Consider the following 288358-nt stretch of genomic DNA (forward strand, 5'->3'; position numbering starts at 1 on the left):
AACATCCCATGAGCTAGAACCAATAATGACATTATATTTATCTTTTTTTTTTAGTAAAATTCTAACACTACACAAGACAGCCATTTAAATTCCAGTGCTCACCACCTTACGTGCACATGTTCTACCAAAACAAGTTCCTCACCGAGGCTATTTTGCAGATGCACCATACCTGTGTCCGGTGCTTAGCGCCGGCCAAGACGAATGTGATTGGTTTAAAGAAATTTAGGGTTCTTCAGGTTTTTCTCCCATCCCGGAATGTTGTGTGGACTTGCCAGACCTTCCTCAGCAGCACTGTGGAGGAAGGTCTGGCAAAGCGAGACTCTGGTGCTTCTGACCTGCTGCACTCTCAGCTGGCATCTGCTCTGCTGCCTGCTCCTCTCTGTCCTGTGCTTACCTCCCATTGCCTGTGCATTGTCTGATTTAGGCCTATGTGTTAAAACTTGCATATGCAACCAATAACTTGACTCATATCTAATTTGAAATGTGTTACTGTACAAACACTCCCAAGAAAGTGAATGCAGGAGACAGGAGAGGAATCTCTTGCTGTCTAACACAAATTTGGTCTTGGTCTTGACCTCTCAAAGTCTTGGTCTTGTCTCGGTCTTGATACACTCTGGTCATGGTTATGACTTGGTCTTTGTTTAGGTGGTCTCGACTACAACACTGCTGCTTTGCCCCCGTCATCATTACAACGGCCCCTAGAAATGTAAAGATGAGTTGTAATTGCTGCTTTAACAAACGACCAATGGGAGCGTTTTCGGGGGGAAGAACAGTCTCATAAAAGAAATAAAACATACAGCCTTTATTTGAATACAGATTATTTTTAGCTTAAAATTGGATTTAATCATTTGAAATGCCGTTCTGCTCCACTACAACCACCTGTCAGCAACCTTTTGAATAAATATGTGCTTTACTGTACTACACAATCGACCAGTGTATCTAACCTTGTGCCATGGATTAAGTCACTTAACTTGCCAGACAGGTGTGTGACGCAAAGTATTCCAGGAAGTTGACTGCTGGCATGTATGACTAGTGGTCTGTGTACCTGGAGGCATGCATTAAAATGATTTTTCACTTCTGACAGGAGTCCCTTTTTGGAAGCTGGAAGACAACGAGAGGTAAACAAATACAATTACCATTTCAAAACTTCACTTTTATTTTATACTGTATAGGTGGTTAGAACTAATTATGCTTTCAGGCAAACTGTAGCTACATATGACAGAAAAAGCACAGATTTAAGGTAGCTTGGATAGTCTTTACTTGCTGTGAAAGTATATTTAGCTAAAAGCTATTTTACGTTCAACCCATTTTTACCAAACAAATGAAAGATTTTTTATATTTTCTTACTAAAAAGTACTACAGATATGCTTTAGAGTAGATTTTATAAGAGGAGCTTGAGCACAGTTTGCCTATTGTCATTATGTTGTGATACTTAGCAATCAGTGTGGTATCAAAATCTCCTGGGAGCTGTAGTTGCTGAATGCTAACAGACATTAATTTTATCTTTGTTACAATATTGAGATATCCACTTCACTCGGCTTTGCGTCATGCCTACTATTTTGCCGTACTTCCTCGTAACACATCCTGCTGCTGCAGGAATAGCAACGCGGATTTCGGTGCCTCATTCTGGTGCCACTGATATGTCTGCACTTCTCTCTGATGCTCTGAAACGTTACAGGCAACAGAAACATTGCTGCACGTGACGCTAGTTAACACTATACTCAACAGCAGCTAACGTTAGCCTACCGCTAGCTATTAGCTGGATTAAACACGGTTACAATGCAGACAGCTAACGCTAAACAGTGTAAAGTTTGTCTGTGTTTCACTGTAGAGGATTCCGACACCGGGATGTAACAATCTGCAGCTGCTGTTGTCGGAAAAACACAGACGGTGCGTTCAATGAAACTAGTAATTTACAGCCTCGTGGTGCATTCAAAGTTGTTGTTAAATGCCCTTTTCCCATCTTTTGGTTGTTTCTGTCATTCAACAGCTATTTATTAATGAAATAAGTTATTGTTATAGTGATTACATTATTATTAAATCATTTAATTTTGACGATATGGCCTTAGCAATAAACAAGCCGTTCTTTAATGTGGCCAACTGTTTAGTACCCTTCTTTTTTTTTAACTTAAAAAGTATCGGTTCAGGCACCATTAAGGCACCGGTACCGTTTTAAAAGCACCGCTTTAGCACCGGTATCCAAACCAAACAATACCCAACCCTAATATTGACTCTAGATTCAAATGTGTGACTAGATTAAATATATAATAAACAAATACAAATCTTAAAATCAAGTTCATAAAGTAATTTTCTTTGCATTCATTTGATTCCCAATCAAGATACACTGGTAAGAATTGCTTTCCATTGTTAATATGTACTTAAAAACAGTTCTGAAATGCAAAATAATAGAATTTTAATCATGTGATGAAACATGCGATTAATCGCGATTAACTATAGAAATTCAACGATAAATCGCGATTAAGAAAATGTAATCGTTTGACAGCCTATATATATATATATATATATATTATACTTTAACTAAAAAATATCCTTCACTGCTTATTTTGGTATTAGTTAACTATAATAACCCTGATAGGAAGGCATGTAATAAAACATAAATAGTAATAAGTCAAATAGTAATAAAATAAATAGAATGATTCGTATGTTCTATTGAAATAGACAAGAACATAGGATGCACACAAATTAGGAGGGGTCAACAGATGTGTTAGGACAACTAAACAAGTAAATCTTAAAAGAATTAGGAGTCGTGATTGCAAAAGCTGATTGCAAAAGTTTTGGGATAGCTAGTTTTGGGATCCGTTAGTTACAGGGCAGTGTTCTGGTGACCGAAGACATCGTGAACTGTAGTCTGGTTTAAACACTTCAGAGCCCCATCTCTCAAAAGAACGTTAGGGCTAAGAGGATCATAAAATCTATGTTTCGACTGCTACCCACTCGTAGGAGGCTAAGAGCATCTTTAAAAGCTACACAACCTGCAGGAGGAACCAAAAACTGCAAGTTCCTTTTGAGAAAGCATAAGCATAAAGCATAAAGCATAAATTAGCTTTAAGGGCCACACTGGAAAATGAGAATCACAGTGGGCCAGACATTATTGAAATGCTTTTATTTTAAGATTATTTTTGGGGCATTTGAGGCCTTTAATGACAGGACAGTGAAGACAGGAAAGGGGAGAGAGAAAGTATTGATTACGGTCTCCGTATCATCATGAGGTAAAAGGAACCATGACTAAACAAGTTGTGACTAAAACAGAACCCTACGCTCTTGCAAACTGACATTACATGGGTAGATGAGGAAACCAAGTAGATATGAACTGTTTTGACATATAGAGTAGGAGCAGTGGTTAATATTTTATATGTTTTGGCATTTAACTGCAGGATGTTTTGGTCCATCTATCTCTTAATGCCATCCTGCAGAACTGATCCATAGGATTAAAATGAATGGAAATTATCAAAAGGAAGTGTGGGGGTTAAATCTTAAATCTTGGTGAACAGAGATCTGGAATCCAATCCCCGTCATTTTGATAACCACCCAGGGCATGAAATTGGCACCCGCCCACCCGCCAAATGCGGGTAACTTTTGTGATTGGCGGGTGAAACTGTCAATCTACCTGCCACATTGGCGGGTAGCCAATGAGAATTGAGTGATTCAGACTCGTAACTATCGGTGCGCAGGGTACGCGGTTGCTTACGGGCCTGGTCCAATCAGGGGCCCGCATCACTAGAAGACATTGATTGACAGCCGGGGCCCCCTATCGCATTTTCATTACTCACACAATCCCAGCATCCCACGTGCAGCCACTGACCAAGCGGAAGTGAGAACGGGTCAAATTCATTTCCTAGTTTCTGATATGAAGACATGGAGCGTTTCCCAATACCAAGAATGCAAAGAACGGACTTGTGTTCTTGGGGAGAACGTTCTTGCTAGTTGTACCTGGAAGAATGAACTTGCAAGTTCACAAGCACAGAAAACACTGTTAAGAGTTTGAGACGATGCGTACTTCCTGTTATTGCTCAACCCCCCCAGCACAGAGGCTACCAGCAGGGCTCCAAAATAACAGCTAGAAATAAAAACCACAACAATATAACCACTTTATATTAAAACAATCTCCGGACAAGAAAACCTCACAATGTTACAACTATTGCAATAATATTGAAAAATAAAACTTATTGAGCTTTAATTTGTTTATGGTTTAGCTCAAACACTCCTTACTTATTCAAAAGAGTGGAACGCGATGCCTACTATTATTAGTGTATAAGTTTAAGTCAGTTTAAATGAAAAAATAAGTAGGCATGCACTGGTGTGTCCTATGTGTTCATGATCATGATTGTGACCATTTCTATATTATTGTAGAGCCCTGTATATGCCCAGGGAGATGGAAATTAGCAATTCAAATGATAAAGGTTGGTGTCTCCCCTTTAGTCTACATAACATGTCAGCATGTTACCACTTCATGTACAACTGTTAATTTATCATACAGACTGAAACTCAACTTCTAATAAATCAGAAAACAAATACACCAAAAAAATACTAAATCTATATATACGTAAATGTATATAGCCTATGGCATAATTTAAACAAGTCTCCCGAAAAGAAACGCGTATATCTCTCTCCCCTGTGTGTGTGTGTGTGTGTGTGCGCTTGTGGAGTTTAACTCTGAAAAGACAGTTAACCACAGGTTCCCATTAATCTTATGATGGACATGTGTTGTGATATTTAAACAAACGATCCGTCAACGGCGAAATAAAAGCCTCTTATTTACGGGACCGGTCTAAAAGACCTCCGGCTTCCAGCGGGGTCTCTGAGCGTGACTATCCGAGCGACGAGCTAGCGGCCACGGCAGGCGCAAGCTGGCGGCCGCCTCACTTCACGGAGCTCCGAAAACTCCGAAAACCTTGGAGCAAATTGTCAATTCGGCAAAGATTTTCGCAAGACTGCCTATATTCGAAATCTAAACCGTTCATTTCTCGCCTAAAATGTGGTCAGAAGTTAATGTGGTGATGAATAAGATGGCGAAAATTGTTAAAATTGTCCCGTTTTTGGGTTGTCTATGTACCGGAAACCCGACCATCATTGAATGCCGAAATGAATGTTGGGATACGGGTGCAGCGAAGTTCATACAAGTTACCAACCAATGCATCCTCGGTAAAATGGGCGTGTCAAGAACATTTCCGGGAATCTTAACTGTTCTTGGTGAAATGCAAACTTGTGTATTGGGACAGTACTTTGGCAACACGAGATGACGTTTCACAGGGACACAAGAACACAAGTCAATAGAAGAACACAGATTGAGAAACGGCCGAGACGTGTATGTGACTCGAACATCTCACATTTACCAACAAAACGTACAGCGAAAGACCGTGCAAAACATTTCAGACCGTCCTGCCAACATGTAGACATTTTAACATCAATGTACGCTGGAACAATTTTATACTCTAAAGTCAGCGCTGCTGTTTCAAATTGTCGGCTGCAGCGGGCGGGGCTGCTCCGTTTCCCCCGCGACTGACGCGCACACACAATCACATACACAGACACACAAACACACGCACGCACAGACACACACACAAACGCACATGGTGGATGCAGGAAAAAACGCAGATGAGACGTAAAGGATGACCTAAATTGAGGACAGCTACGTTATTGTAAGTGCAATGATAAGTTAAAGTCCAATAAGTACTTTATCAAACCATATGAATGTGTGTCCCAGGCCAGGATAGGAAATTAACTAACAATGTAAAGATCAACAAGCCACTGACAATGACAGATATGTTCATATTTGATTCATCCAATAAATTATTTTGTGTCTTAAATCCACCAGCCTTTTTCATATTTTACCAACATTTGCAGCATCCTGAGCCTTTTTGGTAAAGTTCCTAGAAAATCTCAGCCTAGAGTAATTAATTAATAGTAATAAGTATTATTCTCCCCAAAACAAGTTTCTTTTTTATTTATTTTTTTATTTTTAAGAACTATACAAAAAAACATTCATGTGTTATGGTGCGCATTCACCAGTGTTTGGTTGTTGTTGTGGTGCGCGTAGGCTACTCCTGATTTTGTCAGTCATCTCATCTCTTATATGCAGTGGCATAACGAGCCAACACCGGGCCCCTATGCAGGATTATCAAGGCGGGCTACCATCAATAGGACAGGACAGGATCATAGAGTCACAGCAATTCCTGTTTTTCACCTTTATGACGCAAAAAAAAAGTGGCTGGTAAAAAGTCCCTGTGGCAGGTGGAAAAAAAAAGTGGCTGGTAAAAAGTCCCTGTGGCAGGTGGATTTAAAAATCCACCTGCCACAGTGGCTGGTGGTCAAAAAAGTTAACTTCATGCCCTGTAACCACCATTTTCAAGTTGGTCTCGTCACCGTAACGTTACCATACCTTAACCATACCTCTTTTGCCTTGAGCAAATTTTGTAGGATTAAAAACCTAAAAACCCCCTGAATATTTTCTGCTTGCATGTTCAGGTGACATTACGTGTCCCCAAAAACTTAACATGACTTAATACTGTACATAAATAGTTGCCTATGAAGTTCCAGGGTTATTCAAGTAAACTAAAACAAAAATAAGCAGTGATGAATATTTTTAGTAAACTGAAACTAAACTAAAACTAAAACCTTCAAGGAAAACTAAACCGAAACTGTATTGCCATGTTAAAAAGCTAATAAAAATAAAAATTAATCATTTCAGATTTAGATTTTTAGCTTTAATATGTCACTACTGAAATAAGGAGACGGCATGAATTTCCGTCACCTCTCGTGACATTGAACCACAGACTTGACATGAGATGATGCTGTGCAGTGGTGGAAGAAGTATTCAGATCCTTTACTTATGTAAAAGTACTAATACCACACTGTGAAAAAATACTCTGCTACAAGTAAAAGTCCTGCATTAAAAAGTACTAAATGCAGAAAAATCAAAACAGTTCTGTCAATCAACTAAGTGTTTAATCAGGTAATCATTTCAGCTGAACTTGTAGGCATATATATTGTTGGGCATTTTAATTTATAATAAAACATCGTATTTTATTAATTACATGTGTTTTGTGTGCATATATCTTAATTTGTAAAGTAACTATTAACTAAAATTGTCAGATGAATGTAGTGGAGTAAAAAGTACAATATTTCTCTCTGAAATGTAACGGATTAGAAGTAGAAAGTGGCATGAAAAGAAATGACTCAAGTAAAGTACAAGTACCTCTAATTGTACTTAAATAGAGTACTTCACACTAAAGTAGCGCAAAGATTAAACATTAAACATCATTGCCATTCTTCAACAATGTATTTTGTATGTATATGTAGCTACATACTTCTGAGAACATAACAAAAACTAACTAAAACTAAATATATAAAAAGTAAAACTAAACCTTTCTGGAAAAACTGAAACTTACACTCTGAAAACTAACTAAAACTAAAATAAAATAAAACCGAAAACTCAAAACTAAAATAAAATAAAAACCAACTAAAAGTTCAAAACTATTATAACCTTGCTATGAACTTAATTCCTAAGAGGCTGTATAATCACTTGGAGAGAGGTTCTTCCGTATATGACGATGCATGATTGGACCTTACATAAATGATACCCGCATTTTCATTTAATATGCGAGAAAAGTCTTTATTCTTTATTATTTAGAATTATTGAGTGTATTGGCCTGTTGGTCATCATTGAAATAGTATAAATAATGCATGTTCAAAGACATGTGAAGGTAAATCAACCACCTTAGAGGTTTGAATTGGATCCAAACAAGTCAACAAGCTAATTGGTTGAAAACCCCTGATTTGAGATAAGTTTTTGTTTGTAAGCTGATAATCGGAACAATACACGCTGAAGTTCTGAAATTCCAGATAGTAGCATTCCTTCCAACTTGACTAACCACCAAGAGTTTCAGTTCTCAGGAAGGTTCTACATTTTTTAAGATTTTTCACTTCCTCATAGCATTTTGAAGAAAGCTTGTGTACCAGCAATCTCACACAACACCTTGTACTTTCAAGCATCTACGCTATCATCAGATATAAGTCTATAGTACAAGGAATACATGTATACTTGTCTTCTGATCCATTATAATGAGAAATCACTGTGCTGCTTGTATTCTCTCTCTAGTTGGGATGGCGTTACTAAAGGCAGTAAGATACCTGGTTGTTCTTCTGGTTATATACTACAGTGTGGAGGATCACAGATACAGAAAGTCTCTGAATCTATTCTTTGAGGTAAGAATAAGAATTATTTTACGAAGATTTTTTTTTGGCATTTTAGGCCGTTATTGGATAGGACAGCTTAGATATGAAAGGGGAGAGAGAGGGGGAATGACATGCAGCAAAGGGCCGCAGGTCGGAACCAAACCTGTGGCCACTGCGTCGAGGACTGAGCCTCTGTACATGGGCACGTGCTCTACCAGGTGAGCTACCCAGGCGCCCAAGAATAAGAATTAATAAGGAGTAACACTCAAGTTTGTGTTGCTATACCATGAGATACTGCTATTGGTGTGATGTGGCTACATCGCTAAACATATCGTCACTGTTGGGCGAAAACCTTGTATGTCCAACAGGAAATGACAAAGAAAAGGCTAATTTGAAAACATTATATTTAGCTATTTACCTCAGACAAAGTCAGATGAAATCATCTCATCACTGTTCAACTATTTGTAAAACCCACAGATTGATTTATAAAAAGGAATTAAAAGGCAATGCATTGTTATGAACGGTTGTGTTGAATGTGTGAATGTTGTTATGGAAAGTACCCCATGCCAATCTCTAGGTATGGTGAAGGGGATGTGATGATGTGGGGCTATTTTAATTCCAAAGGCCAAGGGAACTAGGATGCATAGTATCCTGGATCCATGAAATAACTGGCCTTTACAAATAAAAATCTGCCTGCCTCTATGGGAATTTAACATAGGGGTGTACTCACTTATGCTCCCTGTATTTTAAGGAAGAACATTTATTTGTTTACGATACATTATTCATTCACAAAGAAAATTTGTGTCCTTAAAGGTTGGATTTTTTAATTAAGGCATTAAGTTCAATTTCCAAAAGATTATTTTTTATTCCTCTTTTTAGTCAAATTTAGCATGGGTGTACTCATTTATGCTGTGCATTGTATATGTATATTACTACAAGTGTGTAAAAGCTATGACTATGGCTATGGTAATACAGAATAAATAACTATACAGTAGGTACAGTGGTGAGTGTGGTTAAGTCAGGTGTGTGTGTGTGTGTGTGTGTGTGTGTGTGTGTGTGTGTGTGTGTGTGTGTGGGGGGGGGGAACTTCATTCAGTTATCAAGTTAAGCGTACGTTCAGGCACCAAAACGACTAGTTAGCATTAGAAAAAAAGATTGTGGTTTGTAGTACTCCTGGGACACAAACATGCATATCCTGTGTGAAAGTCTTGTGTTTTTTATTAGGACACAAACTCTTCAATAACTTTAGTTAATATAGTGTATAATCAGTATTTAGTTACAGTTTTTGATTTATATAGACAAACAAAAGTACAATTTAACTGATCAGATGGACATTTATTTTTCCAGGAATTGATGGGTAAAAAAGCATCAGACATTCATGCCATAGAAAAAAGACAGGGTGAGTCCCATTTTGTTAGTATCAACAGCATTTTTCACTCTTGGATCTTTTCATATCACTGAAGTATCAATTCTATATTTGATTATGTCTGTTTCATGTCTTCCCAGCTCCCTTGAGTTCCATTGATTATGTACTCAACGTTGTTATCAATATCTCTGACCCGGCACTTCTTGAAAAGATTTTGAGTGAACTTCCTTTAGGGATCAACCTGATCAACAACACTTCTGTAATTACCAGCATCAACATCACAACAGGTATAACGTCCTTGCATTTGGTTGTCCTTTTGTTAATTTGATTTTGTAAAACATGTCATTAAACCTTGATGTTGAGTGCTGCTGTTTCTTCACAGTGTGTTCCCCAAATATGTCTACATACCAGTGCAGATGTGAGGCGAACTATGCTTGGTCGTATAACACCTGTATTGCCCTAAACGCCTGCGATGCCATCATTGGTAACACCTGTGGATGCATTAATTCCCTTCCACCTGATGACCAGTACTGTGAGCTAAACACCAGTCAAACAGGTAGGCCTGAGTTGTGTGTGCAGCACAACCACAAGATACGTTTGCTCACTCAGTAGAATTTAATTACACACTGAGATGTGTCATATGGAGAAAAAAACATGTTGATTGTGTACAATTCAAAAGGCACTTGAGTGTTACTTTTTTATCATACTTTATACTTCTACTTTTTTTTGTACTCCACTGCATTCATTCTACAGCTATAGTTACTTTCAGATTCATTACATATAAAACATATGAGCAGTTTTTTGAATATTATCACGTGTTGTACTGTAGCTGGACATACAACAATAAAACGCTTCCACATCAACGCATTAGTACTGCTACATACATATAGTACATTGGTGTATGATCTGATAATAAGAAACACAACATTCTGAAAAGAATCTCCAAAGTAAGGACTTAGAATACTCAAGTTAAAGCGAGTTATTAAGCGAGAAATAAGCTACAATGTAAGCTAATAGGGCAATTGTCTACCTTCACAAAAGTGCTCGTTTTGCCACTGACAGGCTCAGATTAATATTCTAAGTGTCTGACAACATTATGGAAAGGATCCCGTCAGAGATAGACCTTAAAAACCTCTTTGAGACCTTTCTGTTTAACCAGAAACAGCTCTGAAGTCGCTAGCGCTAAACCTAAAGAGGATCTTAAAATAGGATCTTACTCTTTAACAAAACGGTCTATCTCTGTAGGGATCCTTACCATAATGTTGTCAGAATACATTAATTAAAAAACTGATGCTGGATTTTTATTTGTAATTGAGTATTTTTACTGTATAGTATGGCCAGTAGGTGCTTTGTATGCATCTAATCCTCTAATCCAATCCTAAATGCTCTGTCTGCAGTAGTTTTACTGTACTCTGAAAAAGCCTTACCATTTTATAATTTTGTTTGTTTTTATTGGTACGTGGTGGACACACTTGATTTTACTTTCTTGAAACAAGAAACCACCTACTGTATCACAAGTGTTCTTTTGCATGGACTGATGCCAGTCCATGTTCCAGAAGATAAAAACCGGTTCATTTGCATGCAGACAGATAAAACATCCACGAGGGTTCTTCGTGAAGTGGTTCCAACAGTTTTGATTGAAAAGATTACAACTGCGCCACATTCAATGAAAGCCACCTCTTGGGATAAGAAAAAAATGTGTCTTTGCTGTGCATGGATACAGTACATTTGATTTTGTAGTTGTGGCATAAAATATTGTTAACATGTGAAAGAAATTATTAAAAGCCTCAGTCATGTTTCCTTGTAAAACATTGGCAGTGTAAAATCCTCTAGTCTATATTCACGGCGTTCCACTTCCGGGAATGTTCAGGTGCGGCAGGATGTCCGTCACCTTCCAATTTCTTTGTGTTGGCATTCTAAACTCCAGTGGATTTATGAGGACTATGGTTAACTGTTCCTCAGATCTCTGTTGCACGACTAAAACAACCTTTGAACGTACACATGTTCCACCAAAACAAGTTCCTTCACGAGGCTATTTAGTAGAGGCGCCGTTGCTCCGTCCGGCGCTTCTGCTAAATAGCCTCGTGAAGGAACGACGATTGTGATTGGTTTAAAGAAATGCCAAAAAAACCAGAGCACATTTTTCTCCCATCCCGGAATGCTGTGTGGACTAGCCAGACCCTCCTCCGCAGTGCTGTGGAGGAAGGTCTGGCAATGCGAGAGTAATAATCCTCTAACTCTGCTGGGTCCATGTTTCATTCCGATGATGTTGTTACATCTAGGGAATAACAGGCTTAGATCCAAAAGTGTGGCGGCGAGGAGGCAGTGAGAAGGTGTAGAAGGATTATTAAAATAAAAAGTGAAGACAGCACCTACAATAGAATGTGATGGATGTTGTCATGTTCTCCCCCTTCACAGACCCGGTGGACTTTGATTTGATCCTGGATTTGCGCGTCCCAGTCTCCAGTGTGCCATCCAATTTCATTGATATATTCAGGCAAAGACTGACAGTCTTACCATTGCCCCTTGTCACTGGATCTTTAAATATAATAGACATAACTTTCACCACAGGTAAGAACTTATGCTACTTTTCCCCCTTCCAATTTGTATGTCTGATTTAATGCTCCTTAGTGTCTGTTTTATATACCATGGCTTGAATGTTTTATGTTTATTTCTTTCTTTAAAAGAGTGCTATCCAAACTCCACTGGAGGACTGCAGTGTCAGTGTGAGAAGCAGTTTGCTTGGTCATGTGACAAGTGTAACAGCTATGGTGCATGCAGTAATGCTACCAGTCAAACCTGTGAGTGCATTAATGGACTTCCTGATGGAGAGTACTGTGAACCAATCACAAGTAAGTTTTGCTATTTTGTAGTGGTTGAAATAAAAGCAATGCTATCTGCAAAAAAAGTTAACAAAACTATTATCGGCTGTATCTGCTTGACCATCCTACATAGGTTGATATAAACATGGTTTGGGTTGTGTTTAACAATCTGTTAAACATTGAGTCGCTTTAGTGTTCGGATGTTGATTTTAATTGGAGGTTAAGCAGAAAAATGTGGTGTAATAATTGATTCTCCAATGTTGCTTTACAGATGTCACTCAATGTCTAACCCCGACACCTGGTATGGGTATATTTTTTTACTTTGTTTTGCATGGATAAGTTCAACAGAGTCTGTAGTAGTTGAAGACGCATGTTGTAAAAAAAAGAAAGCATTCATCGACAGTCATCACAGATAGTGATGCAGATTTTGTTTTTACAGTGACATCAACAACACCAAACACAGCAACCCCAGAAATGACGACGTCAAACACAACACAGGCAACACCAACAACCCCAATAACAACACCAAACACAACAACACCAAACACAACACTGATGGCAACGACAACAACCTCAATAACAACACCAAACACAACAACACCAAACACAACACTGATGGCAACGACAACAACCTCTATGATAACAACAGCAAACAACACAACACACATGGCAACACCATCAACCCCAATAACAACACCAAACACAACAAAACCAATGGCAACAGCATCAACTCAAGAAATGACAACACCAAACACAACAGCAGAGGGTATGACATATAATGTAGATAATACAGTAAAGGATGTTTCTCTTGAATAGCTTCTTTGTGATAACAACTGTTTCTGTTGTAGTAAGCAGCTCCTTTACCATGAATCTACCTTTCAATGATTCATACAATGATCCAAAGAGCTCCATTTACCAAGACTCTATAAAAGCTGTAAGTCTGACAGTATCATTCAGTTTTCTCACAATGTTGATGCAATATATGTATGTGATATTTGATCCTGGTTTGATTGTATAACCTATAACAAGCAAGTCATTGTCTCAAACAGATTATAACCGGAACTGCTAATTACATCCCAAATATTAAAGAAGTAAAACTAAAGTTCCGGTAAGTCAATTTTTGGTTTCAGGTTCATTACATACTATATTAGCACAGTACCAGGGTATTTTAAGGGGTTTGCTAAATTGGAAATCAGAGTTCTTTACATTATTTTGATATCACATACTAGCATGGCTATAGGGATAGCAATGTCGGTCCACTACTTTTGGTCCAGTCTGACATATCTTAACTGTTAGATTGATTTGCTAAAAATTGCCATTTGTGGTGAGACTAGTAATCTCCTGACTTTACCTCTAGCACCGCCAGCATGTTGACATTTTTCGGTTTTAGTGAAATGTCCTGACAATTTGTGCATAGATTTCGTCGAAATATGATACAAATTTGCGTTGTACGCAGAGGATGATTCGAATAACTTTGGTGAATAACTTAGCATGTGGATGTACTTAGCTCATGGCACTACTGTGCAGCCTCTTAGAGCCATAAGCATGGCTCTAGTCTGGATCAATGGAAGTGCATTTTTATGATTAAGCCTGACGTCAGGCACGTGGCTCAAAAAACGGATGTCAGGCTTTGCTCCTTACCTTACCCTCTTTTTGTCTTGCCGTTTTCCAAAAATTTCGAGCTAGCAAGCCACACGCAAAAAATGGCAAGTTTTGAAAAAAATTTGGATCGTGCAATAAGACAAGTTTGCTTGGTTCTTTCGGGGAATGATTGTAAAGAATGACAAAGAATGTGTTTACGGCATTAACTATCTAACTGGGACATTTTGGAGCCGATTGGTGGGGACTGCTATGATGTACACACAGCGATCACTGGTAAGAGCAAATTACGTTTAACCACGTATCCAGCTAATTTAAATAGCTCACATTACTGTGTTGTGTGAACAGTTAACTTCATTTAATATTGTATGTGGCGTTTTCTTTTGCAGAATGCAAAATGTTCATCCAAAACAAGTTCTATCCTGAGACTATTTTGCAGAGTCACTATCGCTGCGTCCGGAGCTTAGCGTCGCCCAAAACAATTGTGATTGATTTAAAGAAATGCAAGCAACCCAGAGCGTTTTTTTTCTCCTATCGTAGAATGTAGCCAGAACTTACTCTACAGCGCTGTGGAGATAGGTCTGGCAATGTGAGACTAGTATGGCTCTAGACTCTTTCTGGATTTATCACAGTGTTGATACAGTTTACGAAAAGCTGCTGTGTATTTTCAACTCAACTCTCAACTGACTTTGGCTGAGCTGTCCTTATACCATTAAGAGCAGCTAAGTTAAATATGCCAAAAATCAAATGTGACACTGTATAAATAAATTTCACATTGGCCTAGTATTGTTCGGTTACTTACTTCAGTCAATTTGTTTCATTGATCCAAAAAAGTTTATATTCTCTAACAAGTACAGCAAACGCATTAGCAAAAGCTATCTTGTTTTCAAAAGTGACTGAAGTGAACTGTAAATAATACTTACTTTTTTCATTTGCTTTTTCCTGCTTGTGATTGATTCTATTCTGCATTACAGGAGCGGAAGCACCATCGGTGACTATACTATAATAGCAAGTTCTGTTAACGAAACTGTTATAGTGCCTGTGAATGTAGGGATATTTTTTGAGCTGGCAAAGAAATACTCAATGCTATACACAAGTAAGACAACTTTTTTTTTTTTTTTTTTACATTTTTGAGAGAAACATATCCTGATTTTTTTAAACTATCACATAAGCATTGTCTTTCATATCAGTAATAGCTTATCATTTTGTGTACTGTACATAGTTGTGTAGTAATTGTCTGACCTGTGTGTCTGTTTTCTTAAAGGCCAAGAATTGTTAAGGTTTGACCCACCTAAAGTATTTTTTGAGGGGAAAGTAACTATAAAATGTGGCCCACCACCAGCAAATCTCAATTTAAGTAGCGGTGTGACTGCACAGTGGACACTGAATGGCACAGAAATACCCGCAGATGATCTACACAAGTTAGCGCTACAGGATGTGATGGCAACGCTAACTGTGTTAAAAGCTTTTAGCACTGACAATGGTAAGAACTAGATCCAGTATGGTGCAGTCAATGCATTATTTTTATTTTAGTCTCAAATGGCATTTCCAAATCATACAAATTTACAATGCTAGTGCTGTGTAAGACTTTCCTCTTTGCGCTCTACATCAGCGTGATTGCATTTGGATTTGTATGTTTGACCTATCCACCACCCCAACCTACCTCCGTTTAAGGAATTGGTCGCTCTTTGCATTTCCCCCTACTCATTTCCTGGTTCTCCTTCTCCATAAACAACATGAAATCAAGGAGAGGGTTAACTTTTCCTGCTACAGATTTCCCACCGTGGTCAGAAAGCACAGGGGAGATACTTTGTTTCTCTCACTATGGGCGCTTTCACACCTGCCTTGTTTAGTCCGGTTGAATCGAACTAGAGTTTGTTTGCCCCACTGGTATGGTTCGTTAGGGCAGGTGAGAACGCGGCAATTGAACTCTGGCGCGCACCAAAAGAGGACCAAACAAGTATACCGAGACCTGCTTGAAGAGGTGGTCTCTTCAGTTCGCTTGTGGTGAGAACGTGATCCGTACTCGAACAGCACCAACTATACATACTTCGCAAGTCTGAGCTAATGTCTCCTGTAGTCAGATCTGCTTTGCAATCTGCGACGCGGCAGAGCAGCAAACTGTAGCAGCTTTCAGTGTTTCTCTCAAAGAAACAGACTGCCGTCAAGCTCGGCGTCCGCCACTCGCATCTCCGTGGTCAAACCAGCCGCCACTAAAACTGAAAAGGCAGAGCAGAGCGAGTTCTCGGTGACCAGAGCAGACGTAGTTAATGTCTCTCGCGAAACAATGTCTGCTCGTTTTAATGAAATGAGCTGGTTTGACCATGAAGATGCAAGAAATATGCACTAGTCCAGAACACAGGACCTTCTTCCTGTATTTACTTTCTTGCTCCCGCCCCTAGACACATCCGACCAATAAGAGGAGAGGACGTTCTTGCATGTATTTGTAATGACGCATTTTGGTACGCTTGGATTTTTCCAGGTGTGAAACCAAACTGAACCGAGGGCAAATCGCTCCAAGTTTACTAACTCACCAAAGCAACCGAACTACAGGTGTGAAAACACCCTATGACTCTAGAGTCAGTATTCACTCTGAAGATAATCGCTGTCACTCTTTCACTTTCTCTACCACACACACACACACCAGACCTGCTATTCTATTAAAGAGATCGACGCACACACCAACGCATGTATAAACTTCAGGCCACTTACGTAGGCTACTGTGAAAGCTCTGTGTGGAGCTTCCGCACAACCATAAATCACGCTTTATACTTACTCCTTAAGTCTCATTACTTCCTGCTTTGCTCCCGTCATAATTAATACGGCCACTAGAGGACGCCACTACTATAAACCATCGTATGGTGGCATTTTTCAGGGGAGGACAGTGTCCATTGTTTAGCTTGATTCAGCAATGTATCTGGTCATGGTTAAGTCGTTTTTTTGTGTTTGATTATTTTTGGGAATTTTTTTTATTTTATATTATTAGACAGTGGTAGATATACAGGAAAGGGGGAAGAGAGAGGGTATGGCACAAATCAAAGTTTAGCAGCTTGGATCAAAACCCAGGCCACTGCAAAGGTCGCCTCATGGTTTAGTAGTTTGACCAAAAATGTAAAAAAAAATAATATAATAATAATGTAGACATGGGTTGACTCCACACAGCTAAAGTGAAGTATAGAGCTGAACTTGTTTCATATACCAAAGTATTAACCATTTGTTTTCGCTTTAGTCTGTTTTACCTTTAACTAAAATTAGAAAAGAGAAATAGAAAATATTTTCCTACTGACAGAATCCTTAATATGCAGCCTGAGCCTGTCAACGTTCCATTCTGAATAATGAGGAACAGCCATTAATAGTTGGCTGTTATGTTACCATATATTTGAATTCAGAATCCCCTTCTTGTATTTCTTTCATTAGAAAAATAATTATCATGTGGTCTACACAGACCAAAGGGACATTTGCAGTTAGGGATGTGCTTTTTAACGTGCTGCAGCTGAGCAGCTAATTGCAAACTGATGTTGGCCATTCACTTTTCCCCACTTTGTGTTTTCGCTCGTTCGATGAAGCTAAAGTGGAGCAGAAGACAAGTGTACATGTTTATGAGTTAGATAAGAAAGAGACTTTCCCTATCACGAAGCTAAAAACTGAAAAAATTGAATTTTCTCCCTTTTTGTTTCCCCAAGAAGAACACAAGACACAGGATTTACAGTGCAGATATGTTTGCTGTGGCAGCAAAAAGAAAAACGATTTATTTCAGTTGGACTATTAATGGTAGTATCCTATATCTAAACTTACAGCACAACATATTTGGAAATTGTAGACTATATTCAAATCTCTATCTGCTACATAAATGCTTATTTAGGTTTTTTTGCCCCTCTTTTCCCTGATGCTGTCATCCCATGTATTTTTTTTATATTTGTTTGGCAACACTAGCTTCACATTGATTTCATGTCAATTGATGATCACCTTTCATTTCAGGAGTTTATGAATGTACGCTAAAAAACAACAACATAGCTTTCATACAGCGTGGAACATTCAATGTACAACCAACACCTGTGATCCAAATGACACCAGCCGTACAAAGGATTAGATGTGCAAACACAGTGACCCTGACATGCTCTGTCAGCCCCAGCCCCCCCTATCAGGTTGAGTTTAAAGGCATCACACCAGGTAAACCTGAAACAAATAAAACACCAAAAAGGAAATCAGCTATTGAGAATTATTTGCATATTAATCTAGTTCTCAGACAACTATTTGAGATAATGTGTACAAAGTGAATGTTGATTGTCTTTATCCAAGTTGATTTGTTGTTTTTTGTTGTTTTAGGCCCAAGTATCACCTATACTGCAAACACTGCATCATGTACAGAGCAAACTTTCACTTGTCAAGTGACAACTTCAACACAAAACTTTACTAAAAGTATAACACTGTCTTTCGTCATGGGCAGTAAGTATTGATCCAGACATTACAGAGCATTGAATACAATTCAGGTCAAGATATTTTCTCCTGTAAAAATAGTACTTAAAATGACTGAGGTCAAACCCTTTTTCTTTCTCTCTAGACTACACATGTGAAAATTATGAATTTGGTGTTGGAAATGAAGGTGAGCAGGCTGTAGGTTCCTGCCCAAAGGATACGGTTGGAATCCGGACAGCAGTTTGTTTGAATAATGGTACATGGAAAATACAGACAGACAACTGCATCCTACAACCGCTTCAAGAGCTGCTTCAGCAGTCTCAGGTAGCCTACTTCTCAAATTGTTCCTGACACTGCATCAACAGGGGCGGATTGTGATTTGGGGGCTCCATGCAAACTCAGGCATGGGGCCTCCATCATACCTTACTGTATTTCCCCCCTTTCTTTTTTTTGAGAATGTTGGTCTCGGCAGTGGTAGAATAAGTACTCCGATCTTAAAGTTAAAGTAGTTTCTGTCTCCCCCATGAGGAATTCTAAGTAATGACAACAACACTGTCGGCGCGTTCACATGATACAAGCCTTACGTGATCGTGCACCCCCCGACCCCTCCTCTACGCAATTGCTAGTAGCCAAGGAGGACACAGAGGATTAAAAAAAACATGATGGACTCTTCAGAAGAGGTAATTATCTTTGCTTGATTTTCCGCGTGCAAAATGACCGGACAACACTAGTTTCTGAACATAGCCATACTGAGAAATACAAAGAGAGTTGTGCGGAGCTGATAGTCTTAATGAGCTTTGTAGCAACTCATTTGGCAACGGCTTGAATGTAACAGACGTTCATTAATATCAAAAAGTTACTCACTAAAGTGATGGTGTCAAAATTGCGAGTCGCACCGAATTCACGGTGATTGCTTGAATTTGCGTGAATTGTTGCGATCGCGACATCGCGAAATCCTGGAGGGACTGTCTTGTGCTGTCTTCCTCTCGACCATGAACTTGTTGTCCTTTAGGGTCAAAATTGGAGAGAAAATGTGTTGCTTTTTGTAACGTTTTTGTAGCATTTTTTTAAACGTTTTTGTCGCGTTTTAAAATTCATGGTCAATAAACCTAATTCATGTGACATTATACAATTTTTTTTAAGTAAAAAAAAGCAGAGTAAATGTAATTTCCTGTATTCTGGTGTCTAGTCCGACTCTCCACTGGGCATCTGTGCTGCATTCCGGTTTTGTTCCGTCTTCCACCACGCGCCATACCACACCGGGAGCGTCTCAAAAGTGGAGCGTCTTGCCTGCCCCGACTGGCAGATTTGATTGTCCCTACAAGTACTTTACAGAACAATCGCGTGTTTATTAATTATTATTATTATTATTAATTAGTATCTACCTTCCACTCCAAGCACTCCTGCAATTAAATTCCATGCCTTCTCTTTTCTGGTGTTGTCCTTAAAAAAAGATCTTTGGTGTACTATTATGTTTTTGTTTTTTTCAAGATGAATCTCTCATCGTCCAATATGGGGGGGGGGTCTTTTGGTAAATTGACTGGATGCTCTTGCTGTTTCACTTCTTTCCTGGCTGTCTGAATGGCCCGCAGCTCTCATGAAAATAGACCTGGGGCATATACTGTATTTAGCGGAGCGGGCGCGACACATAAAAAACATTTGAAAAGTAAAGGGTGAAGGACCTTAGTGACTCTGGCTGGAACATTAAAAGAAAGAAAACCACTTGATATGGGCTTTTTCTTTTTTTTTTTTTTTTTAATCTAAACATAATTTTGGATCTATAGCTGTTAGGTGGGGGGGCCTCAGGCCTCATGGTCTTGGGCATTAACATTTTCACAAGAACCCGAGTCAGCTATGGGCAGGAAGGGAAAAACATTTTCACAAAGAAATACAATGATACACTAAATTGAAAAGCATGCATTTCCTGGTTGCAAGTTTCAAACCTGTTTCACCTCTGACCACACCTAGAGCACTTACTGTGTGCACCTGTAACCACAACCAGCAGTGATGTCACACTTGTTACTTATCACTGTGGTATGGTTCCGCAGCGCAGACGCATCCGGTGGAAAAAAGTGGTTAGTCCTTTGCAGCGGCCCGGGTTCGAATCCATCCTGCGGCCCTTTACTGCGTGTCATCACCCATCTCTCGCCCACCTTTCCTGTCTATCAACTGTCACCTTAATCGGGTATATGTTTTCTTACAAAAGGAGCTTTACACACAACCTTATCACAGCTGAACATTTCATTAGAGTGTTAGAGCCTATATTTTGTAGTCTTAATTTGGGTGGTCATTTACATTTAAAAAGGTTGCAAATCTAGTTCTTCAAGTAAATTGTAGCACACCACAGTCAACTTTAATCAAATAAAATGCATGCAAAATGGATGCAATTTCCCACATCCTAGTGGCTAATAAAAATGAAATACATACAAAAACACATTTTAAGTGATATATTACCAAGACATACGTATTAAATATATCCAAGACACATGCGATGATCATGTCATGCAACTGCTGTATTAGAGTACCGGCACCTTTTTTGGTCCGAGTCAATCACTGCCTTTAAAGGTCCAATGTGTAGGAATTTCTCCCATCTAGCGTTGAGATCATATATCGCAATCAACTCTCTCGCACCATGCAGTTCAAAGTACGTATTACAGCTACGGTAGCCTTCACGCTTCAAAAAGCTGGTCTCTTGCTCTTTTCAATATCCTTTTTCTTTGTCTGGGAGAAGAAGAAGACTCCTGTTCCTGAAATTTAGATTTTGAATACATGTGGTCCTCCATGTTTCCTTCTTCAAACTTGCCGGGACCGGGAAGCTACGATACCCATTAGCAGCATTAGCAGCACCTGTGAGTTTATCATGTGACAGCGAAAATGCAAAAGGTGGAGCAGTATGTCCTGTATGTCCCTTACCGGCTAACGTATTTCAACACATGGTGCATGAATATGGAGCGTCTACCTCAGTTCATGCGAATGCAAAGTTTTGCAAGTTTGTGAACGGGCAACACAGATTTTGATAATGAAAAAGTAAACACGTTACACACTGGACCTTTAAGGCATTCCAGGGGGTAACAGATAAAAAATGAGAAGCTAACTGCTAACTGAGCATTGCTCAAAATTTAGAGCTTAGTTAATCCATGCATTTTATGTCAGAACTCAGAATTTTAAACTCTGGTGGATTTATGAGGACTATGGTTAACTGCTCCTCAGATCTCCGCAAGGTAAATCTAGACAGCTAGCTAGACTATCTGTCCAATCTGAGTTTTCTGTTGCAAAACTAAAACAAGCTTTGAATGTACACATGTTCCACCAAAACAAGTTCCTTCACAAGGCTATTTTGCAGCGGCACCGTGGCTTTGTGCGGAGCTTAGCGCCAACCATGATGATTGTGATTGGTTTAAAGAAATGCCAATAAACCAGAGCACGTTTTTTCTCCCATCCCAGAATGCTGTGTGGACTAGCCCTCCTCCGCAGCTCTGTGGAGGAAGGTCTGTCAAAGCAAGACTACCTCGGGGGTGATTCGCATTGTGTCGCACTGCACCAGGACTGCGCTACTGTCAGTTGTCAACAAAATCGCAAACAAATTTGGTCAAACCCACATGCGCCTGTACCTGGAGTTTGACCTTGCATTTAGAAAGTTTACACATGGAAGAATGTACGTTGAATGACGTTTTAACAGCTTGGATTTTTCTCCAAAAAATACTCATCCTCTCAGAATCATTTCAAATATGCTATAAGTGGATACAAATTCACACAGTTATTTTAATTTAATCCTTGAGATACTGTATAATGCTAACACTTTTTTTTCTTTTGTTCTTTTAAATCTCACAGAATTTGAATAGCAATTCACTGCCAGCATTCTTGAAAATACTCAGCAACATCACTACTACCTTCAATGAGGCCGTGGTTACATCTCCTGCAAACATTAATGCCACTGTTGGAATACTCAAGAATATAGCCAACTTGAGTATCCCAATAACTGAAACTTTAATGACGGTATGTGAATTATTTTGCAGAGGTTTACACGTCCTTAACAATATACACTGCATTACACATGAACTAATATATTCTTTCCTTCCTCAATTTAGGATATCCTTTTAGTTGTAGGTGTCCTCACCACAGATGCAGCAAAAAGATCATGGGACTCTCTAAACAACAACAATGCCCAAAACATCTCAGGAACAAGTAACAGCCCCCCAGCTAAAGGCGTCAGCTCAGACCTATTGCAGTCTCTTGAGACTATAACAACAAGCCTTACCAATGAATCTTTTAACATTGAAACACCGTCAATTCTGTTGAACAAAACCATACTCACAGACAATTTTGATGCTAACTTTGCATTCTTGAATTCTTCTGTGGGGGTAGTCATACCTGACTCTAATGGAGGAAACAGGTCCATCGCTGTGCTATCATTTGCCTCAATGGATAACGTACTCCCTCCACGAGATATAAACAATTCAAGCGTCAATGTCATCAATGGGAGAGTTGTACTTGTTTATTCCAATGGAAGCGTCAATAATGTTTCATTCACATTTGCTGTCAAAAACGATACTCTGGGGAACCCTAAGTGTGTTTTCTGGAATTTCAGCCTCTTTGACAATATCGGGGGATGGGACAACAAGGGCTGTGTGTTGGTACGCAACATAGACAAAACCGTCACCTGCAACTGCACCCACCTTACGTCGTTCTCTATCCTCATGTCACCCTACAGTCCTAAAAGCCTTGCGTTGGATATTATAACCTACGTTGGAGTTTCCATATCCATGGCTTCCTTGGTCATATGCCTGATAATTGAAGCTGTCATATGGAAGAAAATAAGGAGAAACAACACATCTTACTTGCGTCATGTTTCCATTGTTAACATCGCTCTGTCTCTCCTGATTGCAGACATTTGGTTTATTATTGGGGTAGCTATCTCAGATGATGACGAGACAAACATACCAGCTTGCAATGCAGCTACATTTTTTATCCATTTTTTCTACCTGGCCCTGTTTTTCTGGATGTTAGCCTCAGGTCTGCTGTTACTCTACCGCACAGTCAATGTCTTTGACGGGGGATTGTCCAAAACATCTATGTTGGCTTTTGGATTCACTCTGGGCTATGGGGCTCCTCTCGTCATCGTGATCATAACTATTGCTGTAACTGCACCCAACAAAACGTACATTCAAACTGGAGTTTGCTGGCTCAACTGGTACCAATCCAAAGCTTTACTGTCCTTTGTGATCCCAGCACTGGTCATAGTGGGGATAAACCTTGTGATCGTGTTGGTGGTGATATTCAAAATGTTGAGGAGAAGGTCAGTGGGAGACGCTGTACAATCAGCTGAAAGGCATGTTCTAGTTGTCATTGCCAGGACTTTGGCTGTCCTCACACCAGTCTTTGGATTAACTTGGGGTCTGGGAGTCGGAACCATGACCAGTCCAGACGATCAAGGAATCCAAATTGCATTTGCATTTTTTAATTCACTGCAGGTACAAAAAGAGTTTGTCTATTTCACTATTAAATAGTTAATAATACTGATCAGTAATATATAGTATACTGTGGTGAAATGATTCTATGGATTGTGATTAGTGAGTTTGCCTTTTGTCAATGAAGCTCTCTTAGTTGATGCTACTCTGTGTTTCTTTCTTTAAAGGGTTTCTTCATACTGGTGTTTGGAACACTGCTGGACAAAAAGGTATGTACACTGAACAAAATTATAAACGCAACACTTGTTTTTGCCCACATTTTTCATGAGCTGAACTCAAAGATCTATGTACACAAAAGGCCTATTTCTCTCAAATATTGTTCACAAATCTGTCTAAGTTTGTGTTAGTGAGCACTTCTCCATTGCCGAGATAATCCATCCACCTCACAGGTGTGGCACATCAAGATGCTGATTAGACAGCATGATTATTGCACAGGTGTGCCTTAGGCTGGCCACAATAAAAGGCCACTCTAAAATGTGCAGTTTTACTGTATTGAGGGGTTCGGGGGGGTCCAAAAACCAGTCAGTGTCTGTTGTTAGGGTTAGGGTGCATTTTAAAAACATGCTAGTGTGGATGTCTTGCTACAGGTACTAGTGGGACAGTGATATGTGATTCAGAAATTCCAGTTTGAATTATATATCCATGTGTTTGAAGGCTTATCAGACACAAAACCCTGCACAGCAATTTTCAGTTGTTGACCCTTTAAAAACATGTTTTCATTGAAACTAATGTTTGAAAAATTTACTTTTAAGGTGCGGTCAGAAATAACAATAAAGTCACAAAGTTCCAGAACCGGGACCAGGGTAAGAACAGCTTTCTTAGCCATGTCTCTTTTTTTGTTAGCAGTTAAAAAAAATGGTGGTGATTCATGTTTTTGCTTTCATTCTCATTTTAGAGCACCAGCGCTGGAATCTCAAGTAGATTGGATTTTTTCCGGATCTGGAGAAGAGCAAGAGGTAAAGCAACAATTAAGATAAGAAAGAAACAAAAGATCACAAGCTAAATTTCTAAGCGCTAGTGTAGCAGTTTTATTAACTATGCTAGCGGCCCATGTCAGTTGGTCAGTCGGTGAGAATATCTCAACTATTGGATGGATTGCTACGAAGGTTTCCACCATCTCGGTATAATGCTAGCCTGACAAGCCAGACCCACATCAAGATGTTGGGTCTGGGAACTCACCGTTGGCAGGGCTCAATCTGAGGAGCGGGATAAACGGTTGTCTTTCAAATTCCCTCTGCACTCATAGCCAACCAGAGCAACGCTAGTTGATAGATTAAACTGCCGTATCCGGTCGGCAAAAATCCGAACACATCTTCCTTTTTTAAGAATGACTTCAGTGCTTAACTCCAAGTCTTCCAGAGTCACAGCCAAAGCCGATACGAAAGACCGCTGTTCGCCAGCAGCAGCCATCTTCTTTGTTTTCAAGTAGCAGGGAATTCACGCGGAACCGTCGCAACTCTGCCGTCCTTATGTTAAGCCCGCCCACTGACTCTATACACGATGTGATTGGCCTGACCAGAATTTGGTTTTTCCAGCTCGCAAGCCAACTGAGAGTTGCTAGACTGACGCTGGCTGCAAATTACATTTGCTGCCGCTAGGGTGCGTCTAGATTTCTAGGCTAGTATAATGCATGAATATTCCCAAATTATCAGAGGTGGAAAAGTACTAAAATGTTTTACTCAAGTAAAAGTACCAATACTTTGATGAAATATTACTCAAGTACAAGTGAAATTACCTATCTGAAAAAGTACTCAAGTAAAAGTAATAAGTAGTTCATTTAAAATGTACTTTAAGTAAAAGTTACTTAGTTACATTTAAAAAAAACTGTAAAACGGGGCGGGGGGGGGATCGCTCCCATGTAGTGAAAATAGGACAAGGGGTCATAAATCCAAAACTATTTTGTTTTTAATTAAAGAAAAATCTATACAAATGTATACACATGTAATAACAACATAACACATGTCACACATGACATTTAAGACCCTTAGAAAAGTATAATGTGCAATTTTAGTTCAGACCATCACATAAAACGTTTTCAAACAATCAATTGAAAGTGAAAGTACCATACATTGTTAATTCTGAGGGTCATCCTTCTTTTCTTCACAAACATAAACAGTTATAATGCAAATCAAGGCCAAACACGTGTTTTGACTCCATAAATGGGTTAGACCCTAATGTTCACAGCCTAAACTAGCAGCTAACTTCTACACACCAAAGTAGCCTGTATGAGCTAATAAGATGTATGTGAATTAATTTAGCCAGTCTCCTACATATGTTGTCCTACGGCAGGGGTGGGCAATTAATTTTCCCAAGGGGCCACATGAGAAACAGGGACTGGGGTGGAGGGCCGGACCAATAGGCTAAACTCAATTCTGCTCAATATTAATTTTATGTCAGGAGGCACATTCTCAAACGTCTCTTTTTTCTCTGGGCATATTAGCACAGCAGAGTCCACCAAACACTCTTTAATAAACACCCTTCAGAAAATGACTTACTGTTTTTGGCGATTTTGTGGGATATCACAAAGCTGGTCTTGACTGCTGCATCCCTGGATGCCTTGTTGCTTTTGCAGCTTAACTAGCAAAGCTTCAGATGTCCGTGCCCGCTCTGCACCAGTCAAGTTGTTGTATTTCTCTTTGTGGTGTTTAGTATTGTAGTGGCGATTCAAATTATAATCCTTTTAACACAGCGATCTGTTCTCTGCAAACTAAGCACACGGCTTTACCTTTGACTTTACTCAGTAACGGATGGGATATGTAATGTAGTGAAATACAATACTTCACTCAAAACATAATCAAGTACATTTTAAAATACCGATTTTAAAAACGACTTGAAAAATACAAAATACACAACAAAACTACTCAATATAGTAATGTGAGTAAATGTATTTCATTACTTTCCACCTCTGCAAATTATAGGGGAGAGCTTATCCTGTTTTCCCCGTGCAACACAAACATCAGCATGTTGACGTCATCATTGTGAACATGGTAGCATGCCAGGCTGTTCTCATTAACTATTCGTACATAGGGTGGCTACGAAAAGTGAAGCACTGTAATTCATATTCGTATTCCACGTATTTTATTGCTGTATGCACCACAGTGATTGCTGCTGTATAAGACCGCTCTGGTCCATGTAGAGAGGGCGTTGGGGGCCGATGGCTGTGTCATAAAACACAACGCTTTTAAGCCAGGGAGCGGTGTTCTTGTCTAGGGTTGGGTATCGTTTGGATTTTTTCCGATACCGGTGCTAAAACGATACTTTTAAAATGGTGCCGGTGCCTAAAAGATGCCTGAACCGTTTTTTTTTTTTTTAAAGGAGCACAAAGCGGCGACATTTAAGAACAGTTTGTTAATTGCTAATGTAAGGCCATATGGTCAAATTTAAATGATTTATTAAAAATGTAATAATAACTTATTTCACAAGTAAATTGCTGGTAAACGACAAAACAACCACTAGATGGGAAAAGGTGCTGCAGACTGTTTAACATCTCGGTGTTGGAATCGTCTACAGTGAAATACAGTCAAAGTTTACACTGTTTAGCCAGCATTAGTCAGCATTTTAACTGTGTTTAAGCTAGCTGCTAGCTAACGGTAGGCTAACGTTACCTGCTGCCAAGTGTATTGTTAACAAGCGTCACATTCAGCAATATTTCTGTTGCCTCTAACATCCATTTCAGCGCACCAGAGAGAAATGCAGGCAGTTAAGTTGTGCCGAAATGAGGCACCGAAATCCGCGTTGCTACTAAGTCCGACAGATACCATATGTTGTTAAGGCACCGGTGCCATATCAGCACCGGGTCATGGTACCCAACTCTATTTGTCCCGGACAAAAGACAGCAAAACCTTCACCCAGGAAAGACTCGGTTGTGTCCTGGGAATGTTTTAATCTTAACTAGTCGTTTTAGTGCCTAAACTTAACTGTCGTCGCCTCTTGACACTCACTTCTCGTCAGGTAAACTCAACTGCCACAGCCGCTGAAAGGACCGTTATCTCGCGGTGCAGCTGTACCCAGCTCAAGGTCACCTTTTATCGGCTAACTGGCAACGGCCTCTGAAAGGACCAACAGCACACGGTGCTCTGTAGCCGCCTCCCAGTAACCTTTTGTCGGCTAAATTTAACTGTAAAGACGCCTAATTTCGTAGGATATCATATGAATTGGTGTGCATAAGTTTTCGTAGGATGTCGTACGAACCTGTTCATGAGAATGAGTTGAGCATGCTGACCTTACCATTTAGCTCAAACACTGTTCTGCCAAAGTACAGCCTGCCAGAGCTGTAGACTCTTAGTCCTGTTTTACTATCAGTTGTTATATTGTTTTGCCACAGACTGAATCACTTCGTTTTGTTGCTGTTTTTTTCCACAGATGGTTACAATGTGTCATATTCTGCCTCCGGTGGATCTGACTCCACCAGCAACATTTGATGATTTTTGCAGACAGCTCGGGTCAGTCAGAATGACAACCAACCAAGCAAACCAGCTGTTTCACACGTGTTTTTTTTTTTTTTTTCTTTTTATCTGTTTTTGCAGCCAGAGTTAGAAGTTAGAAGTAGTATAAAGTATTGATGTTCGATTTGAAGTATATTGTAACATCCAAGAGTCAGGCTTGATTTTTGGAAAAACGAACATTCATACAGTAATAATTTGACTGAGTTTTGACAAAAAGAGTTTGTATGAAGGAAGAGCACATAGAGAGGATAGATTTTTATATCTGATGTCTTGTAAAAGTGTGTGTGTGTGTGTGTGTGTGTGTGTGTGTGTGTGTGTGTGTGTATTTGCAGTAAGTCACATACAGTATATTGAAAGATTACACTTAGGCACTGTTTTGACCTTTAAAAGTATTCATCACATCATTTTCAAGCAACAAAATGTCCGGAAAGATGCAAAATGTCTCTTGGCTTGGGTTTACTTTGCCAATCAAATCAGTTAGCCAAGGCAAGGCTGTCTTCCACGGATCGGTGAACTTGGTTACTCAAGGTGTGGCATCACAATGACAAATTGACTTGGACAGGACAATCAGTCAAATATAATTCCATACAGGTAAAAGAAGTGCCAGGAAATACCCAGAGAAAATATGAACTTGTTTACTCAAGATGTGGCATCACAATGACAAATTGACTTGGACAGGACAATCAGTCAAATATAATTATATTTCACAGGTAAAGGAAGTGCCCAGAGAAAATATAAAAATATCCTTTTTTAATATGGAGCCTCTGCTGCTATTTCAGCATGCAAAATCACACTGACAGCCACGTCCCACTCTTCTCCTCCCAGATCTCAACATAGTTCTGTGTTTAATTCAAGTGAATGAGAAAGATGTCCAAACTTTTGACTGGAACTGTACTTACAGTATTGGACAAGTCCTCCAAACCATGCAATGATATCGGCCATTTATTACTACCCTCTAATACGACTCAGAGGAGCGTTTCATATTTTAGCGCCCCTAGCGGTAGCAGGAAATACCACCTTATATCTAAACCAGAGAACCTAACGCTTATGGTTTAAAACACATCAACATTGTAAAAACCGTCCCAGTTTGGTGAAGTTTAGGCATAAAAACTACTGGGTTATGTTGACGCACCAACACCAATTAGTTAAGTTTAGAAAAACATTGTGGTTTGGGTTAAAATCAGACACTACTTGAGTACCTGTTATGCACTTGACACAGAACATGACATAGCTCAGTTTGTTCCGTAAAGTTACTTTTTTTTTTTCAAACGTGACTCTTGTATTAGAAACTTGTTACTGTCATACAGTAGTGTGTGTGTGTGTGTGTGTGTGTGTGTGTGTGTGTGTGTGTGTGTGTGTGTGTGTGTGTGTGTGTGTGTGTGTACACGTCAAATACTACTTGACTTTCAGTATGTATTTTGTGCAGCAGCATACTGTAGCGCACTACTGAACAGAAGCCCAGTCACATATGCAGTCTTTTAGCGGTTTGTGATATGGATGTTACAATGTTTTGAAAACGGCAAAACAGCGGCTCTTCTTCCCCCCACACCAAGTTCACAACATGGACTCCAGGATGTGTTTAGTCTTAGGCTGAGGTGGTTTTGACAGCCATGTCAGTATTTATGTGCACAAGGGCTCGGCAATAATATTGTAGCGTTTTGTCATTTTACTAATTTGTGTTGTCCAAATGAAGGATTTCAAGCAAATTGTATTTAAAACCTTCCAAAATTAGTTCTGTTCAAGACATGTAAAGGGATTGATTTCATGTAATGCATAACAGAAGAACACAGTTCATTGCATTTAACATTTTGACTATTATATTTTAATAGTTTTACCCGTGATTTTTGCTTATAATATTGGTAAAATGTCAATATTGATATCAACATTGAGGTATAATGTATCGCTAGCCCTAAGAGCATTCGTTCGTTTGGGAAGAAGTGTGCAGATACCCTGTTAATGTGCTGTAACTTTTGTTGATCAAAGTTATTTTTGCTGTATATACTTTGTATAGTTTGGCAGTGAAAAACAAAGCAAATAAGATCATTTGCATTCAGCAAAATTATTCAAAACAAGTCTTCCACAACGTCTGACACACTCCTATTATAGTCCTTCCTTCCAGGTTACCACAGGCTACAGTAAATACCAAACACATTCAAGTTATTTACTGCATTTGTAGAAATTGCACTAAAAATAACAACCTTCTTATTCGTTTTCAGCACCTTACACATTTGAGGTATCTTCATATATTTAAAAAAAAAAATAATTAAATGTTGTGCTGTAAATATTGTGTAATTGCATGTTGCAGCTAATATATAGTATAGCGTAGTAGAATCTGTACAAGAGCACATATATCGCTTCTATATGAGATGTGTTTGATGAATTTGTATTTGTGATTAAAATGAAACCCTTAGAAAAGACCCTCTAACCTTGTATGTCACTTCCTGGTTTACTAATATGGCACATTATTTTGCAGCATCCCAAAAAAAGCTTTGTCTACCTGTAAATGTTAATGTAAATTTTAGAGATACAGCTCTGTAGTTTTAGGATATGATCAGTGTGGAGGTACGGTATGTGGCTGAACATGTTAATAGGCCACATTAATAGTAGCAAATAACTAAATATGTATAGGTAATAGGTAGGTAAAGGTTTTAAGGTTTAAACCTGACATTAAGTGACAGTGGAAAGTGCAGTCTACGTGATACGCAGGTATACGCAGTATACCCACTAAGAAAGCTCCAGGATTTCCATATACCCACTTAAAAATGCCCAGTGACACGCAACAACATACTTTCCATTATATTTTTGATATATTTTGTTTGTTTGTTTGTGTTCTTTTTCTTCGCATAGGCTAAATAAAGGTATTTCCACCGTAAATTGGTGCATTAAAGCAACAAAAATGAAGTTGCTGATGCTCAAAACTTCCCTGGGGGAGGACACCCAGACCCTCCACTATGATATGCCCCCTCTTCCCCAAAGGCAGATTCTGGCCCATATATATAGGCCAATATATACATATAGTACAGTATACCCACTACAATACATTAGACTACACCACTGGGAAAGTGGCAAAGTGGCAACACACACGTTCTACAAAATAAAATAAACATGTGTATGAGCTTAACCACAGCACAGCTTGACACCTTTATATAAATATAAATATTCATATTCATTATTTGTCTACCCTCTCAAACAAAGGACTGTTTAGCAGACTGGGTCAGGAAGAACACAGTAGACTGTAGCAGTCCTATTGAGCCTGTGGTTATTTTTGTGTTCTTTGTCCTTTGTGGCTGTTGAGTGATTTGCATAGTGTTACTGATATTCTACTGCTTCCCAACAGTGCTACTGTGTTTACAATGCAGAACATAATATCTAGCTGCACTAATATAGCCACAAAATGTTGACTGAGATGAAACCGTATGACGAGCCACTGTAATGTTCCCTACACTCCCAGTCTGGGTCTCCACATGGCCTGGAGAATGGTATCAATCTTACCGTCAAGAAAGCAAACTAGTATTTCCTAAAACAGTTTAAAGAAGACACATTTATGTATCTGTAAGGTCTTTATAGAGCTCAACAGTTTTTGAATGGCTTTTTTGAAACTGATTTTTCCCCATTCAAAATCTCCATTGATGTTTAATTTAATGCTTCTATAAAGAGTTTTAAGGCTGTATAACCAAAACAACCAGCTACGAGATGAATTGTGACCATAAAATATTTGATTCGGCGCAAAAGAGCATTTTGAAAGGGGCAAAAAAAACATCACAGATATCAATTAATTCATTCATAACTGTGACATTTTTTGTTTTGTTTTATTTAGTAGTAGTATTTCCATTTTACAGTAAGAGAAAGCAAGAATAAGCTAAATAAATAAATACTCTAAAATACTCTACAAAAGGAGTAGGAAGAAGCAAAATGCTTTTCGGGTCCTACCCTTTTTGGGTTAGGTGTGAGCCTAAACCTAACAACTTAATGGCCCCAAGTTGATTTCCTGTTGCAGTGAATGTGAATGACTTCATATGACAGGAAGTTAACAAGGGGCCAGGCTGTCGCCTAGCAATGGAATTCCATTGAAAAGGTCCACATAATAGCCATTCAGGGGTTAGTGGGTGTGGTAAACATTCCCATGGTTACAGCAAGCTCCACCAATCTTAGACGTCGCTGTTACGCTTTGGATTGTAGGCAGTGTAGTACTTCTCCATGACGTAGCATGACATGTATTATTATAGTGTATAAAACATGTTTTTCTTAAACCAAGGTTGATATCATACAGACTTGTGGCTTCTACAGGAATATAAAACTTTGTTTCACAGTCTCGTAGCTCGTGGTCAGTCTACATCGGATGGTTAAGACATTATGGCTAAAAATCTAAATCCCTATGGAGAAAATGGATGGGATTTGTACTTCTGGAATCACACTGTTGAGCTCTATACAACAGGATTTCCACTGGCCATACCTCACTCTACCAGCTTACATTACAAATATGCCAAGTTCATTTAGGTTCCAAAGAAAAAAACGCCAACATATTAATCTAGAAGTAGTTGTAAGGGAGAGGCAACACAACACTAAACCACTTATTTTTATTTATATATATATATATATATATATATATATATATATATATATATATACAGTACAGTATACCCACTACAATACATTAGACTACACCACTGGGAAAGTGGCAAAGTGGTAACACACACATTCATAACACACGTTCTACAAAATAAAATAAACATGTGTATGAGCTTAACCACAGCACAGCTTGACACCTTTATATAAATATAAATATTCATATTCATTATTTGTCTACCCTCTCAAACAAAGGACTGTTTAGCAGACTGGGTCAGGAAGAACACAGTAGACTGTAGCAGTCCTATTGAGCCTGTGGTTATTTTTGTGTTCTTTGTCCTTTGTGGCTGTTGAGTGATTTGCATAATGTTACTGATATTCTACTGCTTCCCAGCAGTGCTACTGGGTTTACAATGCAGAACATAATATCCAGCTGCACTAATATAGCCACAAAATGTTGACTGAGATGAAACCGTATGATGAGCCACTGTAATGTTCCCTACACTCCCAGTCTGGGTCTCCACATGGCCTGGAGAATGGTATCAATCTTACCGTCAAGAAAGCAAACTAGTATTTCCTAAAACAGTTTAAAGAAGACACATTTATGTATCTGTAAGGTCTTTATAGAGCTCAACAGTTTTTGAATGGCTTTTTTGAAACTGATTTTTCCCCATTCAAAATCTCCATTGATGTTTAATTTAATGCTTCTATAAAGAGTTTTAAGGCTGTATAACCAAAACAACCAGCTACGAGATGAATTGTGACCATAAAATATTTGATTCGGCGCAAAAGAGCATTTTGAAAGGGGCAACAAAAAACATCACAGATATCAATTCATTCATTCATAACTGTGACATTTTTTATTTTTTTTTATTTAGTAGTAGTATTTCCATTTTACAGTAAGAAAAAGCAAGAATAAGCTAAATAAATAAATACTCTAAAATACTCTACAAAAGGAGTAGGAAGAAGCAAAATGCTTTTCGGGTCCTACCCTTTTTGGGTTAGGTGTGTGTCTTTCCAGCACGCTTCAGAGTCCTGGTGGTGTATAGGTCCTGGAGCGGCGGCAGATTGCAGCCAATCACCTTCTCTGCAGACCGAATGACACACTGCAGCCTGCCGTTGTCCTTGGCAGTGGCAGCAGCGTACCAGATGGTGATGGAGGATGTGAGGATGGACTCGATGATGGCTGTGTAGAAGTGCACCATCATTGTCTTTGCCAGGTTGAATTTCTTCAGCTGCCGCAGGAAGTACATCCTCTGTTGTGCAAAACGTAAGGTATCTGCGGCGAGCGACCACACGTGAGAGAGGACAACAAACATGTCGACCACAACGGCAGCTGCTGTGCCGTTCATCAGAAGCTTTGGCTTTAAAAACTTCGTACAACAAGGCCCAAAGAAAAGAAGTGCTGAATGCAAAATCTGTGGACTCTAGCTCAGAGACTTGTGAGCATCTCTGGTGTTACATATTATATATACATATATATATATATATATAATACGATTGGATTATCATTATGTATTTGGAGTAGAGCTACTTTAACTTATGTTACATGAGTAAAAGTACAAAGCCTTGTATTTCATATGCCCATCATAGGTTCATCTTTAAAGAAACTACAAATGTCATTCATGTAATGGAGTAAAAAAGGTACAATATCTTCCACTGAAAAGTAGGGGAGTTAAAGTATAAATTAGCATACAATTACGTAATCAAGTACAGTGCAAGTACCTAAAAATCATACTTAAGTACAGTACTTGAGTACCTATTTTCACCGGTGATAATAAGTCTGATCTGGATCAATCTATGATTCAATTTGATTCAATTTTATTTTTAGTGTCAAATCACAACAGGAGTTATCTCAGGACACTTTACAGGTAGAGTAGGTCTAGACCACACTCTATAATTTACAACGACCCAACAATTCCCCCCAAGAGCAAGCATTTGGTGCGACAGTGGCTATGAGGCATGTGATTGGCTATTTGTTGGTGACTCAACTTCTTCACTGGGTTGAAAAATCTTCAGTTAAAAGAGACAGGACATAACCAGATGTGTGATGTCATCTTCTTCATCTTCAGCATGAGGTTTTTTATGAGTCTGGCAGACTCAAAGAGAGCCCAAACTCAGATGGTTTTCAGGAGACAGGCAGCTGCTTTGTGACATTCTGGAACAGCATAATTGATTTGGTAGACAAATATCTATGGAAAGCTGAAAGGCTCAGTGTGTATGCTAAACAGTCCAGCTGGCATGGAGATATGCCATCGATGCAAATGGTTTTCCAAAACAAAGTCATGACGCTAGTGTGTCCCGTAACACCCCCCTTGAACACACACACACACACACACACACACACACACACACGCACGCACACACACACACACACACACACACACACACACACAAACACCACACACCTTGTCCAGCCTGACCCAGTCTTTCTCTGACAGATGTGCTTCTGATGCGAACTATGGAGTACAGTCGGATTTTTGTTTGCTAATTGCAGCAAAGTTGACGGGTTAATTATCTGCTTCCTGTATGATTGTAAGTGCAAAGCCAAGGTAAGAGCTTTTTATTCATGTATTTTTGTCTTTGTGAGAGAGATGAGGCTAGATCTTAGTACTTAGTACTGACCTGCACTATAGACAGTATTATTTCTAATACAAAGGTGTTAGTGTAGCACCTTACAATCATGTATAAAAAAAAAATCTGTCTGATTTGATAAGTTAAATCAGGAGTCAGCAACCTTTACTATAAAAAGAGCCATTTTTTTAATCTGTCTGGACCCACAAAACATATTTGAGCCTTATAATGAAGGTAGCAGCCTATTACGTCTAAATTAGCCTACTTACATTACTAATAGGTCTAAATGAGCATTTATTAATATGGTGATGTTTGTTGCTATTTTATTGCCCTGTCTTTTGACCATTTGATCCAATTCTTAAAAAGCAGATTTGCTCTGCTCTCCTTTCTGCAGCAGTTCTGAAATCGTTCTTTTTCTCTCACCCCCAGCTGGATACTTACAAAATGCAGTGTGCTTGTTCTTGGAAATGTCTTTCAATATGACTTTTGTTTTGATTTGTAATCCATACTTGCCTATGGAAACTCAAGACCACTATTGAGGTTTGGCAAAATTTAGAGGATAATATTTAACTATGAGTCTGACAGTGGTGCATCTATTATAACATGTTTATCCTAAACTTTTCATGACACTTTTACAGCTATCTGCTTTTTCCTTCCAAAGTGTGACAAGCTTATCTTTTGGCTTGTCAAACATGTTTGCATCACTTTGAATACAAACAACAATTTTGTGGTTTTTTTACTGACTCTTGTAACAGTGCACTCTTCACATCCTGCCCACAGCCAATGCAGAGGCCAGTTGCTGTGGTACAGGTCATGTCCACATCATTTTCTTATTATTTCACTATGTTTTTATAACACTGGACAGTATACTTTACATACAGAGTAACCACACCAACATACACACACATGTAGGGATGGATATCGCCAATGATTTCCCGAATCAATTCCGTTTCACGAGGTCCCGATTTCATTTCACATTCAATATAAATTAGGTTGGGGTAAATTTCAGTATGTAAATGACATTCTCAGAGAACTTATGCTGTGAATTGTACAACCAAGAAACAACCATTGAATATTTTTTTATAATGCACCAGATTAATGTTTACAATAAGAACGGGCCCCAAAAAAGTTAAAGTCGTTCCTCCTCTCTCTCCCCTTTCATGTCTAAAGCTGGCCTATCTAATAAACACCTACAAATGCCACAAAACAAAGTACTGGGCGCCTGGCTAGCTCACCTGGTAGAGCATGTGCCCATATACAGAGGCTTAGTCCTCGACACAGCAGTTGCGGGTTTGATTCCGACCTGCGGCCCACGGCCTTTTCTGAATGCTGTTCCCCCTCTCTTTCCCCTTTCATGTCTAAAGCAGTCCTATCTAATAAAGGCCTAAAAATGCCACAAAAAAATCAACAACAAAAAAATTTTTTTAAGTACTTTTTACTTTTACATCCATGGTGAAAAGGCATATATTAAAAGACTGATTTCTCTTTTGTTGTTTCTTAGGTTGTTTCTTTGTTTTGATAAATTGTTGATTTTTTTCATCTCATTATCATAGTTATTCCACAGACTAACACCCTTTGTCGTAATACAGTGACGTTCTGTATTTGTTCTATTGTTCTATATGTATACATGTATGTTCATTTGTGAGTGTTTGCATTTTCAGTCACCTTGTTCCTTAACACTGCTAATGTTAGTTTACCTTCTCTTTTTTTTTACACCACAGAAACAATGTGTTCCAAGGTGATTTTGTTTCTGATTGGAGCCGTGTACATCAACTGTCAGGTAAAAATGCTAATCAGTTTAATGTCTTATAATTATTAGGGCCCGAGCGCCGACAGCGGCGAAGGCCCTATTGGAACTGAAGGAATTATTATTATTATTATTATTATTATTATTATTATTGGACAGGATAAATAAAATGAAAGTAGAAATTCAAACATGATTTGCTTAGTTAAATACTAAGCAAATCATGTTTGAACTTTCATTTTTTTTTTTTTATTCTAATCGTCCATTTCAGTGCAGTGTGCATGAATATAACCTTTCACTGACCAAAACTTTTAGGATATGTTTTTTTTTTTGGAATGCTAAAAAGAAGCAATTTATATTATTTTAATTTGACACAAGACTGAATTACACCCATGACAGAAAGACTAATTGTGTTGTTTCCCTCTTCTTGCCATTGCAGATCATTTCAGCAGGTGAGTCCCTTGGCTACATTAGCTGCTTTCCGACCGGAGGGGTTTTTGCAGTTTCTAGAACATAACGTTCCTAGAACCCTTTTTTTCTCCTGTTCCGACTAGCCAATTTGGGGATTATTAAGTTCCTCTGACCGTAGTTCCTGTAACTCTTTAGGGCAGGGTCTTTTCCCTTTTCCCATTTCCGCATAGTGGTGGTTAGATGGCTGTGATTATAATAACAAAAGGTCAGTTCCTATGGCCACTTGGCCAGTGGAAAAAGAGTCGGGGAGAGTAGTTAGTAGAACTGTTTAGAAGTGGACTGTTCCTATAACTACATTCCTGTAACTATTTGGTCGGAAAGAGGCTAATGTCATATGGAGCGTTTCAGTTAAATACCTCAGAAAACTTCCACAGATTGGGTCGGGACTAAAGGTCTGGTCTCGTCAGCATCTTGATACTGCAGACCTTTGAGGGGCTGAGAACCAGATAGTCTGAAATAGAGTTGCCTGTAGCTATAGCCTATTAGCTGCATTGCAGCATTTACTTACATACTTAACTATTTATAGTTACAAAAAGATACTCTATAATGAAAAATAATAGCGTAATAACTTATGCTTACAGGGAATTTGCCTTAGTGAACAGTGTATACATAAGCAAACAATATTAAACATTGATATGAAATGAACAATAAATACAGAAACAAATATATACATAGAAAATAACTGCATAAGAAAAAAGAGGCTGAATGGGTTGAGTGCAGAATGTGCGTGGCCTCGTTTCAAAGTGTTGTGAACGTCATGTGGATGGATGAAAAATAATGTTTGTATAATTTATTAATATTTTCTTTTGCTAACAGACACATAGCTAAAAGACATATTTCACATGACTCTAATTAGTTTTGTTTCTTCTTACAAAGTCTGAATTTCAGTTCCTTGCATTTTTGTTTTCGTTGTTGAGCAGCAACCCTAATTTTTCAGATTTCACCACAGCATAAATCTACCACTTACGATTTTATTTAAACCATGCAATCATGTCATTCCAAAATGTATTACTGTAATGTATCATGCAGTTAAGTATATTGTATGCCTAGTTTTTGGTTTTTTTAAGATTACTTTTTTTGCCATTTAGGCCTTTATTGTGACAGCTCAGACATGAAAGGGGAGAGGCCAGAATAACCCACATTGTGTCGAGGACTGAGCCTCTTTATATGGGCGCTTGCTCTACCACCCAGGAACCCTATTGTATGCCTAGTTTATAGTAGTTCTCTCCCCTCTCAACAACTTTAGTCTAGGTGCTCTTGTATGCATTAATTATCTCAACTCAGTTCCTAAAAATACAAAAAGATAACATAAAAATGTCTTGTGTTGTGGTTGAAGATCTCTACATTGCTGAGCTGACGGTGGAAAGTAATGTCACACTGGATGCCCTGACCGTCCTGGGGACTTTGAAGAACGTAACTGACCTCAAAGTGACCGTTAATGCTACTGATACCACATTTACCATCTCAGACAGTAACCTAGTAGCAGGTATGGTGATGAAGCACTTTCTTTTTTTCCGTTATTATTTCAAACAGTTTTTCCTTAATACATTGAGTGTGAAATGGATGGATGTAGGGCGCAGACCTATGAGCAAAACACATGCTGGGGAAAGGATAGCCAGTACACTGTAAACCTAGATTTTGGTTTTAATTAAACTTTTGAGTGGTCATGAATTATTCTTTCATGTTTTATACATTTTTTTTTTTTTTTTTGGTGTTTTAAGCCCCAAGTGTTGTCTTCCAGGCAGCACTGCATGGAAGGCACTAGGGTTAGGCAAGGGTTAGGGTTATTGTTAGGGTTAGGTGCCTTGAAGCTGACGGTCGCAGCACTGCCTTGAAGTCGACGGTGCGGGCTTAAAACACCATCGAGCCACATTTCTTTCTCCAATGTATGTTCTTTTAGATTTATTTTTTTTACTATTATCAAAGCTCATAATAGTAAACGGATTTGTGGCCATATTGGACTCTATGCTGTTAATAACCAAAATCAACTGTGCCAGTTGTTTATAAACAGTTCTAGGTTTTTTTGGGGTTTGATAAACAACCAAACAATAATCCTCTGTGAACGACGCTGACCCCTTACGTATTCTCTGCTCTTTACACTGGTTGAAGTGGGTGGGGCTTAGTTACTGTAGATTCAAGCAATGATACATATTTCCATGGTCCAATCAGAGTTTAGCAACGTTAGAATGAAAATATGCTGTACATTGTGAGGTTGTTTATTTAGGCAGGTAACTGTCTATCAAATATGATCAAACCACACTCACACAGTCCTGATAAAGTAGATTCAAGTTTTTGAGTGTTCTCATGTTGGAGAGAAATAATTGACACTTGAAATCAAGACTTTAAGAATTTGACTATTGTGTTACTTTTTCCAGAGTGCCTGATTATTGGAGATGTCACCCAATGCAACTGCAGTACCGGGTACATTTGGAGCAACCAAGTGTGCTACAATTTTAACTGTTGCCGTGAAAGTACTTGCATCCAAGATGTGTCCTACATCACATCACTTTGCATTCCCAAAGTCAAAGGTAACAGCCCTGATGCATGAACAATTCACCTTCTTTTGTTTTGTAGAACTTGTGCTAGTATTCTCTTTTGATTATTTACTGTATTTTAAATTAATGTAACATGATGGAATAAGTGTCATTGTAGTCCAAAAGTGTTCCTGCATACTACTGTGTTGTAATTTTATATTTTACTTATTCATTCTTTGCTTTTCTCACTTATGGGCAAATATGCTTGTTGAAATCAGAACTGAAACTTATCATAATGTTTGCAATTAACAGTTTTCATCAATGGATCAGTAATCAGACCCATCTCAAATAGCATAACAGACATAACTATACAGGTACAGCTCACTCTCATCACAAAATTGTACTTTTACATTCCTGAAAATGTTTGTCACTGTAAGATACAAGTCTAATTTATTAATCTTTTTTTTTCAAAGCTTCAAAACAAATTTGGAAGACTGAATGGCTTTGAGTTCCTGAATGTAACCAATAAGAGGTATTGTACTTTGCAAAGATATGGACCTTGTTGACCTATGTGTCATTTCTTTTTTTTATCAAATAAGACATTTAACTGAAATGAATAGTGCGATGACACCTTTAACTATTTATGTACATTGCTAACAAGCTGCTACAGCTTACATTTGTACACTTGATACATTGGCTGTTTTGTCAAAAATATTCCAGCAGTCAAATTTGCTTGAATAAAGCGAGGTGAAAATTTGCCTCGCATTTTGTCTGACCACACCTTAAAGAGCCAGTGTGTAACGTGTTTAGTTGTTCATTATCAAAATCTGTGTATCCCGTTCACAAACGTTTTCATGAATATTTACCACCACCATCAATTCCAAGTATTCCTTTTGGCTTGAAATTTTACATTTGCATTTGCATGAACTGGGGTAGACCCTCCATATTCATGCGCCATCTTGAAATACGTTTGCCGGTAAGGGACATACAGGACATACTGCGCCGCCTTTTACGTTTTCGCTGTCACACGATAAACTCACAGTTGCTGCCAATGCTGCTAATGGGTATCGTCGCTTCCCGGCCCCGGCAAGTTTGAAGAAGGAAACATGGAGGACCACACGTATTCAAAATCCAAATTTCAAACTTCTTCTTCGCCCAGAAAATGAAAAAGGATATTGAAAAGAGCAAAAGAAGGCAAGAAGGCTACCGTAGCTGTAATACGTACTTTGAACTCTGTGGTGCGAGAGAGTTGATTGTGATATATGATCTCAACTCTAGATGGCAGAAATTCCTCCACATTGGACCTTTAAAAATGACCATGGGCTACTGCATATTATATAGTGTAACAGACTGTGTTACTTGGTTTAAACGCTAAGAGTGTCACTGTTTAGACAGTAGTCCAGTTCAGATAAGTGACTGTTGGGTGACACAGATTTCCTGAAGTCAGTGATGACATGTTGTTAGCTTAGAAGCTGTGATGCCTGTCTGCAAGTCTGTAGTTATTGGCATTTCTATCAACCAATCATAAATGGTCTTGGGTGGCTCTAAGCGCCGAACGGAGCAACAGCGCCTCTGCAAATTAGCCTTGTTGTTGTAAAACTTGTTTTAGTGGAACATTAGTCTAGCTTTGCCAGTCTTTCCTCCACAGCGCTGCGGAGGAGGGTCTGGCTAGTCCACACAGCATTCCAGGATGGGGGAGGAACGTGCTCTGGTTTACTGCCATTTCTTTAAATCAATCACAATCGTCATGGGCGGCGCTAAGCCCCGCACGGAGCCCCGGTACCACTGCAAAATAGCCTCGGGAAGGGACTTGTTTTGGTGGAACGTGTACGTTCAAAGGTTGTTTTAGTCATGCAACAGAAAACTCAGATTGGACAGAGAGTCTAGCTAGCTGTCTGGATTTACCCTGCAGAGATCTGAGGAGGAGTTAACCATGGTAAGGGACATCCGGCGGGACATCCGGCGGGACCTCCAGCGGCACCAGAACAATCCCGTAAATGAAACGTTGTCGATATAGACTAGCAAGTCCGCTACCTATGAGAGTGAGCCACGGGTGATAACACACCTGTAGTTGGCTGAGAGCTAAGATGGGGCGGCTGTGGTTACTCCTGCAGGGAAGGAAGAAGTGCAGTTTTTGGGATGGGAGGCTAGTGAGCAGGGAGTTTGTTCTTTTGCCGTTGGCTACGCCCCCACAGTAGCCTGTGTTCAGGTCAGAAATAAAGCTGCAACAAACTAGCTAACGTCTTACCGTTTGGTTTTCACCTATGGTGTCAGTTGCAAATCTCATATTACTTTTATCATATATACAAACTGATATTTTCTTTCTCACTAACCAATGATCTTTCATTGATCTTTTCCCAAATCTTAAATTCTAAGCAACACGGTTCTTGGCTTTGACACAGCTGTCAGCGTCAAATTTGACACTTCTACACTTCAAAGGATTGTGACTGACCTGGAATCTGCGCTTAAAGCTGTACTTTGGGTCGACACTGTAGGTTAGTAAAGAAGTCTTGTCATTCATTTAGTTCATGCTAACTTTTAACTATTTCTAAGCTGTGCGTGCATTCGCTTAATAGACTGCTATCTTCTGTGTTCTGCACTGAGTATATGTGGCCATGATGCATCAGGATTGGGATTAGTTATCTTTGGTTTTTATTTTATTTTTTAAATCCAGTAATCAGTCTGTGTGTCTTTGTTTTTTATATTAAATGATGTATATAGTACAAATATGTGTAAAATGGTGGCCTTACGACATCACTGCCAAACACATTTTCAGGGACTAGTCCATCTTGGGCGTAATAAGCAGCTAATTCACATTTTATCTCCATTTATGCCTTCACTTTCTATTTCCTGACCTGTGTTTATTGCAAATAGATCCGGTTTTACTGTAAACTGCAGTGAACAGCACCTTATTGAAACTGGCTACATGTGTGAGAATATAACATTTAGATAATTTAGATAATCATTTTAAACTGATCAGCTCCTAATAATAAATGGGAGTATTTTTCAGATAGAAACCAAAAATGATGATCCTCCTCTAACACATTCAGTGTATTTTTATGCATCAAGAAACCAGGTGAATTAAAGAACTTGGAGAACGCGTTGACATGCATTGTAGTAGCAACCTGTTACTGTAGGTCTAAATATTCATATGGGCATGATGGGGAGCCATCCATGATTATTTTAACTGTACTAATGATTAATGATTTTTGTTTAAATGTTTGTTTTTTGTTGGTGCGTGTCCGAACATACTGACACCACAGTAAGAGAGTTGACTTTGATTAATTTTGTAAGCAGTGTTGAGCAAGTTACTTCCAAAATGTAACACATTATAGATTACTAGTTACTGTCATTTGAGAGTAATTTGTTATATTACAGTATTACTGATTTTGAATTGTAATGCTTTACACTATCTTTGCGTCACTTTTGTAAAAGTATAAAGTAGGAGAAAATGAAAATACTCAATTAAAGTACGGTATAGTTACTTTCCACCGCTGATAAAATGTTATGCTAATATTTACATGTAGCAAGCAATGTTAATATCTGTCGGACACACAGCTGTCTGCGCTAATGTACCATTTCCTGTTGGGAAACAGATCTTGTCTGTACCGTCTCTGGTTCTGGCTCTGACCACGGGGAACAGTGACGGGACAGCAGCTCGCTTCTACGCAGCGTAAATAACTCCTGAAAATAATGTCCATCTCGCAAACGTATCTGTCTCTGCAGTCATTTTAACCACCGAATTCCAGCAAGAGGAAATAACACTCACAGACTTTTTTTCTGTGCCAAAATATTTCACGGTGTTGGTGAAGTTAAAAAAAAAAAACACCACTAAATTTTGGGTTAAAATGCGTTGTAACTCGCGTTACTGAGATTGTAACGGGTATAATATCACTGAAATTGTATTACTGCGTTAAAATGCAAATACATTACTGTAATTGCATTACTTTTGTAACGCGTTACTCCCAACACTGGTTGTAAGGATCATTCTTTTTTGCGACTGGACTGTAAACAAGACTAAAGCCCTATTTGCATGGGACTAGTATTACCATGGGACCCCCATGCCTGTGTTTCGTGTAGCGCATTCACACAGGATAAGCAGAATCTGTATGTAATCTAAATTATCCCCCACATATGTCAAGGCTCTGTCAAAACTTTCATTTATAATTGCCAACGCAGCTAATAAAACCCTGAATCAGAGAGATGGTGATTTGCACGGGACAAATATTATCACACAACCTCTGTGTTTCGCAAAATATGGCAGGTATTTGCGGTGGAATTTTTACTCAACATATTACAGACATGGCAGATCCACACGGGATTAAGATCACAGACGACTTCCGTAATTATTGCAAATTAGTAGAGGTCCCCAGGTAATACTAGTCCCGTGTAAATAGGGCTCAAAAGTATAAAATGGTCTTTAGAAGCTGGGATAAGTCCTCTGGCAACAGATTTCTTGAAAATCCACTTTCCCAGTTTTTAAGATAAATTGTCATTGGTCAAAGTAGTCAGCAAACATTAAAATCAATACAATCATCCACTGAGATGCATGACTATGCATCATGGAGATTGGACCACAACACGTTAAGGTATCTTGCTCCGTACCAAAGTCTTGGATAGCCAGATGACGATGATGTAGGGACTCATAGACCAATGGACTGCCATTAAAAAAGGCTATACCTCCTACTTCTAACCTAATCATAATTACTGTATTGCTGTGTACTTATATTGCTTTCTTTACACAGGAATGGTCACCATAGAGTCCCCAAGTGATACAGTGAACTACGAGTCTGACCCAGTACTGAAATGCACATTTGAGGAGGCGTCAGATAGTGCTGGCTGGAACATGAGCACGCAGTATCAACGCTTTGAGCTCAACACAGGCAGTGTGGTGAAACTGAACAACAGCTGTACCACACAGGAATACAAGTCTTGTGTTGCAGTTACACTCCAGAAGGTGACAGGCCTCTGGTCAGGCGAGTACAAATTAAGGTTGAACTGAGATAAAATACATTTTTGCTAAGAACTTGTTTTGACTTGTGTACTGGTCAGAGTTGTAATTACAATAAAGACGATGTTTTATTTATAGCACCCCCTACATTAGTGTTCTCCAGCAGGGGCGTTTGTAGGATTTGAGGACATTTGGGGCTTAGCCTGGACCTCAGTTAGAAAAAAACAAGCTCTATTTTGATGCTTTTTTATGCACTCTGGCACCTTATGTCATAATCATTGAAAATGTAATGTGTAGCTCAAAAATGTTCTTTCCTATCCTATAGTGACATAGTTAATATTTGACTGGAATTGTACCTTGTACATACATTTTTTATGATTAATAATTAATCGCACGAGTGTCCTAGTTAACTCTCGAATAACTGCAAATTAATCACACATTGTTTTATCTGTTCTAAATGTAGTTTGAGAGGTTTATTTTTCAAGTTTTTAATGCTCAAGTGGTATTTGAGAGTCAGCGTACTCCGGTGGTAACTCAATTCACATCGACAGTACATGCAAATAACTTAAGTCTAGTCGAGAGAACCATCTGGAAGGCTTTAAAGGTCACATATTATGCTTTTCAATATTTTTGGTCATATCTACCATGTTATAATGTTGGATTTTCACGTTAAATGTAATAATAATGAGGTAAACATATTTAGACAAATCCCTGTGAGCTAAAACATTCAGATTTTTTCTTCAACTTTTGATACTTCTGTTTAATGGGTTTGTTTAATCCCAAGACAATCTGCTGATAAAACTTCTGATGTAAGTCCTCTGCGAGAGAAAAAGTAATATCCAGACTTAGTGTAAATTTGCCTTCATGTTCCCTGCAGGCACATATGAGTGTGGATTCACCACTGGGTCAGTCAGGCACACAGCCAAGGCACAACTGAATGTGGCACTCCTACCTGATGTGATCACCTTGACGATCAACCCTCTTACTGCAGACTGTACAGCAGTGCCGAAAATAGACAAAATAAAGGTCACTGCCACCATCGCAAACAGCACAGAGAACTTTGACGTTTGCTGGAGCCTCAGTGGTGGAGGGACCAACTCTATAATTAAACAAAGTAAGACAGTATCTGTCAAATCTGTCTTGTTTTCTTCTGTTAGCTGCAGCATTAAAACTCTGCCATAATTGATAACTTCAACGCAAATTTAAATTCACATTTCTGCAAAATAGATACATTTCCACAACGACAAACCTAACCCTAAAACTAATATCCATTTTCTTTACAGCTAATGGAAATAACCTGGTCTATAATTTTGACACTTCTGTCAGTTGCCAGGAAACCCCCAACGCACAATATGTAAATGTCACTTTTAAGAACACAAAAGGACAAATAAGAAGTGCACGAGTGGATATCCCAGTAATTTATGGTAACTGCTTCTTTACATTTTTTTATTCTACTAAATCTGCTTTACTTTGAATTTAGCCTATGGTATAATATGTGATATATTCTCACGTTGACAGAATAGTGTATTACTTTGTTTATAGTTACATTTATTATTTAATGATTCCCTATATTTTTCTCCAAGCGGGTGTATCGTTTTGCAGTGAAGATGGGTCATGGCCAAAAACCCCAGATGGAGCCACAGTGATTAATCGAACATGTGAAGTGGGCAGGGTTGGCTATAAGTCGCGCACTTGTCAAGGCACTACCTGGATGTCGGTGTCCTCCTACTGCGTCAGCGAACAGTTGAACAAAGTTGTAGGTGCTGCAGACGTGAGTGTGGCATTACAGCTCATGACTACTGACTTTACTGTCAAAGATTACACATTCACAAGGCAATATTATAATATTGTATAATACTGTATACAAGTTTTTAACATTTTGAGTAACTTTGAGTAAATTAATGGACCAACAATTTGACAAAAGAAAAGTTCTTTCTCCAAAGTTGTTCTCCAAAAACAAAAGCTTTATAATGTTCTACACAGGATGACCAATCAAAATTAGTCTCTTTACTGTGTCTCCTTACTGTTCTGAGACTGGGTTTAAATTAGCTTTATGTTACTCAAAATAAATGGCTTCATCGAAAACATTATAAATGACACTAATAAAAACGCCAAATACGTTATGCTAGACAGCTAGCTTGCTAATGTAAACAAGTTCATACTGTTTGTTACCAAAATGTAATGTTATTATTCGTAACCCAAGTTACTGTGAGATGGACTCCAATATTGTAATATTAAGGAATCTGAGATAAATTCACATTTCTAGCTAGCTAATTTCTGAATATTATATATAAATATCTTAAAACTCCACACCTACATTGATTTTGTGTATTGAAACGATAAACAATATGGTGAAACTGTCTACTTTTTATTTTCAGCATTACTTTGTGTAAAGCCTTCACATATAGAACCTTATAATTCCATATAATAAGGAAAATGAGTTGACTGAGTTTGCTTTGTCCACTTCATCTTTAAACCCCCCTTTGAAATTTGATTGGACTCTAAAAATATATATATTTTTGTCTTTAGGAAGCCTGTTATTTTGACCACTAAAACAGAACTTTTTCTTTATCAGTTTTGCTGTCTAGGATGTGACAAATCAGTATCTTAAACCACTCAGATTGCAGATGGAACCTTATAATCTCAAGCTCACAACTGTTTAGACCCCATCAACATTTTGTGTTGGAGATGTAATTTGTATGCTTTTGTTCATTGTTACAGATACTGTTTTTTTCTTCTTTTTTCTAGAACTTTGTCAAGGGACTAGGGGCTACCCAGGATGTGGCCATGACTATATTTTCAGGACTTAAGAACAGCTCTCTATTGGCTTCTGATTACAGTAGCTCTATGGCCGACATTAGAGCTTCCGTCAATGTTCTTGATGCAATGTCCAATGGATCAAAAAATGTTGTCTTGCAAGATACTCTCTTTCCTGTAAGCCCCTGTTGATTATTATTTCTTTTACTGTAATACATGTAGAGTTTTGAGCTTGAAGGTTTATGCTTGACTTTGGAAAATGCTGTTTGAAAAAAGAAAAATTTAACACAAGTTCACACGTAGGCTACTTGTTTTTAATATTTCTTTACCTCCATGGGACCATCTGTTATCACGTGACCAAAATTCTACACCGAGGTCACGTGATAAAAGATGTCCCATGGGTTTCAAACGTTCAAGATCACATGAGAACAGAAAGAGGATGATAAGCTGCCTTTCCAAGACAAATGTAGCACCATTGCCACATTTGATAGTTTTTCCCTGCAGTGAGGCACACCAGTGTGGGACACCTAGATTCCATGAAAAGCCATTAGCTGAGTAGCTTTCACTCTACGTTGTGATTTCAGTTATGTTGGAAGGCCCAGGTTCATCTCAAACTAGAGTTTAGATTCTCGGCACAAGCCCGAGTCCGTTATTTCCGCCATATCCTCGGGCCGGGCCGGGCCAGGCCCGGGCCGGACCCTTGATCAAGAATTTTTTTTTTTTATCCATTACCTATTTAGCCTAATTGGGTGGGGAGAAAGCTATGCTATAATCAGAAACATTATAAATATGTATATATAAGCTATATAAAAGTAACAAATGTGTACAAAATTTAGGCTGCAGTTACAAAATGCAGCACTTCATGCACGGAGTCTCCTCCTCTCGCACGCATCACACCGGGCCTGCTGGGCTGTATTGTGTATCTTAAGTGCAACATGGAGCTTAAAGATGTAAAGAAAAAAAGAAAAACAGGAGAATTACCTTTGAGCAAGTGTGGAGGAAAGTCGGAGGTATGGAAGCAGTTTAAACAAGTCGTGGGCAGTGACAACAATATGTTGTTCATCATTGTTTATTTTTTTTAACGTTTCTTCATTCAGATCCACTTGCGATCCGTTCCATTCTAAACAAACAGCGCAGTTTACATGCTTCGTCCTTGTTGCATTATTCTAAACAGATTTCTGCAGTTCAAACAACTCTGAATTGTAGTTAGAACGTCAGTTATAACGGCCCACGTATTAAAAAAATGTCGGGTTTAAATCGGGCTCGGGCTCATAATTACAGTTAATGTGTCGGGCCGGGCCGGGCTCGGACGCAACGTGCTCGGGCTCGGGTAGGTTCGGGCTTGATGTTTTGGGCCGATCTAAGCTCTATCTCAAACTGTGTTGAGGGCAGTAGTATCAGCAAGTAAAAAAACATTATTAAAAATGTATGGAAGGGTGCCCGGATAGCTCAGTTGGTAGAGCGGGCGTCCATATATAGAGGTTCATTCCTCGACGCAGTGGGCCAGGGTTCGACTTCGACCTGTGGCCTTTTGCTGCGTGTCATTTCCGCTCTCTCCCCTTTCACGTCTTCAGCTGTCCTGTCAAAAATAAAGGCCGAAAATGCCCATAAAAAGAAATTTATGGAAACAAGTCTTGTGGCACCTTTGACCTCAAATGAAGGCAGACCAGCATTCCACGTAACCAACTAGTTCACACTCCCAACTTGTGAAATACTGCGGCTTGGTCAGTGGCCCTTAGCCTTTGTATGGGACGCACCAAATCTGCATACAGTTGGGGTGGTGTATGGGTCAAACAACATAGAACTTTCACCCAGAAGACATGTTTTTTTAACCCCACCCAGGATTTTAGTGGTTTTACCCAGAGCTTTAAAAAATGGGGTTCCGACCCAAAGTGTCAAAAATTGCCACACGGTCCTGACCATGCACGTTGAAAAATGATGCCAAGGGGATACCCAGAGCATTAAAAAGTTACAACAAGGGGTCCTAAACCAAGCGTCAGTATTTGTTGGGAGAGAGAATGTGTTGACGTAACTACTTAACTCACACATCACAATATCCAGGTACAACACGTGACCATAGAAATAAAATGGATAGAAAGGCCATTGAACTATTTGCCGTGGTCATTTGATTAGTACACAACAAAATGGCGATTGTTGTTAATTGTCATGGTTGCACCACGCGTCAGAGGGGCTGTAAACTGTGTCAAAACTCGCTGGGAGGAGAGACCATGGATGTATTATATGCCAGACACAGCTCTGGAGACGTTCGCCAGAGCTGCGAGGAGTGAGGAGGAGGGACAGTTAGACCCAGCCTGCGGTTCGTCTCATTCTCTATAACCAATGCAGCATGAAAGCACGGCAGAACCAACAATGTAGCCAGCCGCCAGACAACTTGTTAGTTGATTAGCGCTAGACTCGATGCAACTACTGAAAGTACTGATCCAAAACTATGAAGGTTATCATTTTAATTATTGATATGACATGAAAGAAAGTAAAGTTAATTAGGTTAATTAGCAACAACATAACCGGCGAAAGCAACTTACAACAACTGCAAAAATGTAAAGCTGCTGGCTAAATATTTGGTCACTTGAGTTAAGCAAATCCGTGCATTTTGGTAATCTGAGTGTCAGAACTCACACCAGTTTTACCCATTTCATTTTTCACTTTCACGCTTTCTAATTTTCATTAGCGTATGCAGTGAACTTTTAGGCTGAGGTAAAGGACAGCAGTGCTGCAACACTAATGTTTTGCATTAAAGTAGGACTAGATCATCATGATACTGATCCTTTGATTGGATAGTTAAAGGTGCAATATGTAATACTAGCCGCTAGTGTTTAAAATAGTTACTGCAGTACAAATTCAAAATACTGGAGAGAGTTGTCTCCCCCACCCCCTCCTCCCCAGACTCAAAGTTCACGTCGGTTGCCAGGCTGAGACCGCAGCATCCAACAATGTTGCTAGACGCTTGTCTCACATAGCCAGACATTACTTCACAGCAGAGCGGCGTAGCTAACGTTAGATGCTGGCTATATTGACAGTCATGTAAGCCTGTGCTCACACGGACCACTGTACCCAACTGACAGGCACACTTTTTCGGTTTAAAATTACTATAGGAACCGCTAAAAACACAACAACCTCGCTGTCCTTTCCACCCGACGGACAGACACACTTCCTCGGCTTAGAATTACGGTGAGAACCGCTAAAGATACCTTGCCGTCCTCTCCACCCGACTAAACACACTTTATTGGCTTAGAATTACAGCAACAATCACTAAACACACTGCAAACTCACTGTCCTCTCTTCCCGATTTACAGACCATCCTCTCTTGGCTTAAAATAATTCACCATTGTCGGCTACGGCCGCTGAACAGGCTACACGTTGTAAATAGCCGTGGCCCACTTGCCTGGTCCTCCGGTAACGTTAGCTAGCAGTTAGCAGGGTTAGCATGGCGGCATTAGCCAGGACCAGTCTGGATCACTTCACACGTCTCAACTGTTTTTGCAAGTAACCAACTCGGGTACTCTAGCTTAGGGTGACCAGATTTCCCTGAACTAAAACCGGGACACTTTGCGCGTGACCGTAGTGTTTGTGCACGTACACGCTTTTTAACGTGAACATGTGCCAGCCCAGGTCAGACATAGACACAGACAGTAACTTCATTATTTTGATTGTAGGCTCCTCATCTAATAATAACAGTTGTTTTCCCCATGGGTTTTACAGGTATAACAGGCAACCCGGCCTGGCTGTCAAACTGGGCAGTTGATAACAACACACAGGCCGAAACAGAAACAGAAATTCCATCACGGAACGGAAATTTCAAAAGGAGAAAATACTTCCATTAGCATTGTTGTCAGAAAAGATAGTATTTCTAACACGTTTCTGATGAGGCATTGGGGTCATTTTTGGATTTATTACAGTAAATATATTACATATTGGATCTTTAAGACATCCCTATTGTAGATAAACTTTGTCTTAGCACTGATTTTTGTTTTATTCTTCTGTTTCAGGATTTTATTAACGCAGCAAGCAATATGTTGAACAAGACCTGGGATGGGGCCAACAAATCTGTTGTTCAGACCATCTCATCGACATACCTTCAGTCTGTGGAAGGTCTGGTGAAGAATATCCATGTCAACACGAGCAATGGAATGAAGAGTTCTAATTTAGACCTCAAATTCTGCTCTGGGAGTGACTGTAATATTTCTGTGTTTGACATTAGCGTGAATCTGAACAAGACCAATGGACTAATGAAAACTGTTGCTGTGAAAAATCTAATGGATAAATTAAAACACAACTCCAACATGGACTCAACCAGCCTCTTAATATCGGCCACACTTGTGAACAACAATGATACATCTTTAGAAATTCGACTGCAGTTCCCCCAGAAGCCGCTGAATCCCAATACTAAACCTGTTTGTGTCTTCTGGAACACCACAGACGGGGAATGGTCGACTGTGGGATGCACTGCCAAAACTAGTGATGGTAACCTCACAGTCTGCGAATGCAACCACCTGACTTCGTTCTCTGTCCTCATGGCCAAGAGTGATATATCTGATCCAATCCTAGATATGATTACCAATGTGGGCTTGGGTGTGTCCATCTGCTCCTTGCTGATCTTCCTCATCGTTGAGTCTCTAGTGTGGTCGGCTGTGGTCAAGACCAACCTTTCCCATTATCGTCACACAGCCATAGTGAACATTGCCATATTTCTCTTGCTCGGTGACTGCAGTTTCTTGGCTTCCACCTCTCCTCAGACTCTCAGCGAAACCTGGTGCCTAGTTTTGACAGTATGCAAGCACCTGTTTTTCTTGGCCATGTTCAGCTGGATGCTGTGCATGAGTGTCATGCTCGTCCACCAGCTCATCTTCGTCTTCAGCCCGCTGAGAAAAAGAGTCTTCATGTTCTTCTCCAGCATCACGGGCTATGTTTGCCCAGTGTTAATAGTGGGATCCAGCTATGTGTATTGCAAATACACCAACAAGCTCTACTATAATAAGGACACATGCTGGCTAGTTTATAAAGGACTTTTGCAGGGTTCCGTGTATGCTTTCATCCTACCTATTGGAACTGTTATTTTGACAAATCTCTTTTCCATGGTGGTCGTCATTCTTACGCTCTTGAAGTCCTCGGCCCCTGAGGGCAGCAAGACAGATGACAAAGAGACAGTCAAAAGCATCCTTAAAGTGGTGGTCTTTCTAACGCCTGTCTTTGGAGTGACATGGGTTATTGGCTTCGGTTTGCTCCTACTGGAAAACAACCCTACAATGTTTAATATTGCTAACTACAGTTTTACCATCCTCAATTCCTTCCAGGTAATTTGAAAGCCACAGTGAGAAATGATGGTTGGTCTTCAAGCTACAAGCCACTAGAGTAGCCGCTACATTAGCCACTACTATTATAACACACACCCAAAATGTGGTATTGAATATTTAAAGCTTTAGTGCGTAACTTTTTGATATTAATGAACGTCCGTTACATTCAAACCATTGCCAAATGAGTTGCTACAAAGCTAAGACTATCAGCTCCACACAACTCTCTCTGTGTTTTGTCAGTATGGCTATGTTCAGAAGATTGTGTCGTCCGGTGACTTTCCCGCGCAGAAACTCGAGTGAAGATAATTACCTCTTCTGAAGAGTCCATCATGTTTTTTTAATCTGCCGTGTCCTCTTTGGCTTCTAGCAACTGCGTGGGGGGGGTTCGTGCCTGTTCACAGAAGGCTGGTATCATGTCACAACTGTTTTGTTGTCATTACTTAGAATTCCTCATGGGGGCAGCAGAAACTACGCACTATAGCTTTAAAAATATCATTATGAAAATAAAACCTGTGGCCCTTCATTTCTTTTCTTGTAGGGCCTTTTCCTTTTGATAACAGGGGTTTTTGCAGAGCAGAAGGTAAGTTTGTCATTTTATATATGGTAATATATCTATCATGCTTTATCAGTGTCAAATAAGTAAGGATTTTCACCACCTGTGTTTGGGTTTGATGCATGGGCCCTAAGTTGTTCCCAATTATGTTGTTGTTTAATATTTACCAAATGCCCAGTTTCTTACAGCTATTTCTGTAATTATTTACAGGTTCGCGAGGAATTGTTTAAGATCATAACAGTAAGTTTATCATGAGGACTATCCAGAATTACACCATAAAATTATGGAAACATGTATCATAACTCTGTTTCATTCCACCCCCAGGGAAAATCAAAAGGAAAAACTGAGAGCACTAAGAATTTGAATTCAACCACATACACAAAAGACAAATGAAGACCAAGGTCAGTCTTATATTAAGTCATTAATAGTCAAATTTTTACTCGTGTCAGTGCATTTGCTGCATCTTCAACGACACAAATTTTCAATAAGCATTGCATTTCATACCTTTAGATGCATTTAAAGTGAAAGGCTGCAGGTTCTGCTCGGGTTGCTGCAACAGCATCTTTACTGAGCAACACTGACTTGCTGTCTTAAAACCTGCTAAATGTCTGTGTTGACCGTCTGGGGTTTGAGCTCTCCACTTTTGAACAAAATTCAAACTTTGAGCATCAAACACTTCATTTTCTGCAATATGGCGAATTTTTCTGCAACAATTTGGGATTTTTCTGCATCAAGTTATGTTTCAAATGTCTCTATTTATGTAAAGGAAATTCTAATAGGTTTTTGGGATGGGTTGCGCTGCAGTTTTGAATATTGGGGGGATTGTAACCCAGCCACACACCCCCCTCTCCCCTGTGTAAATTACGCCTATGGAAATGGGTCTGTCAGTTTAAATAGCAATTAATCACTTTTTCTGCCACATGTAAGCAGAAAATATCTTTAGTGAGTTTGGGAATCTAGGCTTTAAATGTTCTACATTATGTCTCCAACACATGTTCATTTCTACATTTCAGATTATGGAGAAGGAAACGGCAACTCATATGTACTGTATGCAGCACCACTTGTAGACTACAACTCTTAAGAGTCAATATATTCATTAGACCAGGGGTCGGCAACCATAGTCCCGCGTGCCCCCAACCAACGGCACCCTAGCAATAAGTGCAAGAGAGTTTTTTGGAAATGTTCCAATCCCCATGCCAAATGAGCTCTTTCACAGCCATTTGCAGGAGCACGGCCTGTTATTTACGATAGTTTTTCCCATCCGCATTCAGTGACAACCTGCCCTATTCTCTCTACTCTCTGCCTCTAATTGGCTAGTACTTTTTGCCTTCTTCACAGAATGCGGTGCAATGGAAAAAAAAATAACACGGTGGCAGGCTTATGCAGATATGGCAAACTGATTAACAAGAACATTTTAAAATGGCAATTCCTATTAAAAAGGTTGCTGAACCCTGTACTAGACAGTAACAAACATGTTTATCTGTGTTTTAAGCCCCCAATGTCTCCTTCCAGGCAGCGCTGCGTGGAAGGCATTAGGGTTAGGCAATGGTTAGGGTTAGGGTTAAGGCTAGTGTTAGGTGCCTGAAGTCAACGGTCGCAGCGCTGCCTTGAAGTCGATTAGGCAATGGTTATGGTTATGGTTAGGTTTGGGTTAAAACGCAGCGCCCAGGATGGGTGCTGCGAGGGGCACGGGCACAAGGGGACCACTGGTGTGAAAACACATATATATATATATATATATATATAGTTATGTAAATAAATAGCCCGGCGTCACAATACAAAATAAATTCTAGCCCCAATTTTAAAACATCTTATTCAAACTCAAAAATGTAATTAAAATATTGAAAAAGTCATCAATACTGTCTGAATTACTTGCCCTTGAGGTTAAAATATATACACATACCATTAAAAATTAGTAATAAGTGTTGTGTTAAAAAGTGCTTTAAAAGGTAAAAAGTGCCACACAATAAATAACCATAAATAATTAAAAATACATCATAGAATAAAACCACACTGTTAGTAAAAACGCATGAAACCAATGGCATGTGTATCATCATGTTAAAGTTTTGAGGCAAGTAATTCAATTTATAATAATAATAATAAATATTAGCAATGAAAACAGAAGCACAATCAAATTATTAAAATATAGGTAAGGCAGAATAAAAGTTATAAAGGACAACCAAGGCATCTTTAAAATATTTATTAAAAAAAACATAAAAGGTTAAGGTTAGGGTTAGGTGCCTTGAAATCAACGGTCGCGGCGCTGCCTGGAAGGAGACGTTGGGGGCCTAAAACACCATCGAGCAACAAACATATAGATGAATATCGTAAAACTAGGTTAATTGTCATATAAAGTAAATATAACACTGATGTATTGATCATTTTTCTTGATTTGGTAGAATTGACCATTATTAATAGTAGTAGGACTAGCGCTGATAGTCATCATCCTCAGCTGAGGCTGACAAAGATTTCACATTAGGTCAAATCCTGCTGTAGGAAGTTGTATGTAAATCTAGCTATGTTTTTTTCTTAAGGGTAAAGCAGATACAGATTATTTATGATTTGCATTGTAAGTGCCATAGAGTGACACACAATACTGAACTGTTATTGTATAGCTTTAAGGGGAGGCTTTGGATCCATAGTGACTCAAAGCACTTAAAAGGTACTTTTGGTATTTTTCAACCTGGATCCTATTTTCCCATACTAAAATCTTTGAAATTGGTCCAGTATTGAGCGAGAAAGCTGTAACTGGCAGCAACGATCCGGGCTGCAATTTAATCCGATAGGGCAAATACGCATCCTCAATTTCGGCCACTAAAATTGCTGTTTTTGCCACCGACAGGCTCAGATTATAATTCTAAGTATGTGAAAACATAATGGAAAGGATCCTTACAGAAAAAGACATTTTTTGTTAAAGAGTAAAATCCTTTTTGTTTAACCAGAAACAGCTCCAGAATTGCAAACTTCAAAGATTGTTGTCTCATCAGTCACTCAGACACAAAAACATAGGAAAAAAGGGTCCAGGTTGAAAAAAAACCCAAGTGAACCTTTCATTATTTGTTGTGAATTATGTAAACCTATATTGAGTTGACTGTATAATAGAACATAGATTTTGGCTTGGTTTGATAATGTTGATTGAAAGGAAAGTCTGTAAATCTACACTATTCCAAGTGAACTATAACCTCTGTACTTTGTGTGTTTAACCAGCGTATGTATCTAAAAAGATGTATTGAAATAAATGAATATAATGTCTTTTATTGTTCATTACACTATGCATGACTCAGAATTTTCAATCCAAACTATACATTTTTCATAACCTTTAGTGGACTAAATAGGATTATCTTTATTATACACATCAAACAAACTTAAGACACAACACTACTGCTCTCCTGCAAAATGTTTAAATTTGACAGTTGAAATTTTTGCTTTAGTTGTTGGGGCTTGATTTCTAGCCATAGTGTAAGGGGGAAAAATGTAAGTATTTCATGTGGGGGCACACCAGATATAAGCCCAGGGTTTTAGTGTCCATAAATGAGCCTATAAACTGATACTAATACTTCTCTCTCCAGTATTGGTACTGCAGAAGACACATATTCACATATTCCTCTGAAATGTGTTTCACTGAGCTCTCCTGATGACAGTGAAGATGGCCAGTGTCAGAACTACGATCCCTGCTGCGCCGCCAATCAGAGCTCCCAGAATGCCTTGGTCTATGTTCAGTTTCTCACACCTCTTACCAGCGTAGTAGGTGGCCTGGCTTGATGCACACCTGAAAGTCAACAGATATCATTTTTTTTAGTTATGCAAAATTATTTCCTGAAGCATAAGTAATTGCTTTGAACTATAGTGTCCACACAAATACACATGCTAAACATGTGATTCTCTTTGGCCTCTTACTGAATTTTCTGAGTTATTTGTCATCTGGCTAGCAAGAGTAATTTAAGCAGTGTGCATACATAACTTTGTCTATACCAAACAGCAGTATTACATTAAGATCAATGGGGTGTGTATATTAGAAGAGATAGAAAACCCTACTCTGTTGTAGTAACAGAGAAACGGTAAAGATTGTGTTTTTGTTGGAAACAAAAAAAGTTTGGTTGAAGGGTGTAACTTTGGTTTGAGAAGTGGGAGGGACACAAAACTAGGGGTGCTCCGCCAGAAAAATGTTTTCGATTTGAATCCCATTTCCTGCATTTCTACATACATTAGGGACTATGATGATACAAAATCCAGGAAATAATTAAGTTGATCATAATGATGAATTCTGCCAGAAAGAATAGTACTAAACTGTGTCGCAGAAAAAGAGGTTTTACTTTTTTTATTGTTTAATATAAGGGCGATCACCAAGATTTGAGAAGAATCATTTTATAGAGTCAAAAATGTTCACAATTTGAAAGTGGGAGGGACACAAATGGGATTTTGAAAAGTGGGGGGGACATGCCCCCCCCGTCCCCAGTGGAAATGACACCCTAGGGTTGGTTCACATAAATTTTACCTTGTCATTTTTGGGAAATGGGCTTATTTGCTAAGGTTGGAAGAGAAAATCAATACCACTCTCATGTCTGTGCATTAAGTATACAAATAAAGCCAGTAAGGATTAGCATAGTTTAACATGGTGTCAAGACTAAAAGAGAGGAAACAGCTCGCAAGGCTCCAAATTTTAAAAATCCACCTCCCAACAGCTCATCGATTAACACGTAGCATCTTGTTTCTTTAATCGGTACAAAATCAGAAATTTGTGTTTTTTAGAGGGAGTTACGAGGTGTATCTTGACACAGAACAGTTCATCCATCATCAACCAAACACTGGTAATGACAAAACTCCAATAAGTCACTGCCACCAAGTAATAGCTGCAAAACACAAGATAGCTGTCCATAAAACCACAAACTGCCGTTTTTACATTTCTGTTTCTGTATATGTTAGACCAAAAAGATATAACATGCTAATTACTTAGCTTAGAGGTGCTGGTAGGCAAAACATTTTCTTTACTTTGGAGAGAGACAGGCGAGCTATTTCACCTTGATTCCAATCTTAATGCTAAGCTAAGCTAATGGACTTTTGGCTCTGGCTCATGACTCAGGCATGAGAGTGGTCTACACTTAACTTTTAAATACGTATGGGTGCAAGCAATATGTAAATGCTTACTTTAGCATTAGCCTGTGCCTAATTGACATGGAATTTGAATTCATATCTTTCAGAGGTGAAATATCCCCAATTCTCAACAAAAAGAAATCTGAAATTCCTACAATAAAAATGTACACATTTAGTAATGCAAATACACATGTACACACCTGCATGAGGCTTTCCCTTCACTTTCCACACACGCGCCTCCGTTAAAACAAGGGTTGGGATGACAAGGGTTGGCAGCACGGGCTTCTCTGTGTTTTGGAGCCTCCGGTCTCATTTTCACCTCGCTGATTGGCTTCTCATCTTGGATGTCATTACTTTGTGCGGCCGGGTCGACAGGCACCTCAGTCTCGATCAGGTGGGTCAAATCTAACGAAACAACAAGTTGATGAAAATGTTAAATAACGTGCTATCTCATTCAAGATGGCAAGGTGTGAATATGTATGAGGGAAGTGAGACAAGATTTAAAGTAGCAGTGGAAAAAGGGAATCTGAAATAATTAATTTGAACTAAACCGGCATTTGCATGGGTCGGAGCCAATATATGAGGGTGGGACAAGTGACTCTTTCTTTACTTATTGATTTGATAACATAGAAAATTTTAATTAAATTAATTTAATAGAAATTGCATGCAAGCATAAAGAGATTCTCAATTTATATCAATCAAATAAATTTATGTAGTTTTTGCTTTTAAACATCTTAGGAAAAAATAACATCTGGGGCCGACCACTTCCTGTGGGTGAAATTACAAAATGTAACCATCATTTCCTAATGCTAGTATTGCCAGAAAAAATATAAAACCACCTACCACTATTTAGTAGATATTTGTTTATGTCTATTAGGGGTCCAAGCCCAAGTCTGGAAGAACCGGCGGTAGCAAAGCTACGCCATTCGCACAGCAGGGCTGTGGAACCCTATTGTTTTTCTTAGGATTATTTTCCTCCATTATTCTTCTCCGCGTAAAACTCCCACTACAGCCTAAACCATACATGCTGGGGGGGTGCCATTTTCAGGACTGGTCCATAACTCCGCAAGGACCTCAGGCGCAACAATTGACCCACTTCCACCACTAGGTGGCGCTATAGCAGAAAAAACCCGCATGGCTCTATAACTCCCACACCGTACACCGCACATTCAAAAACCATATATCCACACGTTCCCTGGATCCAGCTGAATCTCCTCATATAGGCCACACCCATTTCCGCGTGAAAAATCGTGATTTATCAAAAACCTTCTTTTTTGATCTCCTCCTAGACCGTGCGACCGATTGGCAGGAAACTTGGCAGGTAGTATCTCCAGATTGACCTGACAAAAAGTTATTCAAAGAATTTTGCTACGTTAAAGTATGCGCATTTGACGACCAAACAGATTTTCCTAGCTAGCTACCACACACATATCATATCATATCTCGGCCAAATTAAATGTTATCAGCAAAGAATTTGAAGAACTTCACCTCCCCTGCTCCTTCAACCACCATACCTGCCTCAACCCTTCCACCCTCTCAGTCACTCTCTCATTTCGCTGTCCCCTGTGGTCAGGGGGGTTAAGAAGTTTGTTTATTGTAGAGAAGAGAGTCTTGGGGTTGTTGGAGCTGGAGTGTATGAGCTGTGAGTGGTAGTAGGACCGGGCAGTGTTTTTGTATTGGTGAAGGTAGTCTGTATACAGGGCTGGACTGGCCATCTGGCATACCGGGCATTTTCCCAGTGGGCCGACGCACTTTTGGGCCGAATCGCCGATATAATTTATAGGCCTTTTTTTCTTTTTCTTTTTTGTTGGCCGCGCCAGCCCATACAGACCTGACAGCATCCCATTGGTTAATTGTCTTTATTGGCACTGGCCTGACCCAATCAAATCCAGGAACCCCCTTCCCCACTCCCGGCCCTGAGACACGAGCTGTAATAGTTATGCATATGCTGGAAGTTTAGCATCCACGTTAAAATGGACAAACGACCACCAAAGCGCAAGGGAGGAGCAGAGAAATTACGGGAGAAAAAGATTAAGAATCTACAGGCGGATGCCTCAAAATGTGCAAAAATTTCTGACATGTTTGGGGCTGTAGTAGCTTCTTCACCATCAGCATTACCTGAAGTAGAGGAAGGAGGAGAGGTGGCTGGCTATACAAAGAAGCAGAAACAACATCATGACAGGGAAGAAGCCGATAAGGAGGAGAGTGACCATGACAGGCCCATGGGAGCGAGTGAGGAAAAGATGGAAGAGAGAGTAGTTGACAACGTGGTAAGGAGTAGGCACATTAACAGGGACTCTCAGGAAGGGAGGGAGGCTGTGTGTGTGTGTGTGTGTGTGTGTGTGTGTGTGTGTGTGTGTGTGTGTGTGTGTGTGTGTGTGCGTGCGTGCGTGCGTGCGTGCGTGCGTGCGTGCGCGCACGTTATGTGCGCCTCACGTCATAACGACAACAAGCAGTTTGGCTGTAACATTAAAGTTAGTGGCTGTCAGGTAACCTAAATGCTTACGGTTACATTGAAAATGCTAGCGGTTGGCCTGTTGGGTAGCTGAAAAGTCTGTGTGATCTATAAAATCAGTGTTGATACAAGCATCAGTGTTCCTTGAATTGCTTAATTAGCTTCTCTTGTATTGGTGCTCTTTTCCAGGGCATATACTACTCTCAGTTTTATTGTAGCTTTTGGGAAGGGTTATGGTTATGGTTATTGTATTTAGCAGACACTTTTGTCCAAAGCGACAAAATATGAATCTTACAATAGTTAAAATGAACAGTAAACAGTTTCTAAAAGTTGCTAAGCCAATATTAAGCAAAATAGTAATAATAACAATAATGGCAATACAATATCAAATATCAATAATAATAAAATAAATAAATTTTAAATAAACAAATACCATAAATATACAAATCATAACTCTAAGAATTAATTAATTATTTAAGTGTAAGATCAACAGATAAGACTTAAGACCCCTTTTGAAGGATCCAAAACTATCACATGAACGCAGAACACTAGGCAACTCATATCATAGAATGCACGCATATTTCTGCAGGGAATGTGTCTGACCAATCACAGTGGGCGTGGGCCGCCTGGGCCAAAAATGCCAGGGCCGATTTTTTTGTCCCAGTCCAGCCCTGTCTGTATATGCATGGAAGTGAACTGTTAAAACGGTACATTTGCAACGGCAATGTACCGCAGACCTTGCGGCTCACACCTCTCAATATTTACTGACGTTTGCCTCCCCACCGTCAGGCTTTCGAGCACTCTGGGGCATCGGGGGCGACTGGCATCGGTGGCTTGCACCCCGTCATAACTGCTTGCAGTTCTAGTTGTATTTATTGTTTATTCTTATTCATGTTTAATATGTTTGTTTGTGTACGTATGCACCAATCACCAAGGCATATTCCACGTGACTGCTGTGGCAATAAATTCCTTTCTGATTGTGTTAAAAGGCACCAGAATACAGGAAATGACATCTGCTCTCTCTGAGTCTTTGGGAAGGCCGCCAGAGCCCGTTAAGATTCTCCCACCAACATTTCCAATGCTTCCTACGCCCATGATCATTTGCATTAGCCTTTTGTTTTTAAAATTAGAAAGTTAGCGTTCGTTTGGCAGACTATTTGATGTAGGAATAATCTGTGTAGCTGGGGAGTAGAGCTGATATTTCTGATTCTCACCATTAAATTCAGCAGTGATGATGAGGTCATCGTTCTTGAGGAAACTCCTCCTGTGCAATTGCTTGTGAGAAATGAATGTGCTCCAGCCAAAGTCTTTACCGCGGTGGCACTGGCAGCTGTCATCCCACACCGCTCCCGAAGCCGCTGTTGGTTTGTTCCAGCGGGGATCAGAGTCTGAGGGGGGAAATAGTCATTATAAACGAATGTGCATTTCTGAATTCCATATATTGATTTTGACACATTGACACAAGTCAGGGTGGGTGTTAGGAATATTTACTAGTACTGTAGAGAACAGTCATCTTAAAAGAATGGCTGTTCTTGGGCAAAGTCACATACACATAATGATACACACACAGAGCACTGACATTTGAGGGTGTGGAGGCAGTTAGACTGGGTTGAAATAGTTTGAATTCTTCTTAAAGTAACCTGACACCATCCTTGTAAACGAGTGAACAATACCCGGGGGGAAGGGAGAGCGGGAAATCTCTTTTCAGGGTGTTGTACTCTACCATTGGATGGATCAAGTGCCAAGAAGCTGGGACCAGCCTGTGCACCAACCAAGAAGCGTCAAAGTTTAAACCACGGCAGCCTCCCGCCTTAGTATTAAGCAATCACAGCCTGCACATTTTCATATATTGAGCTGTGACTTTTGAACAGCATTCTTTTTGAAAGATCCTTGTATACAAGTCTCTATTATTATTCCACTTTAATAAACCACCTTAAATGAGAGAAGTTGTTTGCTTCTGTCCTAACTGACCAACTGGACTGCATCATGGGACATAATGTGAAGCCTGATTGTTCAAGATGAACAGGTTTGGCCAGAACAAACAGAAAGGGACGGTGATAGGGTAAAAGATTATGGATTTCTTTTTGTTTTTAATTTTTAAATAACAGGTAACAGGTGAACCACACAGAATGTAGTACCATGATGATTGTGGTGGAACTTCCAGCTTACGAACTCATGCTATATAAGTTGAGAGAATGGTAACACAGGTGCAACAAAGCAGGCCTGCTTAGTTCGTTCAGGGAATGCTTGCTAAGGTTAACAAGGAATATGTTTACAGCATTTTATCTAACTGGGACGTTTTGGGACCGATTAGCGGGGATTGCTGTGGACGAAGTACATACGGCGATACACTGGCAAGAGCAAATGACATATAACCATGTATCCAGCTAATTTAAATAGCTCACGTTATTGTATTGTGTAAATAGTTATCTTTATTTTATACAGAGATAATGAGAGACATAACAGGTGTATGATAACACAGTGCTGCCTCATCCTGCCAAGGTCATGGAGAAAGTAAACACATAACACATCAGGGTACTGATGGTAATGGCAAATATGTTTTAAATTACGGTCCCAGTGTTGTTTTCATGTTTTTGACACTGTATTTGGAAAGAAATATTGTGGAATTTGTGCTGAAATGTACGGAGCCCCCCTGGTCCCACTTTGTAAAAAAAATTAATTATAACTATCTCGTGGCCTCGAGATAGTATCTCGTGGCCTCGAGATACGTATCTCGTGGCCTCAAGATAAGTGTATATTAAAGGAGAATGCACAATGGAGCAGCATTTCTCCCCAAAGCAGAGAGTGCAGAGAGTTTCTCCTAAAACCCAACCTCCGCCATCCCGTTATTGTGGCGGGTCCCCCGCGGCCGTCTCCCGGCGCGTAAGGCGCCCTTTCCCCGTTATGTTTCTCCAAACCCAACCTCCGCCATCCTGTTATTGTGGCGGGTCCCCCGCGGCCGGGTCCCCCGCGGCTGGGTCCCCCGCGGCCGTCTCCCAGCGCGTAAGGCGCCCTTTCCCCGTTAGGTTTCTCCTAAACCCAACCTCCGCCATCCCGTTATTGTGGCGCGTCCCCAGCGGGCCGCCTTGCGGCCGCCTCCCAGCTTATACAGCATCATTTTCGGCCGTTTCCCAGCCGTCTCCCGGCGTCCTTTCCCCGAGAGCACTCTCTGCTTTGGGGAGAAAAGCTGCTCCATTGTGCATTCTCCTTTTATATACACTTATCTTGAGGCCACGAGTTACTATCTTGAGGCCACGAGTTACTATCTTGAGGCCACGAGTTACTATCTTGAGGCCACGAGATACTATCTTGAGGCCACGAGATACTATCTTGAGGCCACGAGTTACTATCTTGAGGCCACGAGTTACTATCTTGAGGCCACGAGATACTATCTTGAGGCCACGAGATACTGTTTTGAGGCCACGAGTTACTATCTTGAGGCCACGAGATAGTTATAATTAATTTTTTTTGACAAAGTGGGACCAGGGGGGCTCCGTAGAAATGTCATTTTTCAATGCTGTGATAACCACAAATAAAATTCCATCTACCTTTATTGTATTGGCGTGAAGCAAATAAAACCCTAACTAACTGCATGGCTATATTCAACTAGATGTAATTCAGCTAAACTCACCCTTTTATCAAGCTAGACAACTCTATTTTACCTAAATGCCAGTAACCTGGGCCTACCTGTAGTGAAGCTTCTAGTAGAAGACATTCTCAGTTTTACATCAGGGTCCTGGTCCATGGCAACAATGGTTGCCTGCCTGTTTTCGGCGGGCCATTGCATCACTGCATCATTTTCCCCACTGCAGAGGTGCAAGTTCATACCAACATAGTCTGGGTAGTTGATGTCTTTTCCATTTGGGTAAACACTTACACCGAATGAGTAGCCCTCCGAGTTGTAGAAGCACTTGCTTTTAACCGCGCTGCCATTAGGAGTGGTGGCGAGAACATGGGTGAAGTTGTGGATTTGCCAGACAGCACTGGGGCAAATGGTCTCAGTAAGAGTGATGTCATCGATTAAGATGGAGCCCGAGGAGTTGGATGATCCTCTGATGCCTTGGAAGGAATAGCGGAACTTCTCTGTCACCTTGAGAGTTACATGGGCTATTTTCCAGGCAGCATCTCCATTACCTGACAGACAAAAAGCAGGTGATTTATTGTACATATTTATTGGGAATTATTCATGAATTGAAAGGAAGTATTTAAAGCCATCGTAGTCTGGATCAACGGAAGTACATTTCCATAGGATAGGATAGGATAATTGCCTGATATCCCTCACCTTCCACTCTCTGTGGGTAAGCAAGCTACACGCTGAAAATTTGAATTGTGCAACAAAACAGGCCTGCTTGGTTCGTTCAGGGAATGATTGTTCAGATTAACAAGGAATATGTTTATGGCATTTACTATGTAACTAGGACGAGGGGATTGCTGTGGACAAAGTACACACGGCGATACACTGGCAAAAGCAAATGACATATAACCATGTATCCAGATCATTTAAATAGCTCACGTTACTGTATTGTGTTAACAGTTAACTTTATTTTATACTGTATGTGCTATTTTATTTTAGCAAATGTTCCACCAAAACAAGTTCCTTCCCAAGACTATTCTACAGATCCACCGTGTCCGGAGCTTAATGCCGCCCAAGGCAGTTGTGATTGGTTTAAAGAAATACAAACAACCCAGAGCGTTTTTTTTTTTTCTCCTATCCCAGAATGTATGTGTGGTGTAGCCAAACTTTACTCTGCAGCAGTGTGAAGATAGGTCTGGTAAACAGTCTTGTATAAAGTACTTGAAAGCAATACTTGAGTAAAAGTACAAGTATCTTACCAGAAAATGACTGGTAAAAGCTAAGATCACCTTTTAGAATATTACTTGAGTAAAAGTCTTAAAGTATCTGGTATTTACTGTACTTAAGTATCAAAAGTATTAGCTTTCTAATAGTGAAGCTTAATATTCAGGGTTTCCACACCTTCTTAAACATCAAGTCTGACATCAACAAAGAAAAAAACAGAAACAGAATTACATTTTTTGTGAGAAAGAATCTTTCACTCCCAACATACGAAAACATTTCTTGCAAGTAACGAGTAACGAAGATGCTTAAGAGAAATGTAGTGGAGTAAAAGTATACATTTTATTTAGGATATGTAGTAAAGTAAAAGTTTATAGAAATATAAGTAAGGGACCGTTCGGTATTTATGGAATGGACCACCGGAGGAAAATAGGGGAGGGTCATGTCTTTTTATTTTTTGTTGTGGGGAGGGTCATCCAACATTTTTTAGTCTGGACGGGGGGGTCACCCAACTTTTTTATTCATGAAAAGAGCAAAATTTCAAAGTGGCTTGTTTAGTGCATATTTATCCATGTAGCTCTCAGTCTCGGCCCCCCTAGAAGATGGGTCTGACCGCATGCGAGGAGTTTGCAGGGGGGGCAGGAGGAGCACTGCCCCCCTGGTGGCTCAAACGGGTAATTGCATTGTTTAAAAAATGAGTGAAATAATTACGACCAGATATTTTATAAATATCTTAAATAACACAAAACAACTAAATGGTGGTAGGTAATACATCTGATTTCATATACTGCTTTAGTAAAAAAAATATTACCTGGCTGACGATGGGAGACGCAAAAAACGAAAGTTACTGTTGCACTAGTCTGGACATCTTGCCGTGCCAACCTTGCAATAAAGGTTTCCTAAATGCCATGTATATAAATGTGATGTCAGCTTACTAATTGATTGCGGGTTTTGTGTAGATTTGGACTTGTATATGTTTATTCCACTTTGTTTAAACGGTGAAGTGGAGAGGCCTCGTTCACCTGTTTGGAGCTGGCTGGTGAATGTGACGCTCGTATCGGCCTTGCTGGATACACCGTGACCCTTTTTGTGGATCTACTGATCGCTGTGGATTACTTTTTTTCCGTGTCATTGGATTACGGCAAAATCCGGATCTTTTTTCTTAACATGTCTTAACGTTTTATGGTGAGTTTGGAGAGGCATCTCAACAGACTGTAGGTCCAACACTGATTGTTCACCGTTACATTTTAGTTGAATTTAAGCGTCTGTCTATTGCGTTCCAAAACTGCCGTGCCGCGATTGGATTTCATAAGGGCGAATTGTTAAATTGTTACAATGTAACTTAAAATCTGCTAAATAAATAAACATATGTGTTTCGGAATATAATGTTCAGCTTCGGCACCTTTACCTATGTGCTAAAATATACAATGACGAAGCCTAGTGACAAGTCCATAGCAACCAGTGTTGAATTTGTTATTTCCCAGTGTCCTTTGCTGAATAGTCTCAATGTTTTACTGTTTTATTTCATATGAATACTAGTTTACTAGAGGAGTAACTTAGTATTTGAAGTAATGCAGTAATGCATGAAGTGTGCATTTAGTTTCCATGCTTATTGTGTTTCCACAATAATGTTAGTGAGTAAATCTACTGAAATGGCCACCACACCATAACAGAGGAGTGGGATGTGTAAGATGAGAATGCAGAGGTTAACTCTTGTACATCATGGCTGTAAAAATCAAATGGTGTCTGTACTTCTTTGGTAAGTGCAAACTTGCACGCAAGAGGAGGGTCATACGAATATTAATACTGACAAGGGGATGGTCAAGTCTTTTTAGTTTAGAGGCCACGAAACTCCTCCAGTGGCCCCTTAATTAAATAACAAACAGTCCATAACAAAGTAAAGTACAGATATGTGAAAATTCTACTTAAATACAGTAACAAAGTATTTGTACTTTGTTACATTACAACACTGCTGGTAAACTATACTAACTAACATTTGAATAGTAATTTCAGCATTCAAATAGTATTGATTTTTTTACTATTCAAATTATATTTGACTTTCAGAATTCGTTCCAACAGCCCTAGAACACAATGTAATTTATTTTTAAACACACTGCACATTGGCAGGGAGTGGGATTTCTAAAGTGCACTTTCTGTTGAAGACATAAAAAAACAGCTCATAACGCAGGAACGATACGACGGAAAATGTTAGTGGTTTTGAAACCGTGACTTTTTCAAACACGGTTTCCACCTTGAAACCAGTAACGGGCCCATGCCTAGTTTCATATTAATCTTACAATGCAATAAACTCCACCACTGCATGGATAGTAAGTGTTTTTCAATAAGGATTTGGAAGTGACAACATTTAAGAATGCACTCTGCATTAGACAGTGTATTATGTGCTGGCACATGAATGATAAAATAAAATACCTGTAATGGTGTGGATCTTCTTGAAACTGCGTAGAGTCCCTGTCCCATCATCAGTCCTGACCCATATGACAAGTTTGTCCCCAGCTGCTCCCGTCATCTTGTAGAAGAACTCCAGGCACTGCTCGTCTCTCTTGGGGTAGAGGATACGTGACTCCAGCAAGGCGCTGCTTCCAGCTGCGCCCGAAGATGTGTCAAACTTCATGAAGTAGCCAGAATCTAGAAAAAGAAGAGTGGCCATTGGTACATATTGTGTTAACTGAGTTATAATAATGACTTGGATTGGAAAATAATTTTATTTATGTCCTGTTACAACAGTATTTACCCAAATGGCTAAAAAGCTAAGAAGCATTTTAATAGTGTTTTAAGACAAGAAATTGAATGACATTATTGTTGTCCTTTGCATATGGCAAAACCAGTCACTGGGCAAAACACACACAAATGATCACTCACTAAATGCATGTTTTTGATGTTACTATTTCATGTAAATGTTCAATCTTTTTTTCAGTAAATCTCATAAGAAAAAGATATGATGCATTTGGGGGATGGGAAAATGAAATACTAAGCCTCCAGCTGGAGCTGGAGTGTGTGACACTGTTTTGTCACAATTTATTTAATTACAAGATTTTTTTGTTTTCAGATTTACGTTTGATATTTGCGTATGATCTAGAAAATCAGCTCGGTACCTCTGCAGCGCCCTGCCAGGGTGTGGTCTGTATCAGCTGGACTGCTCAGCGTCTGGGCCCAGTCTGCGGTGTCCTCCTCATTCTGGATCATTCCACAGATGTTGATCAGCTCAAAGGAGCACTGGTCCAAGAGAGTGTGTGTGTTGGCTGGAACAGGACAGTTATCTGCAGTCAACCTACAAATCTTAAAGCACTAGGGATGTAACGATGCATTGTGAATCGGTTAAAAATTGACATAAATGGATAAAGATTACAACTGGTTGAGATATGAATCGTGATGCAATTTCTAAACGGCCTAGGGCGTAATGTACTTTTGATTTCACTTGTTTGACTTCAGACGTCACTACGTGTTCTAAGTTTATTTATTTGACTTCAGAAATCACAACTTTTTCTTAGTTTATTTAATTGATATTTTTTTTTGAAGATATTTTTTAAAGACAATTATTATTATTTTTGGCCATTTCTGTCTTTAATGGATAGGACAGCTGAGATATGAAAGGGGGGAAGACATGCAGGAAACTGTCACAGGTCAGACTCAAAACCTGGACCTTCTGCGTCGAGGAATAAACCTCTACATATGTGCACCCGCTCTACCAACTGAGCTAACCCGGCAAAATTTGAAGAGGTTTTTATTCAGTTGATATGATGTGGGAATTGTTTTACAAATCTAATTCTTAATGTTTTATTACATTTTTTGTTATTCCAGATAAAATACAATTTCAGTTGCACTTTTGATAAGAGGACACATCTGTCGTTTTGCACAGCTTATATAAAAAAAGGAAATGTCTTTCAGTCATTTGTCTGCAGCTCATTCTGTTAAAAAAAACTTAAAATCCCGAATTGTGAGTTGAGTGTATTGTTAGACCACACTGTGGTATGGCACGTGGCGAAGGATGGAACAAAACCACAGTGCAGCCCGAACGCAGTGCAGACGCGCCCAGTGGAAAATAGGGGTGAGGCTCAGTTCTTAGCACAGTGGCCTGGGTTCAAGTCTGACCCGTGTCCTTTTCCTGCATGTCATCCCCCCTCTCTGTCTTCAGCTATCCTATCTAATAAAGGCCAAAAAAGACCAAACAATAGTCTTAAAAAAAGAATTTTGAGCATGTACTCCTTTCCTGTCTGTAATGCTGTATAGGGGTGTAAAAGACTAAAACAATCGGAAAAGCTAAGGGGGACTACTGTGATCATTCTTTTACTGCAGCCTTAAAGATGAGAGCATAAATGTATTTCAGGTCAAGTGCGTCAACAAATCAGTAATTACCTAAAGATCTGGATTTTACAGATTCTTAATTAACCTCTTTCCTGCCAGGATATTGGATTTGAACCATATGCCTTTCACTAACCGTCAGGAGGACTTGAAAGGAGTCACTCACCACAATCGTACATGCGGTTGAGCCTGGTGATGTCTACTGCACTGAAGTCCAGCCGCTGGCCAATGACCTCATTAAAATACGGTATGGTGGTGGTGATTGTGGGGATGCTTTCGTTCTTGTTGAAGGACAGTGGCCTGTAGTGCATGATGGACTCATAGTCATATGGCGTGTTCAGATCAGTGATAAAGTCATCCTCATACTTCTCGAAATTGTGGTCCTTCCCTGTGACGAGAAAGTAACATTGTCACGTAGATACTCAAGGGACAATATCAACTCCTTCAAACAGTGCTACCATGTAACAAATGTATATGTAGAAGCTTAAAACCTCCTATCCTTTTAAAAGTATGATAATTTGTTAGAATTCATCAGCCATGACAGCGATGCTGATATTGTGTGTGTGTGTGTGTGTGTGTGTGTGCGCACTTTGCCAGGTGTTTACATTTCTGTCTGTCTGTGGAGAGATTTTGTCACCGTGATAGCTGGTTCCATAAGTGATTTTCCCCATTCAGTAAGCTCGATGGTGTTTTTTGCCTCCAACGGCGCCTTCCAGGCAGCTAACCCTAACCTTAACCCTAAACATAACCATTGCCTCGCTGCCTGGAAGGAGACATTGGGGGCAAAAAACACCAAAGACCATTCAATATCTCCATTTACGTTTCAGAAAATGCGTATATCATGAGTTTTAAGCCTGGAACAAAGCCAACCAGCTACGAGATGAATCGTGGCCATAAAACATTTGATTTGGCACAAAAGAACATTTTGAAAATGGCAAAAAAAAAGGCAAAGGTACAAGACTGGGTACAGAAGCGATCATAGACTTCAATGGTTGCAGCTTGCTTGCTGTTCACAGGTGTGGTAAACATTTCCACGGTAACAGCGAACTCTACCAATCAGAGATGGGTGGGTAGTGTAGTACTTCTCCATGACATACCGAATAAAACATGTTTTTCTTAAAGGTGCCGTAGGTAGGATTGTGAAGATCCAGGACTTAGCCAAAAAATTTGAACATCGACAACTTCTAAGTCCCTCCCCCCTTTCTGCTAAAGCCCAAAACGGATTTTTGCAAATCACACTACAGGCTGTAATTGGTGCCAGAGGAGCCGGATTTTTTTTTTAATTACCTGCTTCATGTAGTTCTACTCGAACATAGGGTCAGTTTCAGCAAATATGAGTTAGATTTATAAGGCTTACCTACTGCACCTTTAAAACACTGTTAATATTATACAGACTTGTGGCTTTCACAGCGGCATAAACGTAGCTCGTGATAAGTCTCCCTTGGATGGTTTAGACATTATGGCTAATAATCAAAATACCTATGTAGAAAATGAATGGAATAGTTACTTCCAGAACCACACTGTTGACCTCTATTGATCCCCCTACTTTAAGCCCCTGGCTCGCATTGGCATCACGGCTGGTGTGATCCCATTGCAAGATGGCCTATAATATTTCTGTCTGTCTATCTGCGACCAGATTTAGTCATTGGAGTATTCCCTATAACCCTGGCCACAGCCATGAATAAAACAAAACGTGAAATAGTTGTGACCCACCTTCTTCAATCTGGTCCCACCAGATTTTGACATAGTCATCTCTATCTGAGCGAGACTGTTCATGGTAAAAGCCCAGAGCATGGAGGAGCTCATGCTGCACAATAGCCTTAGTGTCACATCTGGCTCCAATGGACACATTCTGGCCTGTTCTATCATCTCCAACATATGACCAGCATCTGAATTGATAGAATGGAAAAATTCAGACAACAACAAAATCAAACTAAGGTGCTGTTACTGTTCATTTCATCACATCTCCTAATCGTAATGCCTTTGATGACTTGACAGCATGGCCTATAAACTTTCGCAACAGCCGAGATCATTAATCAGGCCGAGTCAGCGTGGACAAATGTAGCTCACCCAGACAGCTTGGCGAAGGAGATGTAGCTGCTCTCGCCCTCATAGGGCTTGAAGTCCACACAGGATCTCAAACGGTATTCCTCAAAAGCCTGGAGGATCACACCTTTAGCATTCAGTTCTAGAATAAAGGAAATTCATTTCCAAATCAGTACATGAACATGTACCTACTCATCAAATTATTTGTTGGTGGAAATGTGTTCTTTTGACAACAGTGTACCTAAAGAATCAGTTAAGATATAGGGGATGGGAAACTTCCATCGTCTTGTTTGATCAAGGATTGCATTCCTGCTGGGCTGCAAAACACATTGAAAGCATTGAGCGTATGCTTTTAAGTTCTTGACGAACACCATCTCTACTCAGACTCTCTGTATACTCACATCAACAGCAATGTCTCCCTCAAACAGGTGTGTTAACCCTAAAACAGTGAAAAACACGTGTTTAGTACACATGAATATCAGTCAGCAAGCATATGATCACATGTATCAACAGAAGCCAGTGTTAAAACAACACATTCTCACTTCCAACTCGGAAGCTAGTGAGGCTAGGTCAGGACTCCTTGGCGTCACATACAGAATAGAAAATCTGCTTAGAAATACAGGAAATATTGAATAGGATAGAACAACACAATGTGAATCTGCTACATGAAATATCACATTCATTAATAATTTGCCTTGTTTTCATTTTAAACAAATTGTATATCGGAACACAATACACATTTTCTATGGGCTCTGTCTGCCACTTTAAAAAAAACAATTCCAGTGCTTGTTTAATAGTATCAGAATTTTGGATAGTCATCATGGAAACATGAATTGGCCATGTGACAAGTGCTGGGAAGATTGTCAGAACAGGCAGCCAAGTGACAGTACTCTGATCCAATGGAAGTCACCATTGTCGGATTGACAGCACTCTAGCCAAATGGATTGGTGGGGGGGGCTGGGGTGTCGGATCAGGGTGGGGCAATCATATTTCATATATTCATATATAAAAATATACCTCTATTGATGTCAAGTATGTCGTCACTCAGTTCACCAGCATCTGCATTATCACCTGGAAGAAACGTTTATTGTTACAGCGAAAAAGTAAAAAAAATTTAAAAAGTAAAAAAGTTTTATTTGAATATGATCAATAAAGTAAATTGGAACCAACCGATATGTGTGGTAACCACTTGCACCTAGCACATAAAAAGAGATACAAATGTTTTTGTTTTTTTTGTTTCTCAATTAGATTCAATTTCAAACATGTATATACTTCTCATACCTTCAAAACCACAAAGACGCCAATAAACGCAGCGATTTTCCTCCAACTGTCTCCAGAGCCCATGTCGTTATCCAGACACAAACCTGTTTCTCTCACGCTAGTGCGAACATGTCCATGAAGACAGCAGCTGGAGAGGAACTTTGATCAGGATTAAAGTGTTTAATGAGTAACAGGCGTCTCACCCGTCTCTTCACTGTCTCTTATACAACTGACATGTTGTCAGCTGTTCTGGCATGCACAGAAAATGACAGCAATAAGATGTCGATCCTGTACAGAGGCAATAGAATCAACATTACATTGATATGAACTCTGATCTTAAGTCTGATAAAACATGCAATTATGTTGTTAATGCGTTTGACTTTGGTTAGTTTATAAAGCACTGAACGATTTAGAAAGCCTCAAGATGGCTATGGCTCAAGAGATGAGATCCATGGGGGTAAAAAGTAGCTAGATTTGCCAAATGGACACAAGCTAGGGTCTGATCCGCCTCAGCTGGGTCACCTGGATGAGAGTGTATGATGTTGAAAGACCCGAAACACCCAGTGATTCAAGGAACATCAGTGAAGATGTGTCCAGCAGCATCAGTAGATGTATTTGCACACGGCCAAAATAAATCTTTGATCTGCTGCTATATTAGGAACCACCCAGACCTCTGACGGGTGTCCTTTCTGTCACCAGAGTTAGAACTAAACACTGAGAACAGGCATTCAGTTTTTTTGCACCACATATCTGGAACAAACTCCCAGAAATGTGCAGGTCCACTGCATCTCTCAGGTCTTTTACATCAAGGCTGAAGACCTATCTTTTTGATGCCTGTCTTTTTTTCCAGTAATTGTTAATTTCTTACACTACACTGCACTGTAACATGTATTCTTGTGTTTCATACCTGTCTTATATTTTTTTATATTCTCTTTAACGGATGTTTTTACGGAGCCCCAGAGATGACATCTGAAAAAAATAAATTGTGGCCACAAAATTCTAATTTGTGACCACAATATACCAATTTGTGGACATGAAAAAACTAAATTGTTTACACCAAATAGTATTTTGTGGCAACAAAGTAGCCTAACTATAATGTGGGCATTTTCTGGCTATTTTCGCCTACTTCCCACTAAGCACATCGCCTCGATGTAGGCGTATTGGCGATGTAATGTTCAGTATATGGATCATTTGCTCACTGTGCCAACGTCCCCAAGACTTTGCTCCACGACCATTCAGCCGTTCTTTCCACGACTTAAATTATCAAAGTCATACTGATATTTACAGTAAGCCTATACCTATACATCATTCAGATGTCTGCTTTATGTCCTGTAGATGCTATACTCTTATTTATACATTATCCAGACGTCTGCTATACGTCCTGTAGATGCTACAGCCTAGTCATATTAATACACCGTCCAGACGTCTGCCATAGGCCTAACTAAATAACTTTTCTTTAATATTCTGCATGAATCATGGTGATTTTGGCCTTTTATCACAGACTGTCCCACATTAGGAAGCTGCAGATTTTCTCAGATAACTTGTGCTAAGAGCACTAAAATGTCTATCATTTCTAATGTTAATGTGTTATTTGCATTTTCTCTTTTGATATGATTTGATTACATCGCCAATAAGCATACGTCGAGGCGATGTGCTTACTGGGAAGTAGGCAAAAAATAGCCAGAATATGCCCACATTATAGTTAGGCCACAAATTAGTTTTCTGTGGTCACAAATTAGTATATTGTCACTTTTTTTTCGGATGTCATGTCTGGGGCTCCGTAGTATTTAACTGCTCTTTAATGTCTAATGTACAGTAAAGCACTTTGAATTGCCTTGTTGCTGAAATGTGCTAACCAAATAAAGCTGCCTTGCCTTGCCTCTGGCCTCTCTGTGGCTGGGGACAGTTGTGTTTTACCAAGTAGGCAAGTTCTTCAAGAAGCAATCTTGGAATGCAGTACAGTGTTGCCTATTCCTGTCAAAACCATGTCCTCTTTGTGAAGAACACTGCTTGTACATTCCATTCAGTCCTCCTGTAGTGATTTATTAGAGTGATGATGCCTTCAAGGTGTGCGTTAAAAAGTGTTTGACAAGAGAGTAAAGATGTAAACAAAGAACAGGGAAAAAGTGCCGACACTTCTATCTGTCTGCCATAACACCATTAATACCTGATAAGGTGCTACATTACTTTTCCTCTATCTTCTAATAACTGCGCTGTCATATATCAAATGTCAACGCAGCTGATTTAGTTGATATTAAAGGAGCACTTGCGCAATTTATTATTGCACTTCCATAAAGTTCAGGGACTTACAAGAGACAATAGTCAAAAGTTGAGGCAGCAGAGGCCAAGATGTTCTGTCTTTAAATTCCCTGTAAAGACCAAGCTAGGTCATTTTCAGTTTAAATGGAAGCTGTGGTAGTGGTTACAAGCAGTTAACTTAAATTGTTTCACATTGATCAAATAAATATATCAATCAAGAGTTATTTCTATGTAAGCATTTACAACAATCTCTCAATTGTTCTGTGGCTAATTTACATGAATGTAGCCAGATAGCTAGCCAGTTATGTAGGAAGATGATTTTGCATTTCAAACTGTTGTCCTGTATGCTAAGCTCTGATTGGTCGATTGTTTTCTAACCATGGAAAATAGCCCTCAATGGACACCAGGACAGACCTATTTGAAATCACTGATCCAGTCGACAGCAAGCTGTGATCAAGCTCTTAAACAGCTGAATCCTGCATTTCCCATAATGCAACCAATAGCTTATTTTTTTGTCAGACCCTGACAACATCATCAGTGGTATTTCCCTTAGTTGGCAAAGCTCCTCCTGAGCCTCAGAAGACATTTTATAACAGTGTTCATAGGCTGAGTGGCAAGTAAACTGATCTCAATCATAGACTGGAAAAAATATGGCCGTAGTCTCCAAGACATCACCCATAGGTTTTCAAAGAGCCAATATAAAGCCTAATGTGGGCGGCTCGCACATGGGAGAAGTTGGCATTCAAGGCTTTCTGCCAGAAGTCTTCTTAGGTTTTGGTATTATTATATTGTGGCCATTTTTTTTTTTTCGGATGTCATGTCTGGGGCTCCATAGTTTTTAACTGCTCTTTAATGTCTTATGTACAGTAAAGCACTTTGAATTGTCTTGTTGCTGAAATGTGCTAACCAAATAAAGCTGCCTTGCCTTGCCTCTGGCCTCTTTGTGGCTGGGGACAGTTGTGTTTTACCAAGTAGGCAAGTTCTTCAGGAAGCAGTCTTGGGATGCAGTACAGTGTTGCCTATTCCTGTCAAAACCATATCCTCTTTGTGAAGAACATTGCTTGTATATTCCATTCAGTCCTCCTGTAGTGATTCATTAGAGTGATGATTCCTTCAAGGTGTGCGTTAAAAAGTGTTTGACAAGAGAGTAAAGATGTAAACAAAGAACAGGGAAAAAGTGCAGACACTTCTATCTGTCTGCCATAACACCATTAATACCTGATAAGGCACTATATAACTTTTCCTCTATCTTCTAATAATTGTGCCGTCATGTATCAAATGTCAACGCAGCTGATTTAGTTGATATTAAAGGAGCACTTGCGCAATTTATTATTGCACTTCCATAAAGTTCAGGGACTTACAAGAGACAATAGTAAAAAGTTGAGGCAGCAGAGGCCAAGATGTTCTGTCTTTAAATTCCCTGTAAAGACCAAGCTAGGTCATTTTCAGTTGAAATGGAAGTTGTGGTAGTGGTTACAAGCAGTTAACTTAAATTGTTTCACTTTGATCAAATACATATATCAATCAAGAGTTATTTCTCCATTTTTCTGTGGCTAATTTATATGAATGTAGCCAGATAGCTAGCTAGATCACTGATCCAGTCGCCGTGCAGGCCCAGATGGTAGCCTATATTTAGCCTAGTATGATTGTGATTAATGTATGCCTATTATAAAGAAACGAATAGTCTGTAACTTTTTTAGAATTTGTCACATACTGTCGGAAAAGAAAGATTTTGCATAGTCTGTTACTTTGTGGCACTTAGGTCTTTTTTTGGTCGTTATGCAGTTTATGAACACTTAATATACTTGTGGTTGTTTTAAAATAAACATACATTGTCATCTAGAACAGTGGTTCCCAACCTTTTTTCCTTGGCGACCCCCCTACTCATGTCTAAGAAAAGCTGAGCTCCCCCCCCCGAAACTGGAGTTGAGGTAACTCTCGAGATAGAGCCTTACTTTCTTTTTTGATACAGAGGGGTTATCAGCACTTTCACGTTTCTCCGCCATGTTTTAGTGATGCCGTGGCGGCAGGAAAAACGAGAATGATAGCAGCTAGCAGCTGACCTGATGACAGCAAGGGTCCCAGGTTAAAGGTCCCGGAGGTTTGGCCTACTAAGTAGCCTGCCTACAATTTTAAGCGAGAACAAAAATATATAGTTTTTATACAGACTTTTGTATAAATTATATATTCTAGTGTATTATCATAATTTGTTTAACATGTGCACATATTTCTTTTTTTTACCTCAACCTCAAACCAGATGAAGACTTGCGCCCCCCCTGTGATCTTTGCCGCCCCCTTAGGGGTCCCCGGACCCCAGGTTGGGAAACACTGGTCTAGATCACACTCTATAATTTATAAAGCCCCAACAATTCAAGTAGTTTCACCAGTGTCAAACCACGGCGGTCGTGCTGACTGAGTGACGGGTATCGGAGCAGTGCCGTGGCAGTGAGGTGACAGGTAGGCCCATTTACCGTACCTTTTAGCCTGGCAGCCGAACACTTATCTCTGGAGATATATATATATGCACGGGCATCTGAAAACCATGTAAATACTAGTTTATCAATTTAAAATCTAAAGCATTCGTTCCTCTAATTTCATGGTCTCCAATGGTCACTCACAAGGCAGCCACTTTTAAATCACAAAACTAAAGAAACACACCACCTGTCCTTTAATAGCTTTGATTAATAGTTTTTATTAAGACAAAGGTTCATGAGAGAAAAGTTTTGTGTTCAAAATGATGATGCATTTCAAAAGCTTATTTATATATTTTAACTTTACATTTTAAGCTTTTTTAAATTAGGTTTATGATTCTGATATTGTATCATCCTTTCTTCATGTTCACAGGTTGTTCTTTTCATCCCAGCTGCATATGTTGCACCTGAATATTTCAAATGAAAAAACAAAGTAACTTCACATACAAGAACAATGTAATATGTGAAATAGAAAAGTATCTGATGTCTTACCTCTAGATAATCATGATGTAAAATCCTGTGTGACCTTACTCCTTTGGTTCAATGGGAACTTCTGTGTTAATCAGCGATGTTATATCTGTGGACAAAGAAATAATCACTTGTCATGCCTACGTTCTGGCCCGCAACACAAACAATATAGAACAAGAAAACACCAAGACATTGTAACAACATTGTTGGGTCTCTGTAAATTATAGAGTGTGGTCTAGACCTACTCTATCTGACAAGGTTCCTGAGATAACGCCTGTCATGCTTTGACATTATAAATAAAATTGAATTGACTAACCGTCAAAGTCGATGAAGATGATGAGGTCATCGTTCTTGAGGTAATTGCGCCGCCTGAGGTCAAAGTGCTTGACAAAGTTACTCCAGCCCCATGATTCACCTCTGTAGCAACCACAGGAAGGGTCGTACTTCCCCACCTTGGAGGGATTGTCCCAAAAGAACTTTCCATCGGATGCTAGAGGACACAAAAACACAGAGCTGCCATGTGAGGAGTGAACCCACTTTTTCAATGTTAATGTAGTCATCAAAGAACAACCTGTGCCTTCATATCGTTAAAAGATAGTGTGATGGTTGAATGTTTTTAGGAAGGGGATGTTGGTAGGTCAGTTGGTCAGTCATATCATAACTATCAAAAAGATTAAGACATTAATATTCATCAGAGGCAGTGGTGGAAGAAGTACTCAGATCCTAAAAGTACTAATACCACACGGTAAAAATACTCTGTTACAAGTAAAAGTCCTGTATGAGAAGAACCCTAGGCCAGAGTTGAATACTTCACTTCCACATACATATACAGTGCTGCTCATAAGTATTCATACCCATGATAAAGTTGACTAAAAAAAGGAATAAAAAAATCAACTTTTGGAAATTGATCTTAATGCCTTAATTAAAGAAATGAGGAAAAATCCAACCTTTTAAGGACACCAATTTGTTTTGTGAATGAATAATGTATTGTAAATAAATAAATGTTCTTCCTTAAAATACAGGGGCCATAATTATACATACCCCTATGTTAAATTCTCATAGAGGAAGGCAGATTTTTATTTTTAAAGGCCAGTTATTTCATGGATCCAGGATACTATGCATCCTGATAAAGTTCCCTTGGCCTTTGGAATTAAAATAGCCCCACATCATCACATACCCTTCACCATACCTAGAGATTGGCATGGTTTTATTTCAGTTAGCCTAATAGCTAACTGAGATAAGATCCATATCAATGCAAATCAAACCAGCTATTAGGTTAACCGACATAAAACCATGCCAATCTCTAGGTATGGTGAAGGGTATGTGATGATGTGGGGCTATTTTAATTCCAAAGGCCAAGGGAACTTTATCAGGATGCATAGTATCCTGGATTCATGAAATAACTGGCCTTTAAAAATAAAAATCTGCCTTCCTCTATGGGAATGTAACATAGGGGTATGTATAATTATGGCCCCTGTATTTTAAGGAAGAACATTTATTTATTTACAATACATAATTCATTCACAAAAAAAAATTGGTGACCTTAAAAGGTCGGATTTTTCCTCATTTTTTTAATTAAGGTATTAAGATCAATTTCCAAAAGATGATTTTTTTATTCCTCTTTTTAGTCAACTTGACCATGGGTATGAATCCTTACGAGCAGCACTGTATACTGGTACTAACCACCAGCACATATGTGCATACTTCAGTTGTGCATACATATATACTTCACTTGCACATACATACAGTATATATACTTCACTTGCGCATACATATATTCTTCACTTGCGCATACATATATACTTCACTTGCGCATACATGGATACGAATATCTAAGTGAAGTAGATATGTATGCACAAGTGAAGTATGCATGTATGTGCAAGTGGTTAGTACCACTATACTGTATATGTAGGCCTAAGTGCTAATGAGGTTTATATGTATGTGCAGGGGTTATGTGCAAGTAAAGTATTCAGTTTTGGCCTAGGCGGCTTGTCATAGTCTTGCAATGAAAATGTTACTTTAGTAAAAGTGTGTAAGTATCATCAGGAAAATGTACTTAAAGTATTAAAAGGACTCAATTCAGGCAAATCCTCACATTTTAGAAACTGGATACGATCAAAACAGTTCTGTCAATCAACTAAGTGTTTAATCAGCTAATCATTTCAGCTGGACTTGTAGGCATGTACTGTATACTGTTGGGTAGTTTTATTTACAATAAAACATCATGTTCTTTAAGACTCGTAGTAGAAATAAAGTGCAAGCACCGCAAATTTCTACTTCTAGTACAGTACTTGAGTAAATGTACTTAGTTACATTCCACCATTTATTGTACTGTCTTAATCCCTCTGGTAATAATGGATAAGGGGTACTCACTCATCATCATATTTGTTGTGAGGCTGCGTGCGGTGGACATCCTCAGCTTAATGTCGGGGTCTTGGTCCATCACCACCAAGGTGGCCTGCCTGTTTACCGCTGGCCACTTCATCACCGCATCGTTGTCCCCGCTGGCCAGGTGGAAGTACAGCCCGGTGTAGTGCCCTGTGTAATCAGTGTAACTCGACAATGGCATGATACGGACACCGTAACCGTAGCCTTCAGGACTGTAGAAGCGAGGGCTGTCGATAACTGTGTTGGTGTCAGCCGTTTCCATGATCTTGGAGAAGTTCTGGATCCTCCACACGGCGTTGGGGCAGCGTGTCTCGGAGAGGCTGATGTCGTCGATGTAGATGCCGCCAGCAGATGCAGATGGATCACCGCGCACTGCTTGGAAAGCATAGCGGAATTTTGCCCCTACCTCCATTGGGACATGGGCAATCTTCCAGGTGTGGTCAGAATCCGCTGTGTCACAGGGAAAGGACGAGATGGCAAATGTTATTATGTGTGGCAATATTATTTGTATGTTAAAGGACAATTCCAGTGCAAAATGAACCTAGGGGTTAATAAACCTGATCTCACAGAATTCCGTGAAATGAACACGGCCCCTTAACTCAAAATCTGTGGCAGTTTCACGGAATCGCAAAAGATTCCGTGATGGGCCCACGGAAGAATTCCGTGAAATGAACACGGATTGCCGGACATTCTGTGATGGGCCCCTTAAGTTAAGGAAAAGGTCATGGGTGGGCTTACGTTTCCATGACACGCAGGACAACAACGGGATGGTTGGGTTTAGGAAAAGAAGAACGGGACGGTTACGGTTGGGTTTAGGAAACGGGACACAATCCCCGGTCTCCTGGGTGAAAGTCCTGTGTTTGACCCATGCACCACCCCAACCAACCTCCCTAGGCAGATTTTCGGGCTTTCATACTACTCGCTACCATAGTCGCTCCTAATGCTATGTCATCTTCTCATTGACTTTACATTGGCATTGTTTTCCGTGGTGGGCACACAGCATTTTCACACATTCGGTGCCACCACCACGTAATGCGGTGTTAACAGTTCGTGATCATTTCACGGAATTCTGTGAGACCAGGCTGGGTTAATAACATATGTGTACCGAGTCGACCGTTCTCTGGGACATGTTTTCATGCTAATCGAATGTGTCTCTAGCTTGAAACAAGCTAGCGCAAACAGGTGATTAGCTTCTAACGCTAGCTTAAGGGGCAGAGGGTAAATCGCTATTTTATACGACGAACAACAAACGCCGTGCAACCAGTAACATAGCTCAAACACAGCGTTCATGGTTTGACTGGTCATGACTGTTTTCCAAGATGGCGCCCGCATGTAAACATGAACTCTTTATAATCTATCTTTTTAATAAACTGTCTGTACACGTACAAAGTTCTCAATGCTTCAGTTTACATGTAGGGACCCTCATTATGCTACCATTGAAGTGTGGTGCTATTTTGAGCCTTGTTAGTTGTATAAAATAGCGATTTACCCTCTGCCCCAAAAGCTAGCGTTAGAAGCTAATCACCGGTTTGCGCTAGCTTGTTTCAAGCTAGAGACACATTTGATTAGCATGAAAATAGATCCCAGAGAACGGTCGACTCGGTACACATATGTTATTAACCCCTAGGTTCATTTTGCGCCAGAATTGTCCTTTAAAGTTACAACCACGAAGATCTCCATTCCGTTGTCTTTGGCGGCACCTATGTCGATGAGCGGTAAATGCAGGTGTTCTTTTGGATCTCACTTTCATTTGCATTTGAAGATTGTCTTCAGTCGTCGCTCTTTCAATAGTTTGTTTGGCCGTTTACTCATAACGCTAGCAAAAAAGTAGGCAGTTTCAAACAAAAATAAGTAGAATAGTGATCTGTTGCGTTATTGCAATTTTGGACAGAGCCAAGGCAGTTTTTTCTGCCTGTTTCCAGTTTTTACACTATGCTAAATAGGGCTGATGTCTCCAGGATGGTTGCTCAATATGCTCTTGTACGACCAAATTCTTATCGGCCGGACAATCGCTGGTGTTACCAATTGGCCAATTGTCCACCAAAGATTTTTTTTCCAGCTGAAAATGCCAGGCACTCTTCTGAAAACACCCAGCTGGGAGGGCTGGAGTGCTTTTGAGGCACAGCGTTTTTTCCAGCTAAGAATAGAATTTCAGTTGACCAAGATTTTCTTTGGTTGAATACAGTCCTAATGCTTAGCTAATCATATGCTGGCTGTATCTTCATATTTAGCATATAAACATGACAGTGGTATCAATCTTCTCATCTTAATCTCGGCAAAAAAGCAAATAAGCTTATTTCCCAAAGTGTTGAACTATCTCTTAAAATAATGACACAATGGCAAACTTTACATCAGTTTTCCAAACCTGTCACCTCTGTCTGACTGTGTGTGAATGTTGTTGTTAACTGTCTAACTTGTATGTTTTGTGATGTCTTAAAATAACTTGATTTGAATATTATTTTTAACCAGCTGAGCAGCTATACAAATGTTTAAATGAATATTTGCCTTGATGCAAAGCTGTATTTATTCAGGGCCAGGTAGCTGCTGTGAAACATGTCCCTTTCACAAACATGCCCTCTTAATAAATACCATAAAAGGTGTGTATTTTCTTCATTCTACGGATGGTGCCTGTGCCGTCATCTATCTTGACCCAGATCACCAGCCTGTCCAAGGAACTTCCAGTCATCTTGTAGAAGAACTGCAGACACTGAAGCTTCCTCTTCGGGTAGAGGGTTCGGGATTCCAGCAGTGCGGACTCCTGAGGCTTCCCAGTCATGGTGCTGAAGTGCATAAAGTACCCAGCATCTAGAGAGTGAAGATTCTGTCAGTTCTGTCTGAACTGAGAATAATCAGTATTCAGGATTTTAAACGAGACATTATTCAACTCTGACCTCTGCATTTTCCCAGCAGTGTATGATCCTCTGCACCCACACTGCTCTTGGTATGGACCCAGTCAGCATCATCAGAGGTGGCCTGGATCATCCCGCAGATGCTGGCGTACTCAAAGGCACACTGGTCCAGCAGGGTGAGAGGACCAGCTGGGGAGAGAAGGGGGTGAGGATTTGGAGAGTCATGTTTCAAATATTTTTATTGAAAGCATTTGTGCACAAGTCTTGACATTTATATGCAATATGTAACTGCTTTGCTTTTTACATTTATTTTACAAACAAAGTATAGAGCAAATAAGAAAGGAAAAAAAAGAAAACGAGGAGAAGAAAAAATAAATAATTGGAATTGGAGTCATTTCAAAGTTTTGGCCCATTTTGTGATGAGCTGGCTTTTTGTACACACCATAGACTGTGGTTTGGTGCCTGTTGGTTTGTGAACTGACGTTTTGAAGCCTTGAGTTTGGCAATTTGGACGTCGCCATCTTGTTTTGTTTTTTCACCGGATGTGACGAGAGGGCGGAGCTAGGGACGATGACGCGGCCTAGCCAGTGTTGTTTATGGTTGCAAGGGCGCTGCGCTAAGCTAAACGCTAAAGAGGGAAAGTTGCAGATTGTCAACCCTTCTGAACCGAGTCATCCAGTGGAGATTTACCGGCGGGTAAACGCAGACCTCTGGGTACCATGCTATAATATGCATATACGGCAGTACTTAAGTAACCAGCTAATGCTAGCGGTAGCTAGCTAGATTGGTTGGCAGAACACTAAACAAGGCAACAAAAATGTTCCAATTAAATTTGATGAAGTCAAAACACACAGTGAGAAGGTCAAAGTTTAAGACAAAAACACAGACAACACCCAAAAAAAGTTCACAGCTATTTTAATGAACATAGTGCCATGGTTAGCATTAAGACTCTGTCATGATTGACAGGTCGGTGTGTAGCCACGCCCCTAAAGCATCCCTTGCTTTATCCTCAATTTTAGAATAAATGGGACCATAATTTACTAAATTAACCTCATGCTGTATTGAAGAAGACTTGAAACTAGCGATTGAGAACACAAACTCATTTGCTGAGGTATTAAATCAAGTGAGAAGTAGGGGCATTTTCCCATAGACTTCTGTAGACTGCTGGAAATTAGATAGAATGCAGGATTAAAGCGATTCCGTATTGGCTTCACTTTTCAGGCCCCGGGAGCGTCTTCCATTATTTTTACAGTCTATGGTACACACTGAATTCTACTCCCTAAAAACTCTGATGAGATGAGAGAAACAGATCAACATAGAAACATACGTACAGCAGTTGTACATCCGGTTGAGCCTGAGGACGTCCATCTTGCTGAAGTCGAGGTACTGGCCAATGATATTGTAGAACTCTGGGATTTTGGTGGTGATAGTGGGGATGGATTCGTTCTTATTGAAGGAGAAGGGCCTGTAATGCATGACGGACTCGTAGTCATACGCCGTGTTTTGATCGGTGATGTAGTCATCGTTATATTTGTTGAAGTTGTGTTGCAGTCCTGCGGGAAGTTTGAAGTTGATTTAGTCATTCCTACCTACAGACACACACAATGCCATAATAAGGCTTAGAGACATACTGTAGGTTAATAAAATTCAATTTTATAGCACTACTTTCAATTTTTTTTTTTTACAGAACACGAATGACAAAAGAAGAAAATGACGGAGTATGAAGTTTTTAGACATACCCGGTGTAACCTCATCCAGCCAGATGTCGACATAGTCATCCCTGTCTGTGCGGGACTGCTCATGGTAAAATCCCAGAGCGTGGAGTAGCTCATGTTCAATCACCGCCTTGTGGTCACAACCTGACCCCAGAGACAGAATCTGGCCGTTCTGCTGGTCACCAACACTGGAGAAACACCTATGACAGTAGTAGCAGTCGATTAAAGTTAGCGAGAACTTAAAACCCATGATTAAAGCTGATTTCAGTGGATAAGATAAGATTAGGTAAACTTTATTGATCCCATAATGCAGTTCAAGTAGAGTCAAAAAGCAAAGAAAAAAAGTGAGTGAATGATAACTATAATGAAATAAGATTAAAAAAAAAAAACAAGACAAAAAAGCTATATATACTAGGCTATATACTACTGTATATGCACCTTCCACTTATGAATATATGTCCATGATATATAATTGCACCCACAAGTGTAATGCACACATGGTCTGTAGCCAGGGCTTTAAATTAACTTTTTTAATCACCAGCCAACATGGCTAGTACCTTTTTAAATTTACCAACCAATCAGATTTTCCACTAGCCAAATTTTGTTCTAATTTTCAACAAATTTGAATAACTTAATTACTTATGTTCATCGATACCGCACGCTAAACTAGACATCACGACATGGTGTTCATGGGAAATGTAGGAATGTAGGATTAGTACTACGAGCAGTGTTGCCAGATAAAGATAACGTTTCCAAGCCAAACTGTGTTTGGCGGAAAACAGACCAATCTATAACATTTCTGCACCCTGCCAATTTAAACAGATGCAGAGTTGTTTGCTGCTTTCATCACCAGCCAAATTGGCTAGTAACTTTACGATGTTACCCGCAAAAGTAAATTTTTTGGCGGGTTGGCGGATGTTAATTTAAAGACCTGTCTGTAGCTACTAGAAAATAAAAAAATATATAAACCGTATAACAATGTTTGTTTACTGTGACTTCCGGGGAGAGCACTCCTGCGTCCTGTACATAGAATTTTACGATGAGCTAACAGGGACAAGGAAAAATTGGAAACGTACAACATGAATTCGGTGTGCAGCATTTTGCTGCAGTTTCCAGGTTGAGCAACATGTTTCCTCCAGACGGTGTAAAATGGTGTGCAACGAGCTTAGTGGCAACCGAAAGAAACAAGTTTGCTGATTTTACATATCTCTGCAATTCAAATCAACGGCCAACTGTCTACCCGGACTTGGTTTTTTGTATTAGCGCTGCATCAAAGTGATTCTGTCTATACCAGTATATAAATGTGATTGCACAGGATACTAGCAAGAGATGGTGACAGAGACAAAAATGGTGTGACATTATGTGTACAGAGTCATATAAAGTAATTTGAATTTTTTTTATTTTGCAAACGCAGCCATACCCTCCTCTCTTTTCAAACTTGATGTACGTCTTCTCTCCCTCATAGGGCTTGAAGTCGATACAAGACTTCAGCCGATACATTTCAAAAGCCTGGTGGACGCAGCCCTTGGCATTCAGATCTGAAGGAGTGAAACATACAGTCAGAGGACAGAATATGTTTTCATCCAGATGGTTAGAAGAGTCTTTGACGATTCTGGAATGATCCCCAGAACAGCATTTAAGTGTCTGACTTTTTCAAAGATCGCAATTAGGTGTGGGCAATATATTGTTAGTGTGTGGACATCAATATATAAGGCTAGATATACCCTTACATTTTGGATATGGTAATATCATGATATGACACCAGTAAAGGGATGTAATTTTTTCTGAACTTACCAGACTTACTAGCTGTTTTATTATTTGCCATTATCCACTTAGTTATTATATCCACATTGCTGATGGTTATTTTTAAAAAATCTCATTGTGTTAATATTTTGTGAAAGCACCAATAGTCAACCGTACAATATTGCCGCAATATCTACTCAAGTAAAGTACAAGTACCTCAAAGTTGTATTTAAGTACAGTAGTTACATTCCACCACTGTAAATGACAGTGGGTATTTACAGTCAATACAGAGTGTACTTGATATTAAAAAGAAACTCACCCAAATCATCACCCAGAATGTAAGGAATTGGAAATTTCCATCTGTATCTTTTGTCAATTAAGGCATTCCTTCCTGCCTGTAATAAAAAGAGGTGTAAAAGCACATAATGGAAACTGTGATCATAAACTTAATCAAAGTTAATAAAAAAACACACACACACACACACACACACACACACACACACACACACACACACACACACACACACACAATAAATCCCACTTTGGTATCTCACTGATATATCACTGTAGTTACAGTGTTACAGGGGTGTCAAACATACTCCAGTCCAATCAGGCCCACTGGATGACTTTGCAAAGTGTGAAAATTGCAGAGAAGTGATTAATTCCAATTCCAAATGTGCCACTTTAATCTCAGAGAATATCCGAGTTCTTTTTCCGTAAATTTACAACTTTAATCTTAGAAATTCAGAGTTTTTCCCACGCAACTTCTAAGCAAGTCCCGTTGTACGAAGCAGCTTGATTGATTGGGGTTAGGCATTGACCTTTGAGTAGTTAAGGTTAGGATAGCCAACTGGTCAGGGGATGGGACCTGAACAAATCGGGTTCCGTTACCTTGCGTAAGCATAGACGCCTGGTCAATAGTAGTGTGTGAATGCTATTGAAGGGCGGGTCTTGCCTAGAAGTTGGGTGGGTTCCATAATAACGCCTCTCTCTCTTGCGTTTGCCAACATCAAGCTGACAAGAGACTCTGTGGCAGATAAAGGTTCTGATCATTCTGGAGTGGTTTGCTGGTCAGGGATATGTGGCCCATGAAATAAAATGAGTTTGACACCCCTGAGTTACACAATCAATCAATCAAGCTTTATTTATAGAGCACCTTTCAAACATGACAAAATGCAATTCAAAGTGCTGTACAGTGATTAAAAAACAGCAGTTTAAAATAAGATCAATCAAGTATAAACACTAAAGCTATAGCCATTATGACATTGAAATAAGTATAAACACTTAAACCATAACATTTAAAGACACCAAGGGGAAAGCAAGACTGAATGAATATATTTAGTTGTTTAAAGGTATTAATTTTTTCTGTATTATTTCCAGCTCAAGAGAGGACCAGCAGTCAGACATGTTTGTGCACATGACAACAGATTAAAGCTGCCTATAAAACAATCAAGGAAAGAACAAGAAATTACTAAGCAAAAGCATTTTTTTTTTCCCTCAAAAAAATAAAAATATATTTTGCAGACTAACGTATATCTCCTGCCCTTCTGGTCGCCATTTCAGAATGTCCAGAACAAAAACAAGGCGTGCCAGGGCTTCTTTTATCCCTGCGGCCATTCAAAAGGCTTACTTCATTTACTCGCTCGCTGGAGTGTGTAGCCATGTTAGATAGCTTGGGTTAGCTTGGATTGATTATATATTAATTTATTCCATTCAATTTGTACTGGTCACTGTACAGCACTTATGTCTTTATTTACTGTGCTGTTTCTAAGGCTGTTAGTTTGGTCTTCTAGCTTCTGGTTCAGTGTGACAGGTGTACCTTGATAGAGCTTTGACAATTTCCAAATTTGCTGTACAACTAATTGTCTCAGAAATAATTGCGATTAACTATATAATTGTCTCTTTAAAGGACAAATCCGGCACAAAATGAACCTAGGGGTTAATAACACATGGGTACCGAGTCGACCGTTCTCTGGGATATGTTTTCATGCTAATCGAATGCGACCAGTTTTAGCACAAATCACTGATTAGCTTATAATGCTAGTCGTCGGGGCAGAGGGTAAAAATAAATCAAATGCCGTGTAACCAGTAACATAGCTCAAGCACGGCGTTCGTCGTTCAACTGGTCATGACTGTTTTCCCAAGATGGCGCCCGCCTGTATCGGTGAACAGTACTGTCTTTCTAAACTATCTTTTTAATAAACTGTCTGTACACTTACAAAGTTCTCAATGCTTTGGTTTACATGTAGGGACCCTCATTATGCTACCGTGGAAGTGTGGTGCTATTTTGAGCCTTGTTAGTGGTATAGAAATAGCAATTTCTTTTTACTTTACCCGTGCTCCGATGACTAGCGTTATAAGCTAATTAGCGGTTTGCACTAAAACTGGTCACATTCGATTAGCATGAAAACATATCCCAGAGAACGGTCGACTCGGTACCCATGTGTTATTAACCCCTAGGTTCATTTTGCGCCGGATTTGTCCTTTAAGTCCAATTTAAAAAGATGTATTAATGTATTTCTTTTTTAAACAAATTAAAGTTTTGAATGAATCCCAGGATACATCTTGTGGATATCACTGCTATGTGACCCAGATAATGTAATAACACAAGTACACAGCCTAAAAAGTAAACCATGCCTCTTTATTATCATAAAACATTTTTTCTAACTGTCGTATTTGTTGCTATGAACGGGTATAGGGTCAAGTGCCAAAAAATAACAATTGAAATTATATTAAATATATAGTCCGAAAGATATTCATACAATTACAATTTGGCACATCTAAACAAAATCAACAACTTCCAGTTACACGCCCTAAAACCATAGCTAATATCAGCAATTAATTGCAGTGCAGTGCAGCAATTGCAACCTGACAATTAGAAAATGATTTAACAATTGTTACAGGCCTTGATATCATTTGTGGTGTGGCATTTATTTGTATTTGTTGCTGTTGTCAATAATGTATATGTGTCGTGGACCTTGATGTGATTCGATGCCTGCTGCAGATCAAATTTCCTTCGGCATAATATAGTTAAAGTTGAAAGGTTAATATAGCCATCAAAGTACAACTTACCGGAATTAAAATGTCCCCTTCAAACAGGTTGGCGTCTGATCCTGCAGAACAAATTATATTTAGATCAGCAACAAACAGTGTTACTCAACATTTACAGTAAATCAAAGACGTAACTTTAGGTTCAACATTGGGGGGGGGGGATCGTGTATTAGAAAAAGTGACAAAAACGTCACAAGACGACACATATTGTAAAAAGCGGCAAAAACTTCAAAAGTTGTCAAAAAATAACCTCAGAAAAGGCCACAAAAACTCTGAAAAAAGCGACAAAAATATCGGAAGAAGCGACAAAAACATTGAAAACGCTACAAAAAACCTGAAAAAAGGAAGTTTTTGTTATTGGCAGGGGGTTGTACTCCCCCCCCCCCCCATAACTTACGCCTAAAACAGAGAAACAGTTGAAACTACTGAGATGTTGTAGCTCACCCGGGTTAAGGATTGGGTTCTCATCCTCACCATTCTCATACACCTCTGTAACACAAACACAGACATGGCTCAGTCTCTTTCCACAGCCTTTCAACAACTCTTATTTCTTTCAAGAAAGAGAATGTTTTGACATACCGTGTACCTTAGGAGGAACAGGTATCTGAAGAAAACAAAACCAGTGTAAATCGTCAGTTAAATGCCATATCACATCATGCTTACCAAGTCATGAATAATATATACTTACAGTAAATGAAGTGGCCAGGGCCGCTAAGCCAAACAACAACAGCACTCGCTCCATCATCACGCTGTGTCAGGTAAAAGCTGCTGCTTTGCTTTAAATATGCGCGACGTTAACAAGCTAAGACCTTTAGACCTTGAAACGTTAATGCTGGGTATAAAGAGTAACTGAAGGACTTTGACTCAACTGTGTTACTGATTGGTGAGCTGATTTATCAAGTGTAGGCTACATGTGCAAATGTACGGTAGAGGATTAGGGCCACATGTGAAAAATATATTTGAGTTCTGAGTTTAACATCAGAATTCTGAGAAAAAAATTCTGACTTTAATCTCAGAACTCAATACATTTTTTTCACGTCGCCCTAATCCTCATCCGTACAAATGTTGGGTTTGACAGTTGGGTTTAGGAAAAGAAGAACGGGACAAGAATGGGACAGTTGGGTATAGTAAAATAAGAACGGGACAAGAACAGGACAGTTGGGTTTAGGAAAAGGAGAACAGGACACTTGGGTATAGTAAAAGAACGGGACGAGAACGGGACAGTTGGGTTTAGGAAAAGGAGAACGGGACACTTGGGTATAGTAAAAGAACGGGACGAGAACGGGACAGTTGGGTTTAGGAAAAGGAGAGAGCGACAGTTGGGTTTAGGAAATGTGACACATGGGACACGAACCCTGGTGAAAGTACCGTTGTTGCTCTAAATATTATGTCATCTTCAAGTGTCGTGTAGCTGCTGCTCTGCCCGGAATGTTACATATTCACAACACCAAGTGCGTTTTTCCATTACATGGTACCTGCTCGACTCGCCTCGACTCGACTCGACTCGACTCGACTCGACACACTGTGCGTCCGTTTTCCATTGCAGATTTTAGTACCGCCTCAGCGTGGCTGGTCGTCTTGCCGGCTCGACGCACACACCAGCGCACAAGTATAAACATCAGACCACTTGAGCTTGTTTTATAGTTCTGTGGAGGCTCCACGCAGAGCTTTCGCCATAGCCTGTGTAATATGTGGCCTGATGTATACATTTGTCAGCTGGTGTGTGCATCGAGCCAGCATGTGTGTGTACGTAGGATGCAGCGAAAGCTCTGCCTGGAGCCTCCGCAGAACTGTAAACAAGCGGCGCCGTAGTAAACTGCCGTGACCTAACGCGACACACACAGAACGTCGAAGGTGTGTGTTGTTGCCAGAAGACACATTTTATTTCAGAAGAAGCTGGAGGCAGCAAAAAAACGAACAGCTGGCTAAACTGTTTAAAACTAGCGGGTTTGTTCAGGACACCCCCGTCTGTCGCTTTCACGTCACCTTTTCGGCTCGCCTCAGCTCGCTTGGAACCTCGACTGAGGAGGTACTAAAAAAAGTACCTGTTAGCAGGTACCAGGTACTTTTTTTCGTAATGGAAAACCAAAAAAGGCGAGTAGAGTCGAGGCGAGTCGAGCAGGTACCATGTAATGGAAAAGCGCAATTCTTCACACATTTGCTGGAGCTCCAGTCCAAAATCATTTAGATTATGATGCCATCTCCTGGTATACCGGATTATTACAACGCTCCACAATCAAACTGCAAAAGGCTGAAAATAAGATTGATGTGGGTTCAGAATCAGAGAAGGGTTTATTGCCAAAATAAGATCAACCATGTTCAAGTATAAACACTAAAGCCATAGAAATGATGACTTTAAGATAAGTATAAACACTTAAACCATACAATTTAAAGACACTAAGGAAAAAGCAAGACTGAATAAGTATATTTTTAGTCTAAACGTTGAAAGGTATCAATATTTCCAGCTGAAGAGATGACCAGCAGTCAGACGTGTTTGTGCACATGACAACAGAACAAAGCTGCCCACATTCTTTCTTCACACATTTGCTGGAGCTCCAGTCCAAAATCATTTAGATTATGCTGCCATCTCTTGGTATACCGGATTATTACAACGCTTCACAAGCAAACTGCAAAAGGCTCAAAATAGATTGATGTGGGAAGGGTTTATTGCATCAATAAGTTACAATTATGTGGAATTTATTATAATATGAAATCAACATAAAATACAGAAACAAACATATACATACAAAATAACATGCATAAGAAAAAAGAGGCTGAATTGGTTGAGGTCAGAGTGTGCAAATAATATATAGTATGATATGTGCAGTGTTATATTAAAAGTTCAGCCACGGACACATCTTGAGCCTTTTAATTTCAAAAATCTTAACTGGAAAAAAGGGTCACTTATATAAGTAAGCATTATTGTATTATTACCCCCTGTTAGAATGGGTAAAAACACATTTGTCGACAGTGCAGAAGTAGGCCTAGAGGAATAATCTTCACTAATCTTCAATCATTTTCTCTGAGCACGTTTCTTAAAGTGGCATTAAAACCAAATGGTTACAAAGTAACTTGTAGCATTCTAAATTTCAATTCCAAATGTTTTTAGATGTTTAAAAACAAAAACATTTTTATGACCAACAAAGAAAGAAACATGTTGACATAGCAACACTACCACCTGCCTTTATATGATGATTGTATTGTCTGCACTTGTTGCCTTGTGCTGTTTTATCTTGTGCAGTGATACGTGTTTTACTAGCTAGATGACCACAATGGAAATAAGTGTATGACTTTATTGTGTTATTGTGTTTTTATCCTCTGTTATTTTTAATGTCGGCCTATGTAATTACTGCTGTGCTTTTGTTAAGTCAAGGGAAGGAGTCACTTTTAGTCTTGTGTTTTTAAAATGACCTAATTCAACCACTAGATGGCCACAAATACCCAGGCAGCACTGTCCTGTGTAAATCCCTTTAATTTAAGTACCTAGTCCTGATTTGAAATTAGATATAGGCTGCAAAGAGGTAAAATAGACCCCAAGTATAGTCCAGCTGTTGGTTTTACGGTTGTGGATTCATATTTTGACTGGAAGAAATATTTTACTCTACATGGTTCCAAGTTTTTACAATGCACTGCATATTGTATTGTATTAAGGATAACTGCCAACTCCTACAAAATAGTTTCTACTAGGGTAAGGTTACAGGGCTTTCTATTATAATACTGAAAATACCAGCTCTCCCAATCTCACTATAATGTTAACGTTACTTGGTAAAGGAAATTGTAGTGGTTGTTAAGATTTAACGTCATGGACATAATAGGCTATTCCCTTCGATAGTCTGGATGTCATTTTCAGAGGTTTACATGTACTGTAGCTAGCTAACGCTTGAGACAGATGGGAGCAGTGGTGTATCGACAAGTTGTTAAAGGTGTTGCAGAAAACGTAAGCTAACGTCAAAAAAACGTAATGCTAACGTTACCTATTACGTCGCACTCACAAACAACGTTACTCAAATGTAACCAGGTTCATGTATTGTGCTAGGTTAAGCATGTAAGAGGGGGAATTGCAGATGACGCAGATTTATTGCACAACTTCTGAAATTTTACTCGTAACGTTAGCTTGGCTCAATAGCACATTAGCATGGCTTACTAGCACGTTAGCTAACGTCAGCAAGGAACGTTCATGCCATAGCGAACGTTAGATTCACTAACATAAAGCAGTTTTTTGGAACTTAAATCTCGTTCGCGAAATGTAACAATTTTATAGTCATTATACCAACAGACAACATTCTCGAATGTTGTTTATATTGGATCTGGTGGTATCATGCTGCAACGTGGACGAGGTGGCCGAGTGGTTAAGGCGATGGACTGCTAATCCATTGTGCTCTGCACGCGTGGGTTCGAATCCCATCCTCGTCGACAGTTTTGAATTCCTTTTTCCTTTTTTTTTTTTTTTCCTCATATAGTTTTGTTGTAGCATTACCATACTATAAACAGCCCCAACGATACTTTAGGCAAGCATTATTGTAGCAAATGGACTGCCAAACACATCCTAACGATCTCCTAACGATTCCAAGTCCTAACATATTCGAACGAGGTCCTAACACAGATCCGAACATTGCTAAAACAACCAATCAGTTCCTAAGAAACGATAATTGCTGCCTCGACGCACCGTTGTCTGATTGCGCCAGTGACCTTTGCCATCATACAGCATAAGGTTGTCATGCGAATCTCATCGCTGATTGGATGGCCACCGTTTAGTTAGGTTACAAACTTTCTGACTAAAATAAATTGTGAAATGAATTACTGTTACCAATCAACATATTTGTCATTTGATATGGTAGGCTATAGGCTACTGTTCATTTGACAGACATATATTGCTGAAATATTGAGAAATAAAGTCTTGCTTGTGGTGATCAGTAGTTGATGAAGTATTTCCATCTGTTATAGTTCATTTTTGTTGTTTTCTTGTCCCTAATGTCTGCAGAAATGACAAAGACTGGGAAATCAGATGCCTACCTGGCAGGTGTGATGTCCCTGTATGCCAGGGAAAGTACAAATTTTCAACTGGCAAGAAGCCTGAGGCCAGGAGATGGAGGGCAGTAATGCAGAAGATTGCTGATTGTCCTCTGACCCCGGAAAGGTCAAACTACTGTCCCCAAACAAGACATATTTGGGAAAAGGATCCCCCTGCAAGTGTGGATACCACCAGGTAAGCGATGCCATTGAATCATTAAATATACTGGAAAATGTCATGGAAAATGGTTTCTCCTCAGTTCTATTGTTTGTTTGTTTTCAGTGTTAAATAGTGTGAATAGGTCATTATTTGGGTGCAGAGTATTGTTAGGCTTAGGGGAAATGTACTTTAAATGTAAACCCAGTTTTGTTTTTCCCAGTCAGCAGAGAAGGCATTGACAGCAGCATCCAGTGCAGGTCAGCTGAGTGCTCCACAGGTCAAAGTGTTTGTGTTACCTTTGTTATGTTTATCTATGTTTATGTTAACACACACACATACACCTCTTTATTGGAGTTGTTTGTGTTATATATTAAGAAAAACTCTTTATTGGAGGTGTTTGTGTTCTTAAAACCTACATTGTGTAATTTTTTGAGTTGATTCTTAGCAAAAACCCCTTTGTTCTTTCACAAATATGTGCTCATTCATGTGTAATTACTTCCACCAATTAATCAAAGTATTCTCGTAAGCGTAGAATCTGCCATTCAGAATCATTCAGAATACATAGGAGCGACCTAGTTGCACCTCCATCTTTAAAATACATTAGCCAAAGAGGGACATACCTCCACCTTTCGCCCTTTTACACTCAGTTCAGTTCAGTTCAGTTCAATTTTATTTATATAGCACGTTTAAAAACAACCATAGTTGGCCAAAGTGCAAAAATCACAGAGATAATATACACAAACAATACACAATATACAATACAAAATAACCAACAGTAGAAAAAGGTCAAGATATCAAAGCTCAACTTGAACTCAGTGGCCCCCTGGCTTGTGACGAATGCCAGGGGGAGATTACTCGCCAGGGAAGTGAAAAAAGAGAATTAAAACGACAACGTGACAGGCAAAGCAACAAGACCAAAGATAATATTGGAGTTCCTAGAATAGCTGCGTGTAGACGATGGCGATACTAAGAGATCATTTCGTGTTCGGCCACCGTAGGCGCTCGGAATGGGAAGGGCTAGAAAGTAATAATCAGTTGGTCGTCGTATACAATTTCACCGCTAGATGGGAGAAATTCTTACACAATGTAACTTTAAAAAAAAAAAAAAAAACATACACCTTTGGTGTTTGTGTTATAAAAACACAAAAAACAAAAACACAACTCTTGTGGTGTAATAGTAACACATCCATCCTTTGGGTGGAAGATTCCAGGTGCAAATCCTGGCCTTGGCCCAATTAGTATTTAATTAAAAATGTATAACATAATTTTAATCTGCAAGTTATAATGTCCTTCTTTTCTCATATCATTATTATTATTATTATTATTATTATTATTATTATTATTATTATTATTATTATTATTATTGTTATTATTATTATCACCACAACAAAGCATTATTATTCTTACCAATCCTATTTGTATCTGTTTTTAAGCGATATTTGATCAATTCATAGCACTTTGTAAGAGTTTGCGTTTATTGAGATGTTCCAATCGGGGATGGAACCGGCGAATTTCTAATTTTTCTTCACTCCCCCCCCCCTTCCCCAGTCCCTTTTGCGTGATTAAGGTGATGGACTGCTAATCCATTGTGCTCTGCACGCGTGGGTTCCAATCCCATCCTCGTCGACAGTTTTGAATTCATTTTGATTTTTTTTCTCTCATATAGTTTTGTTGTAGCATTACCATACTATAAACAGCCCCAACGATACTTTAGGCAATCATTATTGTATTTTTGTTTTTTACACAGTGCACTTTAAACAAATCACAACTCTTATTCCATTGTTTTTCGTCCCATTAGTTTTAATTCAACTAATCCTCATCTGCTTGATAGGCTCTGTTGTGACAACCTTCACTTCTGTCCATGTGTTTCTCATCACAGCTTCCCTGGGTATCAGCGGGGCATCTTACATCTCCTGTAGCACCGTAATGACGCCCATCCAGTCCGGAAGAGAGATGGATGGTGGCTGCCTGTTCTCCCTTCAGGTTGTCTGTGGCTTTGCTGCTTGTTGTCTGGTGAAGATAGAGGAAACACAGAGAGTGAAATACAAGGAAATAACCATCCATAGCCCTGTCAGTGTATTTCACATTACCTTGTGGTCACGATGGTGTTGATCTATGGCATACTGGTATTTGGCTGCATTCAGTCCTAGTGCACCAGCTAGTCTCTCTCCAAGGAAATCGCAAGCTAATTTTGGCAACAATGACATAACAGTAGCAACTCGGTGAGACTAAATTCATAACTATAATTAGGCCTGTTATTGATTTAGTATGCTTTGTATGTATTTAATTGTCACATTACGTACCTAGCAGGGAAATTCTTCCAACTAGAAGGGCCACATTCTTGAATGACCTAGTCTGAGAAAGAAGAGACAGAAACAAACAGATGATACGAATGCCACTTTATGACATCAAACATGACATTTCTCTCTAAACAATATCCCACCCTCTCTGCAGGTTCTCTGAAGGGAGGTCTGTTTGATGACTGCTCTTCTTCCTCTTCTTCCTCTTCACTGTCTTCCTCCTCCAGAGTTTCCCCGCTGGAGAAGTAGGTAATCCTCCTCTGTTTGGTCAGGGCAGAACTCCCAAACTCTGTTTCCTGTATGTCAGGTGATGTCTGACAGATAGGACAAGCTTTTTGTTTGTTTGACAAGTTGTGTGCGTATCCTATTATCTGTGTGCGTCATGTTGTCATTTACAGTCTTTTAAAAAATATATATTTACAGACTACATCAGGCTCCAGAGTAAAGATTTACCAAAGTCCCACACAGCTGTTAAACATTACCTTACACCTTTTGCTAGTGTAACTGGACACAACCTGAGCTAACACGTCTGTTTGTCTTGCTTCATTATTACAACACTTACTTCCGGGTGGCTGTTGTTCATTCTTCAGAAGTCTTTCTTTGCAACACTTTCAATCCCGCCTCGTGTCACAGCCGTTAACCGTGTGTCCATCCACGGCCGACTCTGCTTTGTGGAGAAAAACAACTACATGACACAGGATCCCTCTTGAATCCTGAGACGGCGAGTGCAGCGGTGCAAACCTTATCACAGGTAAGTAGTTAGAGAGCTGTCGCTGTGATGCAATCAGTTTCATTCTTGGGCTGGTCTTGAGGGGGGGGGGGGGGGGGGCTGGGCTTGTTGCGTTGTGAAGAATGTCAAGGTTTATTGCCAGCTTCTAAATGTTTCCAACATTCCCCTTATATTTGTCCCTTAGGTGGCCTGAAAGTTACATAAATCATTTGTTACACAGTTTTTGATATCATACCTACATTTTGTTTATCTGCTGGCTGCAGCCCTTCATACTAAATTCGGAATATTTAAATCCAGAAGTACACTTTTTTTTTTTTTTTTTTTTTTTGGATGTTTCCCTTAAACTAAGCCCAGCGTATTTGATGTTGACTAAAATGTATTTAAATTACATAACAGATACCAGCCAAGCGGAGCCCAACCAGCTCACAGATGAACATTTTAAAAATACAGTGTGGGTGGTGATCCAGAAAGATAAAACATTTTGCTGAACAAGTTGGCAGAAACATTTAAAAGTTGCGGTGTGATTGACACGCAACGTATTGTATCATTTTCTCATTGTAAAGTGTGTTGATTTCATTGTATACTGACTGCTAAAAGTGTATTATGATGAGTAGTATGTAGTACATGGAGCACAGCGTAAATTCCTTCAGGAAGTCTTCTAAACGTAATCACTTTTTTCCCCAAGGGGGTAAGCTTCTCCTCAGAACGTGTAGCTCCTATGGCGCCATTTTGATGCTAACAAGCAATCACCTCCCGTTAGCATTCCATTGACTGCCATTCATTTTGGCGCCACTTTGACAGCGAATAACTTTACATCTGAAGCGTTTAAAGACTTTATTTTTCCATTGTTTATTTCTAAAGGAACACAACAATGTATAAAAGGCTCCATTACCTTGTACCTCACGTTATGGCTCCGTAGCAGACGTTTTTGTAAAAATAGGATAACGATTGTGTCATAACCACGGGACTTACTGTCTCATAGTAGAGGAATTACCGTGTAGTACAGGAGAAGCTCGCAGGCAGTTTCGACTCACATTAGCTGTTTAAGTTTAATTACTAATGTTAACTAGCATTTTAGTGATCAATAATTAGCCTGTGTCTATGTTATCTCCTTACATATACCTACGCTCTCCGTCTCTGCTAGATTGGGAATGATTGAGATTTCTCTTGGCACAGCTACCAGAAGACTTCCAACTTTCAGACACGTTGCTCACGGCACATTTACGTCTTTAAGCTCAGTTGGAGGCTGCGCAGTAACGCTCAGCCATCACCGGAAAAGTGCTTTTAATATAATTCACTGGTCTCCGTCCAGAGCAACAGGATCTGTTGGTCCATTTTATATATGTCAATGCTTTTTTTTCTCTCTTCTAAACTGAACAGCTGTTAGAGGCATTCACTTTTATTTTAACCAATCAGAAGCGGACATGAATTTCACGAGCCAATCACAGCATGACATCCCTGTTTTAAACCTCTCTCTCTGCTGCTCAGTGGTCATTTCAGGCTAAGAGCACGACCCTCCTCCTCCCCTTGCACCTCCGGTCTTCATCACGCACGTCTCCTGGGTCCTTCTCCGGCAGGCCGCTACCGTCGGCTCCTCGGCTTGGTTTTTCGGGCTCGTCACACCACCATCAATGTCTAGACTCCATCGGGGGGGGATTATCTTTTGGTTTTCTACCAAAAAATAAAATATATAATTTCGTAACGATGGAGTCTAATCTCCAAATTTACCATCCAAATGTACATTTCATATTATGCATATGTACAATAAATCTTTGCATATCAGCAACGAAGTCTCTCCTGATTGAAATACTATATGGATCTAGTGTGTAGTATGGATTTGGGACACGCTGCATGTTGGGAAACGCAGGCTTTCTTTTAGAAATCTGTCGTCTCCGAGCTCAAGCTGAGACAAGCGATTACATCACCAGTTATTTTCTTACGCAGAGCCCGACAAAACTCCTCCAGAGAAACAAAATACATTATACAAAGGTTTTGAGTAGCATTAACCATGACCAGTACAACTGACTTTTCTGTGTAAAATTGGTGGAGTACCCCCTTTTACATATTAAAGGTCCTATATTGTAAAAAGGTGAGATTTCCATGTCTTTTGTGATTATACAGCAGTTCAGGAGGTTCTATATAAATAATGCTTAATCCAAAGATAAATGCACACAGCCCGTATTCAGAAACTGGTTTAAAACAAGCCGTCAGGACTTCTGTACGGTTATAATGTCACAACTATATGTATGTACCATACCAGAAAGTGCAGCTACAGTGCAGTTTCTTGCAATTGGCAAGAGCGCAGAGGACACAGAAATGCTGACTGGGATTTTTTTGGGAGGAGGGACTTAAAAAGACAGGTGCTTAAAACGGAGCATTTTAGACAGAGGGTGAATGCACATATATTCAGACAGACAGTATGAGAAAAATAACGTGTTCTTTTTTAACATTAACCCTCTTGTTTTCTTCGGGTCAAATTTGACCCAATTCATAAGAAAAAAAGTTTCTATGTCAGAAATGTGGGTTTCTTTCATCCAAATTGTCAAAATAAATAACGTGGATGTTTCTATATAACACTCTCCACAAGTAAAATAAGTGATCAGTTCACTTCTTCCATTGAATTTGGGTGTTTTTATTACATTTTATAGCATTTGAAGAAAAGAATTGATAAAAGAATGTTGAAAAAAAGTGGCAAAAATGTCGGGGGTAAAAAACAACAAAAACGTCAAATCGACAAAGACATCGGGAAAAAATGACAAAGAACTTCAGGAAAAGTGACAAATGTCGTAAAAATGCAACCCGTTCTCATTCCGAACTCGTAAAATAAGGGCGTTTGGACAGTGGCTGATGCGATGAAAAAGGCGTCTTTCAGCATGTTTGTGTAACGCACCGGGGAGAGCAGCAGTTAGATAGGATTTAGCGAGTAGCATGTAAGGGCGAACCGTACGCCTACCCACGACCCTTTCCTAAACCCAACCGTCCCGTAGTTCCCGCGTGTCACGGAACCGTACCCCACCCACGACCTTTTCCTTAACATAACTGCGTCAAAAGGGACGGCAATAGTCCCAACCAAGCGCGTTTACTTATTGCGCTAAAGAAGACTTTTAGCGTCAATAAGAACGACAAAGACACCTGACCAAGCGTCCATATTTTACGAGATGAGTGTGAGAACGTGTTGAAAAATGTGGTTAAAAAAAAAAATAAATTAAAAAAAAATGACGTCAAAAAACAATCGCAGAAAAGAAATCAGCAAAAACACTGGAAAGAGCGACAAAAGGGTTCAAGTTTTAAATTTGGACCCAGAACAACAAAAAGTTGCATGGTCGATGGGGAAGACAACACAAGGGTTAAGGCATGTAAACATGGTCAAGTAGAAACCCAAAACACAAGTATGAACCCCCCCCCCCCCCCCAAAGAAATCGCATATGGGACCTTTAACAGACAGGATGTTGTTTAAATCATGTTGACATACTGTATATAGGCATAAGACGTGGAAAGAATGAGTTTTACGGATGATTTAATACCATTTGAAATACATTTTACATGAAGGACACCATTAGAGGAGGAATATTGAGCTACAGGAGTGTGCATTGTAATGGTGATCAGACACACTATTAATGAACAGTTGCCCTGCTACGCCCTGCAGTGCCCTGCTATGTCCTGCTATGCTGTGCAGTGCCCTGCTATGCGCTGGTACACCCTGTAACGCCTTGCTACGCCATGAACTACTATTTCTAGTCATAGTTCTATTATCTTTATTGTGACTATAATTGCCACTGTTCATCACAACCCCCAACCGGCACCGTCAGACACCGCCTACCAAGAGCCTGGGTCTGTCTGAGGTTTCTCCCGAAAAGGGAGCTTTTCCTCACCACTGTAGCACTAAATGCTTGCTCTTGGGGGAATTACTGGAATTGTTGGGTCTTTGTAAATTATAGAGTGTGGTCTAGACCTACTCTATCTGTCAAGTGTCTTGAGATAACTCTTGTTATGATTTTATACTATAAATAAAATTGAATTGCCTTGAAAAAAATAGAAGGACTAGCATTGGTCAGATTTCTTCTCATTTAAATCCTCCGTTCCAGGTATAAAGAACAACGGGTTAAGTGCCTCGGGCATTATAATTCCATCAGATCCCCACTGAAATCCCTGCACAACTGAATATAAAGTGCAAAGGTGTTACAATGTGCTATGTCTGCCTTCCACTACAGTTAAGAGTCTAGCTCATGTAAGCTAATATGCATGTAGGGGCATAAATGAGTACACGTTGAGCAGTATGTTACAGTTTATACAAGTCTCCAGCGATTGATAGTTCTGCTTTAACCGACATGACTTTATTTTCAAAAGCGGTAGAGTTTTGACAACTTCTGTGAAGCAGCCGGAGCAGCTCTTCAGCAGCACATAAAATAACTTTAGGAACTCCCAGCTCCTGATCTGATAATGATCATCTTTGTCAACTATTGACAACAGCACTCTCTCCCAGCGACTGAAAAGTGTAAGAGTAAAGCATGTTACTGTATGTAATCAGCGGGTGTTCCGGTGCATCCACTGAAACATAAAAAACGAAAATCAACATCACCAAAAACATATGATTTGAGTTACATAGAACTGTATACGGTCAGTGTTTTCCAACTAAAAATATCATTATACAATCGAAATAAATTAAAGAACTACTATTAACAGGTATCCATCCCAGAATCTCTAAGCATGTTAAAGAAAGATTCAGCCTTATCCAGTAAGAAAGTTTTTCTCAAATGAAGTAAAAAAAAAAGACCGCTACATCTTGTCATGTACTAAAAGAGCTACAGTACATTATGTCGTGTGATGTAAATAAAGTATTGATTGTTAAACGGCTACAGCTAAAACAAACCAAATGCACCAGCGAAGACACAGGCAGTTCATTGTCTGTCCATGATTGATTTACATTTCAGTTCTGTTTATTATCATTAACGTGTTTTATGAGGACGTTCGGATCAAATCTCAGCTTGAAATGCATTCAAATCATCTCAGCTATATTTTGGAATACAGGCTGATTGTCGGAATTCCCTACAGTTATCCATCCTGGATGGTTGCATCATAGTCTATGTAGTGGGGGAACTTCAGATGCTACTACTGCATCTTTTGTTTAGATCCATATCCTGAGGCCATGTTCAACATGTTTTTATAGGCCCGTTTTTGTTATTTGGGTCATTTAAATTCAGACCAGAGCACTCCAGTGCCAAACAGTTTAAAACCCTGTATACACTTCTGTAGGAGGCCACAGTGAGCAGCTTTACATTGCAGCCAAAGGCACCATTAATGAGACTACTTCACCAATAAGGCTTATTTATAGTCGTAGTTGAAATAACCCCATGTAAAAACCTATTCCAAAGGAATCATTTCAGCTGATATGTAATTACTAACAATAAACTGAAAGTTTTCATCTTTTAAAAATGTTTTAGGTTTACTTTAGGAGAATCTGTGTGCTGTTAAGAGGAGGCCTGGCTCTGGCTTAGATGCAAAGACTGATCATACCCAAATACAATACGCATTTCAAACCTTAAAATGTTCCACGATGTTCCACATTTAAGCCAGCAATTCAGTGTAGCGACAGCTTTTCAGTATTCACATGCATCTTCTGCAGGAAATGCATTTTCTACTTACTAACGATAACCTAAAAGAACTTTGCATCTTTTAAAATGTTTTAAGTTTACTTTACTTTTACTGTGTGCTGTTAAGAGGAGGCCTGGCTCTGGCTTAGATGCAAAGATAATGACTGTCATACCCAAATACAATACACGTTTCAGCATACATGTAAAACACCATGGATTAATGTTGAAAAAAAATACAGTTTACACAAAAAGATATATGGATTTTTTTTTTCTACAATAGATGGTACTGAAGCATGAGGCTGAAATGGAACGTGGAGGGTTTAGGAGAGGACGCAGCCTGTGTCCTTCTGAGGCTTCAGATCTGGCTCCTTCATGGGTTTCACCTCCACCTCCTTGGGTTTGGCCTAGCGTTAAAACAACAACACACATGTGAAACAACAGCCTCAAAAACTGTTAGAAACTATTAATAAGGTGGTGTTTCTTTTCAGAATGAAGACTTTAGACATTAGGTGTTTTTGCGTACTCTCATCCAGCCTATGTTGCAAATAGGGTTGGGCATCGTTTTGATTTTGACAATTCTGATTCCAATTCTGATTCTTCCTTTCGATTCTGGTTCTTATCCGTTCTCGATTCCAAATCTTTGACGGGTGGAGTTGAAACGCGTCACACGTTTATTTCACAGATAAGATGAAAATGTTTTAATTCAATGGTGATTTACAGTTTTACCGGGCTTCTCCAAAAATAAAGCCACGCTTTGGAGCGCCGCTTACGGTGTTCCGTGGCGGCAACACAACAAGCGCCTGAAAGTACGGTGGCCGCTACGGGAACCAAAACTTGCGTGTGTTGAATTTGGAACCGATGATCTGATTCCAATCAGTTGGTTAATTGGTTATTCTACACACTCCAATACAGTAATGTAGGTGGCGGTATGAGCCTTAAACTTGGTTTGCGATCCGCTAATTAACACACAGAAGAAGAAGAAGTTGCTTTTTCCCACATCGATCTTTTCCCCTGCAGAGAAGACAGCTAGAGTCGATCCGGAGTTTAATGGTTAGTACTATGAAGTTATTACCGGTATTTATCCTGGGTTTATACTGCATAGAGAAAGTTTTGGCGCCCCTTAAAAGAGGTTTTAGCCAGCGCCAGAGGAATAACACGAGCGCCAAAACGTCTGATTTTCAGCTGCCAGCGTTTGCAGAGTGAGACTGTACTAGACTCTCCAGGTGACCACGCTGCTCTGGGGACCAGCGTCTGACGGACGCAGAGCTCTCCGACTGCTGTCGGTCTGTGCGGGCCGCGCTGCCGTCTATCAGTATTAAATGGAGACAGTTTCATAACCTGTAAAAACAAAAATGTCTCGTATGTCGCGTTAAATACGAGCCATATGGGAGTAGCCTACGCATGAAAGTCAAAATTTTGAGAGCTTTCGCGGCATTGACCTGACTCCAGCAGTTAAACTGTATTTCACACTGTGATGGTTACATTTGTAACGATTTCGGGTTCCCATGCATGCCGAACTGTAGGGGCAGTCTGTTACTCTACATCACGGACAATTTATTCATCAATATTTCAAAATAGAAAACATTACACTTCATAATGTTTTGTATTCATAACACTATTGGATTATTGTACAAATTAGCTACAACAGTAATAGCAGTTACCTTATGAAAGTCACTAATTTTTCAACTGAGGAGAAAAACATTGGGAAAAAGATACGGTTGTGCCCTGTTCATACTAATCAAATGAACTGGACTTTGTTGTCAGATGCGAAAGCCCCCTTCCCTTACTGCATTATACCATTAAATTTAAAATTTTGATTTGTTACCTGCAGAATTTTGTATAAAAATATTTGCAGTACAATTAATAAGAAGTCTGCACCTCTTTCCGCGCGTGCACACACACACCCCCCAACCGGGGTCAGCTACCACCACAAATAGAATCTAATTTTATGGGAAACACTGCATTGGAATGGTATTTTTAGAAACCGTTCCAAGTATGAACCGGTTCTCGATGCCCAATCCTTGTTGAAATACACTTTGCAGTAAGCAGCGGTACCTTGTCGTTTTTGGCTCCCTTGGTCAGGTCGAAGGTGGCGTAGACTTCAGCAGTGCACTGCTCGCTGAGCGGCGGCAGCTCGAAGGGGACCGGCTCAGCCAGGCCGTAGCTCGCCTTCAGCTCCAGCTGGGGCGGCTCCGCTGGGACCTTGTGGAAGTATCTGAGGAAATGTATCCAAAGTTACAATTAAAGAGGGGGACGAGTTAGGAAAATTGTAGTGTTTGAGGGGCCGGACACATGCCGTGTTTTTTTGCACCCCTCAAATCCCTTGTTGTCAATGTAGACACGCATCAAACGCAAGAGCGATGCTGGCTAGGGGTGTAGCGATACATCGATCTGGATCGATATATCCATTGAATCCTCAACGATCCAATATTATCGATACAAAGTCAAAATATTGATACACAGTCATCTTTAAGATGCGCCTTTATTTTGAAATCCCCACTTCAAATGTATTTGTATTAAAAAGAGTAGTTTTAGAGCTTAGTAATGAAATTGTCAAACCATATTTTAGTTGCTTTTTGTAAATATATATATATATATATATATATATATATATATATATATACACACATACATACATATATACACATACACACACACACATATACACACACACACACACACACATATATGCTTTGCATAGAGATGCACCGATAGACCGGCCGGTGACTGGAATTGGCCGGTTTTCACGTGCTCGGCCATGACCGGCGGGTCAGTCTGACATATGCAGATTTCATGTCGGTCAATGCTACAATTAACTGACAATATAAGTTATACGAGTTACAGTTCTCAAGGACGCACGCGCACACGGACGTGACAGCACAGTCTCTTTTTCCTTTCTCTCAACTTTTCCGCCGTGTCGCGCGTACCCGCTCGCGGTGTGAAGCGCGTGTCCGCACTATTCTCGCACACGTAGGGAACCTCGTGAATTAACCTGCAACATGTCAGCTGTTTGGAAATTCTTCAGTGTGTGTGGTTGTAATCTGGAATACTATCCTACATATTCCTGAATGTGGGTATTTTTATGAACTTCAAAATATAAAGTTAAGTGTAAACCGGCGGTCTACGGGGATCTCCATGCAGCAGAGAGCTTCAGAGAGCCGAGGATAAGAGCAGACGGGCAGGTGTCGGATCTGTACACCGCAATGTGTTCTGGAGCACCGGAACAGAAAAACGCAACGCATCAGCGACAGTATGTTGATAACATCCAAAAACCCATGACTCACTCTGGGTGGTTTCTGTCAAAGTAGCCTACTAATGTTTAAAAATATTTTAAAAAATAAGGACAAAATGCACCGCGCCACTCTGTAGGACAGGGTTAATACATCCATGGGATGCAGCCACATGGAGATTTTCTTCTCTGCTTCCTAACATTTTCAATGATAAGAATATAGCTAACTAAGCTGTTGAATGGATATTCTAGATGTCAATGATAAGGTTGAAGATAGGTTTAAGGCCAATTTATGCTTCAGCGTTAAATCGTCGCCAAGGGTACGGACCCTACGCCGTAGCCTGATGTGCACCTCTCAAAACATGCAACTACACGTCGCGGCGACGCAGACTGCAACAACTGTGATTGGTCCGCCTGACGTTTCCCCCTACTAATTTCCGGGTTCTCCTTCTACATAAACAACATGAAATCAAGGAGAGCGTCAACTTTTCCTGCTACAGATGTCCCGCCGTGGTCAGAAAGCACAGGGGAGACACTTTGTTTCTCCCACTATGACTCTAGAGTCGCTACTCACTCCGAAGCTAATCCCTGTCACTCTCTCACTCGCTATTCTCTTAAAGAGATATGCTAGAACGACGCAGACACCAACACACAACTATACACCTCACGCCACTTATGCAGGCTACGGCGTCAGCTCTGCGTAGAGCACCAGCAGAAGCATAAATCCGCTGTGGTGTTCCCGGCGTGAATGTTTTGTAACTTGGCGCGTTCCATTTCAACACGGCCGGCAGGGAAGACTGGCCCGAGCAGGTTCGCCTGTACCAACATCTGTGTGGTGATTCTTCGTGTGCAGACGGCAGCGAGTCAAACAGCCTTAAATATGTGGTCAGAGAGAGAGACACCGCACTGGGAAAAGTATTTTGCTGGAAAGTGTGGAAAAACATGCAAGTCATAGTCAAAGCTAAAAAAAAAAAAAAAACAGCCTCATGGAAAAAATGTTAGTAACATCGAGAGGCAGACAGTCATTTCGCCTTGGAGATAAGCAACAGTAACTTTAATAATTAGAGTACAGAGATGCAATGTTTAGTGGTACGTCATGGTCGGTGTTTACCATGAATGTGTTTACTACGGTTGCCAGGCTTTCCTTTACTTCCGCTCTCTACTACTTCTTGCTAATTCACAGATTATTTTGTTTGTGCGTCTTCTGGCGTTTCGGAGAATACCGCAATGAACACCCCTGCGCCGTGCGCGCTCTTAGTGCGCACCGTATACAAAAGGCGGTGACACGCGCGAGTATAAACAAAGTTCAACTTGTTATGGTCCCCGAAGCAACGTCAGGTCAACCTGCCTTGGCGGACATGAAGGTCTACACAAGAGAAGGCACCCAGAGCCCGGCCGACGCGCCTGGCGTTTTCCAGGCGGTAAAAGACGTGTAATAGGTCTAAGAGTAGATTTAAGGTTTGATAATGTTGATCTCTGCCCCTTAGAGCAATATCACAGAGGCTTCAGTGTTGCACCTAGATCTGTATAGCAACCAAAATGTTACAACTGGGAGAGACACAATATGTATATGCAACTAAAGAGTGTGCACACCCTTGACTTTTATAGAAAATGTTATGTGCCTGTTGAATAAGTACTGTGCCTGAAATGCTTCCACTGAAATAGGACTGTGTTTGCATGTTTGTCAGGAGGTATACAGTAGGGGCTTCCACTTCAGAAAAACAATGTATGTGTACAGTATATAAGTATGTGTCTGCCCTGACTGACTCACATGAAGCCATTTTCTCTCTGGCACTTGTCCAGTGTGTTTTTAATCAGGCCGCCCAGTTTGAGGAAGAACAGCTGCTCCGATGGTTTGGCTGTGGTGCCCGGGCCTTTGGTCTGACGATACTCTTTACACAGCGCCTCAGCACGGGAGTAACCTGAACAGAGAAGTCTTCATGTTAATGCAAAAAAAAAAATCCGGAGGAAGTAAAGCAAGGGAAGCGATGAAACTCTTCATTTTATGATGAGAGAGAGAGAGAAATACTGCAGCAACACACAGGAAACAAACACACAGGAAACACCTGTGTAATGACCTATATGCAAATAACAGCAAGCGAGAACGGAAAGAAACGGAATTGATTTAAAGTGCTCATATTATGCTCATTTTCAGTTGCATAATTGTATTTAGAGGTTGTATCAGAATAGGTTTACATGGTTACATTTTCAAAAAACACCATATATTTGTTGTACTGCACGTTGCTGCAGCTCCTCTTTTCACCCTGTGTGTTGAGCTCTCTGTTTTAGCTACAGAGTGAGACATCTCACTTCTGTTCCATCTTTGTTGGGAGTCACACATGCTCAGTACCCAGGTAAGGACTACTAGCCAGTCAGAAGCAGAGTATGAGGGCGTGCCAGGCTAGCAGCTAGGCGAGCATTATAACATCTGTTACAAAGTGACCACGTTTGTCTCTGAAGTAAAGGCTGGACTACAATAGAGCTGTTTGGAGCAGTTTGTGAACAGTGTTTTCTGTTGGAGATGGTAAGTCCCTTTGGGGTGGACTTTTGGCTTTTTCACTTTGTAAACCTATAACATGCACAAAAAAGATATATAACACAATAAAGGAAAGGGAAAAGCCAAATATGAGCACTTTAAAAGGCACTAGAATATTGACATGATGTTATCATGTGTGTGTTATTATTACCATGATATCAATAGTTCATTTTGAAATATCACGGTTATCGCCAATACCTTGACTGACTAAAATAATATTTTTTTTATTTTTTGGGGCTTTTCCCTTTATTAGATAGTGACAGTGGATAGACAGGAAAGGTGGGAGAGAGATGGGGGATGACACGCAGCAAAGGGCCGCAGGTCGGATTCGAACCCGGGCCGCTGCAAAGGACTCAGCCTGCGCTCTTACTGGGTGAGCTAGAGGTCGCCCTATAATAAAATACTTTTTTTAACTAAATGTGTTTGGTGACATAGATAATTGCACGAAAAGGAGAAGAAAAAAGAAAAAGAAAAAAAGAAAATAAACCTGTGCTTGAAACTGAATTTCTAGCTGAAGGAAACTAGATGAACAGAGAACACATGAACAAATGCATTAACAGAGTATGTTGTTAAAACGTTTTGTAGGTGCTACATTAGATGACACAAAAGCTTGATTTAAAGACGGATATACGTACACTTTTCCGCCTCCTGGAGAGATCTTATAGCCTCGCCGCACTTGTCACTCGCCAGCAGTGTCTGTCCATGATAGCAGTATGCCTGAAAACAGAATTAATAAGTACAATCAGGAGACTCATTTGCCATTTTGCTTCCGTCTTTGTAAAGAAGAGTAGGTTTCATCAAAAGGCACGTATGCTTAGTAAGGTTCCTTTACGTAAACAAAAGTACTAGGGCTGCACAATAGAAGGCTTTTTTATCGTTATCGGAACATCAACTGGCGCAATAAACACATTGTGAAAGACGCTCAGGTTTTTTGTGTTTAGTTGAAAGAAAATATCAGCCAAGAACTGCACTTTAAAATGGAACTGTCACTCTTTTTTTAGTGGTGCCTTTTTTATTCAACTCAATGTTCAATGTGTTCAATAAAATAATGTTGGAAATGATTTCCTTTCGTTTGTTTTAAGTTCAACAAGCAATTTGTTGTATTTTAGCAGAATACTGAAAGCAGCGGAAACGCAGAACTGAGTACATTCCAATATCGGTTTATTTATTGCAAGTAATATCGTTATTGCGACATTTGACAACATTATCCCAGATTTTCCTCACATCGTGCAGCCCTAAAAAGTACGGTGAACTGCATCAGGACACGCATGAACTTACATAAGCCATGTAAAAGTGCTGCTTCAGCTGAAAGTACTTCCTCCATTTGCTACTGCACTCTGGCTCCAAGGTGTTCAACGTGTGGTCTGTAGACAGATTATAGAATGGTTATGGCTTTAGCACTTTCTTGGTGACTGATCCTGTAGTCTCGCATTGCCAGACCTATCTCCACAGCACTGCGGAGGAAGGTCTGGCAACAGGAGCAAACACTCCTGGATAGGAGGGAGAAAAAAAAATGCTTTGGGTTGTTTGCATTTCTATAAACCAATCACAATCGTCTTGGGCGGCGCTAAGCTCCGGACGCAGCGACGGTTGCTCTGCAAAAATAGTCTCGGGGAAGGAACTTGTTTTGGTTGAACATTTGCACCCCGCAAAAGAAAAACGCCACATACAGTATTGAATGAAGTGAACTGTTCACACAATACAGTAACGTGAGCTGTTTAAATTAGCTGGACACATGGTTAAATGTCATTTGCTCTTACCATTGTGTCCCTGTGTATTTTGTCCGTAGCAAATCCCCTCCAATCGGTCCCAGAAACGTCCCAGTCAGAGTAAATGCCGTAAACATATTCTTTGCAAATCTTTACTAGGGCTGAACGATGAATCGCATTTGCAATAATATCGCGATATGTTAAAATGCGATTTCCTAATGTGATTTTGGTCACGTGACTCGCGAGGGCAAAGCAGTGTGCACTCCGCAGAGAAAGCATCAACTTGGCACGCTTGACCTGTTGTACAATGGCCTCAGGATCGACAGAAACTTTAGTCCCAAATAGGAACAGTATGTCACTTGTGTGGGACTATTTTGGTTTAAAAAAAAGAAGATGATGCGCAGCTTCAGGTATTGTGCAAAACCTGTCTTGCTAACGTTGCTACCTCGCGGGGTAACGCTACGAACCTGTATCAGCACTTAAAAAAAATGCCGAACACCAGTTTGTCAAGTAAGCAAAATACCACCCGACAGGCATCACTCACCGAAATGTTTGAAAGTGTAACGTTAATTCCATATGAACATACTTTAAAACGGAACGAGGAAATTACTCAAGCAGTAACGGAGTTTATCGCCAAAGACATGATGCCCCTTAGTACGGTCAGCGAGCCTGGGTTCACGGCCACACAGAGCGTATGTTTCTGCCACGGAGTCAGAGGGTGATGGCTGGAGTCTGGAGATGTTTTTAAGATGAAAAAAAGGCGGATATGGTGATAGATTTGATGTGAGTATGAAGTACACTGACCGGAGCGGGATCGGAGCGGGAGTTGCTAATGGTGAGAAATTGCTTCCTGTGTGCTCAGGATCACTATGGCTGGTAGTGCCATACTCACTGCACTTTAGTCTGCGTTGTGTGTTGCTGTTACTGACTAGAGATAATTACGATTAATATTTACATATTAATTACATTGTACAGTGATTACATTTAACTTTGAGTTACCTAAATATTTTCAAAGGAGGTACAAGCAGATATTTCTCTCCTTGTATTTTCTGCATTTTTGTTACTGACTGGAGATCAGTAATATATACATATACATATACATATATACATATATATATATATATATATATATATATATATATATATATATATATATATATATATATATATATATATATATATATACATATATATATATACATATATATATATATATATATATATATATATATATATATATATATATATATATATATATATATATATATATATATATATATACACACACACACTATATTTTTACTTATTTAACTGTCTAGTAAAGTTCAAAGACAGTGTTTAAAGTGGCCATGTTATGCTCATTTTCAGGTTCATAATTGTAATTTGAGATTGTATCAGAATAGGTTTCCATGGTTTAATAAAAAAAAAAAAAAAAAAACACCATATTTTTGTTGTACTGCCCATTGCTGCAGCTCCTCTTTTCACCCTGTGTTCAGGTCTCTGTTTTAGCTACAGAGTGAGACCTCCTAACTTCTGTAACATCTTGGCAGTCGCACATTACATGATTACATGAGCTAGCTAGCTGTTTTTCCAACTTCGGCCTGTACAAGGCAGGATTAGCCGGGAGACTTCTTCTAAACGAGGGCGCACTTCCAACTTTGCGTGGAATACCTGCAGAACAGGGACATGTAAGTAGTTCTATACAATTTATTTTGTAGATTACGGTTAATTTGTGTGTGTTGTAGCAGTGTTTTGCCATTGAGAACGAGCTAGCATGCTAACGGTTAGCCCCCTAGGCCCCTCGTTTCGGCTAATAACGTAGAAAGCCGTGCAGATTTTGAACAGCTCACCCAGAGACTGAAGGGAGGACACATTCAGAAACCGTATCTCACTCAAAACAGCATGGATGGTTTTTTTTTTCAAAGTTTGTATGTGTGTGGAAGTACCAGAGACACAAAATAACACATTTTATTTTTTTAACATATTTTCATAATATGGGCACTTTAAAAAGTGCAATCCACATGTTTACATATGTTTATTACAGTAAATAATAATCTAAATACTACTTAGTGTGGTAAAGCCACATATTTGTTTTTATATTTCTGCAATCTGCACTTTAGTTTGTGTGATTTGTTTCTGACTTTCATATGAATGTTTACACCAGGCTTGGTCAGTGCCCAATATACTACTGTGATTGAAGTAGTTAAATAAAAGATGTCATTCATATAAATTCATGCATCACCTAATTCCATCATCACATACAGGCCTGGCATCCAGGAAAGAACAGTTTGATTAATCTATCTAATCTTGTGTTGTTCATACATATACAATGATTTATTTCTTGTCTTTGTTGAATAATACAGAAGACAAAGAGCTTAAAAAAATAATCTCATTTTAAATCGCAATTGCAATATTGGGTGAAAAAAAAAAAATCGCAATTAGATTATTTTCCAAAATCGTTCAGCCCTAATCTTTACTATCCTTCCCCCGAAAGAACCAAGCAGGCCTACCTTGTTTTGCACGATCCACATTTTCTTCAAAACTTGACATTTTCAGCGTGTAATGTAGCTCAGAGGTTCCGGTTAATGTTTCCTCGATGCGACCAGTTTAAACGTAACACAAAGGAAGCGGAAAGTGAGGGACATCCGGCGGAACTTTAAAACAACAGAAGTGTCCTCTTATCAAAAGTGCAACTGAAATTGTATTTTATCTTAAATAAGAAAAAATTAAATGAAAAATGACTTTGATTTTTAAAAACAAATCCCACATCCAAATAACTAAATAAATAGAAAGAAAATCTCTTAGTTAAAGTTGTGCATAATGCTGTTTTAGCCGTTTATGAGTCTTTAAGGACAGAAAGTGCAGTTTAGAAATCCCTCTCCCTGCAGAGTGTTTAAAAATAAAATACATTGTGTTTTTACCCAGACGTTTGAAAATTAATACATTTATAACTGTAATTGCAATACCGTGAAACTGTGGTTTGTTTTGCTGAAGGTTATCATACCGTCAGAATCTCGTAGCGGCCCAGCCTACTCTCAACACTCCTGCGACAGCTCTGATTATTACACAGTATTTTACACAAAAAGAAAAAAAGAATTGCCAAAATGTAATGAGCACTGTAATACTTTAACAGACATTTTCAAAATCACAAATGCCAAGCATACTGACCAGCTTTTTGATAGAAGTTTGCCGTCTCGAATGCCAACGCTGCAATGAGCGTGGCGTTGTGCTTCAGTTCAATCGCTCTGGCAATGGTCACTGTAAAACAGTGGGTAAAGAACTCAAATATGCATACAAATTAAGGCTGTGTTTAGACGGAAACGATCTGAGGAGAAAACGCAAAAGTGGCGTTCCGTTCTCACTTTTTTTAGAGGTTGTACCAGAATAGGTTTACATGGATTTTATTTTCAAACACCATATTTTTGTTGTACTGCACATTGTACAGTACAGTGCAGTTACATTGCCACTATCATGTCACAATGTTACATGATGTCATGATGGTTACATAGTAAAGTAAAGGAAAATACCCCTCTGTAGTCAAGCAAATTGCAGCTCAGAGAGTAAAAATAAAAAGATGAAACGTGTCTGATGCACGCTAGTTATGGCTGAAAAAGAGGACAAGTTTATGTAGCTTTAGAGATGCTGGTGTAGAGTTCAGGCCTGGAGCGACTTTACCTTCCTGCGCCTCTGCTTGGCACTGGATGATATATGCATCGATGGCTCTGGGCTCCAGGTCTTGGCCCTTTTCGGCCGGGGTGATGAGTCGAGGGATGTGGGCCTCCTGTAGCAGAGATGTTTTAAAATCAGCTTTTAAGTTATTAATCTAGACTGAGAGACAGCTTCTTCACCGGAGCGTTAGCCTCCATCACCTTGTAACCCTTGTAGAGCGGGCGCCTGGGTAGCTCACCTGGTAGAGCTCGGCCCATATACAGTTGTGCTCATAAGTTTATGAACCCATGCAAAAGTTGACTAAATAGAGGAATAAAAAATCATCTTTTGGAAATTGATCTTAATGCCTTAATTAAAAAAAATTAGGATAAATCCGACCTTTACTGACACCAATTTTCTTTGTGAATGAATAATGTATCGTAAATAAATAAATGTTCTTCCTTAAAATACAGGGGGCATAAGTAAGTACACCCCTATGTTAAATTCCCATAGAGGCAGGCAGATTTTTTATTTTTAAAGGCCAGTTATTTCATGGATCCAGGATACTATGCATCCTGATAAAGTTCCCTTGGCCTTTCGAATTAAAATAGCTCCACATCATCACATACCCTTCACCATACCTAGAGACTGGCATGGTTTTATTTCAGTTAGCCTAATAGCTGGTTTGATTTGCATTGAGAGATGATTTTATGAAAAGTAAGGAAGAACATTTATTTATTTACGATACATTATTCATTCACAAAGAAAATTCGTGTCCTTAAAAGGTTGGATTTTTCCTCATTTTTTTAATTAAGGCATTAGGATCAATTTCCAAAAGATGATTTTTTTGTATTCCTCTTTTTAGTCAACTTTAGCATGGGTTCATAAACTTATGAGCACCACTGTATAGAGATTTTTTCCTCGACGCAGAGGCCCAGGGTTCGAATCCGACCTGTGACAATTTCCTGCATGTCTTGCCCCTCTCTCTCCCCTTTCATATCTAAGCTGTCCTATCAATTAAAAGCAAAAATGCCCAAAACATTTTCTTTTAAAAAAAACAAAAAAACCTTGTAGAGCTTGTGAATCGGAATTAAAATCAATTTGGGGAAATTATTGGCAATACCCAGCCCTAGAAATAATACAAAATCAGGAAATACTACGTAACTAAGTAAGACTGGGGGTGAGTCCCTCAGCGCTATAACTTATGGAGAAGCGTGTCTGTAGCTGGACCTCACCTTGAGGGTTTTGAATATACCAGCAGCAACTTTCAGGCTCCGGTGAACATCTTTCGCTTCAGCCTCCGATACGCTATTGAACAGGAAAAACACGACAGTAACAAATATTTTGTTTAGTAACAAAGCAATGTACACATTTAAATAATCTAGGAATAATCAATATACGAGTGATTTGACGTAAATGAATGCAATAATACAGGGAAGGGGGGGGAGCACATACTTTTCTTTCCCGGCTAGTCTCGAGGCAAACTTGGTGTACCAGAGGGCTACATTGAAGGCCATGGAGACCAGTTCAAAGACTGCATCCTGCTGGGCACTGGGAGGAGAGCGTGGAGACACGGAGGTTTATAAGACACACTGGTAGGGGTGGGTGTGTGTGTGTGTGTGTGTGTGTGTGTGTGTGGGGGGGGGGGGGGAATCGATACAGTATAGTATGGCGATATTTTCCGTGGCAATACTGTATCAATACACAGACGCCAAGTATTTATCTTTTATTATATATGTGTTGGTCAGTTTGTCTGTTTGACAATCCCATTTTGCAGCAATACAATTGAAGTGAGATGGACAACAGAGAAATGTATCTTTTTAGATAAAACAGATGTTGACAAAGTTTCCCTTTGGGGACATCATTTGAAGTTGGAAAAAAGGTAATCAAGTGCAATATATCGCAGAATATTGCATTATGTTTCAAATCACAATAATATCGTACTGTGACATAAGTGTCGTGAAGATATCGTATCGCGAGGCCTCTGGTGATTCCCACCTTAGTCTCTCGTTGCCAGACATTCCTCCAAAGCGCTGGAGGAGGGTCTGGCTACTCCACACAGCATTCTGGGATGGGTGGAAAACGTGCTCTGGTTGAATGGCATTTCTTTAAACCAATCCGAATCGTCATGGGCGGTGCTAAGCTCCCCGCGGTGCCGCTGCGAAATAGTCGTGCGAGAGAAAACTCAGATTGGACAAATAGTCTAGCTAGCTGTCTCAATTTACCCTGCAGAGATCTGAGGAGCAGTTAACCATAGTCCTCAGAAATCCACCGAATTTAAAATTCCAGCACAAAGAAAGCGGAAGGAAATGGAAAAGACATGCATCCGGCGGAATTTCCTGCGGCGCCGGACCAATCTCACAATTACACAACATGGATTTGCTGCATTTTCTGCTTTCAGTGTTGAAAGAACGTTGTTTGCCGGAAACTGATATGATGTAGTCGCCGTCAGGGGTACCGTATAGACTTAAAATATTTAGGTCAATCGTTGGTTAAAAAAAAAAAAAAAAAAAAAAAGAAAAGAGTAAAAAATAAATATCAATTCTAGGGAAAAGAATTGATTTTAAAAAATCGTCGCTAACAAAATCATGATACACAGGATTTCCCCTAGTAACGACTATGATAAGTCTGTGCGTGTATCTCTTGTAAGCCTTAGTGGTAAAAACTGAATGAGCTACACACAGCTGGGTCGTGTGTAGTCTTCACTGCCGTGAGGACTTTCATTAGACCCTATGATAACACTGATGTTGTGATGATCTGTGTGTTCACTAGATTGCCACTCAAGGCGTGAGTAACCGTGTTTTCCCAAGGTTTGTGGTAGACTTTGGTGGACGTATTTGGCGGTGGGGTTTAGGGGTCCTCCTCATGGGGGGGGCGGCAGAAACTACGCACTATAGCTTTAACGTTAGTTTGGCTTAGGCCGGCTGCACACTGGCTGTGTGGCGTGAGCGTGGCGTTTCTGTTATTTTCATTTATATCTGCATTTATGTCAAACTTTCAAACATCAAAATATCATTTATTAAATGTATTTGTGTATTTGTGTCAAAATGACACATAAACATCTTCTATTTTGCTTGGAAACGCTTGCGTGTCGCGTGAAAAATAGGCGTCGGTCCTATTTCTAGCATGCATGCGTTTTCGGCGCACCTGAGACGTGCGTGTCACGCAGGCAGTGTGCAAGCTCTAACCTGTTAACATGGGAGCCGAAATAAAAACGGACACGCTCACGCCACGCAGCTGACACGCTCACGCCACGTAGCCAGTGTGCAGACGGCCTTAGAAGGTACCCAAAACAGCTCGGGTGCTGCATCTGAGCCTTATAAATGTACTAGGAAAAAACCTGAGTAAGAATAAAAATAATAGACTTCATTTCTGTTTTTCAAGTTTTTTTATAATCGGTTCTGCCCAGAATTCCTCATTCAGTATTCCTTAAAACTTGCAATACTCCGTAATTCAAATATGAATGAAACATCTTTCAAAAAGGCACTTCATGGCCTCCTGGAAACAACTTTAAACTGTTTACTTTGCCCCTCATTAAAACTGCAACCCATCCACTTAACAGTGCCATGCAACCATGGACACTTCTTCCAATAAGACAGTAGTCATTCAGTCAGTGTTTTTACCTTGGTATGTTTCCTTGTAAGGTGTCAGTCCACTTGAAGTTCTGGATGAACCTCATCTTGTTCTCCTGTGTAGTTCCATCCAAGGATAAGATAAATCCTATTGGATCATTAACCAATATTTAAAAAAAGAGAAGCAAGTTGGTTAGGTGCAAACCCACATCACAGATGTAAAGTATTAGAAACATGTAAGGGGGACCTAATATGCTCATTTTCAGGTTCATACTTGTATTTTTGTTTTTAATAGAAAACGTGTCCATGCTTTAATGTTCTCATACTGCCCATGGCTGCTGCACCTGTATTCACCCTCTTTCTGAGACGCTCGCTGTAAGCCCCCCCTCCTAAGAAAGCCCATGGAGTATAGCAGGACTTTCTATCGGGAACAAATTACAAATAAAAGATTCTAAACCAAAAACTAAACAATCCAACATATTCCAGCAGGAATGTGATCGGAAATTGGAGAGACATTAACAACATCAGCAACCAGAATTTCAGCTTTCTCTGGCGTTAGCATGTAGCAGTGGACTATAGTATATAGTGTATATAGCGGCGCTTTCTGTCGGAAAAAACACCAATAAAAGCTTCAAAATCACCACCATGCTGCCCCTTTTAAGGGGTCAACACTGACAAAACGGAAAGAGGAATAGATAAGATTGCACATTTTTATGGCGCTAACCCACTGCTGGTACTAGCTCTACTCGGCTCGGCCACGGTGCCCCGTCCTCCTTTTTCCATTGCAGATTTAGTACCGGCTCATGCGTGAGGCGAGCGTGGCTGGTCGTCATTTTTGGAAAACCAAAAAAGGCGAGTAGAGTCGAGGCGAGTCGAGCAGGTACCATGTAATGGAAAAACGCCATTAGAGTGTAGACCTAAACGTACCTTGGAGGAGGGAGAAGTATGCATCCGTGGCACTTTTCATGATCTCAGGGTTGCAGGTGACATCAGTGAACATCTCCAGCAGTCTCGCCCTGGTTGTCCTCAGGTCACTGAATGTGTCAAACAAATAGCAATCAACTGGTGCTCTAAAAATATGCTGATCATTACAGTACACAGACAGATGATATCCAACAAGGCATTGTCATGTGTAAGGCAACGAGGTGATTTACGGTAGATCAAATTACGGTAACAGTAGCAGGCAGTGTTTTCCCTAGCTTTGTGAAAGACTTAGGTGCATGTAATTGGCAGGGGGTTAAAGGGTAACTACCGTTTTTTTTTCAACCTGGATTAAGCAAGATCGCTGCAGTCGGCAGCAGCGAAACAAGCTACAATGTAAGCTAATAGGACAATTGTCCAGCTTGTATTTACCTAAGTTAATAATGTTGTCAGACACACCTAAGTGTCTGACAACATTATGGAAAGGATCCCTTCAGAGACAGACCTATAAAACATCTTTGAGACCTTTCTGTTGAACCAGAAACAGCTCTGAAGTCGCTAGCGCTGAACCCAGCAGACTCCATTCAAAAAAGCAATACTTTTAGCGTGTATACAGCCAACATATTTTCACATGTAAATCAGTAAACTATGTGTTTATTTCAACCACAACTAGAGTTGTGATGGTTGGAAAAGTGGAAAGACGACCCAAAAACGGCTTTTCATAGTTTTATTTTGTTTCTGTCGACTTTGAATGAAGTGTATTTTACGATGCTAAAATTACCGTTTATTCACATGGAGTCTGGTGGGTTCAGCGAACGCAATTTCCCAGATGTTTTTAGGTTTCAAAAAAGGATCTTACTCTTTAACAGAAAGGTCGACCTTCTTAGAAATCATTTCCATAATGTTGGCAGACACTTAGAATATTAATCTGAGAGGAACAATTTTTTAAGAGTGTCGTTCCCATCAGTCACTTAGACACAAAAACATAAGAAAACAGGTTGAAAAAAAAAAACGGTAGTTACCCTTTAATGGGTCCTTTCTCAAAAAATGTTTACGAGTTTTAATAGAAGAAATATGCAATTTCACATCATTTTTGGACCATTATTATTATCATATATGTCTGAAACTTTGGAAAAGCTAGAGCAGATAATAAATAAATGACACTCAAAAAGCTTAAAGACCAAACTTGCTAAAGAAGTCCCCTGAGGACCAACTACAGTACAATCATTAGATCTGAGAAACGTCTTTAAGTTACATTCATTTGGCTTAGGTGTTCCCCAAAACAGCTTGGGTGCTGCACCTAAGACTTATAATAGTAGGGAAAACCCTGGCATGCCATAGGACATTACATCATTACACATAAACAATGAACTACGGTATTTCTGTACGTCATCATGGTCACAGCCACAGTCCAAGTTGTCCTCAGTGAATTAATGGATATAAGACATACTTGCATATCTTATTGGCAGCGGGGCTCCCTGCCACTCCATAAAAATTAAAGGAAACGGGCGCTGTTGCCTTCAGTGGGTTTCGGTGAAACCAATGTGCCATCCTGTGGATGAGGACACACCTTAGGAGGTTAAAAAAAGGGTTACAAGCAGTTAATGAATGAGTTGTATTTCTGGTATTTACACATTTTTGGTACAGTGGACTAGAAAGCCTCCCAAATAGATGATAATAATACATTACTGAGGTATTTATTGTGTAGGCAGCTTTAGCTAGCTTATGTGTCATCTTGGCTAACGTCATTTTACCATTACGGTCCCTACAACTGGCTAGCGGCCGTGCTGGCAGTCTCAGAAAACACTCTTTGCCCCTTTTTCCAAAGTTACCTTGGTGAAAAAAGGATACAAAGCATCTGACGTTACTTTGGGCTGCCACGAATAGTGTTTTTAACAATTACTTGTCTGCCTGTTGTAGACAAAAGTCCGTTACGTAAGCTACGGAGAGCAACAGCTAACGGCTAACACTGGCTACATCTAGCTAGAAACGTAAACATGGTTAATTGAATTGACGTGACGTGACAACTGACTGATGATACGGCAAAATAAATGGATTGAATTCGTTTATATCAATTATACGTTTAATTACCTGTCGTTCCGGCGCTGTAGATTTGAGGTTTGATAGTCCTTATTGAAAGTCTGACACTGACAACAACTTAGTTCCGGAAATAAACACGGAGTAGAAGCTGACCAATGAAAGCACACGATTTAGTCATATGACTTGCGTCCGGAAAACACGTCAGGTCTCCGATCAGCCTCTCTTTTGTTCAGGGTTCAGTCATGGATGTATTAACAGCTGTCAGATCAGTCACTGATTTTCTGTCTAGAATTAGCGTTTTTGTATAACTAGTTATGTTATATTTGCTGAGTTCCCATAATTTCCTCAAATGTTTTCTGGTAAAACCTAGTTTGATAAGAATTATGACCAATGCTCTCAGAGTTACTGTACTTTAGTTTAGTTTGTTGTGTTAATATGCAGCTGTTGACTTTAAGATACATGTCCTTGACAGAACTTCTAACATAAGGGATGACTGAAAACTGAAGACCCAACTTGTAGGCCTGTCTGAAAACAGATTTGACATTTTTTTTTCGTATTTTCAGTAAACCTCCTTTGTAATGACCTAAAACCACCAGGTTGCTAGTGGAATTAACTTAAAGTGTACAAATTGAACCCTATTTAACCCTTGTGTTGACTTCGGGTCACATTGACCCATTTTAAATTTTTGTTTTATATCAGAAAATATGGGACGTAGAAATAAGCACTGAAAATGTGTAGAAGAAAAATTTAAAAATTTAAAAAAAGTGTTTTTTTCAAGGTTGAAGGGAAGACAACACTTAAATTAGAACCAAATGTAAAAAAAAATGTGTGAGACAAACAAGGAAAGTTCAGCCTTTTATTGTTTCCATTTGGCAGACAATAGGTGAACAATGAACAGCTATTTCAAGTGATTATCAGAAAGAAAACCAAAAAGTTGGTCTTATTATCTACCCACTAAGGAATCAAACATCCTGCATACACACACACACACACACACACACACTTCAGTGAAGTCATTTTTACAAAGTACTTTATTTATTAGGCCATCTTTGCCATGTTACTTAAAACAAATTGTGCTTTTCAACAAATAAAGATTGTTTGTTTCATTATCACATTAATTTCATATTATTTCACCAGGAATCTCCATAAGGCACACTGAGGTGAACTAATATCAGATTGAACCTATCTGGAACCGCTGTCACCCGTTACAAGATGCCAGAGCAATGCAATTATTTCCCCCTAATTGTACAATGAAGATTTTTGTGAAATTGACGTTCACATTCCATTTTCCCCTCAACATCTCATGAAGAAAGACATAAAATATATACAAGTCCCCAGCACTTACAAACGCATTTGTACTTTGTCAACAACAATGTTATCAGTGCACCTTTAAAAATCTCTTTTAAAAATGGTACAAATAACAATCAAGGCACTTTTGGTCAGCTTTAAAAAAAGGCAATAATCGCATCAATATGCTTGTGTTGATAACTAATTCAAATTAAATAACACAACTTCAGCTATAGTTGGATTATTAGTGAATGCCAGAAAAAAGGAACAACACATTTTTTATAAAACCCCAAAACAATTCATTCCGTTTTCATTTGGATGTAATATCCCAAAATAAATTTTAACAGAGAAGGTGCAAATATAGGAATGCCGAATCACAGATCCCCCTGATGTTTGCAGAACAAAAGGATCTTGAACAAGACTCCAAAAGGTCACTTTCCACCTATCGGAAAACAAATAAGAGTCACAACCAAAAGAAGAAAAAAAAAAAAAAATTTTAAAAATCAACATCAAGCCAGCTCTCTTGTTGCAACCAGGGGTCATTACAGTGGGGAGTAGGAGACTGATTAAGTAAGTGGTACCAGTTGACCTCACCTCAAAAGAAAAAGACCCCTGGTTTAAGTAACACAAATTCCATTATATGCATTAAATCATTTGTTGACATTATAGTCAATGGTCAACTTGAAAAAAAGACAGTTGCTGTATAAACTACAGCTGTATAAACTACAACTTTCCCCATTCTATTTAAGATTGTCTTACACTTTTTTTTTTTTAAATTAAACCTATACGTCTGTACAGTAGTCTTTTTTTGTTGTTGCAATTTAAAAATCGTACCATTAAAAGAGCACATGCAAAAGCATTCCAGCTGAATGGGTCATGAAAGAAATGCCAGACAGGCATTCATCACACACTAACACACTGAACTTGTTGGGAATAAATTGCGTATTAACTACATCCTGTGCAACGTTCCCAGTCAAGAAAAAATATATTTGCAAATAAAATTGCAAATTAGTGTGTGTGTGTGTGTGTGTGTGTGTGTGTGTGTGTGTGTGTCATAGTTTACTCTTAATCCCCATCATTCTGCAATAAATCTAATGTTTTGGCTTGTGAAGACACCCAGAGACACAGTAAACAAACCTGGCAACATGATTGCCTGCATTCAACACAACACAAATTAAAAAAAAAAAAAAAAAGTAGTCTTTGGCAACTTTGCAGCTTTGGCGATTAAAAACATACAAAACAAGCTGTAGTCTAGCTGTGTACCAGCAGCATTTTTGGGGATTTGAATCGGTCCCTTTTCTTGGAAGATCTTGCTGGAAGAGAGCATTAGCACACTCCCGCGTGAAAAACGCAACCCACTGCAGCCTCTGAAACCCTGAAAAGTTATGAATGAATGGCACATTTGCAGAATACCAATGACGAATATGACTTAGAGAAAAGTTGGGAGTTCAAAGACGTTTGGCGTAGTTTTTGCATAGAATATGGTCTCGGACGTCCCCCCATCCTCCATTCTTCATGTGCGCCTTGTGCTCCACTCCTTCTGCACCATTAAGGACAAGAGACGGCGGAAAGAGGCCGTTGTTGGCCGCTAGAAGGCTCTCCTCTACTTTCTGTGAGGCCCATTCTGGCCTGCAGTTCTCCTTCTGGTGAAGGCCACAGTCTCCCGTGTGGAGAACCCTGGAGCCCTGTGCCACGAGCACTTTGACGGGCTTTGATATGCAGGTTCCCGACAGGTGCTGCAGCGTCCAGTCCCAGTTGTAGTCGTCGTAGGTGCAGAATTCGTTGTTGCAGCCCATCAGTTTGTAGTACATCTCCCTGGAGATGGCCATGCCTATGTTGTGTTTAGTGGACATCCACCCAGTGGTCAACACCTTATTGGAAAGTGTGGTGAAATCTGTCAGTCCATTGTGGTTACCTAAGGACAGCATGTCACAATCCGGGCAGCTGCTCTTCCTGAACTCCATCATTGATTTATAGAAATGGAAAAAGTCCGGTAAGATGTAGTTGTCCTCCTCCAGAAAGACTACAAAGCCACTGTAGCCCTGCATCGCCTGCACTCGCTCCCACACAAAGTGCAATTTCCACCACCAGTGGTGTTTTGTCTGAGTGATGAACGCCTCCCTGTAGTGTCCATACGAGTCCGGGTGCTCTGCGTTCAGGCATCCTGTTTTGAGAGCGTTGTCCTTGGATATGTCTCGAGGGCAGTCCCGCGGATCCTTTCCAGGAAACTCATCGGGATACAGCTGAGTGCTGAAGGGGAAATAAATTTGCAGGACTTTGCAGAAAGTTATCCCTTGCACAATGGCGTTCATTTTCTCTGAAAAGTAGTCATGGCTAAAGATGAGGAGAAAGCTGTGGACTTCAGCCGCTTTCTCCAGTGACTTGATGAGCAGTCTGAGGTATTCAGGCCTGTTGTGGACCTGCACAACCAGCACCAGTCTAGGCTCCCCTGGGAACCTATCCGCATTGTGAACACACTGCCTGTAATTGGCATTGTAAACGGACTTTGTCAACTCCGCAAGCGAGCCGAAGTTAAACTTCGCCATGGCACCAGAGCGCGTGCACTGATTAACCTGAACGGCGTTATTATTATTATTAAGTCCAGTTGCGTCATTATCGGAAACTAATAACACACGTGTTGTAAACAGGAGAGTCACAAGTACAAAGGAAACACCCAACAGCGCGAGCAGATTCCTTTTGAGCAGCCGAAACCTCATTTTTATTTTTTTCAGAAAAGTAAAAACAGACTTTGGAACACAACGGCAACAGCTTTCATTCACCTTATCGCATTCGCCGTCATTGTAAACTTCGTTTGCAACGCTGTTTCCTCCTAACTCCCAACTTGAATGAACAAGTCCAACGTCGCGCGACTTTAACCCAAATGTCAAACGTTTGCTGATGGCTGCCTTTCCTCGCGCAGGACCGTCTTTCCGCTTGAAAAGCGTGCTATTTGCCACAACAGTCGCTTCAACCTCTTGTATTGGCCACCTGTGGGAAAAAGCAGAACAAAGCGAACGGTGTAAGCAGTGTAGCCTATACAAGTCATGTGTTAATTTGGCGTTGAAAAAAAAAGAAGCTATGTCACCGCTGTTAGCTAATTTTGACTTACCCAAACTAGGTGCAATGTGTCAACACGCTCATACCAGGAAGAGGATGATGGGACCATGATACATCTTGGGTACAATTTTATTGACTGCTGACGTGTACAATCCAGCCAACGGGGGGAGAGACTGAGCTCCTGCTCAACGAATCATTGTCTTACCTATAGTTGTGTGCAGCTGTGTAATGTGAGACGGATATGTAAAGCAGGCACTATTTGACTAGTGAACACTGAACAGTAGGCACATCTCTAGAAAATGATCACCTTTTACGGCAATAACATTGGACCATTTTCTTGTTAGTCTACAGTATCACAAGTAATTAGTGAGCACTGAGCAGTGGTGGAATGTAACTGAGTACATCTACTCAAGTACTGTCCTTAAGTAGCCTGCAATTGTTCTTTTCATGCCACCTTCTACTTCTACTCCACTACATTTCAGAGAGGAATATTGTACAGCTTTATACTAGTTACTTTACATATTAAGATTTTTGCACACAAAACACAATGTAGTTTATAAAATATGATTTTTTTTTTTAAATATAAATGAAACTGCCCAACAATAAATAGACCTACAAGTCCAACTGAAAGGATTAGCCAATCAGATCGTTTCCAGTCTCTAAAATGTCAGGATTTTTCTGCATCGAGTGCTTTTACTTTTAATACTTTAAGTACATTTTCCTGAATGGTACTTACATACTTTGACTTAAGTAACATTTTCAATGCAGGACTTTTACTTGTAACAGAGTATTTGTACAGTGTGGTATTTGTACTTTTGCTTAAGTAAATTATCTGAATACTTCTTCCACCTTTGTTAGTGAGTGTGTAATTTTTTTTTCTCTCCTTTTCGGCCTACTAGTCTCCTGCATGGCATTCAAACAAGATTTAAAGATATAGTAGGCTAGTATATAGGCGTAGTAGCGTAGTAGCGTTCTGATTCTGATTCTGATTCTGATTCTTCTAGTAGAAATAAGATTTTCAGTTTTGACAATGTTGCACTGCTATAAAAAAAAAATACAATTAACAAAATATAATAAGAACGAAATGTATAAAAGGATTAGTGTTTTTGGAAGGAAATATACTGGACTTTATGGGGAAACACTTTTTTCCTCCGACTGTTCAGGTTTGACTGGTTGAGTTGGAATTGTTTTACGTTAAAATCTCACCCAAACACATAACAAAGGGTGTAATACTTGAAACTACAAGACAGGAAACGTGATACCCTTGATAGTGGCGGGGGGAGGGGGGTGCATAACAACAGGAGAAGGAACAAGAGATGCAGGGACTGGTGTCAGATACTGGGACAGTGTGCTTAAATAGGACACTGTAGCGTTGGAGAATACCTGTGCTGTTTGTTACGCTATGCTAAACCCCTTGTCAACAATATTTCCAAATCACTCCAAAAATTGGATATATAAGTAATATTTGTTTTCCTCAATCACATGTCTGTCACATGTCTGTCACATGACACAGGCTGCATGGGAAGTTTGAATACAGCAGTCCATTCATGTCAATGTTCCGTTTTTATTTTTTTAATCTTTGGATTGCTGTGGTATAAAACCATAGACTGTACAGTCTATGTATAAAATACACAAATTGTACTGGTGAATGAAGCCCTACATCAAATGATGTGGGAGACAGATATAACGCTCTATTGAAAAATGCACCTTGCCAGTTTATGGTGTTAACATTGAGCACCAAAATATCAAAATTGGGTCAGACCCTAAAGTCTAGAAGTCTTTATTTATTTATTTTTTTTTTTGCAAAAAATTGCAAGTAGTGGGCTGTTTTTAAATGTGACATGTTCTCTTTATCATCCCCCGCAGGCTGTCATGCTCCACTCATGGTTAATGAAGACGTCCCGCCTGTAGGCCTGTTGTTGCTGAAGCTGCTGGACCACTTCTTCCAGATAACGCAAACAGCCTGGCTGTGTGAGCCACTGAGATAAACTGTCCCACTGCCTAAAATAATTCCACGGAATCTGCAATTTTCAGGAAATAGTGAGTAGGCAAAAACCAGTGGTGGAATGTAACTCTAATGGCGATTTGTCCTCAGATTGAAAATCAAACGCCACGAGGCACCGAAGGAGTGAATTTTTATGTCTTATACAAACTATCTATCCTCAGCCATTGGTTGACCCCTCCCCCCCCCTTTTTTTTTTCTTTACTCTTTATTTATTTATTGTATTTTATTATCTGTGTACTTACTTATTCTTTAATTACCTATTCAATTTTCTTTTCCTTTACCTGTCAGTGCAATCCTGTGCATCACAATGAATAGGACACAGGGACGGGCCGAGAGGGAGGGGGGGGGGGATGGGTGTAAGTTAGATGGATGGAAGATACATGTTTAGTATCTGGTTAAAGAGGAAGATTAAGAGGGGTGGGATATGTTATGTGCACCGTTTAAAAACAAGAAAAATGTCAAACCTGCTACTTTTGGGCATTCCCAATACAGCCTGTAATACTTTTTGAGGTTTGATCAATAAACGTATTTGGGAAAAAAAAAGAAAAAAAAAGTTTGTGGACAGATATGTCATAGACAACAGAATTACTGAGCAGTTTTAGTGTTTGAGTATACTGCAATTTTAAAGAGTAAAAGCAATTTTAAATTTTGACCCAGAAAAGACAAACAAAAAGTTGCATGGTCGACGGGAAGACAGCACAAGGGTTAAACCATTTGCATCAAAAGTGCTGTTTTAGTATTTCTATGTTGAAAGCTGAGTGACCTTGCAAAAAGCACAGGATGCCCTGAAGGCAGAGCACATAACGTGGAGGAGATGCCGAGCCTGACCAGAGAAAAGAAGAAAGCTACTGACTGTGCGAACCGTATAACTAACTTGACCCCCTACTCCTTTAAAAAGCCATTGTTGAGGTCACTCGTCAGTCATTTTCTGTACTTACACTGAGTGCTGTAAACTGACTCTAAAGTAAAGTAAGCTTAAAGAAACAACTCCAGTGATTTTGTCCATTCTTTGATAACTAATTCCAGTGACAGTTTCCTAATAATTTCCTGGAAAGGAACTGACATATAACCATAATTACCAGAAGTGGTAGTCTGATACTAATTCTAATGGGAAATAGAGACAATGTTGAATAAGTACACTTCCAGGGGCGTCGCTGTGGTTCAAGGACTACCGTGTAAACCGCTACATGTCCGGTTGAAATACAGCCGGGGAGTTTAGTTGCTTGTCATCCCCCTCTGTCTCTTCCCATTGTCTGTCTGCACTTCTATAATATACTGTCAGGTGAAGCAAATATTCCCTCAAATAGGGTAATTTTAAAGAGTACACTAGAGTAAATTAATTAAAATCAATCAAATATCTCTCAATGATAAAGTTTCCGCTTCTATGAACTCTTAACCGTCATGTTGTGTAACGGCTCAAAAACGTAGGATTGTTTGTATCAGCTTGATTGACTTGTTCCTAATTTTAATGAGAATTGCGTATAATCATGATGTTGACCTAATGGCATGTTTCACATATCCCCTACAGAAAATGAGTTGTAAACCAGAAAACGTGGACACATACAACAGATCTAAGTATGCTCTATATCTGTGATTGGTGTTGACACTGCGTTTTTACCCAGCACTACTCCTCCTAAATATCAAATAAGTGTGTCCACACGCACACTCAAGTCTAGGGGGCTTCTGTGGAAGGTGAGGTTTCTCATGGGAAAATACTGTATATATACACTGAGGAAAATAAGTATTTGAACACCCTGCTATTTTGCAAGTTCTCCCACTTAGAAATCATGGAGGGGTCTGAAATTGTCATCGTAGGTGCATGTCCACTGTGAGAGACATAATCTAAAAAAAAAATCCAGAAATCACAATATATGATTTTTTAACTATTTATTTGTATGATACAGCTGCAAATAAGTATTTGAACACCTGTCTATCAGCTAGAATTCTGACCCTCAAAGACCTGTTAGGCTGCCTTTAAAACGTCCACCTCCACTCCATTTATTATCCTAAATTAGATGCACCTGTTTGAGGTCGTTAGCTGCATAAAGACACCTGTCCACCCCATACAATCAGTAAGAATCCAACTACTAACATGGCCAAGACCAAAGAGCTGTCCAAAGACACTAGAGACAAAATTGTACACCTCCACAAGGCTGGAAAGGGCTACGGGGAAATTGCCAAGCAGCTTGGTGAAAAAAGGTCCACTGTTGGAGCAATCATTAGAAAATGGAAGAAGCTAAACATGACTGTCAATCTCCCTCGGACTGGGGCTCCATGCAAGATCTCACCTCATGGGGTCTCAGTGATCCTAAGAAAGGTGAGAAATCAGCCCAGAACTACACGGGAGGAGCTGGTCAATAACCTGAAAAGAGCTGGGACCACCGTTTCCAAGGTTACTGTTGGTAATACACTAAGACGTCATGGTTTGAAATCATGCATGGTACAGAAGGTTCCCCTGCTTAAACCAGCACATGTCAAGGCCCGTCTTAAGTTTGCCAATGACCATTTGGATGATCCAGAGGAGTCATGGGAGAAAGTCATGTGGTCAGATGAGACCAAAATAGAACTTTTTGGTCATAATTCCACTAACCGTGTTTGGAGGAAGAAGAATGATGAGTACCATCCCAAGAACACCATCCCTACTGTGAAGCATGGGGGTGGTAGCATCATGCTTTGGGGGTGTTTTTCTGCACATGGGACAGGGCGACTGCACTGTATTAAGGAGAGGATGACCGGGGCCATGTATTGCGAGATTTTGGGGAACAACCTCCTTCCCTCTGTTAGAGCATTGAAGATGGGTCGAGGCTGGGTCTTCCAACATGACAATGACCCGAAGCACACAGCCAGGATAACCAAGGAGTGGCTCTGTAAGAAGCATATCAAGGTTCTGGCGTGGCCTAGCCAGTCTCCAGACCTGAACCCAATAGAGAATCTTTGGAGGGAGCTCAAACTCCGTGTTTCTCAGCGACAGCCCAGAAACCTGACTGATCTAGAGAAGATCTGTGTGGAGGAGTGGGCCAAAATCCCTCCTGCAGTGTGTGCAAACCTGGTGAAAAACTACAGGAAACGTTTGACCTCTGTAATTGCAAACAAAGGCTACTGTACCAAATATTAACATTGATTTTCTCAGGTGTTCAAATACTTATTTGCAGCTGTATCATACAAATAAATAGTTAAAAAATCATACATAGTGATTTCTGGATTTTTTTTTTTTTTATTTTTTTTTTTTTAGATTACGTCTCTCACAGTGGACATGCACCTACGATGACAATTTCAGACCCCTCCATGATTTCTAAGTGGGAGAACTTGCAAAATAGCAGGGTGTTCAAATACTTATTTTCCTCACTGTATATACCAGATTAGAGAAGGAACAACACATGACGATATCATGTAATCTAAGCTGCAGACACACTTTGTGATATTCACTTAAAACCTGGCCTACAGCAGTCTTAAATGGTCCAAAAAAATGTAAATCTATAAAACCATGGGATAAAATATGACTTAAAATCAGGATGTGCATTTGTTGTCACTACTTCTGCAGTTCCCAGGTCCCGTTGCAGCTGGGGTTTCTCATGTCCTGCAGCAGGCCCCTTGTGTCGCATCAACAGCCCTCGGACTCTCAGCCAGGAAAACTTTCCACACATCTTTGCCTTCCACTAACTCACAACACACACACACACACACACACACACACACAATTGAAACACTTTATAAGCAGTGGTGGAATGTAACTAAGTACATGTACTCAAGTACTATACTTAAGTACAAATTTGAGTTTCTATTCATGCCACTCTCTACTTCTACTCCACTACATTTCAGAGAGAAATATTGTATTTTTTTACTCCACTACATTCATTCAACAGCTTTAGATATTTTACAAATTAGGATTGTTGCACACACAACACATGTAGTTTATAAAATAAGGTTTAATAATAATTAAACCACCCAACAGTATACAGGCCTACAAGTCCAGCTGAAATGATTAGACAATTAAACACTTAGTTGATTGACAGAACTGTTTTGATAGTTTCCAGTTTCTACAATGTGAGGATTATTCTGCATTGAGTACTTTTACTTTTAATACTTTAAGTACATTTCCCTGATGATACTTACATACTTCTACTTAAGTAACATTTTCAATGCAGGACTTTAGGGGGGAGTGTTGAGACGGTGCAACGGTCGAGGGAGCCTGAAACACATTCACAGAAGCGATCCATGGAAACAAAAATGTCTTTAAAGAGCCTTTTTCCAAACCATGCAAGGGTATGCATGTTTGTTTTTTCCCTAATTCTCTGACGTTCTACAAGCCCTGTCTTTAAGTTCATTATACAACAATAACACTGTCTTGTTAAGTTGTTTTCTTTCTCACTTCCCTTGTTGGAAGAGGGCAAAAGACCATGGCCAAAATAATCATCACTCAGCGTGTTTTGGGTTTTGGGTTTTTTTTTGTTTCTGTGTGACTGTGATTGTAACTGTTTTCCTGTGTTGCTGTGATGAATGTTTCTGCTGAACCTCAGGGAGGGAGTTCAACATTGTCTGCAGACGTTTGTGCAAAGGCGAACAAAAAGGAAGGCGCAAATCACAGCGGCCTTGAGCATGAACTAAAAACAAGACTAAAATAGACTGTGTTGATCCAAGTGGAACTTAAAAACAATTTCTTGTGTGTATTCAGTTTATCCCAAATTACTCTTTTACTTGTATAAGCCTCTCTTAAAACCAAAACTAAGTTTTGACTCAAGTGAATCACATCTATGACAGATCAGAAGTTGCATGTTCTCTCTACATTCATTAATCAGAATACTGCGTAACTGTTAAAAACATCTGCAGCAAGCCTTTTATTGCACAAAGGCAGAGATTGGAAATAATAAAATACATTGTACACAAGTATTGCGCCTATTTACAAGTTTGTGGTGCTTGTACTTTGAGTATGCACATTTTGTGAGACTCCACTACAGTTAATGGGAAAATGTAGCATTTACTCCACCGGATAGTTTTAAATACTTGGTGGTTTGAAGATAAGGATTTTGCATACACTGTATGATAAGCTTATGAAATGTAATCTTATTAACATTTCGTAACATAGTCAGACGTAATGGCGCATGGAACAGCTTCAATTTTATAATGCAGCTTACAGTACATGATAACCCATCAACCCTGAAACATTCAGGGCTCAGGACAAACCTAGGGGGGGAGATGTTTTTCTAGATCTAGAGTCAGACCTTTTCCCATTTACGGCAGGCATTTTCCCATTTACAGCAGCTATTTGCACTTTTTCAAGTGATTTGTTGATAGAAAGCATAAAAACCTGTAAACCGTTTGTGAATAACATGATAGTTGCCAGCTAAAAACTGCATATGATTATCATAAAGTGTGCATGTCTGTAAAGGGGAGACTCGTGGGTACCCAGAGAACTCATTTTCATTCAGGTTTCTGGAGGTCAAAGGGTCTAGGGACCCCTTTGAAAATGACCATGCCAGTTTCTCCCTAGCCCAAATTTAGCCTAACTTTGGACCGTTATTTAGTTTGATATGATTCCAACATCTAGTTTCTCTCTAGTTTCTCTCTAGCAACACAACCAACAGAACGCTGAGGGAGATGCAATGCATCGCCACACCTTCCTCCTCAGTGCTGCGGAGAAGGGTCTGGCTAGTCTACACAGCATTCCGGGATGGGAGAAAAACGAGCTCTGGTTTTTTGGCATTTCTTTAAACCAATCACAATCGACTTGGGCGCTAAGCGCTGAGCGGAGCAACGGTGCAGCTGCAAAATAGCCTCGGGAAGGAACTTGTTTTGTTGGAACGTGTACGTTCAAAAGTTGCTTTAGTCGTGCAACAAAAAAACTCAGATTGGACAGATAGTCTAGCTAGCTGTCTGGATTTACCCTGCAGAGGAGCAGTTAACCATAGTCCTCATAAATCCACCGGAGTTTAGAATGCCAACACAAAGAAAGTGGAAGGTGACGGACATCCGGCCGAAAAGAGTATAATCCGGCGTAATTTCCAACAGCACCAGAGCAATCCCAGAAGTGGAACGTCGTGGATATAGACTAGGGAGATGCCAATCAACGCCTGCACAGTCCTGAGATGGACTGATCAGGCAACAGAACAGAAAACACCTGTGTGACTTATTGAAAGTACTTTTACAGCCTAAAACAAAGAGAAGCATACTGGATTCATCCCATCAACGGCACCAGTTTCCCTGGCCTCAACGAGAATTTTGACCTCACATCTTTTTTGTAGTTATGCCTGGATTTTCATGGTAAAGACTTGGTTCTGTTTTTCAGTCCTTGGTTGTCTCTGGGTGTTTTGTTTATATGACAATGCCCAAAAGAGTTTCTTTGCTTTTTCCCCCCTCCTCCCCCCTTTTTTGTAATTCAATCCTCTTGATAAGCTGTTTTTTTTTGTAATTCATCCATCCTTTTTGTGTTTCTAAAAACACTGAAGTATATGATGCCATTTTTTGTTGGCTGTACTCTGTATTTTGCTTGATTGAAGATGGTGGCCTAAGTACTGCATTTTGTACCATGTGTTGTGTATTGGGTCTGTGGTGTTAGGCCCCTGGAGGCCAGGGTGAGCATATCATGCTCTCACCTGTACACACCTGCAAGCTATAATCACTCTGATGTTCCCTTTGTGTCACTACACTCTGAGGAAGACTCAAGCCGACACACGTTTTTTTAATGTCTTGCCCTATTTATCACTTTTTGTAACCAACCTTAAGTGCCTCGACATGATTTCTTATGATTTTCTTGGTTATAATTCTTCTTCCTTTTTGGAATTTATTTATATAGCCATAGCAACCTGCAGGTATCCAAAGTGCTTTACATTAAGGAACAAGACTAAAACACAAGATTTAGTCATATCAGAATAGGTTACATAAAAGCAGGAGGAAGAAAGGAAAATGTCAAGAGTGCTACTCTGTATTAAAAGCCATTCTAAATAAATAGGTTTTGAGCTGAGATCTAGAAAGAGCTCTATCTGTAATAGTGTGAATGTCAGGGGGTAAACTGTTCCAAAGTCTTGGGGCAGCAACAGCAAAAGTACGATCACCTCACAGTTTGACGTTGGAACTTCTAAAATAAGTCGCTTGGATGATCGCAATGACCTATTGCGAAGGGTAATGATCTCGGCCAATACACTGGGGCCTTAAAAACAAACGTTAAAATCTTAAAATCTGATCTAAAACTGCACTTCCTCTTTGACATTTGATTTTAATGGAGTACTTTCATATTATGGTTGCAACATTTTCATAATCGATCTGGCCACTTCCTCTATCTTCACAATGACTTAATGAAAAGGATATTAACGGTGAATCTAAATGCTCTGGTTAGCGATGATATCAGCTTGGGAAAATTAATTAGAAAGCCATACATTTTTTTATTTGTGGTAATGCTGGGACCTTTTTGAATAAAAACACTACAGATCATTCAGGAAACTTTTTTTTGTGGCTAAATGTACCTTTGGCATGGGAATTGACAAACTGAATGTCAGTCCACATCATCCTGCTGTGTACAGCTTGTTCTGAATGGCATTCTATGAAGAAACATGTTTCTGAAAACATTTTAGGTGAGAAATAGGCCATTTCAGATCGACAAAGACAAAGATTTTCGTCAGATTTTGAGAGTCGTTCGTCACGCTCATCCCACTCGTCATTTCCGGTAATTGGTCATTGAGCCCAAATGCCCACTGGCCAATTCAACAAGTCAAATCGGCCCAAATGAAGGACGACAGCCCCTCCGACTGACGACGGCATGGAACACACCAAACAGACTCGGGTCACCGACCTCGCCAGACTGTCCGACGCCTGATAATCGGGTTGATGTGTCAGCGCCTTTCAACAGGAGACTGTGTTGATCCTGTGAAGCTGATTTGTCAGGACAGAGTATGTCAAACCCAGGCAGATAAACACCATTAACTGATAAAGTGAGCATGAGTCAGACTCTCCAAACATGTCATACACTTAGTGTAGTTTGTTAGTGTAGCCTCTAGATGGAAGCATTCAACCACAGAGCACTTGATCAGTCTTCTTCTAGTTTTGACAATGGTTACAAGTAACAGGGCTTCTTGTGTCTTAGTAAACTCCTATATATACCAGGGGTGGGGGGGGGAAATTGATATATATCATAGTATCGCAATATTTTCTGTGGCAATACTGTATTTGTACACAGACACCAACTATTGATCTTTCATCTCTCTAATAAATTGGGAAATCTCTGTTTGTGTGTGTCTGTCTTTGAAATATCTCATGAATCGTTCATCCAATCTACTTCACACTTGGTTTCCTGCCCAATGAACTTGGGGTTTGGAATTTGGAGCAGTTTGGACAGCGTTGGATATTGGATATTAATAAACTGTGACTTAAACTAAACGACCGAACAATAAAGGTTGAGGAAAAAATGTTGAAAAAAGCACTGCCATAACACTGGCTCTTCCATGTCTACCCTTCACAATAAAAGCCCGGCTTAAATTCATTGAGCGCATTTTGCTAAGAGGAAACTCAGTAAAAGCCATTTCTTTCCTTTACAATATGTCCGTGAGTACTCCACATTTTAATTGTTAGTAAAGTCTGAATCTGCAACGTTCTCTGTCAGGTAAATGTACTGTAGTACAATATTTCCCTCTGAATTAGAAGTACACTGTAAGTCTTGTAGTAGGCTATACAGTGTGGTTGCATATTAAGTGGTTTGGGGTCCTTCTGTGACTAATTTTGGGGTACAATGGTTCTGGAGAAAGCTACAAGCAGCAATACCACAGGCCAAGTAACCGGGCTGTTTCAAACAGGCACATTTTGAACGGGCACTGTGCTAGTTGTATAAATTGCACAGGAGAATTAAACTTTTTGGTACTAGAACAGAGAACTTCAACAGGGGGTCCGTGACCACTAGGGGGTCCTCAGAGTTGCTGCAGTGGGGCTGCCAAATTATTGTTTGATGGTTTTAAAAAAAATAAATTTAAATATGTCTGAAAATATACATTAACATGAATCCAACATATCATCCCCAGATACAGTTAAGCTTAAGGATTTACTGTGCCACATTTCAACCTTAAAACATGATGTATAAATATATGAATATGCCAACAATTTTTATTTTAAAAGTAGTAGTATTAGTAGTATTATTAGTACTAGTATTAGTATTGCATGCACCATAAAAAGGTAGGTGTAAAGGCTTTAGACAGCCCTTACCTTTATTGTAGGTCCAGTTTGATATGCAACTCAATTTTATACAATACATGTAGTAGGGGGTCCCTGATCCATCTCTTTTTCAGCTAAGGGGTCCTTGGCCTATAAAAGGTTGAAGACCCCTGTACTAGAATAATAACATCAATTGCTTTTTCAGTCCACTAGATGGTGCAGTTGAGTTTTTTTATGCTGAGGAAATGATGTTGACAAAGTTTACTTTGGGGACATAATTTGAAGTTGGAAAAAGGTAATACATTGCAATGTATCACAGAATATTGCAATATGTTTAAAATTGCAATACTATTAGTGGTTAGGGTAAGGGTTAACCGTAGTCTCACATTGCCAGACCTATCTCCACAGAGCTGTGGAGTAAGGTCTGGCTCCTCCACACATACATTCCATATACATTGGATAGGAAAAAAAAAAAAAGAAATTCTTTAAACCAATCACAGTTGGTTTGGGCAGCGCTATGTTATGGTCACAGCGACGGTGGATCTGCTAAATAGTCTAGGGAAGGAACTTGTTTAGGTGGAACACTTGCACCCCGCAAAAGAAAACGTCACATACAATATTAAATGAAGTTAACAGGTCACACAATACAGTAATGTGAGCTGTTTAAATTACCTGGATACATTGTTAGGCCTAAACGTCATTTGTTCTTACCAGATGTAAGTTTTCCTGAGCATACATGTATTAACTGTAATTTGGGAAATTATTTAATAATTAAAATGATTGGACACATTGTCAAGGCCCATAATAGCAGCTTTTTCCAATCTGAAATTTGGATCAGAGTTTAATCTGACAGGCTCTCAACAAATATTACTCTTTGTGAGTTGTAATTGGCTGCATTTCAAGAAATGCTGCATATTATTTCCCAAGACCTCAGCAGAGAGCAGACATTGCACACTGCACAAAAACGTATGCAGAGGCACAAACAACTGCAGCGATTTATACATCATCAAGATATTTTTCATCAACAGGGAGCACTCCATCTGCACACTGAATGTTTGAAAAGTACACTATGTACTCATCCTCTCAACAAAAACAACATGGAACTAATCAATAGATGGCATCAGCTCTCTCCCTCTCTGTTAGGGTGCCAGCCATTTGTCATGCCTTAGACTTACACGCCATTTCACAAAACAGTTTAAATTGTGAACATTTTTAAATATTAAGTTCCATTCTTGAAAAATACAAGTTATGTATTCAATCTTATTTTTTGCTTTAGTATTAGTAACTTGCAGCATAATTCAGGCGACAAAGACACAGAAAACAGCTACAAAGAGACACACAATGACTACAAAAAGATGCAAATTGACTACAAAGAGATAGAAAAACAACCACAAAGAGATAGAAAAACAACTACAAAGAGTAGGAAAATAACCAAAAAGAGATGAACATTACAACAAAGAGACCTAATATGACAACAAAGAGATGCAGAAGAACTACAAAGAAAATTACCAAAATGAGATGATATTTTTCAACAAAAAGACCCAATTTGACAACAAAAAGATGCAAAACAACTACAAAGAGTAGCAAAATTACCCAAAGGAGATGAAAGAAACAACAAAAAGACCTAATGTGACAACAAAGAGATGAAGAACTACAAAGAGATGTAAAAAAAAGAAAGCAAAATTACCAAAAAGAGATGAAAAATGACAACAGAGACCCAATACGACAACAAATAGATGCAAAACAACTACAAAAAGATACAAAACGACATAAAAGAGACAAAAAATGGCTACAAAGAGATGCAAAATAACTACAAACCATGGGGGTTTCTTGCTCCAAGGAGGGGCGCAAGGCCTTTTACATGCCTTTGCCGAGGGGCCCATTGTCTCATAACCTGTCCATGCTCAAGAGAGACAGATTAAACAAAGAATGATCCAAATTAAAGCAACACATTTTTCACTATCCTGACTTTTAGTCCATAGCATGCTTCAAGTTCTGAAAACACGGTATCCCACATTTCCCATAATGCACAACATTAAGTCCCCCATTGGCTTTGAAGTCAATGTGGTTTACGAATAATCATACTGTTAAAACCCCGCACGCATGCATCTTTCCTTCAACAATCCTGGGAGGTATCGTGGCAGTGAAGTGAAAACGATTTCTGTCTTGTTTACAGTTTAGCATAAAATTTTGGATAAAAAACACTTGAGTTCCATTAAGGAACCAGCTGAAAGGCTCTCTTTGGACACACTGTTGGATTTCACCATAGGCAGTGTCAGAGGAGTTGTTTCAAACGCTTGGCTGAAAAATGTATATGCTGCTGTGTCTTAACATGGCAACCAGTACAAACAGCATTCCCTTTGCAGGGAGGTCTACTCGTTGGAATCAGGTACTGGAACTTCTTTAAAGACACATCCTCCCTCCGTAATTGTTGCAATAAACAATCATGTATGCACATGCTTCCTTTTTCTGCAGAAACATTTTTAATTACTGCCCAGCTTCCATAGAAAATAAATATGTGAATGAAGACTGAATAAACAACAGGATATGAGTTTGGAAATCATTTTGGGTTATGTAATCGTGTTGCTCACTGTGTCCATAACAAATCAAAGAACATTGTCTCACTCACTGCATGTGGAGCCGACTGTTTTCTTTCACTCTTTAGGCACCAAGTCTAAACTCATAACCAATTAGCACATAATGTGATAAATGTGAATAATATAATGAAAAACTAATAACACCTGGTGAGTTTATAACGTAGTATGTTTTGGATTTTATGTAATAAGCGAGTACATTTTGCACAGGTTATCACGTTGTGATTTGGGTTCTCTCTTTTGTACATAAACAAATACCAACAAAGATATATAAAACGAATGCAGGTGGCCTATCTGGGCTCAATTCCCAGGCCAAGCTGTTATTGTTGTAGTTTTTCCTGTTTTTCCTGGGACGCTAAAGTCCCAATAAGTCGGCGTGTTCCTTTAATGGCGGCAGTGCCCGGAGGTCTGCGTGTATCCACCGGTAAATCTCCTGTTGGATGACACGCTTCAGAAGAGTTGAAAATCCGCAACCTTTCCTCATTAGCGTTTATCTTAGAGCAGTGCCATAGCAACCATAAACAACACGGGCTCTAGCTGTTTGCTGCTTCCTGTTTGGTGCTGGAGGGAGCGCACCCATTGGTTGTTTTTGGATTTTCCTTTTGCCAGTTTTTTACCTGCTTGCTTCAGGACGTTTTAATTAAATAAACCTATGAAAACCTTATGCTGCCTCCTCGTCTTAACTCTCTGCATTTTTTGGGTCCAAGCCTGCACCAGTCCTGACACAAGCTTTCTAACCAACTGACTGCTGGGAGGCCAGTGAGGGATCGATTCCTGTCCTGGTTTGTTGGGTGGGGCTGAGGTGCCCCAGATAAAGACAATTATCCCCCAAACTGCACATCATGACATATCTATTCTTTTAACACTGTACTGTTTGTACTGTACATTTTGCAAATGGTTTTGCTTTTTATTTTTTTATTGTATTGTTGTTCTCCATCTCTACTTAAGAATAAACTGAAAACCCTCCTCTTTGATAAAGCTTATAGTTAGGGAGTGAAGAGTGGCAGCGTATGCCTAGACCGGCGGGGCAGGGTGTATAGCTGCAGACACAGCACCCCAGCTTCCCTCTGCTTCTCCTCATAGTCATCAGATCTACCTATCATATAATCAATAATATAGTGAGAATAGAGGGAGGCAGGCCAGTACAGCCCGATCCGGCAGGGGAGAGTTCTAGCCCGACCAGGCTCCTCTCTTTAGCCTGCCTCTCTTAGTTATGCTACTATAATTCTAGACTGCTGGGGAAGTTCCTTCCTTCCTATGACACAATGAGCTGCTCTCTCATCTCTATTTTCATTTGTTTCCTTTTGTGTGCATCACAGTCCCAGAAATACTTGTTACTAACCTAGCTCTGGGGAGTTTACTTCCCGGAGTCCTTATGTTTCTTCTTCACCCAGAATATCGCCTTGGATTAAGGTGGCACCAAGACCTGGGTCATGGGTGCAGCTGTCGCTGTGGACCTGCTACACCCTGCTACGCTCTGCGATTCTACAGCGTCCACCCATGCTCTGCTGTGCCACACTACACCCAGTAACGCCCTGCTGTGCCCTACTATGACATGAACTACTACGACTACCATTGTAGTCACTGTTCCATTATCTTTATTATGACTGCTATTGCCACTGTTCACCACACCCCCAACCGGCACCGTCAGACACCACCTACCAAGAGTCTGGGTCTGCCGAGGTTTCTTCCTAAAAGGGAGTTTTTCCTCGCCACTGTCGCAATAGCTACTGCTAATGCTTGCTCTTGAGGGAATTACTGTAATTGTTGGGTCTTTGTAAATTATAGAGTGTGGTCTAGACCTACTCTATCTGTAGAGTGTCTTGAGATAACTCTTGTTATGATTAGATATTATAAATAAAATTGAATTGAATTGAATTGAATTGAATTACTGTATTGTATTTCAATATGTTCCTGCTCAGGGACTGCAGGTGTAAATTAGCTATATAGCTAACTGTGGCTCCGCATTTTTGCTGTGCATGACCCCTGTTAAATCAACTAATGAACTAAAACTGAAAACAGGTCAAAGCACCAGACCAGCATCAAAAAAACGGGGCCTGGTACTTTTTGAGTGATCAGAATTGTTTTTAGACTAAACCATTAATAAATAAATAAATGAAACAATCAATAGATTAATATATGAGGAGAATAATTGTTAGCTACAGCCAAAGGTGATAGCATGGTGCCTGTGCATGTCAGGGGTTCCACTGTAATGAATAATTATTAGATTCATACAATGTAATTAAACAAATTGGATTTAGTGAGATTGACTGAGTAAATACTTTCACTGCTTGTTTATAACGTTGCAGTTGGAATAAATTAACTTTTGAAGATGTTTGTTCTAGCCAGAGGGACAACAGGGTGTGAAATGTCTTGTGGGATGAGGGCTCTACTTCTGACAGACTGGAGGCTGTGAATTTGCTTTTAATAGAAAGAAGATGTATCAAGTTGTAATGTTAAAAGTGAGAACGGATTCACTTTATTACTAATGATAGTGATGCAGGCATGATCCATTCATATGTTAAGTTTATACAGTTGTGGACATCTTTTATCGTCAGTAGTTATTACATTACATGTCATTTAGCTGACGCTTTTATCCAAAGCGACTTACAATTGCTACATATGTCAGAGGTTGCAGTGGGAATTGAACCCAGATCTCCCACACCAAAGGAATGTGTCATATCCACTGCACCATCACCACCCAATGCATGAAGGGTAATTTAGGTATTTTTCAACCTGGACCATATTTTCATATGCATTGGTGTCTAAGTGACTGATGTGAACGAAAATCTTTGAAATTGGCCCAGTATTGAGTATAACGCTATAAGAATGCTATAACCTGCAGCCGCGAAATGGGCTGCAATGTAACCCTATAGGACAAATAGACATTGTCAATTCCGTTTTCGCCACTGACAAGATCAGATTATTGTTCTAAGTTTCTGACAACATTATGGAAAGGATCCCTACAGAGATAGACCTTCAAGAGTAACATCCTTTTTGTTTAACCAGAAACAGCTCCAAGATCACTATTGCCAAACGCAATAGACTTTATTTAAATAAACAATAGTAAAACAATAGAGCCAGCATATTTCCACATGCAAATGGGTAAATTAAGGGTTTATTTCAACCAAACCAGAGTGATGATTGTTGGAACAGTGGAAAGACGAACCAAGACGGATTTTGATAGTTTTATTTTGTTTCTATCAACTTTGAATGATGTGTTCTACGATGATAAAATGTATGTAAATGGAGTCTGGTGGGTTTGGCGATAGCGATATCGCAGCAGTTTCATGTTAAACAAAAATGATCTTACTCTTTAACAAAAAGGTCTATATCTGTTGGGATCATTTATATTATGTTGTCAGACACTTAGAACAATAATCTGAGCCTGTCAGTGGCAAAACGAACACTTTTAGTGGACGTAAATTGAAGGTGCGCAATTGCCCAATAATTTACATTGTAGCTTTTTTCGCCGTTGCCGACTGCAGCGATCTTGCCTAATAGCCTACTGGATCAATGTCAGAGATTGTTGTTCCCATCAGTCACTTAGACACAAAAACATAGGAAAATAAGGCTCAGGTTTAAACAAAGTTACCCTTTAAGTATTCCCATATGCACTATATGTAGCACATGGCTGTAAAATGAGATTCATTCAACAGTTCAAATACAGACACAAGGACAAGAACACTTACAAATACAATGCATACAAAGCAGCAGACTACAGAAGATAAATAAACATGTTAAAATATGTGAAACTGCAGAATTGCTGATCCAAAACCTGCAATATTATTTATCTAACAGTAAGAGAGTCAGAGAAAATAAAACTCAGAGCAAAGTGCATTTACATGCATTACATCCATAGTCAAAACATGCCTTATAAAAGTTAATTTTATCATTAAAACCTTTCCCCCTGTGCTGTGAAAACGGCAGCTTTAAACCTTCACTGTTGTGTTAAAGTGCAGATAATTATGTACATGAGGCCATTTCATTAATTTAAAGGTCCCATGACATGGTGCTCTTTGGATGCTTTTATATAGGCCTTAGTGGTCCCCTAATACTGTATCTGAAGTCTCTTTTATATAGGCCTTAGTGGTCCCCTAATACTGTATCTGAAGTCTCTTTTATATAGGCCTTAGTGGTCCCCTAATACTGTATCTGAAGTCTCTTTATATAGACCTTAGTGGTCCCCTAATACTGTATCTGAAGTCTCTTTATATAGACCTTAGTGGTCCCCTAATACTGTATCTGAAGTCTCTTTTATATAGACCTTAGTGGTCCCCTAATACTGTATCTGAAGTCTCTTTTATATAGACCTTAGTGGTCCCCTAATACTTTTATCTGAAGTCTCTTTTATATAGACCTTAGTGGTCCCCTAATACTGTATCTGAAGTCTCTTTTATATAGACCTTAGTGGTCCCCTAATACTTTTATCTGAAGTCTCTTTTATATAGACCTTAGTGGTCCCCTAATACTGTATCTGAAGTCTCTTTTATATAGGCCTTAGTGGTCCCCTAATACTTTTATCTGAAGTCTCTTTTATATAGGCCTTAGTGGTCCCCTAATACTGTATCTGAAGTCTCTTTTATATAGACCTTAGTGGTCCCCTAATACTGTATCTTAAGTCTCTTTTATATAGGCCTTAGTGGTCCCCTAATACTGTATCTTAAGTCTCTTTTATATAGGCCTTAGTGGTCCCCTAATACTGTATCTAAAGTCTCTTTCCCGAAATTCAGCCTTGGTGCAGAATTACAGCCACTAGAGCCAGTCCCACAATGAGCTTTCCTTAGTATGAGCCATTTCTGTGTCTGCAGCTATTGAGGAGGAGAGAGGGGGGGTCAAGGTGGAGGGTGGGGGTGTGGCCTTGACCAACTGCCACTTTGCTCGTTTGAAAGCCATGATGTCTCTCTCTCTCATGGGTGGGCCAAAGGGGAGGTAACCTTTCCCCTTATGACATCATAAGGGGAAGATTCCAGATCGGTCCATCTGAGCTTTCATTTTCTCAAAGGCAGAGCAGGATACCCAGGGCTGGTTTACACCTATCACCATTTCTAGCCACTGGGGGACCATAGGCAGGCTGGGGAACGTATATTAATGTTAAAAAACCTCATAAAGTGAAATTTTCATGCCATGGGACCTTTAAGTAGATCTGACACATTTTCACTATTTTATCAAGTGATTTATAGTCCAAAGGCCACGTCTAGACAGGAAGCACACAAGAAAGCTAATTACAAGCCAGTGTTGGTTCTTGTTTTCCACTTTTTCCACAATTGTTAAATTGAGACATTTAGTGTTAGTGGTATAGAGACATAGCAGCAAAAAATGAACTCAAACAATTTCAGCCTCAAGTGTTTCAGCCGATTGTGAAATTTGATGAATGAAATTATGATTTAAGACATTCCTAAATGCTGAAACAAGGCTGAGTTAAGATTTATTATTGTACTCAGTACACATGGCAGAGATTACATGCTGTTTTCACTTCAATGTAATTTTTAAAGAGAGATAAAAAGCGGAAAAAGGATCTGCTAGAATCGCCCAGAGACACTCAGAGGCCTCAGTGGAGGGTTACATTACAACAGCACACACAGAGGCGGTTCTCTGCTTTAACCCTGGCTGTGCCTCCTTTTGATGCAACACTCATTTAAACAAAAATAAATTCAAACTGTAACAGCTTGTACAGTTGTGTTTCTTGTTGTTGTATGTTTTCTTTTTGTGTTTTTGCTAAAATGTTCTTTTACACAAGTTTTATACTTGCACAATAGAGAGATACTTTAAGGGTACTGTGCTTGTATTGAGTATCTCTCGAACATTATATCTTGTTCTGTTTGCAAGAAATAAAGATGAATACAAAAAGTTACAAAAAAATTCACTCAGGGCAGTCCTGAAGACCATGAGGCAGGCTTACCCTGCCAGTAAAAGTATTGTGCAGACCATGCAATGCTATTGTGTTTATACCTTAAAGACATTGCAGCTGTTGTTTTACTAAAGAATACTTTTATAATATAAGTAGTTAGTCCTTTAAAGCTGCAGTAATCAATATTTTTGTACAATGTTTTTTTCATATTTACAGTGGGTCAAATGATGAAAAAAAAAAAAAAATTGTCTGTATGCTACCTGCACAGCACCAAGCAGCAACGGAAACAGACAGTTAGCAGCTAGCTGGTGAACATAGTGGAGCATTTAGCAGCTTAAGAGTTTGATATATTCTCAGGAGTTGGTGGAGACCAAATCAGAACTACAAGGAGAGTGAATATTGCACTTCATCAGATGGCCAGAAACTCGACTTTAAATAAATGCTACTGGATTTGTCTTTTTTGCCAACATGTTTGCTATATCAACTTTATAAGATGGTAGTATGTTATGTTTACAGCTTGTTGCACTGCCACCAAGTGGCCAAAAAACCTAGTAATTATGCATAAAAGTAATAAAAGTAACAATCACTCCATCACAAATTCCTTTTCTGCTAATAACTGATATGCTCACTGTGTTCCAAAAGGTACCATGGTCTGGGTGAAAACTCAATTCTGATTGTCTGTAGGGTGTCCATTAAAAAGTGATATAGGACCGTTCTAAATGAATGTGCTATATTAAATGAAAAAGAAAATCTGGATATGTCATTTCCAGCACTTAGTGTATTCCTTTCTGTCCCACATCCTCTGAACCCAGGATGGCGCTAGCACACAAGCTGCAGGAAGTTCCTCTGCCCCTCTGAACTGACTTTGTTTCACAGCTATCATCTCTCATCCCGTTCGCTGTTCAACTTGCTACTTCAGGCTGCGGCGTGAAAGTTTTGATGTTTGATTTGGGTACAATGACATGGCTGATAGCTAGCTTAAACATACAACAACAGATTATATTCACTGATTACCAACTGTACGCAATGTTATTGACTTTGAATCTTGCTAGCATAGCGTTAGCTTTCTGGATGTAGCTGTCTGAGTCAAATGGTTCTATGAGCTGAGCGGACTAGAAAGATCTCCCGTTGCTAAGCATGGCAAGTCATGTCTAAGGCCTGTCCTATTTACTGGAGCAGTGAACAACAGTTGCATTGCATAAGAACCTTATGGGATGGAAATGATTGATCCAGATAATAGTCTAACCCTCAGGTGTTACCAGGGAGTTATTGTTTGAAAAAAACCTATACATTTTGATTGTAAAACGCATTCAATATTAATAAATGGTCTTAAAAAATGTTTTTTGGCAATGGACCATGGTTTAAGTGGGTTACTGCCCTTCAAGGTGTCTCTTATCAGGTAATTAATGGACTCTGGCGGAGGCAACCGATTCTGGCCTTGCTGTTGTCCATTAATTCCTGATAATGGACACCTAAATATACCTATTTTCACCAAAATATGAGATATATTAGGAGGACTATCACTTTAAAAGGAACTTTTCACATTTGCCAAATGTTTGTGCTTGTTGTAATTGTCAGCAGTTGTTTTTGCTGGATAAGAGAATTTCTTCAAAGTGGTAAATGAATGACAAAAAAAAGTGTGTATTCAGCTGTCAGGAGTGGACATTGCAACCACGGGAATACAAATTAACAGTGAATGTGTTGTTGACCAATCCCAATCCCCCCATTGTAAAATGTATTAAAACATCCCTTGCTGTGAAGGCATGATGATAAAACAGATGAGCTCATCGTGCTCAAAGCCACAACAGTGAAGCTGTGTATTAGACACAGCTGGTTCAGCTTAGAGGAAAACTGGGATCTAACTGCTAGCACCATGTGCCTGTGTGGAGATCAGACTGACACGTGTGTATTCTTGAATTACTTCAAGGACCCAATGAAAAAATGTTACTGGTCAACACAATTTATGTCTGTTTTAGGGTTCGGGCTTGTGCTGTCATTAGCATGAAGTTTAGTTGAGTTTTCTTTTTTTTTAACCCTAAATGTATTATATAATTTTTTTTATAATTATCCCAGATGATAATAAACCTGTGCTGCTGTGGTCTGTCCTGTACAACTACATTATGTAGTACATCCAGAAATGTGTGTGGGTGTGTTGCCAATTTCAGATAGTGTTTTGCATTTTGAATAGAAGTGTTTTCCCAATGATTGCAAGAGTTTTCATTCTTGAACAAATGGTCTAATGCAGGGGTCTTCAACGTTTTTTTAAGCCAAGGACCCCTTAAAGGAGAACTCCGGGCAATTTTTACGTTAATCTTGATCGCTATAAGTATGTGAGTACTGTCGATAGCAAAAAAAACGAGCTGAATCGGTGCTAGCTAACTGGAGCTGCTGCAGCTAATGCCGAGAGCTCCCACTTAGCTAGAACGGCAGTTTTGGGGGCATATCATAAAGAGTGCCTTTGTGCCTCTTAACAGACACAAAATGCAATTAAAATGTCTGTGCAACATGAACAGGGCCCTTACATGACAACAAGATGCGTTTTCAACTCAGACATTGTTTAAATTCACTTACCCTGTTAGCTGCTAGGTGCCGTCTGGGATGAGTGAGTGTGTTCAGCCAGGCTTCGGTAATAATCATCAAACAGCAGTTCCCTGTGTATTTGTAGCATATATATCCATTTTGTGTGCGATCCATCTGGCGGCCGGCAACAATCCACGGGCGCCCGCTGGTCTGGTGGATATCCTCCAGAGGACAGTTCATGCTTTCGCGGCGAAATTTTTGCGGCGAAAAAAGTTTATTTCCCCCTCAAAAATAGGTAATTGAGCACAGTAGTGGTTATGATTATATCAGTGACTATGTAACTACATGGAAACGGGCCAAATGATGCCTGGTTCTTGTAAAGTAACAGCGTTACAGAAGGCTGGCGGTAGTCTTGCGCTGAAGTCCCGTGGGATTTCAGTTGTAGCAGGAAAAGGTAAACAGCAGTGTGCAGATCGGAGCGTGGTGTGAGAAGAGTGAAGAGCGGAGGTGTTCACAAGGGAAGAAGCTTGGAGTAATGTAACTATGGAGCTAGAGCTAGCCTTCAGTAACGCTATTATTGTACAAGAACCAGGCATCATTTGGCTTGTTTCCATGTAGTTACATAGTCACTGATATGATCATAACCACTACAGTGCTCAATTACCTATTTTTGAGGGGGAAATAAACTTTTTTCGCCACAAAAATTTCGCCGCGAAAGCATGAACTGTCCTCTGGAGGATATCCACCAGACCAGCGGGCGCCCGTGGATTGTTGTCGGCCGCAGCAGGCGAGGAAGGCGGGGAGGAATTAGAAGGATGCCGGTCGGCCCTGCTAGCCTGGCTAAGGCAACTAACACACAGTTCGCCACTGCAGAGACTACTATTCACCAACACCAGATGGATCGCACACAAAATGAATATATATGCTACAAATACACAGGGAACTGCTGCTTGATGATTATTACCGAAGCCTGGCTGAACACACTCACTCATCCCAGACGGCAGCTAGCAGCTAACAGAGTAGGTGAATTTAAACAATGTCTGAGTTGAAAACGCATCTTGTTGTCATGTAAGGGCCCTGTTCATGTTGCACAGACATTTTAATTGCATTTTGTGTCTGTTAAGAGGCACAAAGACACTCTTTATGAAATGCCCCCAAAACTGCCGTTCTAGCTAAGTGGGAGCTCTCGGCATTAGCTGCAGCAGCTCCATATTGCTAGCACCGATTCGGCTCGTTTTTTTTTGCTATCGACAGTACTCACATACTTATAGCGATCCAGATTAACGTAAAAATTGCCCGGAGTTCTCCTTTAATGGAAAGAGAGATGGAGCAGGGACCCCCTACTACATACAGCATATTGTATAAAATGACGTTGCAAAATAAACTGGGGCTACAATAACGTGGAGGGCGGCCTAAAGCTTTTATACATACCTTTTTAGTGCATAGAATACTAAGCTATTAAAATATTAATTGTTGGCATGACTTTATAAATCCTCTTTTATGGGGCACAGTGAATCTTTAGGATGGACTGTATCTGGGGGCTATCTTAGTGACCACCTTACCTATAGGCCAGTAAGCCTATCATCAGTGGGGATTTATATTTGCTAATAATATGTGGGAGTTATGTTTGAACATTTTAATTTGTTTTTTAAACTTTCAAAAATTGACAATAATTTGGAGGCCCCCTACATGACCCCTTGTTGAAGATCTCTGGTCTAATGTAAGAAACAGTGTGTAGTTTTTTGCATGAAGTGTGTTGCAGAATTACAAAGTGCAAAGCTGAAAATGTGTTTGTAGTGCTAATGTGGTGCCTTTGTTTAAGGAATGTTTGCAAAAGTTAGGGGTTTTGCCATCGGCAAAAACTGTAACAGCTAATGTGTTTTAGTGTGGATGATTGAGAAAAAGACATGGCAGAGAGTGTGTTAGACAAAAAGTAGGAAAATAGAGTAAGGAACAAGAACAAGAAAAAGAAAACAATGGGAGACTATAGAACAAAGAGCCCAGACTTGGAAAGATTGCACGGAGCCACGCAGCGAGTTGCCGAGCCAGTAGTGCTGGGCGCCAGGGTCATGACAGGGAGAGGGTGAGAAGTAAGTAAAAACAGATGGGAGCTAGTCATGTGAGAACGCCCTCCGCTGACACCTCAGCTTATTGTTCGTGCCAGGAAATGAGAGAATGTGTGTGTAAATTTGTGAATGTGTGTGTGGTTATAAAAGATGTTTTTCTTTTCTTTTTTTAAAGATTATTTTTTGGGCATTTTAGGACATTTTTATAGGACAGCTAAAGACATGAAAGGGGAGAGAGAGGGAGAACGACATGCAGCAAAGGGCCGCAGGTCGGAGTCGAACCCCCGGCCGCTGCGTCGATTAAACCTCTATTCACCCTTTGCACGTGACGTCATGCTCTACTCGCACAAATTATGAACGCTCTTTTTTTAACCTTTATTTATCCACGTAAGTTGATTGAGAACAATTTGTCATTTGCAACATCGACCTGTCACATTCACACAGTTACACATTCATACCTGGAAGCTGCCCAGTACAACCACAGTCTAATCTGCTGGCTGAGCAGCTCCACTGGAGCAGTTGGGGTTAAGGGCCTTGCTCAAGGGTCCCTCAGTGGTGGTGATGAGGGAGGACCAAGCGCTGCTCTTTCACTTTCCCAATGACGGACGGCGGAAGAGCTATGCTGTAGACGGACGGCAAGCAGTACGCGTACGTGTTCGTTCATATAATAAAATGGTTATTTCTTGTTGTGCGGTGGGCTGTGCCAATAGACAGGGTAAAGCTAATATATATTTTTTGTCAGATACCGTTTGATGGGGAGAGAAGGCAGCGATGGGTTGCTGGCTAAGCTAACAGGCTAGCTGCTAGGAGTAGTACAAGCAAGCAAAGCTGGCCAAATGGCTAACGTCTCCCCGCCACGGTCTGTCTCTCCCCTTTTCCACGTATTCCTCCCCTTCAGTCCGTTTATATTGTCCGATTAAAATCAATTTAAATACTTTGTGGCGTCAAGATGTTATTGTTTACTGCTGCAGTGACGCCATAAATGCCCCTTGTGAATACATCTTAATTACTATGCTGTGTCTAACTGGTCAAATCTTAACATAGCAAATATAATCACAGATAAGAAGTTGGCTAGATGTTACAATTATGTGTGGTTACTACTTATCATAGACACTCTGTGATTTACTGCATGGATTAACGTGTGATAGATCATTAATGATTGCACTTCCCAGAGCTGGGATGCGTTCAGGCATCAATTAGAAAGTTGCATTGGCACACCCAGTGAACAACGATATGTGGGTAGCCACGACCGACCATGTCCTCTAAAAATATAGGCTACGTGTTATGTAAATCTAATAGAATAGATGTTAATACAAAATAAATCCTAGATTGATGTCTTACCTTTGCCATTATGAGGTACCTCCCCCCCGCCATGAGCGTAGCATTGCGTACCTGTAACCCAGCCAGCTACAAAGAACTGGTAAGCATCCAGACTTTTACAGTAAAAGCTTTGAGATCAGCACCAGTATATGGGGATACCCATATACTGGTACCTACTGGTACTATACTGGTACATAGTGGTACAGATCGTGTGGACTGAAGTTGGGCAGACTCGGCGATTTAATGAGGTCCGTGAAAACGCTTGGAAAGCGATCTCCAACTTCTCCAAATACCGCTCTTTGTGAGCACCTACCAGATGCCCTACCTCGACCGATAACGGCACGACAACTTGTTGTTCAATAGAAGAAGCCATAAAGAAGATAGTATTATTATTACAGTTTATTTAGTGTTATTTATTTTAAACTGATTGAAACTAATGAAACTTTCCACTCGTCTACTACACTGTTTAGCTTGTGCTTCCGGCGATTCTGCCATCCGTCATGGCGCGGTCACGTGGTCGTGGTCACGTGGTCGTGGTCACATGTTTGCAAAGGGTGAATATATGGGTGCTTACTCTACCAGGTGAGCAAACCAGGAGCCCATAATAGATGTTTTTTTATGTGTGTATTCTGTGTGTGTGTGTGTGTGTGTGTGTGTGTGTGTGTGCGTGTGTGTGTGTGTGTGTGTGTGTGTGTGTGTGTGTGTGTGTAGGCAGGGATCAGCGGGGGAGTTGACAGCGGTTCTTATCAGACAGAAATGCAGTGGTGGAATGTAACTAAGTACATTTACTCAAGTACTGTGCTGAAGTACAAATTTAGTTTACACACACAAAACACATGTAGTTTATAAAATAGAATGTGTTATTATAAATTAGACTAACCGACTTGCCTACAAGTCCAGCTGAAATGATAAGCCGAATAAACACTTAGTTGATTAAGAACAGTTTGGATCGTTTCCAGTTTCTAAAATGTGAGGGTTTTCTGCATTGAGTATTTTTACTTTTAATACTTTAAGAACATTTTCCTGATTATACTTACATACGTTTATGTAACTTTTACTTGTAACCGAGTATTTCTACAGTGTGGTAGTAGTACTTTTACTTAAGTAAAGGATCTGAATACTTCTTCCACCGCTGCAGGAATGTGAGTTGGAAGTGAGCTGTTTCCAGTTCAGTCTGCCAACACTGAATTTTATTCCCTTTAATTCCTGTAATCTTCTCTCTTTTGGTGCACAAAATGACTTTGTCAGCATTCTTTTTTGTTATAAAACAACACAAAAGACCCCGACACATCCTGCTCCAGAGATTCCTCTGATCTCAAACTGACCAATTGTGAAACAAAGCGACTGTGGATTTAGGGTCATTTCCAAGCCCGCCTTTGTCAAAGACAACTGATATTTTATTCAACCTGAGAATTTCTACTAGTGCAAGGACTATTCCTCTGTCAGTAGGGCTTGTAAACCTTGGATTCTATCTAATTATCACAAGACTGTATCATGTAACCTGGCTACAGTTAGAATACGTCTTGTAAGAATTTATCTTGATGTTTTGCAGCCTGTAAAGCCCAGCCATTGCAGCAGCGTCATTATCTGAAAATAAGATAACAAACCAGGAAAAGACACATTATTTTCAAAGATAAAAGGCTGACTTCCTTCACGTCTTTTTTTTTTTTCCCCTTTTGTGTTCATTAACTGTTTGGTTTTTTCTAATAATGAAATTGCTCAAAGCTGTATATGATCAGAAGGCTATGGCAAGTATTGTGACTTTCTCCTTAAGATCAAAATTATAAATAAAATAAAAATTTGCTTCCCAGATCTTATATTCAGGGTTGTAGCTGCAGTTTTTGCACAGTAATTAATACTGTTGGCAGTTATGTTGTCTGTTTAGCCAGCAAAAAGTGGTAAGAGAATATAGGAATAGAGGAATATTGGTGGAGTTTAGGTTTTGGAGTCTAACACCTTTTTTTTTTTTATCAAACTACTAAAAGTGAAATTTTGGACTCAAAGTGCAAGATAAAAGTTTAAATCATTCACTTTTTTTTGGTGGTGGTGAAGATCGTGGTTTTAACCGATCCACAATCTTTTTTTCAACTTAACTAATTAGTCTTGGTGCTTGGACATAACCTAGTAGTTTTTGTGCCTAAACCTAGTCTCGCATTGCCAGACCTTCCTCCACAGCTCTACGGAGTAGGGTCTGGCTAGTCCACATTTAAAGGGGTGATAGAATGCAAAACCGAGTTTACCTTGTCATAGTTGAATAACGACAGTTCGGTGGGTAAAATAGACATACATAGAACCTCAAAGTCCCATTGACACCTCTTTCCTATGTAAATCTCACAATTTGAAACTGCTGCTGAAAACGGGCGAATCTCAACAAAGCTAATAGTTGACGTTAACTCGGTGGCTGTACCTTATTTGGCTATAGTCTGTACCTTTGTCACGCCCCAAAATTTACATAAGCCACTGATCTGAGGTCAGTTAGTCTTCTGAATCTAGGTCGCGCAGATCTCAGAAATTTTATACATTGTGCGTCTGCTATTTCATTACTAAATTCACTTCTAAGACTTTTTTATGCGAGAAATCAACTATGTAGAGCTCAAATATGGGCCATTTTACGAAAATTGATGGCTAATTGCAAATTTGGTACGACTGTGTCAGACTTGAGAAGCTCCACAGTCTGACGTGACAGCGGCCAGTGCCTGCCGGGGTTGCTGCCGTGCCGGTCGGACTGTTCCCAGACCTGCTGTGAGCTGGCTGGAGCTCTATCAGGATCTCACACACGAGCTTAGCTGCAAGCTGCGCTGTGTACTTTAGAAAGAAGAAAGTTTTTCAAGGATATTGAAAATGAACCACAGTCGTAAATGGAGTGTTCCAGGCTGTACATCGGAATACTGGCCCAGAGAAAAGTGTTTAGAACGAGTAGATATCAGACAATGGAGCGGGACTTGTGGATCTAACGCAGCGGCACAGAGGACGTGCCTGTGGGCTTAACTCTCCGCTAAATGTCCCCGCGCTGAGACACTGAACTAGCTACGGGGTGAGTTGTGAATCCTTCTGTCTGGAAGTGGAGTTTTTTTATGTCCCAAGGGTAACGTTACCACAACACTAGTTGTAATGAAAGTGTCGAAACTTTGCATTTGTGTGTGCGTGCGTGACACACTGGCGGTTGACTAAACTGTAACGAAACTGTGTCTCTGGTGCTTTGTACAGTAACATTAGTTACGGGGCAGAAATGAAGTTTGAAGCCTGCCGGGGATATTTTCTTGGCGGCTGTTCCAGCAATTCCTGCTCCGCGGCGGCCGGGCATGTCTGACCATGTTTGTAGTCTATCGGTAACGTTAACAGACAGTGTCAAAGGTGGCGCTGAGAAAAAAAAAGGGATTGTGTTGCTGTGCAGTGTGTGTGTGTGTGTGTGTGTGTGTGTGCTTCGCTCAACCAATCAGCGCGCAGCTCATCTAAATATTCATGAGCATACCATATAAGGCAGACCTTAAGGAACAGTGTGAAATACCCTATATAACCATTCTATCAACCCTTTAATCGTCTTGGGCAGAGTGGTGAATGTGATGATTCATCTTGTCTTGATTCATCAATCAAGACAACAGGTAAACTTGGAGAATTTTCTGAATTTGCATTAACAGCAAATTAAAACAACAAGTAATTATGAAGGGAGAGAGTAATGTGACACAGGAATCCTGTGTCACATTATTTCCTGCCAATAGCACCAAGTTCTGTGTAAGGTGGTGGATCGGTCAAATAAAGTTTTTTTTTTTTACATTTACATGTAGGCTTGAAATATTCCTTCCTAAAGATGCGGACAGAATGCTATCCATTGTATTGTATTGTATTGTGTGTGTGTGTGTGTGTGTGTGTGTGTGTGTGTGTGTGTGTGTGTGTGTGTGTGTGTGTGTGTGTGTGTGCTTCGCTCAACCAATCAGTGCGCAGCTCATCTAAATATTCATGAGCATACCATATAAGGCAGAAAATCTCATGTTTCATATATGGCTGTTTAACAGGGTTGCATTAGGGCGCATAGAACAGCACCCGGGCCATTTTCAGCCCAACCAATGTTACATACCCTATTTGGAGACCTTAAGGAACAATGTGAAATACCCTATATAACCATTCTAACCATTCTCATCGGACAGAGCCACGGTGCCGCTGCAAAATAGCCTTGGGAAGGAACTTGTTTTGGTTGAACATGTCTACGTTCAAAAGTTGTTTTAGTTGTGGCAACAGAAAACTCAGATTGGACAGATAGTCTAGCTAGCTGTCTGGATTTACCCTGCAGAGATCTGAGGAGCAGTTAACCATAGTCCTCAGAAATCCATTGAGGTTATAATTCCAACACAAAGAAAGCGGAAGGTAACGGACATCCGGCTGAAGAGAAGGACATCCAGCGGAATTTCCGGCGGCACCGTCGCAATCCCAGAAATGGAACGTCGTGAATATAGACTAGCCTAAACTCAACCAAACTGCGACTGTTTCACAACGTTAACGACTGTGAACGTTACATTCTGTAGTTTAGATAAATGGTCATTTTTTCTGCCACCGCTAGGGGCTCTTATTTATGAAACGCTCCAATGGATCGTATAACCGGCAATTTCCACTGGATGCGGAACGTCTGTGGAATGTCTGTGGAACGTCTCCGGAACGTCGACGGAGTCATTAGGTTTTCATTAAAGTCAATGTGTGTATTTCCACTGACTGCGGAACGTCTGCGTCCCCACTCCGTCCCAGTTCCGTCAGTCCGCAGCCCTCCGGAGCAGATACGCAGAGCTTCTATTTTTGACGGACGACGGAGAGCTCCGCAGCAATTCAGCACAATTCAGATTGTGCGGGACAGGAAGTCGAGCACAGAAACAAAATAAAACATCCAGTTAGTTTTCAAAGTAAAATACACCGTGCTCACGGCAGGTCATATTTCCCTGCACTACACCTTGAAAACACAGCACAGAGTTGTTTCCCCTCTACTCCTCTGGATGGAAACAATCTGTTGTTGGTTTTGTGGTTCTGTTCATAGAAACTACATCCTGTTACATCGCGCGAACATACGTGAATTCGCGAGATCTCGTGGTCGGCTGGCCGCAGCCGTTACGCAACAAATCCGGACCTGGTGGGTATTGACGGACGGCAGAGCACGCAGCCGTTCCGCAGCGGAGCTGGTCCGCAGACGTTCTGCATCCTGTGGAAATCCACGGTAAGAGGGTAGGAATAAACGACCAATATCGTCGTATTGGTTTGGAGGACTTGTTGAAAAATTGTCTAAGACGACATGCTAAGTAAGACACCCAGGTAGTTTGCCAAGAAGTGCTTTGTAAAGAAATAGAATACTGTGCCGTTCTCTCCTCACTGCCAACCACTGCCACCCAACTTTCTCGTATCATTACATCGCCATAGTCTATAACGGATAGAAAGGTTGACTGAACAATTTGCGTTCAGCAGTTCTGGGTAATACATGCCTTATTTCTATAGCAAAATGCCAGCTTTGCTTTTAAGTACTCGGTCCAGTTCATGAACATGTTTTTTGAAGCACAGAGGCTGAGGAGAACACACACCTTCTGAGTCATGGTTCTGAATGACTGTACAATACATTATAGGTCTTAATGAACATAAAGTATGTATTTCAGAGTAAGTTAGTTTTCACCGTTAGCTGCAGCTGTATCTGACATTATGGTACTGTACTTAATTCCCCGATAATGTTTTTCCTGCTCCAGTTTATTATCTACTTTTTCCATTTCATCCGATGCATAAATATAAGATTGTTGTGGCAGTTTCCAATCTATTTCTCTAAATTTTGGAGCAGCAAAGATGCAAATAAATGTGCATTTGCAGTCTGTGAAGGCCAGCCATTGCAAGAATTTGTGATCAAACATCATCCAAACGTGGGCGCCTGCTAGAGCGTGCGCCCATATATGGAGGTTTACTACTCCCCCTCCATGCATCGGCCACAGGTTAGATTCCGACCTGCGGCCCTTTGCTGCATGTCGTTCCCCCGCTCTCTCCCCTTTCATGTCTTCAGCTGTCCTATACAAATAAAGGCCTAAAATGCCAAAAAAATAATCTTAAAAAAAGAAGAAGAAAAAACATCATCCAAAAATGAGCATGACTCTCCCTGTCCATTTGAGCCGAATTAGATTATATGGAGTCTGCCAGGCAGACTTAAGCTTTTCCCCTTCCCCTTTGAACAGCCAAATTCTAGAAGCATGTTCTGGATCCACCCTGCCAATTAGGCTTAAGTTTGTCCTGGTTGAAACACAGTTGATACTCAGCTGTGGAGTTGAAAGTCGAGCCATTTCTGCTTGTGACTTGCATCAACAAAAGGGCTTTTATCAGAGTATGTGAATTAGGGAGCTTACATTTTCCATGCCAATCACTAATTTCTGTCATCAGCATCAAATCAAGCTTCAGCGTTGTATTTCTTGGCGCGGCTGAATAGCATGAGGGGGAGATGGGACACCGTGTAACGGAAGCTCCACATCTGGTTTCAGGCCTTTTGGATCACATCGAGGGGATACGGTCCCAGCGTCAAGATACTTTTTTTACTGATTCCCATACAAGTACTGGACAGACAGCTGGAAGGCAGAGAGATGCTGAAGTGTAACCCTGTGCTGTGAGTCACTGAGGGGAGGAATGTTTGAAAAACAAACGAAGTGTGACTGATGGCGGCCGAGGAGAAACCAGGATGTGTTTGGAAGTGGCGGTGGCGTTGGTGGGTTGGGGGAGTTCTTGAACAATCAAGACCAACACTTGAGGAAACAAGTGGGGGGGGGGGGGGAAGTGTGCTTGTTTTTTTAAGTCACAGTTACCATAGCGCCCAGTGTCAAGCAATATGTGATGCAGTCTTTTAGATGGGGACTGGTTGTTGGAAGGTAGTTACTTAAAGCTTTAGTGTGTAACTTTTTATATTAATGAACGTACGTTTCATTTAAAGCAGCCATATTATGCTCATTTTCAGGTTCATAATTGTATTTTAAGGTTGTACCAGAATAGGTTTACATGGTTTAATTTTCAAAAAACACCATATTTTTGTTGTACTGCACCGCTCTCTCTCACTGCTGCAGCTCCTCTTTTCAGCTGGTCTCTGTTTTAGCTACAGAGTGAGACCTCTTTTCTTCTTCTTCTTCTGTACTATCTTTGATTGCACTCGCACATGCCCAGTAGCTCAGATGTAGATCATGTCAGCTAGCTAGCTCCATAGACAGTAAAAGAGGCTGTTTCTACAACTTTGGTCAGTTACAAGGCAGGATTAGCTGGGAGACTTCTAAATGAGGGCGCACATGTAAGTAGTTCTTTTGTAGATTATGGTGAGCTTGTGTGTGTTGTGGCAGTGCTTTGCTATTGAGAACAAGGTAGCATGCTAGCGTTAGCATGCTAGCGTTAGCATTAGCGTTAGCATGCTAACGCTACGAGCTAATGGTTGCGGTTAGCATGCTCGTTTCGGCTTGTGACGTCGGAAATGAAGTCCAGTATTCCTGAGCCATTTTTTACGTTTGTAGTGGTGGTGCCCTCTAGTGGCCAAAGTAATTATGAAGGGAGAAAGTAATGTTACCAAGGAATCCTGTGTCACATTACTTTCTGCCAAGAGCACCAAGTTCTGTGTAAGGCTGGGGTGGTGGATCGTTGTTTTTTTTTTGTTTTTTTTACATTCCGGAAAAAAAAGAGCTACGTCATTTTTAATCGTCACATGCGTAACCATAAGTGAAGTAACATCTCAGGGGCGGCTGGTAATGTAGGCTTGAAATTGAAATTGAAATTCCTTCCTAAAGATGCGGACAGAATCTATCTAATTATCCATTGTATTGTATTGTGACAATCAGCGGGGAAATTCCCACATTACCGCCCAGAAGCCATCAATCCCCACCTGAGTCTCGGTCATGGTTAAACCAATACATGTAGATAAACCTGAACACTTAATCAACCACACAACACCAAAACCAGGGTTACACAAATGCTTGTCTCGCCTCGCCAGTCCTTCCTCCACAGCGCTGAAGAGGAGGGTCTGGTGAGTCCACACAGCATTCCGGGATGGGAGAAAAACGTGCTCCGGTTTATTGACATTTCTTTAAACCAATCACAATCGTCTTGGGCAGCACTATGTGCTGGACGGAGCAATGGTGCCTCTGCAAAATAGCCTCGGGAAGGAACTTGTTTTGGTGGAACGTGTACGTTCAAAAGTTGTTTTAGTCGTACAACAGACAACTCAGATTGGACAGATAGTCTAGCTCAGGGGTTTTCAATAGGTGAGGCGCCCCTCCCCTGGGGGGCGCCAAAGAGCCACAGGGGAGGCGCGACACGCGAAGAAGAAATAACTGTATGCAGCTTTATTGATATCGGTAATTGTGCGTGCGTGTATTAGCTTTAAAATGCATCGTTTCCTTGTCCCAAGTCAACAGAAGTCAGCATTAAGGGAGGAGACAGGACCCAGCAAAAAACGTAGGAAATATGATCCTGAGTTAAAGTTAGGTTTCACCTGGTCGGGGTCCGAGGCTGCACCTCTGCTGCGGTGTGACAGAGACTTGGAGAAATGCCGATCACGCGTTTCTGGTTGTCTGTGGAGAGCGAGTTCCCCCAGATCTCCACTAAGGCTATGAAAGTCCTAATCCCCTTCACCTCCACCTACTTGTGTGAGTGTGGGTTTTCCGCACTGACCCTGATTAAAAACAAATACAGATCACAGCTGCAGGTGGAGGACGACTTGCGTTTATTTCTCTCTGCAGTGCAGCCTCATTGTTCCCACTGACAGACGCGGCGTCAGTTGATTTTGCCGGGGCTTCAGTGTCGCTTAGTGTCCACTCTCGCTGTAAAAAGCTGTGCAGCTTCAGGTGTATAAAGGACGCGGTCTGCTGTGGACATGTGTCGTGTTTGAGCTCCGTGTATTTCTGTAGTTTCGGTTTTCCACCTCCGATGTAGAGCAGTGTTCAGCCACTTCCCTAAACTTTGTCTCATTCAGAGACCAGAGACCCAAACGGGGCTCTGTGTCTGTCAGGAGGTCTGTGATCTACCGTATCAGCAGAGCAATCACGTAATGCACAGCAGACTATGGTGCAGGTATAGATTATTTTCTGAAATATAGTGACTGTATTCTTGTAATAGCCTATTAGAACTTTATTTTTCACAAAATATCACGACTCCTCCAAACCTCAGAGAACACAGATGGGATGAGTTATATTTTGAACGTGCACATAGGTTTTGAACATGAGCAGAAATCTTGCTCAAACATCTGAAATATTACAGTCCAGGGGTTTATTAATTCATTAAAATGAATTAATGTATCATTGAGGTGAATAATTATCATATGCACATTTAAGGAGGTTATTTCCCCAACAAAAGATGCAAAAGAGAAGGTAAGATGTGTGCTGACTCAGATATAATTAGAAAAGTCGATCCAAAAGGAGAATAAATAGATAAAGCAATACAGAATGCCTCAGAGCCTTACTGAAATATTTTCCATTATGTTTTTATATTTGGATTGTAATCTGTTTCCCTTTACATAAAGATATTTCCAGCATATTGATTCAGAAAAAGGTAGAAATAGGTGCATAAACATTCACCAGAATGCAGGAAATTTAGTGTTTAATGCTTAACATTTTCGGGGGTTGGACCCCCAGACCCCCCCCCCCATCATAGCACATGTTAAGCATGTTTTGTTGACTTGTGGATAGGCCAACTGATGTTCAGTGATTTTGAAAGTAGGCTCAATTAAGCCTGCATAAAGTTGGAAATGATTTGCTGTTGCAAAGTATCATTTATGAATGCACTTTTAGAAAAGTTGTGGAAATAAAATGTCTTCAAATACAAAATATTTACATTTTATCAGTTGTTATTGAAACTCATTGCCTGGAACACACAAAAGATGTCATTTACTGCTGAGGCGTGTGTTAGGGCAGGCGGACGGGATTTTGGGGAAGGGGGGGGGGGGCTCGGCTGTCCTTACCTGCTCTAAGGGGATTTTTTCATCCAGGGCTTTGAAAAGATAATGATTGAAAAGTAGTCCACAAAAATAAATGAGAAATCTTTCAAGATGCAAAATATCAAACCACACCAACCAGTAAACGTTGGCCTACACAACATTAAAGGTCCAATATGTAATACTGACAGCTAGTGTTTAAAATAGTTACTGCAGTACAAATTCAAAACACTGGAGAGAGTCGTCTCCCCCGTCCCCTCCTCCCCAGACTCGAAGTTCACATTGGTTGCCAGGCTGAGACCACAGCATTCAACAATGTTAGACAGCGGAGTAGCTAACGTTAGATGCTGGCTATATTGACAGTCATATAAGCCCATGCTCACGCGGAGCTCTGTACCCACTGACAGGCACACTTTTTCGGCTTAGAATTACAGTAGGAACCGTTAAAAACCCGACAACCTCGTCTTCCTCTCCACACGCCAGACAGGCCCACTTCCTCGACTTAGAATTACCATAGTAACCACTAAAAATACTACTACCTTGCTGTCCTATTCCAGCCGACTGAACACACTTTATTGGCTTAGAATTACGGCAACAATTGCTAAACACACTGCAAACTCACAGTCCTCTCCTCCCAGTTCACAGCCTCCCTTTCTTGGCTTAAGATAACTTACCATTGTACATGTTGTAAACAACCATGGATTGCTTGCCTGGCCCTCCGGTAACGTTAGCACTTAGCAGGGTTAGCATGGCGGCGTTAGCCAGGACCAGTCGGGATCACTTTACTGGCTGTGTCTCAATTGTTTTTGCGAGTAACCAACTCGGGTACTCTAGCTATATAATTCAATATGTGAGTACACTAATGTTTAAATTACATAAAATGTCCATCCCTTGTAGCTGTGATAAATTAGCCTGAAGCTAATGCTTACCTGTTCAGGAGTAAATTAGTCAACTCGGGGTCGTTTGGGCTCTAAGCTGTCTCTGTCTTTCAAATACATCTCCAATATTTACCCGGGGTTTGTTATGTCTCTGGTCACGCAACTGTTAGAAACATGCCGTTTTTTTTTTAATGTCATGTAGAATCTATCTCCATTGATCCCGTTCGTTTGTTTGCTGCTTTTATGGCTGTACTAATGTTACAGCTGAAGCGCGCTGGGTTTACGTCATTACAGGCATATCTGGCAACCCTGCCTGGCTGTCAAACTGGGCAGCTAGTAACAACACACAGGCCAAAACACAAACAGAAAATACGTCACGGAACGGAAATTTCAAAAGGAGAAAATACTGGCATTAGCATTGTTGTCAGAAAAGATAGTATTTCAACTGTTTCCTTAATATCTGATGACATATTGGGGTCATTTTTGGATTTATTACAGTAAATATATTACATATTGGACCTTTAAAGCCTCTATTACTTTCACTGTTTTAGTCTGGATTATCTCTTATCGGAGAAGTAATGTGTAATGTGTATTCTAGATGAGGATTCCAGACTGATTTCCCCAGACGACCATAAAACTGTCATTGCGTATAAGCACAAGAGAGACATTCAACATGCTGGCAGGCATCAAAAATACTTTTCCAGTTGAATAAGACGCCTCTCCCTAGACAATGCATTGTCTTGAAATGGTACTCTGAAAACTTTGAAGAAGTTAAGAGCACTAAGGGACCGTTCTGTCTTTATGGAATGGACCACCGGAGGAAAATAGTGGAGGGTCATTTCTTTTATTTTTTGTTGAGGGGAGGGTCACCCAACTTTTTTATTCATGAAAAGAGCAAAATTTCAAAGTGGCTTGTTTGGTGCATATTTATCCATGTAGCTCTCAGTCTCGGACCCTTGCAGATGGGTCTGACCGCATACGCGGAGTTTACTGGGGGGGCAGGAGGAGCACTACCCCCTGGTGGCTCAAACGGGTAATTGCATTGTTTAAAAAATGAGTGAAATAATTACGACCAGATATTTTATAAATATCTTAAATAACACAAAAACAACTAAATGGTGGTAGGTAATACATCTGATTTCATATACTGCTTTAGTAAAAAAAATATTACCTGGCTGACGATGGGAGCAGCAGGACGCAAAAAACAAAAGTTACTGTTGCACTAGTAATACTAGCAATAAAGGTTTCCTAAATGCCATGTATATAAATGTGATGTCAGCTTACTAATTGATTGCGGGTTTTGTATAGATTTGGACTTGTATACGTTTATTCCACTTTGTTTAAACGGCGAAGTGGAGAGGCCTCGTTCACCTGTTTGGAGCTGGCTGGTGAATGTGACGCTCGTATCGGCCTTGCTGGATACACCGTGACTCTGTTTGTGGATCTACTGATCGCTGTGGATTACTTTTTTTCCGTGTCATTGGATTATGGCAAAATACGGATCTTTTTTCTTAACGTGTCTTAACGTTTTATGGTGAGTTTGGAGAGGCATCTCAACAGACTGTAGGTCAAACACTGACTGTTCACCGTTACATTTTGTTGAATTTAAGCGTCTGTCTATTGCGTTCCAAAACTGTCATGAATCCAGCATCTTGAGCCTGTTTTGCCAGTGTTTTGTTTTTGCTCTAACCTGAAGTTCGTTTTTCCTGAGTTTCCTGAACACATCCCGGCTGATTCTCCAACCACTTTCACCTGCTGCAATCTGCACACCCGGTCCTGATTATCTTCCTCTGCACAATATAAGCCGTGACCAGACATCCATTGCCTGCCGGATCGTTAGTGTAACCAGTATGTTTAGCTCTCGTATCAAGCTTCTAGTTTTTGAAAGTCTTTTGCTGTTTTTGTCTCTTTGCCTGTTCCTCTGTCTACAGTTACTCACCTGGATTGTCACCCACATCTGCCTGGCTGTCTACTTCACTGCAGCACATTTGGATCAGCACAAAACCCTCCAGCCTTCCAACCACTCTCCCTGCCGACCTTCTGGACCAAATCGTTTCCACATTCAGAGACAAATCGTGACAAAAACAGCCGTGCCGTGATTGGATTTCATAAGGGCGAATTGTTAAATTGTTACAATGTAATTTAAAGTGCCCATATTATGAAAAAATCACTTTTTCTGGGATTTGGGGTGTTATGTTGTGTCTCTGGTGCTTCCACACACATACAAACTTTGAAAAAAATCCATCCATGCTGTTTAGAGTGAGATACAGTTTCTGAATGTGTCCTGCCTTCAGTCTCTGGGTGAGCTGTTCAAAATCGGCACGGCTTGTGACGTCACAAGCCAAAACGAGCAGGCTAACCGCAACCATTAGCTCGTAGCGTTAGCATGCTAATGCTAACGCTAGCATGCTACCTCGTTCTCAGTAGCAAAGCACTGCTACAACACACACAAGTTCACCATAATCTACAAAAGAACTACTTACATGCGCGCCTTCATTTAGAAGTCTCCCAGCTAATCCTGCCTTGTAACTGACCGAAGTCAGCCTTTCTTTTACTGTCTATGGAGCTAGCTAGCTGACATGATCTACATCTGAGCTACTGGGCATGTGCAGTGCAATCAAAGATAGTACAGAAGAAGAAAAGAGGTCTCACTCTGTAGCTAAAACAGAGACCAGCTGAAAAGAGGATCTGCAGCAGTGAGAGAGAGCACTGCAGTACAACAAAAATATGGTGTTTTTTGAAAATTAAACCATGTAAACCTATTCTGGTACAACCTTAAAATACAATTATGAACCTGAAAATGAGCATAATATGGCTGCTTTAAAATCTGCTTTAAAAATAAACATATGTTTTGGAATATAATGTTAAGCTTTGGCACCTTTACCTATGTGTTAAAATATACAATGAAAAAGCCTAGTGACAAGTCCATAGCAACTAATTTTGAATTGTTATATCCCAGTGTCCTTTGCTGAATGGTCTCAATGTTTTATTGTTTTATTTCATATGAATACTAGTTTACTAGAGGAGTAACTTAGTATTTGAAGTAATGCAGTAATGCATGAAGTGTGCATTTAGTTTCCATGCTTCACAACAATGTTAGTGAGTAAATCTACTGAAATGGCCACCACACCATAACAGAGGAGTGTGATGTGTAAGATGAGAATGCAGAGGTTAACACCTGTATGTCATGGTTGTAAAAATCAAATGGCATCTGTACTTCTTTGCTAAGTGCAAACTTGCACGCAAGGGGAGGGTCATTCCTGTTTTTCAAATCATTTTGGAGGGTCATAGGAAAATTATTACTGACAAGGGGAGGGTCAAGTCTTTTTAAGTTAGAGGCCACAAAACTCTGGTGGCCCCTTAATTAAATAATGAACAGTCCCTAATGCAGTCTATTTTTTCTTGTTTAAAAGTAAAAAAAAAAAAAAAGGATGTGTGTGTCATGAGTGCAGCTGCTGTGACACTATAAATTGTCTTGTAAAAAATGGGTCTATGTGTCATTATGGATGGTGTCTTTATGGTGATCCAAAGCTGTAGCACCTATTTTCCAATAATGAAAATGCAATCTTGGGACCAGTGTTGTAATGTGACAAATTCTTTGTTACTGTACTTAAGTAGAATTTTCATGTATCTGTTCTTTACTTTCTGGAAACTTTGACTTTTACTCCACTACTTTTTCTAAATAAAATGTATACTTTAAAGGTGCAGTAGGTAAGACTTATAAAACTAACTTTCTGTCATATTTGCTGAAACTGACCCGATGTTCCAGTAGAACTACATGAAGCTGGTCATTTAAAAAAAAAAATCCGGCTCCTCTGGCACCACCTACAGCCTGTAGTGGGATTTGCAAAAATCCACTGCTCCCTGTTCAGATGCACCAATCAGGGCCGGGTGGGGGGGGGTGTCTAACTGCGTGTCAATCACTGCTCATGCACACGCGTTCCTTCTCCCTTGTGGGGGGGAGGGGCTTAGGAGTCTGTTTTGGGCTTTAGCGGAAAGTTGGGGAGGGACTGAGAAGTTGTCAATGTTAAAAAATTTTGGCTAAGTCCTGGATCTTCACAATCCTACCTACGACTCCACTACATTTTCCCTCAGCATCTTCGTTACTCGTAACTACAAAATAAAATCAGATGAAATTTCTTTTATTTTACTTTTACTTTTAATAATTAAAGACATTCCACATATGAAAATTACTCTTGATACTCAAGTACAGGAAGGATCAGATACTTCAAGACTTTTACTCAAGTAGTATTCTAAAAGGTAACTTTAACTTCTACCAAGTCATTTTCTGGTAAGATACTTGCACTTTTACTCAAGTATTGCTTTCAAGTACTTTATACAAGACTGCTTGGGACAACATGCATGGGATTCTCCCTGTGTTAGAGGCGGATCTTCCCACAGTCTGAGCAGACAGTCAGAGACAGACAGACAGACAGACAGTGACTGATCCCACTAAAGAAAACAGCTAGAAGATTACTAAGGAAATACCGGCAGCTACCATACAACTCAGCAGGGCTATGCCGGTCTGTGTGTGTGCCGTGTTGCATACTTGCTTTGTACTCACGCGTGATTTTCGTTGTTTCAGTCGTGACTGGTGAGGAACCAGGGGATATTAAAATGTGAGTCTGAAACACATCATTTTTAGTTACAGGATTAAAGGCTGACTTTGTTCATGATATCTCTATCTTTTGTCAAACTTCATTGCATTTGAGTTCAAGTTCAAGTTCTGGTTGGTCTTCTTATTTCACACCCAACCAGAGTAATAGGGTGCATATTAAATTATACTCTGCTAATAATAATAATAATATATAATCATGAATTATATTATTGTATTACTGAATGTATCTTCAATCTAAATCTATAATAAATCAATGTATATTGTGCATCATTTGTTTTCCTTTTGTTACGAGCTTCTCATCATCATGGAAATAGTTTTTTTTATAAAAATCAAGTTGTCCAGACCTGCACAACTTGATCACGTCATGCGACATGACATTGATACATACATTAAAACATATACACGCATACAACAGTTTAATCCCCCTTACATTTTGCCTACATGTGTTGAGCAATGATGGTTTTTTTTTCTAAGATCTATATACAATGCTGTTAATTTGTAATAAATTACAATAATAAATGAACGGGGCTTAAAGTCAAACTGAGATTAAAATTGATTTAGCCTCGAAATCATAACAAATTAAACTGTATATATTAAAAAATAAATAAAATGTAGTATATAAAATGTATATATTCTTAGTGTGTTTTTTGCATGTGCAAAAAAACATAGCATTTTGGATGTTTCCTGTGAATTGAGAGAGCTAATGAGTTAATAAGAACATTAACCTGTGCCATCGGTGTTCATGTATTACAGTAATGCTTACATTTCTGTGCATCTGCTGTGCATAAATAATGTATTATAATACAAAGGACATGAAGAGCAGCTCGTGTTTGATACTGTATATGTTCATCCTGTCTCCTAAGAAACACAACATGATTAATTATAGATGTTTTGGTGAAACAGGGAGGCTACCAACCATCAGCAGGATGACAACCCTCTGTGGAGCTCCTGAAAAATCATTTCTGTTCATGGAGGCAGAGCCAAAACGAAGGAATGCTCACAGTGATTATAGGCTTTGGTTGAGGATTAACTATCACTCCACGAATAGTTCTGGTGAATGCACTGACAGCAGGCCAGGGATGGAGACGAGTGACATGAGACATCAGCCATCATTTGTTAATTCAGGTGTTTATTTTTATTTTCTACTCAGCTAATTCAAGTACAGACATTTGACTTAGCAGTTTTGATACTAATTCTTGATTTTCATTCCAAATATGAAGTCCTGGCATTAAGTCACTGCAGTGATTAAACATTGGAACACATCCCAACACACTACGCAGTGTGAGGTATTTCAAAAATTAGCTGAAAACATCTGCAGCCAATGCCCAACCCTCAGGCTGGATTTCAAGGAATTCATGGTCCCTCTCATACCTCGTTTGTGCTGTTGTTGTACATGGTTATTTTGAAAAACTGAGACATTTCCCTTCGTTTGTGCCCTTCGTTTACACGCAAACGGAGAATTCGCCTCTGAAAACGATTGTTTCTGAGATTTTGGAAAACTTTGTTTGCACGTTTGCATGTAAACTTAGACAAACGGAGGTTTAGGCAGCCGAGGAAGTGAGGAAGCGAAGAGAGAGGAAGTGATTCGTTGCTGTTGTTGATATTTTCGGGATTCTGATTGGCTAACGTGGGCTTGAGCTTCTCGTTACACTGGCACCTACAGGCTTAGCATGCTCTTGACGGCATTGATGGGCATATATACACGGGTACATGTAAACGAACACTTTTCTGAAAACTGACAGCTGTGCACATTGTTATTTTTGAAAATATTGCCGGCTACACGTAAACGTAGCATCAGTCTGAATTACACAGAACATTCAAAGTTGGGGTCTACCAATGTAAACCATGTGTTGTTTTGCAGGGTCAGATTTTATATGAGCGTTTTAAATTGTGCAAGGCAAGGTAAAAAGTCTAAACTGGCCCCTGGATGGAGTTGCTGGAAATACTGCCTGTTGCATTGCCATGGGCTATAAGTCAGCGAGAGCTTTGGCACATTTACAATACACTATTGTTGTGCTGTTGCTGGAAATCCTCCTCTGGTACATTTCCATTGGTAAGGCCTCATATTGGACGACCACACCCCAGAGAATTATACTGAACCGTGTATACTGAGACTTGTTTACCACATGTTTTGACTCTGGTGCGGTTGAATGGTGAGTGATGCTGAAGATTCTGAGTTCCACAATAATTGAATTGAATTAATTTGGTGTTCAAGTCACCCGGAGAAACAGAGAACAACATATCGTGCTGAAAATTGAAGAATTAGGGGAGGAGGAAGAGGTCTGAGTAGATTTTTAAAAGGGGGTTTACAGCAGCTGACTTACTTTTTCTCTTCTTTTTCTTTCTTTCCCTCTCGTGATGACGCGAGAGCACAGAGGGCAGCTGCTAGTAATGTCACGCCAGTACTGAATGTTCAGTACTTATAAATCCAATTAATCATCATCACAAATAAATATGGGAAAAAGTGCAACAGCAAGGGGAAAAAATAAGATACGGTTTTATTGGAAAGTCATAAATCTCTAGCTATTTTTATTTCACATTGCCAGCAGGACTATATTCACATGCACGCAGTGACCCGGCTGCTGGCCACACTCCAGTCGAGGGCACATTAGGGTTAAGAACCTTTGACATCATGCACTTGACTGCCACTGCCTTAAATAAACCAGGTCGCAAACTGTTCTATCTCTCCTTCACGCTGTTTTCATCATGTCATGTAGCATGGAACATGTGTTGGCTCCATGCATGTAAATGTTGCCACTTGTTTTATATAAGAAAGCACAAACCTTTTCATTTCCACAAACCTTGTTTTCTTCCCTGACGAACACTAATAAGCAGCAAGAATGGATATTATTATAATAACAATGTATTAAATGACAATGTAACAAATAAAATCAGTTACTGCTGATGATAATTCTGGGTTTTGGTCACCACAAGTGTCAGTAACTGCTCATGCACACGCGTTCCTTCTCCCTTGTGGGGGGAGGGGCTTAGGAGACTGTTTTGGGCTTCAGCGGAAAGTTGGGGAGGGACTGAGAAGTTGTCAATGTTCAAAATTTTTGGCTAAGTCCTGGATCTTCACAATCCTACCTACGACTCCACTACATTTTCCCTCAGCATCTTCGTTACTCGTAACTACAAAATACGACTCCTTTTACATTGCACATTTCATCAGTCATTTAAAAAAATCCAGATTAGTGCAAATTTTTAAATTTTAAACTTTTTAATTCGGTCAAATAAAACAACTCATCATGATCTCAATTTAGGCACCAAAATGTAAAGAACTCTACTCTAGCGCTTAGCCAACAACCACGATACGTTCTCCTACATAAACAAGAAAAGCTGATAGTTAATAAGCTTCAGGAAAGATTGTGGTCATAGTTAATGTTTTGGATAAATCACTCACTGCAGGCTGTTCTCATGAACCATTCGTACATATAGCTACCAAAAGTAATGCACCTGAACGACGCTCCACCACTTTGTTTTTCCAAGTGAGGAAATACAGTAGAACAATATTTCCAGTTTGCATAATCCTGTTTTAAGTTTGAAATTGATATATTTTTTTAGTGTTTAAAGATCCAATAATCACCAAAGTGTATGTCATGCACAAGAGCAAATAAAAACAAATCAAGTAGTGAAAGTTGTCATTATTGAGATTTAAGGTGTGTTCACGACGTCAACTTGTGCATTGAGTAACATGCAAGAAAACATTGCACCCTCGCCAACTGTTAACTAGTAAAGATGACAAGGTAGCAAAACATCCTTACATTTATATATATATATATATATATATATATATATAGTTATAGTTGACTAATGTATGTAAACTTGCCATTGTAGAAACAATGGCAATGGCAAAAAATCATTTTCTTAAATTGGTCCGTGACTTGGCTTTGTTATTTGTGGGTATACACTGGGAATCAGTTCATCTTTGGCTTTATAACGGTCCAGAGACTAAGCAGCGTTCTTTCCAAAGCTGTGGTGTTCCGGGAAGTTTTATAAGAAGACACATTGTACCAATTAACAAACCCTGCACTTCGGAAAGTAGTTTTAGGAATGTAAATCAACATTGCACTTCACCGCTGATTATTCCACTAAACAACTTCAGTGTGAGACTTTTTTCTTTGCAGTGATTGCTCTTTTTGTGGTTTGCCTTGTTGTAAATGCATAATGGAGTTCTTGTGGTCTCCCAAAAGAAACCTATACAATTAAAACAACCAATGTTCGAGTCTAGGTGGGTTCAGCAACAATGGCCTCTGGTTGTAGGAAGAACTAAATCACCCCGCAAGCACAAAAGAACATCTGTACATGGAATAGAATACAACTGGCACTGCAGCAAGCTACCGTCAAACTGGATTTATGACTTGGCGTATTAGTGGTGTATATTATTATGATATCATTGCCACAGCAATTAAATGGCCTCCATTGTGACACAAACAACATTGTTGCCAAAGGGGATGTGTGGACAAAGACACATGTTCCTCTGAAATCATCAGCTAATAAAAAACACAAGTACTCTACTTTTGTGAAAATCAGGTACCTCATCAGGGGAAACGGCAATGTCCCAAGCAGTGAAAAATTATTCTCACCTTTTGTTTTAACAAGTGCTGGCACACACAGTCGGATAAAGGATCAAGGCCACTTAGGAGCGCCAACGGCTGACAAGGTGGAACCTTAACCGCTAAAAATACTCAAGAGGTCACACTCTTAATGGTTCAATGGGTTTGTTGACATGCCAAAGAAATAAAAAGAACACTGGGAGTGATGACATATTTGTAGTGGCAAGATGTTACCCATGGAAATGTACGGTATACTGGAATTAACAAGGGATGTCAATTGTTTTGGCTCAGATTATTAGAATAATCAGGAAGTCGTTAGTTTAAGACCCAATGAAGTCAAAAGTGCATTTTCATTCAGTGTTAATTGTTCATTTATCTCTAGTTCTATGCCAAATATGGGTTAAAAAAAATACAATTTGGAGTATGTCCTGTGAAACGGTTTCAAATGTTTGATGACTCATCCTGCACTCGGGGTTGCTAATTTTATGTGAAATGAAAACGGTTTTATCAATTTTCTTTGTCCCTCCCCATGACTATAAATCAAATGTACACTGCAGGAATGGCTTGCTACCTTTTTCTGTCAGAAGTCCTGGTTCCGGGTGCCGGAGTAGCTCAGTTGGTAGAGCGGGTACCCATATATAGTGGGTTACTCCTTGACGCAGAGGTCTGGGGTTCGATTCCGACCTGTGGCCCTTTGCTGCATGTCATTCCCCCTTTCTTGTCTTCTGTTGTCCTATCAAAATAAAGGCTGAGAAAGCGTGGTTCCTTTATTGTACACAGTTGGTGCAACTGTTAACAGCACAGAACTATCAGCTACATCCATACTGCAGATTTATTAGCTAGCTAGCTAGCTAGCAACAGCAGTGACAGTGCAACCCAGTCTCACGGCAGTTCGTGAAATGGTCACGTTATTTAATCTACTGATTCGTGTTCACGGGGATATTTTTCTCGTTTTTTTTCGTGGTGGCTAGCACGAAAATGTAAAGTAATGTATTTCAATGGGAAGCATATTTCGTGATCACAGCACGAATACGGTAGGGAGTAGTATGAAAAGCCGAAAATCCTCGTAGGGAGGTTGGTCGGAGTGGTGGATGAGTCAAACAACACAGGACTTTCACCCGGGAGACCGGAGATCGCGTCCCGCATGTGTCATTTTGTTTCCCCCGTTGTCTTCCTTATCACAACCGTCCCGTTATTGTCGCGCATCCCCAGAGGCCGCCTCCTGCCGTGTGAGGCGTCCTTTCCCCGTTGTGTTTTTCCTAAACCCAACCTCCGCCATCCCGTTATTGTCACGCGTCCCCCGCGTCCGTCTCCCGGCGTGTGAGGCGTCCTTTCCCCATTGTTTTTTTCCTAAACCCAACCTCTGAATAGATGGTTCCCATTTCGTGCTGGCCACCACGAAAAAAACGAGATAAACGTGTTGTTGTACACGAATCAATAGATTAAAAATAACGTGACAATTACACGAACTGCCGTGAGACCGTGTTGGACAGTGACAACTTTTGATCACTTTCAGTTTTACCTCCAAATAAAGTTGTTTAGATAGCAGGGGCTATATACAACCTGTCTAACTTTTATGCGTTGTGTTGCCATGTTCCCAGATCTCAGAACTTACTTTGGTAAGTACAATGTCCAAAAAATAAGACCCAATTTGTAACTGAAGTTATGCTTTAGTAATTCCAGTTCAGTGTGTTCGCTGTTTCCTTTTTCTCATGCCTGTTGCACATCATCGTCCTCAACCAAATTCTTGGAACTGTCTTAGCCGAGAAAGTCGTTCAAGCGGAAATTACGACTTATATTTTCGTTTATAACAGTGGCTCCCTCTATTACGGGAGGAAAGCAGAAAGTTGTCAGGAATCTGAGACAGAGAAACCCAAGAGCACAACTCACAAGGCAAAAGGTAGAAGCAAAAGTAAGGTGACGAAGTATAATAGCGCCGAATATCCGCGTAAGGGGCATGGATGTGTTATAGGAACTGGATACAGCGTTCGAGGCAGGGCCCCGTTCATTCCTATGAGAGTTGCTCAGTGGTGCATTAAGCCATCATGGAACCAAAAATGACCCGGATGATCGGCATAATGTACGCATTGTGCAGCCCATAGAGCAGGTCCACTGGAGACATCCGCCGGCCGAGCCGGCTACTTCTGGTTTAGCGCTCCACCATTATTTAACAATCTACATATGACAGAATTATGATAAGGGGAAAAACTGACCAACTTTGAACTGTCTCATGCTTGTTGCCAGTAGAATGGTTACCCAGTCCCAACGGAACTTTCTTGATTCAAAGGTCAACAGAATCCCTAGTGGCAAAATGAGCTTTTTGTCTTAAATCTGTAGTGGGAAATTAATCATTTGCTGACAAAATAACGCACAGCACTTGAGAAAATTTCCATTTCTGTGGGAGTGACTTTTCTTCCTGTGAGTAAAAAAGAAAGTGCGTCCCAAACTATCCGGATATACTTCATGACGTCCAGTCATCTGTCTCACTAAATCACTGTTATTCTTTTTGATATCTGAATCATGAAATCCACATTCGCTCACACACACACACACGGACACACACTCCACTTGACTCACACACTCTCTCGCTCACACACATCCAGACTAAACCAGCTGACACACAGTTAGCGGTGATGCAGGCCAGACAGAAGCAGCAGGTCACAGATGACGCCAAAGGCCTGCCAGTAACAATTTCCCACACTGAACTTTCTCCTGTCACAGATTGCTCCGTTTCTACTACCTTTTTCCACTGCTATCGTCATAGAGGGGAGTGACATGGCTGCCAACTCAAATACTACTCACTGTCCAGGAAATCGCGAGCAGAACACAACGCACATGGACAATTTTGGTGCCTCACAACTCTGTTTTACATTTCCAAAGAAAATATTGTTTGTCTCACGATAGTACGTGTAAACCTTCCAGTCACAGGTTACGACAGTCAACCCATTCTCCCTCCCAACTCGTAAAATACTGACGCTTGGTCAGTGGCTCTCAGCATCAGATACCGACCCAAAGATCACCCTTTAGTGTCTGTACGGACAGCCCAGTCTCATGGCAGTTCGTGAAATGGTTACGTTATTGAATCTATTGATTCGTGAACAGGACACGATTATGTCCTTTTTTTCATGTGGTGATTACGAATTTTAATGTAATGTATTTAAATGGGAAGCATATTTCGTGATCACAGCACAACAACGGTAGGGAGTAGTATGAAAAGCAGAAAATCCGCGTAGGGAGGTTGGTCGGGGTGGTGGATGGCTCAAACAACACAGGACTTTCACCCCAGAGAGTGGGGATTGCGTCCGGCGTGTTACAGTTCCTTTCCGCGTTATTCTCTTCCTAACCACAACCGTCCCGTTGTTTTCGGCGTGTCCTGCGTGTGACGGTTCCTTTCCCAGTATCTTCTTTTCCTAACCTCAACCGTCCCGTTGTTGTGGCGTTTCATGTCCCTGTTGTTGCGTGCCACAGAGACCGCAGATTGTGTCCCTGCGCCCGGGGATCGCGTCCCCGTGTGGCGGTCCGTCCCGTTGTTGTCGCCGGCGTGCGGCGTTTATTTTCCCCGTTGTGGCGTTTAATTTCCCCGTTGTTGCGTCCCCCAGAGCAGCCCAGTGTCATGGCAGTTCGTGAAATGGTAACGTTCGAAAATCGTGACCGAAAATCGTGACCTAAAATCGTGACCGTGGCACTGTAAGATGATGTAGTATTAAGAGCGACAATGGTATCGAGTAATATGAAACACCAAAAATCCGTGTTAGTAGGTTGGTTGGGGTGGTGGATGGGTCAAACAACACTGGACATCCACCCAAGAAACCGGGATTAGTGTCCCATTATTGTCCCGCGTGTCACTGAAACGTACATTTTGTAACCCCACCAACAATCTGTTCCTAAACCTAACTGTCCTGTTCTTGTGCCACATGTCAGTTAATCGTAGGTCCCGACCCTGAGCGTCAAAAAAGTGACGCCAATAGTCCCGACCCAGAGCGTCTAAATATGAAGCCAAGGGAGACTTTTTGCGTCAATAACAAACGCCAAAAGCATCTGACCAATCATTGCTTTTTGACACGATGGGAGTGACACATGTAGCCAGAGTATGAGGACCACTGTCAGGACAAAAATATATAATATAGAAAAGTAACGCACACCAAGGGCTGTCTTGAGGTGCCGATCACTGGAAGTAGACTTAAAAGTAAGAAAAAAGTGTCACACACTCTGGCTCCATATGCATTTCTCTATTTATTCTGGCCAGGGTGGAAACGTTGTCAGAATAAATACAGAAATGCATATGGAGCCAGAGTGTGCAACACTTTTTTCTTGCTTTCAGGACAAAAAAAACAACAGATTTTGATAATGGATTCCTGATATTTAAACTTGTACTATTTTGAGAATAAAGTCGTAATTCAATGAGGAAACTTTTACAAGGCAAAGGCATATTTTTGGGGAAAAAGGTGTAATATTGTCAGAAGAAAGCGTTATGAGAAAAAGGTTGTTTCAAGAACAAAATAACATTTGTTATGCTTGAATTTGGTTTATTGGATTACGCGTGCATGTTATAGCATTTCATGACATAGTCAAGTCCATAGTTAACATTTTTTACCTGCAGATAATTGAGTTTGGACTGCAGTGTCACTTTCTTATGACTGGCATACAGCACAGTAAAGCTCCGTCTGTAGCCGACACCTCGCTCCATTTGGGATTGTCTTGTGGACAATAAACCACACAAAGAATAGATTTTGGCTTTATTGTCCTTTAGTGCTTTTAAAGTGTTTGTTTCGGTTTTACAATAGAAGATAGTCTTTCAGGATGAAGACTTGGTGGTTGGTTTGGCAAATATACGTCTTCCCAACTGGAGCACATAGCCGCTTCACTAAACTTTGTCTCATCCTGCCAGATGGGCATAAGTGTCACTGTCAGTGCATTTACATGCAGTTTAAAAAAAATATTATATTCAAGTTAAGGCAATACCCCGATTTCTCAAACAGAATGTTAACACCTTACCCCAGTTAAAATCGGAGTTCTCATAACCCGGTTAACAGAGGTAGAGACCTCCTTCAGTAATCGGGTTATTCCTCCATGTATACACCTTAACCGGGCAATGATTGGTTTAAGCGTCTGCGCATGCTTCAACTGCCATTCCCAGTCTCCTGGAGGCGAATTTACGAATCCTACTATGGCCACATCAAGACACACCCTTCAATAGCATTTATTGGCCAGGCGTCCATGCTTAGGCAAGGTAACGTAACCCCATTTGTACAGGTGCTATCCCCTGACCAATCGGCTATCCTAACCTTAACCACTCAAGGTCAAATGCCTAACCCCAATCAATCGAGCTGCTTCGTAGGGCGGGTCATGGCATGGCCATAGTGGGATTCGTAAATTTGCCTCCTGGTGTGGGTTTTGAACCGGACATACTCCGTCAGCGCGCTGTGAGTCGTAGTCGTTGCTATGACACCATACAACAAAACAGCGTTACACGAATCAGCGGGCCATCGGCAGCAAAGAGCCTGCAGTCCATCTGTTCTGCGGACATCGGGAGATGGCTAAACACACTGTCCATCTCCGGGTCTGTCAACGCTGTGTCTCGCCAAAAAAGTGGAGGGACCGAGCAGCTCCTGCTGCGGTCCCTGGCTAACGTTAATGTTAGTTAGCTAACGAAGTTAGCTTGTTAATTCTACCCGACACTGGTTACAGATAACGTTATAATGAGCCGAACAAGTTGTCAGTCGTCTGGTGGAAACACTGTGCTGTCCTACGCTGAGATAATGTGTAAATTAAACATTAAGTTGTTAAATTTTACTAATTTAGTGATCGGTCTGTGTAATATTGACATAAGTTAACCGAAAGATAAAGCATTGGCAGAGCGCCACCTACTGTACCAGAGGTAGAGTTACTCCTGTCATTCTACCCACCTCATGTATACGGGTAGAACTGGCATAACCCGGTTATTCACTTAACCGGGGTAAGAACATACCCTGATTACTGCTGTGCATGTAAACGTACTGTGTGTCTGAATGGGATACAGCCATACTGTACCAACAGAGCACAGAGCGATAATGTAATGCACAGCTGAATGTCCAGTATGTGGATTGGGGCTGCCTTCCATATTATTTCCAGAGAGTCAAAATCAATACTTTTCAGATGGGGCTCAGCTTTTGTTGGAAACCAAGTCCCTGCTGTTCTCCAGCTGCTGATTGAAAACATGTTATGGTTGGCGACTCATAAATGCAACTTGCACTTTTATTTCAATAGTCCCAAATATGTTATAATAAGGTGCCTATTGGTGCAGTCTATAACTTTCAACCCAGTCTCACAGCAGTTCGTGAAATTGTCACGTTATTTAATCTATTGATTCGTGTACACGGGTACGTTTTTCTCGTTTTTTTCGTGGTGGCCAGCACGAAAATTTAATTCGAAAATTTAATAAAACAATAGGAAGCATATTTTGTGATCACAGCACGACTACGGTAGCGAGTAGTATGAAATGCCGAAAATCCGCGTAAGGAGGTTGGTCGGGGTGGTGGATGGGTCAAACAACACAGGAGTTTCACCCCGGAGAGCAGGGATCGTGGCCCACGTGTGGCATTTTGTTTCCCCGTTGTTGTGTTCCTAATCACAACCGTCACGTTATTGTTACGTTATTTTCCAAAACCTAACCTCCGCCACCCCGTTATTGTCGCGTGTCCCCCACGGAGGTCTCCCGGTGTGTGACGCGTCCTTTCCCCGTTGTTCTTTTCCTAAACCCAACCTCCGCCGTCCCGTTGTTGTCCTCGCGTGTCCCCCAGAGACCGCGGATTGTGTTCCAGGGTGTGACGTTTGCTTCCCCCGTTCATCTTTTCCTAAACCCAACCTCGATATAGATGGTTCCTATTTCGTGCTTGCCACCACGAAAAAACCGAGAAAAACATGTTCTTGTACACGAATCAATAGATTAAAAATAATGTGACAATTTCACAAACTGCCGTGAGACCGTGTTGTAACTTCAGGTCACTGGCATCGTTCATTTGGCACATAAAAGCTAATAAGCTGCTCTGTTTACTCCAAATTATTACAATCTCATAATAATAAAACTTTTTTTTCCTCAAAATATTTAGCCTTTTCTCTTATAATTTTTTTTAAAGTTTTTGTCAAGCCTTTTTTTCATATTGAAATATTTCCACTTTATTCTGTAAATCTCATATTCACATTAATTACAGCAATTTTTTCAGGTCACCCACATACTAACAATATGAATTGGGAAATCTCTGGCAGTTCTTTTTTTAAATATTATATAAAAACATTGCAATATGTTATGAATATATGTGGGGATTGTTGAGACATAAGAGTGTCATATTCTTTGTGTCATGTATGTATTGGGTCAGCACTGAAGGACATTCCGCAATGAGATCATGACAAGTCCATCATAACCATGAGCTATACTGTATGACTCTCAGATCACGACGTCAATACACGCCAGAATTAATCATCCAATGTCATGGAAACCATAAACGTTACCATTATGTGGTTTATTGTGATGTCAGAATAAGATTTTGCAACATTAATTGGGACATTGAAGCAAACAAAATCATAGGATAACATGGAAGTTTCCATTTGTTGCTGTGTTAATGCTATAACACAGACTGTATATTTGTCTGTTTATATAAGGATGTTTATTGTGTAAATATGTTTGTTTTATTACTATTATTATTATTATAAATAATTCAATTTTTTTTCTATTTCTTATACTTTATGTGTATTTTTTCTCCTATGTCTACTTAATGTGTATTTGTGTTATTCTGATGTGTATAATTTTTTTTCTTCTTTTGAGCTACTGTAGCACAGGAATTTCCCCAGTGTGGGATTAATACAGTCTATCTTACTCTTACTCTTATCTTATTCCAGGATAAAATTTAGATTTAGGTCAATTCAATGTTCAATTCAATTTTTTTTTTTTTCATTTAAGCATAAAAAATAAACTTTTGTATTAAAAATGTTGTATTGTACTATGTGTTGTGTTGTACTACAATAGGACAATTCTTTATTTTTTTCAAAATAGTTAAGCTACTTCTACATCCATCCATGTACGTATGCCCCGGCAACTAGTTCACCTGGTTGGGAATCATTGTATTACATTATGTTATGTTGTGTTTCTGTATATTATCTTATCCTATGTTAGGTATTTTGGAGGCATCGTATGTGGACAGTAGAAAGTGGACAGTAGAAAGCAGTGGACAGTGGACAGTAGAAAGCTGACAGGAAGTGACAGGAGAGAACTGGGGAGTGGCATGCAACCAAGGTCCCTGTAATCTACAGTATATTGGAAAAGTAGAGTTACAACTGAGAAACTTACAGTTTTCTCTGATAATATTCAGTTCTTTGTGTTTTGGAAATAAAAATAAATGCTCAATTGCCTCGTGGTTAAAGGTCCAATGTGTAGGAATTCCTCCCATCTAGCGTTGAGATCATATATCGCAATCAACTCTCTCACGCCACGCAGTTCAAAGTACGTATTACAGCTACTGTAGCCCTCACACTTCAAAAAGCCAGTCTCTTGCTCTTTTTAATATCCTTTTTCTTTTTCTGGGGGAAGAAGAAGACTCCTGTTCCTAAAATTTGGATTTTGAATACTCCATGTTTCCTTCTTCAAACTTGCCGGGGCCGGCCGGGAAGCTACGATACCCATTAACAGCATTAGCAGCACCTGTGAGTTTATCATGTGACAGCGAAAACGCGAAAGGTGGAGCAGTATGTCCTGTATGTCCCTTACAGGCTAACATATTTCAAGATGGCGCATGAATATGGAGCGTCTACCCCAGTTCATGCGAACGCAAATGTAAAATTTCAAGCCAAAAGGAATACTTGGAATTGATGGTGGTAAATATTCATGAAAAAAGACAAGTTTATAAACGGGTCAACACAGATTTTGATAATGAACAACTAAACACTGGATCTTTAAATCCCTTTTTGATCTCAGTGTCTACACTGACCAACCTTGTCACTCTTTGTCTTGACTCCTCAAACTCAGTGAGGACTGCAGACAGAAGCCATCCAGCTGAGTCATCCACTAGTGTTGTACTACAGTCACCTAACAGCGCAAACGTTTGCGTCACAGAGGATTTTCAGTTGCATCATAAGTCCCCAGGCAACCGTGTTTGACATCACCCTAGAGGTTTATTAAATGACTAACAACCAGAGGTGGAAAGTAACAAACTTACAATTTCTCAGGTTACTGTAAGTGAGTTGTTTTTTTGCGTACTTTTACTTTTTAAAGTAGCTTTTAAAATCTGTTATTTTACTTTTACTTAAGTATGTCTTGTTTGAAGTACTGTACTTTGCTACATGTTAAATCACATTTGTTACTGAGTAAACATCTCCAACATTGATTTGTATCTGTCGAAAAACCCAAATCGAAAGCGGCTTTGTGCCCTTTTCAAATCGCAAAAGACTGCAATTTAATTAAATATGTCGAAGTACAAATAAGATATTAAACAAGTATAAATATAAAAAGTAGGCCTATATCCTCCCCGCTGTTAAAAAGTAATTAAGTAACTCTTACTCTGAGTACATTTTAAATGGGCTACTCTTTACTTTTACTATGATGCTAAAGGAGACTTTTAGTGTCAATAACATAACAACAACAAAGGCACCTGACCAAGCGTCCGTATTTTACAAGATGGGAGTGAGAACCTGTTGTATTTTTATAGAGTTGTAGAGTGCTCCGGTGATCTCAAAGCGTTTGGTGTAAGGTGGTCATAAAACTCAGTCTCAGCTGTTTTAAGTCAATCTTTTTCGTGTGTCAGCGCTGGATTATGGTCTGACTGCACGTGTTATTATTCTGGGATAGGTGGGAAAAAACACTCTGGGTTGTTTGTATTTCTTTAATCCAATCAGAATTGTCTTGAGCGGCAACATTTCTCTATTTCGCAATTTCTCTATTTTAAGGAGACATTAAGTCTCATAAAAAATATTTTTCAGGAACTAAAACTAACAGCTATGTTTGTACTTTCATCTGTTTCTGCAATTTTAAAATGCTCTGAGTACATGACCTTAAAAATGACCATGTCTAAGCACTTGTGTGTCAGATTGATGACATGGACGAAGTTATCCAAATATCTTCCATCAACACAAGCGAGTGCATCCGCCACATGAGCTTCTTCTGTTTAAACAAAGACATTTATATTTTTGACAAAATGTGTTATGTCTCTTAGCTTGTTTAGAATAAAATGTTTCTGCTTCAGACAGCTCTTAAAATATGTTTGTATTGGAACTAGACAACATCTGGAGTCTGGTCCATTTGTTGCTGTGTTAATGCTATAACACAGACAATGAAAACCAACTCTGACTTGGATTGGAGATCAATTAATCCACAATTTTTCTTTTTGAACTTTTTGCTGAGCTCAACAGACATAATAGCAGTTCATAACTGGGTCTTAGCACCAAGGCTGCTGCCTCGGGCTGATACTGAGAGCTGTGGCCACTTTCCAGATGTGTTGAGTGGAAACATTTGGGCTGATAATTCACTGATGTTTTACCACAAAGACATCCTTACTGTGATTGGATGTAAAGCTTTCTGCTTCAAACAATTTTTCGGGAGTCCCGCGGGTCACGGTATTCCCGTGGAAGTCCTGCGGTACGGGAGTCAATTTCACTGTTGGTGACGTGATAGGGACGGAATAGAGCATAGAAATCAACAGGAGTGGGCGGGAGCGGGACGGACAAATGTGTATTTTGAGTGTGAGAAGATCTTCGTTAGGAATTGCATAATGAAATCGCCTAGGCCTGCAGGTAATGCGTGTATAGTGTAGCCTAAATTTCGAGGCAACCTCAGTGATTTGACTGCGATTAACCAAACGCACACACGTGATATCAACTGGCATTGCATTTCATATTTTTCATTTCTTAGAAACGTACCGATATAGGCTATTGTTTTATTGTTTCTTTTGTAAAGTATTTTTATTTTATTTAGCATAGTGTTCTACAAAGTATACTATTTTATTGTATTTTTCACTATTTGTTAGTTTAGCTTTCTGGAGCTAGGCCCAAACGAATGTCACTGCATGTTGTTCTGTATGATTGTGTATTTGACACATAGGTGTAATTTACAGGGGGGATGGGGGGGGGGGGGGGGGTAGCAACCCCCCCATAATCAAAACTGGCCAGTGCAACCCCACACCCCAAAAAAAACCCTATTATAACTTACTTTACATAAATAAAGACATTTGCACCATAAATTGATGCAGAAAGGCACAAATTGTTGCAGAAAAATTCACCAGAATGCAGAAAATGAAGTGTTAAAATTTCAATTTTGCTCAAAAGCGCAGATGTCAACCCCCGCCCCCCCACCCCCAATGTTAAACCGAAAGTTACGCACTTGATTTGACAAGTAAACATGCTTTTGATTTGATTCGATCCTCTTAAGTAGTCCTGACAAAATCAAGTTAAGTTATTTAATTATTAGGTATTTTTGGTCAATCAACGGTCCCATCAGTCCCTGTTCACTCTGTATCACATCATGCCACTTCCCACAAGACCTCACCATTCTTCTCTAGTGCTATCAGTCCGTTAGGGGTTGTTTCAGACAACATTGATTCTGCCTTACCTCACTCTGCTGCAACAAAGCCAAAAACTCTTGCACAAGATTTCCATTTCCCTATGCCCCCTGAATGTTGTTGCCAGCTCTTTGAACTTGAAATGTGTTTATGTAAGAATATACCCATTTTATCAACCTATAACTGTGCCAGTATAAAAAAAAATGAATACAATGTTTTAGTCATGCTATCTTACATGCTTCTTATTATCATTCTTACATGTTTTTTTTTTTCCTTACGGTGATTTTAATGCATTATTTTAATCAGTAACCCTGAAATATATAGAATTTTTTTTTAATTGGTGTGTATCTCTCTCAAGATGCTACATATTTTTACATATGAAGACATCCATTGTAAGTAAGTAAAATTTATTTATATAGCTTTTCACAGATAAAAATCACAAAGGGTTTTACATAAAAACATGCAATATGATACATATTAAAACAGTGCACGATTAAAATAAAATAAAGTGCGGACAGGTCAACCAAAGGCTTGTTATGTATGTCTATTGTATGTATAACTCAGCTGTTGTGGATAGTGCATGCCCATTCAGTACCATTGTATTTATAACTCTGCACCTGTACACAGTATAAACTCCATTCAAAATGCTCATTGCTGCACATTGATCCACTATGCATGAAGTTAATATGATGGCATCTACAGTCAACCCGTTCTCACTCGCCTGAAAAGCAACAACAACAAACAACACAGGACTTTCACCCAGGAGACCGGGGTTAGTGTCTACTTCTTGTCCTGCGTGTCACTTCAACGAACATTTTTTAACCCCACCCACAATCTTTTCCTAACCCTAACTGTCCCATTCTTGTCCAGTGTGTCACTAAAACTTTCTTTTTTTTAAGATAATTTTTTGGGGCTTTTCCCTTTATTTGTGGTGACAGTGGATAGACAGGAAAGTTGGGAGAGAGATGGGAGATGACACGCAGCAAAGGCCGCAGGTTGGACTCGAACCCGGGCCGCTGCAAAGGACTCAGCCTACATGGGGCCTGAGACTTACTGAGTGTAAGAGTGTGTAAAAGTGTCTCCCATCTGTATCAATTGGTATCATAAATTGATATTATAAATTGTTACACTGTTTAACTTCCTGAAGATTTATCTGTGTGAACCTGCCTTGAACCAATCCTCAATTCCTCTGCAGCTTGGATATGAAGATATTAGTGCCTGTATTCTGGGTAATGAAGTCCTTCAAACTTGAGAGCATTTCAAACTATGTCTCACAATGTTGTACCATAGATGAAATCAATGTTTAAAAATTTCCCAAGTTTTTTTCATAACTCTCTTACATGTTGCAAGCATACAGTAACTGCAATTTCAAATTAGAGGAGTACTAAGAAATGCAATCAGAGATGGGATAGGCAATATTGATATATTGATAACTTTATTAAAATGAATAAATAATAATGGGGCACCGCCCTGCACCCAGGGACCAACCGTGGATACAGTCTCAAAAAGGGGTGTTCACCTAAAAATGCAGATATTTATTCGTGCAGGGGGAAGGGGTTACATTTGCTATCCTCACATTTATAAGGTGAACAGTGAAGGAGTTAATCCGAGCACTGACCTACACAACCAGCTGTTATTACAACACATACACAAATAATCAGAGACATCTGCTCTTTAAAAGGTACATAGAAGTTATTTAACTTCAGTAATAGTGATTAATAATCAATAATACTTTAATCAATAAACATCCATTATCCAACCACAAGCAAAGTGTGTGTGTGTGTGTGTGTGTGTGTGTGTGTGTGTGTGTGTGTGTGTGTGTGTGTGTTTGTGTGTGTGTGTGTGTGTGTGTGTGTGTGTGTGTGTGTGTGTGTGTGTGTGTGTGAGAGGGAGGACATTCAAGATGGCGGGGAAGACCGCAAGAGACAAATAGACAGACGGAGCCGGTGTTAATACCACTAACATTAGCTGCTACAATCCAAACTGTAACAGTTACATGGAATTTATTCATTTAACGTGCTAAGACATACTAGTTTTAATATAGCTTTAATGAACGTGGGATAACAATAGCCAGTTTGATGACCCTGGGATAACGTTACTGATAAGATTGAATCATCTAAGATTAGCTAACGATTAACGTTAGCTGTCTCTTACCTGGAGACTCAATCTGGTAGCTAATGTTACCAAAAAATGTCGGGAAACGACACCTCTGGCCATACCGTTGGGTCGTTTGTCCAGTCACTTATGATGTACGGACAATCCGAACCAATACGACTGTTTTGTTTTTTTATGTATCTTGCTCTGTCAAGCAGCAAAATGCTTTTGAGTAGCCATACTTGGTTAACGCTATGTTATCCGGCCAGGGGGAAAGGGTTGTTTTCCCCCAAGGCGACTCCGCCACAAGCCACGCCCCCAGCTATGACAAGTCACCTACCAAGTGTATTGTGCTTACAGTTTTACAAGTCCTCCGGAAACGTCCCAAAAATCAACATCTTTGTGGTGGAGTTTTTGGGAGTGTTTAGCTGTTTGGATAGCTAGCATCACCAGCTAGTGAGACCGACACAATTCAGGTGAGACCTGCAGAGTCAGGAGTTACTCTGGCGCCTGTTTCTTTTGTCCAGGCATGTGCCATGCGCAAACATGTTTGCAGAGTTTTCTCTTTGTTTAAAGATCTCACATGGTTAGGTTCCAACATTAATTGTTTTTGAATAAAAATGTCTTGTCAAGCAAAGGCATCAAACTTAAACTATGATAATTCAAGAAGTGGAGATGATGTCAAAATTCTGAGTACAGGTTTAATAGTTTAAAGTATTGTGACTTGTTTAAAGCTTCAATAAAGTATGCAGCTGAAAGTATATAGAGATAGTAGAACTTCAAAGTGGAGTATAGTGAAGAGTTTGAAGATTCTTCCAATTCAGTTCCATTTTATTTTTTAAATGTGATAAAAGCAATAATTCTTAATAACCTTTACTCTTTGCGAGAGTTTAACACTACCAGTTACAGATCAACACTCTTTGCCTCAGATGTGTCCAGCTGGAGACACACTGCCTCCAAACAGGGAATGTCTCTACACTGCAGGTTACTTCCTTGCTGCTCATATTTGTTTGAAATTCATGTCAGAAACAAAATACATTACACAACCTGACAGGAAAAGACATGCAGCCATCCCAGTGTGCTCTGTAACCACATGTAGGTCAGAGCATTAGGGAGAAGTTTGTTTTACACAGGGAGGTTTAGGGGGGCCTTGCTGTGTGGGAAACCAGCTCAGACTCACAAATACACGTGTGTAAGCATAAACTGAGAGGAATCGTAGCCCCTTCCCATTTCAAGTCCCACCAAGAGCGCATACTCATTTCCCATTCCAATCCCATTTCCCATTAAATATAAATTTAGATGTCCTCCTTTACCATCCCATACTGTGGTGGCCACACAATTGATGGTTTAAGGTTGTACACACTCATCATTACATGTTCAGTTATTTTAAGTTGTAGTCACATAATGGTACATAAAATACATTAGTTTGTTTGGTTTAAAATTACTTTATTAGCACCTAGACAATACACTGTTTCTACAACACAGTTTAAATTGTTATGTTGCAATTTAGATTTAATTTCTAATTGTCTTTAAGTAACCTGGCTGCAGTTCTCTTCCTGGTTAGTCTCGCTTTGCCAGACCTTCCTCCACAGTGTTGCGGAGGAAGGTCTGGCACATTCAGGGATGCTCTGGTTTATTGGCATTTCTTTAAACCAATCACAATCGTCTTGGATGGTGCTAAGCGCCAGGCGAAGCCACGGTGCCTCTGCAAAATAGCCTCCGGAAGGAACTTGTTTTGGTGGAACGTGTACGTTCAAAGGTTGTTTTAGTCGTGCAACAGAAAACTCAGATTGGACAGATAGTCTAGCTATCTGTCTGGATTTACCCTGCAGAGATCTGAGGAGCAGTCCTGATCAATCGACCAGAGTTTAAAATTCCAAAACAAAGAAAGCGGAAGGTAACGGACATACGGCCGAAAAGAAGGACATCCGGCAGAATTTCCGGCAGAACGAGAGCAATACTAGAAGGGGAACGCTGTGGACATAAACTATAGTGGGCCTGACTGGATACATTATAACAGAGACGGTTCTCTAACCATCTCTGCTATAATGTAAACAAGATCCTGTTTAACATAAACCAGTACGGTAGGTGGCAGTGTATGCATTTTAAAGATGGTATTGCAACCCCGCCAAAACCCCCAGACTGTAAGAAGAAGACTGTTCAGTGTTTTGAACTGGCCAGGGACCGTTGCAACAAACCACAACAAACTCGTTCCTAGCTGAACTAATGTCATTTTTCCATTACATGGTACCTGCTCTACTCGCCTTGATTCTACTCGCCCTTTTTGGTTTTCCATTATGAAAAAAAGTCCCTGGTACCTGCCAACAGGTACTTTTTTAAGTATCACTTCCGTCGAGGTTCCAAGCGAGCTGAGGCGATACCAAAAAGTGATGTGAAAACCTGCAGACTACTGATTGGTCGGAGAGAAACGTAACCGTAGCGTAACATACCGGACATCCGGTCGAAAAAGAGTGAAATCCGGCGGCAACGGAGCAATCCCAGAAGTGCAATGTCGTGGATATAGACTACTTCCTGGTTAAAAAAAAGATTGGGCAGAGGTTGGAGCCTGATTTTATGCAGAGGCCCGAGTCTTGGCCCATCAGGCAGACAGACTGATCAGACAGCAGTGGGGGGGATCAGGTTTCTTCCTGCAAGTTTTAGTTACTGTCCATGTTGTCCTCCCCTCTGTGTTTATTGGTATCCCTTACGTCTCATTTGGGAGGTCTGTAAGTTGAGTTAACATTTAGATTTTGTTAGTTTTCAGTAGAGTTATGTTTTGACAACCTTTTTAAGGGGCCTGTAGCTCTTTACCTTATTTGCTTGCTTACTTTGTTTTGGGGAAAATAAACCCAACTTTTTTAACATTAAACCTGTGTTCCCTGATTGCTTGATCCACGACACATACATACGTACAGTATGTCTATATATACAGTAATAGCCTTCACCAAAGCCCTGCAGACAAGAGTACAGGATGTGTGGGAGTAGTTGCCCTGCGTTAGGACACGACCCACTGCGTGAACATGAACTCCAGATGCTTTGCAGTCATGGAAAATACATGAATTCCATGCTAGATTAGCTTAAGACTTTCAAACCCACCATCTTCACAACACACGCATAGACACACACACACCTCCAGACCACTAACAGCTGACACATGTGAAGTCAAACACACTTCCCAATAGAGTTTGTTCTGCCAGAATATGAGAGCTGCTGTTTCTCTTCCTGCAGATTGACCCCTGTCCTCTGGATTTCATGTGCCCTTGCACTTATATATATAAGCACATATTTCTAAGCATGAGAATGAACACTAAAATGTCAAGGGTTACACAAATAACCATATTGTATAGGAAGAGTTGGATATTTTAAAGAGGGGGGTTCAACAGCACATGCTACTAGAAGATGGTGAGGTGATTAAAAGAGCATCAGTCAAACCTAAAATGCAAGGGATGGAAAACATACCTTTATGTTTCATGTATTCATTTGAAGAAGGTTACAGTTTCCTCACTCCACACAGATCTGATGTTTTTGTCTCTTCGGCGTAAGCTTCAGTGGGTGGTTTTTTTAATGCAGAAATTGAAAGTGCACCTAAAAGTAAGTGGTTGGAAACCCAAGCAGAAACCGTTACCTCCGGCGCTGACAAATGAAGTTAATGGTGCCAAACAACTGCAGTTCATCGATGGGTCACTTGAGGCTGGCTCCAAATAGGGAGTCAATCCCCATTAGTCTCGCATTGCCAGACCTTCCTTCACAACGCTGAGGAGGAGGGTCTGGCTAGTCCACACAGCATTCCGGCATGGGAGAAAAACATCAAAAGTATTTATTGGCAGTTCTTTAAACCAATCCCAATCGCTAAGCGCCGAACGGAGCCACGGTGCCTCTGCAAAATAGCCTCTGGAAGGAACTTGTTTTGGTGGAACATGTACGTTCAAAGGTTGCTTTAGTCATGCAACAAAAAACTCAGATACAACAGATAGTCTAGCTAGCCGTAAAGAAGGACATCCGGCGGAATTTCCGTCGGCACCGGAGCAATCCTGGAAGTGGAACGTCGTGGATATAGACTAATCCCCATAGACACCCATTTTTAAAAGGCCAAACTTTACAGCAGAATTAAACATGTTAACAGCCTGGTACAGCATTTTTATTTTTGTAACTCACCTGTTTGAATTATTTTAAGGCTTAAAGTTCTGCATATTTAAGGATGTTGACACTTTAAGTGACAGGTGGTTGCTGTCCCAGGAGGCGAGCGTAGACTGTAGGCTTCATTCAGCTCGCCTCAGCTCCATCTATACTCCACCTCTATGTCCATTTTTTGGTTAGCCAACGTCAGGCACTGCCAACGTCAGGCACTGCCAACGGCGCGACTTCCACAGCCATCGATAGCCGCCCACTTTGAGCTTAATTTTGACTTTTTAGAAACCTATGGGTGACGTCCATATTTCATACAGTCTATGATGAAAACGCACTGATTGTTGAATCTGAAGAGGCAGACACATCAGACATTGGCCCAGTTGTGCACACATGCAGTTTGATTTCCAGGTAAGTTCACTTTTGTTTTCCCCTTCCAAATAAATGGTTTAAATAATTTGGTTAAACAGCAGATTTGTTTAAAACTCATCTAGCTGTCTGACTGATCGTGTTGCCTCTGTGAACTCTGTTGTGAAGCACAAAAATACAAGTGTACAATTCAAAAACAGGACACAGACTGTTGTAAAAATAGTTTTTACTTTTAATCTGTGGGTCTATAATCCTCCTGACTTCCACTCTCATGTTTTAATACTGATGTTTCTCCAGCCAGCGGCATGAAAACAATCAATTACTCAGTCAAATGTTATCATAGGTCTGTGTTTACTTTTATGTTCTCATGTAGAACAAAAGGTGCGTAAAGAGCCAGGAAATAAAAGCGTGCTCCAGTGCATGTAGGATGGAAAGTGTAGAACACAGAAAAGGGAAACTGCCAGACAAGTATAAAATTAAAAGACTGGTATTTACAACCCCCTTACAAGGGTCCAGGGAGTTTGTTCTTGTTTCTGGGGTCATAGGAAGTTCAAAATATTTCTGTCAGGGTGCCAAGATTGCCTCCTCAGGGGGACTGTCTTACCGCAGAAGTAAAACGAACAGAGGAGGGGTTTTCCTGTCCGTCCGTCCATGCTTCCATCTGTCAACAGGCAGCAGCATTCCAGGTGGGACTGGGAAGAGAATGGAGGAAAACCAAGGGGAAACACTTGTGTTTTGTAAAGAGGCAGATGGGAGGCTGAGTTTGTAGCAAACACATTGAGATGGAGGTTCCTTGCAATCAATCTGTCAAGCTCACCATTTTTGTCAATCACAACAAGAAACACAGCGAGCTACTGTCCTGTTTTGTAGAATTATTTTGCAGTGACTTTGTACTTTTCTGCAAAGAAACAAACTTTGAAAGTGGCATCCAAGTTCCAGTGCAAGTTTCCTTTAGCCTCATTTCTTGGAATATTGACTAATTATTTATACAAAACAAAAGTTCAACCCCTTAGAGATAGGGTAAGAAGTTCACTCATCTGTGAGGAACTCGGTATGGAAAGGAGCCAGCTGAGGTTGTTGGGGCATCTGGTAAGGAAGCCCCCTGGGGGTGTTCCAGGCATGTCCAGCTAAGATGAGGCCTCGGGGAAGAGCCAGGACTAGGTGGAGAGATTATATCTCCACCCTGGCCTGGGAACGCCTCGGGATCCCACAGTCAGAGCTGGTTAATGTGGCTCGGGAAAGGGCGGTTTGGGGTCCCCTGCTGGAGCTGCTGCCCCCACAAACCGACCCTGGATAAGCAGTCCAAGATGGATGGATAGATGGACAAAACAAAGGTTATGTGGGGTCCTTATCTTGCAAAATAACTTTCCCAAGTATTAAAGCAAACTATGTAACTCTTGCAGAACAGCAGCCGCTTTATCCACAAATGACAAATTAGATGACAATGGCACATTTCCCATCTGCCACTGGAAATTAGTCGGTGTGCCAGACAACCAAAACAGTGAGCTAAAAGGTGAGAAAAGGATTCATCACGCTGAAGGAAACTGCAGGGCCAGGGGATAATTCTCTGTTGGTTCATCACCATGACTGATCATGTTCACAATACAGTTATTTGATTCATTGTTAATGTGAAAATATTGATTAATGCAGCTTAAACATCATCAGCGATCTGAATGAAAGTGGAATGGGACCACTAGCAGGAAACAATTGTATTCCTGGCGAAGTACAAGGTATTTATCTTTTGTTGTCTGTAATAGAACCATTTCAATGTTATCTGTGACATGTTAAATGGAGTGTAACAGGAGCACAAGTAAATAAAATAGCCAGTTACAAAGCAGTAATACGTTGCTGGGTAACGACATTACTGACTAAATTGGCAAATATTAGCCACCATAAGCTAATGGTCATGCCAGACCAAGTGACTAAGTGTATTAAAATGAGCAAATGTGTTTCTGTTTGAGATATTTCTTTTGTTCAAAAGTTGCAAATTAAATTGCATTCTTAACATGCAGTAAGGAGGAGAGGAAACCCCAAGGTAAGGTTTAGCTATAGCTCAGATAGCTTTATCTTAATGCTGGTATGCATCTGTCATCACATAAGAACGGTGATAATTTACACTGTATAATGTAGTTCTGTATGTGGCACAGAACATGTTAGAAGGTGTGTTTAATCATCTACTTCTTTGTTCCCTTTTGACATGAAATACAATAGCAGGAAATGGAGTGAACAGTGACATGTGCCAATAAATCTACATCGTGTCTGAAGACGCCCCTTCACTGTTTTTCAATCCATAAAGGGAAAAAAAACAATAAATTGTAACGTTCGCTGGGATTTCCTATTGAAAGGAGGCAATAATGGGACTGGGTTAGGAGCTTAGTGGTCTTTGGAAGAACACATCCCTCCATTTGCCTGCTCAGTTCATTATATTTCAGCAAATAACTGAGATTTCATACAACAGAGAACAGCAGGATTCGTTTGAAAATACGGACTGGGCGGTTTTTGAAAATAGTGCCAAGGACATAAATGAATTTACTGAATCCGTCTGTGGGTATATACATTTTTGCAATGATATGGTTGTGCAGGAAAAGAGGCTTAAGGTATATGGAAATTGTAAACCATGGATGAATGCTGAAATTAAAAGGTTAATTAATGACAAAAGGAAATCCTTTGCTAGGGGAGATAAGAATACACTGAAAAAGATCCATAAAGAACTTAAAAGGGAAATAAATAAAGAGAAATATCGGTATAAATGCGAAATAGAAAATAGAAAATTATTTTTAAGAGAATGATATGAAGAAAGTCTGGGAAGGAATGCGGTTAATGAGTGGATATGCAGGGAAAGGGAAGGTAAATAGATCCCAGTTAAATGGCACAAGGGAATATGCTAATAACCTAAATCATTTCTATAATAGATTTGACAAAATAGACTTTTCTGATGAAAGACAAAGACTCAAGGATATGATTGGGAGCACAGAGGATGATAACTATACCCTACAAACAAACAATCAGGAGGTATATGGTATGTTTATGAGGCTGAAAGCTACCAAAGCAGCAGGTCCAGATGGACTGTCTCCAAAAGTATTAAAAGGCTGTGCTTTTCAGTTAGCAAGTAGTTTTTCAAGTATTTTTAATTATTGTTTCTCTCATAAAGTTTTACCGGATTTATGGAAACAATCTTGCATTATACCAGTACCTAAAAAGACAACAGTTGAGTGTATGAATGATCTAAGACCAGTGGCTCTAACCTCCATAGCTATGAGAAAATTGTGTTAAATAGTCTGAAGTCTCATGTAGAGCATTTTCTTGACCCCTGCCAATTTGCTTATCAGAAAGGGAGAGGGCCAGAGGATGCTAGTGTCTGTAAACTGGACAGTGTCTATGCTCACCTAGATGCAGGGGGACGGTGTGTGAGAATTCTGTATTATGATTTTAGCTCAGCATTTAATACGATACAACCACACATCATAGTAAATAAGCTTTCAATGATGAAGGTTCCAGGTGTATTTATTTCTTTCATTCTAAATTTCTTAGAGAACAGGTCTCAATTTGTTAAGCTAAACTCAAAAGTTAAGTCAGACAAGATCATGACAAACACAGGGTCACCTCAGGGAACTGTTTTATCACCTTTTCTTTTCACCATTTACACTGCAGACTACCGTCCACAGCAGGCAAGCTGTCAAGTTGTTAAATTTGCTGACGACACAGCGCTCATTGGGTTAATTGAAAATGATGACTATAGTCACTATCAAAATGAGATAAAAGCTTTTGTTGATTTTTGTAACACTCATTTCCTAGAACTCAATGTTAAGAAAACTAAAGAATTAGTCAGTGATTACAGGAGAAATAAGATGACAACTCGCCTCGGTGGAAATTAAAGGTTCAGTAATAGAAAGAGTGAGCACATACACGTATTTGGGCATTGTTTTTAATGATAGGCTAACATGGTCAGATCATGTTGACTTACTGATGAAAAAGTCCACGTGTATACTGTATGAGGAAGTCGCAGTCTTTTAAGGTGAATACAGATGTGGTGAGAATGTTTTTTATGTCAGTGATATGTAGTGTTTGGAGTTACTGTGTGGTGGGTTGGGGGGGGGGGATGCTGGGATAACCAAGAAGGCCAGGATTGATAGAGTGACTAAAAGGGCTGGAAAAATGGTAGGAGAGTTAAATACAGTGGATCAAGTATATGACATCCGTCTAGCCAGAGTTATGGAACGTAGCGGTAGGCTAAGGCCTCCTGTGACACGAACTAAGCGGTATGCTCTCTCTTTTATACCTCAGACTATCAGACAGCACAACAAGCACTTTAAACGTACATTTTTATAAATTTTGTATTGTATTTATGTATTGTATTGTATTGTATTATATTGTATTTATCGTATTGTATTAGGCGGGTATGAGCACTGTAATTTCCATTTCTATGGATGAAATAAACTTGACTTTGACTTTGACTTTGATAGAGTGATGGCAATTAACATCCACCATCATTCTCATATAATCCATCAATTTTGAATGCATGACAATGTTAAAAAATATATATATATTATTGTTGATATGCTCATATTATGCTTTTGGCTTTTTCCCCTTTCCTTTATTGTGTTATATATCTTTTTTGTGCATGTTATAGGTTTACAAAGTGAAAAAAGCCCAAACTCCACCCCAAAGGGACTTACCATCTCCAACAGAAAACACTGTTCACAAACTGCTCCAAACAGCTCTATGTAGTCCAGCCTTTACTTCCGTGACAAACGTGCGTCACTTTGTTACACACGTTATAATGCTCGCCTAGCTGCTAGTGTTACACGCCCTCAAAGCAAGCTAGTTAGAGCGGAGGCCCAAGAGAGTTCAGATAATTGTATCGTCATGTCCAGGAGACATTAAAACGTTACGCATGAAAGACTAATTTGTTAACATTTAAATAATTTACCACTCTGAAATGTCTTGCTCCAGTCTACATTGCTGGTTCAGGTTGTTCTGCCTGTGTTTCGAGATCAGACTCGGGTTCGAACAACACGGCTGAGCCGAAGCCATGGTTAACGGCTGAAGCGAGTTTGTTTTGGATCACACTAGCTTGCTTGTCAGAGCCGCCCTACTCTGCTTCTGACTGGCTAGTAGTCCTTACCTAGGTACTGCGCATGTGCCAAACACATCCACTTCAATCCGACTAGGCAGTAGGTGGGTGGCTGTGTGTGGGCTAAATAAAGGAATGAAACATGAAACGTAAGTAAATATGTTCTACTACACAGAATTGTCATGGTTATTTACTGCAGATTAATTATGCATCAAATTCTCCCAGTGAATAAATAATAGCTTAGCAAAAAAGCATAAAACAAGTTTTAAAGATTTATTGAGTGAAACAATTGTTGAGCTTGTGTCCAGTGCTAGATATGCATGAACACAAATTAAAATATACTTCTTAACTACTATTTAAGGCACATAAATACAAAATGATGGAGTAAATAAACTGTAATCTGATTGATTTACACATATGATCCTCAAAATCTGTTTTGGCACTGATAAACTCACCATACGTTACCTGCTAAGTAGACAGACACAGTTAGAAACTAGCTGGGGGAGAAAGTGGAGCATTTAGTAAAGATACATATTTTTCACAGGAGTTGGTGGAGACCAAAAACAGAGCTAAAAGAGAGTTGAACATTCTAAATGTGTAACTTCATCTGTTTGCTAACAACTTTGCTAAACCAACTTTATAGGCTAATAATATATCCATGTTGTATTTACAGTTTGTTAAGATGCCATTGAGAGGTTAAAATAGTCAAGTAATGCAGCTTTAAGTTTAGGTGCCTAAAACTAATTGGTGAGGTGATGGTAGTCTCACATTGCCAGACCTTCCTCCACAGCGCCGCGGAGGAGGGTCAGGCGAGTCCACACAGCATTCTGGGATGGGAGAAAAACGTGCTCTGGTTTATTGGCATTTCTTTAAACCAATCACAATCATCACGGTCAGCGCTAAGTGCCGGATGGAGCAATGGTGCCTCTGCAAAATAGCCTCGGGAAAGAACTTGTTTTGGTGCAACGTGTGTACGTTCAAAGTTGTTTTAGTCGTGCAACAGAAAACTGAAGAACAAGCAGCAAGAGAAGGACCCAAATGCAGATGACAGGGTGGTGCAGTTAGATCATTTAATGAACGCAAAGGTTTCTCAGGTCCAAAAAAAACCAGGCCAAACAAAACTCCAATCACCAACGAAGACAGTCAACAATGAGACGGGAGCACACGGACTAAATACAAAAGGTGTTTAAAGACAGGTGAAACCAATGGGCAGGCACTTACAAAGGCAGGGAAAGAACAGACATGACCATAGGCTGTAGAAAAAAAAAAAAAAAAAAAAAGAAATTGACATTGACATTTCAGCCTACAACGTTGCTCAGAGGTTCCCGTTAATGTTGCTCGATCCGACCAGTTTAAAGTTAACTCAAAGAAAAGGAAAAGTGAGGGGAATCCAGTGGAGCTTCCGGCACTATCCCGTAAATTAATCTTGGTCAATATAAACTACATGAGGTGTGATCCTTCAAAATAAAACAGGAAACAGACTTAAGAAAAACCCAGGATCATGACAAAGACGAATTGAAAAAACGAAACGAATCTAAGACAGAAAGTGTAGCAAATCTGAACTGTAATGGTTTACGCAGAGTCACTCAAATACACATATTGTTGGCTCACAATCATATAACTTATACAAATCACAAGTGGGTTGCAAAATCTTCAACTTGACAGGAAAACCAAAACCAGATATTTTCATGCAATAATTGAGTTTAGCTCAAAATGTCTTTCATAACCTCTGGTAGATCTTATGTTCAAAGCCGATTCAATCCATCAGCGTCAGTCATACAAGAACCAGTCATTTTATCCTGATCTTATCCTTTATCTTTTTGTATGATAGTTAAGTTATCTTGACAAGCATAAAGTTTGAGTTTATATTCTTTTCCCGTTTTGTCTTTTGTTTCATTGTGGTTCATGTTTCAAACAGAGTCAAACAGGAATGAAAACAATGATGTTAAAGATGACAAAGTTTTGTACTATACCTTTGCTTGTTTAACCTGAAGGCTTGAAATATCACCAGGGAGTCCCTAGGGGGCATTTCCTGCCATTGAGGCGGTCACTCTACCTTTTCCCCCTTGTGCCCCAACACAGGACATGATTTACACTGCCAACATTTATCTGTGCGTCTCAGATGGCGAAAGACAATATCCTCACAGCAAGGTCAGTGAGGGTCAGGGAGGGAAAGCAAGACATGCCCTATCCCTGCCAGAATTTCAAAACCATGAGATAGGTAGGTAGTTTGGAGAATTTTTGACAGGATTGTGGACATATTACTTTATGAATGTCACGTTGCTCAACAACCTGTTAAGAGTGTTAAGAAAACATCAGGTTTCAGTTGCCTAGAAGGAAAAACATGAATGTGATTTCAAGGCTTAAGTTAAGTCAATTTTTCTTAAAACAGTCCTCCCAGGTAGATATGTTTTCGAGTTCATTGTTTTTTTTTTTACACATATGACATTTCTGAATATCAGAAAGGGTACGTTTCTTTACCACAGTGTTATATAAGAGATGACAAAAGTCTCCTATGTCACTAATCATAAACCACTGTGTTAGTTTTCCTTAGTTTTAATAAGATAATTGATGTAAAAATGATATGAAATTCTGGCCATCACTTCTTTTGGTAATAATAACATTGTACAAACAAAGTTCATAAGCAGTCAGGAAATCAGACTCAGGTTTTAAACTAAACCCAGATTAGGTCAAATTTAAAGGTGCCCTGTGTTTACATGCAGTGTTAGTCAGACACATTGTGTGTGTTCTTGGGGTTAAACACATGTTGATTTCATTTCCTCACAAAAATATCCAACACTTTAAATCCTGTATCGTTTACAGGAGACAAATAAAAAGGGGACCCACTCATAAATAAACAGCTCCACAGTGCTACTAGAGGTTTAAAAACTCTGCAGGTTAACTTTAATTGGAAGACAAAACAATTGCAAGTGGAAAAATTAAAAATTAAAAATGATTACCCAATGCTTTGTAAAAAATGAATCAGTTTATAGACTGACGTTAGCAACCCCGGCCGACGTCTTGGTTCAGCTTTGATTTATTGTACTTACTGTAATTGTGTGCACACAGTTTTCCTGTGTATTGAGGGATTATTAACATTAACATCTACATATGAGGAAAGAACTCATTGTAAATGATGCATTTAATCTGTTGGAACCGGTTGCAACCCACTCTGCAAATGAAAGAGGCAGAACTGGCAACCCTTAACCTTTCTGTGGATCATGGTCCTGACAAAGATGAAAACAACCTGAAGAAATGTTGAAAGTGGAGGTCTCTAAATAATGGAAAATACTGAAAATGATTCAAACCAAGAGTGAAAAAAATATGATAAATGGTTTAAATATGGGATTATACTCATCAGTGATGATTACTCCCCACTGAGCACACAAACATCTACAAAAATGACTTTGTCGCATGTCGAAAATACGTCCCCAGAAGAGCCGGAATGAAAGATTTTATGATGTCTTGTGAATGTCCTACGTTAACGTCCACAGGACCTCTGAACAGTGTTAAAAATTAGTTCAAATGTTGTCATTGTGGACGTATTTTCAACGTCAACTGCCGGCTCATTTAGACATCCGTTCTTTGAACACTTTGTTTAGAGATACAGAAACTTATTTGTTTAGGTAGCGATCTAATTTCATTCAGCTTAGCACATCAAACACACTCTTACTCTACCCATCTCTCTCTCTGCTATTAAATTATAGGCAAAATTGGTTTAATTTAAAAATGTCACATGTCAATTTCCTGTACGTCTTGCACGTCCACGGACACCAAAAGAATCTCCTAACCAGACGTTCAAATATTGGACTGCATGTTTACGTCTAAGAAGGGTCGTAGTCAGAACTCCAGATATTGAACCAGATTTGCACGTCATGCAGACATACAGATATGGTCTTGGACCAAACCCAGAGAAGAGGCAAAGCTAAAATTGGTTGCCCCTTAAAAGGACAGCAGCAATGAGGTCAGTAAATAATTTGAACTTTGAGCGCAGTGCAAGGTGGCAATTCCAAGAGGTGCATGAAGCCAAGGGCTCTAATAAGTCTCAGCGTGTGTGTGTGTGTGTGTGTGTGTGTGTGTGTGTTTACATAAAAACCAACCACTCCCTGGAGGGGATGTGTGGCACAGGAACAGTCATCTTGGTTAGCATGTGCTCTCTGTCTGTCTATGTGAGCCAGCCATGGCATAGCAACAAATCTTAGTCAATTCCTCAGGGTGTGGGTGGCACAGGGCGTGTGAATGACAAACTTAAATGTCAAGCTTGTGTATGTCTGTGTATGAGAGTTTATCCAGATGTGCACATGTGGAGCCTCCTTGTACTTCTGCATCTGTATGTGCAGATAGGATTTATGTGCGTGTGTGTGTGTGTGTGTGTGTGTGTGTGTGTGTGTGTGTGTGTGTGTGTGTGCGTGTGTGTGTGTGTGTGTGTGTGTGTTTGTGTGTGTGTGAGGCCACTGCTAAATCAACCTCAGCTCCCCTTCCTCTTTTATCCTCCTCATCCAGGACACGGAAACACCTCCCTTTTCCTCCTGGGCTGGTAACAGCTCTCTCACACTCTCTGTAGTCCTTGGCCGTACCTTGACGTTGTTGGCAGCCGCCATGAAACTGACTATTCCTCATTCATTTTCGCCATGAAACTGACCATTCCTCATTCATTTTCGCCATACGGATTTCGATAATTAGCCATAATGTCTAAACCATCCAAGGTAGACTTATCACGAGCTACGAGATTGTGAAACGAAGGTTTATGTCCATGTAGAAACCACAAGTCTGTATGAAATCAACTTTGTTTTAAGAAAAACACTACCCACAATCCTAAGCCTAACCGCAACGTTTATAATTAGTGGAGCTTGCTGTTACAATGGAAATGTTTACCACACCGCAGACCCGCACACGGCTATGGAGCTACAACCACTAAAGTCTATGATTGATTCTGTACACAGTCTTGTACCTTAGTCTTTTTTTGCCGTTTTAAAAATGTTCATTTTTGTGCAGAATCAAATAATTTAGGGACACGATTCATCTAGAAGTTGGTTGGATTGGTTCTAGGCTTAAAACTCTTTGTATAAGCATTTTCTGAAATGTCAATGGAGATATTGAATGTGGAAAATCACACATTAAAAAGTGGGCGGTCAGTGTTGAGCTGTATGAAAGCTTCCTCCATTTTGGACTCTCCAGCTCACGTCCCCTCAAAGTCAGCACTTTGAAGACAGCTTTCTTTTGTTCAAAGGCGCAAAATTTCAGGTCAATGTACAGTTAAAAAAACAAGGCACAGAGGTTTTATACACAAACTGATGTTTACACATCAATTATTGTGTTATTATGATTTAGTTCTGGAAATGATAAAAAAAATAAAAATAAAAAGTGAAGCACAAAATATTTTTTGGGTTGTGTGTACGCGTGTGTTAAAGGACAATTCCGGCGTAAAATGTACCTAGGGGTTAATAACAGATGTGTACCCACTCGATCGCTCTCTGGGACATGTTTTCATGCTAATCGAATGTGTTTGTAGCTTGAAACAAGCTAGCGCGGACCTATGATTAGCTTACAACGCTAGTATTCGGGGCAGGGAAAGTAAAAACAAATCGCTTATTATACCACTAAAAAGGCTCAAAATATCACCACACTTCAACAGTAGCATAATGAGGGTCCCTACATGTTAACTGTATTGTGAACATTGTAAATGTACAGACAGTTTATTAAAAAGATAGTTTAGAAACTGTCTTTATAATCTATCTTTTTAATAAACTGTCTGTACACTTACAAAGTTCTCAACGCTTCGGTTAACATTTAGGGGCCCTCACTAATGCTACAGTTGAAGTGTGGTGATATTTTGAGCCTTTTTAGTGGTATAAATAGCGATTTGTTTCTATTTTCCCTGTGCCCCAAATACTAGCATTGTAAGCTAATCAGCGGTCCGCGCTAGCTTGTTTCAAGCTACAAACACATTCGATTAGCATGAAAACATGTCCCAGAGAGCGATCAAGTGGGTACACATCTGTTATTAACCCCTAGGGTCGTTTTGCGCCGGAATTGTCTTTTAAGTAGGGTCCATGAGCACTGATGTGAGGGTGATTACATATTACATTCCTATATATTCTGGAGTATTCAACTGCAGTCAGCCTGTGTCTGCTTTTTACTGCACTCTACCAACGGGACAAAGAAGTTGACCTTAACATTTGGCCATCAGTTGGACGTATTTGGTCTTTCACAGGCAGCAGGAAACCTTCACAGGTCCGTTAAGGCGAAGCTGCTTTAACGAGTTTAAACAGAAGCATGGGGCAATGTCATAAATATCGAATTAAAAACAAGTCCGTAGGATGTTGTTAGTGGCGCCGGCACCAAACCTTGTCAAAGTAACTGCATCACATGGGTTTACTGTAAGAACAAAATAAAAGTAATGGCTGGAAAGAGCAGGCTTCAGGCACTTCTCGAACGCTCCCTGCGTAACCTCAGTGTGGACATTAAAGATAGATATCAGAGAAAATATTTAGAGACCGAGCGGCCTGGTTTTTGTCACCAAGTTGACTTTGTGTTAAGATTACAGAAGTGTGTGTCACGTTGCGCCCGCTGCTAGGCGGTATAGCAAAGATCAGAATCTTAAAATTGAACGTTCACTACACAAATAAAAACACTGAACTGATTATTTTGTTTCTACAGCGTGAACAAAGGATTCCCATCCCTGTACGCCTCGGGTCATATCCCGTCCTGTCGGTTCCATCCCACCACACCCCTTTTCATGAGGGGAAATAAGGAGGCACTGAAATAGCATTGCGCTTACCATCTTGTGAATTGTGGGTAGTTCTTCAATTGTGTCATAATTGTGTGTGGTCACAGTAATAAGTCAGTTTTTATGTCCCATGATGTGATGTCTTTGAATACATATTTGGTTACAACTCATAACCCATCTACATTGAAAATATAAATACATAACAATTTCCTGATGACTCTATACTCTACTGCCTGCCAATGAAATACGTTTCATCTCCTGTTGCATCCACTGAGTCACTCTGTGTCACTTTGGGAAGGAATCAATTACAGTATGTGATCACATTCCTAAAGATCTACTCAACCCAAAACTCCACCTAGAAAGTAAGCAGCACAAGGCATGAGAATGTAGCTTTATGTAATGTACTTCTTTTCACGTTTCATTGCTGCACCCTGTGGCTGTAGGAAGTGTGTCCAGCCCTCTTGTTCTTACTTCCTCTTCCAGTCCAGTCACTTTTCCCTTGAGGAAAGTGGAAGGCAGCCCTCTTCCTCCTCTGCCAGCCCCATTAACCTGAGAGATGTTTAATAGTTAACGATGAGGATTGATTTAGATTGACCGTAAGTCAGACAATGGTGTGTCTAACAACAGTTAACAATTATTATTGTACCTTAAGGAAGTTTGACTCCATGAGTCAGTGTTTTTCCTGGATAGAGGCTTTTCTTAGTTACTGTTTCTATCATTAAGTATATTTTAACGTGTCCTGTAACGTGATTTGTTCATGGTAATGAAAACTACCCTGGCAAATGTAAATCCAATAATCATTTTCTTTTAGTTCCTTTTTGATCTCAATCAAAATCTCAGGGCAATATCTGTCTCTTTAACTGCTAAATGCTCAACTACGTTCACCAGCTATAGTAGCTAACTTTGCGGTCATTTAGTCTGGGACAGCTAGCTTACAGTAGGTTAATAAGAGATTTTTTTGCTAAAAAATAGCTTCTGGAAACAAGGTTTCTGAGATCCTTGAGACTTAACCAAAACAGTTAAGTTTCACGAGCTGAAAGATGCTGACATGCTCCATCCAACTGAGGGGAACTGCAGAGGCATATGCGGAAATTGCGGGAGAGTTGGGGGGGTCAGGATTGACCGAGGGGGGGTGTTACCCATAAAACCATGCTGTGTATAGTAAATAATATGATGATATATACTTAAAATAATTGTGTATCTTAAGCCCCCCTCTCCCTTGCCTCACAGTGGTTTAGTCCACTGCCTGTTTTCTCCCTTTACGTCACATTAGTGGTGTGCGATACTGCAATATTTGGTATCGATCCGATACCATGTAAATACAGGGCCAGTATCGCCGATACCGATACGATACCGATACTTTTTAATAATAAAGGTGGATGCATCATCATATTGCTAAATCTGAATGAATTTTTATGACCTTAGACCTTACTTTTTGTGTTATGATGTTACCTTTGGATTATTAATTACTTAAAACCGAGGAAAGAATTTTCATATGCTTGAATACATCTGTTGTGTTACCACTGTATCTTTTTACAAATTATACAGCTTGCCGTTGTTTAATTTTCGGCCTGAAAATCTAGCCACACAGCACTCCTCTTCCTCTCTGCCGTTGTGTGTGTGTGTGTGTGTGTGTGTGCTGCTGCTGGATGCCGCTGCCAACATCAAATCACAAGAGGGGGGAGGAGGAGCAAAGTGTGCCTGCTCTGCGCTGTGACAGGAGCGGCATTTGAAAGCAGCGGCACTTACACAGACACAGACAGCCAGGTCGCCTTGTTGATGAAACCGCGGCGGTGCATACTGGAGAGAAACTATTACACTGGTATTGATCAATATCAATACCAACGTTGGTATCGATATTATCGATATTTGGGTCGATCTGCCCACCACTACGTCACATACACAAGTCCGCTGGAAGAACATAGTTTGAATTGCTTGAGTAGGCCTAGTTGTGGAACTCCAGTAAGCAGGCTACCCAACGCAACGGTAAATCTACAATATTATCCTAATATCAGTTCACAGGCTTATTGCCATGTTAGTTGTAGTGGGTGACTTACTATCCAAGCTATTTAACCCTACCAAAACAAGCTAGGTAACGTTGAAATCGCTAACATAGCGCACTCATGGAAAAATACATTGGTTATAATCATTTTTTTTATCATGACTAATTTATAAATGACTCAGCATCCATCTGTATTAGAGAAAAGAGTTATTTCATCCAATGTTTAAAGTGAATAAAATAGCCTTAACAGCCTGCTGTCTGGAGTTCCACAAATGAATATCCTATACACACAATTTGGGCCGCATTATCTGTGTCTCCTTCAAAAGTTGCTCTTGAAATTTTTTGTTTATTGCCTATCCCCAACTGAAATGTATGCCCATGGAGTCAGGTGATAAAACTCTGTGGGTTTTTTCCATTATGAGTGACCTCTCTCACATTACACAGATGCTGTGTTCGAAACCGTTCCCTACCACGGAAATAGTACACTATATAGCGCGTTGGCCATTTTGTAGTGGTGTTCGTATTCTCCGCGGTTAATTTCATTCACTATAAAATACCCACAATGCACTGCTAATTTGAGTGTACATACGATGTACCCTACATTTTACTCCTGTATACCACAATGCAACGCGGCCGTGTTTTCCCGGAGGAGAAGAAGAAGCAGGGGGAGCTAATAAAACTGAAAAGGAAAAAATCCGAAATCTTGTTTGGTCGTTCCCTTTATAGTTCACTATTTAATAAACACTATAGGGTACAGTGAGTGAGTGAGTGAGTGAGGAAACGGTTTCGGATACAGCAATAGTCATTTGATCAATTGCTAATGTAAAAAAAATAAGTGCAGCTTTAAGTTTGGATTTGTTTTAAGGGAATTTATGTGAATTATGTTCCATTTTACATGTTGACTTATTGAAGAACATCATGGTCTAGTCTCTGGGAGCTGGTCTGGATACTGCAAAATCTAACATATTGATATTGTAGAGGCTCTTGTGAGGTATAGTTTAAAATATGAAAACATAACTACATCACATTTTGTAATTTGCATACATTGTATGTATAAACCTTTTCTGTAAAGTTAGTAGAAACTACAAGTAGTGGATTAAAAAGTGCAACACTTCCCTCTGACGAGAAAATATGAAGCTGCACAAATTTGAAATATGTATCACTCCCTATAGGCTCCGGTACTCTTTTGTTACTTTGTTTGTAAAATGTCATTTTCCATCATCGTTTCCCTTGAATTCCTATCGACTTCCTATCACTCGAAAAAAATACCTCCCAGCTCCCAATATGCCAACTTATTTGAATTGTCTCCATTTACTTTTAGCCTTTACTTATCCAGCCTTCAACTAATTAAAACAATATAAGGTTCACAAAATAAAGTAGGCCAACACTGATACTAAAGGTCCATATACAGCAGGAGTATCTTAACTTTTTAAATATGTTATAGCCAAGGTAATGTCAAATTGTGAAATTATAGAGCATTTTACGATTAGGCTATACTGTGTTTGCTTATATATTTTTGATAGACTTAATTGTAGCCTAATTGTAGCCTGGACATGGCAAAAAAAATAATTATGTGTATTTATCAGAGGTGGAAGAAGTATTCAAATGCTTTACTTAAGTAAACGTACTAATACCACACTGTAATAGTATGTAAGTAGCATGAGGAAGTATTCAAAGTAATTACTCAATGCAGAAAAGTCCTCACATTTTAGAGACTGGAAACGATCCAAACTGTTGTCGGCAATTTTTTTCAGCTGGACTTGTAGGCTGTTATATTGTTGGGTGGTTTAATTTATAATAACACATCGGATTATATAAACTACAGGTCTTTTGTGTGCAAACATTTTAATTTGTGAAGTAACTAGTAACTAAAGCTGTCAGATTAATGTAGTAGAATAAAAAGTAGACTAGAATATTTCTCTCTGAAATATAATGGGAGTAGAAGTAGAATGTTGTATGAAAATAAAAGACTGAAATAAAGTACAAGTACCTCAAATTTTACTCAAGTACAGTACTTGAGTAAATGTACTAAGTTACATTCCACCACTGGTATTTAAGAGGGTGGAGGTGTTCAGCAGAGATCCCCCTTCCCATATGAATTTCATGGGAATATCATCTAAATCGAGAAAGGGAAGAGCCCCTCAGGGGGAGAGGATTATGGGATAGCCTGTTCATCTCTCTCTTAATAAAAGTTAACTTTCCCGTACGCGCGTGTACGTGTGTGCGTGCGTGCGTGCGTGCGTGCTTGTGTGTTTTGATGGGCTAGTCTCTTTGAGATAACGCTTTCGGACAGCTTGGGGGTTGAGCAATCAGACCGGGGCTTAAACCACTGGCCTGAACGGAACTTCCTTCCTCCGCTGGTCGGGACGTAAAAAAAAAAAAAGAAAAGAGGCTTTAAATGGGGACTAAGTTCAGCTTTTAGTCGCTACATCAGCTTTCACATCGTCCAACACAGAGGCTTACACCACGGGTAGCTTTTCTAACATCGACATCATGATTCCTACAACTCACGCGCTGCTCATTTGGGTGCTTTTCCTCTGCGCGCAGGAGGAAACGGTTCAGTCCCAACGGGGACATTGCACCGGGAATCAGTGTTTTGCCCTTTTCCAGGAGCTCGGGGACTTTGCTGAAGCACAGAAAAGGTGCAAGGACTCCGGTGGACACTCATTAATGGTCAACTCGGAACACGTAGAGAAGCTACTGAAGAGCCCGCTCAGCGGTAGTTACTGGCTGAAGCACGACAAGAACGCTGCGGCGGGTAGCCAAAGCTGCCCCTGCATCTCCGTGTCGGAGGGACGGAACATCACGATGTTGTCGAAGCCGTGCCGAGACACTCTGGACGGATTCCTTTGCCTGTATACATTCGATGAGCCTTGCAGTGGCTTGCAGGCAGCCGGAGACGCAACGGTAAAGTACACTTACGCGCCTATGGACTTTGAGATGGAGCTGGACGACAAGGAAACGTTCCCCCCGGGAACCATCGCCATTGCGAAAAAGTTAGACGGCAAATACTTTGACTCGAAGCATTTGTGTTTCTCGAGCCGTTGGCTGAAAGCTCCCTGGAACTGTGAGGTGCTGCAGGGCGGCTGTGAGTACAACTGCAGCTCTACAACAGGCGGCTGCGTCTGTCCCGCGGGGGAAATACTCCATCCCAACAACATCGCGTGCACTGACTCGTGCCAGTCGAACCCGTGCACAGGTGAGGGCGAGGAGTGTGAAACCACCCAGACAGGGTTCACTTGCACGTGCAAAGATGGCTTTGAAAAGGAGGATGGAAAGTGTGTAGACGTCACAATCTGTGAAAAGTGTGAGCACGATAAGTGTGACAAATCCAATGGCTCTTATAAGTGTGCTTGCCGGAAAGGGTTCAGGGTTTCCCCGCATGACCCCACAAAGTGTGAGATGATCTGCACAGAGAGAGACTGTCCAAGCATATGCGTCCCTGATAATGCTAACGAGTTAAAGTGTTTCTGCATTCATGGCTACATTCAAGACGTGAACCCAAATGACACACTCTTCTGCACTGACATTGATGAATGTGAGAGTGGTGGGCATGATTGTGCCCACCAGTGTGAAAATCTACTCGGTAGTTACAGGTGTTTGTGCAATGAGGGGTTCAAGCTGCTCCCCAATAACTATGAGTGTGTGCAAGAGCAGGAAGAAGATGATGATGGATCAGGTTCAACTGCTCCATACCCCTCACCAGCTAGCCCCCGCCCAGCCACAGTAGTACCCTTTTACATCAAGACCGGCAGCGCCATGGGTATCACCGTGTTCATAGCGCTGTGTGCAGTGCTGCTGTATTTCCTGATCCGAAACGTGGTCAAGCGTTGCGGCAAATTTGAGCTTTCCTCCTTCAAACACCCAGATATCGATATTTTCTATCTGCAGCAGGTGACCACCGAGACGTATAAGAGGATGTCCTTCGACAAACAGTTTAAAAATGACTCACCGACGATACTTTAATCACACATTTTTAGTAGGCCGCTTTTCATGGCACATTTCACTGTTTTCTTTCCTCAGAGACGTCAAATATGGGACTTTTTTCCATAGGCACTGTTCATTGGAAACTGTTTATTTATCTAAAAAGCTGCAATCTGTCACATACTGTAAAGTCGTAGCAACCCAGTGTGGATTTTTAAAAGAAAACAGCTTTCCGCTTTTTGAATGTGAAATAGATATTTATATGGAATTGTTGTTTATTTGCCTTATAGGCTCCTTATCAACCTTTTGGTTGCAGAAATAGACAAAATGGGGGTTCTCTAACAAGTGGGAACGTTTTAGAGTTATAATATAGGGCTGCAACTGACGATTATTTTCATCGGTTATTTTCTCGACTCATCGATTAGTTGTTTGGTCTTTAAAATGTCAGAAAATGGTGCAAAAATGTCGATCTGTGTTTCCAAAAAGCCCAACATGACGTTCTCCAATGTCTCGTTTTGTCACACCTAAAATCTTTACTGTCGCAGAGGAGTAAAGAAAGTAGAAAATATCACATTTTAAAAGCTAGACTAAAAAGTTACTCTAACCGACTTATCAATTATCAAAAGAGTTGACAACTAATCGACTAGGCTTTGCAGCTTTATACATAACAAAAAAAAGATGCTGTTATATGTTAAAAAGTATCATAGTAATGGTACTTAAATGTTACCATGGTCACTTTTTCTTATTATAGACGCAGTCTCCTCAGACAATTACAAATCCAGCAATATAAACCATTTTTTTTGTCTTTGAAAGACAAAATTCTCTCCTAACAGCAGCAGCTTTATGTTTGATTGCACTGTGTTGCTGTCTAATGACTCTCTATACTGCACTGTAGTTAAGTTAAAAAGGAAAACAAAACGTGCCTTGGTCTTTGCTTGAACTCTTCATTTTGCATTCAACAAGTTTAATTTTGCGTATCACAAGTATGCGATATAATGAATGTAACATTCCACATATTGGTTGTAATATAGCCTATACTGTATTTGTGATCAAGGGCGCAATTTAACGGGGGGGGGGAGGGGCGAGAGATGCATTTTTTCAGAAGGCAGTATTGGTACATTTTTTATTTTAAACAGAACACTAAAAATGTTATAAAAACATACAGTTTTTGGTTTAATTGAGGACCCAAGAGAAATGTTACGTTGTTACTCGGTCAAAATAACCACATATTGGTGTGGCTGAATAACCCAATGGAAATAATATAATTTTAATCTCCAAAAGTGCAAGAGATAAAGCAAGTTTATTTCTTTCATACTTTGTAACATATTAACATGTAAAAATGCATTTAGCTCCACACTTGTCAGCAAGTATTTGTATCTGTGCCTGTACTAACTGTATCACCTTTGGAATTTAAAATTCCAACCATGTTTGTGAACTAGTTCTAATAACTGTCTGTAAACCGTCTTTATGTTTCTTATTTTTTGGTAAAATAACACTATTTAGTAGCCTTTCGATAAAAGGAGCCAAAAAAGTTGTCTTTCGTCAAATGCAAATTATGTTTTTTGTTTTCCACTGGCACGACGACTGCTCATGAAAATATGTTCCATGGCTCTGCATTTGGATGTATGACATTTGAGACAGATACATAGTGTCTATGTCTAGTAACTATTTAATTTGGGATGTATAGGTTGCGTTAGGAACTGTTTCCGATGCATATTAACTCATGGCGGCGCGTACTCAGGCTTTACGTACCATTTTCACATGCATATACCTGATGGGTATCATTCCAAAAAGATAAATCCACATTCCGAAATATCCAATGTTTAGGTTAGTTGTAGACTTAAAGATATTGGTATGTCTGTGCATACTTTGGAGAAAAAAAAGTCCACATTCTGTTCCACTTGAACAGTGAATTGTGACTCTGCAGGTCTTGATTTGGGAACACACTTCATTCTGAGACTACAATAATCTGTGCCTTGTTACCACTGACATTAACATGAGCTTGAATGTTGTCACCTTGACTGTATAACTGATTGCTCTCGGAGCCACAGATGCTGTGCTGCCGGCTTTGAGAGGACAGCTAAACATGAATGTAAAAGGATGCTGCTATGGTCTACATATATGAAAACACAAAGTTCTAATATGCCCATCCACTACTGTATATGTCTGTATAACAGGCTTATTGCAAGCTTTCACTTGTTGCAGTGTTTCATGTTTGAAATAAAGTGACTTAAAGTTGGTGTGAGAGCTACAACATTTCCATTTATACTGGTGTATATATAGATATATAGATATATATATACACTAGACATTTAGCTGACTTTATTCAGAGCAATTTGTAGTGCAATACTGAAATAAGCATGATCCCAAATATTATAGAGGCAAGGAGAGCTTGTAAGTCACAGTGCCTCAGCAATAACGGAATAACCTAGGCCTGCAACTATTTCAATGGCGATTAATCTGTCAATTATTTTCTTGATTAATAAATTAGTTGTTTGGTCTATAAAATGTCAGAAAATGGTGAAAAATGTCGATCAGTGTTTCCCCAAAGCCCAAGATGACGTCCTCAAATGTCTTCTATGGATTGGATTTTGGATTTTTTTACTTTTTTCCTTAAAAAAATGACTCAAACCCATTAATCAATTATCAAAATAGTTGGCGATTTATTCAATATTTAACAACTAATTGATTACTTGATCAATCTTTACAGCTTTAGAATAACAGGCGAGAGGAAGAGAAAAGGGGGGGGGGGGGGAGAAACTGAACAAAAAGAAAATAAATAACTCTCCTTTGTATTGTCACTGTTTCCTCTTTCTCCTTATAACATACCACATACTGTACACCACAGTCAGAGCTGGCGGAGGTCCATATACTACACACAATAGTGGAGTAAATATGATAGAAAATATTCATCTTTACAATTATATTTTTGCTAAAACAAGCAAAACAAATCTATTTCTGCATGCCACTGCTGCACAATTGTCTCAGATTACAATAAACATATTTGAAGATTTCTATTGTCTTAACCTCTTCCTTCCTCCCTATGATGAATTTCATGTTTAGGAAATGTCTTAAACAAGTTAAAAACTGTGTTGGAAAAATGATGTCACCCAACTGTCATAATTCTAACATTAAGGACAACTAGATTTAAAGTCTAACCACGAGAATAGACGCCTTCCCATTAAGTGAAGGGTGGAGTTGGGAGGGGCTACTGCAAATAGTTGGGTAGATGCCCCCCTTGCGTGCGCGCGGCTTCGCTGCGTAGGGTGCGTGCGTAAAAGCCGTGCGTAATTGGGGAACGTTTCTGAAGGGGACAGCGAGCAGCTCGGCGGGGTGATTAAGATCGACTTCCTTCCTCTGCCGGAGCACTAACATGGAGTTGGGGGGTTATAAATGCCAGAAAAACATTTTCTCGAACAAGCAAGTCTATAGACTGCCGCAATGCACGAGAACTTAAACGGACACAGCCGCGGTTCAAACATGAAGGAAGTAACGGGACTCTTTGTTTTTGTGTTGACTTTCCTGGCGGGCAGAGCCGACGGGATAGAGCCGAATAGCGGATTCTGCATCGGGACTCAGTGCTTCACTGTGTTCCAAGAACCCAGCGACTTCACAGCCGCGCAGACCCAATGCAGTGATCAGGGCGGTCACTTAATGACGGTGCGATCGACTGTATCCCATGATATTCTGTCTATCTTGTTGGGGAACTCGACGGGGCGCTTCTGGATCGGTTTACATCTAACGAGCGGCTGCCCAGACGCCGCTGCTGCGCTCAAAGGCTTCCAGTGGGTGACCAAAGATAGCGTAAGTGACTGGTTCAACTGGGCGCCGAGTTTTGACAGCAGCTGTTCTTCCCATCGCTGCGTCTCAGTTTCCCCAGAGGACGACTTGAAATGGATCCAGGAGCCATGCGAGGAAGACGTGGACGGGTTTCTGTGCGAGTACAGTTTCAGTGACCCGTGTAAAGATCTAACGGTTGCAGATGGCGAGACCGTCACATACAGGACCCCCATGGGGATTGTGGGCGAGGATCTGCTGTCTTTGCCGCCTGGGAGCACCGCTATCCGGATGCCGGCTAAGACTAAATACATCTGCTTCTCGGAGCAGTGGCTGCAGGCGCCCTGGAGCTGCGAGATACACCTAGGCGGGTGTGAGTACAAATGCGCAGTGACCCCCAACAATGTGCCCTCCTGCTACTGCCCCCCGGGTCAAACGATCAACCCTGCGAATAAAGTCACCTGCGAAGCGAGCGCAGATGATCCGTGTCTGCCTCTGCGCTGCGCGCACGCCTGCTACAAGAAAGGAGACTCCTACGCGTGCATGTGTGACCACGGCTTTAAGCTGGCGCGGGATGGCAGGTCGTGTACAGACTTCACCGACTGCAGGGACAAGCGCAAGTGTCCCGGGGAGAACTTCAAGTGCGTCAGCGTCACCGAAGGGTTTCAGTGCGTGTGCAAGGACGGATACAAGATGAGAGGCGGCCTGTGCGTTGACGTGGACGAGTGCGCGTCCGCTCCGTGTGAGCACCGGTGCGCCAACAGCCCTGGTGGCTACACGTGCTCTTGTGATGACGGATATAAAGAGGACCCAAAGTCATCTAATAAGTGTATTCTCCACTGTGGGAAGGAGGAATGCGCCGCCGAGTGCGACCCGAACGACCAGTTCCAGTGCTTCTGCCCTGAAGGTTATATATTAGAGGAAAGGGAGGGGCATTCGTTTTGTATAGACCTTGACGAGTGCTCTTCTGATAATTGTGATCAGGGTTGTAAAAACACATTCGGCAGCTATGTGTGCACGTGCTATGCGGGGTATAAACTAGTTGAAGAATTCCGGTGCGTAAAAAGAAGCGAGGGTGATGGGGACACGGATGGAGGGCTGGAGGGCTCCGGTGCGGGCACGACTCCGAACATGCCCACAGTATCAGCCGCGCCGTATCCAGAGCCTACCCGGCAGCCGTCAGTGGTGACAGTGGGGGGTCTCGTGGGGATAATAGTGTGCACCGTGTTTGTGATTGTGTTGGTGGTTTGTCTGGCTCATCACATCCTCAGCGGCAGAGGGAAGAGCGCAGGCGAGCTCAAAGCTCCGGAGGGCGAAGCGCACGGTTTACACCAAGTGACGAGTGATGCGTAGAAGAAAAAGAAGGGGGGGGGTGGAATAAATAAAGCAAGACATGTGAATGTACAGAAGCCTCGGAAACAACAGAGACATTTTTGGACAGGTTTTTTTTAAAAGCCTTTTTACAGTAAAATAATTAGGGAGACAGTAATGTGGTTATGATGCCACAGGAGATGCCACACAAATAATACATATTCAAGATTTCTTTGAGGATGGATATTCATTGCCTTAGGACTGGCTCTATGTACCATTCAACTCACATACACCACATGCAGTGTAATAAAACATGACAGAGAACTTTTTTTTCAAGTTTGTGCTGGAACATTATTAAATTATAAAAATGTGAGTGAAGGACTGTTTTTCTTTTGATAGCTCTCAGCAGTGGTGGAATGTTATAACTAAGTACATTTACTCAAGTACTTAAGTACAAATTTGAGGTACTTGTACTTTACTTAAGCCTTTTCTTTTCATGCCACTTTCTTTCTTTCTACTCCACTACATTTCAGAGAGAAGTATTGTAAAAAAAAAAATACGTTTTATTATAAATTAAACTTCCCAAAAATATAAATGGCCTACAAGTTCAGATGAAATGATTAGATGATTAAAAACTTAGTTGATTGACAGAACAGTTTTGATCGTTTCCAGTTTCTAAAATGTGAGGGCATTGAGTACTTTTACTTTTAATACTTTAAGTACATTTTACAGATGGTACTTCCATACTTTTATTTAAGTAACATTTTCAATGCAGGACTTTTAATTGTAAGAGAGTATTTTCACAGTGTGGTATTAGTACTTTTACTTAAGTAAAGAATCTAAATACTTCTTCCACCACTGTCTCTCAGCTATTCATGATACTGGCTGACTGCCCCACTCTGTGGAGAAAGAAGTGAATTACAGCTCAGCCGTGAATAAACAAGAGTTCCATGGAGAGGTTTATGCCTCAACGCAGAGGTCCAGGGTTCGAGTCCGACCTGTGACGATTTCCTACATGTCTTCCCCTCTCTCTCTCCCCTTTCTCACCTAGCTGTCCTGTCAAATAAAGGCGGAAAAGCCCAAAAAATAATCTTAATATAAAAAAAAAATCAAGAATAATAAGTATACTTACATTTTTATATATATATTTACATTTTTATGCTGCAGAAGTTACTCTCTGAAACCTCAACACAGTAGTGAGGTACTGTACTTAAGTACAAATTTGAGGTACTTTACTTTTTTCTTTTAATGCACTCAATAATGAATGAATTGGCAACAATTTGGATTATTATTTCATGGTTTTAGCTTCTCAAATATGAAGAGTGGATGTTTTTCCTTGTAATTCCTCTAATAACTTATTAAATGGAATCATTTTGAGGTTTAGACTTTGGTTGGACAAAACATGAATTGTCACTTTGGGCTCTGGGTATAATTGTGACCGCATTTCTCACTGTTTTCAGAATTTTTACAAACCAAACAATCAATCAATCAATCAAATCAATCAAAATGTCAGCATAGTTATTTGTAGTTAATGACGTGGATCCGAAATGAGGTCATTTAAAAGTCGACCAATAGCTTTGTGGTACTTGATAAAGGCCTAATGATGATGCCCACAGCCCATTTGAAATGGTGTCTTGATAAGTTGGACATATCGCTATCTGAAATGAGAAGTACTGTACTTAAGTACAAAAATGTGTCAAGTGTGGAGCGAAATGCATGTTTTCATGTTAATATGTTGCAAAGTATGAAAGAAATAAACTTGTTTTATCTCTTGTATTTTGGAGATATATATAGGCCTATATATATATAAAATGAAATGTTAACTCCATTTAACCCTATAATGCTTAAGATTTCTAGATCTCCTCTTGGACACTCCAAGCTCCACTATGTACTGTTATCACTTTTAAAGATTTTATACAGATTTTTGTTTTCAGTTTTTAAGTTATTCTCATTTCCATACTCTCCATTCATTCTGGAGAATCAGATACTTGAGTCTTTTCTTTTCATGCCACTTTCTACTTCTACTCCACTACATTTGAGAGGGAAATATTGTACTTTTTACTGCGCTACATTAATCTGACAGCTTTAGTTAGGCTAGTAGTACTTTACAATTTGTGTTTTATTACAAATTAAACTACACAACAATATAACGGCCTACAAGTCCAGCTGAAATGATTAGAAACACTTGTGTTTGGATTGTTTACAATTTCTAAAATGTGTGGATTTTTTTTCCATTGAGTACTTTCACTAATAATACTTTAAGTACGTTTTCCTTACGATACTTACATACTTTTACCTAAGTAACATTTCAATGCAGGACTTTTACTTGTAACAGAGTATTTTTTTTACAGTGTGGTAGTATCCTACTTTTACTTAAGTAAAGGATCTGAATACTTTTTCCACTACTGGAAATTGCATACACTATAGTCACAATCCTTTTTTCAACGGGTGGAAATTCTCGTGTAGATGTCTGTAATCGTCATTCTTACTGGTGAAATAGGAATTACTGAGATACATCTGTAAATCAGTTTCGACTAGCCGAAATGTGATTTCTATATGTCAAAATAGGTTTGTAACATGTCCATTTTTTAAACAGGAATCCTAAATTAACATTTTAACAAAACAGCATTTTGAAATGTCGAAATGTCATTGCCACTTGTGAAAACTAGGCCTATTTAAATCGCTACTACTCCGCCCTAGTACCTAGCCTACTGACTACATGTTTAAAGGGCTTTGCCGTAGAAGAGTTACGAGCGTTAGAAAGTTAAAAGTTGGTAACGTTAGGTGTCGCCACAAATGAAGCATCCCATAATATGTGGATCTACTGCAACAACTGGGGCGATAAAATGTGAAACGTTTTCGAAAGAGGAAGTGGATATTTGGTCATTTTGGGAAATTGCGACATTTTCCAGTTCTGTCTGAATGACAGAAAATCAATAGTAGGCACGTTGAGGGTTTCAGAGCAGATAGGAGCCGCAGGGCGACTCACAGGAGAAGGGTTTTCCCACTTTTCCCCACACCAACACAGGTAAGATTTTTACTCCATTACCACTGTAAAAAAAAACAAGTTATAAAGAATATTTGTGGCCAGGAACATATGTGACGGACTCACACATGGACTGTATTCGAGTAGTTCTCACCCACTGTTAAAAAATAGCCTACAGTGTGCAATAAATATGGCGTGTCGCTCTGCCTGTTGTTCACTAATAAACTAGCTTACTCGAAAACTTAAGTGGGCTACAGCTCGATGGTAATTAATGCTAAATTATGGAAAAGCGTACAGTTACATCAGGCATAAAGGTGAAGCTGCTAACGTCGGCAATAGCCGATTCAATGCTTTCACGGTGATACGCAGAAGAAGTGCCGTTAATGATGGAAGTTATAAATCCGGATAGGGAACACATACAGCAGGCGGGAGGGGTAGTAGCAGTAATAATCATTGCAGTGACTCATTCCACTTATTAGCTCAAGGCAAACATGTCATCTACTCGAATGGAGCATTATTATAAACGCTCATGTCATTCGTGAATGGTACTGAGCAGTGTACCATGAACCTGCCAAAGCAAACAATCTGACCCAATGTTTCCCTTTTTCCTACATACCTTACTAAATGCTCACATACCTATCTGTCCTCGCTAATATTTGCACTGCTGAGCCTGTGTAACAACATCTCATCCTTTAAGTTTTGCTAATTTTTTGACTTTCTCTCTGGACATCCTGTTAGGGCGAGGACAATATGTGGACACTGGCTCTTCAGGTGGTTGTCATTGGTTTATACCTACAGGTATGTGTACAACATTTGGCTTAAACTGGATTAGTTGCAGGGGCGATTCTAGGATCAGACCTTTAGGGGGGCTCGGCCACTGATGAGAATGTGGCATGGCAATGTTGTTTTTTGACACTATTAACACTATGATGGAACTAAACCTGACACTTTATGAGTCACTGTAATAACAACCAATTTGACGCAATGTTCTAACATTCAGCAATTTTAGTTGCTTACGTTTCAATGTGGGATCTAATCTGCGCCATGCAATGACCAACTTCTTCTCTGGGGACTACCAATGTTACACTTCACAACCGTCTCCTGCTCTCCCTCTGACAGATTACATAGAGACTCAGCCAAATGGCGGGAGTCTGGCACAACCACCTCTGATTGGACAACACTATGTTTCTGTTAACCCTTTCCTTGACTGGGTTACAGGTGCATAGCATAGGCGACAGACACACAGGATATTAAACCAAGCCCTTTGAACCTGTAACTGTTTGTCCTCTGTCACTAACAAGACAAGTTTGCAAACTCTTACTTGAAGCACTAGAATTGATTAAATAAAAAAGGAAAAGTTTTTTTATTATTATCATTTTTAGGGGGGCTGAGATGAAATTTAGGGTTTGAGCCTCCTTAAAAAGGGTCTAAAATCACCCATGACTAGTTGTACTTTGTTTAGTAAGAAGAATAGTTAGAGGACAGTAACCACAAATTAATTTCAAAAAAATGTAATGGTAGTCTGATTCATATTCCTGCCTGACAATAAATAAAGACAAAGTTTGATATTTTAGGAAATATGTTTATTTACGTTCTTGCCAAGAATCAGATGAGAAGATGGACCACTCTTAAATCTGTATGATAAATCTCTGTGTATTGATACAGTATTGCCATGGAAAATATCGCAATACTATGCTGTATTGATTTTTTTTTTCCACCCCAAATATATATATAATAATATAATATAGATTGGTATCAATCTTCTCATCCAACTGTCAGCCAGAAAGCTAATAAGTGTATATCCTAAAATAATGTAACTTTCCTACCTGCAGGTACCAACATGCTACCCATCATGCACTTTGTACAACCTTGTGGCTAATTGCGGCTTCCAGCACCACTACTGGGTTCCTGCTCTGCCTCCCAACATCACCCACCTGTTCTTGGAAATGAACTACATCAGTGAGATCAACAGCAGCTCACTCAGAAGCTATGACCAGCTGCAACAATTAGATCTTGGAAACCAGAAGGTGCAGCTCGTCATAAGGAACAACGCTTTCCTCAGGCAGAGAAAACTGACCAGGTTGGTCCTAGGCTCCAATCGTGGCCTTCAGATGGAGCCAAGGGCTTTTGCAGGACTGTTCAATTTACAACACCTCTTTTTGGATTATTGCGATTTGACAGACTCCATACTAGCGGAAAGCTACCTGGAGCCGCTTTTGTCCTTAGAAACGCTTGATCTCTTCGCTAATAAAATAGTGAGACTCCGGCCAGGAATGTTCTTTTCAAAACTCACACATTTCACACAGCTAAACCTCAAACTGAATAAGATCGAAAGCTTATGTGAAGAGGATCTTGTTGGTTTCCGGGGGAAAAACTTCACACTCCTGAACTTGCAATCCAATCACTTCAGGTACAGTAGAGATTTTGACTGGGAAAGATGCGGGAACCCTTTCAGAGGGATGGCCTTTAATATCCTTGACCTATCCAGCAATGGGTTCGACTGGGACATATCAAGACAATTCTTTAAAGCGATAGATGGTACTCCGATTGCTCATCTTAGATTCTCTGGCCGCATGGGCAAAGGCTTTTCATACGACAACCTTCCCGATCCAGATGAAAGCACATTCGAAGGTCTCATGAACAGTTCAGTTGAAATTTTAGATCTATCTAGAAACGACATATTTGCTTTGCAGAAAGATCTTTTAAGTCCTCTAAAGGATGCAATAATTATTGACATTTCCGTTAACAAAATCAATCAGATTAACAAAAATGCCTTCAATGGTCTTCAAGGACATTTACGAATGCTCAACCTGTCATTCAACCTCTTAGGAGAAATATATTCTCACACATTCACCTATCTGACAGATCTCCGGGTGTTGGATTTGTCTAACAACCATATTGGTGCATTGGGAGACAAAGCATTCAGTGGTCTTCCAAAATTACGAGCATTATATCTGACCGGAAATTCACTGCGAAATCTGGGCACTCCTGCGCAATTACCAAACTTGGATGTTCTTCTTTTAAAGGACAATAAGTTGAATTCTCTATACAGAATCGATGAATTGGGCAGGAACAGTATCCATGTGGACGTTTCAGACAACAGATTAACAAATTTACAGGATGTTTATTGGATGTTAACTCAATTCAGTCGTCTCCAAAATTTATTTTATGGTGGCAACATCATCAAGTGGTGCAGTCGGGAAGTGACAGTACCTTATAATAATAGCTTGCAAGTGCTGGATCTGCATGACAGTTCACTAAATATACTTTGGGCACAGGGGCATTGCCTCGACCTGTTTGATCAGCTAGAGAATCTGCTCGGTCTAAATTTAAGCCTCAACTCCCTTGCGACTGTCCCACAAGGTATTTTCCGCGGTCTAGGCTCGATCATAGAGATCGACCTCTCCTCTAATGCTTTAACCTATTTGCAGCCGGATCTCCTTCCAGCCAGCCTGCAAAAACTCGACCTCTCAAACAACTTTTTGGCCTCCCCAGACCCTATGACTTTTCGGTCTCTCAGCGTCCTCAGCCTGGCTGACAATCGGTTCTACTGCGATTGCAAACTGGAGAGCTTCCTGACGTGGCTGTACGTGACCAATGTAATCTTCCTGAGCCCCGTTGAGGAGTACAGATGTGAGTTTCCAGCAGCCCTCCAAAATCTCCCTCTGCTGGATTACTTCGCGATAATCGAACCGTGTGAGGAAGACGACGAAAAGGCCGTCCAAGATCTTAAATTTGCTCTCTTCATCTTCTCCACTCTCCTCATTATCACTGCCATCCTCAGCGGGATTGCTTACGCCCGTCTCCGAGGGCGCATATTCATCATCTACAAAAAGATCGTCGGTAGGGTTCTCGAAGGACCAAAACCGCCGCCTCCTGTGGACAAAGTGCAGTACGATGCCTTCTTCTGCTTTAGCAACAATGACCATGGGTGGGTAGAGGCTGCTTTGCTGAAGAAGCTGGATAAGGAGTTTTCAGAGGAGAACCTCTTCCGCTGTTGTTTCGAGGCCAGAGACTTCCTGCCAGGTGGGGATCACCTTTCTGACATCAGAGATGCCATCTGGGGCAGCAGGAAGACTGTGTGCGTTGTCTCCAAAGAGTTCCTTAAAGGTACAGTTTTTCTGACTTTGATTTGATACAGTTGGAAGTTTAGTCTGCCTAATCTTTTGACTTTGACATTGTTTTCTTTTCTTTCAAGGAATAGTTTGACATTTTGAGAGATACATTCATTCCTTTTCTTGCCAGTTAAATGAGTTTTTGGGAAACGTAACACCCCCTGAAAATCTTTAACGTCACTTCTCCTTGCCAAGAAATCGTTCAGCGCACAACTCCGTTTAAAACCACAACTTTTACTTTAGAACAGCAGTGTAGCCAGAAATATTAATTTAGATGGGCCTGTGGGATAAAATGTGAAAGAAACGAAATGTGTCCTCTGCATTTAACCCATCATATACTGCAGCAGTGGGCAGCCGCCCGATACCAACTTCAATTCTTTTTTCCAGTGCTTTTTTGGTTGGGGGACAGGAGTACTAACCTAGCATACATGTTTTTATTGGGAGGAAACCGGAGAACCTGGGCGAAACCGACGCAAACACGGGGAGAACGTGTAAACTTTCAACAGAAAATCAAACAACAGGTACTCAGCAGTGCTACATGCTGTGATTCACCAGTGCTAACCACTGATCTCATTAAAACATGATTCAGAATATTTGTCTACTACACATTGTATCAACAACAGGCGACTAGTTTTGTCCACTGCTGCTTAGCAACATGTGATAAGAAATATATGGTGGCGGAGGCGAGCTGCAACATTATTTCTTCATTTAATCCTGCAATGATTTCCCCAATAACATTGTAGCACAACTGTTGCATACAACCAATGTCACACTTGTGAAATGTGGTGTCTGCAATGGTCTACTCACTGAACATCTGCAACATTACAACTACATCACGTCAGATTATCTAATAGCATGGGTAGCCACACAACCATATATTTTGTTTAGCCTATAAGCTATTACACAATGCCACTAGTCCTACATGGCAAAAACAAACTGCAGCGTTACACTCACATTAATTAAGTAAGCATCACTATTTGATTTTCCAAATAATTTCAATAGTGTAAGAAATAATATTACGATTTCTTTTATTTGCAGCCAAGTTATAAATTTGTTATTATTATGCAGGGCGTGTCATCTTCAGATTTGTTTAACACAGGCACATCCTGGCTGGTAGGCAGATTTTTTTAACCTTCGGACAGAGCCAGGCTAGCTGTTTCCACCTGTTTCCATCTGTTTCCATCTGTTTCCAGCCTTTATGCTAAGCTAACTGTCTGCTAGCTGTAGCTTCATATTTGACGAACAGATATGAGAGTGGTATTGTTCTTGTCACCTGTCAGCAAGAAAGTGACTATACGCATGTTACAAAACATCGAACTGTTCCTTTAAACAAGCCACTGACTGCAGTCCTGAGTTTCAAAGCTAGCGCGCCAATTTGCACCATGGCCATAGTAAGGCTGTTTCTCTCTCATCTTTCTTTTCACTCTTCTCTGAATTCTAAAATGAATTACCACATAAAAAAATGAAAAAGTTTAAAGAAACTAACTGGGTTGTGCCTCTTTCTAGATGGTTGGTGCTTGGAGGCGTTCACTCTGGCCCAGGGCCGGATGCTGGAGGAGCTGACAAACGTCCTGATTATGTTGGTGGTAGGGAAGGTGTGTATAAGGCTGCTGAGTTACTTTCTTTATATCCATTCTCTGGGGGTTGGCAAAAGTCATATATAGAAATTTAGGATTTCTTTATGTGGGTATATTTACTTCAAACCTGCAATAACTGATTTTTTGGCCACTGGGGCAGAGGAAAATAGCTGTTAGCAAGCAGTAGCCTATTTACACATCAATGAGATACAAAGAAATATTAGCATTTATTTGGTGTTTTTTCTGGCCACCCGACAAATTTAAGTCCAATATTCACTCTTCTTTTAGTTCTGGTTCTGGTCCCGGGAATTCCTGAGGGAAAATCTGTCTCTTTAGCTGCTAAATGCTACACTATGTTCACTAGCTAGTCGCTAACTTTGTCTTTCCTGCTGTTTGGTGCTGGGCAGGTGGTGCACAGTGGGTCTTAGAGCATTTTCGCTGAAAGGTAGTCTGCTGCCAAAAACAATGCTGATGAGAACAGTGAGGGTGAACCAAGACAGTACAGTTGTGGCCCGTAAAACCAAAACAATGGGTTGAAAGACATTATGAAGCGCCATGGGGCTGAGGGAGACTGCGGAGTCGGGCGATAGTGCTCTGTGGGCTCATTATCCACAACAGACAACTTTAACACGCAAGTAGTCATGTGATTCATTGTTAATACAAAAATATTCAAGAGCTGCTTTAAAGAGTAATCTAACCCCAAACCCAATTTTTTTTTGTTAAACCGGATAACTGGTATTGGCTCATATTTGGTGCCAGGTTAAGTGTAGTGCAGTGGTTCCCAACCTTTTTGGTCCCAGGTCCCCCCACAGCCCTGTCAGATGAACTTGTGTACCCCTTCATCAATTCCCAATGTATGTTCCAAATGTATAACACTATTTCTTATATAAAAGTGGATATTATTTTATACAATTGAACTGTTTATATTAAGGTTGGTTTGGTCAGCAATCCTACTACTACTTCTAGGCTGCTACTACTACTACTTGGAGGGAAGCTGAATGTTTCAACCGTATATCCATAAGCCATTACTTTTAGCTAACTATTTCAACCGTTAGCTAACTATTTCAACTTCTAGCTATTTTAACCAGTTCTCCATTACTTTAGCTAATCATTTGAAATGTTTAGTCATTACTTTTAACTAGTTATTTCGACCATTTATTCATTATCTTTATTAAACATCCTGTGCTCGCTTGCTAACTAGCTTTCACACGCCCTTATATAACTGCAACATGTAGTGTTCAGGTGTTACAGCTGACTTCATGTTAATATGTGGATGTATTTTCAATCAAATCACAATTTCTATTTTTTTTCAAATTAGTTGAGATACTCTACAATCTTTCCAAGTACCTCCTGGCAACTGCAGAAGTACCCTCTGGTTGGGAATCCCTGGATCAGTGGATAAAGGGCAATGTAGTACCTACTTTTCGCCAGTAGATGTCAGGCTTCATACGGATTTAAATTAACATCAGAATCAGAAAAAGGTTTATTGCCACAATAAGTTACACTTACGTGGAATTTGCCTTGGTGATTGGTGCATACATAAACAAGCAAACATATTAAACATTAAAATGAAATAAACAATCAATACAGAAATAAATGTATACAAAATAGCTGTTTGGCTTGAGTGCAACATGTGCAAAAATATATATAGTATGTCATGGGAAATTGGCATTGCTTTACATAGGGCAGAAAACTGGTGCTGTGCAGTTATTTTCGTACAGAAAATAGAAATTTTAAATAGAATGTAAGTCCTTTGATTTTCACAACTGACTTTTATCTCCATTCTTACACAATACAACTCAAGGTGGCTCACTACCAGCTGATGAAGTACAACGCAGTCCGAGCTTTCGTCCAGAGGAGAGAGTACCTAATCTGGCCGGAGGACCCTCAGGACCTGGAGTGGTTTTATGAGCGGCTCGTCTCACAGATACTCAGAGACACGAAGGTGAAAGCGCTTGCAGAAGACAAACCGGAGCCTGCACAGTCTGACATCCAACCTCAGAATGAGGACAGCATCCAGCTTGAGAACATCAGTGCACTTGCTATGTGAACTCTGACTGATTGAAGAAACCCTATTTTAACCAAGATAAAATAAACCCCGCTGAAGTGTTACTAGTAAACTTGTACTCAGGATCCTTAGCAGGATGAGGAAGATGTTCTCACTGAAATGCCTTTCTGATTTTTTAAGGAAAAAAGTCAAATGGGTCCCAACATTCAGAGGAAGAAAAGGCAAAGACTGCTAAAAAAAGCCCTTTGTTTTTGAGTTCCACGGAACCAGATGTAAAACATGTCCTGTCCAGTTTTTACTTTTAATTTCCATGTACTTTGATGAAATGTGGCATAAATCAATATATAATTCCTTTTTTAATTTTTTTGTTTCTGTTGTCATCTTTTGTTATAAAGCACTCCATGACCCAACGACATGTACAGTATAACAAAATGATTGTGGGATTTGTCAATGTTATCATGTCAATGGAATTAATAATGTATGTAATGTAACATTAACGTGTGTCCAATTGATTAAGTGTAATTCAAATTCAATTCAATTCAAAAATGTGATAACAATGTTTGGTAAGCATTTGGCAGCCGTTCTCACTAATGTTGGTGCAAATACGGCACTGATCATCCCTACTAGCTTGGAGGAGGAAGCAAATCCCCAGCACGTCTTTGAAATGTAGAAGAGAGAAAGTTCTTTAATCACGGCTGGTGTAGCATAACTGCAGCTCAAGGCAGACTAAACATGGCGTGTTGATACAGTGATTGGCCAGTTTGGCTTGTAAATATAAGAGCTGCTGTTGATCTTATGATCCCTATGGTACATAAGAACATTTGTGTGCAGAATTGCTTATTTGTTCCCACTATACAGAGGTGTCAAAGGTATTCACATTCATTACTCAGGTAGAAGTATAGATACTAGGGGTTTAAAAAAGTATCAACTCAAGCTTTTTACTCAAGTAAAAGTGTAAAAGTACTGGTCTCAAAACTACTTAAAGTATAAAAGTAAAAGTAATGTAAGGGGAGAAAAAATGCCATTAAGGACAAAAGCTACCCCACCTCCACAAAAAAAACATTTTTCTAAAGGCCATAATGACTATAATGTTATATTAAAATGTTAATGTTGAAAAATCCAACCATTTCGAAAAATTCTTCCAGGTACGGCCAGGGATGTAGACGGGTTGGCTGGTTTTCCTGGCTACCAACCTCCTCGCTGGTGCTTAGTTGGGACATTTTACTCAAGGCGATGCCACAGACATCTTTGTAATAGGCTACAGTACATACGTCTGCTATTTCCTTGCTGTGTGACGTGATTTGTCTCATGTGCAGGTGCGATGGATCACGTACAAACCAATAGGATGTCGGAATGGTCTGTGTTTATACTTCTCATCCAACCACAATCAAATTCACTCTATCCAGATGGCGCGATTTATCTGGATAGGTTGTTTTTTTTAACGATGACAAGCCGGAATGAAAACAAGCTGAACTGAAATAGGCGTAACGAGGCTATTTTTAAAATGTAAGGAGTAGAAAGTACAGATAATTGCGTGAAAATGTAAAAAAGAAAAAAGTAAAAAGTCTGCTGTAAAATAATTACTCCAGTAAAGTATAGATACCCAAAATTTCTACTTAAGTAAGGTAACGAAGTATTTGTACTTCGTTACTTGACACCTCTGCCACTATATCACTTTGTATGTAAAGTGTTTTTATTAATTAACTGAGGAAGGCTTTTTAAACAATTAAAAAGGTTCATCATCCAGCTGGTCCATCATGTGGAGTGGTGCCACACTTGATTCCTGAGTCTTAAAGTTATACCAGAGATCTTCAACAGGGGGTCCACGACCCTTAGGGGGTCCTCAGAGTTACTCCAGGGGGGCCACCAAACTATGTCTGCTAATTATTTGATGAAGTTGTTGTTTTTTAAAATTAAAATGTCTGAAAATCCAACATAGTAGCAAAGATACATTGTCCTATTCGTAAAATAATGTTACACAACATTGATGATGCTTACTATAGTTTAGGTAGCCACTATGGTAGCCATCCACAGTCATAGTTAAGCTTAAGGATTCACTGTGCCGTCCACATGTATGTTTAACAAATAAAACATGATGTATGAATAATTATCCATCAACCCAGTTTAATATGCAGCTCAGTTTACAGTAGATGTAGAAGGGGGTCCCAGCTCCGTCTCTCTTCCAGCCAGGGGGGTCCTTATCCTGAAAAACGTTGAAGACCTCTGAGTTAAACGATCTAATACAATAATGTATTTTTCATGGTTTGAGTAGAGTAAAATATATCTCAATGTATAAGATATATTTTCATGGTTACATCCGAATTTCTACAACATACTTTTTAATCTATTCAATGGGATTTTCTGCTCCAAACTATCCTAATCACTGCCTTGGGTTTGGTTCACCCAACCCAAACCTACTTACTTAGCACCTACTACCTACCTGCCCAGGGACTACGAACATAAAATAGCCATCCATCCATCCATCTTCATTCCCTTATCCGGGGTTGGGTTGCGGGGGCAGCCACTCCAGCAGGGGACCCCTAACCTCCCTTTCCCGAGCCACAATAACCAGCCCCGAATGGGGGATCCCGAGGCGTTCCCAGGCCAGGTTGGAGATATAATCCCTCCACCTAGTCCTGGGTCTTCCCCGAGGCCTCCCAGCTGGACGTGCCTGGAACACCTCCCTACGGAGGCGCCCTGGGGGCACCCTTACCAGATGCCCCAACAACCTCAGCTGGCTCCTTTTCACGCAAAGGCACGCAACTTATTTTTCTGACAACATACAAAACATACAATTCGCAACATGAACACATCCCTCCCCCCTTCATCACCACCACCCACCCAGACTACAATCAAGAAAAGATGACACAGTGACTACAATATTCAAGACCATTCAACAAAATAGACAATATGCCATAAACCAAATAAACATATATGTATAAGTGACAACACCATAAGCCCATCATACACGTCTCCCCCCAGCACAAAGCTTCTTAGGAACCCTCTAGAAAGCTCAGATACTTTCCCCATTTTCTAGGGTAGACATCCAACCTGGCAACCTATTTATGTGACATTTAGTTCAAACGTCCCCACCCTAGCCATCTCACAAGACCACTCCTGGATTGACGGCACCCTTTCATTCCTCCATCCTCTTAAAATAATCTGTCTGGCTATCATTAAACTAGTCTGGACCCAGATTGCACTGGGTTTCACAGTCGACAAGGGCTCCTTTTAATGACAGTATTTTATTATTATCACAGCAACTGCAAACGGAAGCTTCTCTCTAAGCACTTGGGTTTGTTGGACTGTAAGATGAGAGTCAATCTGGGGTCAGCAGGTTTCCTTTTATTTGAGCTGTGTGTCTGAAAACAGGAAGCTACTGGGCAGAGGAAAGCTTCCGTCCTGTTGGCCCCGGCCGCCTGCATCCTCCCAGCCTTTATGAGCCAGCTGTTCCCGACATTACAGCCTGTCTGTAGGCTCCTGCTGCTTATTCACTGTGGACAGTCCATTAATCTGAACACAGTACAACATTAACATCTGTCTGGGCTGCTTTTATTATGCAGTTGTTTACATTTCTAAATTTTTGTACCATTGTTGGAATTGAAAATGCTAGTTCCACCAAAATGTGGTGGGTATAAATTGGATGTACATACAGTGAGGAAAATAAGTATTTGAACACCCTGCTATTTTGCAAGTTCTCCCACTTAGAAATCATGGAGGGGTCTGAAATTGTCATCGTAGGTGCATGTCCACTGTGAGAGACATAATCTAAAAAAAAAAAATCACAATGTATGATTTTTTAACTATTTATTTGTATGATACAGCTGCAAATAAGTATTTGAACACCTGTCTATCAGCTAGAATTCTGACCCTCAAAGACCTGTTAGTCTGCCTTTAAAATGTCCACCTCCACTCCATTTATTATCCTAAATTAGATGCACCTGTTTGAGGTCGTTAGCTGCATAAAGACACCTGTCCACCCCATACAATCAGTAAGAATCAACTACTAACATGGCCAAGACCAAAGAGCTGTTCAAAGACACAAAATTGTGCACCTCCACAAGGCTGGAAAGGGCTACGGGGAAATTGCCAAGCAGCTTGGTGAAAAAATGTCCACTGTTGGAGCAATCATTAGAAAATGGAAGAAGCTAAACATGACTGTCAATCTCCCTCGGACTGGGGCTCCATGCAAGATCTCACCTCGTGGGGTCTCAATGATCCTAAGAAAGGTGAGAAATCAGCCCAGAACTACACGGGAGGAGCTGGTCAATGACCTGAAAAGAGCTGGGACCACCGTTTCCAAGGTTACTGTTGGTAATACACTAAGACGTCATGGTTTGAAATCATGCATGGCACAGAAGGTTCCCCTGCTTAAACCAGCACATGTCAAGGCCCGTCTTAAGTTTACCAATGACCATTTGGATGATCCAGAGGAGTCATGGGAGAAAGTCATGTGGTCAGATGAGACCAAAATAGAACTTTTTGGTCATAATTCCACTAACCGTGTTTGGAGGAAGAAGAATGATGAGTACCATCCCAAGAACACCATCCCTACTGTGAAGCATGGGGGTGGTAGCATCATGCTTTGGGGGTGTTTTTCTGCACATGGGACAGGGCGACTGCACTGTATTAAGGAGAGGATGACCGGGGCCATGTATTGCGAGATTTTGGGGAACAACCTCCTTCCCTCTGTTAGAGCATTGAAGATGGGTCGAGGCTGGGTCTTCCAACATGACAATGACCCGAAGCACACAGCCAGGATAACCAAGGAGTGGCTCTGTAAGAAGCATATCAAGGTTCTGGCGTGGCCTAGCCAGTCTCCAGACCTAAACCCAATAGAGAATCTTTGGAGGGAGCTCAAACTCCGTGTTTCTCAGCGACAGCCCAGAAACCTGACTGATCTAGAGAAGATCTGTGTGGAGGAGTGGGCCAAAATCCCTCCTGCAGTGTGTGCAAACCTGGTGAAAAACTACAGGAAACGTTTGACCTCTGTAATTGCGAACAAAGGCTACTGTACCAAATATTAACATTGATTTTCTCAGGTGTTCAAATACTTATTTGCAGCTGTATCATACAAATAAATAGTTAAAAAATCATACATTGTGATTTCTGGATAGATTATGTCTCTCACAGTGGACATGCACCTACGATGACAATTTCAGACCCCTCCATGATTTCTAAGTGGGAGAACTTGCAAAATAGCAGGGTGTTCAAATACTTATTTTCCTCACTGTAAATGTAATGTAAATGTAGGTCTAATATGGTGAAGTTAATTTCCATGTCTTTTTTTTTATTATAAAGCAGGTCAAGGTGCTATACAAATACTGTGAAAGTATCAGACCGCTCAGTTCAGGGAGAAACGTACACAGTCTGTATTCAGAAACGGTGCCTTTAAATCTATAGTTTGTAGTTTCTGTCTCCCCCATGAGGAATTCTAAGTAACGACAGCAACACTGTCGGCGCGTCCACATGATACAAGCCTTCCGGTGATCGCGCACAACCCCCACCCCTCCACGCAGTTGCTAGTAGCCAAGGAGGACACGGAGAATTAAAAACAACATGATGGACTCTTCAGAAGAGGTAATTATCTTCACTCGATTATCTATGGGGCCCATGGAGCAGCCGCACAGAGACCTCCACCGGCCGAGTCGGCTACTTCCCGAGCACTTCGGCATCCTTCAATGGGAATTAAATGATTTAATCATGAGGCTTTTCTAGACTTTCCAAAGGTTATCAGACCGAATGGGTCAAATGTAGATAGTGAAAGTTATTTAATTAAGTTATTTATTATTTTATTTGCAAAAAATGTATCCACTGATTTACAGACGTCTTTTTAGTCAAAAAAGTACACGAAAAGTCTTTTTGGGCCCATGGCATCGTGTGATGGACACACAAGTTGTAATTCCACTGTTTGGCCGCTATGTCAAATTGGCTCAAAATTCGGCGTGCTTCCTGGGGGCCTGTCAGGACTTCCATACGATTGTGATGTCACAACCGTATGGAAGACTGTGTAAAAAGAACTATACTATGAATAGGTAGGAAGTGCCGTTAAAGTCATTCCCCGGCAGCAATGGCGTTGCAGAGACACCAAGAGTGCAGATGGGGAAGGAGGGGGCATTAAAGAGACAGGCGCTTAAAACGGAGCGCTTCAGACAGAGCTAGATCAAGCTTTTCCCTTTTTGAACAGATAAATTACTATTATTACTAATTTACATTCCATTTACATTGTTTAAGTAACTACTATTTATTGATGTATCAGTTATAATTTGGACTTGCCTTGATGTCTTTCTATTAGTTCCAAGTCTCCATAAACAGATTTAAAAAAAATAGAAAAATAAAAAAAATGATCTGCTCCTCTATTGAACAAACGAGATAAAAGAAAAGATCTTCTATAAATCTGGACCGGTCTGTCAGCCCCACCAAAATGTAATTTGAAAAGTGGAAGCAAATGTTTGCCTTGTAAACCAGCTCTCCAGCTCTGCGGCCTCTTCACAGTTATTTCAGGCCTGCAGAATATACTTAGAACAGACACACATGCTTCTGAGATTCTCCCTCGCAGGGAAATGTAATAAACCCTGCCACATGGCCATAGCTAATATTTGACCTCTGTTTAAGCAAATATAATTACAGGGATGCTCACGCAAGCCAGAGGAGGGATCCTCTGAGGTGAAGTGGACTCATCTTCACTGCAGTGATTGAGAGGACGGAAACTGACACAAACTGATCTCTATGAGCCAAAATTAGATCTCTCCTTCAGCATCAAGCGAGCCCAGTGTGGGTGGTTTACTTACGTAATATGTTTCATAGGGCTTGCTTGTTTGTTTGTGGAAGTTTGTTCTGGGGTTAAGGGGCGTGACAGAGATGAGAGGAAAGAACCAGCCAAAGCATAGCGGTACTTTTCCTCTGACACCACCACCAGCCTGCCTGGGGTGAAATGTTCTCAAGCTAGAGCAGCATTTGTGCATCATCTGTCCATTTTCCAGCTGCTTTTTTTTTTTTTTTTTTCGAGCCAAGGTTGTGGTGGAAAGTAGCGTTTCACGTTGAAAACTAATGCAATGTGATAAGTTAATCATATTTCCACAGAAGTGCCCCTCTGCAACCACAATGGAAAAAGTGGCTGGGACGCAAAATAATAAAACACTAAATTTGAGATGTCAAAGCAGATAGGGAGAAGGCGATTGGCTGCGAGATTCCAAATCAAAAGAAATGCAGTGAAATGTGGAATCTCTGGAGTAGCCCAACTGCTCCAATGGATTTTCATCCAAAGAGTGAAAATGACTATTGGCGAGCCAAAAAGAGATCTTTAACTAACTTGAGTTAGCCCACTGTGGAACTTACAGTTAACTCACGGAGACCACATTCCACCAGTGGTGTAGTCTACGTGATACGCAGGTATACGCAGTATACCCACTAAGAAAGCTCCAGGATTTCCATATACCCACTTAAAAATTCCCAGTGACACGCAACAACATACTTTCCATTATATTTATGATATATTTTGAATTGTCATTGTGTTTTTCTTTTTCACATAGGCTAAAAAAAGGTATTCCCACCGTAAATTGGTGCATGAAAGTGTATCCAAATGCAGGAAATGAAGTCGTTGATGCTCCAAACTTCCCTGGGGGAGGACACCCAGAACCCTCCACTATGATATGCCCCCCCTAGGAAGACAGTGGTGGAATGTAACTAAGTACATTTACTCAAGTACTTAAGTACACATTTTCATTCCATGCCACTTTCTACTTCTACTCTGCTACATGTCAGAGAGAAATATTGTACTTTTTACTCTAGTACATTATTCTGACAGCTTTAGTTACTAGATACTTTACGCAAGATTTTTGCACACAAAACACATGTAGTTTATAAAATATAAATTAAACTAACCAACAATATATAAAAAAGAAAATATATATATATATATATATATATTTATTTATTTATTATTAAGCATTGAGTACTTTAACTTGTAATACTTTAGGTGAAACTTCGATACTTTTACTTAAGTAACATTTTCAATGCAGGATCATTACTTGTAACAGAGTATTTTTACAGTGTGGTATTAGTACTTTTACTTAAGTTAAGGATCTTAATACTTCTTCCACCACTGTAGACAGCTCAATAAGGGACTATTTTGACTTTTGGAAAAATGTGGACTTCTATTGGCCATGCTCCTCAGTTGTTGGTTTGTGTGAAAAGAAAATTACTATAAGCAGCCTGTGTCAAGTAACTACTGGGCAAATGACTTCATCTCCAACTGCACCGGTCAAGCTCTACATTTAAAGACTGGTCATACTGGGCAGCTGCTAAATGAACTAAACCTGCAATATCTGAGGGTGGGCCACTTTCATTAGGAGTGTTTCTGGCCACCTAGTCTCGCATTGCCAGACCTTCCTCCACAGCGCTGCGGAGGATGGTCTGGCTAGTCCACACAGCATTCTGGGATGAGAGAAAACGTGCTCTGGTTTATTGGCATTTCTTTAAACCAATCACAATCGTCTTGGGCGGCGCTAATCGCCCGACGGAGCCACAGTGCCTCTGCAAAATAGGTCTAACAAATATAGCTTGTTTTAGTCGTGCAACAGAAAACTCAGATTGGACAGATAGTCTAGCTAGCTGTCTGGATTTACCCTGCAGAGATCTGAGGAGCAGTTAACCATAGTCCTCAGAAATCCACCGGAGTTTAGAATGCCAACACAAAGAAAGAGGAAGGTGACGGACATCCGGTGGAATTTCCGGCGGCATCTGAACAATCATCAAACATCACTAACCTCATGAATCAATTTTTTTGGTAGAAGTGATATTTCTACATGGCAAATAATTTCCTAGTAAGTGTTGTAGAGTCATAGAAAACCAACAGACCCAACAGTCATGACATGCATGCTGCTCATTCTGTGTAATTTAATCTGTAATTGAAAGGGGCATGGTCAAAATAGTAGCAGTGTTGTGTTCAATTAGTGAGGTGATTGATTCTGTGAAGAAACAGGTGTCAGTTATGGCCCATATTTAAGGAAGGAAGGAAGCAAATGGTGTGCATGCTGGTTATAGTCCATTTCACACTGAAATACTCAGCAAAACAGCAGACTTTGATTCAAAAGTTGATTGGAGAGGGGAAAACATATAAGAGCAGAAAATGATAGGCTGCTCAGCCAAAATGATTTCAAATGCCTTGAAATGGCATCCAAAGCATGGACGACGTGGGAATAAACGGTCAACTACCATTGGAATGGATCGAAGAATAGCCAAAATGGCAAAGGCTCAACCAATGATCAGCTCCAGGAAAATCAAAGAAGACTTAAAGTTACCTGTGAGTACTGTTACGATCAGAAGAAGGCTATGTGAAGCAAAAGCTATCAGCTAGAAGCCCCCGCAAAGTCCCATTGCTGAAAAAAAGACATGTACTGAATAGGTTGAAATTTGCCAAAGGACACATTGACTGGCCAAAGGAGAAATGGGGCAACATTCTGTGGACTGATGAGAGCAAAATTGTTCTTTTTGGGTCTAGGGGCCGCAGACAGTTTGTCCAATGACCCCCATACACTGAATTCAAGCCACAGTACACTGTGAAGACAGTAAAGCATGGTGGTGGAAAAATCATGTTATGGGGATGTTTCTCATACTGTGGTGTTGGGCCTATTTATCATATACCAGGGATCATGGATCAGTTTCAATACATCAAAATACTTGAAGAGGTCATGTTGCCTTATGCTGAAGAGGAAATGCCTTTGAAATGGGTCTTTCAACAAGACAATGACCCAAAACACACCAGTAAGCGAGCAAAGTCTTGGTTCCAGATGAACAAGATTGATGTTATGGAGTGACCAGCCCAATCCCCAGACCTCAATCCCAAAGAACTTGTGGGGTGACATCAAAAATGCTGTTTCTGAGGCCAAACCCAGTAATGCAGAGGAATTGTGGAATGTAGTTCAATGGTCCTGGGCTGGAATACCTGTTCACAGGTGCCAGAAGTTGGTCGACTCCATGCAACACAGATGTGAAGCAGTTCTCAGAAATATCAGTTATGAAACTAAATATTAGTGCAGTGATTCAAAGTAAAGCAAACCCTTGAGACATGTTTCAGTTCATACAGTAAATGTTTGAGTTTGTAAAGAAAAATGCAAATACTGCTATTTTTTTGAACACCCTAATATTCCTTTTTCTTCACTTTCTGTAAAGAAACAAACTTGATCAATTCTGGTCATGTTTTGATTTGGAATTGAATGTGCAGTGTTCCCAATGCAATGATATTATGGAATTAAAAGCTGTTCTAAGGATTTTGAGCATTATTCACTTTTTTAAATCAAACTGCTATTATTTTGAACACAACTGTTCCTGTGCCTTTCTTGTCTCTACCAAATCGTGAGAGATCTTTCTCTTTCACTGCTAAATGCTGTGTCTTCCCCAGCTAAATATATAACTTATTTGGTACTGGGTACGTAGCGTACAGTGCATTTATCAAAGCATCAAAGTTGCGAGCCCGAAAAACTAAAGCAACAAGCTGAAAGATGCTATAAAGCTCTGTACAGCTTTGGGGAACTGCAGAGTTGAGAGATAATTCTCGGTGGGTTCATCAAATCTATAAGACTCCTTTCTCATCCAAACAGTCATTTAGTCCACGGTAGGAGTAAACATTTTTGATTGTAGCTGCTGTAACGCTGAACGTGAAAAACCTCTGTGCTCCTTTAATGTTTTAGAGAAGGCTGTATACAAACCACAGTCATAAACAGGCCCCGTTTCAAAGACAAAACAGGCAGAAGAATCAGCAGATTTTGGTCCAGTGTTGCCCTGGAAATATTACAAGAGAAACTCAGTCAAAATATATATTTGTTAGACATGAAAACCATAGCTAATGGGAGCTGGGTTGCTTGCTCAGTGCGTTGTGCCAGAGTGTTGTCTCCCTGTAATTAAAGCAGTCTGCCTCAGCAGGCCTGTAAGGTTTGAGCACTTCTTTCAGTTGATGTAATGCAACACAACACAAAGTGGATTTTTTTTTTTTTTTTTTTTTTTAAAACCAATCCATTAAACCGGCTCGGAAAATGATTTTATGATTACGGTTTTAGGTTTTTATGCAATTCACAATCCCATTTCCAAACAGTTCATGAGTAGAAATGCTGTAGATGGACTTGTAGCTTTAAGAAAATGAGATCTGTACCACAACCAGTAATAAAACCAGAGTGTTATTTTGGTGTAAATCATGTCTACATGAGCATAAAGAACAGACAGCCCTGCCCAGTTTAAATACAGTCAATGACCTCAGGCCAGATGTAACAGATAGCGCTGAAGGCGCCAGCAGTTCTGAGACAATGAAACAGGTGAACACTGTTATGATTAAAGATATACCCTCTTCTTTGAAACGCAGCCTCGCCTCATTTTATGGTCTAAGTGTGTGTGTGTGTGTGTGTGTGTGTGTGTGTGTGTGTGTGTGTGTGTGTGTGTGTGTGTGTGTGTGAGAGGTAGGGAGAGCAGACAATAGGAGACACCAGGACAAAAGTGATAAAAAAAGACATTTTAATCATACAGTACATCTTTTATCTGAGGTGTGTGGCAACTTGAACACAAGAGCACACAGAATTTAACACTAGCTCCCACAAATACAAAAAGTGTCAGGCTTGAACTGTAAAATGTGGCACATTTGTGTTATGGTTGATGTGATTATATCCGACAACATATATTAATAATTACACACAATATCACAATATATACTATCTACTACTGTCGGTGCACATGTCGGTGCAAATGGCTGCTGTGTGAGTATATTTAACACTGTAGTTAGCTAAATTTCATGGAAGAGCCATTGTGAAAAGATAATTTCCCATAATGATATAGTGTGTGTTTCACTGTAAAATCTAGCACGTGAAGACGTGGTGAGTAGGGGTGTCACGATTCTCCAAATCCACGATTCGATTTTATTTTCAACGGAGACGGCAATGCCATAACAAGAGCCACTAGATAACCGAAGGCTACTTTGCAACAACAGTTTGAGTTTCTCAGAGTTTACGAGGTGCAACTGAATGCACAAATGGTTTACCAAGGTGCACCTGAATACACCATGGAGTTCCGTCGGAGTTCACATGCTTTACCTTCGGAAAGCACAAGCATTTTCCTGTTTGTAGTCTTCTTATTTCCGACTCCGGCAGTGGCCACGGTGTCTGGAAAAGAGCAGCTGCGGGCTACCGGTAAGCTAACGTTACCCTGTGTCTTTAGCGGCATGCTACCAGCCGGTAAGCTACGCTGTGTGTTGTAGTTTTTCTTCGGATGTGCTCAAATAGGCAGGGGTGTAGAGAGAAAAAGTACTGGGAGAATCTCCGATCCTGCTCTTGATTTTGATAGTCGACACCGAAAACTTGTTTTGGTCAATTTTCCATTTAAAATAAATCGAAACCGGGACACCCGTCGATTTCCCACAATGATATAGCTTTAACAATAGTGTGTGTTTCACTGTAACACATAATGTGGCACGTGAAGACCTGGTGAGTACAAAAAGAAAGATGTAAACAGATTATGTTGAGTGGGTCTGTGCTGTTTCATGAAACACATTGAGGCACTTGGGTCAGCAAACACATCACAAACCTTGTTTGATTGCACAGAGACATTGTATGCGTCATTCCTTTTTTTTTTTTGGACATTTGCTATTTGTTCTGGATTGAGTTTTTATTTAAAAAATATCAATCTATCATCAGCATAAGCTTTCAGAAGAGGGATTGGTGTGTATTGCAATAGGAGGCACGCTGGTTTCAGTTTTTGGCACGTTAAACTCTGAAGCTGAATTGCACTTCACTTTCAACGCCCTGTTAAAACAGTAGAGTTTCTTTGGAGAGGCGGAGGACGCCCGCTGTCTTTTGGAGTTGCGCTTGCACTTTTTGACGCTTTCCTCCCGTGTGACAGAAATGCTTCTGAGCTGCTCCTGGTTGCCAGGGCTTTTACAACAAGCGTCCATGTGCGTTGTTGTACCTGCGGTTGTGGCGGATACATGGTTATCGCCACAACAACGGCCACTGTCCCTTCTCTGTTGTCTTTCAGAACTGGTTGTGTGTGGTGAGCACAGGGAGGGGGAGGGGCATTGAGTCTGAGCTTGTGTCGGGGCTGGGGGGCTGATGCTCTGGCTACTGTCGGGGCCAGAGGGCCTCGTTTCGTGTCTGTGGTCATCCTCATGTCCCACAGGCTCCGAACCAGGAGCTGTGGATCTCTGCTCTCTGGCTGAAGCGGTGTGGACACAATACTTCCTGAGATGGCAGCTGTGGACAGGACCTTGCCTGGGCGCCGCTACTCTCCCCTGGGAGCAGTGGTGGAAATGTGCAGGGGGACAGTGGACGTAGTGCATTCGGCACTCCATGTGTGTGTAGACTGGGTCCAGGTTCGTAGGTAACAGGGCTGCGTTCTGTTTACTCGGGGAGTTTCCTGAGAGTGGGAAGAGCTGTGGGGTGAGAGGGCAGGACGGGGAGTCCTGGGCAGGCTGAGCACAGGGGTGGGGGGCATACTGCTGAGGAGGAGGAGGAGGAGGAGGAGGGTCCCCACATGTGCAGTTAGTGTTCTGAGAGTACTGGCACCGGGCTGCTGAGCTCAGTGTGGCTCCGAGGCCGTTCTCGGCGCCGGCTGTGCCAGTGTCAGCTTTGCTCTGGTAATGGATGTGTGAGTACGGGCCGCTGTGCTGCTGGGGAGGGGTTCCGTTGTAAAGCTCCTCTCCGGCTTTATCTTCACTTTTCTGACTGGAGGCCAAGGGCTCCAGCTCGTAATGCTCCACCTCCCCGCCCCGCCCGTCCAGCTGGTACTTCCCGAGGCCGGAGCCTTTCCCCTGTGCCGGGGGGCTCTTGGACGTGACCTCTGAGAACACCTGACACTGCAGCTTTTTGGGCAAGGGGATCTGGCCACAGGTGCCCTGCGGCCCCAGGCAGCGACACATGCACTGGAAGAAGAAGGTGGCGAAGGCCCAGCTGATGCACATGATGAGCATCATGAACGTGCCCAGCTGGGTGTAGGCTAATACGGTGGAGGGCATCATCATGGCCCCGGCAACAAAGGTGGTCAGTGCCGCCATGGCGATGGCGGAGCCCATGCGGCTGAGGGAGAAAATCACCTTCCCCTCTCGGTCGGGCTTGGGGGCGAGCCGGTAGGCCACGCCGTAGTGGACGGCGAAGTCCACCGAGAGCCCCACGGCGACAGAGATGGTGACCGACTCCAGGACGTTCAGCTCCCAGCCCAGCAGCACCAGGGAGCCCACCGTCACAAAGATGGTGCCGGCGATGGACAGGATGGCATACAGGCTAATGATGACGTTCCAGGTGGTCAGCAGCATAACGCTGAAGGCCACGGCCACCGACAGCGCCATGGCGACCAGCGTGCCGTCCGACAGGCTGTCCTGCAGGTCGTAGAACTCCAGGTTGCTGATGAACCAGCCGTGGCTGAGGCCTGCCGGCGCGTACCGCAACTCCTCCTCAATCCAGGCATCCACCTGCAACACAACCACAACCGTTAATGTCCGGAGAATCAAAGCAGAAACTAAACTTATCCTGTATTTGTGTGTGTTTTTAATTTTCAATTTAATGAAATAAAAAATACATAAACTCCAAATCCCTTCCCTAACCCACCTACTTACAAACTAAGGAAGACACTACTGAAAAGGAGTAGGTGATTAAAAAAATGTATAGATACAATATAGCTTGTCCTGATGACCAGTGGCATATCAATTCAAATTAGGTCTCCTATATTAGTCGGCAAGGTATCCATATAGGCCAAATAGGGCTGCCAAATCTCGAGAAAGATGTTATATTAATTTCTAAAAGTATATGTGATCCTTTCCTGAAGCTATCGAGCAATAGGCAGATGGGAATCCGACTAACACGTGATGGCTATGGACTGCCTGGCAATGCACAGGGCTATTGTAAGGAACTTCTTTTGGAAGTTTCTTAAATGTGCACTAATGGTTGTAAAGTCGCCTGACATTAGTCCAGTATTAAGCAAAATCGCTGCAGTCGGCAGTGGCGAAACAAGATACAATGTAAGTTAATAGGACAATTGTCCAGCTTGTATTTACAAAAGTGCTCGTTTTGCCACTGACAGGCTCAGATTAATATTCTAAGTGCCTGACAACATTATGGAAAGGATTTCTAAGGAGGTCGACCTTTCTGTTAAAGAGTAAGATCCTTTTTTTAAACCTAAAAACATCTGCAAATTGCGTTCACTAAACCCACCCAACCCATCCATGTCAGACACTTAGAATATTAATCTGAGCCTGTCAGTGGCAAAACGAGCACTTTTGTGAAGGTAAATACAAGCTGGACAATTGCCCTATTAACTTACATTGTAGCTTGTTTTGCCGCTGCTGAATGCAGCGATCTCGCTTAATACTGGACCAATGTCAAAGATTGTTGTTCCCTGTCATCAGTCACTTACACACAAAAACATAGGAAAATAGGGTCCAGGTTGAAAAAAACAGTGGTCACCCTTTAAACCATGCCAGAATGTCTTGTACATGGACATACAACAAAATGGAGGATACAATACAATGACATACATCCAATCTAAATTATATCTAGAATTAATAGTGGCAAAAAAGGCTATAAACACTTTTGTTAGTACAAACCTCGCGGTAGAACTGGAACATCTTGTCGTAGGCTAGGGTGAAGAGGTAGGTGCTCTTGAACTCTAACACTATGGCTCTGATGGTGTCGTTGATGTCGAAGCGTGGGCCGGGCGTCTTGCTGTCCAGATGGTAGTTGGTACTCCGATCCAGCTCCATGATGGCTCTCTTGATGCACAGCTCAAAGACTTCCTGCTTGTAGGGGAAGGTGGACTGACTGCAGCAGGGGTAGACGGACGCCTCCTCACAGTCCTGGTTCTCCATCCACTGGCAAAATAAGTGGCAGGTTAAAGTTAGTTATGTCCAGCGACACTTAACCCTCCTGTTGTCCTCGGGCCAAATTTGACCCATTTTTCAAAAAGTCAGAAATTTGGGTTTCTATTAACCAAATTGTCCGTAAAAGAATAACGTGGATGGTTCCATGCAACGCTCTTCACAAGTAAAATAAATGATCAGTTCATTACTTTCATTGAATGTGGGTGTTTTATTCAATTCTATAGAATATTTGAAGTTTTTTTTTATAAAAGAACGTTGAAAAAAGTGACCCAAATGTTGGAAAAAACAACAAAAACATCGAGAAAAATGACAAAAGTGTTGAAAAAAAAGTTCTAATTTTAAATGTAACACAAGGGTCAAAGTTTTTGCTCTAATTCAGTGACACTTTAGACAGATCTGCAGACATTAAACTACGTTAGGGGTGTGAATCTTCACTGGTCTCACGATTCGATTACTATTATCCTGTCGGCGATTCAAATCGATATCACGATGCGTCGCCTCCTCAGTATTATTACATATTGCTACACACGGTTTTCATCAACTAATTCAAGCAGTCAGATATATATGAACTGCCCTATGCATTGTCAACCCTATGTCCCTATGATAAATGATCATTTATCTATTGTTCTATGCCAAATATTCATAAAAAAAAAAAAATAATAAAAAAAATCAATTTTGAGTATTTTTACATTATAATCACGGTCTGTTCTCTACCTGTGAAACGGTTTTAAAGGTTTGATGACTCATCCTGCACTCGGGGGCGTTTACTAATTTTATGTCCATGAATCTTTTTTTTCCAAGTTTTGATGTCCAAGTATTTCTTATCCGATTACTCAATTAACTGATGGAATGAGACGCAAAAACCCAGAGACTCAAAATCTATGGGGAAATTGCTTTTTTCTTTTTTTTTTTTTTTTTTTAAATTGAAAAACTAGGGGTGGCACAGTTCATGAAAAAACATCCGAACCGTTTGGTTTGGAGCGCGTGTGCGTCGCACGGTTCGACGCACGCACAATGTAGCTTCGTGCCCGCCAGGTGCCCGTATGTGACCTCAGACAGTACGTTTCCCTTTCGCGCAAAAGAAGAGGTGTGGACAAGTTACCAACAACCCACTCTAAAGCTGCTGAAGCGGCTGCTGTTTCAATCCTGTTGGCTCTCTGCAGCGGGTGGGGCTGCTGAGTTCCCCCCGCGACTGACTCGCTCGCGCACACACACACAAACACAGACAATCACACACGGTGGATGCAGGAAAAACCGGCGATGAGACGTACAGGATGACCTAAATTGAGGACAGCTACGCTCGTTATTGTAAGTGCAGTGATAAGTTAAAGTCCAAAAAGTACTTTATCAAACCGTATGAACCGTTTGTCCCAGCCCAGGATAAGAAATTAACTAACAATGTAAAGATCAACAAGCCACTGACACATATGTTCAAATTTGATTCATTCATAAATTATTATTTTTTGTCTCAAATCCACCAGCCATTTTCATTCATCAACATTTGCAGCATCTTGAGCCTTTTTGGTAAGGTTACTAGGAAAACTCAGCCTAAAGTAATTTTATTCTCCCCAAAACAAGTTTCCTTTTTTATTTTTAAAGAACTATACAAAAGAAAATCGCAACTTTTTTTATGTTAAACGTATTCTGACTTATTCAAAAGACGGAGCTTTAAGAGTTCCTCTTTTTCTTTTAAAGGATACAATTTTTGTAAGAGCTACACTGAAGTTGGCAGTTTGATAAATGCAAGTTATTTCAATTGATATTCTGTAATATTTCAATCTTCGTGTGCTGAAAAGGCACATAAGTTCCTGTAGATGGCAATACACATTCTCTTTTTTTGCCAAATAAATGAAAAGCTTGTTGAAATCATCATCGTCTTCCCTCTTGCTGTATCAAAATCTCACCTAGCTTTCCTCAGAGATGGTCCCAATGATGTGCTTAAAGTCAAGTCAAATTCAGTTTGTGCATGATTACATGATATAACTATTTTTATTTAATACTGTATCCTACATTGTGGATAATTAAGTTAAATATCAAATGCTGAAGTATATTTCTGGAGTGTTAAAGATTAAAAGAAAAAATAACAAGAACCGTACAGAACTGAAAACCGTGACCCTAAAACCGTGATACGAACCGAACCGTGGGTTTTGTGAACCGTGCCATTTTCTTGAGGAAGGAAGCCCAAACCCCTTTCACCAAATACATGCACCTAAGTCTTCCAACAAGGGAAAACACTGTAGTATATACATAGCACACATGCAGTGCTGACCTGTTTGAATGTCTCGATGAAGCAGCTGGTGAAGTCCTGCTCCTCGGACTGAAAGACGAAGCTCTGATTCCTCAGCTTCTGGCAGAAGCTCAGGATCCACAGCTGGGACGCCGGGCTGGCGATGTTGAAGCTGCTATCCAGCGTCAGCTTGCCCTTGTTTTTGGGGTTCAGGGGGTCGCCGTTATCCACGGGCGTCACGCCCCAGATGATGGTGATGGGCATGTGGAGCTCCTCGCCGTGGTGAACCCGCTCGAACATGAACAGCTTCTTGTACTCGGCGTCGTAGCGCTCGAACGGGTGCGAGGACCGGAACACCTGGAACTCGGCCAGCTCCAGAGACGGCAACTTCATCTTGGGATTGACGCAGACCACGTAGGCCCCGCCCACCGTGATGGCCAGGAACCAGAAGAGCCAGAGGTAGCGCAGCTTGATGACGACGCAGGGCAGCACCTTCTCGAAGAAGATGCGCGACGCCTCGGAGACGGCGAACAGGCATTTGTCGGCCTTCTGACAAAGTCCTGCCCAGAACGTCTGGGTGCAGATACCTTGCTGCGGGTGCGCAGGCTTGGCGCAGGGGAACATGTTAGGCAGGTAGCGTTCGTGCAGCACCACCACAGCTGGGAGCCACGTCACCATGAGAATGTAGTTCACCAGTATTGCGGTGCCGGCGTAGACGCCGAAGCAGCGGATGGCGGTGATGTTGCTGACGTAGTTGGCGTAAAACGCGGCGGCCGTGGTGAAGCTGGTGACGAACATGGACAGGGCGGCGTGCTGCAGCGTCACGCCGACCGTCTCCGACAGCTCGGCGTGCGGCTTGTCGAACTTGGTGTAGTTCCACACGTCGCAGAGCACGAAGGCGTCGTCGGCGCCGATGCCCACCAGGATGATGAGCGCCGTGAGGTTCATGAAGGGGAAGAACTCAAAGTTGAAGACCATCCGGTACAGGAAGTAGGACACGATCAGGGAGCTGATGATGGCTATGATCGTCATGAGGGTGATGAAAACGGAGCGCGTGTACACGCACATGACCAGCAGGACGATCACTATGGCGATGGCGGGATAGACTGTGTCCGTGAGGAGGTAGTCCTGAAAGAGGTCGTGTTTGATGCCAAACTCGATCCCTGACACCGTGGTGATACCGTCCGACGAGTTCCAGTTCTCAAAGTTGTCGATGTAGATGTTCATCATGGACTCTCCTTTCTCCGTGGGGGAGAAGAGCATGCTGGATCTGAGCACGGGCGGAGGAAACTCCAGGCTCTTGGGACTCAGGAAGTCTTTGTCCACCAGGAAGTGAAGGATTTGGTAGACGGCGTTGTACTTGGTGCACTTCCGCGGCACGCCGGCACACTTGAGCTGGTCTTTCCGCCGCAGCGCCATGTCCCAGCAGTCGTGCGCCAGCGTGCCGTTGTGGTAGTACTTGGCGCACGAGCGCAGGATCTTGAGCGTGTGCGACACGTCGCGCTCCGTGATCTTCTGGCAGGACGAGCGATTGGTGAGGACGGCGATGTAGTTCCCGAGAGTCCAGCTGGGGCAACAGGAGGCGTCGTTGGTGCGCTGACAGAGACTCCAGTAGTCCCGATGGGAACGTACCTGGGAACAGAGACGGATAATAAGATTCACGATTCCTTTTCTTGTCATTCTGGAAAACATGGAAATATGTAAAGCATGACGCAATGAAATTACAAGCATGGCTCCTTTAAAAACACAAATCTTTGAATACAGTACATACAGTGAGGAAAATAAGTATTTGAACACCCTGCTATTTTGCAAGTTCTCCCACTTAGAAATCATGGAGGGGTCTGAAATTGTCATCGTAGGTGCATGTCCACTGTGAGAGACATAATCTAAAAAAAAAAAATCCAGAAATCACAATATATGATTTTTTAACTATTTATTTGTATGATACAGCTGCAAATAAGTATTTGAACACCTGTCTATCAGCTAGAATTCTGACCCTCAAAGACCTGTTAGTCTGCCTTTAAAACGTCCACCTCCACTCCATTTATTATCCTAAATTAGATGCACCTGTTTGAGGTCGTTAGCTGCATAAAGACACCTGTCCACCCCATACAATCAGTAAGAATCCAACTACTAACATGGCCAAGACCAAAGAGCTGTTCAAAGACACAAAATTGTGCACCTCCACAAGGCTGGAAAGGGCTACGGGGAAATTGCCAAGCAGCTTGGTGAAAAAAGGTCCACTGTTGGAGCGATCATTAGAAAATGGAAGAAGCTAAACATGACTGTCAATCTCCCTCGGACTGGGGCTCCATGCAAGATCTCACCTCGTGGGGTCTCAATGATCCTAAGAAAGGTGAGAAATCAGCCCAGAACTACACGGGAGGAGCTGGTCAATGACCTGAAAAGAGCTGGGACCACCGTTTCCAAGGTTACTGTTGGTAATACACTAAGACGTCATGGTTTGAAATCATGCATGGCACGGAAGGTTCCCCTGCTTAAACCAGCACATGTCAAGGCCCGTCTTAAGTTTGCCAATGACCATTTGGATGATCCAGAGGAGTCATGGGAGAAAGTCATGTGGTCAGATGAGACCAAAATAGAACTTTTTGGTCATAATTCCACTAACCGTGTTTGGAGGAAGAAGAATGATGAGTACCATCCCAAGAACACCATCCCTACTGTGAAGCATGGGGGTGGTAGCATCATGCTTTGGGGGTGTTTTTCTGCACATGGGACAGGGCGACTGCACTGTATTAAGGAGAGGATGATCGGGGCCATGTATTGCGAGATTTTGGGGAACAACCTCCTTCCCTCTGTTAGAGCATTGAAGATGGGTCGAGGCTGGGTCTTCCAACATGACAATGACCCGAAGCACACAGCCAGGATAACCAAGGAGTGGCTCTGTAAGAAGCATATCAAGGTTCTGGCGTGGCCTAGCCAGTCTCCAGACCTAAACCCAATAGAGAATCTTTGGAGGGAGCTCAAACTCCGTGTTTCTCAGCGACAGCCCAGAAACCTGACTGATCTAGAGAAGATCTGTGTGGAGGAGTGGGCCAAAATCCCTCCTGCAGTGTGTGCAAACCTGGTGAAAAACTACAGGAAACGTTTGACCTCTGTAATTGCGAACAAAGGCTACTGTACCAAATATTAACATTGATTTTCTCAGGTGTTCAAATACTTATTTGCAGCTGTATCATACAAATAAATAGTTAAAAAATCATACATTGTGATTTCTGGATAGATTATGTCTCTCACAGTGGACATGCACCTACGATGACAATTTCAGACCCCTCCATGATTTCTAAGTGGGAGAACTTGCAAAATAGCAGGGTGTTCAAATACTTATTTTCCTCACTGTATACTATATAGAAAAATTAATAAACAATTTCCAACAGACTATTTGTCCGTACGACCAGGGTTCGATTTTCCGGTGGGATGCGTGGGATTTCCCCCTTTCTGGTCTACATATCCCTGCCTCTGCTGAATAATTTGGATCCCTGGTGGGGACAAAATGTATCCCCCCCCTCAAAGTGATCAATGCTACTTCACCAATAGACCATAGGCTATTATATACCTATAATAGAAGTATTTTAAACTAAGTAAAGCGCTGTAACGTGAACACATAGTGCCACAGAACGATAAAATCAGAGCAGCAGTTGCTGGTTGTATTTAGCCGCTACAGAGCTCCGGGACGCCGGCTACCAGCGGCGGTTGTTTACAGGCACCGCCAGATGACGGCCCTCTCAGGGGCCACGGTAGTGGAGTTTAGCCAGAAAACATGAGCGTCATGCGGCGATGATAGTTAAGTTTAGGCACCAAAACGACTAGTTAAGTTTAGGAAAAAGATTGTGGTTAAAACACTCACACACAGTATTTAGTTTTTGCCGCAAAGTGAACTTGGCTCTCCGGCTTGAAAGCGCTGCCATTTCATTATGATTTTTTGCCAATGGACATTGAAGTGCATAAATAAGTGTTTTTGCATGGCTGGTCGAATGGCACTATATCTAAACCAATATGGTATTGGAAGGGGGATTTAATTATTGCCCCCCACAAGAGCCAAAAAGCATCTGACTAAATTAATGTCAACAACTGCCATTTCATCATTCCCAGTCTTGAGGATTGTGCTGTTCTTTATACAGACCTTTGTGTTGTCCAGATTGCACATGGATTTGATGGCCTGAATACTCCACAGGTTCTTCCCATCAGCTGATGTGAACACCAGTCTAGAATAACTGTCACCTGCAATGAAAAGAGGTTTACTTTTAAGGTTCAAGGTTCTTTATTTGTCATATGCACAACCTTAACAGAACTAGTTGGAAATCTTAGGCCTCAGGCACCTCCAACTAAGCTCAATAAATAACTAAAGGAAAAAGAAAAACACACAAGTAAAAGCAAAGTCTGAATCTAAGACAAAAGAAAGAAAATTGCAAATTAAGATAAAGGGTTAAAGTATAAACAAATAAAATATGAATGAAGTAATATAGGTGTGTGCAGACTGAATTTCAAAGGAATGTAGTCATTTCGTCATTTTCTTTCATAAATCAATGCTATTGGTCACCCTTTACGTCTGTCTGTGCGTTTTACAAATATTTAAAGAGAGACATGGCGATTTCATCTGACTGAGGTAAATAGCCCAATACAAGGTTTTCAAATTTGCCTTAGTAAATATGTACGTGTATACATTTATAAAGTATATAAAGATGAACTTTATTAATACATGTTAGGAAATATAAGATAAAGACAAGTTTACCATCTGACTAACAAAGATCTTGAGGCTGAAAATAAAAGCTCTTTCTAATGCAAAAGCTATGCAGCTATACCTGAGCCTATTTGGGTACGCAGTGCCTTTTTAAATTAGCCAACCTCTTTCATAAAGACTTTTCATTTGAATTCCACTCAAAATAAATCCCCATTAAAAGAGTACTATTATCTACATATTTCTCATCATACCAGTGTTTATCATTTATAATGTGTTGTACTGAGGCGAGAGAGCTGTTTGGTAGTCTTCATCGTCTGGTCTAAATTGGACTGGTGTCATTTCTGTATTCCCAATCTTACCTGGCACGTCACAGAAGAACTCTTTACTGAAGTCCCACTCTGCTTGCCGTTTGTCTCGATCAAAGTGGTCCTCGGGCCACCTGGGCTCTTGGTGACTGCAAAACAATTCAAAAAGATTAGCAGCGTCTACATTACTTAGATACTTAGATGTATGTTTAACTCAATCAGCCAATATGGAAACTTTGGGGAAAAAAACAACATGGCAATTCATTTCATGCTTGAAAAAACAACCAAAGTCTTCAGTTAACAGCCAGACATTGTTTACCAAGAGTGTGATAGCGCTTCTCAATGAGTCTTTGATGAGCTGATGATTAAAGCATTTGGCAGCAAATCTTAAGTCTTATACTGTGTTTATTTTGTTCTTTGAGGTTTACAGCAATTAGGTTGCAAGATAGATTGTGTATGCATGTGCGTTTGCGTGTGTGTGTGTGTGTGTGTGTGTGTGTGTGTGTGGGGGGGGGACAATATTAAAACATTTCATGACATACAACTAAAAGTAAGAAAGAAAAGAAAAGAAAAGAAATAGAACAATATCTGCTCACAGAACTGAATAACAAAAAAGACTCCAAAAAAATAGACAAGTCTTTGGCGTATATGTATGTTTTGTGTGTGTTTATCAGGGCTAGTCAATATATTGATATTATATCGATATATGAGACTAGATATGGTCTTAGATTTTGGATATGGTAATATAATAATATAATAAGTGATGTCTTTTCCATTACAGTTAAGTGATGTCATTTTCTGAATTTACCAGACTGTTCACGCAATTCTATTATTTGCCTTTAACCACTTATTCTTTGTATCCACATAATTGATGATTATTTATTTGAAATGTCATTGTGAAAATATTTTGTGAAAGCACCAATTGTCAATCCTACAGAATCGCCATCGATGCGTTTGGTCAAGAATACGGTGATATTCTGTGAATTTCTCCATATCGCCCAGCCCTGCTGTTTATGAGTTCTGTTGCAAGAACGATACTGTGGCCATGTTTTTCTGAGTAGTGCAGCGCCTACATGCCAGCGAGCGAATGAGGATTATGGTTCAGACAGGCCTTCTTTCCGTGTGTATGTGGGTTTTTTAATTTCTTTTTTCTGGGCCACGTCCTCTGCTAGAAACAGGAAGGCAGAGTAATCAGGTGGCTGTCAGAGAGAGACGGAGGGGTTGACAGACGGAGGGGATGAGGCAGGGAAGCTTGCTGACAGCAGCAGAGGCCTCTCGTACGCACGTAAGTACACAATTACATCTGCAGACAGACGCGTTGAGCGAGACAGAAAGGAAGACAAAGGCAGCCACAGACACAGCAGGAGACGGAGAGGAAGATCCAGACTGCAGCTCAAAGGATCCATTTTCTAATCAGCAGAATGGAGCTGCAGGTTTTTTTAACCACATGGATAAAGGATACAAAATCTGAGTCAGAGGGGTATGACCTCACGGCAATGACAACATCATTCATCAGAGACAATGGTCATGATTTAGATGTCCATGTGAGACAAACCAACAATTTAAAGTTAGTTTGGTGATGCCTAAATTCAGGCTAAACAAAGGAAAATACAGCCAAAATATGTTGGCATCAACCCTGGTTAACATTGATAGAAGCTGGAAAAACTAATCTGATATGAGTAGTGATTTGGCCTGAAGAGTGCACAGTCACAGAGACAGACAGCAGACAGACAGTCACTGAGACAGACAGCAGACAGAGAGACAGACAGTCACAGAGACAGACAGCAGACAGAGAGACAGACAGTCACAGAGACAGACAGCAGACAGACAGAGAGACAGACAGTCACAGAGACAGACAGCAGACAGAGAGACAGAAAGAAACAGAGACAGACAGCAGACAGAGACAGTCACAGAGACAGACAGCAGACAGACAGAGAGACAGAAAGAAACAGAGACAGACAGCAGACAGAGAGACAGACAGAAACAGAGACAGACAGAAACGGAGACAGACAGACAGTCACAGAGACAGACAGAAACATGTAAAGATAGGCTCTTGATTAGTGGACAGCCTCCCACTGACAGAACACAGCAGATCACCCTGTGGATGGACAGATCTCTACTTTGCTCCCCTTTTCTTTCAAGAGGGGATTCAGACTTTTCAGCATGTCTGTCAACAGTACCCCCCCCCCCGCCCCCCCGCCATCACCAGTCTCCAACCCTGGCTCCCCCTCGCCCCCTCTGTGACAGAAATGAAATAGTGGGCTGGCATTGCGAGGCTACATTCTAGCAGCCATTTATAACAAGACTGTTTTGCTTTCGTTTGTACTGCGGTTGATTTGTAGCCCTGTTACTGTGAAAATAAAACCCATCTGATACCAGTGCGTTTATAAAAAAAAAAAAAAAAAAAAATATATATATATATATATATATATATATATATATATATATATATAATTTATTATTTTTTCTAACAGCTGTATAATACTAACCCTGTATGGATGGGATATGATTGCTCTCATTGTTGTATGTCCTGGCTCAGGTTAACCCCTTTATAAAACATGAATGCCATACAACTTTCTTTTATTATCTACTATGTCAGTCATAACGGGAAAAGAACATTAATAAACTACTGTAAAGTATATTTTTTTCGGGCTAAATTACATGGTATCGGATGGGTGCATAGACTTGCATACTTGCCGATAATGATACCAGCATTTTAGGCGGTATCGGAGGCTTTTCTGATACTGGCATCGCTATCAGAACAACTCTACTTTTGTGCCAGGGAAACAAAGAAATCGTTAGAATAAAGAAGAACTGAACTGTTTTAAAGTCATACAGCCCTTCATTACGCCATCTTTGAATGTGCACAAATGTAATCATACAAACAACCTTTAATATAACCTTCTTTCAAATGAAAAATATATTTTTTTAAAGCCTTTTACCACAACAACACAACAGATAATACATCTGTCACTGCAATCAGTGAATGTCATCTTATTTGCCGATAGGCGATTGCAAGTCAACAAGGCAAATATCAACCGATACAGATGTTCGGCCAATAACTCGGTGCATCCCTACTGGAAATTGTATTTCATAATTCTGTACTTTCCAAAACTGTCAATCAGCTTCTTGGTTAAAAAAAAAGAGAAGGAAAGTGTGTCAATTTGTGTGGATAGTGTAAGAAATGTGTGTGAAGTTACTTTTTGGCCTGCTCATCAGCGTATTTGAAGGGGTAGTTGGCCAGTGTGGCTTTGTAGCCGGTGTTCTTCACCATGTTGTTCCATGTGACCAGTCGCTGCCCAATGGCTGTTCCCCGTGGCTCAAACCCCTTTTGGGAAGAAAGAAAAGCAGCGATGAGCAAAACAAGTTTAGATAAAGGAAGCAAGTTATGGTCTACACAGTTCTGATGTAAAGTGATGGTATAAACGATGCAAGTTGGCCATTTTAGTCACCATACAGTAGCTATCCATTCAACTTGAAACGTACATGCTTACTCATAGTAGAGGACATTTTAAAAATCACTTTGCGACATTGCTGTTATGAGCTAATGGAGGCGTAGCAGGAAGGCTGTCACATATCTACAACTGGATCACTTTCAAAGTGAGCTGGGCAGTCAACATTACTCCTAAGTTCAACACATAAACAGAACCACACCTACTCTGTATTCAAGGAAAGCCAGATGGAACTGATACTAGGGCTGCACAATTACTTGCAATTTTATCGAAAATTGCAATATGGAACAGTGCAATATCGTTAAATATTTGTTAAAGACATTAAGGGCCCTATTTTAACCATCTAATCACACGGCGTAAAGCGCATGGCGCGTAGGGTTGGGCATCGTTTGGATTTTAACGATTCTGATTCCAATTGCGATTCTTCCTTTCGATTCCGGTTCTTATCGATTCTTGATTCCGATTCTTTGAGGGGTGGAGTTGAAACAGGTCACATGCTTATTTCACAAATAAGAGGAAAGTTTTATTTTGATTCAATGGTGGGCTGCCGTTTTACCGGGCTTTTTCAACGTAAAATAAAGCCAGACTAGAGCGCTGCTTACTGTGCTCCAAGGCTGCAACACAACAAGCGCCTGGCTGCTACGGAAACCAAAACTTGCGCATGTTAAATTTGGAACCCATGATCAGATTTGGAACCAAATCCTCCAAACGATTCTAAACGATTCTAGCAAAGACACTTGCGTCGGGCTTTGCGCTGTGCTGCGCTGTGCCAGGTGCAAGATAGGGCCCTATGTGTCAAACCATTCTGGATTATGTTTTGTGGTGCAGACAATGTAATTGTATATCAAAAAATTCCTCTGTGCAGGAAAAACCCTGTGTTCAGGTCTGGGGGAGGCTCGTTATCTGGAAGCGTTGTGTTAACAGGAGACCATCGTGGGTCTGTCCTCACCAGCAGCGGGTCTGAGAAATCCGGCAGGTCAGGCACCAGGATGCCCACCAGGGCACACACCACAATGAGCACTGTGCACACCCCCAGCACCACCACTGGCCAATCAGCTATCAGCTCAGCATAGCTGGAAACAAGGAGGAGACGTTAAGTTAGTGAACACAGTGATGACAGCTTACTCAAAGTTTTTCAGATTGAGACGAATGTTAAAGGGTAACTTTCAACCTGGACCCTATTTTCCCATGTTTCGGTGTCTAAGTGACTTCAACAATCTTTGAAATTGGTCCAGCGTTAAGCAAGACCGCTGCAGAAACAAGCTACCCCCCCTTCACCTTAGTCACTTAGACATCAATGCATGGGAAAGTAGGGTCCAGGATGAAAAACAAAACGAAATGACCATATATATTAATATATATTAATTCCATATAGCAGTGGTTCTCAAGCTTTTTTTCAATAAAGTACCCCCTTGGAACAGTTTTTTTAAGCCATGTACCAGCGCCAATAATTTTTGGTAGAAAAAAAAAAAAAGTCTATAATAAGAGGAACAATACAGCGATGTCAGCGATAGATTTACTAAACAACAGCCTTGTACCTGGAAACCATTTAAATGCTTAAGAAAAAAGGCAACAAAAACTTTGGAGAAAGACGGTAAAAAGAAGGAAGCAAGGCAAGAATAGGTCGAAAATAGTAACAAAAACTTCGAAAAAAAATAAACAGTAGAAAGAAGGAAGGCAACACTAGGGCGACAAAAGTGACAAAAATATTCAAATAAGCGACAAACTTCGAAAAAAGTGACAAAAACTTTGAAGAAAAAAAAGACAGTAGAATTAACTACAGCCTTGTAACTGAAAAACATTTTGCAAAAAATATCACGTACCCCCTGCAGTCCTCCAAAGTACCCCTAGGGCTACACGTACCCCTAGGGGTACACGTACCCCTATTTGAGAAACACTGCCATATAAAATACGCCTCCAATTATGTACATAGAAAGAGAAACTGAAGACAAAGAAACGTGGGAAATTGATTGGCCACTACATGACCAAAATTAATAAAAGTTGACAATCAATGGACACGCAACAGTGTTTTGGTAGTCTCCTGGAAAGACTGCTTAACATGTCGTGCATGGTCTAATTTTTCTTGTCATAGACTGTCTATTCTATTGTATTTATTTATTTATTTATTTATTTTTAAATTTTTATTTATTTATTTTTTTTTAAGTATAATTCTATCCTTATTATCTTATTTTAGTGCCCTCACTCTGATATTTCATTATCAACACAATACGGTTGTGTATTTTAATTTTGCCTCTGTTTGTTTGCTGTAAAAATTAAAACTCAATAAAGTTTGAGTCTGAATAAAAGTTATGCTTTGATTTAGCAAATTCCCTATTACTTAGCGAGTAGAACCCATGAGATGGCACACGATCGCCATTTGGCTGATGAGTCATTAAAATTGGTGAGAAAAGGATCGACTTCTTACAGTTGAAGGAAAAAGGGGACAAAAGAAGGAAATGGAAAATGTTAAGATACAGCCTACTCCATCTTTGCTCTGTTTAAGGCATTTGCTTGATTAGAAATAGTGGTAGTAGCGGTCTGTGTTTTTTGGTGTGTATATTGAGTCTCCATCCTTATGCAAAACTCATAAGACTTGGGATTTTGCTCCCTGAACCTTTCTGAAAGCCCTGAAAAAGCTGTAACACTCTATTAAACAAACAGTCTCCTGGATTAGGTTTGTGACAGCAGGGTTTACTGCAGTGGAACGGAGAGATAAGGAGATCCAAGCTGCCCGTTAACAGAGGCCAGGTACAGAGAGAGACGCATGACTCCCATCCATAACTCTCATGACTCACTACTGAGGAATGACGGCTCCCCAGGAGCACTGATGGATAGATGACACAAATAAAAGGGAGGATGAGGAGGAGGAGAGAGTTTTCCAATCCAGAACATCAACACAAGCGCAACAGTTTTTGGCAGGTCTCACCTTTTGGGGAATCGAAAGGGCCTTGGAGGGCTGAAAAACAAAAAGAGGAAGATAAATCAGGCTTACATTTTGAAGTCAAAAGCAACAGCCGATAAAAAAAAACAGATCTGCAGAGACGTTTGAGCAAGAGTGGACATCTTTTCTTCATAATCCCCTGTCTTGATTTGCTGACTGAACCCAAACCAAATCTGAATGGGATGTCAGCTTGAACCGCAATATGAACCTGAACCCATGAAGCTACATGAGAACTGCACTACAAGCTCACAGAAACCTGTTCTATCTAGTCTCATCAATCACACAAAGACACACATATTAGTGAGATTTTATTTTCTTATGTGTTGTATCCAGGGATTGACATTAGCACCTGCCAACCCGCCAAATGCAGGTAGATTTCGGCAGTGGCGGGTAACACAGTCACTCTCACTAGCCACTTTGGCAGGTGGCATGCCTTTATATTGTTAAAGGTGCTCTAAGTGATGTGACGCGTTTTTTAGGCTACAACATTTTTCGTTACATACAGCAAACATCTCCTCACTATCCGCTAGCTGCCTGTCCCCTGAACACACTGTAAAAAACGCGGTCTCTGAAGACAGCTCAGGCTCCACAAACAGCAACAAAAACAAACTGCGCCAACCTGCCCCACGAACCATAACAAACTGTGTCCCAGCCAATAACCGACAAGAAGGAGCTGGTTGAGCCATCACTGCAGCAGCGTTAGCACGTAAGCTACTTCCACAATGCGTATTCATGACTCAACCAACTGCTTCTTGTCGGTACATCAGACCACATCAGACCAGCAAGCCGCTGCAATTCCTTAAAAAATCCCCAGAGCTCCGTTCAGCGTGCGCATGCGACATGGCAGGCCGAGGCAACAGTTGCGTCTGTACAGGTCGTAGACTGTGTAAGGTAATGGTTTGTAGAAGAAGTACAGAGAGAGCGCGCAGCAGGACAATTTAGCAGGACATCTGGTCTGTGTGAGCAAAAAAGTTCATGTCAAGCCCTGATTGTATCCCTGTAGTGTGGCCTGCTGATACTGGAGGGTTTGACCAACACACACACGCAGATGCATATGCATATGAATAAGGGCTGCACAATATATCTTTTTTTCATCCTTCTTCGCAAAAGACACTACACAATTTTTTGTATTAGCTGAAAGAAAATAGGATTAGAAAACTGCACTTTAAAATGTAACAATCATTCTTTTTTTGTGGAGATGATTTCCTTTCATTTGGTTTAAAATCAACAAGCAGTTTGGTGCAGTTTAGCAGAATACTGAAAGCAGCAGAAATGCGGAACTAAGTACACTTCAATATCTGTTTATCGCAAGTAATATTGTTAACGTCATATTCAACAACGTTATCGCATACCGCATATTTTCCTCATATTGTGCAGCCCTAATATGAAGCCTTCAGCTGCTCAGGATCTATCTGGACTTGTGGTCAGCTCCTCCTGGGAGCGGTGGGGAAGCATCCGGTATGCCGGGAGCAGCAAACGCCCCGGGCGGAGGGGAAGAGAAGGGAAGAAGAGGAAGGGGGAGAATCAGATATGGCCACCTGATCACAGCGGGGCTGCAGGAGATAAATGATATGGGCTAGATGGGTCGGGGGGGGATGTGAGAACTAGTGTATGTGGCGAGCATACAGAGGGAGGAGAGTGACAAGGAGCCAATAGATACTGTGATGCATCACAAATCTGCTAAAGCTCAATATGCTAATTAGTTAGATGGGGTCGGCGAACTTTTAAAAAAACATAGTGTGTGTCCCAGGTTAAAGGCAGGGTTGGTAACTATTTCCAATGTAGACTTTTTTCTATGTAATATAGTTTGAAATGCTCTTTACAAGCCAACAGCAATAAATAACTTATGGGCTCTGAAAAAATGAAAAAGATCCGTCATCTGTAGCTGCTGTAATCCTGTAAAAACGCCCGAGGGCAGGGGACGCAGACCTGAGGAGATGCTACTTTCAAACTATTGTTAGCTTTTCAACATTACCAACCCTGCCTTTAAGGGAAGCAGTGTGGTAGTACGCCCTGCTATGCCCTACCACACCCTGCTATGCCTTACCACGCTCTGCTACACCCTACTTTGCCCTACCATGCCCTGCTACGCCTTAGTACGCCCTACCATGCCCTGCTATGCCTTAGTACGCCCTACCACGCCCTGCTACGCCCTACCATGCCCTGCTACGCCCTACCATGCCCTACTATGTCCTACTATGTCCCACCACGCCCTGCAACGCCCTGCTACGCCCTACCATACCCTGCTATGCCCTACTGCGCCCTGCTACACCCTACTATGCCCTACAGCGCCTGGTACGTCCTACCATGCCCTGCTACGCCCCACCACTCCCCTCTATGCCCTACTATGCCCTGCTATGCCCTACCACGCCCTGCTACGCCCTACCGCGCCCTGCTATGCCCTACCGCGCCCTGCTACGCCCTACTGCGCCCTGCTACGCCCTACTGCGCCCTGCTACGCCCTACCATGCCCTGCTACGCCCCACCACTCCCTACTATGCCCTGCTATGCCCTACCACGCCCTGAACTATTTTTTCTAGTCATAGTTCCATCATCTTTATTGTTATTATAATTGCCACTGTTCATCATACCAGCTGCTATAATTATTATGAATCATATTTCTATATATCTGTATCAGTGTCTCTGTGTCCCAAACGGCAGCGGCAGATGGCTGCCCACCAAGATTTAGGGTCTGTCGAGGTTTCTGCCTAAAAGAAAGTGTTTCCTCGCCCCTGTTGCACTAAATGCTTGCTCCTGGGGGAATTGTTGGGTCTTTAATTAAGTCAATTACAGAGTGTGGTCTAGACCTACTCTATCTGTAAAGTGTCTTGAGATAACTCTTCCTATGATTTGATACTATAAATAAAATTGAATTGAATAGTACTAGCAGTCCTTTGATGCTCAATATAGCTATTTTCAATGGTAGAAGATTTTAAGTTGACAAGGTAGAGGAGAAAGTAGAATAGATTCTTCACTTCACTGTGATGGCTTTAATTAAAACACCCAGACCCGCCCATCCTTGGATTAGAATGGACAAACTTGGCCAGAAAAGACATTTGTACGGATATATGGTCTGCTTTATTATAATAAAATCAATATAATAGTCTTGACTAAAAGCTAAAAAGATTTTAAGTACATTTCTCAGTGTATTACAGATTCACATGCCCACCGTAGAAAAAGTGGCCTTAATTTATCACAGAGGAACAGGAAGTGAGTTCTGAGGTCGGCCTCTGGTGCAGCCAATCAGGTCATTAGCACTCAGGACATTAGTGCTGTGATTTAAGCAATCTGGCCAGAGGGCCCAGAGAGGTTGTTGTCGTATTTTTGCCCGTTTTGCCGTCAAAGTCAAATCTGCGGAATGCTATAATTAGTGGTAATGGGAGGCACACATGAACTGGAGCTATTGGTGAGAATTTTACTCCACGGGGGTGGGTTAGGAAAGCTGTAAATCCCTTAAAAGTTTCACTGGACACATTAATATGACAGCCAGATGTAAAGTGGCAATCAGACACAAACATTGCTATTCTAGAGATACATATGTGATATATATGAAAAGGTTACTTGATAACGTTATTGATTAGAATCTGGTTTTGTATTCTAGGAGACTTGTTCATGTTCTCAAATATTGAATTATTCTTGTTTATAAAAATATGACGAGTTCCTCCTTAAGTGACCTTTGACCTGGTTTAAAGCAAGAATGCCTAATGAAAACCACATTTCCCTGTCCTCCTTTGAACTAGTAGCCAAGGGGAAAATCTGTATTGCTAATGTAATTCTTTCCTCTGTGCTCTGTCTCTGGGCTTTCCATGTAGGGCCTTGAACTGCAGACCTGGCCCAAATATATGGCCCAAAAATGGAAGAGACGAGTTTACTGGGAAATAGTTGGAATGGATTTCCCAAAAGCACTTTCAGGCATTATCTATTTGTCTACTGAAGGTCTGTTTTGAATTTTGGTCTGCAGCGCTCCAATAGGAATCAATTTCAAGCCAATTGGAAAGATGCGGCGCAGCATACCTAAGCCGACCATTTCGCTGCCGAATTTTTAACAACAAAGATGAATAGATCAAGAATCCATCAAGTCTATAGTCTATAGCATAACTTATCCCGTTCTCATAAAACCCAGGTGACTTCTTCGTAGCAGTTGCAGGAGATGAATTCAGATCTTGAATTCAACTTAAGAGACTTTTATCTTGGGCTCAATGCCTTTAGTCCATTAAAAAAAAGAAATAAACAAAGGATAGAACACCATCAGACGTTGGGAATAAATTCAAAAATGGTAAATAAAACACCAGAGATGGGTGGTAGGCAGTTAGCAATAGGGCTGCAAGATATGAGGAAAATATGAGATAACGTTGTTGAATATTGCTATTACGATATAACTTGCAATAAAATAACAGATATTAAAGTGAACTCACTTCTGCATTTCTGCTGCTTTCAGTATTCTTGCAACAAATTGCTTGTTTAATTTAAAACAAAGCAAAGGAAATCATTTCCAACATTGTTTTACTGAACACGTTGAACATTAAATTGAATATAAAAAGGCACCACTAAAAAAAGAATGACAGTTACATTATAAAGTGCAGTTTTCTGCAGATATTTTCTTTCAACTAAAAACACACGTGTCTTTGGCGATATGTCGCAGACTTTCGCGATGCAGTTATAAAAACTATATATTGTGTAGGCCTAGTTAGCAACAGGGAGAGGTAGTGTTGACTGATGATCACAGAGGCTCTACATTCAGCAGGATGACAACCCACTGCGTCAGCTTTCCTCCCCAGCTCTCGGATCACTTCTACTCATGACGCGAAAAAAAAAAAAAGAAAAAAAAAAAAAGAAAAGAACTTGAAATACAGACTCTCTCTCGCTCTCTACATCCAACTTTCTATCTCTTCTCTCTCTCTTTCCCTGGCTTCTGCCCTCTCTCTTATTTTCTTTCCCTTTTCCCCCCGGCCCTGACTAACCTTTCAGTGTTATTCTATTTTACCAGAGGGAGAGTGTTTCAGGATCACTGGGCTAATTAATAAGGTAAACACAGACCGCCAGCCGCTCACTCAGCACTGTGCTGACAGAGTTGAGAAACAGAGAGGCAGTTGGGGACTGTTGTGGGGAGTGTGTGTGAGGGTAAGCTCTCTGTGTGTGTGTGTGTGTGTGTGTGTGTGTGTGTGTGTGTGTGTATGTGTGTGCGTGAGCAATTTGTGGTGGTCTGAGATTTCACTGTAAGATATTCAGCTATGTATGATTTTGAGCTTTAAGGCAAGAAAGAGTGCGCTTGAAAGCACCTGATGTGTACGAAGTGTAAAGGCAGAAGTGTTTTATAACATTTCTGAAAGGCTACAGCCAGAGGTGAAAGTAGGCTGGCACGGCCCATTACTCCAAAACCACTAAAAGACGCAGCACGCAGACGCAGCACCAGGAAGAGGGGACAACAGCTGCTTGCCAAAACCCACATAAAACAACCCGTCAAACGGAGTATTGAGGCTGTTAGTATATGTGAGCATATCAGTGAGAAACGTGTGTATGGAGTGAAAGATGTGTGTGTACTAGGGCTGCACAATCAGGGCTCCAGACTGCGACCAAATGGCATTTTGCGACCGTTTTTTGAGACCGTGCGAGTATTTTTATTTTTATTTTTTTTACAAGTACTCGCGCGTGTGCGACCTGCAAAGAGAAGAGAACGAGTCTGTCAGAGTTGACCAATGTGTGTGAGAGGGGGAGGGTCCATGAGTAATAAGACAACTGCGTAACGCTATGATATACTGTACACTTGTGTGTCTCCCTTTCGTGGCGTCACACTCGTCGTCCGCACATGCTGTGGCGCAGCGCTGTTGTTACCATGTTTTTAACGATCTGCAGCCAAAGTTAATCCCTTTTGTTTGCTAAAGACCGTAAACTGGCGAGGAAAATGCTGCGTAGTCATAGCCGATAAGGAGTCAGCCTAACGTTAGCCTTCCTCTCTTTATCCCACTTTGTTTATGGTCTTAAAGCGGCTTGCGTGCACTTCCGGTCGGCGGAGCTGTGTTGACAAACCTTGGCACTGTTGTATTCGGTCTCGTCACAAAATCGACCGCATTTTTACTCAGTCTTGTCTCAGATAAAAAGGACGTTATTTTATTTCAACACCAACTTAACTGTCACATTTTGTGGTGCCTTTTATATTCAATTCAACATTCAATGTGTTCAGTAAAAGAATGCTGGAAATGATTTCCTTTCATTTGTATTAAATTCAACAAGCAGTTTGTTGTATTTTAGCAGAATACTGAAAGCAGCGGAAACGCAGAACTGAGTACATTTTAATATCTGTTTATTTATCGCAAGTTATATCGTTATCGCGACATTCAACAACGTTATCGCATATTTTCCTCTTATCGTGCAGCCCTAGTGGGTACTATATTATATTACTTTTTACTATTTTTTGGCCTTTATGGCCCTTATTCGATAGGACAGCTGAAGACAGTAAAGTGGAGACAGAGAGGGGGATGACATGCAGCACAGGGCCGCGGCGAGGAACGGGCCTCGGCACATGGGGCGCACGCCCCAACCAGGTGAGCCACCAGGGCGCTCCCAGGCGTATCATTTGTGCAGAAAGTGTCCTTCTTAATTCATTCTGTCTCATTTTTCTTCTTAAATTCCCCTTCTTCTTTTTTCAAAAATAAAATTATCTGCCAGGTTTGAGGTATTTTCAAAGGTCAAGGTCTTATGGAAGTTGTTTGAAAAATTACCCCAAAAGAAAAACTTAAACCAGAGTAGATGTAATATTGTGAATCTTTCTTTTAAAGTGCCCATATTATGAAAAAAACAATCACTTTTTCTGGGATTTGGGAATGTCTGGTTTCTGAATGTGTCCTGCCTTCAGTCTCTGGGTGAGCTGTTCAAAATCGGCAGGGCTTTTTAGCCGAAACAAGGTGGCTAACCGTAGCATACTAGCTCGTTCTGAATGGCAAAACACTGCTACAACACACACTAGTTCACCATAATCTACAAAAGAACTACTTACTGTTCTGCAGGTATTCCACGCAAAGTTGGAAGTGCGCCCTCGTTTAGAAGAAGTCTCCCGGCTAATCCTGCCTTGTACTGACTGAAGTTGTAGAAACAAACAGCTAGCTAGATGATGTGATCTTACCTAGCTACTGAGCATGTGCGACTGCCAACAAAGATGTTACAGCAGTGAGAGGTCTCACTCTGTAGCTAAAACAGAGACCTGAACACAGGGTGAAAAGAGGAGCTGCAGCAATGGGCAGTACAACAAAAATATGGTGTTTTTTGAAAATTAAATCATGTAAACCTATTCTAATACAACCTCAAAATACAATTATGAACCTGAAAATGATCATGATATGGCCACTTTAAAATGAATAAAAACCAGGGAACATAAAATGTTGAGGTGGATATTTCTTCATTGTGACTAAATGTGACCATACTTGCCAATAAACGTGCACGAGTCTGTATGTGTGTGTTGTTGTACAGGAGTGTGTATGTGTGCCGGCGGGGTTCAGGGTGAGGGTTCAAAGCGGCAGTGGTGGGGGGGGGGGTTAACTGTCAACAGACGGGCGGGTAAATACTTCATGAACAAGGCCTTCAAGTCGAGGGCAGGAGCAATTAGTGTCAACCGCCAGGCTCCTGGGCCCGCCTCGGCCTGATTAGTGCCTCGCTGGAACGCTGCACACAATTAGAGGCTCGACCTAGCCGTGAAATAGCTCCAGACTACCAGCGCTGGAAAGGCAGAAAGACACTGCACTGTGCCTGATAAGTAGGCTTGTGTGTGTATATTTATTCAAAAGGCTCTTATGGCTGCAAAGCATAGCAGCAAGCAGCAAACTGAGAGAGGTATTAACAATCCCGCAAAGAGAGCCTAAGTGTATGGTAGGATGACATTAATATAACTGTAAATATTAAATAAACGCAAAAGGGGGTAGGGGATAAAACTAAATCAGTGTTAACAGCTTGTGAAGTAGAGACAGTTCAATAAACACTTCTAATGCTTGAATATGGACTCTTAAAGTGCACCTATATTCGTGTGCAGACAATAAAAGTCTAAATAGAGCCTTTTAAGTAGCATAGGACATTTGGGTTGTCTAACAAAAAGCCCTGAAAATGAATGAGGATAAAATTAGAGGAGCAGCGGTTCTGTAAACAAGCAATAAAATCCATCAGTGTAAACTCTTGTAAACCTATAACTCAATACACAGGGACGGCTTTTAACAGCGGACCGCACTGGCCTCAAAGAAATGGGACAGAAAAGAAATGAACAAAGGAAATCTTAAAATAGAATTTCTCAGAGGAAACCAAATCTGAAGGCCAATGTTGCATTAGGACGCAGATATACAAGTGTGGATAAGAAGTTACAGGACAGCTAGATGTTCTGAGGTACATGAACTGCAGCAGCAGTTAACACAGTGTGATTCACAGGGCATCACGTTTCTAATGGGCCTCCAATAAACACTGGAACAGGCCTGTGCTGTTTAAAGACGTTTAAATGGAGGTCAGCCGGGGACACACTCCTCTCATTATCAGCAGAGAGACAGAGACATTGGACATTTCATGGCAACACAAGTGTAGTAACTGCCATGTAGAGTTCTATTATGCATTTCTTTCCATCTTTGTGTACCTACAGTAAGCATATGGCATCACGTATATGATCAGCCACGTCTGGATGTTACATGTTAGTACGAAGACAAACCATAAGCTTCTACTTATTGTTTTCACATTAACTAATTAATTGTAGGGGCGAGGCCTCAAAACCGAGAATATATTGGGGCGTGATATTTAAATTACGATTGTTTCCAGCCGCTGCATTTATCAATGTACGACCATTCTTGCGCTCCGATTGGTGCGACACGAACATTTCATGAATCACACGTAAAGCCTGTAGTAAGATGACTTCTGCGCTCATGCCTGCGCTGGTTTCTACGATAGGTTGATAAATGAGGGCCTCTGTGTTTTCATGTCTGCATGTGTGTGTCTGTGTCCACTGGTGAGCATGGCCTTTTTTTGGCTGCACCTGCCATTCCCCTGAATTCTTGGGAGGTGAAATACGGGCGCACACAAATTCCAGGCATACAGGATTTCAGCACTGTAGCCAATAGTTACAAGCTGTCAGTCAGTGTGACGTGTTTATTATGGCTGCTCCTCGCCTCGTCTTTATGACTTTAAGCTCACGAACCCGGAGCGGAGCACATGCAAGATGCAAGATGTGCAGCAGCTGGGTTAGGGTTAAAAACCTCCCGAAAGATCTTCACATGACAAGATTGTGGTTTTTTTTTTTTTTAAGTGTTCCAGGGCAAGAAACTCATTTGGGATCCTATGCTATTAAAACTGTTACCATTAATGTGATGAGTACAAATTAGGGCTGGGACGATATGCTTTTGTCCCCATTCAATTCTTTCACGGTACATGGGTGCCGATTCCATTTGAAGTACTGAGTACTTCTTTAAGAAAAACAAAAGTTGAATAATACACTTCTAGAGACAATATATCATGAGACATTACTAAAAACTAATTGTTTTCTAAGAAGAATGCACATCACATGTCAGTCAGTCAGCCTGACTGCCTCCCACCCCCACCCCTAGTACAAATATTCTACTCCAAGTCAAATCATAGTCTATGACAGGTGGGGAGTGCCAGCAGGAGTCTCCTTTCCAGATGAATGAATGTGTCTGGCCAACACATCCAAATCCAGAAATCCTTCTAAAACCTGCCGACCTTACACTGGATGGTTGTGTGCAACGGTAAGCAAGGCGACATTAGGTGGGTATGTGTGGCCATGTGACCTCCAGAGGTGGAACCAATGGGTTCCAGCCATAGAGAGTACATCAGAATGGACCAATGGTGATTTACAGTTTTACCAGGCTTTTTCAAAGTAAAATAAAGCCACACTTTAGAGGTCTGTTTACTGTGTTCCATGGCTGCAACACAACAAGCACCTGGAAGTACGGTGGCGGTTTGGAACCGATGTTCGGATTCAAAACCAAATTTCAATTCCCAAATAACAATTCCAATAATAATAATAAAAAAAAAAACATCGCATTGAAATCATAATTTTTTAAAAAGGTTCCAAGTAGGAACCAGTTCTCAATGGCAATCCTACTGATGACATAAAAAGTTGTAGAAATTGAGGACTGTTTTACCGGAAATCAGTTCTTCTTCGCCGCTCTTGTCGTTGTGCTGTGCTGCCACCAGCTACAGCTGTTTTTTAGAGCGGCAAAAAAAGAATTGATTTCCAGTTTGGTCTGCTAGCGGAGAGTGTAACGTTTGTCAGAGCTAATGCTAGCAAAATGTCAGCAATTTGGCAGTATCTTACACTGGGAAATCCCAGCAGTAAAACAGCGATGTGTACAGTGTGCAAGGCTTCAGTTTCGATGGGGTGGCACTCGTGTTGCAAATTTCACTTGCTGTTGCACTACTGTTTTATACCGTTTTTATTTTACTAAATTGTGGCTGCACTTTAAAGCTTCAGTGCGTAACTTTTTGATATTAATGAACGTCCGTTACATTCAAGCCATTGCCAAATTAGTTGCTACAAAGCTAATTAAAATTATCAGCTCCACACAACTCTCTCTGTATTTCTCAGTAAGGCTATGTTTGTATGTATGGCAGAAACCACGCACTAGAGCTTTAAAGTGCTCATATTATGCTTTTTGGCTTTTTCCCTTTCCTTTATTGTGTTATATATCTTTTTTGTGCATGTAATAAGTTTACAAAGTGAAAAAGCCCAAAGTCCACCCCAAAGGGACTTACCATCTCCAACAGAAAACACTGTTCACAAACTGCTCCAAACAGCTCTATTGTAGTCCAGCCTTTACTTCAGAGACAAACGTGGTCACTTTGTAACACACGTTATAATGCTCGCCTAGCTGCTAGCCTGGCACGCCCTCATACTCTGCTTCTGACTGGCTAGTAGTCCTTACCTAGCTACTGAGCATGTGTGACTCCCAACAAAGACGGGACAGAAGTGAGATGTCTCACTCTGTAGCTAAAACAGAGAGCTCAACACACAGGGTGAAAAGAGGAGCTGCAGCAATGTGCAGTCCAACAAAAATATGGTGTTTTTTGAAAATTAAACCATGTAAACCTATTCTGGTACAATCTCTAAATACAATTATGAACCTGAAAATGAGCATAATATGAGCACTTTAACAGTTTTTAAAAGGCATTGTTATTTATTCCTAAAATAATTTCTTTATGTTCTTTTCCAGTTATGACTGTCTGTCAAAGTAGATAATAAAAAACATTCTTTGGCATTCATTCTTTGTATCTTTGTACCAAAACAAGACATTTCAGGATCAGATCCTTCAGTCTTAAAAGACATCTTTAAAAACAACTGGAATTCCCATTCTTTCCCATGCAGTTCCTTTGTTTCAGAAACGTTCTAGAACTATGAAAAAGACTGATATACTGCTGCACTTGAACAAAAAGATGACACTAATCTACATAGGTTCAGACGATTAAGAAACCAGTCAATTTGCCCCCGACCCAAAGGCCTCGCCAACAGTTGCTATTCTTTATAATGTGCAAAGCCTTGTCAAGCTGACACCCTGAAACACAGATCACTTTCAGACAAACGCCTGCTGGTTGAGGCTTGCAGCTGCCTGACAGAGAGCGAGAGATCGACGGAGACAAAAGAAAGGAGGACAAATAAAAAAAAATTAAATTAAAAAAAACAAACCAAAAATCTGGAATTTGATATTCTGGCAAACACAGCAAAGAAATGACAACAGAGGCCTACTGCACCGCTCAGACAGGTCAACGCTGTGCAGACATATATGATCCGGCAAAAATGTTCGCGCCCATCCAGGGAATGAAAAGTTGCTCAATTACACATGATGAACCGCTCCGCACTTTGGAGTTGTCATGTTTTTATACAGTTCCCCCCATGTGTCATAGCAACCAAACCACCCAGCACCTACAAATACTACAAAATTCTTACTTGCTTAAGATAATAAAAGCTGACCTTTTCCTGAGACAGCGTCGGGAGGGAGGGAGAAACAGGAATTCTTGCTATCTGACAAGGCATGAATCTAAACCAAACTTGTGGTTGCCATAAACAACAAGAGCTGTTGGGAGAGGCATCGGTGAACAGGGCAGAAACACTGCGCTCCAGTATAGCAGGGGGGAGGGTAAATACTCAACGTTAACCCGGATGGTTGAGTGTCAGTGAGCTGTGTGGTGGCTGCTGCAGGGTCAGCGGTGCAGGTAGAAGCAGGTTAGCTGAACCTCAGGAGCCCTGAAGCTATACACGGTCTGTGTTGGGCGAGTCTTGCATTGCCAGACCTTCCTCCACAGCGCTGCGGAGGAGGGTCTGGCTCGGCCACAAAGCATTCCGGGATGGGAGAAAAACGTGTTCTGGTTTATTGCCGTTTCTTTAAACCAATCACAATCGTCATGGGCGGTGCTAAGCCCCGGACGGAGCCACGGCACCTCCGCAAAATAGCCTCGGGAAGGAACTTGTTTTGTTGGAACGTGTGTACGTTCAAAGGTTGTTTTAGTCGTGCAACAGAAAACTCAGATTGGACAGATAGTCTAGGTAGCTGTCTGGATTTACCCTGCAGAGATCTGAGGAGCAGTTAATCATAGTCCTCAGAAATCCACCGGAGTTTAGAATGCCAACAGAAAGAAAGAGGAAGGGGACGGACATCTGGCCGAAGTGAGGGACATCCGGCGGAACCTTATCTGCGTGTAAACTAACACGCCCAAACCGCATATCTCATCAACGTTCTCGTATACTGGGGTAAACAGGTTGCTGGTAGTTGCCATGGTAACGTTAGCAGCTTAGTCCAAGAGAATGAGACATGACCCAATCAGGCGGCGAAACGTTGGCGTCAGCGTCCACAAACGTTGGCGTCAGCGTAACACAACCACGGAGATTCCAAACCAAAGCGGGGTCAGAAGTGTTTTCAAATGTCTCCGCTTTAGGGGCTAGACGCCAGAGCAGTGTGAATGTGAGGTGTAAAGGTAGCAAAATATATTCGTTTTTAAACCCAAACGTAGCAATGTAAATGTAGCCCTTAGGGACATCCGGCGGAAGCTCCGGCAGCACAGGCACAAATAAATTTTTGTTTTTAAAATAAAAAATGAAACGTTGTTGATTCAGACTAGTGTTGGGCTTATTCTCTCCTGTGACAGTTCTCATCCTGGGCTGGATCTAGCAGAGGTGTGTATTTGATGTCCCCCCCCCCAGTGTAACTGTAGCGGTTGTCTAAGTGTGCAATGTGCATACTTAACTCTAGATTAACACTTTTGGGCTGCATGCTCAGGGTTTTGCTCCATAGCAGCGATCGGTCGTTTTCCAACAAGCTAAAAGTTCAAGCACAGAGACGGACAGAAGGCTAACCTCTCCTTCATTTGTAGAAACAAAAGTTTCTACTTTTATTTAACCAGCCACCCCACGTTTTAACATTTGTGTAGAGCTGCAAAGAGTAAGTCATTCGTTGATTAGTTGTCAACTAATTAATTAATCGGCCACTATTTTAATAATGAATTAATCCATTTGAGTTCTTTCTCATGACAAAACGTTTCTTGACAGTGACAGTAAAGTGAATACTGAATATCTTTGAGGATGTCATCTTGGGCTTTGGGAAACGCTGATCGACATTTATCACCATTTTCTGACCTAACAATTAATCGAGAAAGTAATCGATAGATTCATCGACTATAAAAAAATAACCATTAGTTGCAGCCCTACTTCCGAAAAGCTTAAAACGTCCAGCACAGAGACCGACAGAAAGCTAACATCTCCTTCATTTGTGGACACAAAAGTTTGTACTTTTAATTTACCAACCACTCTGCCTTTAACTTACTCAAGTGAAAACAGATAGACATACAATCAAATCTGACACACAGTCATTGGTACAACTTCTCAAAGAAGCAGCCACAGCACAGGGGAAATGGGATCCAGCCATTCAGCCATCCATCCAACGCCCCACACACACACACACACACACACACACACACACACACAGTGCTTTGGCTTAAAAGTTTTCACCTGAAGCCTTTAAACCTGCTGGCACACACTGAGCTGACCCGGGCCAAACAGCTGACATGCCAAGGACACACTGTTTCCGTCCAATCTTAAATAATACACATAAAATGGCTCCAAGAGATAATCTTAAAGCGGGGACACAGACATGGTCTTAATACCCTTAACAGACCCAGAGTGTAAAAAAAAAGGCAAAGATAAACTATGGATGGCTGAATCTGTAGAGAAACTGCTGAGCTGTGCCTCGCTTTGTCCAAAAGATTTGGTTTATTTCATAAATGGGTAAGACCCAAAAGGCTTTTTGATCGGTCTTAAAATAGAAACGTTAGTACGGGCTAATCTTGGTGAATCGTGTTGTGTGAAGCCGAGAACAGGAGGCATAAAAATCCCCTGGTGTGAAACGCACATAAAAAAGGTCTCCCCAAAAAGAGCTAAAGTTACAACTTATCAGCGTGTGTGAGTGTGAGATGTAAGTGTGATGTGATCACAGATGTAATCCCTCGGCTAATCTGGCAGATCACAGCGCCGAAGCAGATCAAACCGATATCTGACACCATCTCGTCTAACTCCACACCCTCAAATTATCGAGGGTATTAGGAATATGTGGTATCTTGGTTTTCAGTCCATGTGTATGTGTGTGTGTGTGTGTGTGTGTGTTATATTTAACTGCCACTAAACTCCAGCAGCCCACAGTACAGGGGTGAAGGACTGGAGGGAAAGGGAGACGAAATCTGAAGGTTTTTGTTAACGTCTGGGATCATGGCTAAAACTACACAACTGAGACAGGTATATCGTTGCCTAGGTTTAATCTCACCATCTGACACACACACACACACACACACACACACACACACACACAACTGTACAGGAAGAGTGGGGAGTTGGGGGTGCAGTGTTGGAGCGAACCCAGGCCCTGTAATTCAAACCTGTCATCGCTGAACAAGAGGGACCTGTTTGGTAAATAAGAGAGTGGTTCAACATTAGAGACGCAAACGTCCCACGCCACATCTGTTCTCCATTCTGATGTGGAACAGGAGACGGAGGAGGGAGGGACAGAGAGAGAGAGAGAGAGAGAGGGACGGATGAAGAAAAAAAGGTTAATAGAGCGAGAGAAAAAACTGAAAAAAAAAAAAAATGAAAGTGACTGGGAGCAGGGAGGAGAAATAACCACAGATGCCGGTGAATGCATCTAAAGGCCTGCAACACAATCTTGTTTTGCCTCTCTCTGCCCACCCAGGGTTTCAGTTGTGCGCACCACCAGGTTTGGTGCACAGTACGGTCCCACTGTGGCCGCACAAACCCCGGCTTTCAGCGCCACCCACAACGTCCCTCGCTCTAATGAAAGTTATGAGGGGGGATCCGACTTCATTTCGGCGAGGAAAATTCCACGGTGAAAGAAGAAATAGAGTCTCATGCAAATCGAGATTCCCCCACAACGAGCTGCTACCATAAAAAGGAGCAACGCAGAAGTAAATAGTTACTTTCTGGCCCCCTGCCTATACACCCCTTCTCTGTAGAGATGGTAAATATAGGATTATGCAAATGATTATGCAAGGCATTAAATGGTTCCAGTTTCAAATGCGGTGGAAGGCCTGTGGTCTCGATGTGAAAGGGAAAGAACCAACTCACTAAATGTGGATCACTTGAGGAAAGAAAAAGGGAGTTTGCCAACAAATGAGTTCAATGCTGACATTCTGCTTCGACTGGAGAAGGCATGGTCGCCGTGAGGGCGCTTGCATGCAGGCTTCATTTAATAAAATAATAATAATAATAAAAATATTTCTCTCTGTGGTGGATATGCTTTGCTTTGGCTGTTTGTATCCCAACAGCCAGGAGGGTCAAAACACAAACCATATAAAAAAAAATAAAAAAAAAAACACTACAGAGAGCAGAATACAAATAAGCCCCAATTTCATCCTAAACTGACTTTTAAAGAGCAGTATTCTGTGAAAAGGATGTTAACTATAAGTCTAAAGTTGAGCTTCTATATGTAGCCTATACGGGTGGAACGGTACACTGAAATCACGGTTCAGTTCATACCTCGGTTCAGACATCATGGTTCGGTACAATGGAGGGAAAAGCATAACAAAAATGCAGAAGGCAATTTTTTTTTATTGTGCATGTCTCAGGCTGTACCACCTAGTGTCATCCAATCTCTCCCCTGAGCTAGCTGCAACAGCCTGAAGCGTATAAAGTAAGATGTAAACAGTAAACAATAAGTAGGCTACCCCACATCATCTCCAGACTCCATCTGGAAGTTGGAAACAAAATAAGACAATCAGCTCGTAGTGTGATATGGGAGACAAGCGCTGCTCTCATATGTGAATGCACAGAGCAGGGATGTTAAAAGAGCAGCTTCGGTTACACAGAGCAGTTGGCGAATTGTGGCGTTAGCTTCACACGCCAACAGCGGAGCTAGCAGCAAACAGCGAAGCCAACGGCGGAGCTAACAGCTAACGGCGGAGCTAAAAGCGGAGCTAACAGTGGAGCAAACAGCGAAGCAAATGGGCCTGGAAGCCATTTGTGGTCGAGGCAAGAAGGGCTACAGCTACAGTACATCCGTGTTTGGTTGTATATGGAAGGGACTAGTTTGCTTTGTGTGGATTCAGTGGACCGACTGTCGGTACACGATCCGTTCTGCCTGCATGATCCGTTCTGCACATGCGCAAAATGTTCGCGCATGCGCGGTTGTACGAGGATTTACGACACTGCACGATCTGTTCCACGCTTTCGGTCGACAGCCAAGCTAACGTTAGTTTAGCTAACAGCTAATTCGGCTAACCTCTAGCTGATTGTAGCGGTCTGCCGTTAGCCTCCACAGGCAAGCTAACGTTAGTTTAGCTAACAGCTAATTCGGCTAACTGCTAGCTGAGACAGCATGTAATAACTTTAAAAGACCCTCAAAATAAAACTTGAAAATAAACGTTGACATATATAACAAACACCTAACATATATAACAGCTGTTACGTCAGTTCTACTTTACTTGTGCTCATTTAAAATACAATCACTCAATACTTGTCTTTATTGTTATTACTGTGAAGTCTTAATTTAGCTGTAGCCTGCTTTTCCCATTAAGTTAACGTTATTTTAGACTGAATCTAGCTGTCAGCTAGCGGTTAGCCGAATTAGCTGTTAGCTAAACTAACGTTAGCTTCCCGGTGGAGGCTAGCCATAGGCTAGCGTGGAACAGATCGTGCAGGTCGTATCCTCAGTAAAACAGTATTATCTTGCGCATGTGCAGAACGGATCGTGCAGGCAGAACGGATCGTGTACCGACACCGACTCGACATGTAGGCAGAGCTTGGGAGCTTCAGAGCTAAGGCGGGGCTACAGATTAGGTGTCCCTAAGAAACGCGTATGTAACAGTAGTTCCACATTACATTAATTCATGCACGGGACAGCTACGTTACCGTTAGCTAGTAGCTGGATTAAACACAATGGTTAAAATGCTGACAGTTTACGTTAAACGGTGTAAAGTGTGACTGTATTTCCCTGTAGAAGATTCCAACATAACAGTAACGTAACAGTCTGACTGCAGCAGCCGTTTTCGGAAAAACAACACAGACGGTGCGTTTACTTGAAACTCGCCAGCCTTGTGGTGCATTCAAAGTTATTGTAAAATACCCTTTTTCCAATCTGGTGCTTGTTTTTGTCGTTTACCAGCAATTTACTGGTGAAATAAGTCATTGTTATAAGTTATAGTTATTACATTATTAATCAATCATTTAATTTTTACCATATGGCCTTAGCAATAAACAAGCCGTTCTTTAATGTCGCCAACTGTCATTTTGTGCTAATTTTTATATTTTATATTATATACATTATAAATATATTATATATATATATATTTCGGTTCAGGCACCGCCACCGTTTTAAAAGTATAATTTTAGCACCGGTATCGGAAAAAAACAAAACGATACCCAACCCTAGTTAAGGGTTAAGACAAACACATCACATCAGGATTTTTCTGCAAAATTTCCTGAAAATACTTAAGATACCTTTACTTAAGTAACATTTTCAATGCAGGACTTGTAACAGAGTATTTTTAAAGTGCAGTATTGGTACTTTTACTTAAGTAAAGGATCTGAATACTTCTTCCACTGCTGCTATAGTAGACAAAAAGTACAAGTCAGGCCTGGCACAGAATGTTTGAAGTGCGCTTTCCAACTGTTAGAAGGCACACTCCCGCCATTTTTATAGTGTGTCAATAAAACCAAAGTTTGTCGCATTAAAGTCAATTTGAACAAGACTCGGGGACTCATTGTGGATTGTATAATCTCAAATCTCTTGCCCTACACCTGCTTGGAGCACTGAAGACAAATTCTTATCTGAAATGTCTATAAGTTAGTAAAATCATTAAGTGAAGTTAGTTTTATTTATATAACCCAACTCACAAGTTGCATCTCACAAACCCTCAACGGGCAAAAGGCTCATTATTAAGTTCCATCAGTCAGTGATTGCGGCAAACCTTCATTTGCTGTCATTCTTCCAACATGGTGGTGTAACACATACCATGACAGGCCTCTATTTGGAGAAAAGCTGTTGGTAAAATAACCTTCCTGCTTTTCTTCAAAATATTGCCCGTATGCATCGTGGTCCCTAACAGCCGGAACCACCTCCTGCTGCATTCCAGGCCTAATGTGATCCCAAAACATGGCTGTGACATATTATTAAGCATGGGGGCAAAAAGGGAGGGAGTTATGGGGGCCTGGAGGGCCATGAGAGACCCTCTGTTGCCCAAACTGGGGATATGTTCGGGGTCAATGAATACACAATCATCCACACACACACACACACGCAAGCAAGCAAACAAACACACAGTCGAGCAACAGATTTGTACTCTCGGTGCAGACAAATATACACCCTCTGGAAGGAGTGGGTAAGAACAAAAATTTAAAATAAAATAAAAAACACACACTAAGGTTGCGTTCAGACAGCCGGCGTTGGCCGTTAGACGGTCTTTGCATTGATTTTGAATGGGGGTAGTACATTTAGGCTACGGTGGGGTTTGCCGCCGCAAAACAACGCAGAAGGCATGCGGCGAAAAGTTGAGACCGTCTCAACTTTTGAGAAAATGCAACCCGACGTCACGCTGTGGTGGCCAATCATATACTGGAGAACAGACTTGCCAGTGTGTTCTGAGGCGGTGCGAGAGTCCCGTACATGTAAACAGGAAACATCACTGCCTCTATTGCTGCCACAAGACACTACGGAGGGGAAAACACCAAACACAAGCACCGAACTGCCCGGGAGTTTGTGTTAACAGCTGACTGTTTCCTGCAACAACTGAAAGAATTTCTTTTCTTTCTTTCTTTCTTTTTACTTCTGAAATGAAGCTGCCTTCAAGTGCGGTCGGACACGTTAAGTTCTATAAACGATCTGACGGAAAGCGGTAATTGTGAACTATAAAGAGTCTACTTGTGCTACGTTGAACACAACAGGACGTCACACAGACGGGCCGTTCCAGTGACACTCCCACCGCCGCACTACCCTGCGGAAAATCGCCGGATCGCTTGTTTTGGTCAGAATGCAGACTACAGGCAACAACTAAAAAGTCCTACAAGACACAAAACACACTTATGGTGTCTCAGACTATTTCACAGCTGAGTTAGTTGAACATTTCAGATCAGGCAAATATCAAAATGCTACGATAAAGCCCACTATGTTTGGCAAACTGATACTGAGTAATGCTTCAGAATAAACTGAGAACTAATCTATTAAGAAAAGAATATTAGCATCCCAAAGCCCTTCCCTCGCCCCTTACCTGATTCCGGGTGTCTGGTTCTGGAGGTGCTCCTGCCAGCGCTGCTGATGGTGGTGATGGAGACAGAGAGGGGAGGATGGGTGAGGAGGATGGGGTTGAGAGTATGTGCAGGCGGAGAGGCAGCACGGGCAGGATGAAGGGGTCCCGGGGCGGGGAATGGAGCCGGGGCACTCCGGCTGACCACAGGGGCAGCACAGGGCGGAGTGGAAGTGACAGTGCTGGCAGCAGAGTGGTGGGGGCTGGAGAGAAGGGGAGGACGAGGACGGAGAGAGAGCGGGAGGAGAGCAGAGGTGGCGTTTGGCCGGGGGAAGGCTCCTCAGGGAGCCGTTCTGTTTGACCACGCCGCCGTTTTGGCTCGGCCTGCTTGTTCTCTGGACCACGTGCGATCTCTGCTGTTCTTTGGACGGCGCGTCCTTTAATATGACATTTTCGTCTCCATCCGCTGCGACGCAGTCGCCACTAGAGGCGGCGGTGAAAGGGTCCTGGCCGCCGCTGACTGGCATGCTGGTGTTCGGGGGGGCGTTTCCGTTGGCACTGAGAGGATGGTGCCGTCCGTTGCTCAGGGCGACAGGGTCGCCACAAGCATCGCTCAGGGCCATGATCCTCTCCCAGCGGGCCTGGCAGGAACACTGTCACTCCTCTGAGGGAGAAGAAGAAAACAAAAGAAAAGGAATGTTAGGTTCTGTTTAACAGCCCAAAACTGTAGGGTATGAGCTGCGAGGTAGTTTATATTAGGGCTGTGCAATTAAATGAATTAATCATTTCAAATTGTGATTACGATTTCTCCTCCTAACGACGCAAGTAAACTCTTGTCTTGTGTTCTGAATAAAAAAAAAAAAAGTTGAAACGGGAAACGTATAGAGGGAAATTTCACAGTTCACTGTGTTTTCACTGTTGATTTGTTTAACTTTTCCACTGTTTTTTTTTTTTTTTTTTTTTTTTTTTCTCAATAATTGCGACATCTTTCGAAAGACATCTTTTCAAAGGTCAGTCACGTTCCCCTACCTCAGAATAGATAGGTGGTGTGTTAGTAGCCAGACCATACTGCAGCACTGTGGAGATAGGTCTGGCAACGGGAGACTATATCACTGCACATATAGTGCATTTTTGATAAGATATAACGATTACATCAATGAGCTTTAGTTTCAGTGGTAGGTGGATTTCACCGTTGGTCTTTATGCTAAGCTAACCTAACGGTCCTCTGGCTCCACCTTCACATTTGATATTGATCTAACTCGCCAAGAAAAGTGTAAAAGCATATTTCCCAAACTGGCGCACCATTCGGTTAAACATATTGTTGTAAATGTGGTTTATACGTGATCCAGCCTATGTTTTCAGCTCTGTATCTGTCCGTTGTCAGGAACACGTGTTGTTCCTCATAAAAGAAATAATGACTGGAGAAACCTCTAAAATCAAGTGTAGACAGAAGAAGACCGCTGACCCTGTTCCCACAGAGAGCCCGGTTGGACGGGGCTCTGGGTGAGGATATAGACTACACCCAGGTAAAATGTTGGCAAGATGCAGTGCGCATGTGCAATCTGTTCAATCATCTGGTATATGAGTAAAATAAACGGTAACACCTTACTTGAAGGTATCTACATAAGAGCGACATGACACTGTCATGACACATGAACCCTAACTCTAAGCCTAACCCTAACTCTAAAGGCCCAGACAACAGAGCTGACGGCCAAACGTCGTCAGAAAAGGCAGTTGGGCTGATCAGTCTACCCGAGTTGGTCAAAAAAGTGCCTCGGAACACACCAAAGCGACATGACGTAATATGTCTCCATAACAGCAGGTGGCGCTAATCTATATTGTCGCCCAAAAATGAAAACCGGCAGCTGATTGGACGAACGCGTCACGTGGGTCTTGTTTCTCCGGAAATTCAAAGACAGACTGTCATGGCGGCTTGTTCAGAATACGATCTCATATTGTACTAAAATAGTTTACCGAAACGTGTTTCTGAAAACATTTTAAGAGAGAAATAGGCCATGCTGTTACTGAATCTGTCTTCATTTCAGATCGACAAAAGGTCAGTTTAAAAGATTTTCGTCAGATTTTGAGAGACTCTAGTCACGCTCATTCTGCTCCCCGTTTCCTGGTTAGCACTCTACCAATCAGATGGGTCATTTGAGTCCAACTGCCAAAATGAAGGCCGACGCCCCCTCGGACGGACGACGGCACGGAACACACCGAACAGACTCGAGTCACTGACCTCGCCGGACTGTCCGATGGCCGATTATCGGCTCTGTGTGTCCGGGCCTTAACTCTAACCATAACTTGTCATGACAAAAACCGAATGACACTTACTGACAGAAGCATTATGTCATAAACGTTGACTTGTTTATAATGTTTGACACGTTCATGACAGTGTCATGTCACTCTTATGTAGATACCTTCAAGTAAAGTGTAACCAAATAAACAACTGAGATTCAATCTACTACAACATGGATCTCTGTTCTTTTAGACTGGACAATTTCATAAAAAAAAGCCCCAACAATAAGTCCTCAGAAAGTGAGCCGGAGAGCTGTTTCCATTCCGAATGAGCGGCGCCGAGTGTGGGAAGAGAGGGACGGAGACTGCAGGAGGAAAACGAGACGGCTGAAAACTGTGTTCCAGTATAAGCATACAGTCAGCAAAAAAAATAAAATGAGCTTGTTCTGCAAACTGAGGAAACATACTAATTACATTATGGATGCAAAAAAAAAAAAAAGTAGTCTTCTTAACTTCTCAAAAGTAGCAATTTCCACTACACATCTGTCGACATGTAAATTGCCGTTTGGTATTTGATGGGGCAGGGTTCACTTTGCCACTAAACTGACACACACAAGTAATGAAATGCCTGTTCTCAAGAGTCCAAAATATGCACTTTACCAAACAAGCTTAACAGAGATCAGAGGGACTTTCAGCAGCCGCGAGGTAGAAGGAAAATATGCTTGACCCCCCTTTCTCATCATCTTTTAATCCTAATTTATTTTTTTAATGGCATTTACGGTACTATGAGTTTAGACGGAGAGATATATATAAATAGATAGATACTTTATTTATCCCCTTGGAGGAATTTGGGTGTCCAGTCCAAGTCAAAATTAGTTAAAAGTCATATAGAAAATACAACTAAGATTAAATCAGAATGGGAGAGCGACCTTGGCGTTGAAATCAAAAGTGAAAACTGGGACGACATCTGACTTACCTTACTGTGTGTCTCACCACTAATAAGGCCAAGGGACTGCAATTTAGATTAATCATAGACTACATATCACTACATTGAAGAGGAGCAGAATGAACACAGACTTATCAAAGTTTTGCGATAAGTGTAAGATTGAGGAAGGTTCATATGTCCACTGTCTATTGGACTGTGTACAGTATTCACAAATTTTGGGAAGATGTACGTAAAGAAATGAATGACATAATAGGACAGGCACTGAACATCTCTCCCTTAATCTGTATTCTTGGTATAGACCGTCCTCCAGATATTCCTCCTAATCAGCTAAAACTTCTTAAAATCCTGCTCTTCTGTGCTAGTAGATGTATTTTATTGAAGTGGGTGTCGGAGGAACCCCCTAGCGTTGCCCAATGGATATGCAGTGTACTGGAGTTTATGCCCCTCGAAGCCCTTAGCTTCTATCTGTTAGAGCAGGGGCCGTCGACATTTTTTAGGCCAGGGACCCCTCAGCCTAATGAGAGACAGACCAGGGACCCCCTACTACATATGTTATGAACAATGAGTTGCATATTAAACTGGGCCTACAATAATGTGCAGGGTGACTGAAAGCCTTTATACATACCTTTTGTGGTGCGTGCAATATATTAACATAATTATTGATATTATATTATTCATATATTTATACAGGTTTTAATGTTGAACATACATGTAGCACAGCCAATCCTTAATCTTAACTGTACCTGTGGATGTCATCAATGTTGCGTACATTTAAAAACAAATCACAAATAGGCTGATCTATCTTTGCTAATAATATACAGGAATCATGTTTATGTATATTTTCAGATAAATTAACTTTTGAACTTTTTTTAAATGATTAAACAATATCTTGGAGCCCCCCTGTAGTAACTCTGAGGACGCCCTAAGGGTCCCGGACCCCCTGTTGAAGATCTCTGTGTTAGAGGAACCGTGGGGTCCATTTACAACTTACCTGGGGTCTGACTGTCTGCGTACAATAACAGTAGGGCTGTATGGGTTGGCTTGGGGAGAATAGATCTCGTCTAACTGTATGTCTATGTATGTGCATTCCTGATTTGGATTGTATGATGGATTGTTGTACCTTCATTTGAAACTGTCATGACCTGTAAACCTGTCAATGTTCAATAAAAAAAAATATAAAAAGCTTTACAAATAAGAGGTCACGTAAATGATTTACGTGTGAATGTCAACCCATGCTGAAGAGTTACAAGGTTGTCTTGCAAAACAAAGAAAAACAAAACGGACGCCTGCCCGATAGAGCTCGATAGATGGGGAGGGGTTTTTGACGACTTAACTGAATCACCACTCAAACATTTGGCAAACTGAACTAATTCACTGACTTCTCACTGGAGTCACAACAGTCACATCAAATAGGGGCCGTCTCAGATCAATATGATTTACGGAGCGCGAATACGAGCCGGCATAAATCTTCCGTGTTTGTGTAGATTACAAAGCAAGAGACACTCCGGCATCAGGAGGCTTAAAAAAAAAAAAAAAAAAAAAATGGTTCCAACAGAGTGAGAAAAAACAGAAGGTTCACATTATGCTACAGTTTCAGCCCCTATATGTGCTTCGGCTTAAATTACAAAACACTCACTGGAGGCAGAGATGTGAAAGTGGGATTTCTGTGGGCTGGTTTAGCGAAGAAGGGAGAAGAGCGAGGAGAGAGAGAGAGAGAGAGAAAAAAAAAAAAAGTGTGCCATGATATGCTTGACACACTTCAAAAAGCGGTTGAGCTGTGTTTCACAGGTAATGCAGGGTCGAGGTAGGCCGTGTTGTTGGAACAGAGCCCAAACTGCAGCCCCAAGGTGGGAAGAAACCTGACATGAGCCAGGATGAAATAATTGTACGATAAAGTTTGAGAGAGAGAGAGAGAGAGAGACACACACAATGCTAGAAGAGTGGTGTGTTTCTTCTGTTGAAAGTTGTGTAGGCTAGGGCTGCAACTAACGATTATTTTCATTATCAATTAAGCTGTTCTGATCTGTGTCGATCGTTTTCTCGACTTTTAATTTTTTTTTATTATTTATTTATTAATAGATTGCAGGGTTTCCCCCAGTGTACAATTTGTGTAAAATGTCCAATTTTGGTTTCTTAAAGGTCTCTTCTTTTGTAAGTCCAAAACTCAAAGATATGAATATAATATACAATAAAACAAAAAAAGAGCAGGACATCTCCATATATAAGGCTAAAAACAGCTTTTTCTGCCATTTGTGCATGAAAAACCACTTTTAACGATTAATCGATTATCAAAAATAGTTGGCGACTCTATTTCTCTCGACCGACTAATCGATTAGTCGACTACTCGTCGCAGCTCGTGTGTGTAGCTGGTGAAAAAGGGACCCGTTTCATGTTTCTACTGTCTCTTATCGATAAAGTCTAAAATCCTCGTTAATTAATAAAAAGCGTGATGAGCAACAATTCGGGAGAAATTGCCAATGAAACCTGTGTCAACTTGCTAAAAAGAAATGCATTTCAGCCAGTTTCTGCTCTGTACAAAAGTCCAGTAAATGGTGCGGTGAACAAGAGCTAACCGTGTTGGACGTCTTTAATAACAAGTCAGCATCTCTACTCTGGGCAGCAGGACAATTGAGTGTTTGCTAAGTATTCAAATCTGCCAAAAGCCAAATACCTGCCTTGACATCACTGACTGACATGTGGCCAGATGTGCAACCATAGATATAGAACAATAGATATGACATGACGTCATAACAAATGGCATAACTGTCCGCCATCTTACTAGGGTACTGTACAATTGTCACCTATGGCAGCAAGTACGGTTATCAGCTGTGCAGCACCTAACTGCTTTACCAGAAGGACCGAAGAGACCCAGGAGGCTGGCATCACTTCCCACATGTCAGTAGGAGTAGATAAAGTATTTTTTCTCTTCTTTTTTTAACTATAAATACAGAAAAGTTGGTGAACTAGCTAGCTAGCTAGTTACGTTACCTAGCAACTGTTAACGGACCGGCTAAGATGTCAGTTATTGGTGATTGCTAGCTAGCTCTTAACAGCATTTATGAACAGCAAACATTGTTTTAGTTGATTGATTTTTTACCTCAAATAAGACATTTAGTAACGTTAACGTTATAACAGGTTTTTTGAACACGTCATTAATATTACCCCTACATTGACTGCTGCGGCTGATTTCACTCAATCTGTGTACGACAAGTACTCTTCTTTACTCCTAAATCTCATTTTATAATATCTCAAGACAAATCCAGCAAGCTAACGGTACGTTAAAATGTAACGTTACACATAGAGTAAAGTTACGTTACACAAATCAACATTAGCCACATCCAGCAACACGGAGCCCTAACCGACCAGCCGCACTTAACGTTACATTTTCACCAGCTAACGTTAGCTCCCCAAACATTAGCCATGTGGAATCCTGCTGTCACTCATCATATATTAACATCTAGTGTTGTCATCTTACCTCATGCCTTTACACGATTTTCCTTTCAGTAAAGCAAATTAAAACTTAATAATCCATGTCTTGATGAGGGAAAGTAACTTCAATCCAGAAAGAATTCCTATTTCAGCAGCAAAGTCTCCGCATTACTATCGTAAATGTAATTTCCATAACATAACGTTAGCGCAATGAAAATTGCGACAAGTCCATCAGCAGTTCTGGTGAAATCATAGTCTTTATCAACAAAAACTCATTGAAGCTAGCGAGGCTCTTCAACTACTCCACTCATCATCAAAACAAACTCCATGCCGGCCGGTTGACAGGAAGAAAACAAACACTAAACAGGAAGTAGCGGGGTTGATGGGAAATGTGGTCTTATAGTTGAGATAAAATCTACACACATAAATAAATGTATTAATAAATTACAGTTGGATGTTTCTCTCATGTGTCTTATCGTAACTACCGCTCTATAGACCATAATACTGAATCTGTTTAGGATTTCTACGTTAAAAAATATTGTTTAATGTATATTAGCCATTCAGAATACCAAAGAAAGTTTTTACATATTAAGTTCAGGCAAAATTGAAAAAATAAAATTATTACCTGCAGTATAAATGCAAAAATATGAGATTACCGTTATAATTGAACAAATTACTTGTTCTCTTGGAGCTATATAAATCAAAATTCCACCCAAATCTCTATTTTTTGTTTCTTTCTAGAAAGGCACAGTTGTCTTACAGTCATTACTTTGAATTAAAACCACTATTGATGTATTGGTAGAAAAATATAAGGATTATAAAGACAACATGAGCCTCTTTCCCCATTGATTCCAATTGAAGCAATTCTAAAACTTAACCCTGGTAAGATGGCCGCCAAGTGGTTCCATCCTGGAATGGCAAGTCAGAATTACATGTCATTGTCACTGCCCGATGTGAGTCGAGTGCAGATGTGAGTCGCGCATGCGTCACTTTGCGACAAGTAGCCTACAAGATGCTAACGGCTTTTTGAGCTAATGCACAGTCTATGAGCTAACGTTAGCAATCAAACAATCATAGATAGCTAAAACATTTTTGAAATGACTGCTGCTGGCTACAAGTTAGCAATCAAACACAATAAAGGCTGTCACTTAATGGCGTTTTGAGCTAACATTAGCAATCAAACAGTCATAGATAGCTAAAAAGTTTTTGAAATGACTGCTAGCTAAAAGTTAATCAAACACAACAAAGGCTGTCACTTGAATGGTATTTTGAGCTAACGTTAGCAACCAAACCGTCATAGATAGCTACAATGTTTTTGAAATGATTACCATCTTCTGTTATTGTATGTAAAGAGAAACGTTTATTATTTTATAAACGTCAGTATGACACGTTATGCCGTAAATAGTTTAAATCTGAGCATGCGCGACTCACATCTGCACTCGACTCACATCGGGCAGTGACAGTCATATCTATTGTTCTATATCTATGTGTGCAACATGCCTCAGATGTAGGATTGGGCAATCTAGAACCGGTTCCAACTTGGAATCATTTCAAAAATTAACATTCCAATGGAATCGTTTTTTTTTTTTAAATCCGAATCGTTTGGAAAAATTTGGTTTTGAATCCGGTCATGTCGCTTTTTTGACATCGCTGTAGCGCTGTAGTCATTTGTATATGTTTTTTCCAACTTCTTTATGGCTTTCTCAGACGTTTTTGTCAGCTTTTTTTGAAATTCTTGTCGCATTTTCCGACATTTTTTGATGCTTTGGGTTGCATTTTTGTCAACATAAAGCCCTACAAAAGTCAGCAAAAATGTTCCTTAGCCATCATAGAATTTCACAAATCAAGCAAAACAATTATCTTTTTTTTTTTTTTTTTTTTTTTACAACAACGTGTCTGCTTAAATATGAAGAAATTTCTGAGTCTCAAAGTCGGCAAATCTGCCAAATTCTGCTTTGAGTGTCGCGTAACTGCAGTTAAAAAAAACACTTTCCCGTGTTTTTGGCGCACAATTAGGCGGGCCAAAATCTATTGTGAACCTAAATTTATATACGGGCCGGATCATAATCTGCAAGGGGCCAGATTTGGCCCGCGGGCCTTGAGTTTGACACGTTCTAGACGCTTTGTTGCGTTGCAGCCATGGAGCACAGTAAGCTGTACTGTGTGATGTGGCTTTATTTTTACAAAAAAAAAGCCCTGAAACCGTAAACCACCATTGAAACTAAATATAATTGTCCTCTTATCTGGGAAATATGATTCTCAAAGAATTGGAATCAAGAATCGATAAGAACCGCAATCAAAAGGGAGAATCAGAATTGGAATCAGATTTATTCAAATCAAAGCGATGCCCAAACCTACTTAGAACGTTACGTGAAACAGGTGATTTAACCTCACCGCTTATTTTACATACAGTTTAGCAACAAAACAAAATGCTAAGTGTACTAGGTTTCTTTCTTGTTGGTTTTGAGCCATGTGCACCCCCAACCTGGAAAACGTTTGAAACAGTAAGTGAATACAGCGTGTCGGAGGAATGCAGCGGGGAGTCAAAGGGACCGCAAGGTTCGCTAACGTTAGCTTCTCGCCTCACCTGGGGTCTGATAAACCGCCGCTAAGAAATATATATAGCGGAAACACTGACCTGCATAGCTTTTTAACAGGTGTGGGCTTTTGCTACAGTAGAAACAATATGGTATAGAGCAAAGAAAATCCGACCTTGGGCGCCTGGGTAGCTCACCTGGTAGAGCGCACTCATGTCATTCCCCCTCTCTCTCTCCCCTTCCATGGCTTCAGCTGTCCTATAAAAAATAGGCCTAAAAGGCCCAAAAAAATGATCGTAAAAAACAGAAAACCCAACCTTTTTGTGCCTTTTGGGAATTGAACTTTTGAGACAGACTGGTCTCCCAGTGTGAGCTCTTGTAGTGACACGTTTCAGAAGTGCAGTAATGGCTCTAAACTGTCCAACCCAACTCAGAGGTTTAGGCCACAGAGAGCAGAGCTGCAGCGCTGTTCCGCATCTTGAAGCAGAACGTATACACGTCAGGGTCAACCCCGATCACACAGAAGCCAACAATACACACACAGAAGGAACAAGAATTACAGCACATTGTGCAGCGGTGGAAGATGTATTTAGATTCTTACTTAAGTAAAAGGTACTGATACCACACTGTAAACATACTATGTAACAAGTAACAGTCCTGCATTGAAAATGTTACTTTAGTAAAAGTATGTAAGTACCGTCAGGAAAATGTACTTAAAGTATTAAAAGTAAAAGTACTTAATGCAGAAAAATCCCCAAAACAGTTCTGTTATATTGTTGGGTAGTTTAATTTATAATAAAACATCGGATTTTACGAACTATGTGTGTTTTGTGTGCAGAAATCTTATAAAGTAACTAGTAACTAAAGCTGTAACAGATGAATGTAGTGGAGTAAAAAGTACAATATTTCTCTCTGAAATGTAGCGGAGTAGAAGTAGAAAGTGTCATGAAAAGAAAAGACTCAAGTAAAGTACAAGTACCTCAAATTTGTACTTAAGCACAGTACTTAAGTCAATGTACGTTACATTGCGCCACTGATATTGTGTTGGTTCACAATTTCAATTTTACATTGTGTTCATCTGTTAACACAACCAGCGTCTGACATTCTAAATATGTAATAATACTTACTGCATTTCTATTTCCACTGGGTAGAACTTTCAAATGTCACATATTTGAGTGTGCGTCAGCACGTATAACTTAACAGAAAAACTTCCTTCTTGATGTGTGAAGACAGGCAAAGACTCTACTATCTACTCCACTATCTGAGATGCCATCAAGAGATAAAGCCTAAGCCGGAGGCTGATGACGTGGAACATGTTTCAGATGCTGCAGACCTAAACTGATTACTCTAGTGTGTAGTAATGCACCCATATCCCGTGAAATATAATTCCTTTGTGGTGTCACAATGCCCACTCACAGCTATTGTCACTGAAGCCACTTCAAAATGACTTTGATGCCACTTATCTGTAAACTGCTACCCTGGATATCCAGAGTTCTCGCAAGAAGGAAGAACAATGCTCATTAACTATGCCCATGTAGCCGAGCTGCACCAATCACATCGGTGTATCTGATGTAGGCGGGCCAGAGGCGAGCTAAACAGATGACGACAGCGCTGCGACGTCAAAGTCATTAGTAAACATTGCAAGATGGCTATGGAAGAACACCAGTTGTTTGAAACGGCTTTGGCCGCTACAGTGAAGGAGTTAGACTTGACTTTTTATCTAAAAGAGGAACAGAAGACGGCGCTCGAATCGTTCCTTTGCAACAAGGATGTTTTTGCTGTTTTTAAATTAACAATTTTTTTTTAAAGAACTTGAATTGTTTCTTATGCAGGGTTTTCCCCTCTATTATAAGGTTTAGGTGCAGCACCCGCGCCATTTTGGGCACCACCTAAGCCGAATGTAACTAAAGGCTTTTATCAGATCTAATGATTCTAGTCGGTGCCCAATTTTGCCTTTAAGCCTTTTGAGTGTTATTTATTTATTTGTTTATTATCTGCTCTAGCCTTTCCACCGTTGTCACAACCCGATCTAAGTCGAGTACAGATATGAGTTGCGCATGCGTCACTTTGTGACAATGAGGAGGCCACTGCTAGACCAGATTTCACGCAGATCTGTTTTGCTGTTAGCCACAGAATAATGAGATGGGTACATTACATAGCAGTAATTTATTATTTAGCGTATAATTTAGCATTTTCACGGCATGATCCCTGATGTCAGTTCTAGATTAGAGGCTGAAGTGGCCTACAAGAACCTGCTAACGAGAGACTTCTGTAATGTCAATACACTAAAACTGGACCTACATAACGAAGTTCGTTCACTGCTGGCTACAAGTTAGCAATCAAACACAACAAAGGCTGCCACTTGAATGGCGTTTTGCGCTAACGTTAGTAATCAAACAATCATAGATAGTTAAAACGTTTGCCGGATCCGGATCCCTTGGCGTTAAAATGTTTAAATCTGAGCGTGCGCAACACACATCTGCACTCGACTCACATCGGCAGTGACAACCGTTTTATGGCGTTTTTCCATTACATGGTACCTGCTCGACTCGACTCGCCTTGACTCTACTCGCCTCGACACACTGTGCGTCCGTTTTCCATTGCATATTTTAGTACCGCCTCAGCGTGGCTGGTCGTCTTATATGCCGGCTCGACGCACACACCAGCGCACAAGTATAACATCAGGCCACTTGAGCTTGTTTTACAGTTCTGTGGAGGCTCCACGCAGAGCTTTCACCGTAGCCTATGTAATATGTGGCCTTATGTATACATTTGTCAGCTGGTGTGTGCGTCGAGCCAGCATGTGTGTGTGTGTACGTAGGATACGGTGAAAGCTCTGCCTGGAGCCTTCGCAGAACTGTAAACAAAAGCGGCGCCGTAGTAAACTGCCGTGACCTAACGCGACACACACAGAACGTCGAAGGTGTGTGTTGTTGCCAGAAGACACATTTAGTTTCTAAAGAAGCTGGAGGCAGCAAAAAAAAAAAAAACAGCTGGCTAAACTGTTTAAAACTAGCGGGTTTGTTCAGGACACCCCCGTCTGTCGCTTTCACGTCACCTTTTCGGCTCGCCTCAGCTCGCTTGGAACCTCGACTGGGGGGGTACTAAAAAAAGTACCTGTTAGCAGGTACCAGGTACTTTTTTTCGTAATGGAAAACCAAAAAAGGCGAGTTGAGGCGAGTCGAGCTGGTACCATGTAATGGAAAAGCGCCATTAGACACAGATATGGTGATAGTAACGGTCCAAAGTAATGTGAAAAAGAGAAGGAAAACTACCGCAAAGGGACGAAAACACGATCAGGAAGAGACGCAAAATGACCACAGAGACCCAAAACAACCCCAAATGAAAGAAAAATGACCAAAAAAGAAACAAAACACAAATACAAAGTCACATAAACCCACAAAGAGACACAAAATGTACGGGGAAATTGCATTTTATAATTGAAAAACGTCTTCTTTTCTAGAGGAAGGATGCCTAAACCCCCCCCGTAAAGTGCGCGCGCCTAAGTCCTCCACAAACCGAGGAAAAACACGGTTGTTTAGGTTGAATTATCTAAAATTCTAAAGCAAGCACTAGACCTGCAAAGATTAATCCATTAGTTGTCAACTATTAATCAAAATTTTTTTGTGTGCTTTTTTATGAAGAAAAAAAATAGTAAAATGTCTCTGATTCCAGTTTCTTGAGTGTGAATATTGTCTAGTTTCTTCACTCCTCTGTGACAGTAAGCTGAATATCTTTGGGTTGTGAAAAAAATCAGACATTTGAGGACGTCATCTTGGGCTTTGAGAAACACTGATTGACATTTTTTCCCATTTTCTGACATTTTATAGACCAAACAACTAATCGATTAAAAGGAGAAAATAATCGACGGATTAATCGACAACGAAAACAACCCTTAGTTGCGGCCCTAGCAAGCACCTCGACTTTTATCTTAACCATTTACTCTACGCTTTCATGACGCCGTATCTCACACACACGCTCTTTCATTTCACCCAAAACGCTGACCCCACCAAACTATTTCCCTGCCAAATGGATGTGCTTGCATTTGAGCGGCAAGCGATACATCACACCAAAAAAAAAAAACATGCTGCGTATGTGACCAATGCGCTCTGTGACACCTCGACATGAGTGAGCGGTGAAACATGAGCATGACAGCCCCATCGGGTCAGGGGTGGCTGGGAGGACGGGGGTTGTAGAAAAAAAAAATGGGTGGGGGGAGGGGAAGAGAGAGAGAGAATAACTCCGGAGGGCCGAGGAGCTCAGAATAGCAGAGTACTGAGGGAAACCCAGATGAAGTCATTAGTCTGGCTCCCACAGCTGTCAAGAGCCTGTCATGACTTAAAGAGGCTGGATGGAAAGCACCAAGGCTTAACGGAGATCAAGTATGAAAAACAATGGGATGTATATGGAGAATATAGTTTAGTGCAGGGCTGGCCAATATGTCCATGTTATATCCACATCGATGTATGAGGCTAGATATCGTCTTCGGTTTTGGATATGGCAATATCATGATATCATATGACACAAGTGTTGTCTTTTCCTGGTTATAAAGGCTGCATTACAGTAAAGTGATGTCATTCTCTGAACTTCCCACACTGTTCCAGCTGTTTTATGGCTTGCCTTTACCCACTCTGTCATTGCATCCACATTATTGGTGATTATTTATCAAAACTCTCATTGTTTTGTGAAAGCACCAATAGTAAACCTACAATATCGCCGCAATATCGACATTGATGTATTTGGTCATATTGTTGTGTATTGTGATATTTGATGTTCTCCATATCGCCCAGCTCTAGTGTACTGCTACATTATGTAACTATAAATCAAGAAATATCTGTGTACGTGTGTGTGTGTGTGTGTGTGCGTGTCTTTGAAATATCTCGAGAACCGTTCATCCGATCTACTTCACACTTGGCTTCCTGGGTACCCAAAGAACTTTCATTCATAACTTTTATCTAAGAATCTCGGAAATCATTTTGGTTTCCCTCATTTTCAATGATGGCGAGATACAACACAGATAAAACATAAAGCACAAAACAAGTAAATAATACTCAAACCCAAAGAACTTGGTGTTTGAAATGTGTAAAGGGAAACAGTTTGGACAGAGTTGGATACTGGATATTATTAAACTAGAAATTGAACTAAACGTGCGCCCAATAAAAAAAATACAAAAACGCTGCCATACTGTTGGATTCGCTTTTTAAGCCCAACTTAAATTCACTCAAAGCATTTTGCTAAGAGGATACTCACTAAAAATGGATTATTATTTTTTTTGCCTATACACTAGATATCAAAGAAGTGCATTGAGGTCCTTCTGTAAGTCATTTTTTGGAGTAGATTGGTTCTGGAGAAAGCTACAAGCAGCAATACCACATTTTGAACAGGACAAATGTGCAACCGAGTGTGCTCTGTACTGTTTGCGTCTGAAGGAATTTGGCCTCAGCTCTGTCTGTGCGCATGAGACAGTGTGTGTGTGTGTGTGTGTGTGTGTGTGTGTGTGTGTGTGTGTGTGTGTGTGTGCGCGCCGCAGAGCGTTGACAGGCAGGTGAGACATCTAGGGCAGACTGTGCGGACACAAGCAGGGTCTTGTGTCTCCCTTCGAAATACAAAGTCGACAGCTGGACCAAAGCTGCGGCACAAAACCACTGGAACTAAGGCTCAACAAATGCTGCCGCCGCGCCATCTATTTCTGAGGGAGATTAAGCTATCAGAGACGCCAGAATAACTGAATTACAGCACATTAGCATCGCAGCAGTGCCGCCTGGCAGTAATGAACTACGACCACAATAGAAGAAGGTAACGCGAGCGGCCGAGTAAAAGGATAGAGGAGCCGCGTATCAGGGAGTGGAATTAGGATTTCCTCCCACTTTCTCATGTCTTCACCTCATCCTCTGAATACTTTAAAGTGTATTACATCTGGACTGTTGCGCTTTAATTCACAGAAATGAACCGTCAGAAAAACTTTAAGGAAGAGGGGGAGGAAAGCCAAGGATGTACTGTACGTCATTAGCATTTTAAATCCACTACAGCAAGACGGAACGATGTCAAACTTCAACCTCAACTTCAATGTAACGTGTATATAAACTTGCCTTCGGTGGACTCAAAGTACAGTTGTGCTGCTTTGGAGCTCTGATTGAAAAGGAAGCATGAAGTCAAGTGATCTTGGATCCTCAACGATCACTCCCACTTAATCCAGCAGGTGATTTCCCCCCCAATTTTCACCATAAAAACCTGCAGCTTTAAGGGATTTACTACAGCTACACTCAGCCACCCCCCCACCACCACCACCCCATCAAACCCCACAAGTCCTTGATAAAAATCAGAAGTATTCAGTGCATTTAACCATCAAATAACCAAGAAAGTCGACCCAAAAAAACCCACGATGATTCCCAGGGCGAGTGCTTCGGGATAACGCAGGTGATGACGAAGAAGGGCTCTTCTGCCCCGTCTTTCATGTGAAGTTCATGATTATGGGGTGTGAGAGATGGAGAGACCTTGGGCGACAGGCAGCGCCGCGGCACAAGGCAAGGCATCGAACACCC

At 40.6% G+C, this 288358-nt stretch overlaps 11 protein-coding genes, 5 long non-coding RNA genes and 1 other non-coding gene across 27 annotated transcripts in view; 10 read left to right on the forward strand and 7 right to left on the reverse strand.

The window, feature by feature from the left end:
- Window positions 1-1022: 1022 nt before the first annotated feature.
- LOC116047021 (adhesion G protein-coupled receptor F5-like) lies at window positions 1023-28939 on the forward strand. Its single transcript, XM_031295507.2, has 22 exons — window positions 1023-1118; window positions 8120-8226; window positions 9544-9595; window positions 9703-9849; window positions 9945-10118; window positions 11981-12133; window positions 12250-12414; window positions 12656-12685; window positions 12824-13150; window positions 13233-13318; window positions 13434-13492; window positions 14958-15079; window positions 15248-15466; window positions 17962-18153; window positions 18310-18429; window positions 18536-18723; window positions 22231-22395; window positions 22488-23870; window positions 24035-24076; window positions 24620-24670; window positions 24763-24823; window positions 28230-28939. Exons 2-22 carry the CDS (start codon window positions 8125-8127, stop codon window positions 28286-28288), a joined length of 3897 nt encoding a protein of 1298 aa, XP_031151367.1. The 5' UTR covers window positions 1023-1118; window positions 8120-8124; the 3' UTR covers window positions 28289-28939.
- A 726-nt stretch (window positions 28940-29665) lies between these two features.
- LOC118495928 lies at window positions 29666-30497 on the forward strand. Its single transcript, XR_004898383.1, has 2 exons — window positions 29666-30171; window positions 30220-30497. It is a non-coding gene; the product is annotated as an uncharacterized LOC118495928 (long non-coding RNA).
- A 9961-nt stretch (window positions 30498-40458) lies between these two features.
- LOC116047023 (adhesion G protein-coupled receptor F4-like) lies at window positions 40459-55067 on the forward strand. The gene is made up of 13 exons (XM_031295509.2): window positions 40459-40515; window positions 40615-40673; window positions 42518-42636; window positions 44887-45117; window positions 45970-46206; window positions 46376-46516; window positions 46676-46863; window positions 47841-48026; window positions 51857-53161; window positions 53700-53741; window positions 53925-53954; window positions 54039-54115; window positions 54728-55067. The coding sequence occupies exons 4-12, from the start codon at window positions 44889-44891 to the stop codon at window positions 54105-54107; spliced, it is 2427 nt and encodes an 808-aa protein (XP_031151369.1). The 5' UTR covers window positions 40459-40515; window positions 40615-40673; window positions 42518-42636; window positions 44887-44888; the 3' UTR covers window positions 54108-54115; window positions 54728-55067.
- Window positions 55068-57163: 2096 nt separating this feature from the next.
- Window positions 57164-73835, reverse strand: mep1a.2 (meprin A, alpha (PABA peptide hydrolase), tandem duplicate 2). The gene is made up of 14 exons (XM_031295506.2): window positions 73703-73835; window positions 73592-73616; window positions 73439-73492; window positions 72823-72860; window positions 72663-72738; window positions 72446-72563; window positions 72089-72264; window positions 70542-70763; window positions 69169-69315; window positions 68486-68701; window positions 64948-65394; window positions 62475-62648; window positions 59006-59210; window positions 57164-57483 (listed from the first exon to the last, which is right to left on the reverse strand). The coding sequence occupies exons 1-14, from the start codon at window positions 73763-73765 to the stop codon at window positions 57333-57335; spliced, it is 2112 nt and encodes a 703-aa protein (XP_031151366.1). The 5' UTR covers window positions 73766-73835; the 3' UTR covers window positions 57164-57332.
- Window positions 73836-78734: 4899 nt separating this feature from the next.
- Window positions 78735-91534, reverse strand: mep1a.1 (meprin A, alpha (PABA peptide hydrolase), tandem duplicate 1). Of its 2 annotated transcripts, XM_031295498.2 has the most exons (14): window positions 91314-91533; window positions 91205-91229; window positions 91070-91114; window positions 90647-90687; window positions 87894-87969; window positions 87252-87369; window positions 85856-86031; window positions 85448-85669; window positions 84159-84305; window positions 83857-84072; window positions 81253-81717; window positions 79196-79369; window positions 78904-78988; window positions 78735-78818 (listed from the first exon to the last, which is right to left on the reverse strand). In XM_031295498.2, exons 1-13 carry the CDS (start codon window positions 91368-91370, stop codon window positions 78939-78941), a joined length of 1812 nt encoding a protein of 603 aa, XP_031151358.1. In that variant the 5' UTR covers window positions 91371-91533; the 3' UTR covers window positions 78735-78818; window positions 78904-78938. The 2 variants fall into 2 exon arrangements, with proteins under 2 accessions (XP_031151358.1, XP_031151359.1); XM_031295499.2 differs by lacking the exon at window positions 83857-84072 and having other exon boundaries at window positions 91314-91534.
- Window positions 91535-94086: 2552 nt separating this feature from the next.
- LOC116047019 lies at window positions 94087-96073 on the forward strand. The gene is made up of 3 exons (XR_004104296.2): window positions 94087-94313; window positions 95607-95831; window positions 96016-96073. It is a non-coding gene; the product is annotated as an uncharacterized LOC116047019 (long non-coding RNA).
- Window positions 94957-95038, forward strand: trnas-gcu. The gene has a single exon. It is a non-coding gene; the product is annotated as a tRNA-Ser (tRNA).
- Window positions 96074-97169: 1096 nt separating the features above from the next.
- Window positions 97170-103916, forward strand: LOC116047018. Its single transcript, XR_004104295.2, has 5 exons — window positions 97170-97424; window positions 98847-98853; window positions 101329-101335; window positions 102766-102769; window positions 103906-103916. It is a non-coding gene; the product is annotated as an uncharacterized LOC116047018 (long non-coding RNA).
- On the reverse strand, window positions 97531-98913 carry LOC116047017 (protein FAM177B). Of its 3 annotated transcripts, none has more exons than XM_036004875.1 (5): window positions 98658-98913; window positions 98239-98391; window positions 98099-98150; window positions 97886-97980; window positions 97531-97808 (listed from the first exon to the last, which is right to left on the reverse strand). In XM_036004875.1, exons 1-5 carry the CDS (start codon window positions 98676-98678, stop codon window positions 97605-97607), a joined length of 525 nt encoding a protein of 174 aa, XP_035860768.1. In that variant the 5' UTR covers window positions 98679-98913; the 3' UTR covers window positions 97531-97604. The 3 variants fall into 3 exon arrangements, with proteins under 3 accessions (XP_035860768.1, XP_031151363.1, XP_031151364.1); XM_031295503.2 differs by having other exon boundaries at window positions 98239-98409; window positions 98658-98911; XM_031295504.2 differs by having other exon boundaries at window positions 97531-97805; window positions 98239-98409; window positions 98658-98908.
- Window positions 103138-122258, reverse strand: brox (BRO1 domain and CAAX motif containing). Of its 3 annotated transcripts, none has more exons than XR_004898214.1 (13): window positions 121482-121583; window positions 120038-120144; window positions 119162-119258; window positions 116994-117089; window positions 116774-116846; window positions 115566-115671; window positions 115059-115148; window positions 111460-111545; window positions 110817-110898; window positions 109417-109567; window positions 106472-106631; window positions 104582-104820; window positions 103138-104329 (listed from the first exon to the last, which is right to left on the reverse strand). XR_004898214.1 is itself a non-coding variant. In XM_031295502.2 (13 exons), the coding sequence occupies exons 2-13, from the start codon at window positions 121580-121582 to the stop codon at window positions 104737-104739; spliced, it is 1233 nt and encodes a 410-aa protein (XP_031151362.1). In that variant the 5' UTR covers window position 121583; window positions 122123-122258; the 3' UTR covers window positions 103138-104736. The 3 variants fall into 3 exon arrangements, 2 of the variants coding, with proteins under 2 accessions (XP_031151362.1, XP_031151361.1); XM_031295502.2 differs by adding an exon at window positions 122123-122258 and having other exon boundaries at window positions 103138-104820; XM_031295501.2 differs by adding an exon at window positions 122123-122251 and having other exon boundaries at window positions 103138-104820; window positions 121482-121601.
- A 655-nt stretch (window positions 122259-122913) lies between these two features.
- LOC116047014 (alpha-1,6-mannosyl-glycoprotein 2-beta-N-acetylglucosaminyltransferase) lies at window positions 122914-126208 on the reverse strand. Its single transcript, XM_031295500.2, has one exon. The coding sequence runs from the start codon at window positions 126073-126075 to the stop codon at window positions 124807-124809; it is 1269 nt and encodes a 422-aa protein (XP_031151360.1). The 5' UTR covers window positions 126076-126208; the 3' UTR covers window positions 122914-124806.
- A 28458-nt stretch (window positions 126209-154666) lies between these two features.
- The window catches only part of LOC116047011, a 204357-nt gene continuing 70665 nt past the window's right edge, over window positions 154667-288358 (forward strand). Inside the window, exons 1-2 of the long non-coding RNA XR_004104292.2 lie at window positions 154667-154881; window positions 254711-254719. This is a non-coding gene — a long non-coding RNA (uncharacterized LOC116047011). The remainder of the gene's footprint in view (window positions 154882-254710; window positions 254720-288358) is intronic.
- On the forward strand, window positions 206048-209942 carry LOC116047009 (thrombomodulin-like). The gene is made up of 2 exons (XM_031295497.2): window positions 206048-209204; window positions 209235-209942. The coding sequence occupies exon 1, from the start codon at window positions 206272-206274 to the stop codon at window positions 207742-207744; it is 1473 nt and encodes a 490-aa protein (XP_031151357.1). The 5' UTR covers window positions 206048-206271; the 3' UTR covers window positions 207745-209204; window positions 209235-209942.
- On the forward strand, window positions 210986-213163 carry LOC116047008 (thrombomodulin-like). Of its 2 annotated transcripts, XM_031295495.2 has the most exons (2): window positions 210986-212561; window positions 212595-213163. In XM_031295495.2, exons 1-2 carry the CDS (start codon window positions 211144-211146, stop codon window positions 212830-212832), a joined length of 1656 nt encoding a protein of 551 aa, XP_031151355.1. In that variant the 5' UTR covers window positions 210986-211143; the 3' UTR covers window positions 212833-213163. The 2 variants fall into 2 exon arrangements, with proteins under 2 accessions (XP_031151355.1, XP_031151354.1); XM_031295494.2 differs by having other exon boundaries at window positions 210986-213163.
- LOC116047012 lies at window positions 214232-231179 on the reverse strand. Its single transcript, XR_004104293.1, has 3 exons — window positions 231148-231179; window positions 227154-227156; window positions 214232-214463 (listed from the first exon to the last, which is right to left on the reverse strand). It is a non-coding gene; the product is annotated as an uncharacterized LOC116047012 (long non-coding RNA).
- tlr5a (toll-like receptor 5a) lies at window positions 215597-224300 on the forward strand. Of its 2 annotated transcripts, XM_031295493.2 has the most exons (5): window positions 215597-215818; window positions 216515-216574; window positions 217609-219886; window positions 221398-221486; window positions 223273-224300. In XM_031295493.2, the coding sequence occupies exons 2-5, from the start codon at window positions 216527-216529 to the stop codon at window positions 223516-223518; spliced, it is 2661 nt and encodes an 886-aa protein (XP_031151353.1). In that variant the 5' UTR covers window positions 215597-215818; window positions 216515-216526; the 3' UTR covers window positions 223519-224300. The 2 variants fall into 2 exon arrangements, with proteins under 2 accessions (XP_031151353.1, XP_035861489.1); XM_036005596.1 differs by lacking the exon at window positions 216515-216574 and having other exon boundaries at window positions 215779-215818.
- The window catches only part of disp1 (dispatched homolog 1 (Drosophila)), a 142639-nt gene continuing 89244 nt past the window's right edge, over window positions 234964-288358 (reverse strand). For 3 of the 4 annotated variants that reach the window (XM_031295490.2, XM_031295491.2, XM_031295492.2), the window contains 9 exons: window positions 272691-273330; window positions 252939-252968; window positions 250962-251085; window positions 249761-249888; window positions 246615-246709; window positions 245698-245795; window positions 241596-243185; window positions 239054-239317; window positions 234969-237922 (listed from right to left, as the gene is read on the reverse strand). In XM_031295490.2, coding sequence (XP_031151350.1) covers window positions 236150-237922; window positions 239054-239317; window positions 241596-243185; window positions 245698-245795; window positions 246615-246709; window positions 249761-249888; window positions 250962-251085; window positions 252939-252968; window positions 272691-273289 — 4701 coding nt within the window. In that variant the 5' untranslated portion in view covers window positions 273290-273330 and the 3' untranslated portion in view covers window positions 234969-236149. Of the gene's footprint in view, window positions 237923-239053; window positions 239318-241595; window positions 243186-245697; window positions 245796-246614; window positions 246710-249760; window positions 249889-250961; window positions 251086-252938; window positions 252969-272690; window positions 273331-288358 lie in introns of all 4 variants that reach the window. The other variant, XR_004104289.2, reaches the window with a different exon arrangement.

The sequence above is a fragment of the Sander lucioperca genome, chromosome 9, assembly GCF_008315115.2.
Source record: "Sander lucioperca isolate FBNREF2018 chromosome 9, SLUC_FBN_1.2, whole genome shotgun sequence".
NCBI classification, from domain to species: domain Eukaryota; kingdom Metazoa; phylum Chordata; class Actinopteri; order Perciformes; family Percidae; genus Sander; species Sander lucioperca.

Coding starts and splice junctions, on each gene's coding strand:
- LOC116047021 (XM_031295507.2), top strand. CDS start 8,125: ATGGCGTTACTAAAGGCAGTAAGATACCTGGTTGTTCTTCTGGTTATA. Junction 18,154..18,309: donor GTTTAAAGGCATCACACCAG/GTAAACCTGAAA, acceptor TTGTTGTTTTAG/GCCCAAGTATCACCTATACT. Junction 18,724..22,230: donor AGCTGCTTCAGCAGTCTCAG/GTAGCCTACTTC, acceptor TAAATCTCACAG/AATTTGAATAGCAATTCACT.
- LOC116047023 (XM_031295509.2), top strand. CDS start 44,889: ATGGTCACCATAGAGTCCCCAAGTGATACAGTGAACTACGAGTCTGAC. Junction 45,118..45,969: donor GGTGACAGGCCTCTGGTCAG/GCGAGTACAAAT, acceptor TGTTCCCTGCAG/GCACATATGAGTGTGGATTC. Junction 53,742..53,924: donor GGGTTTTTGCAGAGCAGAAG/GTAAGTTTGTCA, acceptor AATTATTTACAG/GTTCGCGAGGAATTGTTTAA.
- mep1a.2 (XM_031295506.2), bottom strand. CDS start 73,765: ATGGGCTCTGGAGACAGTTGGAGGAAAATCGCTGCGTTTATTGGCGTC. Junction 72,739..72,822: donor AGGGAGACATTGCTGTTGAT/GTGAGTATACAG, acceptor TGTGTTTTGCAG/CCCAGCAGGAATGCAATCCT. Junction 57,484..59,005: donor GAAGGGAAAGCCTCATGCAG/GTGTGTACATGT, acceptor GTTGACTTTCAG/GTGTGCATCAAGCCAGGCCA.
- mep1a.1 (XM_031295498.2), bottom strand. CDS start 91,370: ATGATGGAGCGAGTGCTGTTGTTGTTTGGCTTAGCGGCCCTGGCCACT. Junction 91,115..91,204: donor TGTTCCTCCTAAGGTACACG/GTATGTCAAAAC, acceptor TTTGTGTTACAG/AGGTGTATGAGAATGGTGAG. Junction 81,718..83,856: donor GAAAATACACACCTTTTATG/GTATTTATTAAG, acceptor CCTGTGACACAG/CGGATTCTGACCACACCTGG.
- LOC116047017 (XM_031295503.2), bottom strand. CDS start 98,678: ATGAACAACAGCCACCCGGAA. Junction 98,151..98,238: donor TCAGAGAACCTGCAGAGAGG/GTGGGATATTGT, acceptor CTTCTTTCTCAG/ACTAGGTCATTCAAGAATGT. Junction 97,809..97,885: donor AACACCATCGTGACCACAAG/GTAATGTGAAAT, acceptor CTCTATCTTCAC/CAGACAACAAGCAGCAAAGC.
- brox (XM_031295502.2), bottom strand. CDS start 121,582: ATGGCACATTGGTTTCACCGAAACCCACTGAAGGCAACAGCGCCCGTT. Junction 115,149..115,565: donor CCAAGCAGAGGCGCAGGAAG/GTAAAGTCGCTC, acceptor ACTGTTTTACAG/TGACCATTGCCAGAGCGATT. Junction 106,632..109,416: donor CAGAGAGAAAATGGCTTCAT/GTGAGTCAGTCA, acceptor ACATTTCCTCAG/ATACTTCCACAAGGTCCCAG.
- LOC116047014 (XM_031295500.2), bottom strand. CDS start 126,075: ATGAGGTTTCGGCTGCTCAAAAGGAATCTGCTCGCGCTGTTGGGTGTT.
- LOC116047009 (XM_031295497.2), top strand. CDS start 206,272: ATGATTCCTACAACTCACGCGCTGCTCATTTGGGTGCTTTTCCTCTGC.
- LOC116047008 (XM_031295494.2), top strand. CDS start 211,144: ATGCACGAGAACTTAAACGGACACAGCCGCGGTTCAAACATGAAGGAA.
- tlr5a (XM_031295493.2), top strand. CDS start 216,527: ATGTGGACACTGGCTCTTCAGGTGGTTGTCATTGGTTTATACCTACAG. Junction 216,575..217,608: donor TCATTGGTTTATACCTACAG/GTATGTGTACAA, acceptor TCCTACCTGCAG/GTACCAACATGCTACCCATC. Junction 219,887..221,397: donor CTCCAAAGAGTTCCTTAAAG/GTACAGTTTTTC, acceptor GCCTCTTTCTAG/ATGGTTGGTGCTTGGAGGCG.